The 288,358-nt window shown below is 49.9% G+C and overlaps 2 protein-coding genes across 5 annotated transcripts; both read right to left on the reverse strand.

Moving 5' to 3' along the window:
* Nucleotides 1–19,284: 19,284 nt before the first annotated feature.
* PHF2 (PHD finger protein 2) lies at nucleotides 19,285–105,971 on the reverse strand. 2 transcript variants are annotated; one of them, XM_058566075.1, is made up of 22 exons: nucleotides 105,830–105,971; nucleotides 65,974–66,059; nucleotides 59,502–59,616; nucleotides 50,151–50,311; nucleotides 46,275–46,416; nucleotides 43,044–43,230; nucleotides 41,798–41,960; nucleotides 40,788–40,875; nucleotides 40,187–40,293; nucleotides 38,575–38,666; nucleotides 37,226–37,315; nucleotides 36,188–36,556; nucleotides 34,863–34,982; nucleotides 34,221–34,339; nucleotides 32,741–32,919; nucleotides 32,551–32,621; nucleotides 31,516–31,676; nucleotides 25,281–25,555; nucleotides 23,553–23,648; nucleotides 22,942–23,051; nucleotides 21,947–22,370; nucleotides 19,285–21,221 (listed from the first exon to the last, which is right to left on the reverse strand). In XM_058566075.1, exons 1-22 carry the CDS (start codon nucleotides 105,925–105,927, stop codon nucleotides 21,133–21,135), a joined length of 3,342 nt encoding a protein of 1,113 aa, XP_058422058.1. In that variant the 5' UTR covers nucleotides 105,928–105,971; the 3' UTR covers nucleotides 19,285–21,132. The 2 variants fall into 2 exon arrangements, with proteins under 2 accessions (XP_058422058.1, XP_058422057.1); XM_058566074.1 differs by having other exon boundaries at nucleotides 31,516–31,679.
* Nucleotides 105,972–115,662: 9,691 nt separating this feature from the next.
* FAM120A (family with sequence similarity 120 member A) lies at nucleotides 115,663–226,242 on the reverse strand. 3 transcript variants are annotated; one of them, XM_058566076.1, is made up of 18 exons: nucleotides 225,599–226,239; nucleotides 207,841–208,087; nucleotides 204,571–204,653; nucleotides 179,737–179,865; nucleotides 178,869–178,965; nucleotides 166,572–166,669; nucleotides 166,048–166,328; nucleotides 155,873–155,960; nucleotides 153,670–153,897; nucleotides 151,025–151,199; nucleotides 140,605–140,854; nucleotides 135,140–135,254; nucleotides 129,803–130,012; nucleotides 127,914–128,097; nucleotides 127,236–127,373; nucleotides 124,956–125,097; nucleotides 124,399–124,495; nucleotides 115,663–117,567 (listed from the first exon to the last, which is right to left on the reverse strand). In XM_058566076.1, the coding sequence occupies exons 1-18, from the start codon at nucleotides 226,070–226,072 to the stop codon at nucleotides 117,256–117,258; spliced, it is 3,348 nt and encodes a 1,115-aa protein (XP_058422059.1). In that variant the 5' UTR covers nucleotides 226,073–226,239; the 3' UTR covers nucleotides 115,663–117,255. The 3 variants fall into 3 exon arrangements, with proteins under 3 accessions (XP_058422059.1, XP_058422060.1, XP_058422061.1); XM_058566077.1 differs by lacking the exon at nucleotides 127,236–127,373 and having other exon boundaries at nucleotides 225,599–226,240; XM_058566078.1 differs by lacking the exons at nucleotides 115,663–117,567; nucleotides 124,399–124,495; nucleotides 124,956–125,097; ... (1 more) ...; nucleotides 127,914–128,097; nucleotides 129,803–130,012 and adding an exon at nucleotides 132,228–133,850 and having other exon boundaries at nucleotides 225,599–226,242.
* Between the last annotated feature and the right edge of the window lie 62,116 nt (nucleotides 226,243–288,358).

Here is a 288,358-nt window from a genome sequence, read left to right on the forward strand (position 1 = left end):
CGGCCTGGAGCAGGGCGGGCAGTAATGATTTAGGCAGGATCTATTTCACTTCAAGCCTTTTCTACTCCGAAAAGGCCTAATCGAAAGTAATCTGAAAATTAGGGAAAATAAAAACCATGCCCACCGTTACATAAATACCCATTTCCTCGCATCGGCTGCTCGAAATCACCTCATTCCAGAGCAATGTGATGTTTCCCTGATGGGCAAGGCTGAGCCGGGGGCGGGGGGGCCTTTTGATCTGCCCGCCAGCCGCCCCTGCTCCCTGACCAAGGGGACTGAGCGCAGAGGCTGGGGCCCAAGGGGAGGAGAGCGGCTGCCACCACGGGCTGGACTTGGCACTGACCTGCTCCAGGTCCCAGTGGGAGACTCACATGTGGCCCAGGGGTGGGGAGGGAGGGGACAGCTGGGTTTAAGGTGGCCTCATGGGACATTCATTTATTGCTCTGTCCCATCCCCTCCCCATGACTCTCAAGGCCCTTGTGACAGCTCCAGGTGACCTCTGCACTCACACCTGCCCCTCTCCTTGTGAGCCCCTGTTTTCAGCCCTCAGGCACTCCCAGCTCAGTGGCAACCCAGGGCCTTTGCACGAGCCATTCCCGATGCCTGCAGGGCCCTTGTTCAGGTCTGCGCTCTCCTCAGGCCTTCTCTCTGCTGCCGTCTCAGATGGAAGGCCACGTCCTCAGAGTCACATTCTCTCCCTCTCCTGTCACAGGACCCTCCTTGCTGCACCCTCACCTGGCCCCAACCAGGCTGGCCTGTCCTTGCTGGCTTCTTGTCTCTCGAGCCCAGTTCGTGAGCTTCAGGAAACAGGGGCCACACCCAGCCTGGTGGCCTGGTCGGTACTCATCACCCTGGCCTCCACATAGAAGCCCAACCCCCCAGAGGCCGCCGCGCTATGAGGAAGCCCAAGTCACGCGGAGAGCCCAGACTTGGAGTCAGCCCAGCCAGGTGCCAGACCTGTGATGAAGAAGCTTCCAGATGGTTCTGGAAGTCCCCAGCCATTCGAGTCTCCCAAGTCAGGCCCCACTCAGAACACACAGATACCCTCTCTGGGCCAAGCGGAGAGCTGGGCATGGAGGTGTGACAGGGAACCAGATTCTGTGTGTTCTTGAGAGGTCGACCTGCCCAGTGTCCTTACACTGACACCGCCACTGGCCACCCACACCCCTCAGCCCTCACGGCCCAGCCACTCGTCCGACCTGGGACCCTGCAGAGCCTCTGCCTCTGCCTCAGGTGCTGGGATGAAGTGCCCTTGGGACAGGCCCTCAACCGGGAGCAGACAGGAGTGGTAGGTGGCCACCCCACTCACTCAGGTGGGGAAACTGAGGTTCAAGTTCTACACAGGCGCCCGCCAAGGTGCTGGCCGGGGAGCACACATCTTGCCCGGTTCCCTCCTCCCTGCCTCGCGTCCCCCCACTTCCTGGCCTTACATGGGGCCCCTCTACTCACAGCTGCACACAGCCTGTCTCAGACTGCTCCCTGGATCCAGCTCTCCCCACCACCATCTCCTCATTGGGACGAGTGACAACTATTGCAGTCCTGCTGCCCCTAGGGCTCAGGGGACAGATGCTGGGACCTCTGTTGGCCACGGTGGAGGGCGGGGACTGCCACAGCCACGTCTCCCCACGTGGCCGGGAGATCAGCCGTCCTTCCCCAGTGCAGCGTCCAGCTCGCTGTGTTCCGCTCTTGGCAGCATTTATAACAAAAACGAGGTAATTAGGGGTTCTGGAAGGTGACGTCAAGGCTGCTCCCCAAGGCCCTGTCGCCCCGGGCTGCAAAGATCCCAGAACACGGAGTTCCGGGGGCTGCTGGGGGGCTCGCCAGCTCAGAGTGTCTGAGACAAGTGGGGTAAGCCCCGCATCTCAGACTGGGTGCCCCCCGGACCAGTGCTCACAGCCGCGGTGCCCAGGGCTTTGCAAGGGGGGAAGAAGACCCCCACGCCCAGGGCTGACCTGAAGGCAGAGCCCTGGCTGGAGAGCGCAGCAGGCATTTCTGGAACCAATAGCTGCAGCAATAACTCGCGCCTGTCAAGTCCCCAGCGGAGTTCAGGGTTTACACACATTATTCTGCTTAACCGCTCACCATGGCCCAGAAGGTTTGAGAACAGCCCCATCTTTTCACAGAGGAGGAAACTGAGGCGCAAAGAGGTCGTGTCCATTGTGACCCTCCAGGCCACAGAGCAGCCTGACACCCCCGGTGCTGGCAGCTCCGTTTCTGCCCCACGAGGACCCCCGCCCCCATCTGCCCAGTCCAGACCCAGGGGGCTCTGTGTGAGGCGCGTCCTCCTCACGAGAGCTCAGCAGGATGGAGGGAGATGCCCAGGCGGAGGGAGGGCCCGTTGCTGGTGTGAGAGCAGGGGCAGGCAGCGCCTGGAGGGACAGAAGCTTCCAGTCCTGAGTGGAGGCTGGACAAGGGAGCCTTCAAGCTCTCCGCCCCCGGGTTTCCATGGGCCTGTGTGCCGCAGGGAGCCCCCACCTGCACTGCTGCCACACCCGGGACTTTGTGTTGGTCCCTCAGAGCACGCTGTCACTCATCTCTCCATCCCCCACCCAGCCTGCCCCCCGCCCCGGGCCTCCTAGGCGGGTAGGGGCCTCGTCTCGTGGCAGCCCGTGTGGTCGAGTGTGGCTCTGTGTCAGCCTCCCCACCAGCCTGGGCCCCTCGAGGACTCACGCTGGGTCAGAGTGATGCCTGGCACACACGGCCGGCTGCTGCCGGGGTGGGGGCGTGACAAGTGAATGAATGAATGAGTGAAACAGTGCGTGACGTGGGCTGCACACGGCCTCCTCTAGGTCCGGCATCCAACCCTCACAGCGTGTCCCGGGACGTGAGCATGCGGCTCCTGGAGGCCGTCACACGCAGCACGCCTGCCCTCCCACCTTCACATGTGCTCAGGGCCATGGGCCTGCCTGGGATGGACACGGCCGTCCATGCTTCTCCACGTTCCCAAGGGGGAGAGCTGTCCTACGGTCACTCCTGTTTCAACTCGGGAACATGAGGCTGCGTCCATCTCCGGGCGAGGGGTCTGCGGGGGTGTGGCGTGGGCTCCGGCCAGCAGCCCGGGCGTGGGCTCCGGTAGACCGAGTGGGGTCCTCAGCCAGCCGCCATCCTAGGCCTGGAGACGAGGCTCTGCCCAGCAGTCCCTGGTGACCCCCCTCTGCTCCCCAGGTTGGGGGTCTCCCAGCAGCAGAGACAGGCCCCTGCAGATCCCACAGAAGCCGCAACCCCTTGCCCTGGACCTCGCTGGCCGCCTCATATGAATTCCAGATCCACCTTTGGAACGTGCCGTCTACCGTGTCAGGGGACTTCCTCTGAAATGTCCATTTAAGTGTCGTGCCCCCAGGCCAGGGCTTCCCAGGCAGGCGTACGCTCCCACCTGGAGTCCGGAGATGGTCCCTCCTGGTGCGGGTGACAGCCACAGGCACCACCCTCTGCAGATTCAGGAAGGTTGTGAAGAGGAAGAAGTGGTCCTGCGGGGCGCTCTGGAAAGGCTGCTGTGAGCCTGAGCACCTGGCAGGAATGCAAATGAAGGCCTCCCCAGTAGCCTGGGGCCTGGGAGGGGTGTCACAGGAGCAGAGCCCAGTGTCCTTGGAGCTCAGGCCAGCGGTGTGGCAGGAAGGGGCAGGCCCGGCCAGGTGGGCCAGCGAGAGTGGGTCTGGAGGCTGGAGACGGTCGGAGAGCCAGCCGGGCAGGGGCTGCTGAGACCTGGGCCAAGTCAGCGAAGGCTCCCCAGGACTAGACTTTGGGGATCAGCGCTGAGGGGCGAACCGAGCTAACCAGGAGGGTCAGTGCCTCCAGAGGCCAGAGGCCCGGAAGGTGGGAGCTCCCTTTCCCCACAGAGAAAATCCTTCCAGAAGCCCCACCTCTGTGTCTGGGGTGGGGGCCCACCTGGCCCGTGTTAGACCCCTGAAGCTTTGGGGGGTGCTGTGGGGCGGCAGGGGCCCCCAGGCAGTGTGCGTCCCGCAGTAGTCAGTGAGGGAAGGCCGCGGGAGGGCTCCCTGCGCGGGCCGTGCTCGCTGCAATTACCCGTAAGCCTGGTGTTTACACGGGGGTTTTACAGAGAATTCAAAGCATATCTTCCTGTTGCTTTGGCAGTGAAGGCAGATGGAGTGAGTGTTCAAAAGGGCCGAACTGCGTTTGCAAAAATAAAAACCAAATGGCTGAGTAATTTCCACCAGAGAAGGACTTACTCTCGCAATTGCACGGTCTATTTAGCATGCTTTCATAAAACCTTTTAACGAATCAGCCCTGCACCCCGCGCCAGGCCCGCCCCACCTGTCAGGCTTGCATTTCCAAACACAGGTACAGCGGCTCGCTCGGGAGATTGGACGCAGGTTCCCTCCCCTGAATCCTTCCGGACAGGCCCGGGAAGGCGGCAGGCCCAGCGCGCGGCAGCGAGGGCGCGAGGACCCCGTGCCAGCCGGGGATGGAGGTCCCGGCTGGAGGAAACCCCGGGGGAGGCGGGGACAAAGCAGCAGGTCAGCGCTGTGACCCACGGGGACACAGGGGATACACAAGCGGCCCGATCAGCCTGGGGAATCAGGGAAACCTTCCTGGAGGAGGAGACACCTGAACCAGAGACTGGAAGGAGAAGGTAGGAGTGGCAAGAGCGGGTATGATGGAAGGCGTGGGAGGAGCCCCCTGAGAGAAGGCCGAGGGGTCCGAGGAGGGGCTGTGGGGGATGCAAATGCCCAAAGGACACCCGAGAAAAAGGATCTCAGGTGGAGGATTCTGGGAGCCACTCAGCCAAGCAGGGCAGTGGGGGGTGTTCAGGTTCAGGTGAGGGGAGCCCTGGAGGGTGTTTTAGGTCAATCCCATTGAGGTATTGGGTCTTACGGTTGCTGTGTCCATCTTAATAAGAAACTACCAGGAGGCGTCCCCAGGGCACCTGTGTTACTCAGCTGCCCGCAGTGTGTGCGAGTCCATGTGCCCCACGGATTCTCCCACACGTGCCGTCTCAGTTGGCATAATCGGCACTCTCACGGACACTGTTGGGTGGCGTCTCATTATGGTGGAATCTTTGTTTCCCTGAGGAACAATACCGAGCATCTTTCCATGTACTTGTAGCCAGTCGAATATCGTCTTTCATGGAAGGTCTTTCGACTCTTCTGCCCATTTTTGCTGTGTTTGTCTTATTACTGAGTTTAAGAGTTTTTCATGTGTTTTGCATATACAAGTCCTACTTAGATTTTTTCCCCTCTGAACTTTGGCTTGCCTTTCTTTTTTAACTTCTTATTTTGAAATAATTGTAATTCAAAGCAAGTTGCAAAACAAAGTGTGAGGAGGTCCTCTACAGCCCCCCACCCCCGCAGCCCCCACGTCTAACACATTGCACAGCAGTGATGCGATGTGGAAGCGAAGAGAGTCGCATGGTTACACATGGTTACAACCCGCGGAGTTACTCAGATTCCTGTGGGTGTTGGTGCACACAAATGCATGCCTGTGTGTGCAGCTCTGTGCTGTTTTATCACGTGTAGCTCCATGCAACTGTCACCAGGATGCAGACACGCGGTCTCCACAGGACCCCCTCACGCTGCCCCATCACAGCCACTCCCACCCCCTCCCAACCCCTGGCCACCACCCACCTGTTCTCCACCTCTGTGATTTTGTTACTAATAAACGTTATATCAAAGGAACCACGCAGTGGTGTCCTTTTGAAACTGACCTTTCCCCTCGGCACAGTTCCCTGGAGATCCCTCCGTAGGTCCGTGTGTGTCACACTCAGTCCCTTTTCTTGCCGGGTGGCGCTCCGGGGCGTGGACGCACTGCAGTGTCTCCACATTCGCTGGGTGAAGGTCGTAGGCTCTTTCCAGATGTGGCTATGACAGATAAAGTTGGGGTGAATAGTCCAGTCCGCATTTTCACATGAGAATAACTTCATTTTCTGGGATAATGTCCAGGAGTACAATTGCTGGGTCTTCTAGCAATTCCATTAATAGGTCTAAAAGGACCTACCCATGGGCCGGCCCTGTGGCCTAGTGGTTAAGTTCAGCATGCTCTGCTTTGGTGGCCTGGGTTCACGGGTTCAGATCCCGGGTGTGGACCTACACCACTCGTCAGCCATGCTGTGGTGGTGACCCACATATAAAGTGGAGCAAGATGGGCACAGATGTTAGCTCAGGGCTAATCTTCCTCAGCAAAAAAAAAAAAAAAGCAAAAATGATAAAAGGACCTACCCAAGTATTTTGCAGAACAGCTGCACCGTTCTACATTTACCCGGGAATGTATGAGGGACCACGTTTCTCTGCATCTCACAGCATTTGGTGTTGTCACACATTTTTGTTTCAGCTGTTCTGATTGGTGTGTAATATCACGTTTCCCTGGTGGCTACTGGTGCTGAGCATCTTTTCATGAGCTTATTTGCCAGCCATGTATCATCTTCGGTGAAATGCCTCTTCACACATTTTGCCCATTTCCTAATGGAATTGTCTGTTTTTTACTGTTAGATTTGGACAGGTCTTATATGTGGCAGATACTTGTCTTTTGTCATACATGTGGCTTGCAAACATCTTCTCCCGGTCTGTAGCTTATCTTTCCATCCTCTTAGTAGGACTTTCACAGAGGAGCAAAAGTGTTTATTTTGATCGATTTTCGTTTTATGCATCATTCTTTTGATATAAAGTCTAAGACCCCTTTGACCAGTCTAGATCCCAAAGATTTTCTCTTATTTTTTTCTAAAGTTCATTTAGTTTTACATTTCCACCTGTGATCCACTGGAGTTCATTTCTGTAGAAGCTGTGTGGTTTAGGTGGAGGCTCACCGTTCTGTTTGTGGACGTCCAGTCGCCCCAGCACCACTTGTTGACAGGCTCTCCTTCCTCCGTCGACCTGCTCTTGCGCTTTGGTCAAAACCATTGGCCGTACTTGCTGGGTCTCCTCCTGGTTCTCTGTTCTGACCCGTTGATCTCTGGGTTCTCCCCCACCAGCACCACACTGTCTCTCCCCTGTGGCCACAGGGGGGCCTCGATGTCGGGAGAGTGGCTCCTCCCACTGCTTCCTTCTTTCCCAAAGTAGCTTTAGCTACTTATCCTCGTTGACTAGGGCTGCTGTAACAAATGACCACAAACTGGAGGCTTAAACAGCAGGAATTTATTCTCTCACAGTTCTGGAGGCTGGAGTCCAAGATTAAGGTGTTGGCCGGGTTGGTTCCTTCTGAGGCTGTGATGGAGGCTCTGTTCCAGCTCTTTCCCCTTGGCTTGTAGACGGCCATCTTCATCACCCCACGGTGATCTCCCTGTAAATGTGTCTGTCTTCAAGTTTCCCCTTCTTATAAGTCGTATTGGACCAGGGCCCACCCTAATCACCTCATTGTAACTTGATCACCTCTGTAAAGACTTTCTTTCCAAATAAGGTCACTTTCTGAGCAATGGGGGTTAGGATGTCAACATATGAATCTCAGGGATCGCAATTCAACCCATAACACCACCTTAAGGCCTGTGCTTTTCCATATAGATTTTAGAAGAAGCTTGTCCACGTCTACCCAAAAGCTTTTTGGGGTTTTGATAGGACTTGCTTAAACATGTAGATCGATTTGGGGAGAACGGACTTCTTCACCATGCTGAGTCTTCCGATTCGTGAACGTGGTACGGCTCTCCATTCATTTAGGGTTTCTTTGATTTCTTTCATTGACATTTCATAATTGTCAGCATTTCAGATGCTGTACATGTTTTGTTACACTTGTACTTACATGTTTTGTTTTCTTTGAGTGTACATAGTATTGTGTTTTTCATTTCAATTTTCAATTGTTCACCGTTAGTATATAGAGATGCAATCGACTTTTGTATTTTGACCCTTATCTTTCAACCTCACTAAACTCACTTGTTACTTCTAAGAGTTTGTTTGTAGATTCCTTTGGATTTTCTACATAGGCAATTATGTCATCTGCAAATAGGGGCAGTTTAATTTCTTCCTTTACAAACCATGTGCCTTTTCTTTCCTTGCCTTGTTGAGGGGCTAGAACCTCCAGGACCACGTAGAATAATAGTGGTGAGAGTGGATAGCGTTTCGTTGTCCCCAAACTTACAGGCAAAGAACTCAGTCCTTCACCACTAAGTATGACGGGAGCTGCAGACTTTTTGTAGATTTCAGCAAATTGAGGGAGTTTCCCTCCCTATTACTAGTTTGCTGAAGTTTTTTTTTTTTTTTGATCATGAATGGTTGTTGGATTTCATAAAATGCTTTTTCTACATCAATAATATGATCATATTTTTCTTCTTTGACCTGTTGATGTGGATTGTATTGCTTGATTTTAAAATACTGAGCCAGCCTTGCATTCCTGGAATAAATCCCACTATGAGTGCATACTTTTTACATACTGGATATATATATATACTGGATGTACAGTTTTATACTGCTGGATTTGATTTGCTCATATTTTGTTGAGGATTTTTTTCTTCTAAGTTCATAAGAGATATTAGTCTTTAGTTGTCTTTTTTTGTACTTTCTTTGTCTGGTTTTGGTATCAGGGTGATACCGGCCTCATAAAATAAGTTGGGAAGTGTTTGCTCCTCTTGTATTTTCTGAGAGAGATTATGAAGAAATTATGCTAATTCTTATTTAAATGTCTGCTAGAATTTTCCAGTGAAATCACTTTTTCCTGAAGATTTCTTTTTGTCCCATGGATTATTTTAAAATGAGTTGTTTATTCCCAAGTGGTTGGAGATGTTCCTTTTGCCTTTACCTTATTGATTTCTAAGGTAAATCAGTTGTGTTCAGAGAACATTCTGTGTAGGATTCAGTTCTTTTATATTTGTTGAGGTTTGTCTTATGGCCCAGGATATAGCCCATCTTGGTAAATTTCTCATGCTGTTTGAAAAGAACATGTACTCTGCTGTTGTTCAGTGGAGTGTTCTGTGTTCTCTCAGTTGCTGAGAGTGAGGTGTTGAAGTACCAACCATAACTGTGGCTTTTTCTCTTTCTCTTTTCAGCTCTATCAGTTTTTGCTTCATGTACTTGCAAGATCTGTTGTTTAGTGCATAAACATTCAGTATTGCTATATCTTCTTGGTGGATTGATGCTTCTATCATTATGTAATGTCCCTCTTTGTCCCTGGTAATTTTCTTTGCTCTAAATTCTACTTATGTGATATTAACATAGCCACTTATCCTTTTTATAAATTAATGCTTGGAATATATATATTTCCCCTTCAGTCATGAAGGACAGTTTCACTGAATATAGGATGTGAGGTTGACAGTTCTTTTCTTTCAGCACTTGAAAACCCTTGTGCTACTTCCTTCTGAACTCCATGGCTTCAGAGGAGCAATCATCTGTCACTTGAGTTGGTACTTCCTTGTAGGTGATATGCCATTTTTCTCTGACTTTTTTAAGAGACTTTTTCTTTGTCTTTAGTTTTCACAAGTTTAACTCTTGTGTCTTGGTTGGTGTGGATTTTCTCGGGTTTATCTTCTTTGGAATTCACTCAGCTTCTTGAATCTGCAGGCTTATGGGGCTTTTTAAATCTTTTCATACCAAAAAACTTACAAAAAGCAAAATATTTTTATATTGATGAAGTTCAATTTGTCAATTTTTAACTTTATGTTTCATTCTTTTGTGTCTGGTTTAAAAAATCTGTGCATATACAAGTTCATGAAGATTTGCTCCCATGTTTTCTTCTAGAAGATGTATCATTTTAGCTTTTAAGTTAAGGTCTCTGATCTCTTTAGCCTCAATTCTTTGTGTATGAATGAGGTAAAAGTCAAAGTTCTCTCTCTCTTTTTTTTTTTTTTTTTTTCCTGGCAGATATCTAGTTTTTCTAGCATCATTTGTTGAAAAGACTTTCCTATCCATATTGAATTGCCTTGGTACCTTTGTTGAAAATCAATTGACCATATACATGTGGATTAATTTCTGGACATTCCATCCAGTTCCATTTTTCTGCATTTACTACGTTATTTTATTTACTTAGCTTAATAACAGATCTTTATAACTTTATGTCAAGTCTTGAAACCAACCAGTGTAAGTCCAATTCTGTTCTTCTTTTTAAAAATTGTTGGTTTTAGATGTTCTAGGCCCTTTGCATTTTCATGTTAACCACTACCAAAAATCTCACTAAGACTGGAATTGCAGTAAATATATAGACTGGTTTGGGGGAAATTGACATCTTAAAAATGTTGATTCTTCCAATCCATAAACACAGTTTACCTTTCCACTTATTTAAGTCTTTAATTTGTTTCAGGAGCTTTTGTAGTTTTTAGTGTATAGGTCTTGCAAATATTTTTGTTAAATTTATCTTAAGTATTTCATGGTTCTATGCTATTGTGAAGAGTATTGCTTTCTGGTTTCATTTTCCAGTTGTTCATTGCTAGTATATAGAACTACAATTAATTTTTTAATACTGATCTTATATCCTGTGACCTTGATAAACTGGCCTTTGCCAAGCTCTCCAGTCTTCCTACTTTCTCCTCTTCCTCTCCTTTGCCCATTACACGTAAAACTGATTTATGCTCCAGGTCTTTGCTTAGATCAGTTCCAACAGCTCTTTCGTAGATTCCTTAGGAATTTCTATGTACACAATAATGCCATCTGTGAATGTCATCTAATCCATTGGCCTTTTGTTTCTCTTTCTCGCCCTATTGCAATGGCTAAGTACACTATTGAATACAAGTGCCAAGAGTGGTTATCCTTACCTCAATTCTGTTTTTAGGGGAAAGTATCCAGTTTTCTCGCTATAAATAGATGCCTTTATCAGGTTGAAGACATTCCTTTCTATTTCTAGTTTCCTGAAAGTTTTTGTCTTGAATGGGTCCTCAATTTTATTATTTTTTTTTCTTTTTAGTCTATCAAAATGATCATATAATTTTCTTCTCTTAACATGGTGAATTACATTGATTGATTTGGGAAAAGCCAACCTTGCCTTCCTGAGATAAATCCCAGTTAAATATGATGATCCTTCTTTTTATATTGCTGGGTTTGACTGCTAATATTTTATGGAGAATCTTATGTTTGTATTCATAAGGGATATAGGTTTATAGTTTGCCTTGTAATTTCTTTGTAACATCTCTAGTTTTGATATCGGGGTAATGCTGGCCTTATAAAATGAGATAATAAGTGTTGCCTCATCCTGTATTTTCTGAAAGAGTTTATATATTATATCTTTATAAAATGTTTGCTAGAATTCACCAGTGAAGTCATTTGGACCTGGATTTTTTTGCGTGGGAAAACTTTTAAATTATGAATTCAGTTCCTTTTAATACATAGAAGGCTAATCAGATTTTCTATTTCTTCTTGCACCAGTTTTTGTTATTTGTGTCTTTCAAGGCATTTGTCTGTGTTATCTCAGTTGTCAAACTTATTTGCATAAAGGTGATCATGATATTCTTTTGTTATCCTTTTAATGTCTGCAGGGTCCACAGTAATGACCACTCTCATTTGTGATATTGGGAATTTGTATCTTTCTCCTCCATTTTTTTCCTGGTCTGTCTAGCTAGAGATTTACCAGTGTTATTGATCTTTTCAAAGAATCAATTTTTGGGTTCATTGGTTTTCATTATTGTTTTTCTATTTCACTGATTTTTTTAATGTAGCTATTTAAATTTAAACTTTAAATAATTAAAAGTAAATAAAATTAAGAATTCAGACCTCAGTAATACTGGCCACATTTCGAGTGCTCAACTGCACTATATAAACATTTCCATCATTGCAAATGGGTCCACTGGATGGCCCTGTTCTGGGGGTGGGAGGTCTGTTTCTCAACTGGTTCCATCTCTCTTAGCTAGGCATTTTCTCTAAGCTTCTCGGGGATCGTGGAGGGCCAGGTGGCTTTCAAATCCATGCTGTCCTCTTGCTGTCCCTGGCCTTGGCCCCAGCTCAGGCCTTATGGCCACCTCCCTTCTTCCTGGTCCCTCTGCCTCCTCGCAGCCCTGACTGTCTGTTCCTCATCTCTCTTCCAAAGGGAGCTTCCAACACAGCCATCTGTCCTGCACCACCCTGTTCACAATGCTCCCATTACCTGGGCCCCCACAGGACTTTCCAGCGGGGCATGGTCTGTCTCCCCCACAGGCCCGAGCCATGGTTGCTGGGAGCAGCCCCCACTTCTAGATGGGCCACCGAGAACATTCATGTCACTTGGGTCACTTGGCCTCAGTCTCCCACTGGACTTCCAGGGGGTGGGAGGCAGGGACAAGTGCCACCAGCTCCAGAGCTGTGTAGCCCCTTCTCTTAGGCCTGGTTTATAGCCTAAGCCCAAGAGCCAAGGCCAGGCGAACCTCCTCTCCAGGCCCTCCAGAGCCAGCCCAGGAAGGCGGGCTCCAGCTCTGAGTCCAGCCAAGTTCAGGGGTGAGATAGAGCACCCTGGAGGGCATGAGCACCCCACCAGGGGCGCATGGGGTTGATGGCCTATGATTCTTGTCTGGAACAGGCTCCAAGGCTGTGGCTGGGGATCTGGAGTCTTGCTCTCTGCCACTGGGCTTCTGGGAGCCTGGGGCCTGCCTGCACCGGTCAGCCCAGCCCACCACGGTGGGAGTGACCAGCCTCCCTCCCAGTTGGCCCAGCCATGCCCCTGACCCCCTGCCTGCTCCTCAGCCTTCGGGCCATGAATCACCAGCGGCCTCACAAGAGGAAGCAGCGATAACCCCAGACCCCAGAAGGGCTGCACTGGACGCTCCTCTGTCCTAATCCACCCCTGCAGGGCAGGGCTCAACACATCTGCCCCCCACCCCCAGCAGAGCCAAGGGAGTCCAGCCCCCGCCCCACACATGCCACGCCTGCCTCAGCCTGGAGCCCCCTTCCTCACACACCTCTCCCCCCACCAGGGACCCCCCTTCTCAAAGTCCCCATTTGTTCTCCCACTTTCCTGTTCCCTCCCTCCTCCGGGGTCCCTGGTCCTTCAGTCCACCTCTCTCCCACCACCCACCAGCCACTGGTGCCCTTGCCTGCCCTGAGCCAGCAACTCTCGGCGGCCCCAGCACCCAGGTCGAGGACAAAAACTGTCCTTGGGGGTGAAATGGGCTGGGATGGGGTCCGTTTGACCACCCAGAGGATGCCCTGTCAGGGCCGTGGGAGGCGAGGCCGAGAGAATGGAGGGCCTGGAATGTGGGGTCCCAGAGCCAGCTAGTGGGGAGCCATGGAAGGTGGCTGAGCAGAGTGGCCGCAGGAGATGGTGTTTCCAGCTGAATTTGGAGACCATGAGAAGGGGACCAGGGACACAGACAGGGCGGTGTCAGAGTCCTAGGGCGGCCTGAGGCAGGGTGGCAGAATGGTGAGATCTGCTGGAGCCAGAACTGAGCCAGTCTAGGGCTGTGGGGAGAAGGGTCCTCGCGGCCCAGGGCACCGGGAAGTGAGGAGCAGCTGAGTGGGCACCGCTGGGGGGCCCTGGGGGAGGGTCCAGAGCTCTGGTGTCCTGGGACACCATGTGGTAGGGCGGGGGAGCTGAGCCAGGAGAATGTCCACACCTGGGAGAGGAGGAGGGAGAGTCTGAGCGGGGAGGGCCCCTCCTCCCTGAGTGGAGACGGAGACGGAGCCGAGCCCATCCACCCACCTTCAGAACCGCGTCACAGATGGCAGGGCGTCAGGCCGAGAGGGTCGTGGAGGATATGATAGATTGGATCCATACCCTAAAGCCATGGCATTGAGTCTAGAGCAGAAAGAACAGGTACAAAAAGGAAAACATTCCCTGGAAGGTGTCCTATTCACATCTGCCACGAGCCCCCAGACCCCTCCTTCTCAGGGACCCCCGACCCCGCATGGCTCCTGGGGACCCTGGGAGGAGCAGAGCGCCAATGCTGGTAAACTCTACCAGAGCTGATACACAGCACCAGGAGGAACCTGCCAGCCATGTCTGTGTGACGGGGCCACAGACTCCAGGATGTAGGTGGCGGAGAAGCTCAGGGCCCCAGGACACCCCAGGGGGTCTCTCAGGGGGTTAAACTCAAGAAGGAAGTAGCACTGAGTGCTGGCCCAGATGTAAAGGTGAAATAAGTGACTGTTAGCAAATATCCGATCCCAGCACACATCGTGGGGCCGGTCCCTGAGCCCAGCACGTTCACCCCCGTGGTCCTGCCCAAGGTAAGAGGACTGTCCCGTGTCACAGCTCACAGGGTGGCGCCCCGTCAGCTGGGGTGCTAAGCAGCGAGACCCCTGATGGCACAACTGGCAAAGTCATGCAGTTTTCCTAAACTCTAAAAGAAATGAACCCAAAAAGTAAGGAAGAGAGGAAACAGAAATACTGAGTTACGGCAGACCAAAGTTTACTCTACAAAACGTGAGAAGAATTGTTGCCCATTTATGTGAGATTCCCCTTGACAAGCAGAGAAGGCATTAGTGGTGTACACACATACACGTGAGGTATCACTGATGCTGGACAACATTCTAGAATATTTTAGAATAGCATTCCAGAATCGTCCCTCTTCAGGATAAAAAGACACATGTTGTAACAAGGTTGAGGTAGCCTTACACACTCAGCCACAATGAGTGGAAGAAGAAGCCACAGTGCCGGCCGTGCCAGGCTCGTGTGGGTGTGGAGATCCGCTGGTCCTGGGGGGCTGCGCCCTCTAGGCACCTGCCCCCCGCAGGCTCCTGGGCGAGGAAGCTGGGCCCGCAGAGCCAGGACCTCCTCCCTACTCCTTCCGGGGAGCCGGCACATCCGCTGTTTGGTAAATGCAGTCTGCGGGGGGCCAGAGGGATTGCCATCTTGAAATAACACTGGCTGGAGCAGCCGGGGCCGGCGGGCCAGCAGGCGGACAATTAATTACGAGGATCCCGCTTTGAGCCGGGCGAGGGCCCAGCCAGGCCAGTGTTTACATGCGCGCCCGTCTGTTTGGGGCCTGCAAATCCGTGTCAGATGTTAATGGAACAGCATCATTTTTCTGCCGCGGTGGCATCCCCATGGTGTTTGGACGAGGCGGCCGGCCGGACTGAGCCTGGGAAAGGCGGGTGGGTGGCTAAGAAGGGAGGCCATCTGTCAGGCCGCCGACAGCCCGGCCGTGCTCCCCTCCCACGGTCACCTCTCCACAGCCCAGCCACCCCACCCCATGCCCCTCTGTCCACCGGGCTCTGGCGACGCAAACCGTGAGTCGTGAAAAGTATGGATCCACTCCAAAATATGAGGAGGATACTGCAACCTGGACGTGAGTGAGGGTCTAACGGAGCATCCACACGACCAGACGCCCACCAAGGGCCCGCCGCCTGGGTTCCCACCTGCCCAGGGAGCAGCCTCCACCCCACACCTCACACCCCGCCTCGTCAGGTGTGGTGCCTCCATCAGACGGTCCCAGGCCGGGCCTGGCCACCTGAGACCCACTGTGTCCTGCTGCAACTGGCCTCCAGTGTGGGCAGTCCTCTGCAGGCCGTGGGGGTGAAGATGTAGGGCAGGCCAGGTGGGGACATGCCGCCGCTTCAGCTCCAGCTGGGACCCCCACTCTGTCCCTCTCCTCCACGTCAGGAAGGCAGAGGGAAGAAGAGGCCCAGAGAGGGGAAGCGACCTGCCCAAGATCACACAGCTAATGGGCCCTCTGGGCAGGTGGGCAGAGGAGTGGGGCATGCCGCAGCGGAGGGCCAGATGGGAAGGGCAGGCCTGCGGGACGAGTGGGCCCTGCAGCACCTGTGTGGGGTCAGAGCCACCACATTCTCTGCAGACGAGGAAGCTGGGAGCTGAGGTCCCACAGCCAGGCTCGGCGGGGGCCAGACACGGGCTCCTTGGGCCAGTGATACAGCCGCTCTTGTCAGGCCAAGGCCTGGAGGGGATGAGACCTTGCTGGGACCCTGGCCCTGCAGAGCTCCCCACTCACACTGCCCCCCACCCTCACTGCCCCCCACTGTTCCTCACGAAGCTTGCTCCTACCCCAGGGTCTTTGCACAGGCTGTTCCCTTGGCTCCAACACTCTTCCCCTTGGCTCTCAGGGATCTGCTCAAAGGTCACCTCCTCAGAGAGGCCTCCCAGCCGCACGACCAAGCCCCCTGTCCTCCCGTAGGCCAAGGAGTCGGGGTGGTGGTAAGTGATGAGCCATGGGAAAGCTCCCAGCACCTGCCCAGCACACAGTGGGAACTCAGGAAATGTGGCCACACGGGCAGCACAGTCTCTATACAAAACCCATGAATTCAGCGCTGGCGTCTGATGTCCCTGATGCAAATCCCACCACCGTTATCACTGGGAGTTGTCGCTAAGTGGACTTGCCTTCGCGGCTGGGCACACAGCCCGGATTTTCTCAGCAGCAGCAGCCTTTTTTAAACCCTGATGGGAGCCCTCCCGCCTCTCCCTCCAGACCCAGTGCTGTGGACGACAAGGGCAGAGAGCCCTGCGGCCGTGTGTCCTGCCCAAGACCTGCCTCAGTCCCCATCTGCCGAGGGGGCTCTTTGCTCAGGGCTGCGCACAGAGGCGGGGGCGCAGGGCCCCCGGGGGGAGTAGTGGAGGGTGGGCTCAGTGCCTCTGTGCAGCTGGGGAAAGAGGCAGACCCCGTGATGGGGGCGGAGAGCCCGTCGAGGGGATGTCACAGCGCCTTTGGAAAAGATCCGAGGGCCACAGCACGGCCGGCCTGCTGCCCTGCGCTCAGCCCCTCGCTCCAGCCGTCCTCAGAGATGGCCCATCACCTGGTCCCCACCTCAGGGCCTTTGCACGAAGGCTCCTCCTCCTGGGGCCTTGGGGAGCGGCCCGCCGTCTGCGGGGGTGTCTCTCGCAAGCCCAGGGGCCCTGCCTGGACTGGAACCCCGGCCCCCAGCTGCGAGAGTCCGCGCCTCGGTTTCCCGTCGGTGAGCGAGGCCGGGACCTTCCCCAGAGGGCAGCCGCGAGGGTGGACGCGGGAACGCGTCCTGGCACCCGGCCTTGCCCAGGTCGGGACGCGGCCGCTCTGACTGTCATCGCCCTCTCCCAGCACCCGGCGCGGGGTAACTCTGTCTCTCTTGCCGGCGGCTGTCCCCTCGGCCACGCGCCCCGCGGCCGCCGGACGCCAGGCGCTGGATGAACCGCCGCCGGGACCGCCCGTTCCCGGCCCGCCCCTGCCCCCTGGTGGGCGCTCTCGGTATTGCCCCGGGGGCCCCTTCCCGCGGGTCCAGGGCTCTGGGCACCAGGCGGACCTGCTGCCAGCGGTGCTGAGCGCCCCACCGGCACGGAGATGATGGGAACGTGGGCCCGAGGGGCACAGAGCAAGGGAGGGGCCCCGGGGGAGGGGAGGGGGGGCCCTGGGGGAAGGGAGAGCCCTGGGGTGCGGAGTTGGGGGGAGCCGCTTATCCCGAGGGCCGGCTAACCCGCGGGCTCCCCAGGGCCTGCGGGCCAGCTGCGTGGATGCTCTCCAACGCCCTGAGCCGGCTCCAGACCCACCCGTACATCTGACCACCCTGAGGTCTGGCCACCTGCCCCAGGGCCCTTTCCTCTTCCAGGGCAGCTTGAGGGAACCTCCCAGACCCCGTTCTACCCAGGGGGTGAGGGGACCCACGGTGTGTCCCCCCACACCAGGGGCAGGCGACAGTGTGGGTCCCAGAGCTGGCAAGCCTGGGATCCCCGAGGGGTGCGGGGGAGCGGGCCCCCACTCCAGCCTGGCGTCCCCCTCTACCAGACGGGCTTCTGCTTGGCCCCAGTGACGGTTCCAGAAGGTTCTCACTACAGAGCCCAGCACACAGTAGGTGCTCGGGGAACAGCTGTGGACTCCACCCGAGATTTGGAAGTGAGTGAAGGGGTGGTTTGTTATTCACGCCGCATCAGTGCACAGGCTGCCGCACGCGTCTCGGTCGGACTGCGTGAGCACAGGCCACAGGAACAACAGCCCCTCCTCTCGGAGGCTTAACACTCCCTCTGTATGGTTTGTTCTTGCAAAGTCTGTAGCTGCTCAGGAGGCTCTCCAGGGCAGCTGTCCCCAAAGTGGCAGCTCCAGGACCCCAGCTGCTAGCGTCCGGCCGCTCCTGGGGCCACCTCAGGAGTGGACGGGCGCGCTCCACTCACAACGCCACCTGCCACCGGGGGGCTAAGAAATCATCGTGAGCGGGGGACAGCCCCAGAGCACTCGAGTCTAGTCCGCCGGGGGCTTCAGTCTGGGCCTCAGTTTACGCACCTGTCAGGTGAGGAGCTGGGTCCATGAGCCGTGCAAGGAGCTCTCCCTGCCCTTCTCCTCCCAGTTCACTGTCACCGGCTGTCGGCCCTGCAATGAGAGGGGGAGAAGACCCTGGGACGGCCACAGCCAGGGCCAAGCTTGGGGTGACACAGGCCCCTCGCCACCCCTGCCACGGGCACACCCAGAGATGCACGTCCCAGGTTTGCCCACAGACACACTCGGACACCTCGCACACAGGCTGCCAGGACTAGTGAGGACACCAGGAAAGTGTGGGTGCAACTCAGGATGGGGCCAGCGGCCGGGGAACTCTGGGCTCCCTCTGCAAGCCCCTCCCAGGCCCAGGGCCCCAGCTCCTGGACGGCCCTCTGAAGGTCCAGTCTCCACAGCCATGCTGAGCCCCAAGAAGCACTCGGCAGCTCAGCCTCAAGGCTCCGGGGCAGAGCCGGCCAGCCTGGGGGTGGCCAGGGTCCAGAGCCGACCTGGAGGGCTGCGCAGAGCAGCCCAGGGCCAGGCAGGGTCCCCCAGTGGCTGTGAGGTGAGGGTGTGAGGACCCGAAGGAGCCACAGAACCTGGCTGGATCTGGGTAGGGACAGGACGGCTGCCAGGCAGGGTGAGTGCCGACCCAGGGGTGTGCAGAGGCCACCACCTTTTGCGGGGGCCAGTGGTGCAGACTCAGGCTGTGGCGGTGCCTGGGGAGAATGCCACATCCCAGGCCCAGTGATGTGAGGTGCCTGGCACTGGGGCGGCCCCATGTGGGCCTAGGCTCTCCTCTGCGGTGCCCCTCCAGCCGGCTGGTCTTTCTGTGGTCACCCTAATCCTCGATCCTCACCACGCCCCACGCCCCACGCTGTGCATCTGTTGGGGGGGGGGGCTCTGCTTTTGTTCGTTTGTGTGAATAACGTGAGACTGAGACTGAAATCCTGCGCACGTTCCTGAGTGCTGCTCAGAGGTGCCAGCCCTGTGCTCAGTGGACTCAGGTAAACTGCACACCTGTGAGCCCTAAAAAGGTTCTAGAGGCTCCTGAGGATGCTTGGGGCTGGTATTGCCAGGGTCTCAAAGGCCGCCCACCCTGAGGGTCTCTTCTGCCCGCCTCTGCAGGCTGGCTCGGGCACTGCAGCTCTGGGGTGCAGGGCAGCGCATGGGCCCCGCAGGCAATCTGAGGGCTTTCTGAGAGGAAGGCTGGTGGCATGGCCTAGGCCTGGCCTGACTGCCGCCCACTGGCCCACAGCGCCTCCCTCCCGCGGCCGAGGACCCCACCGCCCTCACCGCCCGGGTTGACAACGGCGAGCGAGGCAGAAATGACGCAGACGTGGTTCTGTACAAAACCTGAAATAGTTTACTCTTTTAAAACTTCGGTCTAAGATGCCTTAGACCTCATGGACTCGATACAAGAGTAATATGAATTGGGAAATAAAACACTTTAATAGCCACAATAATCTTTGTTAGAAATGTACATGTTGCCAAAATAATAATAATAAAATTAAAAAAATAAAAGAGAGAGCGAGCGAGAGAACAGCCTGGTGGTCGGGTTAGACTGTATAAATGTTCAACAAGGACGGGAAAGGAGGCCTTCAAAACACCGGTCGGAAGGCCGGGGCCCCAGGAGCCTCGCGCTCCCAGCCCCGGGGCCGCATCGCCCCAACAGGACGAGCGGGGGCCGGGCCTGTGCGAAGCTGCCTCTCCTCATGGACAGAACAGCCAGGAATGGGCATATAAACAAGGCTCATAAGAAACGTACAAATATAAAAAGCTACAAACATTAATAAATTACAGCATCACAAAACACAGAACACTCCACAAGGTGCCAGTGAGATAGCCGTCCCCACCCCGCATCAACAAGAGGGAAGAAAGAGCTGGTGTTCTAGTGGAAGGCTCCTCTCCAGACGGGTCTGAAACAGATCTCGTGTGTACTGTTTGCTTCTGTAAAGACAGATATAAGGCTGCACAAACATCACTTGTTTTTCAGGCAATACCTTAGTCCTAAAAGAAATAATTGTAATACAACCATAACAATTGAAAGGAAGAAGGCAAAGGAAAAGCATCGGAAACCCAACTGTTCATCATACTCGGCAAAAAACTCGTAGAAATGTTAATGAAGGACTCTATAGAAAGAAATTCCTAAAGATACTTTCACTCTTATAAAAAAGAAGTTATTTAAAAAGCTATTTACACGCTACATTCTATGAAAAATATGCTTCAGGAAATACATCTAAAATTAAAATACAGGATTGCCTGAGAAACAAATCCAGCCCCTCCATGTCGATGGGCGGACACACGGTCCAGGAGCCACCCGTGCGCTCAACACCGAATGCCAACAGGTGACGAGACGAAGTGCCCGCCCCGCGTCCTCGGGCCGCCCGGCCAGGCCCGGGGCAGGATGCCTCGGCTGAGAAGTGCTTCTCGGAGTGTAGCTGGTCGAGCTGGACGGGCCCATCCACGTGGCTTAGCCTGGGCCCCCCGGGCCCCACGTTGTGGCTGGGCCTGAGCCCTTCCCCAGGGACCCTGCAACGGCTCCCCTGCCCGCTAACACACTGACCCTGCTGCCGGCCTCAGTCGTGCCAAGAAATGCCCTGGACATTCAGGGTGCAACATCCACCATCTGGCCTGCCACTCGCCGACCAGAGAGCACAGAGGCCCCTCACCTGGCTGGGCCGAATGCTCTCTGGACTTGTCTGAGAATCACTCGAGAAGAGAAGGGAGGCATGTGAACACCCCACTTTCTCCTCTTCCTCTCTAGTCTTCTTTGCCTTCTTTTAAGCCTCTGGAGGCTGCCAGCCTGTGGCTAGCTCAGACTCTGAGCCTGGTGAGTGCTGGCTCACTCCTTCCTCGAAGGACTCGTGCTCCCAGCAGAGCTGCAGAGGCCCTGCAATCACTCCCATGCTCCAGGGTGCCTGGAGGCTGTCCTGAAACTGGAATGGTCCTCAAACTGGCAGGGCCACATTGTGGGAACTGGTCACTCTAAGCAACTTGAAAAAGGACATTCGTCCATATCAGTGAGCTCCGCCAGCTGAAGCAACAGATGCTTGTGTGGGGGGCGTGGTAGCCGGGAGGAGGCCAGGCCCTCCCTGGGGTGAGGCAGCGCAGCCACCCTCCTGGGGGCTGATGTTCTAGTGGGGCTCCGGAGTCCTGAGCGGAGCAGAAGGAGCTTGGCTTTCCAAACTTTAAAGGAGCAGTTTCCCATTCCGATGAATTTTCAAAATTTTCCCGAGCCTCTGCTTTGCGGTGGCCATGCCCTTTTTTGTACGTTTTCCTGGGGGCGGAGGAGGAGACATAAAAAAGGCAGATGAGCGAGAGGACAAGAGGAGGAGTGTGCAGGGCAGGGGGCGGTCTCTATCCCCTCTTGTAAAAGGGGTCTGCGATGCCTGAGCCCCGGGTCTCCACACCCAGCCAAAACCACCAATCGTGGATAAAGCGTCTGGCTCAGAGGCTGCATGGACGAGGGGGCCACAGTGGAGGGGCTGGGCTGTGGCGAGTGTGTGGGGACAGGCAGGGGACAGGACTGCTGTGAAGCGAGGCTCCCGCCCCGCCTCCTTCCAGCAGGGCACCTGCAGCCTCGCCCTGTGTCCACGGCCAGCTGGGCCTGGCAGCCAGGGGGCAGGCAGATTGGGGGCCTGGGGGTGACAGTGGGGATGCCACGGGACCCAGCCAGCTGTCCCACCCCCAGTTCACACAGAGGAGCCTGGGTCACCCTGGGCCCCTCCCAGTGAACTCTCGGCAAACCGCTGACCACACTCAGACTCCAGGCCGGGCCCCAAAGCCGAGGCCCTGAGGGTCTGAGGGGCCAGACCTCACTTGGAGGTGACCAGATGCCCCTGGGGGGGAACCCTCATCTTCAACCTGGAGAGGGACCATTTCTTTCACACACTGATGCAGGGCTGGGCCGCAGACGCTCAGGGTTTGGTGAGACAAAGGAGACCTGTGGTCATCTAGCGGACAGTCTGAGTCTAGGCCACTCAGGGCCGGTGGGCATGGTACCTTTGGCAGCAGTGTTGTTGGGGGACGACGCAGAAGGCCGCCTCTGTGTGAGGAAGACCCCAGGGGCCATGGGCTGGGAGGCGCGGCCAGCCTGGGCCCCGGTGAAGGCACCGGCCGCAGTGTACTCGTGGTCGGCCAGGCTGCTGCTGTGCGACTCGGGCAGGGGTTCGGGGGAGCTGCCTTCCTGCGAGGCCTGGCTGCTGGCTGTGCTGGTGGAGGCCGGGGTGGTGGAGGCCGGGGTGGTGGAGGCCGAGGTGGTGCTGGCCGAGGTGGTGGAGGCCGAGGTGGTGGAGGCCGAGGTGGTGCTGGCCGAGGTGGTGCTGGCCGAGGTGGTGGAGGCCGAGGTGGTGGAGGCGGAGGGGGAGGTGGTGGTGGGAGCCAGCTTCCTTTTGGTGCTTTTTTTCTTCCTACTTTTCTGCTCCTCCTTTGAACAAAACATGTGGGCACGTTACCCAGCACGGCTGGCTGGGCCTCAGAGGCAGGGGGCAGCCCTCATGGCCTCGGCCCCCTGGGCACGAGGCCTCTCCGGTGCAGCTGAGCTCCCCGGCACTGCAGGAGCAGAAAGGGCCTGGGCCGTGGGGCCATACCTGAGCCCCATCTGCAGCCACTATGAGCCCCTAGAGCAGCGCTGGGGCCTGTGGAGGGAGCCCCACACCCCCGTGACACGGGGACCACGGATGTGGCACCGGCACTCAGCCGCAGCGGTCAGGCCGGGCTCAATCTGAGCTTACCCAGTGCCGGGTGTGCAGGGCGGCCCCCACCACCACCCCAACCCCGGGTCACCCCACTCTGAGCTGCCGTGGGACTTCTGTCCCCAGTTCTGGGCTTCTTCACCCCCCACTCACAGGGACTTGGGGGCCTGGAGGACCCATGGTCAACAACACTCAATTGTCCCCAAGCCTGTGACAGCGCCCAGCCCGGGTGGTCCATGCACGGGGCTGGGACAGAGCAGAAGCATATGGGAGCCTGAGCCCGAGCAGGGGCCCCCTCCTCACCTGTTGGGACAGCTTGGCTGCGGCGGCTGCCAGCCCAGTCTCGATGGAGGCCACTCTGGTCCCCTCACGCACAGGCCTGTCCTGCCTGGGGACCGATGGGCCGACCCTCGCTGTGGGAGAGAAGGCCAGCTGCCTCGAGTGCTGCCCACCACCTGTGCCCCTCCCGGGCTCCCCGGCTCCACTGCAGTCTGTCCCCAAGTCCCACGGACACATCACAACTCGGGGAGGGTCAGCGCAATGACTGATGGTGGGGGGTCCCCACAGCAGCAAGACAGGAGAGGGTGGGCAGGGGTCACATGGAAGGCAGACAAGGCCCCCACCCCACCGGCCACCACGAGGGGCCAGGTGCGAAGGTGGCCCTCCTGGGGCTGCTCATGAGGAGAAACTAGGCCAAGGGCCAGCCCCCGGGGGGCACTGCACCACCCCGTCATCTCCTCTCAGGAGCCAGGATGCCCGCAGGGGAGCCGCACAGGTGCCTGGGCTGAGGTCACGGGAGGGAACCCCAGTCAGGCTTCCGCTGGCCAGCGGCACCCCATCTGAACCCCGCACTAAGCCAGGGGCCGCACTGCCCACGTCGTGGTGGAAGGAGCCCCTCCCAGCCCCAGTGCTACCTGTTGGGCTGTAGGGAGCATCGTCCGAGCCTTTCCTCTTCTTGGACCGGGACTTGAAGACCGGGCTGTCCTCGTCCGACTCCAAGGAGGGGTAAACTGCGGGATGAGGGGGGAAAAACTGAGCCACCGGCACGGCCACAGGAGGCTGAATACTGCAGGCCACTGGCTGACTGGTGACCAGTGTCCCCGGGCCATCCTCAGGCTGCTACATTCACGGGCACGGGGGGCCCCAGAATCGTCCAGCCCAGGCCCCCTTGAGGTGCAGAGAGGGGCAGGGACTGGCCAGACGAGAGGCCCTGTCCAGCCCCTGGGGCCCTGGCCCAGCCACGCCTGCCCCAGCCTGGCCTGGTATCCGGAGGAGGAAGCCTCACACAGCAGCCCCAGGGACAAGCCAGGTGCCCCACTATAGGCTGCGACCTTCAACCTCCAGGGCAGGTGGCGCCTGAACACCCAGGACCCGTCCCGCACCCTGAGGGAGCCCAGGAAACGGAGTTCACTGTCCATCTGTCTGTCAGACCAACAAGCCCCACAGCAAAGCCCGATGTGTCCGCTGGCGGGGTAAGAACCAGCCCACTGCGCAGCCCTCGGACTCTCAGGACAGTGCGGAGGCAGGCCCTGCAGCCTGGCCCTGGATGTCCCCGGGCAACAGGCCCAGGCGGGGAGACAGCCCCTAGCTTCTGAGCCCCCCATGAGGCCGACGGCAGCTCCTCCAGAGCTCCCAGAGCCCGGGGTGCAGGGCCGGCAGGGGCTGTGGTGGGAGGCGGGGGCCGCTCCCCCAGGAGCAGGCCACAGCCATGGCCCAGCCCCCCACTCACTGCCCACCTCAGACACGGGCCACAGAGCCACTCTGGGCTTTGGTTTCTTCGTCTACACAGAGACTGACAAGTGGATGCGATCTCAACGCATCTGCGAGTGTGAAACGGTGCAGCCGCAGGGAGGACGGCTGGACAGGTCCCCAGGAGGTGAAATAGGCAGCGACCTTCGACCCAGCAACGCCCCTCCCAGGTATACACCAGGGCACATGGACACGGGCCACACAAACCCCTGCACACCACGTTCACAGCAGGCTGGTCACACTTGACAAAAGGCGGAAGCCCCAACGCATCCACGGATGGATGCTGGACGAACAGATGTGGTGTGGACCACAGTGGGACAGTATTCAGCCATAAAAAGGAAGGACGTGCAGACGTGCTCCAACGGGTGAACCTGCAGGGTTCAAAGGACGCAGCCTCCTGCGATTCCAGTCGCGAGACACGTCCGGGAGAGGAAAATCTCGAGGCAGCGGGAACCGGGAAAATCTCGTGGCTGCCGGGGGCCGGGGAGCGGGGACTGCTGGTGGCTGTGGGCAGGGCTTCCTTTTGGGTAATGGTAGGGGTGCACACCCTCGGAACACACTAAACACCACTGAGCCGCACACTTCTTTTTCTCCTGAGGAAGACTGGACCTGAGCTAACGTCTGTGCCCATCTTCCTCTATTTGGTATGTGGGTTGCCACCACAGCATGGCTGCCGACGAGCGGTGGAGGTCTGCATCCCCCAGGATCCAAACCCGTGAACCCATGAACCCATGAACCCAGGCTGTCAAAGTGGAGCTCGCAGAACTTAACGACTACGCCACCAGCCCCCGAGTGCTGCACACTTCTAAAGGGTGACTTTCAGGGTCTGTGAGTCTTGTCTCATAAAAAGGGCCCAGAGGAGCCTGCTCTGCCGCAGAGCCCCGTGTGCTCACCGTAGTCCGAGTCCTTGAAGCAGGCGTCTAGGTGGTCCTGTTCCTCTTCGTAGTCATCCAGGTCTGCGCTGTTCCTGGCCGCCCTCTTCAGCAGCCGCTTGCCCGCGCTCTTGCCGCCGGCCCCGTTCTTCCGGGCGCCATGGGCCGCAAGAGAGCTGCCCTTGGCCTGGCCGGCGCCCCAGGTGGTCTGCAGGCAGGAGTCGGAGGCCTGCAGGTTGGCCATGGACAGCATTCCTTGAATGGCTTCCTGCGTGCTGGGGGAGGCTGGGGGCTGGCTGGAGGCACAGAGAGACAGGCACTCAGCCCGAAGCCCACAGCTCACGACACAGTCTGCAGCCCACGGCTCACGGCCCGCACAGCCTTCCGCCCAGCGGCCAGCAGAGGGGGCAGGGTGGAGCATGGTGGTGGCTGATGACTTCCCCATGGAAATGGCCAGCCACCCCCATCCCCTACCCTCTGCCCCCCCAGCACTCCACAGGGAGGGCTGGAGGCCTTGGGACAGAGAGGGGACACTGGGCGGGGGGAAGTGGAGGGAGGGGAGGAAGAGGGGCAGAGGAAGGGGGATGGCAGATGGAGGGGACTCCTCAGCCCACCCCGTGCTGCTCTCCTGCCATGAACCCCTGCCCTCAGCCCTAGCCCCAGGTGCCCCTTCCCCTACACTTTCAAGGGCACCCTCCCATCCAGCATCCTAACATAGCGCAGCACAGCCCTCTCCCTCCCATGGCACGTGCTCTCCCCAGGGACCCGTATCTTCTCTCCATGGCTGCACCTGCACCTGAACCTGTACCTGCACCTGCGCCACACTTGCACTTGCACTCACAACTGCACCTGTACCCACACCTGCATCTGGACCAAAACCCACACCCACAGCTACATCTACACCGACACCTGCACCTAGACCAGCATCTACACCCACATCTACATCTACACCCACACCTGCACCTGCACCCACATTTACATCTGCACCCCCACCAGCAACCACACCCAGACCCGCACCCACACCTGCACCCGTATCTACATCTACACCCTCACCCACACCGGCACCTGGGTCTGCACCCAACCTGCACCCACACCTGCAACTGCACCTGGACCTGCACCTGCACCCACAGCTACATCTATGCCCACACCCGCACCTGCACCCACACCTGCACCCACATCCACATCTACACCCACACCTTCACCCACACCCACACCTGCACCTGCATCTGCACCTACACCCGCACCCGCACCTCCATCTGGACCTGCACCCACATCTACACCTATACCCGCACCCACACCTGCACCTGGACCTGCACCCGCATCTACATCTATACCCGCACCCACACGTGCACCTGCACAAGGACCTGCACCCCTACCCCCATCTACCTCTACACCTGAACCCACACCTGCACCTGGACCTGCGCCCATACCTGCACCTGCCCCTGGACCTGCACCTACACCTGCACCCGCATCTACATCTACACTTGCATCCACGTCTGCACCTGCACCTACACCTACACTTGCATCCACGTCTGCACCTGCACCCACACCTGCATCTACATCTACACCTACATCTGCTCTGCACCTGCACCTCACCTGGAGGCCACAGCCACACTCAGCTCAACCAAGTGCAGTCCCTCTTAGCCCCTCAATGCCCAGGCTGAAACAAAGTGGCTTTCTTGAGCCTGAGGTCACCTTTCCATCCCGACTCCACACCTCGCCTCCCTCCAGCTCTGGGCAGTCCTGCCCCCCTGTGCTTTCCTGGCCGTGTCCTCATCCCCTGCCCCACACCTGTGCCCCTCCTGGCTCCTCCTGGCGACACCGGCTCCCCTCCCTCTGCGAGGACCTGCTCTGGCTTCCAAAACACCCAGTGTGGCCTGCGCCACTGCCCGACACCGTGCTCTCTGTGCCGCGGCCTGGGCTCCAGGAGGGCGGACGGTGGCATCTCCCCACACAGAGCAGAGTCCAGACGCTGCCAGGCAGGAGGTCCTCCGGGCTGAGTCCTGGGCTACTCCAGCAGCCTCAGTGCCCTCCTTGTCCCTGCAGACCCTCCTACGGGGTCCTCGAGGGGATCTGCTCTGCTCCCTGTCCCCCCAAGACTGGGCCTGCTTTCCTGCCCCCAACCTGCCCCTGCCCAGCCCATACATCCTGCAGCCAGGACTCCTCAGCCTGTCTGTGCACCACAATCACAAAGCAGCTTTAAAAATCCCAAGCCCTAGGCCCCGCCTGGAGATTCTGGACTGGCCTGGCCTCCAGATGCCCCCATGCAGCCAGAACGGAGGGCCCCACCCCATCACCCCCACCTCTCCTCCCAAGGCAGGTGATGCCCAGACCCCCAGCTCCCAGTGGGCCTGCCCAGCCAGGGTCTCCCTTCAGGGGCCATTTTGGGCCCTCACCCTTGCCCATCACCCCAGGGGCCACCCAGGACAGGACGGCCCACTCGGGACAGGACGACCCACCTGGGCCTGCGGGGAGCTGGCCACACCTCGCTGTATCGAGTGCTCCAGGGCTGACCCTCCCTCCACTCCCTGGGCCCCTGGGGGCAGGGCCAGGAGCTGGGTGTGGGGCAGGGGGAGCTGCAGCCCCGCTTAGCCCACCTCCCCCATCACAGACCCAGGAGGCCTGGGAGGAGGCAGCAGCGGTCTGGCCCTGTGTGTCTGACATGCAGGCCCCTCTAGCCCACCCCATGTGCCCCCAGGGGACGGACCCCCTGCTGTGACACGAGGCAGCACCTAGAAGTGCCCACCAGGAGTTCTGCATCTCTTCTCTCACAGTGCATCCTCCCCACCCCCACAAAGTGTCTGAAGCACGTTTAGTAAGACCACTAACACGAGCAGGCGTCCCGAGTTCCTGCTCAGAACTGAGCTTCCCAGGACGGAGGCTGGAGCGGGGGCGGGGTGACGGAGCTGGCTCCGGGGAGCACAGACACAGAGGCTGGTCCCCAGCCACCCCGAGGGCCCACCGAGGCAAGCTTGGACCAAAGCCATCCTGTGCGGGGCACCGCTGGGCTCCAGGCCAGGGGATCTGCCCCAAGCCGGTGCTTGGGGCTGGGTGGTAGGGGAGGTGACGGGCAGATACCTCTCCGGGCAGCCCTCCATGAGGACCACTTCCCCGGGCTGCCCCAGACACACCAGCCGCAGTGTTTTGAGGTTTCGCTGCAACCGAACAACAGGATTGCAGTTCCAAAGCCAGCAACAGTGGGAAATCAAGTACGTCAGACGCCCTGGAGAGTCGGGCCCCCTTGCCGGCCCCTCCGCCCACCAGCACCCAGCCTGCCTTGTCCAAGCCATGAGGGCAAAGGGGGGCCCAGACCCAGCCAGGAGCGCACGGGATTTGGCAGTCACAGTATCGTTACTGTCCCGTTGTCACCGATGCTCTCTGAGCAGGGACAGATCTAATGCAGCACAGGAGCCAGCCAGGCCCATAGCAGGCCCTCCACCTCCGCACGGGTGGTCTGGGGCCAGATGCAGCCTGGCCCGGCCTGGCCCAGCCCTGAAGGTCTCGGGACCCCTCACCCAACCTCACAGCTGGACAAACACCAGGCTCCCCATAGGGCCGGGAGAGCCAGGGCCGGGACACCCACTGTGAGGGTCCCCCAGGAGCCAGCGCCCACCCGCCCGTGCCATCTGGACCTCGCAGTCCCAGCCCAGCTCTGCTGCAAGCCAAGGGGGCACCACAGAGCCCAGGACCACACGCCCGCCAGCGCCGCTGGCCTGTCCACGTGGGGCCGGTGAATCAAGGAGCAAAGTCTAACCAGTGCGCATGGAAAATAATACCTTAATCCTCCAATTATCATACCAAAACCCTCTGCTTTCCCCCCAGCGGTAAGCACCAAGCAAACCATCCACAAGAAATTAACATATTTTCCTGCGTTTTCTTCAGCTGTTTTTTTCCAAACAGCGAATACTTAACACAGAGCAAATGGACCATCAAAAACTGACCTATGCTCCCCACTGGAGACTCGGGGAGAGGAACCGCCCGCGGCGGGGGGGCGGGGGGGCCGGCAGGCATGTGTGCACGTGTGCGGCCGTGTGCAAGGGCACGAGCAGGCCTCAGAGCAGTCAGCAGCATCGGCACCCCACTGCCCTTCCCCTGGCCGGCGTGCCCAGGGCCAGTCAGGATCCCAGGCCACAGCACCTGCATCCCCAGCTCCACGAGGGGGCCCCGCTGCCTTCCCCTCGGAGGGCCTCTCCCTGGACCTCGCAGGGGCCCCCGCGTGTCTAGGGCGCCTCTCCAGGATCAGAGCATCTACCGGTCACTGAGGCATTGGCCAGCACAGTCCTTCCCAAAAGAACGGCGCCCAAGGGTGTGGGGCCAGCACCAGGCACCAGGCCCTTGGGGAGGAGGGGCCTCAGGCCAGGGTCCCGCCTCGGCCAGGGCCACTGGGCATCTCTGCAGTGAGGGGTTAGATGTGCACATCGACGGAAACCACTGGACACCAAACAGGAAATCTGCGCCCCAGAGAGCTGTGGAGCCTCCAGCCACATTCCACTCCCACGAGAGGAAGCACGCACACCGTCCGTGAACACACATAGCACACGGAACAGTCATCCGTGGGAAAAAAGACAGCCCTTCTCCACCAAGCCCTAACCCGCCTCCCGGGCCCATGTCTGTCCTCTGTCTGAGACAGCCTGACGCAGGCTGGGACCTCGATTCCGGAAACAAGGACTCGGAGGCAGGGGGGCACCGTCCGAGGGCAGGTCTGGGGTCCGAGGGGGCACCCAGACGGCCACAGGGGCCCCGCCTTCCTCGGGGCAAGTCACTCCAGCCTGGCTGTCACCGCTCAGCAGGGTCAAACTCCCAGGACCCCCAGGTTCAGCGTCCATCACCAGCAGAGTCTGGCCCTCCTCTGCTGCTTCCTCGCGGTATGGCCCTGAGCAAGTTGCCTAAGCTCGCTGAGCCTCAGTTTCCCCATCTACACATGGGGAACCTGATGTCGTGAGGACCAGGAGGGGAGCCACCCCGCCCCTAGCAGCTGAGGTACCCCGAGCAGGCCCCACCCCTCGGTCACCTATCTCTGGTACTTGTGGAAATTCCCCATATGAAAAGAAATGGCCGGATGCTTCAAAACAAAATTTAACTGGGATGGAGAGAATCTACCTGGGACCACCATGGGAGAAATAAGCCCCAGCCCTTCATCCATGGATCCGTCATGGGGACGATCCATCTCTCTGGATCAGAGGGCCGTGGCTGGCCGGCCTGGTAGGGAGGGCGGCCAGGATGAGCTGAGCAGACACACGTCCTCGGCCACCTGCCCAGAATCGCAGGGCCTCCAGGAAAGCACAGTGCCACACGCACAGTGGGTGGACTCCTGACCCAGCCGGACAGGCCACGCATCTGCCACAAGATTACAGTGCCATGGTCTCCACCCTCTGGGCACCCTGCACACAGTCAAGCCAGAGCAGGACATCAAGTGGCCCCACGTGTGGTCAGACAGACTCATGGTTGACCAGGACCATCACCTCCCCCGACCTGGGTGCACAACCTCTATTAATGTAATCTGTAGTGGAATCACAGGGCGTGGGGCCTGTCAATCCCTCCACTGGGTGGGCCCTGAGCTTGCAGTGAACGAAGTCTGCACCCCCTCAGGCTGTTGCCGGGTCCTGTGGTTAGGTTTGAATCCATGTCTTGCCACAAAGCCAGCTGGAGCTTTAGCGGGACAATCTGGCTTGGTTCCCACTCGCCCCCAGTGGGTGGGTGATCTGGGAACCTGGTTGAGCTCTGAAGCCACTGTCTGAAGCCACCCTGCTGCAGGGTGAGGTCTCTGCAGGAAAGCCAGCCTTGGGGCCCAGGGAGGCCCATCAAATGCCTTTGATTCAGACGCTGGACACACGACATGGAATTTTCTGTATGTTATTTTTATGACATTCAGGAAGTGACGAGACAGAGGTGCTGGACGCCCCAGCCTGAAGCAGCCCCAACACCACCTGGTGCCCAGCCCAGCCCGGCGTACCCACCGGCCCCAGGTACGGCAGCCCCTCTGCCACAGCCCCCACGCGGAATTGCCCCTCAGCCGCCTCCCCATCCAGGCGTCCGGGTCTATGGCCGGGAGGAGCATGTCCTTGGGGCTCTGTGCCCAAAACCCACACGACCAGCCCCCACTCACCTCCCTCACCTCCCTGGACAAGGGTCCTGCTCTGGCCACCCAGCCTCTGGGATGTGGGCCCCGGGAGCCCCCAGCACGCAAACTGCTGCGGCCCGCAGAGCCCCGCCGTGTGGAAGCACCGCTCCCCCAGCCCGTGGGTGCCGGGCCTACCTGCTGGGGTTGTACTCGAGCGCGCCCACCTCCTCGCTGGCCTGCAGCAGGTCCAGGATGCCCGCAGCCGAGCCTCCGCCGTCCTTCTTCACCTTGGCGTTGCGGGTGGGCTTGGTGTCCGTGTCGATGTGCAGCGAGCCCTCGTCAGAGGAGTCGTCGCTCTGCTGGGGGACAGGGCACAGGTCAGAGCGGGGCTGGGGGGCAGGGCTGCTGCTCCCCTCAGAGAGAAGGAGACGTTGACAAAAGCTTCTAAAGAGCCCACCTAGTGCACAAGCGTCTCGGGCGGCTGGCCAGACACACTCGGCAGGCGTGGGTGCGAGCTCTCCACTGGGATGCAGGGCCCCAAAGGGTGGAGCTGTCCCCACACCCGGCACGCTTCCCACAGAGGAGCCCTGCTCACAGGACCTCACGAGAGGCCCCAGGGCTGCACACAGATACAGGAGGCAGCCTGTGGACAGGCAGTGGGCGGGAGAGCGTGGCGTGCCCGCACCCAAGGACCCCAGGCAGCCCTGGCAGGTGGCTCTGCAGGGACACCCCAGGCTCCCCAGGCAGCACGTGGCCCCTACGGGAACCAGCCTCCCGAGACGGCCACCAAGCCCTGGGGTGGATGTGACCTTAGAGGTCATCCAACCTAACACCCACACCCTAGTATAAGACCCCCAGAGGCAGGGCCACTGCCCTTGCACCTGTCATCAGACACCGGGGGATCGTTATCTTCAGGGCAGGTCCAGCTGGGGGAGCAGCTCCCAAGGCCCACCACCTACAGAGACCCGCAGACCCTCCATGCACCCTGCACCTGTTTTCATCCCTCCTGTGGGGGCCCAGAGCTCACTGACCCCACATCTGGAGCCCAACCTGGCCCCTATGAAGACCCCTGAGTAAAGGATGGGCCGTGAGGACGTGCCCTCCTGCACCCCACGTGGGAAGCTCCGTCAGAGACGCCCCACCAAGCGGCATGTGGCCACAGCCTTGAGGACAGGCAGAGTCAGGGCCGGGCCTCTCGCTCGCCCCCGTGGCGGCCCCGAGGGCGCTCACCTTGTAGGGTGCCGAGTCCAGCTTTGGCTTCGTGATGGGCGTGGGCAGCGGCTCCTTCTTGTCCAGTAAGACTGAAAGCAGAGCAGACGGGGAGTCTGCGCCGGCTGTGGAAGGGGGGGCCCCCGGCTGGCCATGCCCGGGATGGCCCTTACAGGGCTGGGCCTGCCCCTCTCACGCCCCCGCGACTCACAGGACAAGTCCCTCTTGGGGGCGTTCTTCTTTCTCCTGATGGGAAACTCGTCGATCTTGAGCTCGCCGTCGTCTGACACGTACTCATACTCGTCCCGCACAGGCTGCGGCTTGTCCTCCTTGAAGTTCTGCAGAGGCCCGAACACCCCCGGGCTCGGCTGCGGCTTGAGGGCCTTGGAGCTGGGCAGCAGAAGTGGGTCGGTCAGTGGGCGTCCGCACGGCCCGCCCAGTGCCCTGGCACGGGCCTCAGAGGACCAGCAGCTGGGCTGGAGCCTCCCAACCCCCAGCCTCCTCCTGTGTGCAGCCGGTCCTCGGGCTGTGTGACCGTGCCCCACAGTCCTCCCCCTGCCAGCCCCTGGACGAGCACGGCCATCCCTCAGCCTGCTCGGGCCTCACACGAGCCAGACTCAGAGCCAGACGGGGCCGGCGCCAACCGGCCTGGGCTTTCTGCAGAGCTGTTTTGAAAAAACAAATTCAGGGCCTCAGTGTAGAAGCAACGGTCTAAAACTCACCCTTGAGCTCGTCTCCCTTCGGGGGAGGCAGGGCTCCTGCAGACAGAGAGAGCCCCACATGCTCCAGCCCCCACATCAGCTGGGGGCGGGCAGTGGGAACAGCAGGCCAGGGCGAGACGCCTGCAGTTCCCAAGGAGGACAGCTCCGAATCCCAACAACGGAAACTCGGGGGGACGGCCACCCAGCTCTGTTGGGTGTGGGCACGAGCTACACAACAACACACACACCACACACAAGCACACACACGTACATATACACACACATACATACACCACACACACCACATAGTGCACAGATACATGTGCATACCACAAACATACAAACATGCACCTGCACACACACATGTACATGCACACATATGCATACAAACATACAAACACCTCACACATATTTACAAACATACACACATACACTGCACATACACACACCACATACAAGCACCCATACATGTACACACATATTTACACAAACACACACACACGCACCCCTGCACACAGACAGGTGTGACATGGTTATAGAGTCATGTCCGCCGTCCTCTCCTCCATTTCTGACTCTCTATAGCACGGTCCGCCGTGGAGTTTTCGCCGGGTAAAAGCTCCCGGGACGTAGCCACTGAGCTCCAGACAAACCAAAGATGTGCTCAGGGCCATGAAGGCAGGACCCCGGGGCCCCGCAGACCAGACCCATCCCCTCCACTGGCTGAGTGGCCTCAGCTCATCGCTGTGAGCTCCCCGGAGTTAACAGGCCGCCCACCAGGCTCTGCACACGCACCAGACGCTCGCCCGCCCTGTTTCCCCACCGCCTGGAAGTGGCCTTCTCCTTCCATCTCACAGATGAGGACACTGAGGCCCATGGCAGAAAAGAAGTCCCATCCCCACTGGGACATGTCTGCTTCCCGCCCCATGGCGCCCAACCCAGACTTTGGAATCCACCAGCACCCGGCCCCTCCTGGCATGAGCACACACGTACCCCAGGAGCCTCTTGTTGGAGAAGGAGAATGAGAACTTGGTGTCCTTGTTTCCTGACAGAGGAGACCGCTCCAGCTTCTGCTCCTCCTCCATCTTCAGTAGGGAGTCGGGTTTGCTGTTCTGAAAAGCAAACCCAGGACGGTCACCATCCTTGAGCACCACACAGGTGGTCAGTGGGCAGAGGCAGCAGGACCGGCCAGCCTCCTCCCTCTGAGCACACCACCTGGATACTCACGCCCACTGCAGCCCGGGCCTGCAGGACCTGCCGACGCTGCCCAGCTCCAGAGAGTGTGAGCTCGAACGCGGGCCCGGCCACCAAGGGCAACACCACCCGTCAACGGAGAGGGCGACGTGCTCAGCCTCTCAGGCTGGGATGCACCCAAGTCAACCCCTGGAAGCTGGCCCCACCGAGGCCCAGACCCTCAAGGAACTTCACAGCACTGCCCACCTGGGGACAGGCAGACACACACCTGCCCATGCCCTACAAACACACACACACAGCCACACAGGTGCGCACCCCTACTCACACCACCAAGCCCACATGCGCCCCATATGCCACCTCTCATGAAGGCAGCCCTCCCTGCAGGTGGGTTCACTCACCTGCACACCTGTACACACACACATGCACACGCATACATCTCACCTTGTACTTCCACTTGGCCTCTGATTTGCTCTTTGCTTGCTCTCGCATTTCTAGCTTCTCCACGTCGTTCTGCGTGCTGATCACCTCCTTGTTGGGCACACTCAGGACACTCTTTGTGGCCTAGAACACAGCAGCTGTGACCCAGCAGCAAAAATGGGAGGGCAGCAAGGCACCCTCAGGCTATAGCACAAAAGCAAGAGCCCACAGCACAGAGCTCCTGCCTCTGGCTGGCCCACATACAGCAGCTCATTCACCCACCCATCCTTCCATCATCACCCATCCACCCATCCATCCATCCATCACCCATCCATCCATCCATCCACCCACCCACCCATCCATCCATCCATCCATCCATCATCCACCCATCCATCCATCCACCCACCCACTCATCCTTCCATCATCACCCATCCACCCACCCACCCACCCATCCATCCATCCATCACCCATCCACACATCCATCCATCCACCCACCCATCCATCCATCCATCCATCACCCACCCACCCATCCATCCAACCATCCATCACCCACCCATCCATCACCCATCCACCCATCCACCCATCCACCCACCCACCCATTCATCCATCCATCCATCCACCCACCCATCCATCCATCCATCCATCCATCACCCACCCATCCACCCACTCACCCATCCATCCACCCACAAATCCATCCTCCCTCCCCAGCTCTTTCTTTCCATCCATCCATCTATTCATTCATTCAACCACCCTCTTTGCCTTAAGGAAAAGAAAACCAATGTGCCCCACCACAGCCCTGTGACAGTGGCCTTGGCAGTTGCCGACCCCCTGGGAAGTGGTTAACAGTCTCCCACTAGCATGAAATCGCACTTAAGGGGGCCTGGCCTCAGGGGCTTGTGGTTTCTGAAGGCCACACCTCTGATCCTCTGGTCACAGGTCACACTGGTGGGTCCTCAGAGCCAGGCCCATCTCTCTCACTGCCCTCAGAGGCTCAGGCTCCCCTGGTCAAGCCTACCTTGCCATTGGCCCCTCTCCTGCCTCCCCACTGCCCTCAACTAGCCCGTCTTCAGGCCTCATCCAATGCCTGGGCCCCCAGGAAGACTTAGCCAACTCATTCTCCTAGGTGACCCTCTGCGATGCCACCCTGTCCCAGCACAGACATATCACTGCCTTCATCATAAGGGTCTCTCCCCAGCTGCCCGCCACACCGAGCTTGTCGGGGCCGAGTCTACCCACCCTGGGTCCCGAAGATGACAAAGACATGGCGGCCCCAATCTACCCCACGGGCCTGGCCCCCCAAGGTGCCCACAGGCCCCCTGACCATGGGCAGGGAGGGCAAGGCCACCCACCTTGCCCTTCTTCGGTGGCTCGATCTTGGTCAGCGCCTCCTTGGTGTGGGCCTCCAGCAGGTCCAGGTTGGGGATGGTGGGTGAGGCCGACCCCCTGCACTTCTTCCCTTTCTTCTTGCCCCCATCCTTGAGCTTCAGTGACTTGGGGGGCTTCGGGGGCTTGGGGGGCTTTGGGGGCTTGGGGACTTTGGCTGACTTGGGCATCTTCATGGTTTTGGGAGTCTTTTTTTTGGATACTTTCTCCAGGAAGGACCGAGGAGGGCTGGCCTCAATGGGGGACGGGGGCTCTTCCTTCTCTCGGTCACCAAAAGAGACCTCATCTGAGGAGATGGCTGTGGTCACTTCGGGTCTGGCAGCCTTGGAGGCATTCTAGGGAAAGGAGAGGGACAGGTGACCAACTACCTCCTCCCAGGAGGGTCTCACAGCCCCAGGCCTCAAGGGAGGCCTTGAGGGAGACACTCAAGCAGAAAAAGAGCATCTGTCTACACCATCGTGTGACACCCTCACATCCATCTACACCATCCTCATGACATACATCCATCTACACCATCCCTGTGACACGCTCACATCCATCTACACCATCGTGTGACATGCTCACATCCATCTACACCATCATGTGACACACTCACATCAGTCCCACACCAGCTGGGCAACAGGGTGCCATGCGTCTAGACCATCAGCCACTTGACCCTCTGCCTCCTTGGTGGGGACCGCTGTCCCACCCTGAGGCATGGAAAGGCTGAGGGCTGTCCAGGTTCACTCAAGCAGCGTCTCAAGGGGCTGGGATCATCTCCCCCCCAGAGTCCACCCCGCGGGGAGCTGCAGAAGAGCCCATCTCTATTCCCTATGCTCCCGCCAGGAGACCGCTAGCCAGCCATGGGGGAGCCCAAGCCCCCGTCATGCAGGTGAGCCCGCCCTGGGGCGCAGGGGGAGGAGCTGTCTGGGACATGGCCATCCTTGCAGGCAGCTCTGGGGAGGGCCAGGGAAGATGGGCAGAGCCTCCCTAGGCCGGGGTCAGCGGCCCGGGGTCAGCCCCACCTCGCTGAGCCGGATCTCCCTGGCGAGGTCTTTGATGAGCTGCGAGGGCTTGAAGTGCTCTGGGAGTTCATCCTCATGCTCCGCCAAAGCCTGCAGGACAGCCACGCACGGGGTCAGCGGGTCAGCCGCCAAGTCTGGGCCACAGTCGCCTCCACCTCTCTCACCAGACCCCATGCAGGCTCAGCCTCGGTGGCTCCTGACTCCCACCCTCTGTCCCTCCAGAAAAGCTTGGGGGCAAGGGCTGCCACGGTGTAGGGGGTCCTGGAGGAGTTGGCCCACTCTGCCAGACGCAGCCTTGACAAGCAGGCTCTGCTGTGACCCCCGCTCCACAGGTGGAGAAACTGAGTCTCAGAGAGGACAAGGCGCCCGAGGCCACCACCAGCTGTGGAGCGGATGTGGTCCGTCCCTTCCTCCTGGACATGCCACCGCGCCTTCTAGCCCCAAGGCTGAAGTGATGAGGGAGAGAGACCCTGCACCACTCCAGGCCTGGAGACCAGAGGAGACAAGGCCACAGGACGGCCCTGGGAGGGCACTGGCCGCCCACCCCACCCACCCGCCTGTAAGAGCAGCAGGAAGCGCACAAGTGACCCTTCTGGCCTCCCACCAAGGCCTCCTGCAGGCCTGCACGCCTGCTCCAACTGTGTTGGCTCCCCGGACCGGGAGGGAGCCCCCAGGTGGGGACACTGCCCCAGAGGATGCCGGAGGCTGGCGGTACCCCCCTCCCTCTGTACCAACAATCCAGGTACGGCGCCTAGGGGAGTCGGAAGCCACTTCTCTGGGGCCTCCATTAGGAGGAGCAGCTGATGTGTGGGCGCTAGTGAGGGTGCTAACACTCCACCGCGGGGCCGAGGGAGGCCCGGGGCAGCGATACTGTGGGGCCATGGGGGACCCAGGGGAAAAGACTGCCCAAGCCACAGAACAAAGCCGGCCTCTGAGCTCACGCCTAGGCCGCCCGGAAAGCCAAGAAGGTGTCTCAGCTCCCCTGTCCAGAGCCTGACACCTGGTCATCTGGCCAGCGGCTGCCCCGAGCCCTCTCCGCTCCAGCCATCCTGGGTTCAGGCAGCGCTGTCTCCACCACCCACCTTCCTGCCACTGGCTCTCCCGGCCCCCCAGCCCCCACCTCTCAGCTTGGGCCCCTGAGTGGAGGGCTCTCTCTTGACCCGGGCAGGTGGCACCCGCCTACTCCTCAAACTCCTCCCCACTGAAGGAGGGACGACCCCTGGGGACGGCCCCCGCCTGCCACCCCCCCCCGCCCCACCCAGCACACCCCCCTGCCCTAGCCCCCTGCCCCGGCACACGTCCCACCCCGCCCCGCCTGGCACACCCCCTGCCCCGGCACACGCCCCTACCTGCTTTTTCGTCCATGACCTGAAAGCACCATTGAGAATTTTCGCTCCTTGGACTAGATGAGGGGGCAGCTGCTTCCCGGATTTGTGAGAACCTGGGGGAGACGCAGGGGTTTGCTCAGGTGGGCGCCCACCCGCCCTCTCCTGCCCCCGCAGGCGACTCCACCCCCAGTGGGTGTGGTCAGGGCCCAGCCTCCCACCGCCACCTGTCCAACTGCCAACGGCTCCTCTTGGAACCTGGGGGGACTGGCCCTCCCACCATCCACCCTCCAGGTCCCTACACAGGCAGCCCAGTGCCCCTCCACCTGGTCCCCAGCCCGTCTTGGCGAGGGGCCACAGTTGCGGCCCCCACGTCAAGCCTCCCAGGCGGTTTCTGACTCCCACCCTCACGTGGCCCCTGCGCAGCTGAGGGACACACGCGGTGGGGCCGGTTCCTGCTGGGGCGGCCCAGGGCAGGCCCCGCCTGAAAGATGCTCTTGGGGGCCACAGCCAGCCCCACAGCACAGGGACAAAGCGTCCCCCCTTCCGGCCAGAGAGCTCACCCTGAGCTGGGACGCCGCCAGGTGACGGTCTGCCTGGCCTGCAGCTGTGCCCTGGGTCCCCTCGTCCCCAGGCCCTGTGCCGCCAGCCTTCACAGAGCAGGGCCTGAGGCAGAGGCGGGGCACCCAGCACAGCCCAGCCGGTCAGCTGTCGCCCAGACTCAAGCCATCAGGGGACTCGAGCTGTCAGGCCATCCCCAGCATACGGCTCCGCTCGTGCTGCCCCCACCTCACCTCCCTAGCACAAGGCCCCCAGGCTCCCTCTGCCAGGGTGGAGCTCAGGCTCGAATTTGGGAAGTGATGGACAAATTTCAGTGAAAGAATTTCAGTGAAACCTGGCCAGCTGAGGTGTAGGACCATTTTCCTCTTTTCCTCCCAAACTAGAGCCGAAGGGCAGAGAGGCCTGACAAGGCGTGTCCTCGTGGCTCTTATCTGAGCACAAGGAGCAGCTTCCAGAAGGGCACCATTGAAAAGGGAAATGCCACAGAAGACGACGCTCCCCCTGGTCCCCCCACTCTGCTCTGAGAAGGCTGGGGACCTGAGCAGGCGGGTGGCCACCAGGAGCCACGTGCTGAGCCCCAAGGCAGGGCCTAAGACGGAGGGTGGCCGGGTCCACGGAGGTCAGGGACCCACCTGCCCAGAGCCCACCCTGCCCGGTGGGCCTTTCATGGGGGACCCTGATGTACACACACAACGGTGGGCATGCAGTCCCTCGGCTGGAAGCCCAGAGCCAGGCAGACCCCCTCAATGTCCCTCCCGTGCCTGTCAGTAACCACGCAAGGCCATGGGCTCTGAGCAGGACGCACACCAGGCCTGGGAACATGCAGCCGCTGCCATTTCTGAAACACTGGACGGCCTTGAGGACAGCAGTCCAGCCCAGCCCCGCACTGCACAGAAGGGGAGGCCGAGGTCAGGGAGCTGAGGGACTTGCTCAGGCCTCAGGAAGGCAGCGCTCCGCCCACCCAGGGTCCTGATGCCCAGCCTCATGAGGGCAGAGCTGCTCCCCGTCCCCGCATCCCCGAGCTGCACGCTGACACACCGCCCAGGGCCACAGGCCCAGAGCCGACGGGACGTACCCTTGAACGCCTCCAACAGGTGCTTCCCCATGTACCAGCAGGCTGTTTCAAAGTTGGGAAACTGAGTCAGGCTGCCCAGTTTCAACCTTCTTTCCACTTCGTAGGCTCTGGAAGCCACAGCAAAGAACCGTTCAGTGCACTGAGCCCTGAGCAGGCGACACTAAAGGAGGGTGAGTCCACACCACGGCCGGCGGACACGACAAGGCCACAGCAAGGCCACGCCCACTCAGCCTCCCTGCTGGGCCCTGCATGGAGAGGTGGACCGGGGATCACATTGGGACGAGCACCCTGCATAGGGTGAGCCCCAAGGGCCATGGCTCCCAGAGACAGGGGTCACCAAGGAGAAGGCAGCTCGGCCTTCTAATTCACCCCAAACCTCCCACGGCCACAGAGACTGTCCAGCGACCAGGCACTTCGGGGGCCTTGGTGAGACCTCAGTCCACCTCCTCCTTCCTTTCACACACACATGGGGGCCTGGCCAGGTGGACAGTCACGCCCAGGGCTACGCACTGGCCAGGCTCAGCTGAGACTTAGAGGAGGTGCCGTCCCAGGGGAGGTGTGGACCCCGCCTGGCGGAGCCCGGGGGGCAGCGCAGCCCTACCTCATCTGCATCTCCACACTCAGGCTGTGGAGGAAATGTCCCGCGAAGGCCAAGCAGTCCACGGGCGTGAGAGTGGCGTAAATCCAGCCTGGGGGAGACAGGGGCATGGCTAGGCCTCCACAGGCTCTCACCCTGGGCTCTCAACCAGCATGGGCTCCTGCCAGCCCGTCCTCAGTGCCCTCGTCCACCCGGGGCCCCTGGAAGGAGCCCGGCCCTGGCCCCCATGTAATGGGTGGGTGGGCCCTCCAGGTAGGAGGGATCAGGTCTGAGCTGGCCCAGTCTGTTCAATGCAGCCCTACACAGTACAGACAGGGAAACCAGGGCCCTGAAGTGGAGGGGACTTGCTCAGGCCCACCCCAGGGTCGGGCTGCCCAGCATCCCCGACCTCCCCCCACAGGAGCGGAAGGAGACAAGGCAGGGCTGCACATCCCCGGGAGAGCCAGGTGGGCCCTCATCGTCCTCAGAGAGGGGCCTGAGCCAGGCTGTGGCAGTAACCGGGATGGGGAGACCGAGGGAGGGACTCGGAGGCACAAAACCAGTGGGAATGTGAGGCCTCCGTAAAGACGGTGAGAAACCTGACACGGACCGGCTACTTGGCCACACTAACAAATCGTTAACTGTTAGCTTTTAGGGTGTGACGGCAATGTTGTAATTATGTGATTTTTAAAAGGAAGCCTCCTGGAGAAGGCGGAACATCTGTGGGTGACGAGTGTGGCATGTGAGAGCATTTGTCTGCTCCCGTCACGTTTCCTCCCGCTGCAGAGTCTGAAACGTCGAGCTCAGCAATCACCGTCTGATGGAGGGGCCGGGCTCTTGGGACCCGCTCTGTGGGCCACACCACCCCACGCCCGTGGCCCAGCCTCTGTCAGCTCCACCAGGCGGGAGGCTGCAGGGGCTCGTGGCCCTGAGGTGACCCCAGAGGTGACCGAAGAGCGGGGCGGGCCCCAGTGCCAGGCAGGATGGCAGACTCGGGAGAGCCCAGGGCGGACGGCACAGGGCGGGGCGCTCACCGGAGGGGACGAAGAGCGTCTGGCCCTGCTTGAGGGTGCACTTGTAGCACTTGTCCACCTGGTCAGCAAAGAACATCTCGCTGTGGTTCGAGGCCGACTGCCAGCGCTCGTACAGGGAGATGTTGGCGGAAGCCGGCTTGATGAGATAGAAGATCTTCTCCCCCTGCCAACGAGAGGCCATTGGCAGAGCCTGCCACGTGCCAGGGACGTTGAGGGGGGCAGAGCCCCCACGTCCCCAGGATGCTGAGGGGGGCAGAACCCACTGTGTCCTGGGGACACTGGGGTTCCTGGTGATGGGTCCTGGTGTAAACGCCATCTGGCCTGGGCCCACTGCTCCCCCCCTGAAATGTTGGGGCCGCCTGTGCCTTGCAGTTAGAAATCTTCGTGGTAGGAAGGTTCCAGGCATAGGAGCCCGGCACGGTGGGGCACCCTGCCACCCTACACACTGCCTCTGTGCAGCACTAAGGAGGCTGCAACCCGCCGTCCGGCGAGCGACAGGAAAGCCCTGCTCCTGAGAGCAGCTTGGGCCCTGGGTCCCAGCGGGAGATGGAAGGACGCCCCTGCCAGGCCCCAGCCCTGCACTCGGACCAGGAGCCGCGGAGGCCCTCACACCTGGGCGGACAGCAGGCGGGATCTACTCGAGGCCCCACAGGCTCAGAAGCCGAGCTGCCCAGAGCTGTCCACCCACCTGGCTCCAGCAGGCCTGGGGCGGCCTGGGGCAGCTGGGCCAAGGCCTGGGGTCCCCTCTCTCGTCCGTCTTCATGTCTACCTTATCCCCGGCTGCCCTCTTTGCCGCAGCCTGGGGCCCCCAAAGCACCCCGGCCACTCAGACACCCCCGCAGTCCTGCCCCCAGCCCCTAGCCCACCCCTCACACTCCTGTGGAGGGCCCCGGGGGGGCACGCTCTCTTGTCCCCTCTTCCAGGACGTCCTGCCAGCACTGCTCTCCCTTCCAGACGTGAGCGGCCGCTGACCACTCAGTCACCACTCCAGTGGGCCTCCCTCGATTGCTTCACGAGCCTCAATCTTTAGAGAAAGGCAACACACGGGTGCTGCTCTGGGCCCGAGGCACCCCTGCCCTCCACGTCTCCCAAAGGTCGGACGTCTGTGTCCCTCCCGTGGAGAAATATCTAGTTCTCGTCCTGCCTGGTGCTGGCCGCCCTGAGGGCTGGTGGGGGCCGCAGACGGTCCTGCAGACCGACAGTGCCCGGCCGAGGCCCCCGAGGGCAGCACGGGGCCAGTACCCACCTTCAGCACGTGGTACCAGGCGGAGGCGCCCCCGGAGTCGATGTGGAAGTCGGTGTAGCTGTCCTTCACGCAGATCAGGCAGTACTTGGTCACCTTGGGCTTGGCCAGCAACGCGTCGTCTGGCCAGTAGTTGTCCACCCAGGACAGCTTCTTCACGATGTCAGGCGGCTCCACGAAGCTGGACATTCTGGGGGCAGGGACAGGAAGAGCCTCAGCGGCGACGGGAACCACATCGATCATGCCCGAGGCAGGGCGAGCAGGTGCTGAGAGGCACGTCCCACACCCAGCCCTCCACCCCGGGCCACGCAACCTGGCTCCCATTCCACAGGTGAGCAGACGGAGCCCAGCACCGGCCAGGTGCGGCCGTGGCAGGCGTCTAACGCTGGTCTGCCCACCGCAGACGGGCGTGGAGAAGGCCTGAGAACCGTCCACCCCAGGGACACCCCTTCCTGGAGAACTGGAAAGGGAGACTGTCTGACGTCCTGGTGTCTGGGCACGACGGGGCCCTGAGAGGGGACACTTCCCACGCGCAGCCCAGTGCCTTTCCGTGCCGGAGCGGACAGGCGCCCTCGACCCCCAGCCCCGTGGGTCACTGTCAGACCAGCTCACTCATTTCCAGGGAAGATGCGAGAAGGCGGAAGCAGCTCTGATTCGATTACTCATCACTGTCCTGGATAAAACCCAGATGGCCAGCTCCAGGCACCCATGCAGTGACCCAGCACTGGGTCTCAGCATCCCACTGCCTCGGGTGGGGTGGGACCCCCACACCTCTGCTGAAGGCCACGCCCGCCCATCAAGACCGTCATAAACCATGACCCCATGGCCTCAGTCACAGGCGCCCCTCTAAGTCTCCGGCACATTCCAAACAGGAATCCGTCCCCGTCCCCCGGGAGCCCTCACTGCCCTCTGTGCCCATGCCCCTACACTCTGGCCCCCATGGTCCAGGCACAGCACTGCCACAGGAGAGAATGCCCGCCCACCAGCTGGGGCCCTCACGGCCTCAAACACCACGGCGAGGCACAGCTGCCTCCACCTCCCGACTCGGCCCTCGAGTCCCTCTCTCCTCGCTCAGGTGCAAGGCCAGCCCGTTCTGCCACCAACGCCAGCTGCTCCCTGAAGCCTTTCAGAGACCCCCGGAGTAAGGGCAGGTGTCCCCTGCCCCCGTGGGGGTCTGAGGCCTCCATGGGTGAGACTGCAGAGGTGACACCGTGTGTCCAGGTGACAGCAGGAACACCACCCTCCATCTGCCACAGAGTGGGCGCCTCCATGGTCAGGGGGTGCGTTAGTCACTGCAGGATCCTTGAGAGCCGCCCCAACGGCCCGTGGGGTCAGGCCTGGCCCTCGTCGCCCCAGCAGACACCTTCGGGGACAGACTGACTGATGAAGTGTGGCCCACACCTCCTCCCTGCCGGATGGAGAAGGGGACCCCAGAGCGCGCTGGACAGCCCTGGTGCCGAGATCATGGATGGCCTGGTATGCAGTGTGCACAACCCTCCCACAGTCCTCGTGGGTCAGAGGACACTGGAGGCACCACACATTTTTCTGCCAGGAACCGGGTGGCCCTGAGAGGCCCAAGGGGAAACCCAATGCCACAGCACCCTGTCCTCCTAGCTCATCATCCCAGCGTCTGTGCGAAGACCCCTCGGGCAGGGCAGCCAGTCAAGTTGGTGGCAATGTGATGCAAAGACCAAAGCTACACTCCTCAGAGCTCAGCCTTGGAGAAAATCCCTTTCATGGACACACAGATAGAAGGCTGCTTTCTCCAGACACCATAACCTACCTTATTTCCCTTGTTGCCTTTGTTGTCAGGAAGCTCAACCAAAACCCAATATCAGTTACATTATCTTGCTATGGCTCCTGACAGGTCTGTATCCTATTTCTCAATGTGGTTTTCAATAACTCTTTTATTCTTTCCTACCTGCCCTTTCGCACAGGGGCAGTTTTGTTGACTCTGGTGCTTTTTAGAAGCAGGTAAGGTGGAAATGATCCGAAAATGAAACTGTTCTTAAACTAATCAACTCACGCCCAGCAGTCAGCGAGTGTACCGGATCTTTCCCAAGGGGCCAGCTGGGGAGCAGCGGGGTGCGACACAGGGGGCAAAAGGGGCGGAGTCGGGGTGGGCACAGCCAAGCAGGTGGTCCTGGGAGAACAAGGTCACGGGGTCAAGGGGCAGAGCTGGCTTCTGACCAGCCTCTGACCTGGAACTAGCCGGGCCCAGACAGCCATGGCACATTGTGCGGGGACCTGGTCCCTGAGAACGGCAGCCGGTGGGGGGACACGATGATGGGAAACGGGGAGGCCACATGGGGGGCTTGGGCTGGGAGGGCAGGGACAGCAGGCACAGAGCGGCTAGCACGATCCCACTGTGCTAAAGGTGCGAATGGAAGTGTGCGGGTGAATGTGTGAGGGGCGTGAGCAAGTGTGTAAGCACGTGTGCGCATCAGCGTGGTGCAGGGGTGGGCAGAAGCATGCACACCTGTGTGGGTGTGATGTCTGCCTAAGCACGTCAGTGTGCCTGTGCACGCATGTGTGTGAGTGTGTGTGCACGTGTTCTGAAGAAGCTGCTCCACGCTGTTAGCGACGGGCATCTCTGGGGACCGGGGCTGGGGCGGCAGCGGAGGGTTTGGCTTTTTGCTCCGTACTTCCTGTCTGAATTATGCACAGTGCGGACTCTCATACTTGAGAAGGGAAACAGCAAAATCATGCCGGGCGCCGCGTGCCGTGGACCGGGTGCCGTGTGCCAGGTGTGGGTGCCAGGTGTGGGTGCCGGGGGCCGTGTGCTGGGGACCAGGGCCCGTGTGTCGGGGGCCGTGTGCCCAGTGTGGGTGCCAGGTGGGTGTGCCAGGGGCCAGGTGCTGGGGGCCAGAGTCCGGGTGCCATGTGCCGGGTGCGTGTACTGGGGGCTGGGGACCAGGGGCCGGGAGCCGTGTGCCGGGTGCATGTACCGTGTGCCAGGTGCGTGTGCCAGGTGCTGGGGGCCGGGTGCGTGTACTGGGGGCCGGGGGCCAGGGTCCGGGTGCTGTGTGCCGGGTGCATGTACCGTATGCCAGGTGCGTGTGCCGGGTGCTGGGGGCCGGGTGCGTGTACTGGGGGCCGTGTACCGGGTGTGTGTACCAGGGACCAGGCGCATGTACCGGGTGCTGGGGGCCGGGTGCGTGTATCGGGGGCCGGGGACCAGGGGCCGGGGGCCGTGTGCCGGGTGCGGTCCTGCACGCCCCGGCTGGAGCTCACCTGGTGTCGGAGAACTCGAGGTTGGTGAGGTTCAGGACGCGCCTGCGGTTGGTGCTGTAGTAATAGTCCACAAACTCCTTCAGCTTCATCTTGCAGTCCTTCTGCTTGGTGACGTCCGTCACGTCCACGCTCCGCTCTGGGCCTGGGGGCGGGGGGTCAGTGAGCACGCCAGACGCCGGCGCGGCCTCCACCAGCTCAGGCTGGGACTGCAGAGGGGACACTCGCCCGCCCTCGCCCCGGGGAGGCTGCCGAGGGCAGGGCTGGATGCTGTGGAGCTGGGCTCTAACGGCTGAGCCCTCCCTCGGGCCGCCAGGAGGACCCGTGCAGCAGTGGGGCGGCCGAGTCATGGGCCGCAGCCAGGGCGGCCATATCAGCAAATCAAATACAGGACGCCAGGTAAACTCCAGCTTCACATAAACAACGCAGACTTTTAGTGTAAGTGTGTCCTGAACAATGCTTGGGACATACCTACACTTTAAGTATTGAAAGTCAAAACTCCTGCGTTGCTAGGGCACCAACTTACTATTCTAAAAAATGAAAAATAAAAGAAAAACATTTATCCTGCATTTTCTGTAGTTAATGAGGAAAAGTTCAGGGTAAAAATCGTTGATGCCGGAAAGAAAGTGCCAGATAACCAAGTAACTGATAAGGGAAGGTGCTTTATAGAAGGCTCACAATTAACAGAGGGAGAGAGGGCACAACTAGCAAACCTCCTCCACGACAGCGCTCCACAGCGGCTCCAACCACGGGCTAAGATGGAGCCTTCTGTGGACGGAAGAGGTTGCACTGCTGGGCCACTGACGAACGTGGGGGGAGCACCACACCCCAGGAAGGCGTCCTGTCCACACCCTGGACGCGAGTCTAAGCAAGGCTCTGACCTCGTGCACAGGAGCTACCGGGGACAGAGGAACGAACACGCCACAGGACCCCACAGGACACCGTCCACCAAGCCCCCAAGGTGGGAACTTCTCCAGGACCAAGAGCCCCGTTTCTCCAACAAACAAGGGAACAGAAAGGGGGTGGGGCTGTCACAGATGCAGGAGATTGAAGGGCATCAAAATCCCGTGCGGCACATGGGTCTCGTCTGGATTCTGACTCGAACAGCCAAATGCAAAACGGTGTTTTTGAGGCAGCGGAGGAGAATGAAAGTGGGCCTTCAATGATATTAAGGAATTATCACTAGTCTCGCAGAGTACAAGAATGGAACTGTGGTGATACATATTGTTAAATCGCCTGTTGGAGCATGTACTGGAGTTTTGACATGTGAAATGCTGGATGGACAGAAGAACAGCAAAAGCTGGTGGGTTCTGTGACTGGTACTGGGTGCGTGGGGGTTCACTGTTTACTCCTCACTTTGTGTGTCTGAAAAGTGCCATTATAAAAAAATTGAGGGACAGCTAATTTTCGACAAAGGTGCTAAGAACATACAATGGAAAAAGGAAAGTCTCTTCAATAAATGGTGTTGGGAAAACTGGACAGCCACATGCAAAAGAATGAAAGTGGACCATCTGCTATCGCCATTCACAAAAATTAACTCAAAATGGATCAAAGACCTGAAGGTGAGACCCGAAACTATAAAACTCGTAGAAGAAAATATAGGCAACACACTATTGACATTGGTCATAAAGGAATATTTTCGGATGACATGCCCACCCAGACTAGGGAAACTAAAGAAAAGATAAGCAAGTGGGACTTTATCAGATTAAAGAGCTTCTACAAGACAAATGAAACCAGAATCAAGATGAACAGACAACCCACCAGCTGGGAGAGAATATTTGCAAAACATACATCTGACAAGGGGTTAATCTCCATAATATATAAAGAACTCACACAACTGAACAACAAAAAAACCAACAACTCGATCAAAAAATGGGCAGAGGAAATGAACAGACACTTCTCCAAAGAAGATATACAGATGGCCAATAGGCACATGAAAAGATGTTCAACATCACTAATCATCAGGAAAATGCAAATCAAAACAACACTAAGGTATCACCTCACGCCCGTTAGAATGGCTACAGTCACCAAGACAAAAAACAACAAATGTTGGAGGAGATGTGGAGAAACAGGAACCCCATACACAGCTGGTGGGAATGTAAACTGGTGTAGCCTCTATGGAAAACAGTATGGAGATTCCTCAAAGAATTAAAAATAGAAATACCCTATGATCCAGCCATCCCACTACTGGGAATCTATCCAACGAACCTGAAATCAACAATCCAAAGAGGCTTATGCACCCCTATGTTCATTGCAGCATTATTCACTATAGCCAAGACATGGAAGCAACCTAAGTGTCCCTCGACTGACGATTGGATCAAGAAGGTGTGGTATATATCTACAATGGAATACTACTCAGCCATAAAAAAAGACAAAATCGTCCCATTTGCAACAACATGGATGGGCCTGGAGGGTATTATGTTAAGTGAAGTAAGCCAGAAAGAGAAAGACAAACAGTGTATGATCTCACTCATATGTGGAATATAAACCAACACGTGGACAGAGAAAACTGTATTGTGGTTACCAGGGGCAATGGGGGTTGGGGGTGGGCACAAGGGGTGAAGGGAGTCATATATATGGTGATGGACAAACAAAAATGTACAACCCAAAATTTCACAATGTTAAAAACTATTAAAACATTAATTAAAAAATAATAATAATAATAAATAAATAAATAAATAAATAAAAATTGAGGGGAGAAAGACAGACATTTACAATGGAAGCCTCTAAGCTGTCGCTCCCGTGGGGTTAGCTGTCTCCCGCTCCTGCAGCCTCAGCCGGGGGGCGGGGGGCACAGACCCGGATCACAGAGCTCCAGTTGGGGGGACGACACCAGCTCATAGGTGGGAAGAGCTTAGAAAATGCCTGCCACCTGGTAGGCACGCCCTCGATTTTAGCTGTTATTACAGGTGCCACGGCCTGGCAGAAACAGCCCCGGACAGCGGCCACCACCAGGCTGGAAAAGTGAGTCCCCTCTCCCTCCCTGCCACTCATCGGTCAGCCCCAGGGCCACCCCAGGTGGGCTCCGGCTCCAGAGAAGGGGACCCCCGGCTCTCTGGAATGCCAAAGGCTTCCTGTGTGGGTGCCTACGTGCCCGGATGACCTCATTTAGTCCCACACCCGCCTGACCACAGGCTTCACAGATGCAGAGGGTCAAGCTTTGGGCCATGGAGCAACTTGTCTGAGGGTCCCAGTGCCTGTACCCTCTCCTGTCTGGCGTGTGGCTGGGGCCAGCCTGGGCATTTGCCTTTTCAGGGTCTTCTCTCCTCCCCAACTGGCCGCCCAGGCATCCCCCTGAACACCCCAAGCCCCAGCAACCAGAGGGCCTCAGAGCCAGCGCCGTGTTACCACCAGCCCTGCAGAGGTCACCACGGGGGTGTGCTGGCCACTCCCTGCCGGCTGCCTCGCAGACAACGCCCCAGCACACGGGCACTTCCCTCCACCCAGCGGTGCCCTGACTGCACGGTCCCCAGCGCTGGGAGCTGCAGGAGACATGAGTTGGGGCCGCGGACGGCATCAGCTGGAACCCAGAGGGATCCAGAGAGAGGCGGTCCTGGGCAGCCGAGGGAGGCCAGGCCCCAGGAGAGACTGGGGGAACACGGCACGAACCTCTGGGGCCCGGCCCTCCCGGGCATGACTGTCCTTGTGCAGAATCGAGGGGTCCCCAGGACAGCCCCCATTTTGCAGCCAGAGTAACCGACAGAGGAAGGGCCTGGGTCACACATCATTCTGGTGGGATGTGGGGTCTCGTTCTAAGCAGAGTGCCCAGAACGGAGCATGGAGACCTGAGTCGCACCGGCTCACGGGGCACAGGACGCAGCCCGGGCCTGGGCGACCCGGCCCCTGGCTCCCACGGCCCATGAGAAACGGGGGACTTACCCACGTAGTTCTCGACGTCGCTGACGTAGAAGGTGGGGGCCGGAACTGCCAGGCCCAGCCCGTCTTTCTTGGGGACGAGAATGGGCTCGGTGAAGCCGTGCTCCTCCATGTAGCCCAGCGTGAGCTGGCTGCCCGGCACGCGGGCCACCACGTCCTCCGCACTGCGGGGAAGGCAGGTCGGAGGTCACATTGGGCCAGGTCCCAGCCTCCCCGCACCGTGACAGGCCCGGACAGGGCCTCAGGGCCAAAGACATGGGGCCCAACCTCCAGCCACAGGTCTCCCACAGCCCCAGGAGGAGGACTCGCCACAGCACCACGTCTGGGGGTCACCGGGCAGCCACAGGGCAGACACGGCGGATCCCACTCCCTCGTCACAGACGGGACCCTTGAGGGCCAGGAGGCCGAGGCACCTGCCTGGGGCCGTGGTGAGTGGGGGACAAGGACACACAGCACCCATCCCTCCTGCTGGGGCAGACGGAGGCTCAAGAGGCTGGAGTGAGGTCCCTGCCCCACCCTTGTTCTCCACCCGCCCCCCCACCCCACTCAGAGAGATTCCTCCCAAGTGAGACCCTGCATGGGGCACGTCCAGAGCCTGAGAACGCAGCAGGTGGAGACAAACCCCTTTTCAGGGAGAACCTGTCCCCTGGACAAGTGAGTACAGGACTCAGAAGCACCTGGCTGCTTCCGTCAGCAGCCCCCCATCCTCCCTGCCCTGCTGTGTGCTGGGTGCCGCCCTGGGCATTGAGGACCGAATGGCCCCTGCGTGGTGACAATAGAAACAGGCTTTCATCAACGAGCACACAAGGCCATAAACCCACAGCTGAGAGCAGGACTGTGGGGGAGACAGCAGGAAACGGCGTCAGATTGGGCCTGTCGAGGCCAGAGGAGCAGGAGTGAGAGGGACGGGGCTCCGGGCAGAGGGATGTGCCAGCAAAGGCCTTGGACGGAGAGAACAGGGCAAATGTGAGAACAAGAGGGAGCCCAGGCGTCTGGGGGCAGGGGGGTTGGGGGGCCAGGCTGCGGAGGGCCTGTCTGCCCTGGCTACGGCCTTCCGCCTCGTGCCACGAGCACTGGGGACCCACCGGACAGCCTGAGAGGCTGGCTGCTGTGTGGACAGACAGTGAGCTGCAGCAGGATCGGGGCGGGGTGGGGACCGTGAAGGAGGAGGCTTAGCACGTGGCACCTGGACAGGAGGCGGCAGGGAGGGAGGAGGTGGACTCAGGACATCAGCCGGGCAGGAGAACAGGAGAGGAAAAGGCCGATGGCCGAGGGACCGGCCCGAGTGACCAGTGACCGAGGGCTGGAGGAGGGGCAGGAGCGGGCGGGGGCAGGCCCAGGGTGCGTGGGGACACACGTGGTCTGCAGTGTGCGTCAGATTCACCACTGGATGCACCTGCTTGACAGACGGGTCGGGAGCCCAGGAGGACGAGAGGCTGGAGAAGGAGGCTGAGGACTCGCTGGCCAGGGACAATCGGTGACGTGACATCTCAGCCGTGAACGCTGAGGTGGGCCGAGAGCAGAGTCCCCAGAACCCCTCAGGGGAGCCGTCAGCAGGAGAGGAGGAGACAGAGGACAGCCAGGAGAGCCAGTGCCACAGTCTCCGCGGAGGACAGGACTCAAGCAGAGTGGGGCCGCACCGCCACATTTTGCCAAGAGGTCAGCTAAGGTGAGGACTGAAGAGTGACCCCTGGGCTGGCCCCAGGGTGACAGGGTGTTCAGGACAAACCAGAGGAGTGAGAGGGAGGTGAGGAAGCAGAACGAATGTGTGTAGCGAACACTTTCAGAAGCTCTGGGAGTAGCAGGACAGCGCAAAGGCAGCCGCAGAGCCACGAGGCAGCCAGAGGGGGAAGGTCGGCCTGACAAAGCAGGATCCCAAGCTCCTGGCTCAGGGGTGAGGGTTCCAAAGTCGCACTACACCCACGGGTTGGGTCTGGAACTGCAAAACCACAAGGACCCAGCAAAAGGCAAACAGGAAACCGTCCTGTAGGGACGCTCCAGAGCCCGGGGCAGACCGGCTGCCGTGGAAGATCACGCACACAGGAGGAGGTGGAGCACAGGAGGGAGAGCCAGCAGAAGCATCTGCCAAAAAAAACAGGTCCCAAGAACTGAGGATAATGGAACAGTCGAAAAGGAGATTTTGAGACAAATATATTAAACACATTCAAAGAGATAATGAGAAGATTAGGAAAATAACACAGAAGGAGGAAAAAAGAACAGGCAACATTGAAAAGGAACTTAACAGAAATTCTAGAGATGAAAAATATGATGATTGAAATTTTAAAAAACTCAGTGGATGCATCAAATGCTGGCTCGCTGAAAAAAAGAGTGAACTGGATGAAAGATTTGAAAAACAATATAGAGAATGGGGAAGAAGTGCTATTAAAGAGAAAATAGAACATTTTTCAGAATTAAGATAAAATACAAATCCTCAGATTAAAGGATCTTACTGGATAAGATTATTATCCTGGATTAAGCAGGATAAATAAAAACAAATACACACCTAGAGGCATCGTAGTATACCTGTAGTACATCAAAGATGAGTAGACAGTCTTAAAAGTTTTCAGAGAAAAAAACAGATTATTTACCAAAATAAGCAAAACCCCAGCAACAGACATTTCATCGGCAACAAGAGATGTCAAAAGGCAATAAAATAATATCTTCAAAGTGTTCAAGGAAAATAACTTTTATCCTAGAATTTTATATCTATTTTAGAAAATTACAATTATTCAAGAATAAGGACGAAATGAAAACATTTTCAGACACAGAGAATATTTTTATAGGCCTTTACTAAAAGAACCACTAAAGGAAATAGTTCAAAAAGAAATCAAATCTAGAAGGAAGAAGCAGGATTCAAGAAACAATGGAAAATTGATCTACAGATTCCATACAATCTATCAAAATACCAGTTGACTTCTTTGCAGAAAGTGACAAGTGGAACCTGGAATGCTGGGCAAGGCGCCCGGATGACCAAAACAGTCTCACGAAAGGAGAACAAAGTTGGAGGAATGAACAATTTCAAAACTCACTACAAAGCTACAGTAATCAAGACTGTGTGGTACCAGCATAAGAGACATATGGATCAATGGAACAGAACTGAGTGTCCAGAAATAAACCCAAACTTCTGTGATCAACTGCTTTTCATCAACGGTGTCAAGACAATTCAGTGGAGAAAGAACAGTCATTTCAGTAAATGGTGCATGGGAGAACTGGATATTCACATGCAAAAGAATTAAGCTGGACCCTACCTCACACCATATACAAAACTTAACTCAAAATGAGTTAAAGACCTAAATATAAAAGCTAAAACTATAAAATTCTTAGAACAAAACACAGAAATAAATCTTCATGACCTTGGATTTGGCAATAGTTCCTTAGATTAGACACCAAAACCACAAGCAACAAAAGAAAAAATAGATAAATTAGACTTCATCAAAATTATAAACCTTCGTGCTTCAAAGGACACCATCAAGACAGCGAGGGGCCAGTCCAGTGGGGTAGTGGCTAAGTGTGCTCTGCTCTGGCAGCCTGGGGTCTGCAGGTTCAGATCCCAGGTATGGACCTATGTACCGCTTATCAAGCCATGTTGTGGCAGTGTCCCACATATAAAGTAGAAGAGAACAGGCACAGACGTTAGCCCAGGGCCAATTTTCCTCACCACAAAAAAGAAGAAAGTGAAAAGACAACCCACAGAATGGGAGAAAGTATCTCACAAGGGACAGGCATCCAGAATATGTAAAGGATTCTTACAACTCAACAATGAAAGGACAATCCAATTAATGAGAAGGAGTTAATGTGGAACTGGACTTCTGTTTTCAACTCCAACATGTAAAGAGCTTTGCAATCGTCACTCCCATCCTCACAACAACAAAAACGCTGCACAAACCGAAAATCAACAACTTTTCTTATATTCATCAGAGGATTAGGGTTACAGGGCAAATAGCCACCCCAAAATGTGGGGAGACAGGCAAATACAGAAAATCACAGTCAAGATAACCTTACCTGAAGCAGAAGCCACTGGAGGTAGTAACCAGGAAGAGTACTTCAACAGTAATTTTTGACAAACTGTGGAAGTTGAGTGTGGACTAGTTTAAGAGTTAAAAACTCAGGAGGAGGGGCCAGCCCCATGGCGTAGTGGTTAAGTTCGTGTGCCCCACTTCTGCAGCCCAGGTTTGCAGGTTCGGATCCCAGGCACCGACCTATACCACTCCTCAGCCATGCTGTGGCAGCGACCCACATACAAAAAAAAATAAAGGAAGATTGGCACAGAGGTTGGCTCAGGGCGAATCTTCCTCAGGGGGAAAAAGAAAACTCATGAGGGCCCAGTCTCAGAGGAGCCCCCCACGGGTTTTCCCTCCAGGAGCTCTACCAGCTTCTCCTGGTGAAGGCCGGGGGAGGGGAAAGTAACAGTGTGGAAGTGCATTCAGAGTGCTCTCCATCACGGAAGTCTACCCTCTGGCAGAACTTACTTCACCAGGCCTCTACCTGACAGAGACAAGGGCAGGCAGCCAACTCCAGCCCCGCCAGCCTCCTGTCTCAGGTGAGCAGACAGACAGCAAAGGCCAAGAAATGTCTCTGAAGCTAGCAGTGCAGGGCCTCGCGTCACTGAACCCTAAGACTTACCATTACATTACAGACACTTCCCTCCCCAACCTTACACCTCTTAACAGTATGCTAATGGTTGAGTGTAACTGAGAGAGCTGCAAGACAGACTCAAAGAAGGAGTTCTTAGGGAAGCCCAAAGAAAACAGGAGAGGGAGGAAACTAGAAGAACGTGACGCCTCTGGCCCCCAGCTACAGCAAACCAGCCCGGCCCCCAGTCAGGTCAACACGAAACCTCACACAGGGGCCAGTCCAGTCGTGCAGCAGTTAAGTTCACATGTTCTGCTTCAGCGGCCCGGGATTTGCCGCTTCGGATCCTGGGCACGGACCTACTGAACGCTCATCAAACCATGCTGAGGCAGTGTCCCACATAGAGGAGCTATAACTCTACAAGTATGATACACAACCATGTACTGGGGCTTTGGGGAGAAAAAAGAAAAAGAGGAAGACTGGCAACAGATGTTAGTGCAGGGCCAATCTTCCTCAAAAAAAAAAAACGAACAAAGAAAAAAACCTCACACAAAAGGCCTAACTCCCTCAGTTCCTATTACTCAATATATCATGTCCAGCGTTCAACAAAAAAATCACAAAGTATGCTAACAGGCAAGAAAAACCACAGCCTGAAGAGACAGAACAAGCATGAGAACAAGGCTCAGATACAGAATGTGGAAGTGTCGAACAGGAAATTCTTACAATGATGAGTACTATGTCAAGAGTGCTAATGGGGAAAGTGGACGACATGAAGAACAGATGGGCAATACAAGCAGAGAGGTGGAAACTCTAAGACTCAAAAGAGAATGCTAGAAATAAAAAAAAAACCATAGCAGAAGAATGCCTGTGATGGGCTCATCAGTAGACTGGACACAGCTGAGGAAAGAATCAGCGAGCTTGAAGTTACGTCAACAAAAATTTCCCAATGTGAAATGCAAAGAAAAAAAAAAGAATGACAAAAGTGGGGAACAGAATATCCAAGAAATGTAGGACAATTACAAAAAGAGGAACATATTCATGATGGGAATACCAGAAGGAAAAGAAGGAAAGAAGGGAGCAGAAGAAATGTTTGAAATAATAATGGCTGAGAATTTTCCAAAAGTAATGACAGACATGAAACCACAGATCCAGAAGGCTTCAGACAACATCAAGCAGTATAAATGTCAAAAAATCTATATGTAGGCGTGTCATATTAAAACTGCAGAAAATTAAAGACCAGGGGAATATCTTGAAAGAAGCCAGATGAGAAAGATCTAGTGCTGACATGATATGGTGTGAAGAACTCTACCAACCCACACCCCAATGAAACCGGTGAAAATTATTTAAAAAACAACTCTTCAAAGCCTCTGGAAATGGTCCTAAGAGCAAACAGCAAATGAAGAAACATCTATTCAAGAAAATCTATGAAAAACTGGTAAGAAAGACAAGAATATGTGATATGTGGACCAAGACCACTCCCTCCCTATACCTTCTAACTCAGGGAGGAGGGGGTTCCCTCCAGAAGGCTGCAGCCCAGAACACAGGAATGCTGAATGGAACTCTTTCTTCCTGGAGGAACAAGACCTTAGTCTTTCCCATTCTGCCCCAGCTGTCTGTTGCTGAGGCTTAGACTTGGGGGAGGGCAGCCAAACGGTGGGGGCTCCCTTCTCCCACCCAGAACACACTCGTGGAACTGGGGCTCTACTCTGAGTGTGGCACACTGAGAATACAGGGCCCTGATCACCCTTGCCCGGCCACTCAACATTCTATTGGAAGTCCCAGCCAGAGCAATTAGGCAAGAAAAAGAAATGAAAGTAACTCAGATTGGAAAGGCTGCAAGTAAAACCAACCACTTGCAGACATGATCTCGTACATAGAAAGTCATAAGGAATCTACTAAAATACTATAGAGCTAATGATCCAGCTCAGCAAGGTCACAGGATACAAGATCAATACACAAAAATCAATTGTATTTCAGTACAGTAGCAATGAACAATCTGAAAATAAAATTAAGAAAACAATTTCATTTACAAGAGTATCAAAAAGAATAAATTACTTAGGAACAAATTTAACAAAGGAAGTGCAAAACCTATACTCTGAAAACCACAAAACATTGTTGAAATAAATTTAAAAGGTCTCAATAAATGGGAAAGTATCCCATGTGCATGAGTCAGAAGACTCAACGCCGTTAAGATGGCAAACACTCTGATTCTGCTCATCTACAGAGTCAACACGACCCCTGTCAGCGTCCTAGCTGACCCCTTTGTAGAAACTGACAAGCTGCTCCTAAAATTCATATAGAATTGCAAGGGACCCAGAATGACCAAAACAATCTTGAAATAAAAAAACAAAGTTGGAGGACTCACACTTCTCGATTTCAAAACTTACTGCAAAGCTACAGTAAACAAGACAGTGTGAGACTCGACTGAGGAGAGACAGAGATCAGTGGAAGAGAACTGAGTGTCCAGAAACAAATGCACACGTCTCTGGCTAAGCGACTTTCAACAAGGGTGCCGAGACCACGTAACTGCAAAAGAACTGTCTTTTCAACAAATGGTGCAGGGACAAATGGATAGCCACATGCGAACAAATGAAGTTAGAGCCTTACCTCACACCATCCGCAAAAATTAACTCCAAATGCATCAAAGACCAAACTACAAGACCTGAAACTATAAAACTCTTAGAAGAAAACAGGGATAAACTTTCATGACCTTGGATTTGGCAAAGGATTCTTAGAAATGACAGCAAAGGGCCGACCCCGTGGCTTAGCGGTTAAGCGCACGTGCTCCACTACTGGCGGCCCGGGTTCGGATCCCTAGCTGCCTGGGTTCGGATCCCGGGCGCGCACCGACGCACGGCTTCTCCGGCCATGCTGAGGCCTCATCCCACATACAGCAACTAGAAGGATGTGCAACTATGACATACAACTATCTACTGGGGCTTTGAGGGGGGAAAAAAAAGGAGGAGGATTGGCAATAGATGTTAGCTCAGAGCCAGTCTTCCTCAGCAAAAAGAGGAGGATTAGCATGGATGTTAGCTCAGGGCTGATCTTCCTCACACACAAAAAAAAAAAGAAAAGAAAAGAAATGACAGCAAAAGCACAAACAACAAAAGAAAAAGCAGATAAATTAGATTTCATCGAAATTACAAATGTTTGTGCTTCAAAGGACTCCATCAAGAAAGTGAAAGTCAACCCACAAAATGAATGGATCAAGTAGTCACAAATCATATATCCAACAACAGACTTGTATGTAAAATATATAAAGAACTCTTACAACTCAATAATATAAAGACAAAAAAATTAAAAATGGGTAAAGGATCTGAATCGCCGTTTCTCCAAGGAAGACATACAAAGGACCAACAAGCACACAAAAAGATGCACTACATCACCAGTCCTTAGGGAAACACGAACCACCACCACAGCGAGAGATCACTTCATGCCTGCAAGGACGGCTAGAATCAAAAAGTCAGGTAATGACAAGTGCTGGTGAGGACTCGGAGGAACTGGAGCCCTCACACGCTGCGGGTGGGAACGGAAAGTGGTGCAGCCACTTTGGAAAACAGGCCGGCAGTTCCTCAATTAGAGTTACCGCTAAAAACTTAAAAACGCACGTCCACACAAAACCTTTTATAAGAACGTTTATAGCAGAATTATTCACATTAGCCAAAAATCAGAAATCACTCAAGTGTCTGTCCACAGATGAATGGATAAACAAAATGTGGTCTAGCCACACACTGGAATACTATTTGCCCATAAAAAAGGAATGAAGCACTGACACCTGCTACAACATGGATGAACCTTGAGGACGTTATGCTAAATAAAGAAACCAGACACAAAGGGCCACATATTATATGACTCCATTTAGATGAAACATCCAAAATAGGCAAATCTACAGAGAGAGAAAGCAGATTAGCGGTTGCTTAGGACTGGGGGAGCAGGGGGTTGGGGGTACCAGTTTCTTCCGGGGTGACAAAAATGTTCTAAAATTGGTGGTGATGCACATATCTGTGAATACACTAAAGACCACTGAAGTGTACCCTTCAAATGGGTGAATCGTAGGATATATGAAGTATATCTCAATAAAGGTGGGAAAAAAACAGAGAAGAAAAAGGAAAGAAGCCAGAGGGGGAGAACACCTCATCCACAGAGGAGTGCCAGTAAGAGCCACACTGGATTTCTCATCAGAAGTCATCACACAAGAAGACAATGGGGTGAAATATTTCAGATGTTAAGAGGAAAAAAATCCCACCAACTTAGAATTCTGTGTCCAGAGAATTATCCTTCCAAAGTTAAGGAGAAAGACAGACTTTGTCAGACAAACAAAAACCATCTTCTGGCCGTGAAGGGGCCAGGGCGGCTCAGAGCAGCTTTAGAACCAGCAGTGGCCATCAGGGCGCCTCTGTCTCACCAGAAGCCGTCCCCACCGCCCTGCCCCTGCCCTTGCCCTGCCCTGGCCTGGCTCTCTGCCCTCACGCAGGACAGGGTGCTCTGAGGTCACCTAGGACACCCGTCAGGCCCGCGGGCGCAGAGTCCAGCACGTGCCGGTGGGCACCAGGACCGGCCACGGTCGGAGGGTGGTCTTAGGCTGGACAACAGCCCCGGCTCCTCGTCCATAAGATAGGGAGAGCGGCCTTTCCCTCTGGAAGGTTCCGTGGGAAGGGCCACTCCAGGTGAGGGAGGCAGGTGTGCCCGAGGAAGAAGGGTCCCAGCACAGTCCCCAGAGGTGCCGGGCCGCCTGGGTCTCGGGGCCACGCTCCCCCCGGAGGGGCCCACGCCATCCACCTGGGGAAGGTCCGACTCCGCAGCTCCTTGATGAAGAGCTGGCTGCCGTTCTGCACGGGCTTCACGTCGGGCGTCTGCCCCGGGCTGTGTTTGTGCCAGGTCCGCTTCTTCTTTACTGCGGGAGACGGGGCAGGTGGGCCCAAAGGCCCTCCCCGCGGGCCCCTCCCTCCCCGCAGGATCCCCTCCCTCCCCGCGGGGCCCCTCCCTCCCCGCGGACCCCTCCCTCCCCGCGGGGCCCCTCCCTCCCCGCGGACCCCTCCCTCCCCGCAGGATCCCCTCCCTTCCCGAGGGGTCCCTTCCTCCCCGCGGACCCCTCCCTCCCCAGGAGCCCCCTTCCTCCCAGCGGAACCCCCTCCGTCCCCGCAGACCCCTTCCTCCCCGCGGGGCCCCCTCTCCACGCACCCCTCCCTCCCAGTGGGCCCCCCTCCCCGCGGGCCCCTCCCTCGCCGCGGGGTCCCTCCCTCCCAGCGGGACCCCCTCCCTCCCCGCGGGGCCCCTCCCTCCCTGCGGACCCCCTCCCTTCCCGCGGGGCCTCTTCCTCCCCGTGGGGCCCCCTCCCTCCCCGCGGGGCGCCTCCCCGCGGACCCCTCCCTCCCCAGGAGCCCCCTTCCTCCCAGCGGGACCCCCTCCCTCTCCGTAGACCCCTCCCTCCCCGCGGCCCCCCTCCCTCCCAGCGGGAACCCCTCCCAGTAAGACCCCCTCCCCGCTGCCCCCCCCCTCGCAGACCCTCGCCGCCGGCCCCCCTCCCGCGCGGCCCCTCCCCTCAGACGGCTCCTGGCTCTACACCCTGCCCGCTGACCCCCTGCCCGCTGACCCCTCTCCGCAGCCCCTCCCCCTGCAGCTCCCCTCCTCGCCAAAGCTCTCCCCTCATACCCCCTCCCCTCAGACCCCCTCCTCGAACCTCCGGGGACCGCCCGGAGGAGCCGCACACCACAAGACTCAGCCGTCCTCAGAGGCAAAGTCCTCCCGGTCCGCGGGGGCCGGGCCCACCCAGCCTCGCACGCCCCTCATGACCCGGTCGTCACACGGTCAGGAGCACTCCCCTCCCCAGCCTCCTGTCACGATCGACCCCCTGGCTCAGTCGATGGCACAAGAAGCTGGAGTCTACCGAGACCCGCCCCCACTCAGCGCCCAGCGGCTGAGAACTCAGAGGCACCTCCCCAGAAGGTCCCACCAAGGCCTCAGGACACCTCCTTCCCTCAGACTGGTCCTCAAGGAGCGCAGACCCTGTCCCTCCCTGCTGGGACCTTCACTCTGCAACAGCCACAGCTCAGGGCAGGGTCTGGCTGCCACCCGCTCCGCCCCCTGCCCTCCCCACACCGGGGTTATGCACACCTCCCGCCCACCACCATCCTGCCAGCTCCCTCAGGCTGTCCTGTCCACATGCATGCTTCCAGGGCACTGGGCACACCCACCTTGGCCCTTTTACACTCGGGTGTGTGCACATACCCCTACTGGACTGTGACACACACACACACATGCATATGCACACACATACATGCCCCTACTGGACCATGACACATGCACAGACACACAGGAGCACACATGCACACACACACACGCCCCCTACTGGACTGTGACACGTGCACACACGCGCGCACACACACGCCCCTACTAGACTGTGAGGCCCCGGAGGGGAGGGAAGCGATTTCCTCGAAGTCACACGTCACTCAGTGAGTGAGGACGGGCATGGAGACCTGTCCCTGGGGGCTGCCGGGAGGGGTCTGACCCCCCCACGGAAATGAGAGGGGATGTGAGGGGTTGCTGGGGGCCCTCAGGGTGCCTGTCCTTCATGGACGAGGACGGGGAGGTGCTGCAGGGGGTGAGGCCTGGGACTCCTGTCGTCGTGCGTCTTGGTGGTTGTGGGGACGAGGGGAGCTACCCACAGCCGGGTGACAATGACCACCCCTGAGCAGGACCTGCCTAAAGCAGGACAGGAAGGTGCTGCGTGGCGGGTGGCTGAGCTGGCCTCCATTCCAAATCGCCACCCCTCCCTGTCTCCCCGACAGGTCACAGGTCCCTGAGACCATCTCCAACATCAGCACGATGTTGACACCTGCTTGTCTCCACGACCAAGGTGCGAGTGGACAGAGGGAAACCTGGCAAGACCCTGCAGAGGGAGGGCTGAGCGGGGACTTCTAGGGGCAGCAGGAGGCAGAGACAAGAGGTCCAAAGGGCTCGGGGTCACCTGCCCAAACCATCTTGTCACTGTGTGACCTGGGCAAGTCACTGGGCATCTCTGTGCCTCCTCTCTAGTGGAGAGATGCTAGTCCTGGCTCCTTGTGAGACGTAGTAAGTGAACGCTGCTTGGCACCCGCCTGCCCCACGGGGCCCTGCGGCAGCACTGCACAACCTTGTGCACAAGGCTGCTCGGGCCGCGGGCACTTGTTCACAGGCCTCGGTGCCTGCTCCGGACCCTCGGGCTCCTCCTCATGCACCCCGCTGTGCCCAGCACAGAACAGGTGTGGGGACACTTGTGAATGAACGGTCTCCCCAGTGCTGCACTGGCTCCTCGGTCCAGAGCCCTGGGGAACGGGAACGAATTTCAGACAGGAAGGGCTCAGCCTATACCCCTGGCCCTCAGTGCCTGTCAGAGCCGGGTGATACGGGCCCACGGAGAGCTCCCAGCTGCCCTCCTGCTACCTGTCTCAGACCCGCTCCTCCCAGCAGTCTGCGAGCACCTCCCGAGCAGGTCAGCTAACTGTACAGGGGTCACGAAAGTGACAGACGGCCTGGGCGTCATCCCTGCTTCCTGAAAAGCTCTGCAGGCTCGGCCGGGGAGGGGCACACACGGCCCAGGCAGGCCCGGGGGGACACCGCCACGATGACGCCCAGGCCACACTGACTCTGAATCAGGCCTGAACATCACGGTCCTTCCACGGGGCCTGCAGCTGCATTAGGAGTGACCCGGGACAGCCAGCGTGCATGGGCGTAGCGTCCACAAGGGGCTCCCCGAGGGCAAGGGCCGGAGGAAATGAAGGCAGCTGTGTATGTCCATGGGGGCAGAGCGGAACTTGGCGAGTCCCTGTCCACACGAAACAGGGGCCTCCCTGCCTGCCCCCCTGGGAGACGAACCTGGCTCTCAGGGGGTCCCCACCCATGAGGGGGGCAGCGCATTCAGGGATTTGAGGAGGGGATGGAGAGGGAAGCCCAGGACACACGCTGGCAGCCATGACACTGCAGAGAGGAGACGCCGTGACCTGGCTGGGGAGACCAACGAAGAAACAGGCGGTACCAGTGCGGTGCGGGGGCCGGCAGGGGGGGGCAGGAGGAGAAGGGAGGTGCTGCGGAGGGGACCCCATGTGGGCCCCTCGAGGTCGGCAGGGTGGGGGCGTCCCCCATCCTCCCCTGCTGCTGTCCTCCCAGCAGGGCCCCAGGACGCTCCTGCTGCACCTGTGTCCGCCCCTCCCCCTAGAGGAGGGTGGTCCCATGGCAGCCCTCCTCCAGGGAAGAGACTGAGGCCGGAGCCCTGCCAAAGTCTCCCCTTGGAGGGTACGCAGAGGGACAAGGATGCAGACTGCCAAGCACGGAGTGCCTTGTCCCAGGGAACACATGGGGAAACTGAGTCTCGGAGGAGGCACGCAGCGGCGGAGGCCATGTGGGGGTGCAGCGGGCAGCAGGAGGAAGCAGCAGCACCCGCATATGCCCACTGGGAGCCGGGCCTGGGAAGGACATGTTGACCCGGGGCCGGCGGCAGTCCTGGACTACTGGCCTCCTCGGCCCTCACTGGGGACCCTCGTGGAGAGGCCAGAACACGCCCGATACTGTGGCCGGAGCAGCGCACTGGGACAACAGCCAGAGACGGAGCCACAGGGCAGGGTCTGAGCTCCACAGGGACCCCTGGCAGCCCTGGCTGGTGGGCCCTGCCCTCCCCAGGGCCCGGGAACCCGCCACCCCCGGAGGCTGTGTCTCCTGCCTGTGGCACCCAACGTTCCCTCTGACAAGGCACCCTGGAGATGGCTGCCCAGTGGGACACCTGGGTCGTGGGTGACACGTGTCCCCTAGATAGCCGGCACTAGAGCCCTGCCCACCCCCTAGGGGCGGCTCACCCCGGCCTGCAGGGTGACAGCCAGCCGGCCTCAGGGAGGAGGGAGGGGAGAACTCAGCAAGTGGAGCGACTTCTCATGCTGTCACGGAGCCCAGGAGAGGCAGCTCAGGACTCAGAACTGCTTTAACGGTCGAGCCACCTGCCTCCCAGGAGCCTTTGTGACAAAGGGGACTCTGCTGAGTTCCGATCAGGACCCCTGGGCCCTGCACCAAATCCCTGTGCATCAGGTAAATCAGGCTTTCTGTGCCCGCTGCAAACCCCACCCCAGGCAGGGAAGGAGGGGGGCCTGGGCCTCAGAGGGCCCCCAGCACAGCCCACAGGCTTGGGGGGGGGGTCCCCTCGTGGCATGGGGACGTCAAGGGGCCTCTTGTCCCCGAGGGGCCTCACTGTGGAAAGTGTGACGGGAGCCAACGTGGCAAAAGCTGACCAGCACATCCCAGAAAGGCTCCAGTCAGAGCACAGACTCATGCGAAGTGAGCGATGGGCAGCCTGGGGGCGCACATGGCGGAAGGTGCTGGAACCTGCGCCTTTGTCCCTGATGGGCACACGGCCCTCAGTAATCATGGGGCCGTCTGGGTCACAGAACTTATAAAGCACAAATGCACGCACACACAGGTGCACACATGCACACTCACACGTGCACACACGTGTGCGCACACACATGTGGGCACTCATGCACACAACACACATACGTGCACACTCACACACACATGCATAGCCGGGGGTAGGGTCTGGGTGAGGCAGATGCACGTGTCCCCTATAGTGGGCAAGCTGTCATCCTCGGGGCAGGGTGCTTCTGGGAACGTGGGGACATTGGAGAAATCACAGTGTGTGCACACCAATGCCCAGCCTGGCACCCCACGTAGCCCAGCTCCACCCCGACTCATGCGAGGGCCCCCAAACCACACAGAGGGCAGCGCCTCCCCAGGACACTGGGCTTTGCTGGGGGGATGCAGGGTCTCCCGGCTCCAGCCCTGCTCTGTCCCTGGCCGGCCTCCAGGGCCCACCCTGCTCATCTCTCCAAAGCCCTGAGCTTTCCCGGTGGCTCATGAGGTTAACGAGCTGGTTAACCCACGGGATGAGAATCATCCTCCCGTGTCTGCTGTGAAGCAGTGACCAGAACGATCGATCGTGTGATGAGGGCAGACACGTTCCAAGCACCAGTGCTGCCAGCTCCGGGAGTTGTGGGGGTGAGTTAGGAACCCGAGAACCTTCCTGCTGGTCTCATGCATTTGGCAGTGTCTCACTGCATGCCGACGGCGTGCTGGGGGCAGGGGACAAGAGCCTGCACCAGTGCAGCCCCCTGGGTCACTGATGAGGATGGGGCACAGGCCAGACACAAAGAGAGGCCAAGAGAGACCAAGAAGGAGAGGCGAGACCCCGCCTGCCTCACCCAGCTTCCTGAGGGGCAGGCCACAGCCCCCAAGGCTCCCTCAGCCCACACGACAGGGTTGCAGGGTGGAGGGCTTCCACCTGGGCCAGCGTCCTCCCTCTACCCCCACTGGATCCACAAGACTCACCCCACAGGGGCTACGAGGTCCAGGCCCTGCCTTGTGACCAGACACCAGAAGGGAGGCTCCCTTTGAAGGGGAGTGAGGGGAGTCCTGGTAGCCTGGGGCCAGACGCAGTCCCCCTACCTCACTAGCCAGCCCAGGGCTCAGGACGGCAGGGCTGTGATCAGCCACCCAGCCAGGGCCAGCATCCAGCCTGCGCCTTCTGTGAGCTCCATGCCCCCGACCCAGGCTGGAAACCTGAGGCCACATTGACACCCCCCCACACCATCTGTCCTGTCCCCAGACCAGGCCCCTCCCAAGGTCCCTGCAGACCATGGCACCCCCCACGTGGGCTCAGCCTTGGACTTCACCTCCCAGGCATGATGTGGGCCCCCCTGGAGCTACCTTGGATGAGCCTGCACCCTGGAGAGCCCCCACAGGACCCAGCACAGCCCCAAGGGACCAGAGGAAAGGGGAGAGGGATATAGCCCTCAGGTCGTGCAAACAGCAGGCAGTTTGAGAAAGGGAATCGCCCAAAGGGGGCCGGAGAAGGGAGGGAGATGAGCCCCAACAAGGTGGTGGTCAGCTGGGCAGGGCTGGGCTGGGCAGCCCCTGGACAGTCCCTGCATCACGTGCCCACCTCAGACCGGCCTGGCCCCACAGGGGCTGGAGTTTGCACCCCTGCCCAGGCCTCTGGAAGCTGATAGGGTCTCTGCACAGGGCCGAGAGTGGCCCCAGCTGCATCCACGGGCAGGAGCCGATCAGGAGGGGCTGCAGTGGGCCTGGCAAGGCTGTAAGGGGCAGTAAGCGAGGCTGGCAGTGGTCCCCAGGGGCCAGGGTCCCCTGGCCGTGACTATCTAGGGCCTTTCACCCCAGCCAGCAGGCCGTGGTCGGTCGGATCCAAGGGGCGGCAGCGTGGCACTGTACTTACACGTGGACTTCCCGTGGGTCTTCTCGCAGTTCGGGCAGTGGTAGATGTCGATATCCGGGGCCTCCTCCTCTTCCACTCCCACACAGCTGCAACGGAGGAGACACAGACGTGACCGGCGTTCAACGATTCCGAAAGCACTTCCCCTGCAAAGCTCCTGCTCACCTCTCGGGAGGGGCCGGGGCAGTGTGTGTGCAGGTGGGTCACAGCGTGTGTGGGGACAGTGGCCCACGGGGACGGATGGGGGACGAGGAGGGAGGGAGGGGCAAGGAAGGCTTCGCCATGCATACAGGAGAGGTGGAGGGACCAGGCCATTTGGCAGGCCTGCCTCCATGAGAGCCGTCACTGCCCAGTCCCCACAGAGCCCAGGGAGGCTAAGGGGGTCTCAGACCCAGGCCACCCCCATCACTCAGGGCAGCTCGGAGCCAAGGGCAGGACCCCTCTGAATCCTCTGAGAACTGCTGCAAGACACCCTCCCCCGGGGGTGACACCACAGTGCTGGGACACTGGACACCAAAACAGTGAAGCTGAACCCCTACCTCACACCATACACAAAAATTACTGAAAATGGATTAACAACCTAAATATAAGAGTTAAAACTATAAAACTCTTAGAAGGAAATGGGTAAATCTCAAGACCTCAGATTTGGTCATGGATTCCTTGATATGACACCAAAAGCACAAGCAACAAAAGGAAAAGTAAATTGTATGTCATCAAAATTAAAAAGTTTTGTGCATTAAAGGACACCATTGAGAAAGTGAAAAGACAACATAGAGGATAGAAGAAAATATTTGCAAATCATGTACCTGAGAAGGGTCTAGCATCCAGAATACCTAAAGAACTTTACAACTCAACGACAAACAAATCAATTCAAAAAATGGGCAAAGGACTGGAATAGACATTTCTCCAAAGATGAGCTACCAATGGCCAACAAGCACATGAAAAGATGCTCAACATCCTTAGTCATCTGGATGCCAAAGAAATGCAAATTGAAACCATGAGATACCACCTCCCACCCACCAGGACAGCTATAATTTTTAAAAGATTGAAAAAACAACAACAGGAAAATAGCAAGTGCTGGCGAGGATGTGGAGAAATTAGAATCCTCTTCCATGGCTGGTGGGAAGGTAAAATGGTGCAGTTTCTATGGAAACAGTATGGCGCTTCCTCAAACAGATACACAGAATTACCACATGACCCAGCAATTCCACCCCGAGGTATTTACCCAAAAGAACAGAGAACAGCTCAAACAAATCCTTGTACACAATGTTCAGAGCAGCATTAGTCACAGCAACCAAAAGATGGAAGCAACCCAAATGTCCATCGACTGATCTAATGGATGAGCAAACTGTGGTGTACCCGCACAATGGAGGAGTGCTCAGCCTTAAAGGGGCATGGAGCACTGACACATGGATGAACCTCCAAAACCTACGCTGAGTGAGAGAAGCCAGACATAAGAGGCCAAATACAGCCATGTGTCGCTTAACTACGGGGATATGTTACAAGAAACGTGTCGTCAGGTGATTTTGTTGTTGTGTGAACATCACAGAGTGTACTTACACAACCCCGCACACCGAGGCTGTGTGGCACTAATCTTATGGGAGCACCATGGTACACGCGGGCCACTGTTGACCGGAACATTGTTGTGCGGCACATGACTGCCCTGTATGATTCCGCTTACATGAAATGCCCCCAACGGGTAATGCACAGACAGAAGACCCGTGGTGCCACACGTAGGGGAGAGCGGAAGGGGCAGGGACGGTTCAATGGGCACGGGGTCTCCTTTGGGATGAAATGTTTTGGAACTAGATAGAGGCGATGGTTGCACAACGCTGTGAATATGCTAAATGCCCCTGAAATGTTCACTTTAAAATGGTTAATTTCACGTTATGTGAATTTTATTTCAAAAAAAAGAAAAAGAACGACACTGACCCCATGAGGGTGACACCGTCCCGTCACCACAGTGAACCCCTCATCCTGGGGCTGGCTAAGCACTCGCTCTGCATGGGGCAGCACCGAGAGCCCTAAAGGGATGATTCTGCAATAAGCGGGATGGTTCCTACCAGCCCTGGGGCACAGTGAGGAAACCGAGGCACGAGACGTTTGAGATCCTCCTGGACCCAAGGGTCTCCTCGCTGTTCAGAGGGGCACTGGCCAAGGGTGAGCACCCGGCAGACAAGACTGAGTGCAGGCACCAAGGCTCCAGGGCCCAGGAACAGAGCCTGAGGCCCAGAAAGACCTTGGCAAATGTTTGTGAAAACATAAAGTTCACTCTTCATCTCAGAGCATAAACCGAAATAAAGTGCAGGCACCTAACGAGTGCAATGTGAGAGACGCAGCCGTCACAGCTCTTGAGATGCAAAATGACTTTCTGAACAAACAAACAAACAACTGGGAAGAAAACAGAACACTGATGGATGAAACATGCTCCAGACCATGAAAACAGACCCCACAGCGCCAGCCACAGAGCCCATTCAAGGGAACCGCGGCAAAGCGCCACCACGCCCCCCAACGACTGCACCGACGGCTTGTCCCCAACACATCGGGAGAGCCCGGAGGAACAGGGCACGGTGGGAGAAAGACCCCACCTTGCAGCACCCACGCAAGGCGAGCTAAAATCACACATTTCCACCCGGCAAATTAACCAAAACCAGACAGACTGACCTGGAAACTTGAGGACGGCAAACGCAGCCGATCACCGCCGGTCTGTCTCCAGGACCCCACTCCAGCCTCTCGAGCGCCCAGAGGGGGACCCAATGGCACATCTCCCAAACCGTCTCCCTCCTCCCACCCACCCACCAGCAGCCAGCTCCTTCCTGGTCCTTAACAAACTCACCACACAGCTGGGGCCCTCCCTGGGGCTGGGCAGCAGAGGCCCCCCACCTACCCAGCCACAAGGAGTAGCTGGCTCACTCGATCCTTCCCCCTGGGCTGGCCCGCCGGCCTGACCCCTCTGCTCCTCCCTCCCTGTCCTCCTCCAAACAGAAAGGGCCTGGCACCTGGGCCTGCTCTGCGCCTGGGCCCTGGGGCAGTGGGCCTCAGTCTGCTCCTCCGTGGTGTGGGCTCATGACACCAGGCACCGAGGAGCTCAGTGGTGGCAAAGCCGATCTGTCAATAACAGTCATAATGCAGTGGGGCCAAGGGCACTCATCCTGCCCGCGGGGGCTCAGGTGGGAGGGAGCCTCCCGAAACACAGCCGTGTGCCAAGAGCTCTGACAAAGTTTTTATCCCTCGGGCCAGAAATTCCATGTCACAAACCTACTCTAGGATAAAAGATGGGAATGTACACAGGCCACGTGCCGGGGGGCATCGCACTGTCACTTAACACAGCAGAACAGGAGCAGCAACCACTCTAGCCTAGAGGTCAGTACCAGGTCAGGCTGTGCTCACAGGGTGGAGGTTACGCAGCCACGAAAGCTCAGGGTGTGCACACTGTTGAGTTTAGACACTAGGATCTGCAGACGCTAAAACCGCAGCCCTGGCGCACAGCGACCCCAGCAGGGTGCGTGCTGGTGCGGGGAAACGGCACGCTCGTTTCTCTGCATACTTCTCTGGACTTTCCGAAGTCACCGAAAGTGAGCGTCATGCCCTTAGTAAGTAACAGGCAGCAAGTCCTGCTCTATTGGGAAGGTCGGAATGGCCCCACGTGTCCCTTCCCAGGTCATCTCCTCCTGTCTTTCTCGGGTCCCAGCACCACGTAGAGAAGGCCTCCTGAGCCATCCACCCTGCAGAGAGGTGGAGACACCCGTCTCAGGACAGCTGAGGGCCACTGGGTGTCCCCAAGGGAGCCTGTGGAGGGAGAGGCCAGGCTGGCAGGAGGGAACAGGGAGAGGCAGACTTTGGTATGGACCCTGGGCCAGCCAGGGAGACCCAGAAGGCTGGGGGTGGGGGTCGGGGGGAGGCTGAAGGGAGGGGAGGGGCATCAACGTCTCTGCCCACTGGCCACAGCGATACCACCCCCCCCGCCCTCTCCGTCACAGTGACCTCATCCCGCTTCAAGCCAGCCCCTCTTCGGGGCCACACCACTCCCCCAATTCCTGCCCGTCGGTCTCCAGAGGGCGCTCAGAAACTGGTCACTGGCACACTTCCACAGGGAGCGGCACGGGGACCACAACTCGGTCATCGCTCAGCTCGAAGACGGTCATCGGCCACACGTCAAACTGAAGATGGTCCTGGAGACCCCAAGGGTGCCAGCAACAGCTCAATCACTGAGTGCCCAGCTGCTGGTCCAGGCGCCGTGTGACCTTCTCCACACGGCAAGGCGGAAACCGCGGTGGGAGAGGGGAAGTGACTTCCCCAAGGCCACTCGGGAAGAGACCAGGCCAGACGAGCAGCCCTTCTTCAACGCCGGCTCAGGCAGCGTGTCCCGTCCCACCTCGGACGCCCCAAGCAGCAGCTTTCCATCAGGTATTGCGGTTTCCACTTAAGAGCCTCAGGCACAGTGCACAAGGGGAAAACTGAGGCCCAGAGAGGCCTGCGCTTGCGGGGACCACATGGGAAAGGGGCGAGAGCGGGTGGGCGCGGCCAGTCTCTTTGCACCCCACACCTCACACGCCAGGCCCAGGAGCCTCCACACTCCTGGACGGCCAAGGGCCTGCACACTGGAGGGGGCAGTGGAGTCCCTGCCACAGGAGGGGCAGACAAGGTGTAGAGCCAAGGGGTGGAGTGCAGAAAGGACCGGACCTCTGACATGGCCGGGCCCCCGGAGGACACAGAGGAGCGGGAAAGGGAAACAAGGAAAGAGCTGGACCCGGCCCAGCACGAGAGTCTGGCCCACCCGGGGGCATGTGTGCCTGGGTGATGGGGCACCTGCCACGGTCCGGGACCAGCTGGTGACACTGCCCCACAGAGGAGGGGTCCCCATCCCTCCAGGAGGGTGGCCAGCCTGGGGACTCAGTGCAGGGGACTCCGAGGGTCACACAGACGGTGTGGCTTACACCTGGCCTCGTGGGGACCCGGTCACAGAGCAATGGTAGGGCTTCAGGGGCCCAGGTGTGGTCTGTCTGCTGAGCCCAAGACGCAGACTCACATGGTTACTGTCAGAAGCCACTAGGTTTTGGGGTGACTATGACAAAGCCGTAGACAACCAAGACTATGGGGAGGGACAAGATGCTCAGAAGAGATGAAAACAGGCCCTGAAACGCAAAGGACAATTGTCCTCCCAGCCCATGCTGGTGGCACAGGTGAGCTCAAGAGGGGCTGTATGTACAATGCCCAGCGCAGAGTCTGGCACAACAGGGGACTGCAGGGACAGTTTACTGTTTGTCATAGCCATCATCATCATTACCATCATCATCGTCATCAGCATCATCACCATCACCATCATCAGCATCATTATCACTACCATCATCATCGTCACCATCATCACCATCATTATGACTACCATCATCACCAACAGCAGCATCATCACCATCATCATTACCATCATCTTCACCATCATCACCATCACCATTATCATCATCATCATCGTCGCCAGCATAATCATCACCATCACCATTAGCACTACCATCATCATCACCATCACCACCATCACCACCACCATCATCATCACCATCATCACCATCACCATTATCATCACCACTGTCACCATCATCATCACCATCACCATCACCAGCATCATTATCACTACCATCACCATCATCATCACCACCATCACCATCATCATCATCACTATCACCATCATCAGCATCATTATCACTACCATCACCATCATCATCACCATCATCACCATCATCACCATCACCATTATCATCATCATCATTGTCGCCAGCATAATCATCACCATCACCATTAGCACTACCATCATCATCACCAACATCACCATCACCATCACCAGCATCACCATCATCAGCATCATTATCACTACCATCATCACCATCATCACCAACAGCATCATCACCATTATCATTACCATCATCTTCACCATCATCACCATCACCATTATGATCATCATCATCACCATCATAATCATCACCATCACCATTATGATCATCATCATCATCACCATCATAATCATCACCATCATCACCATCACCACTATCAGCATCATTATCACTACCATCATCATCACCATCATCACCATCACCATCATCAGCATCATTATCACTACCATCATCACCATCATTATCACTACCATCATCATCACCATCATCACCATCATTATCACTACCATCATCATTACCATCATCACCATCACCATCATCACTACCATCATCACCATTATCATCATCACCGTCATCACCATCATTATCACTACCATCATCATCATCATCATTACCATCATCTTCACCATCATCACCATCACCATCATCGCCATCATAATCATCACCATCATCACCATCACCATTAGCACTACCATCACCATCATCATCACCACCATCTCCATCACCACCACCACTAACACCATCATTATCACTACCATCATCACCAACACCATCATCATCACCATCATCATTACCATCATCTTCACCGTCATCACCATCACCATTATCATCATCGCCATCACAATCATCACCATCATCACCATCACCACTATCATCATCGTTGCCATTATAATCATCACCATCATCATCACCATCACCATCATCACCATCATTATCAATACCATCATCATCACCATCACCATAATCACCATCATTATCAATACCATCATCATCACCATCACCATCATCGTCACTATCATCATCACCAACACCATCACCACCACCAACATCATCTTCACCATCATCACCATCACCATTATCATCACTATCACCATCATCACCACCATCATCTCTATCATCACCATCTTCATCACCACCATCACCATCATCATCATCACCATCATCATCACTATCATCACCATCTTCATCACCACCATCACCATCATCATTACCATCATGATCATCATCACCACCATCATTGTCATCACCATCATCACTATCAACTTCACCACCATCATCATCATTTTTCCTTGCTGGGCTGATGGACCATGACACACGCTCTCGTTTCTGGCAGCTAATTGCTGAGAAAGAGCAAAACTCCACAGGGAAACACAGAATCTGCATGGGAAGAATGTCAACATCCATTCCCTCTTCCCAGAGGTGCCACCTCCACTCGTCCAGGCCTCTGAGGTGAGTGGACCACAGCCCAGCCCCTTCCTGTCTCCACGATGATGGAGATGATGGAGGGGCTGGTGGCCTCTCACCAGCTAAGCCTGGCCCCCACCTCACCCAAAGTTTTCTCCTCTCTGGCTGTGACATCTTTCTTTATGCTTCTCCACACATCCCTCTAGCAGGATAGGAATCCAGGAAAAATGGAAGCCATGGGGGGATGGAAGCCATGGGGGGTTGGATGCCATAGAGGAATGGAAACCACAGGGGGGATGGAAGCCACAAGTGGATGGAAGCCACTGGGGGGAATGGAAGCCACAAGGGGATGGATGCCACTGGGGGATGGAAGCCACGAGGGCGATGGGAGCCACGGGGGGATGGATGCCACGGGGGGATAGATGCCATGGGGAGATGGAAGCCACGGGAGGACGTAAGCCATGGGGGGTTGGATGCCATGGATGAATGGAAGCCACAGGGGGATGGAAGCCATGGGGGGATGGAAGCCACTGGGGGATCGATGTCATGGGGGGATGGAAACCTGGGGGTGGGGGTGGAAACCAAGGGGGGGTTGAATCCACAGGGGGATGGAAGCCACAGGGGGATGGATGCCATGGGGGGGATGGATGCCATGGGGGGGATGGAAGCCACCGGGGGATCGATGTCGTGGGGGGATGGAAATCGGAGGGTGGGGGTGGAAACCAAGGGGCTGTTGAATCCACAGGGGGATGGAAGCCACGGGGGGATGGATGCCATGGGGGGATGGAAGCCACGGGGGGATGGAAGCCCTAGGCAGGCAGGCTGCAGAGGAGCTTCCACCATCCTCCAGGTCATCCCTGAGAATGCCACTAGGGGAATCTGGAGGAAGCCCCGCTGTAGGGTGAGGAAAGCTGGGCCCAGAGAGTCTGTGCTTCTTAAACTTCTCCACTGATCACAGTCCATGAGAGAAGCACACAGGTCCACACTTACAGTGGAAGCAAATGTTCACAAACCTTTGCTTGTGGGTTTTCTCCTAGTTCAGTAGTTTAAACAAAATGGGTCATGACCCTATAAACTGATGTCACTTGCTCCAGCGGTTGGAGGTGGAGGGCAAGGTCCCCGACGCCCACGCACCTCTCCTGCCGGCTGCCTTGGGGCAGATGCCTCACGTCCCTAGTCTCAGTCTTTCATCTGGGAGGGGCACCAAGGTGGTGTGAGGGGTGGTGCGAGCATTAATGGGATGAGGGAGGGGCGGGCGGGGGGACAAGCACGGGGTCAGGGGAAGGGTCCCGAGTCAGGTGGAGCACAGCCCGGGGGCACCTACAGGTGGGCGCCATGCAGGATGGAGGGGACCCAGGCCCTCCCCTGGCACAGGTCACCCAAGAGGGCTCTCCCTGCCCACTTCCTATTTTGAAAATTTAAAACTTACACAGAGTTGAAAGATTGAAAACAAGTTCAACAATTTCTGTTGAAAACAGAAAGATAATCTGTTGAAGAATTCGCACGATGGATGCCTGCGTTCCCTTCCCTCACGTTCTCCAATGGGTAACAATCCATCTCATTTGCTTTATGTCTCTGTAACTTCTTTTCCGAAACATTTGCAAATACGTCACGGACGTCAGGACCGCCCACTCGGTCAGGAGCCTGCAGTCTCTTGAGAACAGTGCTGTCCACCACAGCCACACGTCACAGGAGACACCGTAAGATGTGTCCTAACGCATGTGTCGACCATTCACCCTCCCCAGGTGTCCCACCAACATCCTTCATAGCTGCTTCTGATCCAGGATCTCACGGGGCACCGGCCGCCGGGTCTCTGGGTTCCTTCAATGGGGACAGGCCATCTGTCTTTGGCGGGGTTGCCCTTTATGGGCTCGGGGCCAGTGGTCTCCTGCAGAGATGGTGCTCTGGACCGTCCAGCTGCGTTTCTGGCACGAGTGTCCCATAGGTGGTGTTGAAGCAGATCACAGATGCAGGTCAGCCTGTCCCCCGAGGGCATGTGGATGGGGGTCTCTTAGCCGAGGCGAGTCCACTGTCAGGTCATGAAGAAGGGACCTGCGAGGGGTCAGTCTGCTGCCCCCACGACCTCTGACCTGTGGCCTCAGGATCCAGGGAAGATCCAGCCAGAATCAGTTATTGCCCTGGGGCTATAACTAGCAATATGTCCAGACCGGAGCACAGAGCTTCTGGGAAGGTTTTGAAAATCTGGATCCCAAGCCCCACCCGCCCGAGTGGATCAGGCCCGTTGCTAAAGACAAGTCAGGCCTGGGAGAGGTCTGCTCTGGGACCGCAGAGGGGCCTGCTTTAGGGCCCCTGGAAAGCTGGGTGGGGACAGGCCTGTGCCCTCTCAGCTCTCACCTGGGGTTTCCCAGACCCATCAGGGGCTATCATTTCCTCCAGGGGGACACAGAATCCCTTCCAGAAAAGCAGTCCATCCTCGCAGCCCGCGGCCCAGACTTGCTTCTCGTCAGCATCCTCGGCCACAGCCTGTGCCACGGTGCCAGCTTTGCCTGGTTACCTAGGAACTCACTGCTCAGCCACATTTTTGGACTGTAAACGCTGAAGGAAAACCCCCAGTGCAACGGGGGGGAACCCCGGATGGAGCAGAGGCCCCCTCACTTGAGATCAGTCACGTATCGTTGGAGCCCCGTTCCTCAGCTCTCAGAGGACTACTCAGCCGGGCACTTCTCCAAAGTCCCCAAGGCACCGAAGCTCCATGATCTAGGAACGTAGGAGTGGCCTCATCCCAGAGGAAGCAGGGACGTCTTTGATTTCTGTCAGCACAGTCACTCTAGTGGAGGACACGAGAGCAGACCCCTCCCACCCGAGAACAGGAGGGGACCAGAGTAGCGACGGCACCCAGGGTCCCAAGTCTCTCATGCAGACTCTCGTTCATGCAGACTGGGCTGAAACAATGCACCCCTAGGGCTGCCTCCTTAAAACCTTACTCCCAAAGCATTTAAAGTACAGAACCCCGTCTGCAGGTGCCGTCTGGGTGGGTGTTTGCTGGAGAGAAGTCAGCAGGACACACAGGCTCATGGCTCTAATGACCCGGCCACAACAGGGCTGCCTGGGGGCCACGAGGGAGACCTGGCCCTTCCTGCACCCCACAGAGACTCAGCCAAGGGCGATGCCTCCCCTGCCCCACCAGGGGGCCTGCGCCGGCCTCAGGGACACAAGAATCCAAACCATCCCAACAAAGAGCAGCAGCACCAGGAGTGAAAAATACCCACCACCCAAATCAGCAACAGCCTCCACGCAGCCCACGCGCCTCGGGGAACCCGGGCCCAGGTCTGACCGCGTGTGGAGGATGCAGTAAACAAGAGGAAGACTCTCTCCTGCAGGAGAAAACACCATGAAGTTATATCTGCCCGGCCGGCGATTCAACCATGACTTCAGTAAACAGTTTACAGAAAGGACACAAACGGCTTCTCAACGTGGAAAGAGGTACAACGCCACTGCACCGAGACGCGCAAACTCAGACCGCAAGGAGGTCCCGCGTCAGGAGAAGGCGGACTGCTCCGTGTGCGACACTGACGGACAGGCGTCCTCACGTGTCCTCGGCAGAGGCATGTGCTGGCACAGCCCCTAGGGTGGGAGCTGCCGAGGCTGGGGGCACGGGACCCTCGTCTGTGGCCCCTTCCAAGGATGCACGGTATGCTGGCGCAGGTCACCTGGTCACGGTACCAGGCGGCCACCTGCAGGAAACTTCGGTAAATGTCCGGAGTGCCCAGATGGACAAACCCTCCACTTAACGGTCTGGAAGAGTCTCCAGGACGGATTGTTCAGCGAAGAGTGCGAGGGCAGAAGAGTGTAGGGCACACACCCGTTTCCTGTCGGGCACTGAAGGAAAGGCATCCACATGCTCCTCTGTGATCAGAACGTTCCGGAAAGACTCAGAAATCTGGCCCCCGTGGCCGCCTCTGGAGAAGACTGGTGGGTGGTGGTGGGGGGACAGAAGATGAATTTTGACTGTTGAATTTTCCCTAAGTGTACATGTGGCTATCCCCCTTCAAAAGTTTTAAAGAACAGCTGTAATCCCAATAAATTGATTTCATTCAAATCAGAGCTATTTGAATTTTTTTTAAGTGTATACAAACAGACTTAAAAAATGCTCTTCCGACTCTTAAACATGAACTCGTCTAGAACAAAGGTTGAAAGCAAGTGCTGGCGTTCTAGAGCCTTCCGGGAGAGCGCGTCCCACAGGCAGGAACGTAGGGTTCCCGCAGCATCAGAAATGAAGGACCCTCAGCAAAAACCCACCCACCCGGCCCTCTCCTTTGTGTGCTGAGGACACTAAGGCCAAGCATGGACAGTGGGCCTGCCCCCCGACTTTCATCCCCTCAACAAACCATAGCGCCGTTCTGGGACGCAGTGGGAAGCGGGGTGCACGGGGAGAGCATCCTGTTGGCTCTAAGGAAAGGACAGAGCCCAGTGGTTACAGGTCTCCACGAGGCCGGGCCCTGGGGGACTCATCACATTTCCGCACAGGGGGACCTGGGGCCGTCTAGAACAACCCGCCAAATGAGCCTGGACTGTCTGTGCGCGGGACGCAGCACATGGCCCACAGGGAGGGAGTGGCAGGAGGGAGGGACAGAGGGGCTCCCAGTCAGCTCGGTGAGGAGTGGAGACGGGAGGACGGCAGCCCACTCGAGACCCAGGCAGGGCCATGGGGGCGCCTTGTGGACGCACACTGAGCACTGTCACATCTCCCGACTGTTCAAGAAAATCTGGGAATGCACATCTTTAGGTGAAATCTCCTGATTTTTATATATTGTCGCTAATGGAACTGTTTTTGAAAACCCTGGGTGGACCAACATCATGGGCCCAGCAGACACCTGTGGCCCAATGTGGCCGGCTAGCAGGCAGCTTGCGACCTCTGCCCTCCCCCTAGTCACAGGTCAGCGTGTTCCCCCTTGCTGCAGGCAGCCGAACCCACCTGAGGCCCTCCTCCATGGCTTGGCCTCAGCGTGGCAAGAGGTCCTGACAGCATTCCTTCCACAGCCAGGAGTCAGCCATATCTGGATATGATTGACATCTACAGACTACCTTATCCAACAAAAAAGAAGAATAAACATTCTTTTCAAGCTCACACAGAACATTCACTAAGAGAGATACTTTCTTAGACATAAAACACATCTTAACAAATTTAAAAGAAACCATACAAAGGATGCTCTCACACCACAAGAAATTACAGTAGAAATCAATAATAGAAAGATATCTGGAAAACTCCAAAATACTTGGAGATTAAAGAACACACTTCTAAACAACACACAGACAAAGAAGTCTGGGGAGAGATTTAAAATTATTTCTAACTAAATGAAAACGAAATACAACTTATCAAAATCTGTGTGATGCAGTGAAAACAATGCTTCGAGGGAAATTTATAGCATTGAATGCACACATCACAAAAGAAGATCTAAAATCAATCATCTCAGCTTCCAGCTGAGGAAAGTAGAAAAAGAAAAGAAAATGAATGAAAGCAGAAAGAAAGAAATAATCAAAATTAGAGCAGAAACCAATGAAATTGAAAACAGCAAATAAATAGAGAAAAATCAATGAAAGCAAAAAATGGTTCTTTGAAAAGATCAATAAATTGACAAGGCTCTAGCCAGGTTAACAAAGAAAAAAAGAGAGAAGACACTAATTACTAATATCAGAAATGAAAGAGGGGCCATCACTACTGATTCCATGGATATTAAAAAGACAATAAAGGAATATTATGATGAATATATTCCATGATGAATATTCCATGAAAGATTCAATCTACCAAAACTCACACAAAGAGAAATAAATAATCTGGTTAGTCCTATATCTGTTAAAGAAATTGAAACAATAATTAATAACCTTCCAAAACAGAAGGTACCAGGCCCAGATGGGTTCACCGGTGAATTCTACCAAACCATGTAAGGATGGTATTATACCAATTCTCTACAATCCCTTCCAGAAATTAGAAGCAGAGGGAACACTTCCTAACTCATTCTATGAGGCCAGCATTGCCCTAGTACCAAAACCAAAGACAGTACAAGAAAGGAAAACTGCAGACCAATATCTCTCATGAACATAGATGCAAAAAAAAACCTTCTACAAAACATTAGCAAGTCAAATTCAACAGTGTATAAAAAGAATTATACTTCATGACCAAGAGGAATTTATTCCAGGTATTCAAGGCTGCTTCAGTGTTCAAAAATCAATTAATGCAATCCACCACATAAACAGGCTAAAGGAGAAAAATAAAATGATCCTATCAATAGATGCAGAAAAAATATATGACAAAATCCAACATCTCCTAATGATAAAAATTCACAGCAAACTAGGAACAGAAGAGAGCTTCCTCTACCAGATAAAGAACATCTACAAAGACCTACAGCTAACATCACACTTAATATGAGAAACTCCGTGTTTTTCCACTAAGATCAGGAACAAGATGAGGATGGCCACTTCCATCACTCCTCTTCAACACTGTACCAGAAGTCCTTGCTGATGAAATAAGACAAGAAAGGGAATAAAAGTACGCAGATGGGGAAGAGAGAAATAAAACTGTCTTTGTTGCACATGACATGACTGTCTACATAGAAAATCCCGAGCAACCAACAAAAGAACTCCTGGAACCATAAATGGTGACTCCTGGAACCATAAGTGGTGACAGCAAGGACGCAGGACGCAAGGTTAAGACACAAAAGTTAGGGACGGCCCCGTGGCTTAGCGGTTAAGTGCGCGCGCTCTGCTGCTGGCGGCCCGGGTTCGGATCCCAGGCGCGCACCGATACACTGCTTCTCCAGCCACGCTGAGGCCGCGTCCCACATGCAGCAACTAGAAGGATGTGCAACTATGACATACAACTATCTACTGGGGCTTTGGGGGGAAAAAATAAAAATAAATAAAATCTTTAGAAAAAGACACAAAAGTTATACCAGCAGTGAACAATTGGAACTGGAAATTAAAAACATACACCATTTACCTTAGCACTCAAAAACATGAAATACTTAGATATAAATCTAACAAAATATGTACAAGATCTATATGAGGAAAACTACAAAACTAAAACTCTGATGAAAGAAATCAAAGAAGAACTATAAAAATGGAGAGATATTCCTTGCTCATGGATAGGAAGACTGAATATTGTCAAGATGACAGTTTTTCCCAACTTGATCTACAGATTCAATGCAATCCCGATCCAAATCCCAGCAAGTTATTTTGTAGATATCAACAAACTGATTCTAAAGATTATATGGAGAGGCAAAAGACCTAGAATAGCCAACACGATATTGAAGGAGAAGAACAGCAGGAGGACTGACACTACCTGACTTCAAGGCTTACTATAAAGCTACAGTGATCAAGACAGTGTGGTATTGGCCAAGAAGAGACATCTAGATCAATGGAACAGAATAGAGAGCCCAGAAACAGACCCCCATAAATATAGTCAACTGATCTTCAACAAAGGAGCAAAGGCAATACAATGGAGAAAAGATAGTCTCTTCAACAAATGGTGCTGGAACAACTGGAAATCCAAGTTAAAAAAAAAAAAAAAAGAATCTAGACATAGACCTTTCAAAAGATTAACTCAAAATGGATCACAGACCTAAATGTAAAATGCAAAATTATAAATCTAGAAGACAATATAGGAGAAAACCTAGATAACCTTGGGTTTTATGATGATTTTTTAGATATAACACCAAAAACACAATTCTGAAAGAAAAAACTGATAAACTGGACTTCATTAAAATTAAAAAACTTCTGCTCTATGAAAGACACTTTCAAGAGAATGAAAAGATAAGCTACAGGCAGAAATAATCTTTGCAAAACATGTATCTGATAAATACTGCATCCAAAATATACAAAGAACTCTTAAAAACTTAACAACAAGAAAACTAACAACCCAATTAAAAAATGGGCAAAGGATCTAAACAGACACCTCAGCAAAGAAGATACAGAGATGGCAAATAAGCACATGAGAAGATGCTCCACATCATATGTCATCAGGGAAATGCAAACTCAAAACAATGAGATATCATTACACATCTACTAGAATAACCAAAATCCAAAACACTGACAGCACCAAATGCTGGCGAGGCTGTGGAGCAGCAGGAACTCTCACTCACTGCTGGTGGGAACGCAAAATGGTGCAGCCACTTTGGAAGACACTTTGGCGGTTTCTTACAAAACAAAACATATGCTTACTATCTGAGCCAGCAAACACACATGGTGTTTACTCAAATGAGATGAAAAGTTATGTCCACACAAAAACCTGCATACAGATGTTTATAGCCACTTTATTCATAATTGCCAAAACATGGAAGTAACCAAGACATCCTTCAGTAGGTGAATGGATAAATAATTGTAGTTCATCCAGACAATGGAATATTACTCAGCACTGAAAAGAAATGAGCTATTAAGCCATGAAAAGACATAGAGGAATCTGGAATGCATATCACTAAGCGAAAGAAGCCAATCTGAAAAGGCTACCTACTGTGTGATTCCAACTCTGTGACATTCTGGAGAAGGCAAAACTATGGGGACAGTGAAATGATCAGCGGTTGCCCGGGGTTGGGGGTGAGGGATGAACAGGGGGAGCACAGGGGATTTTTTGGGCAGTGAAACTACTCTGTATGATATTCTAACGGTGGATACACGACATTATACATGTGTCCAAACCCATAGAATGTACACCACCAAGAGTGGACCCTAATATAAACTGTGGACTTTAGCGAATAACAATGTATCAATACCGGCTCATCAGTTGAAACAAATGTACCACATCACTGCAAGATGTTAACAATAGGGGAGGCTGTGGGCAGTGAGGGGGTACATGGGAACTGGGCACTTTCCACTCAATCTTCCTGTGAATCTAAAGCTACTCTAAAAAATAAGGTCTATTTTTTTTTAATCAGAAAGGAGAAGTTCCACGTGTGTCCACACGCTTACTAACTGAAAGACCCTAGAGAGACACGAGGAGTCATCCGGTGAGAATGCTGGAGAAAAGCTGCTGCAGTGGGAAAACCTCATGAAGGAAATACTAATAAAAACTTAGAAACAATATCTGTCTCAGACATCACTTAAAATAGGTAAATAATAAGCAGGCAAATGGACAAGGGCCAGGACATAAGAAATGCGGACTTACTGCTGATGAGATCACGAGCGCGCTGCTATTTTAGGATTCTGCACAAATGGAGGGAATTATCATCTCTCCAAATTTAAAAGCGAGGCCTCCTGCTCAGTCCCAAGGCCCCAGCTCTCCCCAGTTCCCTGACACTAGGCCTGAGCTCGCGGCCCTCAGCCTGCCCAGAGAGTGCCGGCCTCCGCCCACCCCCACCGTCCACCTCTTGGTCTGATCTCTGTAGCACCCTCTGCCTTCGCCAATTCGGAGGCGCCTCCTGGTCTCAGGGTCCTCTCTCTGTGCTCACGGTGCTCGCCCATCTGCTCTTGGGTCGGGGCCGGGGTGTCCTCCCAATCAGCAGAAATGCCCCCTTGGCCGGCAGGCGTCCACGCTGACCATGGAAAGTCGGGCAGAGTCGAGAGTGTGCGGGCATGGCCCCCCAGCCCCCAGTTGCATGCTGCTGGGGCCATCAGGGCCGGAACCAGCCGAGGGCTAGGGGAGCCGGAGGTGGCCGTGGGCAGCCTCCAGGTGCTGACAGTGGGCCAGGTCAGGGGAGCACTTCAGGTGGGTGCACTACGCCAGGCCACACACAACCCCATGGGGATACCATCGGAGAGGCGTTCTGGGCATCCGGGACAAGCTCTCCAAGGAAGGAGAGTAAGGCTTCCTTCCACAGGCACGCGTGCAGGAAAGGGCAGGCGTGCAGGGACGGGCAGGCGTGCAGGAAAGGGCAGCTGTGCAGGGACGGGCAGGCGTGCAGGGACAGGCAAGCGTGCAGGGAAGGGCAGGCGTGCAGGGACGGGCAGGTGTGCAGCGTAGGGCAGGCGTGCAGGGACGGGCAGGCGTGCAGGGACGGGCAGGTGTGCAGCGTAGGGCAGGCGTGCAGGGACGGGCAGGCGTGCAAGGACGGGCAGGCGTGTAGGGACGGGCAGGCGTGCAGGGACGGGCAGGCGTGCAAGGAAGTGCAGGCGTGTAGGGACGGGCAGGCGTGCAGGGACGGGCAGGCGTGCAGGGACGGGCAGGCTGGGCATAGAGGTAGGGTACACCGAGGAGCCTGTGCAGTCCTGGCCTGAGACAGGCTGGCAGGGACTCAGGGTGCACCCAGCATGCCTCGACCCAGGCTGAGAGTTGCCACTTGAATCTGCAGATGAGGGGGGCGTCCCGGGCCCCATGGTTCGGCCCTGCAGGCGAATGTTCCAGCAGCGGGTGCTGCTGGGCTCGAGCGGGGAGAGGCTGCAGGCAGACACCAGTTGCAAAGGCCCCAGAAGCTGAGGTGAGGGCTGGGCCAGGGGTGAGGGGGTCCGTGACCCCTGCTGTGTGGGCAGTAGGAGTCCAGAACCAGCAGTACTGTTGGGGGGCCCATGGCACCTCAAAAACAACCCCAGGACAGACCGTGTCCACCGCCTGCGAACGCCCTGTGCTCTGCGACTGGAAACGGCAGCCCCAGCCAGGCGCCAACGGTGCCCCCGACCGGCCGCTCGCCGAGCCCTGACAGGCCCTGGGAGAGGAAGCAGGTCTCAAGGCCGGGCTGTCCCACCTGGCACTGTGGCCCAGGGCACCGACAAGAACCTGCGGGGTTTCCGGCCCCAGCGCCATCATCTGGCCCAGCTGCCTCTGCAGCCCAGGGCCCCGGCGGGGAGGCCGCAGACAGGGCATCTGTTTCTATTTCTCGTTTTCCTTCCCTCATCTACGACCCCACTGGTCCGGTGACTCAGGGGTCCCCTTAGCTCCACATCACCCCTTCCTGCTGGAGAGGCTCCTGGGCAGGGCCCCCAGCCCCAGGCTCTGGGAGAACTAGAAGGTTCCGTCTCCCCATGGCCTCACAGTCTGTTGCAGCCCTAGAGCCACACCTGAGTGACCTGAGGGGCCACATCACAACCTATGAGCCACAGAACCAGCATTGGAGCCTTTGACCAAAGAGCCTCACTGCAGGGACTCTGCCGCAAAGATGTGATCCCAAAGAACATTCCAGAAAAGGATGTTTCTGGGTGTTTCTGATGCTCCCAGTGCCCCACACGGGGAGGCCTAAGGTGGGGATGCCACCAACCGAGGACTCACAGCAGCCTCGCCCTAGGAAATCTGAGGCCAAGGATAAACAGGGGGAAACATTTACCACATCGAGGTACGTCTCCAGCTGTGGGAAACGGCCCGTGCGGCCTGCAGGCCAGGGGAGCAGGAGCAGAGCTGCAGTCCAGGGAGGACTGTGGTGGATGTACTGCTGGGCCTCGTCTCCCCTGATGACCGCAGGTGGCTTATGATCAACACCTCTCTCCACAGTCCCTGAAGGGCCTTGTCGGGGAGGCCGATCAAGGCAGGGCCAGCCCAGGCCCTCGGATCATCAGACAGAAGCTGGCTGAAACAACCCGGGGGCAGGGGCGAGCCGTGCCCCACAGACCCAGGTGGGCGGCCGCACCCCCCGGGCCTCAGGAGGACAGGCCGTCCCCCAAGGCTCAAACTTCCAAACACAGGAGATGATCCACCCCAGCGAAAGCAGGGCTGACCCCAAGAACATCAGATAATAGCGTCATCTAACAGAGGACGTAAAATCCTTTTAAATGATCATAGAAAAAAAGATCGAAAAGCGTGAAACGCACACTCACACGCTAGAAAAAAATGATTGGACAAATCTGAAGAACAAGAACTTCTAGCAATGAAAAATGACATTAAAACTTAAAACTCCGTGAACAGTTGAAGCAACAAATTAGACACAACTGTTTAATCCTTCCATGGAGTTTGGAGAATTGGCGACCTGGAGTCACCCAGAACAGAACACGGAGGGAGGAAGGTGGAGAACCTGGAAGCGAAGCAAAGGGCGTGCACGAGAAGGAGAAGGTCCAGCTCCCAGCAGAGAGAGGCCAGGAGGGAGGCCAAGCGACGGCGGCCGAGGTGGGGACGGAGCAAAGGCCTGGCGCCCGCACACACCTCTACACTGGAGAAGCTTGTCACCTCCCTGCCACGTGCGTCACCCAGGGCCCTGCTCCCCACTCTCCCAGACCCTCTCCCCATCGCCGCCCTCACGTTCACCGGCGGCTGCTCCCACCGGGAGAGTCCTGGGGAGCCCACACTCCCTCATCCTCAGGGAACGACGCGCAGCTCAGCCCACTCCCTCCTGAGAGCCTTCCTGGGCCCTCGAGGGGCGCTGACTGCCCTCTGGGCCTCCCAGGACCACGCAGACCCTCCTGGCAGCACACAATTACCCCTCCCGAAACGCCAGCAATCCAAAACACTGACGTTTTAAGGCCACAGTTGGCTAATTTCTCCTTATTCTTGACCAAACACACGGAGAGAAAGATTGGTCCCCTGGGTGTTTTTTCCACCCGTCAGAGCCTGTCCATGAATCCACACAACTGAGTGTCCTGATCTTCTTCCCTCCCTCAGGCCTGAGCAAAACTGAACTTTTATGACCTGAAGCTACTCCCGACTTCCCCCGCTGAGCCAGCCCAGCAGCCTCCGCCTGGGCTCGGCCCCTGCGCTGCGTGTGCACAGACAGCCAAACCAGGCGGGCTCGGATCTGGGGCCCAGGCACTGGCCTGCCTGCGTGGTTTAGCAAAGTTCTAGAAACACTTGAATGGGGCTATGCAGTTACTGCGAGAATCACTTCTCTGAGGTCACTTCACACTCTCTCATGAATCCCAGAACACAAAAGTGAAAGTTACTGTTCCTGGAACGCAGCCAAGGAACGCCTCCATCAGAAGATCCGGCTCCCTGTGAAGCCCATGGTCCCCAGCTGGTTGGGGTCTGGGTACCAGCTCCCCCAGGCCTCACGCCATCTCTGGCAGAGCTCCTCCCGGCTGTGGGGCCGAAGGCAAGACCCCACCCACACCGTCCCCCAGCTGCTGCCTCCTGCCACAGTGCTGAGCCTGACAGGCACCAGGACCAGATCACAGAGTCACGTGGGCCCCAGCCTCAATCCGCATGACTCCCTGCAAGGTGGCCCTGTCGTCCTCACTTTACAGGTGAGAAGGCGAGGCTGGGACAGGTGAGGGGCTCACTCTGGCCCCACCCTGGAAGTGGCCACTTGGATCTGAGGTTGCAAAGCCATCACACACTGCAGGAAGGCTGGGCGGCCTCACGCCAGTGGGGCAGTGCGTCTGGGGTAGCTGGGCTCCCACAGTAAGGACTGATTTCAGACTAAGAGAATCACACAGGTGAAGCTCTGGAAAATTCCTAGACCCTCCTCCTCCTCCATTGGCATTTCAGGAGAAAGCGTGAGGCACCCATGGCCTCCAGGCTTACAAGGGCCTCCCCCAAATTCTCAGGGTGCTGGACACAGGCTGCCATATCCTACTCTACTGCCTATACACATGTATACCACATGCACACACACACACACACACACACACACCAGTCACACACACGTACACACACCACACACATACACACACACCACACAGTCACACACATCCATGAATGCACACACACCTCACACACGTACACACACACCCACACACATACACATGTACACACACCACACACATACACACACACCCTTGAATGCACACACACCACACACACTGTTGGGTTCTCCTCTCATCAGCAAACCCGGCTGGATTGAGCTCAGGGCACAGGGCATTGCAAGGGCCAGATGCCCTCCCTGAGAAGTGCTGGGACCTTGGAAGCCCCACCTTTGTGGCGTCGCCGTCTTCACTGACAAAGATAAAGCGCTGGTCTGCGTCCAGAGTGGCAAAAGTTAGCAAATAAAAATACAAGACACTCAGGTAAATAGGAATTTCCAATAAACAAAAATTCAAGCTGTTTTTCACCTGGCCCCTATCCGCATCTCTAAGTCCCCTTAGGCTCTGAACCCCCAGGGCTGCAACGCGTGGAATGAGGGGCTGGACCCCACCTGTGCAGCTGTGACACTTCATGCTTTAGTGCAGTCCAGGGAGGGCGACGCAGCAGCAACCAGCAAACACTCCAGGTGGTAGGCTGGTTCCCCCACCAGCTGTTTACGGCCTTGGTTCCTGTTTTGGAAACACTGGCATTCAAACAAGGAATATAGCACACTCTTTCAGTCAGTTTTTTAAAATCACTGTTTCCAGGGGCCGGCCCTGTGGCCGAGCGGTTAAGTGTGCACGCTCTGCTGCTGGCGGCCCAGGTTCGGATCCCGGGCGTGCACCAATGCACCGCTTGTCAGGCCATGCTGAGGCGGTGTCCCACATAAAGTGGAGGAAGATGGGTATGGATGTTAGCCCAGGGCCAGTCTTCCTCAGCAAAAAGAGGAAGATTGGCATGGATATTAGCTCAGGGCTAATCTTCCTCGCAAAAAAAAAAAAAAATTTAAAAATCACTGTTTCCATAAGGACACTACAAGAAAACCACAGACCAATATCCCTGATGAGCATAAATGTAAGAATTCTCAACAAAATACTAGCAAACTGAATTCAGCAGCACATTAAAAGATCATACACCACGGTCAGGTCGGATTTATCCCTGGGACACAAAGGATGGTTCAACATGTGCAAATCAATCAATACAACAACCACATTAATAGCATGAAAGATAAAAATCATCATTTCAACAGATGCAGAAAAAGCATTTGACTAAATTCAACATCCTTTCAGGATAAAAACTCTCAATATATTGAGTATAGAGGGAACAGATCTCAACATAATAAAGGCCAAATATTACTAGCCCACAGCTAACCTCATACTCAAGGGTGACAGAGTGAAAAGCAGGAACAAGACAAGGGTGCCCACTCTCACCACGTTTATTCAACATAGCACTGGAAGTCCTAGCCAGAGCAATCAGGCAAGAAAAAGAGAAACAAAGGTATCCAAATCAGAAAGGAAGAAGTAAAATTGTCTCGATTTGCAGATAACGTGATTTTATATAGAAAATCCTAAAAGCTCCACCAAAAAACTGTTAGATCTAATCAACAAATTCAGTAAAGTTGCAGGATACAAAATCAACATACAAAAATCAGTAGTCTTTTGGGGGCCAGCCCGGGGGCGCAAGCAGTTAAGGGCGCGTGCTCCACTGCGGCGGCCCGGGGTTCGCCGGTTCGGATCCTGGGCGCGCACAGATGCACCGCTTGTCAAGCCATGCTGTGGCGGCGTCCCATATAAAGTGGAGGAAGATGGGCACAGATGTTAGCCCAGGGCCAATCTTCCTCAGCAAAAAAGAGGAGGATTGGCAGATGTTACCACAGGGCTGATCTCCTCACACACACACAAAAAAAAAATTGGCAGTCTTTCTATACACTAACAATGAACTATCTGAAAAAGAAATAAACCCATTCACTATAGCTTCAAAAACAACAAAATATTTGAGAATAAATTTAACCAAGGAGGTAAAAGACCTGTACACTGAAAACTTTAAGACACTGATGAAAGAAATTGAAAAAGTCACAAATAAATGGGAAATATTCTGTGTTCATGGGTTGGAAGAATTAATATTGTTAAAATGTCCAAAGCCATCTATAGATTCAACGCAATCCCTACCAAGATTCCAACAGCACTTTTTACAGAAGTAGCAAAAACAATCCTGAAATTTGTATGAACCACAAAGACCCCAAACAGCCAACGCAATCCTGAGAAAGACCAACGCTGGAGGCATCACACTTGCTGATTTCAAACTTTATTACAAAGCTAGAGTAATCAAAACAGCATGGTACTGGCATAAAGAGACTCAGAGATCAATGGAACAGAGTCGAGAGCCCAGAAAGAAACCCACGCACAGAGTCAGCTAGTCTGTGACAGGGGAGCCAAGCACACTCAGTGGAGAAAAGACGGGCTCTTTGATAAAAGGTGCTGGGAAAACTGGATATTCACATGTAAAAGACTGAGACTAGACCCCTATCTCACACCACTCACAGAAATTAATTTGAAATGGGTTAAAGACTTAAACGTAAGACCTGAAACCATAAAACCCCTAGAAGAAAGCGTATGCGCTAAACTCCTTGACATTGGTCTTGGTGACGATTTTTTGGATCTGACAGAAAAACAAAAATAGACAATGGCCCAGCAAATGGCTGCTTCTGGCTCTGCGGGCGGGGAAACTGAGGCTCGGAAGGCCGAGTGGCTTGCCTGGGCCGGGCTTTGCCGTCTCCGGGGCGGGGCTCAGCAGCACACACGCCTCGGCCCTGCCTCCGCCGCGGGCGGGGGTCCACAGCACAGAGGAGCCAGGACAGGAGGCCCAGAATGCCCCTCCCCCGCTCCTCTTCCAGACCCCACTGCCAGGCACTCTATTCTTCAACACTTGGCAGAACTCCTGAGGCTCTCAGGCACAATTTACCTAACTTTGCCCAGGGACAGACCCCCAGCTGTTTGCATGAGCATCGTCCTGGGAGGGAAGCCCCACTGGGCACCAGGGAGCCCCAAGAAGCAAGAACAACACGGCCCACCCGCCCTGCCTGCCAGCCCCCCAAAGGCTCTGGGGCCCATTGGGCCCCACCCCAGGAGCCCACTCTCTCACCAGGATAAACCCACCCTCCATAGAAACCAGCCATATTTGAGAAGAGCGGTATTCGGGAGCTGAGAAAGCACTGGACATCAGCTGTCTCCTCCTGCACAGAGGTGGTGACCACCCCTGTGCACCTGCCCCACTCGCCACTCCGAGCCCAGCCCCGCCAAGTCCCTGCTGGGCTAGGCTGGGTGCAGAATGAGGGCCCACCCATCTCCCTGCCTCTACAGGGCGTGTCTCTGCCTGGTTCTCTGCGGGCAGCTCCAGACCCCTCCGGCTGCTGGCCCCACTGCCTGCAGCTGCCCTCCCTCCTGCTCCGGGCTGGAGTCCTGACAGAGACAGGAAACCTCCCAGGACTTCCCCCGGCCCACAGCTGCTCAAAGTTGCCCCCCAAGATGGCCACCCGCTCCACCCGGCTCCACCTCCTAGGCTTCAAGCACCCTGTAGCTGTCTCAGCAAAGACCTCAGACCCAGAAAACAGGTGAACAGAAAGATCTGGAACCGAGGAGCCAGGGGGCAGCTCGCCCAAGAGGGTGGACGCTAAACGAGCAACTGGAAAAACGTCCGCTCCAGCTGTCCGCCGTGGACACGACAATTTAGAGACGAGTTATCAGATCTGAAATGTTAGGGGACCACCGGCGCCGGGAGCCGGGAGTAAAGCGACGTTCACATGACGCCCGTGAAGTGGGTGTCCGGATGTCGACGGTCCGTCTCAGAAACCCCAGGGCCACGGTCTCGCCCAGCACAAGGCGTCTCTGCGGGAGGGGAGCTGAGGGGAGGCAGTCAAAGGGCACGACCCCTCAGCCCCAGGAGAAGTACGGTCTCGTACAACACGTGACTAGAGCTCGTAACACGGCACCGTGCCACCGAAATGTGCCAAGAGTAGAATTTGAGAGTTCTCAACAAACCAAGTAATACATGAGGCAACACACATGTCACTACCGACCGTGGGAATCCTTCTACACCACACACACAGATCACATCATTACGCTGCACACGTTAGATATATTACAATTTTATTTGTCAATTATACCCGAAAAAATGAAACTGAATTTTGTGAATTGTGTAAGAAAAAAAAGCACAGGACATCTTTGGATATGCACGCATTCGATGCAAACCAGCTGTGTGGACACGTGTATTTGTGAAGGACACGTGCCCAGTGTGCATCTGTAGCCGCGTTTGTCCTTGTGCATCACACAGTGCATCTGGCACACTCAGAAAGCACATGGGCACAGACACACAGACGCATGTGTTCTCAGGGCAGCCCAGGACGGGTGTTTCAAAAATCAACGGTCACACAACGAATGTGGTCAGAAAATACTTTCTGTGACACCAAATCCTGAATTTCTCAAGCTTACATGATAGTCTCAGAATTCTTGCTGCCGCTCCCCAAGCAGATCACATGAGTGGCTGGGTTCCTCACGCTTGGGTTACCGTCCTGCTCTCCACCTCCAGAGAGAGCATCTGTGAACGACTCAGCCTCTACAAGTGTCCCAGTGTAAACGAGTAATCGAGGCCCCATCATGAGGACCCCCACGCAGGGCAGGGTCAGCATCCATGCTGGCCGTGCCCTCAGCCTGTCAGGTAAGACTGGTGTCTGCTGGGGTCTCCCCAAGGTCACATCCCATTGCCCCGCAAACTGCACATTTGGAGGCACGAGGCCCCACCTGCTCTCCGTGTGCGCGGCGCAGTCACTGGGAGCTCAGCTGTGGGTCTGCATCAGGGAAGTGTCAGGGCCTGCAGATGGGGCCGGGCTCACACGGGATCCGTGGTGTCCCCCAAAGCTGCCTAGAGCTTGGTCCCCACTTAGGGTGGAACATTCGGGCGTGAGAGCTGCTGGTGACGGGATGGTCCTACTGCTCTGGGAAGTGATCACAGGACGACAGACCCATCAGCCTGAGGCCCCCTCCCCTGGGATGGTCCCACAGCACTGGGCAGGGTGCTATGGGGCTTCACATTCCACCTGCACAGGGGCCCTTGGGCAGCTCTGGTCATGGGACAGACGGGGCCCCTTCTCAGCAGACAGGCTAAGGTGCACTACAGGGGGTCACATAGAAGAGGGGGTGCCAGAAGGGAAAGAGAACCCCACCCCACACCGAGTTTGGGTCATCGGTCCTGAGGTGGACGTCCCCGTCCTGCTCCGGGTGGCCACACTGTGGGGAGACACAGCCCCGGTGTGCAGAACGCACGGGCCACACAATCTGCGCAGCGCGAGGCCAGGCAGGATGACCTCGACACCCTGACCACCTTATCTTCCTACTGATTTTATTTCTGATTCTGGGAGTAATTTTATGTCCCTGGAAAACAAGCTGGAAAGTGCAGAAAAGCAGCAGGAAGAAAATATTCTGAACCCTTTTGACACGTCGCCGTATTCCCTTCCAGAGGGTCATCTGTTGTAACCAGTTCACACCAACTAGCACACTCCGTGGACGACACTGAATCTTGCGTTTTCCCCATTTAACGCGACAGCATAAACACGTTCCCATGTCATTAAGACCTCGTCGTGAACATCATCGTTGATGACTGCGTAATTTCCCACTGTGTGAGTACGTGATAATTTACTTAATCATCCCCTCAACTCCATCATCTAAGAGTCTAGGATTCTTGACATATTAAATGAATATTCAAAATGTCTCTTTATGTTTTTAAACCTGTTCCAGTGGATTTTTAACAGGTATTACAGATAAAGGGCATGGTCCCTTTAAAAATCAGAAGTGAGTTTTGGAGCATCTACTCCCTCAGTTTCCAGGGAACTGCAGAGGTAGAGCACGCACCGTTGCAGGGAGCTCCGGGAATTACAGACTTCCATCTGGATAAAACCCTCAGGGGCTCACAAGGGAGCTGGGAAGGCAAATCTGACCAGAGGGCAAATTCAGTCCAAGGTCATGTTAACAGAAATACCGACACCAAGCCAAGGGAGGTGAGGCCCCTGTCCTCAGGCCCCACCACACCCCTGAGGGCATCACCCTGGAGGGTGCATGGGAGTGAAGCCTGGGGACCAGCTCTGTGCTGCGACCGTCCAGGGCAGCCCTAGAAAGAAAGCTGGGCTTGGCCCCCAGTGCTGCTGCATCTGGAAGGAGGAGGGACCAGCGTGCTCCCGGGTCCTGTCCTGCTGGAACATTCTAGGATCTGTTCTTTGCCCTTTTTTTCAACTATAAGGGACAAGAAAAGCAAAGATCAGGTATGGAGCCCTGGACGGGCTCAGCTGGGCCTGCTCCAGGCACCCAGAGGCCACAACTTCAGGGTGTGGGCCTGGAGCAGGGACAGAGCTGCGGCCCGGGGGCGGTGCCTGCTGATGGGCCCCGTCCCTGAGGGGCCAGGGAGGCTAGGACGGGCAAGCTGGGCCTGCAGGGACACTTCAACAGCAGCCAGCACCGGCGGCAGGGAGCGTGGCGGGAGGACACTGGCCCTGCCTCGCCTCCAACCTCGCAGCGTGCCTGGGGCTCCAGAGCCGCTCTGGGCATCAGTGTCCCCACCCCTAAGTGGGGGCCCGTCTGGCCCACCCAACAGCCCTGAGGACGAGAGGAGGTGCACACAGAGCCCAGGCCTCATACGCAGAGAGCACCAGGGCCTCTGTCCCACCGCGGGGCACTCACACCGACAGACACCAGAAAGCACAGAATATGCCTGGTCCATAAGTTCTACCCCACAGACGGGACACTTCCGGAAAGGCCTCGAAGATCTCTGGCCAAGACGGGTAAGAAGGGCAGGCTGCCAAGAGCCGCCGGGTGATTCGCCAAGAGCCCTTCCTTCCAACTGTGCACGCAGATCGTGTGGAGCAGGCCCATGCCGGGAGGTGACCGCGTGCTCCCCGAGTGGACTCTTGTACAACAGGGCCTCTGTGACCGCGTGCCCTGGCCCTCTGGCGTCCCCTGGGACAGACCAGCTGCCCCAGCACAGGAATCCCCCAGGAGTCTAAGAAGGAACCCGAATCCCGGACTCCCGGAGTGTCAGGAGGGAAGTGCCATCGAGGAGACAACTCGGCCAGCTCTGCTGCCCCCGGGGCCTCCAGCAGCCAGCTCCTCAGGAGGCTGGCGGTGGGCTGGCTCCTGACTAGAGGGTCCAACGCGGGGGCAGGGCAGGCCCCCGGGTGACACAGGGGCCCACAGAGAAAGCAGACAGGCGGGCAGGGGGGAGGGTCCCCAGCAAGGTGATGGCGGCAGCCGCACACGGACAGGCCTCCTCCCGACCCCAGAGCCGCAAGGCTCGCGGCCCGAGGCCTCTGGTGGGCCCGGCTCCTCGGGCACCAGGAGTAGGCGGCGGGTGGCGATGGAGGAACGTGGTCTCCTGAGCCTGACCACGTGCGGTGCTGACGTGAGATGCTAACAATCCAGGAAACCAAGGCAGCGTCCTGCACAAACTCCACCACATCCGCAATTTCTCTGTAAACCTAAAACAAGTCTGAAGCTAAAAGTTTGTGGGGGTGGGGGGGAGCAAACGAGCCCTGATCTCACAACGGGACCCAAGAAAGGGAGGGGGTGTTTAGCAAACAGGTAAGGCTCACCCTCCGCCAGCCCTGGAGGTTTGGGGGCTCGGGCGCCGCAGGGGCAGCAGGAGGGGAGTACTGGACGCCCCCGCCCGTCAGAGGAAGGCTGCCTCTCGTCCCACCACTCGAATGCCTCTTTCTGTCTTCATTACAGAGCATCTGGGCCACTTACAAAGCCTTACGATCGCAGGGAGGAAAGGATTTAAAAGCGAGCGAGCTAGATATTTAGACGACTGTAAATTTAACTTATAATATTATATATATAGTATAGAATATAGTACAATACAATTTAATAAATATAATATAATAAAACAACTGCACACAAAAACTACGGTGACACACCAATCAGCCTTCCAGATTGAACTGACAAATATCAACAAGTTCAGGGAATGTGTGGCCTAGTGGGTAGGAAATCTGCACAAACTATCTGGCGATTTTAAAACCTGAAATGCTAGAGGTCCTCTTCCGTCCAGCATCTTTCTAACAGATACACTCGCACACACACGTGTAACTGTATGTTCTGAATGTTCCCTGCGCAAAACTGCAGTAGCTCAAGATGAGGGAAATGCATCCAGAGCATCCCCTCGACGGCCCCGTGCAGAACCCGGTGTCGCGGGTAGAACAGCGTCCAGTGCACCGTGTGCATGAGGAAAGGCAGGGGTGGTTGTGCGACACAAATGTTGTATAAACAGAAATTTTGCTGGAGTTTGTCCCAAGGGAGGTGGAACCGAGCTGCTTCCGGGAAGAAGACAAGCTTTTCACTACGTATTCTTGCGTACTCTTTTTTTAAAAAACCATGTGCTAGTGTTCCATTTGCAAATTCTTTCAATTAACCATTTTTAAATGAATAAACGCAGCTATTCCTTATCACAATACATAAATTTAAGAAAAGACGGAGGATGAAAGCTCCATCTTCCACCTGATAGAGGCGAACACGTTCTGCACAAGGCCCGTAGCCTCTTGCCACCATCTGGGCAGAACTGTGTCCCCGAGACGCTGGGCCCTGCCTGGGGGCACTTCTGCCGGCACAGCGGGGGGGCGGGTGCTCCCGGGACAGCGGGGGAGGCCAGGGATGCTGCTCTGCATCCTGCTCAGCAAAGAGTCCCGGCTCCACAGACCCGAGGTTGAGAAACCATTTCTCACGTACACACAATTGCCTGTCAGGTGTCCGGTGGGGGGTCACTATTACAAAGCTTTTTCTCACACAAAACCCAAATCTGCCTGCCTCCTTCTGCACGCTCTGACCCAGCAGGTGGTTCCTCCGCGGCCCTGACGCTGGCTGCACCTCCCCGCGGCGCTCTCTGGTCCCACAACACCCACCTGCCACTCCAGAGGGACCATCGTGGAGGGAGGAAGGGGACGGGGGTTGGGCAGGAGTGCCTTCCTGGCTCCGGCTCCAGGTCTGTCCCTCGCCCGTGCCCAGATGGCCAGCGAGATTCCCTGGACTGAGCTCCATTGGTCACTGCAGCACTGCCTTCAAAGACCACAGAGATTTGGGGGGAGGGGTGGGAGTTGGGAGGAGACATCGCAAGGCCCAGAGAGGACCACAGCCTACACCTACAGAGCTGGGCAGAGGACACAGGCCCCGCCGGCCCTGAGGTCAGGTGGAAAGCACTGGACCTGCCCTTTGAGGTGGGAAGCCAGGTACCCAGCTGCGCTTAGAGAAGGGGGAGAGATGCGGCCCCTGGACTCGCAATCACACCACCACCCCACCCACCCCCAGGCCGGTCGTTCATGCATCCACCTCCACGTCTGCACCCAGGACCGACACGCAAATGCCCAATGCCCGCACGGTGGGCAGGGGCACAGACGTCAGGGCCCAGGCTGCTGGGGGTCCCTAGAGAGGCCATGGGCAGCACCGGGACCAGATGGGGACTGGGATCCCAAGGTCGCCATGACAACACGGCACCCTGGGAACCATGAAGCCGGACAGCAGCTAATGCTTCCGCCTTCCAGCTCTGGCGAGCCCAGGGCAGGAGCCGTGCCCGACAGACCCCAACCTGCCCGAGGGGCTAGTAGGGTGGCAACGTAGACACTCCTGTCCGGCCCTTCCACCCCCCGGGCCCCCCATCTCTCCCCCCAGGACCTCCCATCCCTCACCCCAGGGCCCCGTCATCCCTCACCCCAGGGCCCCATCCCTCACCCGGGGGACCCCCATCCCTCACCCTAGGACCCCATCATCCCTCACCCCAGGGCCCCCCATCTCTCCCCCCAAGGTTCCCCATCCCTCCCCCGGGGCTGCCTCATCCCTCACCCCAGGGCCCCGTCATCCCTCACCCCAGGGCCCGTTCATCCTTCCACCCGGGGCCCCCCATCCCTCACCCTGGGGCCGCCTCATCCCTCACCCCGGGGCCCCGTCATCCTTCCACCCGGGGCCCCCCATCCCTCACCCCGGAACCCCATCATCCCTCATCCCGGGGCCCCCCATGTCTCCCCCCAAGGTTCCCCATCCCTCCCCCGGGGCTGCCTCATCCCTCACCCCAGGGCCCCATCATCCCTCACCCCAGGGCCCGTTCATCCTTCCACCCGGGGCCCCCCATCCTTCACCCCGGAACCCCATCATCCCTCACCCCGGGGCCCGCCATCTCTCCCCCAAGGCCCCCCGTCTCTCATCCCGAGGCTTCTCACCCTTCACCCCAGGGCCCCCCACCCCTCCCCAGGCTCCATTGGCCCCTAGCTGGTCTCTGGTCTCCATCTGGCTCCACATCCATGGCCCACAGCCCTGAGAGAACGTGGCGCCAGGTGTAAACCAGAGAACGCTGCACCCGGTTGCCGTCCTACCGCATGGAGGATAAAGCGTGGACTCCTACCCCTGGCCTCCAGCCCCGGCGCCTCCCCATCGCATCTCCCCTCCTGCACCAGACACTCTGGGTTGCCTCAGGCCCCACCAGCAGCCCCGGCCATGATGGTGCCCAGCACTGCCTGTGGGCCAGCCACAGGTGTATGCACCAGTGCTTCAGGGACCCCGCACCTTCCTCGGTGCCTAGAACAGAGCCCAGGCGCCGAGGTGCTGCGCTGGATGGAGGGACGGCTCCCTCACTTGCCAGGCGAGCAGCCAAGCTCGGCTCCCATGAGCCCTTCTGAGACCCGGGAACCCTGGCTGCCCTGGCCGCCGCATGAGCGCAGTCAGCCAGCACAGCCAGGAAGGGCACAAACCATGGCGGCTGCTCGTGTGGCTGCAGTGGAGAATGCGGGCAGGCAAAGTCCTACGCGCCACGTCTCAGCTGGGGACCTGAGTGGACTCTCCTAAGCAGACCGGGGTCCAGTGCCCTCGGGAGCTGCTGAGAGAATGAAGGGGGACAGTCAGAAAATGCCCGCGCTGGGCACCAGCAGGAGGAGGAAACGCTCTCACCACCCGGCCCTTGTTTTACGAGCTGCGACTCCAAGCGGCTGGGCGGTGGGCCAGGGCCGTGCGGGACCCTCCGGGAAAGAGGCTCCAGGAGCGCGGGTGGGCGAGTCTTCGAGTGGATCGACTTCAGCAGGTTCACTGAGAACCCACCTCCCGCCCCACACGCGCCCCTGCTGCTTCTGGTGGTGCCATGGCCCCCCCAGCGTCTGCGCCCCACCCCCCTCCCCAGCCTTGCTCATCTGGGACGCAGACTGGATCAGACTGCAGTTTCTGGATTCTTCCAGGATGCCAGTGTCACGCTCACCAGGACCCCAGGGTGCAGTCTCTCCTGCAGGGACAGGGGGCCTGAACCCACAGATTTGTGTCGTCTCCAGCTGAGGGCAGGGCGGCCCAGGAGGGTGGTGAGATAGGCAGGGAAAGGCCCCCGAGCCCCGCCCAGACGCGCTCACATTCCCAGGAAGCTCAGCCCGGCTTCCCGGAGATTCAAGATTTGCACCAGACTCTACCTCGATGGGGCTTCTAAGGGGAAGGCCACATGTGGGAAGAAGTCACCAAGTTACAGGAAGATCTTCGAGGATAGAGGTCACGTCGCTGGGCTTCGGTTGAGCCGCGCTGAGGCAGAGGCTCCCGCAGGGTCTGGCTGCCCTGGGGTGGGGGGCATTGGGCTCAGACCCGGACCCGGGACAGTCCCCAAAGCCCATCCTGACCCTCACATTTGTCCAGAGCTGTGTGTCGGGCACAAGAAGGAACGAGGCCTACCCTGCACCTCCGTGTGAAGCAGAAAACGGCGGCCCAGGTAGGGGACCCAGACCCGGGTGCACACGGCCAGAGACTGTGCCCAAACTTTCCGGGGACGCGGCCTAGCCCAGCATAAGTTTCAGTCAACAGCCCAGGCTACCGTCCCCCAGACTTGTTCACTGCCCAGGGAGCAGTGCTGACCCATCCTGCAGGTTCACATCCCCTGGGACCTGCCGCCTCCTGGGGTCCTGGGCACCCCCATCACTCTCATGGATGAAGGGGCGCTGGTCGGGGGAGCTCCGGGACAGACGCTGCCACCCCAGCCCGTCACATCGTCCTGTCCACCTCTGCGAGCTGGTCTCTCCGGCCCATTTGCTCCCCTCCCAGTCAGAACAGCCCACCACCCCCACGCCCTCAGGGGCAGTGCAAAGGTCAGCGAGGCCACATGCCCAGCGGTGTGCCCTGACTGCTCCACCATGGTCTCCTCGAGGGTCAGGGTGAAGGATGTGGAGACCCGCGAGGGGCCCCACACAGTACGAGACGGAGCCCCACACACCTGTGCGGAGAATGCCCAGCCCAGGGTGTGACAGAGGCTACACCCAACAGCACTTACAGGTAGAAAGGAGAACAGCGCCCTCCCGGGGCCTGCAGAGGCGCTCCAGGCATGCGGCATCCAAGGGTGCACAGCCGTGTGCACACCCCAGCACGAGTGTGAACACCTGCGCCCTGCACCTTTCTGGCTCTGGAGATTCAGCTGCCACACGGTAAAAGGTGACTTCTTTTTAAAAGGGGTGAAAGTGCCAGCAATGAACAGCCCAAAAGAGATTTACAGAACAATTCCATCTACAACAGCATCCAAGGGAATAAAACACCTAGAAACAAATCCGACCAAGGGATGAAAGACTTGTACACTGAAAGCTATAAAACATTGCTGAAAGCAATTTAAAAAGAAACTAAATCTAAATAAATGGAGAGACATCCCGTGCTCACAGATCAGAAGATGCACTATTGTTAAGATGTCAGAACCACCCAAAGCGATCTATAGATTCAGCGCATTTCCTGTCAAAACAGCAACAGCCCCTCTGCAGAAACGGAGAGGCCAATCCTCAAAGTCACAGGCAACTGCAAGGAGCCTGAAAAGTCAAAATGATATTTTTAAAAAAAGAACAAAGGTGGAGGTCTCACACTTCCTGATTTCAAAACTTACTACAAAGCTACAGGAATCAAGACAGTGTGGTGCCCTGGACAGACATGCAGGAATCAGACAGACACGCAGACCCAGGAATGGGACAGAGTCCGGAAAGAAATCCTCACTTCTGTGGTCAAACGATTTCAACAGGCCACCGAGACTTTCAATCGGGAAAGAGCAGTCTCTCCACACACGGTGCTGGGACAACTGGACATCCACCTGCAAGGCCCTCAAATCATAGACAAAAATGACCTGAGAGTGAATCAAACTACAAAGAGCTAAACTCTTAGAAGAAATCAAAGGGGTAAATCGTCATGACCCTGGATTTGGCAACAGAGTCTTTGATATGACAAGAAAAAGATAAACTGGACTTGATCAAAATTAAAAACGTTTGTGTGTCAGTGCACATCATCACAAAAGTGACAGGGCCACCCACAGCATGGGAGAACATTCGAAAATCACGTATCTGATAAGGGTTTATGCCCAGAATGTGAAAAGAACTCTTAACATTCAACAATAAAAAGACAAACAAGCCAATTTAAAAATGGGAAAGTGTTTCAATAGACATTTCTCCAAAGAAGATATGCAGGACAACAAGCTCATGGAAATGCACTCAACATCGTCAGCCATCGGGGACACACAAGCGAAACCATAAAGAGATACCCCTCACACCTGCTCGGATGCCTGTAATTTTAAAAATGGGAACTAAGTGTTGGCGAGGAGGAGGAGAAATTGGATTGCTCCCACGTTGGTGGTGGGAACGTAAAACGGTGCAGCCACTGTGGAAAACGGTTTGTTGGTTACTCAAAAAGTTCAGCACAGCAGCACCACATGACCCAGCGATTCCCAGAAGAATTGAAAACAGGTCTTCAAACAAATATCTGTGCAGGAAAACTCACAGCAGCACTCCTGACAACAGCATCGGTGGAAAGGGCCCAAGTCCATCGACAGATGAACGGATAAACAAACCGTGGTCTCGACATACACTGGAGTAGTACTCACCACAAAAAACAGTCAAGTCCTGATACATGCACCACATGGATGAACCCAAGAGAACATTACGCTGAGTGAAAGAAGCCAGACACAAAAGGTACACACTGTATGATTCCATTGACATGAAACGTCCAGAACAGATAAACCCACAGGGACAGATGGCAGACGGATGGTTGTCCAGGGCTGGGAGAAGGGGAGCTGTTGTTCAATGGGTTCGGGGTTTTCTTTTGGGGTGATGGAAATGTTTGGGAACTAGACAGAGGTGATGGTTGCACAACATTCCGAACTCACCAAATACCATAAACTGCACACTTTAAGACAGTTAATTTCATGGGATATGAATGTCACCCAATTTTTTTAAAAAAAAGATAAAAGCCTGGTTTCTCCGTTTGCTGGACAGACACCACAAAGACCTTCGGTTCTTGAGAGGTCCAAGCCAGTCACTGGCGGGAATTCTAACTGTTTTTCCTCGGATGGCCCAGAGAGTTGGGGGGAAGTGAACAGACCCTGAACCCTAAGGCACAGGGCCAAGCCCCATTCAGGAGCCCACACTCAGGCTCGCCCACCACAGGCCAGGAAGCTGAGAGCGAAGCCGGCAGACGTGGGGACGGAGACAGAGCAAGACGGAGAAGGAGAGTGTGGAGAGGGAGACACAGTGTAAGTGGGAGGCGGGGGGACCCCGGGCACAGCTGGGACAAGCAGCCCAGCTCCCCAGCCTGGCATCCGGCCCCCATGCTGCGAAGACCGTCCCACCCACGTCGCATCCGCACAACTGCGGGCACGACGGGGTGTCAGCACCTGGTCCTCGTTCAGGCCCTGGAGCCAGAATAACTCAAGCCAAAGGCCACCCAGCCCCACACCGGCGGAGGGGCTGCCCCTGCCAGGGCGAGGAGACAGACGCCCTCCTCTGCTCAGAGTGGGGGACCTGCCACCCCGGTCACTGTGGGAACCAACAAGAGGACGACCATGACCTAACCCTGCCGCCCTCAAGGCAGCCCGAGCGCGAGCCTGCAGCACTGCCGGTCACGGCGGTCACTCGGAAGTGGACTGATGGCTCTGCTTCGCCTGCCCCAGAACCTGAGGAGTAGTTTCTTCCAGCACACTCCGTCACAGAACATTATTTTCTGGCCGACACTCGCTCTCAACAGCAAATCTCCTTACCTCTTGGAATGAGGCCCTGCCACGTGGCCAGGTGCCACAAGCCCAGGGGTGAGGGGACGACCCCAGAGGAGAGCGTGCCCGGGGCAGCAGGTCCACACCAAGCCCCCAGACCTCTGCCGCATCTCAGGCCATCTGCAGCCACACCTGAGCCAAGTGGCCCCAAGCAAACGTGGCTGCAGTGCAGAGGCTCACACCACACGTGTCCCGGCCGATGATTTCAATAACAGCGAGCATTCGGGCGACGACGAGGAGCCTGACTCCGGGTGGGTCCCCTCGAGACTCACCTCACCTGGAAAGGGCCGGGGACAGCGCCCAGCGTGCCCTCTCCAAGTTGGCAGGACGGCCCCACCTCCTCCGGAGCTTCTTAAACTCACACAGTGAGAACTCGTCATTTTAAACGATTGATCGTTCCGCCTCATCACGTCCAACACCACAGCTCTACCTCCACGTGACGGCCCTCCCCCTGCTGAGGATCTCAGATCGGGGATTCAACTGTCATCTCTGATCACCCAGATTTCGACACTGCAGCCTTCCCCTCCAAGCGCACCCACACTCCACTGGCAACAGGGCCGCCCACGAGCCCTGCTCAGTGTCACCGGGCACCCGTGAGGGGTGAGGACCCGAGGACGTGGCTCTGCCCCAAGAAGCTTAAGGCTGGGTGGGGTCGGGGACACAGCAAGAGCCCACAAAGGCCAACCAGATCTGGGGGAGATGGGCGCAGAGACCAGACCCTGGCAAGGAGGGCAAGTGGAGCCCAGACGGACACACAGGATTCAGAGGGGATCCCCGCCAGAATCCCACCCCTTTACCCCATTCCAGCCCCCACCCCTGGTCCTGCCCGTCAGCTCTCACCTGGACAGCGGCTCCTGCCCCTGCCCTCGTCCCCACATGTCCCCATGGCAGCAGAGGGACCCCATCAATCCTCAGTCCCCTCCCCCGGCTCGCCTGGTTAGAGCCCCCAGCGTGGCTCCTGCCTCCAGGCCACACCGGCCCAGACTGCTTCCTCAGGACTCCTGTCTACTTCCTCCCGATCTACAAGTCTGAGTCCTGGAGAAGAAACCCCATAAGAGGAAGAGATCTGCCTTGTCACTCCAGGAACCCCCACAGCCAGCCCTGCAGCCTGCACAGAACACGCCCCGTGAACACTCACCAACGAAGAAGGAAGCTTCAGTCCCTGAAGGACTCAGCACCTTCAGCTGCCAGCTCTTCAGAATGCGCTTCACCGATTATGCCTCCAGAGCCCTTCCAGCTCCACAGGACAGGCACCGGAGGGCCAGGAGGCTCAGGGCGTCTGATGCTTCAACAGCATCATCCTGCTTCCCAGAGACAGGGACCGCACATCGGGGCGGGCACAGGCGAGACGCCTGGGTCACCCCCCCAGCGACGGGTCCACGGCGGCCGGACGCCTGGCTGCAGCCAGGGTGGAGGGACACATGGGTCTGGCGGAAGACACAGGCGTGAGGAGCCACCCAGCACTCGGCCCACGTGGCCTCATGGCGCCCTGATAGGGGAGGAAGGTCCCCAAGGCTGCGTGGTGCCAAACACACAGACAGACAGCTCGGAGGGACCAGCCACAGAATCCACCCTTCTGCGTCAAAGCCAGCTCCCAGGCGACAACGCCGTTGGTGCCAGTGAAGGCCGGTTGACAAGGTGCCCGGGCCCAGGAGGGACCACTGCAGTTTACATGGGGCGGAACACACACTCCTGCCTTCCTGGCCAACCACGCTGCCAGCCCAGCCCAGCGGAGAGGCCTCCCAGAGGACGCCAAAGGGGCGCTGGGTGCCCGAGGCTTCCGGCCGAGGCGAGCGCATCCTGGGAGCAGACTCTGCCCTATGGAGGGGCTGCCCCAGCCACTCTGGTGGCGACGCTGCTCACGCCCTCCCAGCACACTCGCCACCGTGAGTGCAAGTCACTGCAGAGACCCTTCCAAGCCCGCAGGCAGGGATGCGCCAGAGGGCAGGATGGTCCCAGGGGGCAAGAAGGAGCCTGTTACTTCCACAGTCATGTCTGTTTTTACAGGCACCATCCACAGCGAGTCACACCAACATCTATTTCAGAGAACGGGCCAAAGCTTCTTCTAAAAGAGATGGTCAGGAGACCAAGGGGACGTGAGAGGGAAACGCAGTGTGGAGTCCCGGAGCAGAGAAAGGACCAAGAGAGGGCCCGGCTAAGGGACCTGCAGAGGCCTGCAGCTGGGTCGGCAGCACCACCCGGTCTCGGCCTCACTGTCCATGCTCGCAGAGGGACTACTGAGACGTCAGGTTCAGGGGAGGCGGGCGCTGGGCCCAGGACACTCCACCATTGCTGCAACTCTCCGGCCAGGCTAAAATCCTCCCAGAATAAACAGTTACAAAGTATCCCAACAAGACAGAGCCAGCCAGCTGCTGCAGGAAGCACACCGGAGCACAGGTGGTGGTGGGTCTGGAAGGAGCGGGTCATCCGGGAATATCTGGAAACTCGAGGGTCACGTCACACCCCTTCTGTCACCGAGGAGGAGGGCCAGGCCCAGAGCGTTGGGGGCTTGCCCAGGGCTGTGAGGGCTGCATGTGGCCTCGCCCACAAAGGTCTCAACCCCTGACCCTGCGTTCCCCGCTTGAAGCACCTGCCCTGAGCCCCCTGGGGACTCCAGGAGGCGTCCCAGCGTCAGAGTTCACCTCCGCAAGGGACCCTTGACTAGGTGCAGAGAAGCTGTGCCCCACGGCCCCTTTCAGGCCCCAGGACCACCCCCGACGGGCAGAAACGAATCTGTGCTGACCAAGTGATCTGTGCCCATAACGGATCCCAGCAAAGACCTCAGACGAGAATCAAGAAAGGAGGAGACAAGGTCTCCCCAAAACATGCCCTCTAAGGTGCCTGGATGTGTGCCTCTCCTCGCCTCTGCCTGGGCCGACCCAGCAGATGCCACCAGCCCCTCAGGCCAGCCCGCAGCCCCTCTCCTCTGCCTGCCCCTCATTCCTGGGTTTTCCGTCTCAAAGTCTAGCTCAGAACTGGCCTTGCCTTCCCAACCTGGTGGAGGGCCCCTGGGCAGTCTGACAAAGGTCCTCCCTAGCGCTCACAGCTCCCCCAGCCTGGGCACACAGAGCTCTGCAGGCCCCCATTTCAGGGCACTCAGGGCCAGCTTCTCAGCATCTCCGGGACTGAGGAGCCGTGAAAGATCAGATGGCGGCTCTCCCCCTTGGTCCACCTGTGAACTCTGAGAGGATGCCGATCAGCGGGCATGCAGAGCAGCTCTGTTCTGGGGCAGAGCCCAGAGTTCACCCCCAGCTCCACACTCGGGGGCTGGGGGGGTCTCCACAGCCCTAGGCACCCGCAGGAAGGCAGACTGAGAGGCCCAGATTTCAGTGGGTCACTATGAGTCCCACCCCCTCCTCACTGGGGTCCTGTCACAGGGACTCAGCTGGGTGCTGCCCCAACCTGAGCAGGCCCTGTCACGTCTGGCTGCCTGGCTCCCACATGTGACCTGGCAGGACAGAGGCCACAGCCCATGTTTAAGAGCCCGGGGAATGTCCACCCTAAAACCAGCACCAGGTTCTCCTCCCTGGGGGTCAAGGACCACCAGCCACCAGGTGCCCCTCTGTTGCGTCCAGCCCTGCTCCTGGCAGGTCTGCGACGGGAGCCTTGGAGGGCACACAGTCTGGCCGGCCCCGCCGTCCTGCGAAGGCCCCACCACCGGAGAACCTGTTGGAGCAGTTTGGGCACCAGTATTTACTTCTGGGTGGGAAGGGGCCTCGCTTTTGAAAACTAGGCACGGGGCCAGGTCACGGCCACGGCAAGGGCCAGCCTTACCTCCGCCACCCCATCTTCCTCAGGGAGCCTAAGCTCAAGTCAAAACCGGGGTGCCCCCGTCTGGGGCAGAGAGGAGGGGAAGGGGGACGTGCGGCCCGGGGGGAGGCGGCGAAGCCACAGCACCGCACCCGCAGACACCGTCCTGTCACCCGCACTCCGGGACGCGCAGGCCGGCGGGGCCGCGGCAGGGGCCGGGGCCGGGGCCGGGGCCGGGGCCGGACTCGGGGCCGCGGGGGTGGGCGCGCGGGGCCCACGTCCCCAGTCCCGCGCGTACGGGCCGCCCCTCGCGCCTCCGCGGGTCGCGCGGGGAAAGTTCCTGCAACTTCGCGGGGGGCGCGGGCCGGGCCTGGGCCTCGGAGCCCGGCCTCGGCGGCCCCTGTCAGCGGCCCGGCCCCCAACTTCCCGGCCCGGCCGCGGGCCCGCTTTGTGCGCGGCGGCGGCGAGGGGCGCCCGGGCGGCCTGGCCTGGCCCCGGCCCCCGCCCCGGGCACAAAAGGGCGCGCGGCCGGCGGGAGGCGGGGGCCGGGGCCTGCGGGGCGCGCTCGGGCCGGGCCGGGCCGGGCGGGCCGGGCGGGCCGGCGGCGCGCGCTCACCTGCCGTGGAACCAGTCCTTGCAGGCGTCGCACTCGATCATGAAGCGGGTAACGTCGTAGGGCAGCCGGCAGACGCAGTACACGGGCACCGTCGCCATGTTCGCGCCGCCCGCCGCCCGCGGCCGCGCTGCGCTCCGCTCGGCGGCGGGGAGGGCCGGGCGGGACCGCGGCGGGGACGGGCCGGGGGCGCACGACAGCCCGCTCCGGCCGGCGCGGGCGCACAACGCGGCGCGGGCAGGCCGCCCGGAGCCGCCGCCGGCCGGGGCGAGGGCGCGAGTGTGCGCGGGCGGCCGCGCGCGGGACACAAAAGGGACGGACGCGCGGGGGCGGCGGGCGGGGAGCCGCGGCCCCACCGAAGGGACCCCCGGCCGCCGAGCGGCCTCTACGTCAGCGCCCCGGGTGGCGCCGCCTCCGCCCGCCGGCCTGGGCCGCGCTCCCGCCGCGGAAGGCGGGCCGGGGACCGCGGCGAGAAGGCGGGCCGGGGACCCCTCCGGGGGAGAAGGCGGGCCTGGAGACCCCTCCGGGGGAGAAGGTGGGCCGGGGGTTCCCTCCGGGGGAGAAGGCGGGCCGGGGGTCCCCTCCCGAGGAGAAGGTCGATCCGGAGACCCCTCCGGAGAAGCAAGTGGGCCGGAGGAGACCTGCAGAGAAGGCAGGCGGGGGACCCCTCCCAGGAGAAAGTCGATCAGGAGACCCCTCCGGGGAGAAGGTGGGCCAGGAGTCCCCTCTGGGGAAGAAAGTGGGCAGGGAGAGACCTGAAGGAAAGGCAGGCCAGGGGGTCCCTACCAGGAGAAGGCAGGCGGGGGACCCCTGCCGAGGAGAAGGTCAATCTGGAGACCCCTCAGGGATAGAAGGTGGGCCGAGGGTCCCTCTGGGGGAGAATGTGGGCCAGAGGACCCCACCAGAGGAGACAGTCGACCTGAGGACCCCACAGGGGAGAAGGAGGGCCAGGAAGACCCTTTAGAAGAAGATTGATGGGGACCCTGCAAGGAGGAGCTGGGCGGGGGAGTGTGGGGGAGAAGGTGGGAGGAGCTGATAGGCAAGCCCGGGAGACCCCCTGGGTGTGGGATGAGGCCCCTAGGATGTCCTTCCTGGTTCCAGAGGCTGAGGACCAACTCTTTGGCTGTGACTCTGACCCAGCAGCAGGGCCTGGAGTAGCCAGGGGTTCCTCCTGCTCCTTCCTTCCTCCTCCCTTCCCTCCTGCCTTCTCCAACTGAGTTTCTGGTTGGAATACAACTTCCCTCTCCCCCTCATTCCTGCTGGGGACAGCGCGCCCTCCCTCACACCATCCTGGACGTCCGTGATGCCCAACCCCCAGAGGAGGACAGAATTCAGGGGACCCAGGAGCATGCAGGCACAGCTCAGCTCTGTAAAGAGAGAGAGATTATCTGGAATTGGAGCCACCCAGGAACCCTGGTCAGAGCCCCAGGCCTGGCTGACCTCAGGGGCGGAGAGGACAGCAGGCCTCAGGTCTCCCATCCGTGCCCCAGATCACCAAGCCCCGCTGGTGGCTACGAGGATGCAGGAGCACTCAGCAAGTCCCCACACTCACACTGACACCTTAGGTGTTACTGCCACCACCTTAGAGACAGGTCTTTAGACACGTGGCATAGAGAGGTGGTATTGCTGCCATTTTCCAGGAGTGAAAACTGAGGCTTGGAGCAGTTAAATACCTCGTGGAGGAGGTCAGCTGGCTGGTGAGTCGGGGGCACAAACCAGGAGCCCAGACTTCCCGAGGGCCCGAGCTGGGCTGCGGCCCCTCGGCCACCTCTCAGACACCCCGAGTACACAGAACAGGCCTGGGGGCCATTCACCGCTGACGGCACTGGGCCCCACCCACCTCCACTCCTTGCCCTCCTGACCTGTCCTGTGTGCAGCCGTGTCCACTGAGATATTTTCCTTTCTTCAAAGCTCTTCCCCGGCTGCCCACGGACTCCAAATCCCAGCACGAGTCCCAACTCTTCCTGTTGGGGTTCTGCCTGTGCCTTCCCTTCTGTCTCCCCCCAGGAAGCCCTCTCCTCCATGGCGTCCCTCCCTCTCATTCCTTTACCTGGACATGTTCTGAGCCCTTGCTGAGAGCAAGCAGTGCTGTGGCCTCGAGAGGGGTAGGCCCAACCGTGGGGGGCTCCCACTGCAGTAAAGGGAGACCGTGCACACGCAAGTCCTGGCGGCCTGGGCACCACCGTGCCCTGGGGAACCGGCAGTGGCGGGAGGAGGTGGGGGGTGGCTGGCCGAGGCAGAGAGCCCCTGAGGAGGTGACCTGAGAGCAGGGCCTGGACGGGCAAGGCCTCGTGAAGGGGAAGGAGGGCAAAGGGAACTTACTCCCAAGGAGCCAGGAAGGAGGGGGCGGTGGCCTCGGCAGTCCAGGGGTCCTCGCTGGCTGCTCGCGCCTAGCACTCTGCCCCCGAGCTCGGTGGCCCCTCCTGGTGGTCTGCCCTTTGCTTCAACACCCGCCAGCCAAGTCTGCCCCATTCCAGGGGCGCAGCACCCAAGAGTCTGCCAGCATCAAGACCTCACACCCACCCCAGTGGCCTGGCAGCTGCAGGGGGAAGGAGGTGGGCTCCCAAGCTTCGAGACCCGCTGCCCCTCCACCGAGGCCTCCAATGACGCACCTGTCGCCTGGTGCCCTGAGCATCTGAAGCCGGCATATGTTTTATTCGCCTTATTATCCAACAGCGTGATCCGGGACGAGTTTATTCACTCACTCACTTAACACTGTGCTGAATGCTACTGCAGGTTTTTTTCTCAATTGTGGTAACATACACAACATAAAATTTACCATTTTTAAGTGTACAACTCTGTGGCATTCACAGTGTTCTGCAACCATCACCATCATCCATCTCCAGAACTTTCTCATTTTCCCAGATTGAAATTCTAACTCCACTAAACTCTCCCTCCCCACTCCGCCTCAGCCCCTGCAACCGCCGTCCTACTTTCTGTCTCTTTGAATTTGACTTTTCTAGAGACCTCATATAACTGGAATCACACAATATTTGTCCTTTTGTGTCTGGCTTATTTCACTCAGCATAATGTCTTCAATGTTCATCCATATTGTAGCAGGCATCAGAATTTCCTTCCTTTTTAAGGCTGAATAATATTCCACTGTGGATGGACCACATTTGGTTTATCCTTTCACTGCTAATGGACACTTGGGTTGCTTCCATCTTTTGGCTACTGTGAATTATTCTGCTATGAACATGAGTGTGCAAATACCTGTTCAAGTCCCTGCTTTCACTTCTTTTGTGTGTATACCCAGAAATGGAATTGCTGAATCATATGGTAGTTCTATTTTTAACTTTTTGAGGAACCACCATACTGTTGTGCACAGCAGCTGCACCATTTTACATTCCCACCACAGTGCACAAGAGTTCTAATTTCTCCACATCCTCACCAACACTTCTTACTTTTTGGTGTTTGGGTTTTGTTTTTGTTTCTGTTTTTTTGGTGTTTGTTTTTTATTACAGCCATCCTAAAAATTTTAATTTGACTGATTTCTCAATGTATAGTTCAATATAATGCCAGTTTTTAATGGCAAAAATTTGGTTCCACTGAAACTCCATGGTCCCTGTGGTTTTGATTAGCATTTCCCTAATGGTTAGTAATGTTGAGCATCTTTTCATGTGCTTATTAGCCATTTGTATATCTTCTTTGGAGAAATGTCTATTAGAGTCCTTCCTTCATTTTTTATTTGGGTTGGTTGTGTTTTTGTTTTGTTGTTAAATGGTAGGAGTTCTTTATATATTCTGGATGTTAATCCTTTATATATGGAATATATGATTTGCAAATATTTTCTCTCATTCTGTATGTTGTCTTTTCACTCTGTTGATTGATCGTGTTCTTTGATGCACAAAATTTTTTAATTTTGATGAAGTCCAATTCATCTATTTTTTCCTTTGTTGCTTGTGCGTTTGATACCATATCCAAGAAATCATTGCCAAATCTAATGTCATAAAGCTTTCCCCCATGTTTCCTTCTAAGAGTTTTATAGTTTTAGTTCATAAGTTTAGGTCTTTGATCCATTTTGAGTTAATTTTTGTATAAAGTGTGAAGTAAGGGTCCAACATCATTCTTTTGCATGTGGAGACCCAGTTTTTCCAGCATCGTTTGTTGAAGAGACTGTCCTTCCCCATTGAATGGTCTTGGCACCTTTGTCAAAAATCATTTGACCATATGGGCAAGGGTTTATTTCTGAGCTCTCTATTCTAGTCCATGGGTCTGTATGTCTGTCCTTATGCCAGTAGCACACTGTTGTTCGATTACTGTAGTTTTATAGTAACTTTTGAAATTAGGAAGTGTGAGACCTCCTACTTTGCTCTTCTTTTTCAAGATGTTTTGGCTCTTCTGGGCCCTTGGCTATTACCTGTAAATTTGAAGATTGGCTTCCCCACTTCTGCAAAACAGGACTGTTGGAATTTTGACAGGGATTGTGCTGAATCTGTAGATCGCTTTGGGTAGTGTCAACATCTTAACAATATTACGTCTTCTGATCCATGAACGTGGGATGACTTTCCATTTTTTTGTGTCTTCTTTAATTGCTTTTGGCAATGTTTTGTAGTTTTCAGTATACGTGTTTTTTGTCGCCTTGGTTAAGTTTATTCCTAGGTATGTTGTTTTTTTTGATATTATTGTAAATCGAATTGTGTCCCTAATTTCCTGTTTGGATCATTCATTCCTAGTATATGGAAACGAAACTGATTTTTGTGTGTTGATTTAGTATCCTGTAACTTTGCTGAATTTATTTATTAGTTCTAATGGTTTTTTGTGGAATCTTTAGAGTTCCCAAATCTTGATGATTTTTACATGATATAAGATCATGTCATCTATGAAGAGAGACAATTTTACTTTTTTCTTTCTAATTTGAATACTTTTTATCTCTTTTCCTTGCACAATTGCTCTGGCTAAAACCTCCAGTAAGTACCATGTTGAACAGAAGTGGTAAAAGTGAGCATTTTTCTCTTGCTCCTGATCTTAGGGGAAAAGCTTATTTCTAGTCTTGCATCATTGAATATGCTGTTTGCTTTGTGCTTTTTTTATACGGCCTTTACTACGGTGAAAAAGTGTCTAGTTTGTTGAATATTTTTATCATGAAAGAGTGTTGAATTTTGCCAAATGCTTTTTCTGCATTGATTGAGATTATATGTTTTTTTCCCCCTTCATTCTGTTAATGTGGTGTATTACATTGATTGATTTTTATTGATTTGAAGGATGTTGAACCATCCTTGCGTTCCAGGAATAAATCCCATTTGGTTATGGTGTATGATCCTTTAAAGTGCTGTTGGATTCGTTTTCCTAGAGTTTTGTTGAGGATTTTACATCAATGTTCCTAAGGGGTATTGGTTTGTAGCCTTCTTTTCTTGTAGAGTCTTTGTCTGCCTTTTGTATCAGGGTAATGCTGCCTTCATAGAAAGGGTTAGGAAGTGTTCCCTCCCCTTCAGTTTTTAAGAAAAGTTCAAGAAAGATTGGTGTTAATTTTTCTTTAAATTTTTGGTAGAATTCACCAGTGAAGCCATCTGGTTCTGGGCTTTTCTTTGTTGGAAGGTTTTTGATTATTGATTCAATCTCCTTAATAGTTATGGGTCTATTGAGATGTTATATTTCTTCATGATGAGTTTCGGCAGGTTGTGTGTTTCTAGGAATTTGTCCATTTCACCTAGGTCATCAAATGTGTTGGCACACAACTTGTGCAGGTTTTATAGCTGTGAACAAGGAGACACATTCCTACCTCCAAGGAGCTCATATGCCAGAGCAGGAGACAGACAACTCATAACTGTCTGGAGAGTGGGAGATGCCAGAAAGGAGATGCTAGTTCAAGGTTGGAGCGTGCTTTTGTGACAGATGAATCCATTCTGGTGAAAGCAAAGAGAGTTCCAAGAGCAGGCCCTTCTCGGAGTAGCTGGACCAAGCTGATCTGATCCAGAACGGATTGAAATGGACCGTGACCCATGGGAACTGCAGAAGCCCTCCGGGTGTTTCTGATAGGCATGAAAGTGTGCCTTTTGTTGACCATCTCTAGGATGGCCCTGCGAGGTTTGGAAGCAGCGAGTTTGTAGGAAAAAACCCCAGCCACGTGACCATATAATTTACTACCCAAAAGGGTGCTGTTAATAAAACATCAGAACCGGACAAACCAGGGCTATTCCAGACCAACTGAGACCAGCGACCCTCCTATAGCGCACACTGGGGTCCCTCATGTCAGGGAAGGACAAGCACAAATGCCAGGAGTGGCCACAGTGGGAAGGTCTGGGGAGGTCAGCCGAGGGTGCCCCTGCCGTTTGCTTCACCGGCTGCGGTGCTGCCCCAGCACCTGGTGAAGCGCCTCATGCAGAGCGTGCTTTGGCCCTGTCTGCAGGTGCTTGGGTCACCTGGGGCTCAAGCTGTGCCCGGGGAGCTAACAGGGCGAGGAGGTGAGGCCAAGCACCCGACAGCCTAGGGCCCACGTGGGGAGGGTGGAAGCGGGCTCTGGGCCAAGCAGCCTCTGCAGGATTCACTCTGCCAGGTGGGGAGGAAGGAGTGGTGGGGAGGGCAATAGACTAGGCATCCTCAGAAGAATGGAGGTGGAATACGACCGCTGCAAGAGAGAGCCGCTCCTGAGGACGCGAAGTGTGGCCACAGCTCCTCTGAGGAGTGAGGACAGAGGGAGGGGGAGGAGGTGTGGAACTCCCTTGGTCCTTGCAGGGACGAGTGGATGAGGGTACAGACGCTGAATTCATTTTTAACATTCTTGCCTTGGCCTGGGTTTTTAGAACTGTGGAAGAGCCAGGACGTCAGAAGTTCTCTGTCAATTGGAGCATGGAGAAACCGAGGGCACAGTAAACCTAAGAAGGGACTGTCACTCTGGCTGGCAACGGATGTGATGGAGGTGAAAACCAGAAGCCCGTCTTCCTATCAGACGCACAAAGTCAGGCTGGTCAGCGCCCACCCCACCCCTGCCCTCCTTTTGGCGAAGTGCTGATCACCTGCATGGGTGCTGCCTCCCCTCCCTGACCACCCAGAGCCGGCTCCCAACCTCTGAAGGGCCACCAGAAGCCCAGAACCCTCACCCTGCAGCTTCTCGCCTCCCTTGGGGGCTCTGTCTGTCCCCTGCTCCCTGCTCTGCACAGCCCTCCTCCTTCTCATCCCCCTGCCAGAGGCTCCCCCTTCGGCGTGCCCATCTCCCCATGTGATTGTCCTCTGGTCTGAAATGGTTGTATTTGTACACTGGTAGACTGCCCCCACGTCTAAGTGCCATGAGGAGGGGCCCTTGCCGCCCTCGGGGCCTAGAGCAGTGCCCAATGCGGACACTCCATCAATACGGGGATGTCCAGCCATACTGAGCGGGCAGGGACATCGCGGTGCCACCTCGAGAGCCGTGGGGCTATGGCAGAATACGGAGTGACAGCCCTAACGTGAGGCCAGGTGGGAAAAGATGTTACAAAATAGGTATGGATGGCTTGATTATTTTCTGTAAAAAAACAAACAAAAATCTCTATATTGCAAAGAAAAAGAAAAGATGAAGACCAAATATTAACAACTAGTGTCTTGGGCAGAGGAATGACCAGTGATTTTACTTTTCCTTTTTGTTTACCTATATTTTTTAAAGTTACTATAATAAACATTACTTTTGAAACAAAAAAATGAAAGCTATTTTTTAAAAAGGAAGAAAAGAGGGGCCAGCCCAGCGTTGTAGCGGTTAAGTTCCAGCGTTCTGCTTTGGTGGCCCAGGGTTCCCAGTTCCCATCCCCGGCACAGACCTACTCGCTGCTCATCAAGCCACGCGGAGGGCGTCCCACATAGAAGAGCTACAACTCTACAACTATGACTCACAACTACGTGCTGGGGCTTTGGGGAGAAAAAAGAAGAAGAGAAAGATTGGCAGTTGTTAGCTTAGGGCCAATCTTCCTCAAAAAAAAAAAAAAAAACGGAAGAAAAGAAACGCTGACACGGTCAGCCTGGAGTGTGCGCCACTTGCCGCAGGGGCGAGGCCAGGTCAGAAGCCCAGCCCAGGCCCCAGCCGTGCCACGCTCGGCCGCTGGCCCCTCGCCTACCTCGGACACCACTCGGGCCTTGCCCTGCCAGGCTCGTGTCTCGGGGGGGACGCCCAGCGCGGCGTCCGCGGCCTCCGTCTGCTTCTGCCCAGGCCGGGCCCTCGTCCCTCTCCCTTGCAGACCACAGCGCTGCTCTCTGGGCGGGTGGTCCTGCCCCAGGGAGGGCGCGAGTTGTGCGGGGCTGCGGCTGTCACCGCGGGGAGGCCCCGCTGGCACCTGGGGGTAGAGGCCAGCGGCACTGAGAACACGGCCCGGCCTGGACAGACTGACCCGCGGAGGAACGCCGCCAGGCCTGGCGACGGACACTGGACGGACGCAGCCCGCCGGCCGGGCTGCGGCTCCCGCGGACTCGCGGAGCGGCAGGGCGAGCGCTGGGCCGTGGGCCCGCCCTGGGCCAGGGCGCGGCACGGACGCAGGGGCTGCGGCCCCGTCCCCGAGCGCGGCGCGGCCGACACGACGGACAGACGAGTCGGGAGCCAGGCTCCGGGGCAGCTTTCCTGCGTTTGCTCCCGACCCCGGAGCCGCGGCCTGTGGGGGCAGGAGGTTAACGGCATTTGGGGTCTGCACACCCGCCAGGACCTCGAGAGGTCGCAGGGCTCGCCTAGAACAGACCGGCCCACCCGGGGCCCTGGTCAGTGCCGGGAGGCGCAGAGCTCGGGGCCGGGGGACAGCGGGCGTGCGGGGCCGGGCGGGGTCACTGTGGTCGGGCTCCAGGAGCCACGAACTTGATCGCTGACCGAGCAGGGAAAGCCCAGTCCGTGCGGCCCCGCAAGGCCGCGTTCACCGTGCCGAGGACCCGGTCGGCGCGCCACGCGCGGAGTTCGGTTAGAGGCCACAGCGTAGAGGCCCGCGGCCTCCGCCGGCCTGGCCTGCGCAGCCCCGGGAACACGCCGGACCGCGGGCCTCAGGGAGGGTGCGCGCGCACCGCCCCGCGCAAGCCCCGCCCCGCGCGCAGGCCCCGCCCCGCGCAAGCCCCACCTGACCTTACGCAGGCCCCGCCCCGCGCGGGCCCCGCCTTGCATACGCACAGCCCCGCCCCACGCACGGCCCCGCCCTGCCTACGCACAGCCCCGCCCCGCGCACGGCCACGCCCTGCCTACGCACAGCCCCGCCCCGCGCACGGCCGCGCCGTGCCACTTGCGCACGGCCCCGCCCACACGCTCGGGAGGCGGGTCCGCAGGGTGCAGCTGGAGAGGCGCGGGCGGCGCTTCCCGGCGGCGCGCAGGGGTGTCCCCCGGCCGGCCGCGGCCGCGCGCTCAGCGCAGGGGGCGCCTCGGGGACCCCAGGGCCGCCCCTCCGCGGGCTCGGCGCGGACGGGGCACGGCGGTGATGGGTCCCGACCGCCCGGAAGCGAGACGGGCCGCAGAGCAACGCTGGCCGGGTCACCACAGACGGGGAGGGTCCGAGGACAGTCCCGGCCCAGGGGGCCCACGAGACCTGACACCTACACGTGGCGGACGTCAGGTGAAAACGAAACAAACCCGAATAAACGGTGGATCTGGTTGATTAAAAAAAGCGTTTTAACCAAGATCAAATTGTCTTCCTTGAGCTTTTCAAAAAAAATTAAATTTCTAAGCCTGCTGTACCAGTGTCTCCTTTGTGAGTGTGCAACTCCGAAGTCAGCATCAGCGCGATCTGCGTGTCCCCCGTGCCTGTCTGCTCCTTTAGAGCTGGAAACTGGGAACTACTCGAAAAGAGCAACACGTTTCTAAATTTTGGTTAATCGACCAAGCTCTTCAGTAGCTGTTTCAATTTGAATTAAACCTCAGTAAAATTTATGTTTTCACAAGGAATTTAAAAGCCACACCATACTTTATACTAAAAGAATAAAGATTTTTATTAAGCATTGTAAGTTGCATTCAATAGCCTTCAGGTACACCACACCACAACCCGTCTACAATCAGTCAAACCCAACAGCAGTTCATTCTTGCACAATCCATGAGTTAGGGCAAAACTCCCTTCAACTTACAGTAAGATCCTACTCAGGTCTTGCGGGCAGGGATTGGGGAATTACATCTCATTTCTGATCACTAACGTGTGATGAAGAGCATCAGGAGAATTATATGAAAACGAATAAGAAGTGATTCTGATTTCAAAGTACATTGTTTGGAAACATTAACAAAAACATCAAAATGATATAAGTATACCTGCTTCTACTAAATTCTTGATGGGAAAGTTCTCAAGAACAAGCAATTTGTTTCCTGCTACAGAAGGGGGGTTGTTTTTTTTGTTTTTTTTTAAAGATCAAAGGGATTTTTTTTTTATGTTTTTCACAGAATTTCATATTTTGCTAATATGAAGGCAAAAAACAGCAACAAAGAACAATAATGCATACAGCAGTGAATACACCAGGGTAATGTTGATATTCGAAACAGCTAGATAATTTTTGGGGGGTTTTAGAATAAATGCAACAGAGGTCAATAATCACAAAATTTTAAGGTTAGAGCAAGATCAGTCCATGACTAAACAGAGTTAACATCGTTTATAGGACTATTACTGATTATTAGCATTTTTGTTTTGCAAATGGGCACATACTGGTAAGAATGGAAGAGAGGACAATAACATGCATAATATTAACTACACACTTGAAAAATCATGAACCATGCAGAAGTTTAGCTCAAGTAGTAGCACTAATGGTCTACGTCCGATTCAAACCACATAGTTCATTGATCACAGATGCATGGTATTAAGTCACGAAAAGTTTCAGAACACATTGTGTTGATTTTGAAAGGTCATTTGCATCTTCTATGATTTCAACTTTATCTCCATTTAACTTGCTTGTAAAGTATGTATGATGTACTGTATATTTAAAATCAGCAGAACGGCAATATTACTCTATTTTTTAGTTTTGATAGTTGCACTTTTTTTTTTTTAACACAAAAGAACCACATCAACAGTGATGAAATTTAAGAAAGAAAAACTGTGGTTGTGCCTTATTTCTTTCATAATCATAAAATCAAAGCCTTAGACAAAGCTTTCTTGTGAACAGTAATGCAAAATCAAAGATAATGGCATACATATGGTGCCAAATGCTAAAAATGATATTTTAAGCTATATATACTTAAAGACTGCCAAAATTTGTTTTCTTTATAGTTCAAGAAACACAACTATAGGCTTTTGTCATAACCAGTTTAAACTTTGTGTGTACTTCATTTTAAGTGTGGGAGTCAAATGCTCTTCATTTTCTTTCTCTTTTTGTTTTATTGTAGCATTTTGACTACAACTGGTTAAAACTAAAAATGTGTTGTTTAAATCTCTGATATCAAAGAGGGATCCGAATTTCCAAAGTCCTCATTTTTCTCTTACGGAAAGGAAAAAATGTACGTAACTGTAGGCTCTCTTTCTCTCCAGATATTCCTAAATCCTTACCCTTCCAGCATCCTTCACCCTCTATAAAAAATAAGTTTACTCTTCTTTCTTTAAGACAGCAGCCTCCAGAGCATCAGCTCGCCGGCAAGCACTGTCTGTACTTAGTGCATTTAAGTGAGGATTTGTATTGCACGTCTTAGAGTCATTGTTCAAGGCACTTTCCGAGTGGCTGGGGGCCCTGGCGTCGCCCGCGCTCCCGTTCATCTGGGGAGCCGGCTTCTCCTCAGCCACTGCTCCGTTTTCAGGCAGGGACCCGTCTGAAGACACAGCAGAGGACTTGGATTCCCCGGACCTCGACTTCAGTTCTTTGGCCACTTCTTCTGCTGAAGCTGCATAAGGAGGCTTCCCCTGTTTGAACGAAGGACAACAAGCAATAAGGCAGCTTTTGATAAACAGAGGGAGAGAGAGACGCCAACTAGGCCAGATGACACTCGCTGCGGATTCAAGAACAACACAATACATGGCTGTGTCCCTCGGGGTATGTACTCTATGCATCATCTACCCTGTTCCCTCCACAGTCTATACTCTCTGCTCTATGCATATTCTGTCATATACCCTGTTCCCTCCAGTCTATACTCTCTCTGCTCCATGCATATTCTGTCAGATACCCTGTTCCCTCCAGTCTATACTCTCTGCCCTATGCATATTGTCATATACCCTGTACCCTCCACAGTCTACACTTTCTTTGCTCTATGCATCTTCTGTCATATACCCTCTTCCCTCCACAGTCTATACTCGCTCTGCTCTATGCATATTCTCTTATATACTCTGTACACTGTGTAGTCAGTACTCTCTCTACACTCTCCATAGTCTCTCTAGTCAATACACAGAGTGGGGCTGGAAGTGACCATCACCTTTTCCTTAGGGACACCCTCTTGTACACCAGGGGTTATCACGTTCTCCCTTGGGCTCAATTTCCCACAATGTCTTCTCCTTTTAGTGTTCAATCCTAGAGTTCTGAAACAGTAATGTAAACTTTTCCAGAAGTCAATACTACTGTCATTTTCCCAGAACCTTGAAAAAAATAATTAGTATAAAAATATAGCAGGTCCAAAAGGGGAGAAAAATAATCCTGAAGATTTCGAGTACATGTTTTCAAACCTCCAAACCCTCAGCCTCAGGAAAAAGTCCACTCGTCGAACTAAACAAACACTTGCAGCGGTCTCGCCAGTGGTGACGGAGCAGCCCCTGCCAGAAGCCTGCTGCAGGAACTGCGTCTGGGGCCTGTTCATTGGGGAACCTCCCCACAGTCACTCCTGGGAGAAGTGGGGAGTGTGCACGGAGGATGCAAGAGGGCTAAGAAGGAAAGCCAGCCCCTACCTGTTTGGAAACAGACATTCCCTCTCTCTACAGCCAATAATGCTTCCTGTGAGCCTTGGCCACTGCGAGGTGTCCCCCACCTCTAAATGCTCCACAAGCCTCCCTGACCCAATGACACATCCACTTAGAACTGGCCCCAGCAGGAGGTCAACAACAGAGATGGGAGAGCCGGGCCAGAAATCTCAGGAACAAGCTGCCCTTCATCATCTCTCTTTCTCAAGGGGCAAGAACATTAACGTCACCCAAAAACAAGCAACAGAAAGTACCAAGATGGAACCGCCCAGAACGCCATTATGAGCAAATGGGGATGGAACCACATCCTATGGAGAACGAAATATGTCAGAAAGGCATGTCCATCAAAGACCAAGACTTCGTCCTCTGACTTGAAATGGGCTGTGATGGGACAGGATAAGGATGAGCAGCACAGAGCAAACCAAGAAAAGCCAGAAGTGAGGTGAAAAATTTTGGGAAGAATTCAAAAGAAAAAGAAAAAATAATTCCAGAAATGAAGACTAAACTAGAAGAAACACAACACCAAATAAACATCATAATCCCTGAAGAAGGTGAAAAGGAAGAAAAATTTTAAAACCAGAAAGAAACAAAGATAGAGAAGTGTAGACCAAATCCACAAGATACCACTTCACACACATTAGGACAGCCAAACTCAAAGACAGATAATAACAAGTGCTGGCGAGGAGGGGGAACTGGAACCCTCATACACCGCCAGTGGGAGTGGAAAATGGTGCACAAGCTGTGGAAAACAGCTGGCGGTTCCTCAAATGCAAACATGAAGTTACCATACGACCCAGGAATTCACTCCTACACGTGTACCCAAGAGGACTGAAAGCATGTCCACACAAAAACTTGTACATAATGTGTACAGTTAACCATACTGTCTTGTATATTTGAGAGTTGCTAAGAGAGTACAGTTGTCCCTCGGTATCCGCGGGGGACTGATTCCAGGACCCCACAGACACCAACATCTGTGGATGCTCAAGTCCCTTATATAAAACGGCACAGTATGTGCATATAACCTATGTACCTCTAGATTACTTATCTCTAGACTACTAGATTCTCTCTGGAATAATCATCTCTAGATTACTTACGGTATCTAACACAAGGTAAATGCTACGTAAATAGTCGTTATACTGTATTGTTTAGGGAATAATGATAAGGAAAAAAGTCTGTACATGTTCAGTATAGATGCAACCATCGTAGGCCTCTTGATCGCAGTTGGCTGAATCAACAGATGTGGAGGCCTGACTAGATCTTAAAAGTTCTCATCACAAGAAAAAATATTTTTTAACTATGTGAGGTGATAGATGTTAACTAGACTATGTGGAGACCATTTTGCAATATATACAAATATCAAATCATTATGCTGGGGGGCAGCCCCATGGTGTAGCAGTTAAGTGCACACGCTCAGCTGCTGGCGGCCCGGGTTCTGATCCCGGGTGCACACCGACGCACCGCTTGTCAGGCCATGCTGTGGCAGCGTCCCATATAAAGAAGGGCATGGATGTTAGCCCAGGACCAGTCTTCCTTAGCAAAAAAAAAAAAAAAAAAGAGAGAGAGGAGGATTGGCAAGGACGTTAGCTCAGGGCTGATCTTCCTCACCAAAAAAAAAAAAAAATCATTATGCTGTACACCTGAAACTAATAGAATGTTATATGTTGATTATATCTCAATAAAACTGGGGGGAAAAACCAAACTTGCATATATGTTCATGGCAGCATCATTCATAACCGTCAAAAAGTGGACACCACCTGAACCTCCACCCACAGACAAATGGATGAACAAATGAGGTCCACCCGCACGAGGGAGACCCCTCAGCAACAGGAAGAATGAAGTGCTGGAGTGCTCACAACGCGGGCACCCACGTGCGAGTGCACAGACCCTGCAGAGCCCGGCTGTCGGGGGCGGGGCTGGTGACTGCTCACGAGTCAGGGGCTTCTCTCTGCGGTGACCAATGTTCTGGAATTGCTGGTGCCTGCTGCATACCCTTGAGAACAGACTGAACTGCACACTTTAAACAGGTGAATTGTGCAGTATGTGAGTTAGAGCCCAAAGGAAGGAAGAAAGAGACGGAAGGACTGCAGAGCAAGCCGAGCCCTGCAGACAGACCCAGAAGGACCAGCAGCAGCAGAGACAGCAAGGCGGAGGAAAAGAACAGAAACGAGAACCAGGGATTCAAGAAGACTTCTGATGTAAGACAAGATCTGACATTGCGTCTGGAAAGAGCGCGTCAGCCCGGAACGCCCGGCAGCAGGGCACACCACTCAACTTTGACGGAAAAACAGGAACAGCTTGGGCATTGAGGCTGAACAGCAACGAGTTCACAGGGAAAGCCATGGACAGCAGAGCTTTACGACAGAAGAAAATGACGTAACGTAGGTAAGATGCTTGAGAAAGACAGGCTTTCCATTACTCGGAAAACAGGCTGCTTTCAAATTGAATATTGTTCCCATCAGTCCTCCCTGAGGACTCCACTATGGGACGAGCCTCAGAGGGACAGGGCAGACCCACAGATGCAGGCTGGTGGGGCCTGGGACGCAGTAATCTGCAGAGCCAGATAAGTGAGGCTAAAGGACAGCATGGCAGGTCATGACTGTGGCTCAGACCACGGAGACAGCAAGAACACAGCTATTTTTTTAAATGTGAGAATGGTAGGAGAGGCTGGAGGGAGCATACAGCAACATTTTAACTCTGCTCAGTGATTGCGGTGGCGATGATGGTATTAGCTATGGCGAGCTAACTGTGAGTGCAACATGGGATGGAGTAGAGGACCAGTTATGAGACATTCTAATTCAATCACCTTCTGGGCTCTTAGGAACCAGGATTCTCAGGACAGAAGAAAGGACATATAGATACAAACATAAACAGTGAAGGTTAAGTCAAATTCCCCAAGTCTTAAATCTGAATCAGAAGAGTCAACACAAACTCTTGAGGTATTTCATTGCAAAAAGAACAAAGCAACAGCACATGTATTTATGCCTGTGTGTGCAGAGAACATACAAGCGTGTATGCATACACCTCTCCCCTGTAGCTCTGTCCACAGGAAAAGCCACATATACATGTCTGTGTGTGCACAGTACATACGAGCGTGCGTGTGCACACCTTCCCCTCTAGCTCTGTCCACGGGAAAAGCCACATATACATGTCTGTGTGTGCACAGTACATACGAGCGTGCATGCGGACACCTTCCCCTCTAGCTCTGACCATGGGAAAAGCCCAGAAAGAGTAACTGGGCATGAAAGAAAGGACACAGAGATGTAACAGGGAAGAAGCTCAACAAAACAAAACCCTGTAGTCCTCAGTTTGAATTGGAAACATCGGTGTGAATTCATGAGGATTTTACCTTAGAAAATACAACAAAAAGTATGTCGGATGTGTGTGCACGTTTATGTACGAAGAAAGAGGACTCTGTGTGTCTGTGTGCACAGAACACCAGGAACAGTGACAGAACCGATGGCAGCCAGAGTCCCTCGGTGCCCAAACTGCGGTCTTGAAAGGCCGTTTCCCACTGAAGAAACCACGAAATGAAGAGAAACAGCTGTCCCAGATCTGCCGGGCCAGGTGATGCCCCAGACAGGAAACTACCGAAGCCCAAAGGTCATGGCCAATGGCCCAGTGGCCAACGCCGGCAGGGCTAGCCGCAGGACCACGAGGGTACCGTGCCTCTCCTGTCAGGGCTATAAACAGGAGGCTATGGGAAGCATCTTTTTATCAAAATACCCCAAGAAATTAAGAAAAAGATATGATGGAATGAGAATATCTTTGTTTTGCAATCCCCAGTGAATGAATGGATCTAGTCATTGAGGATCAACAGTCCTCACGTAAAAAAAGACAAGCAGACACGACAGCATGCAGCTCCACTCCAGCCCTGCCACCGGGACAAAGCCGTGTCTGACGCAGCATCCAGACCCAGCCCCCAGGTGCGAGAAAGACGGGGACAGAGCCACCCAGGGCACGGCCCCACGAGCGAACTCAGCAGAATCCACAGTGAGCCTGCGGGGGTGCCGGGTGGCCCTTCAACAGAGGAGGTGAAGGAAAGCGCCAGCAGAGACGGAGGAGACGGAGCCCCGCTGCGGGTCCAGGGACACACACACGGACAGCCACCAGAGAGGCAGGAGAGCCTGGAGGTCAGGCACTTTCTGGGGTCACGGTGATTCTAGGCAGAGGAGGCAGCAGGCTGGCGTTGGGACGGCCCGTGAGGGGCTCTTGGTGTGGCCGGGAAATGCGCTACATCCCTCAGGCATCAGCCATGTGGGTATTTGCCTTAGAACTCATGCAGCCACACGTGCTGGGTGGCATCTAGTATCTACGATTTATACGTGGAGGCACAGACTCACTACAAGCACCTCAGGAAAGGCCCCACGTCCGCTACGGATGACGATGGCCCACCACAAGGGCCGTCTTCACAGCGTGGGCTCTGGGTTGGGACACTAATAAGCACAGCGTTCTCCACCCTCTCGTAAACCTGTCAAGAGGCTAAGAGTGCCCTCAGCTCAAAAGGGTGCCTCTGAAGGCGGAGGAAGACCAGAGTGGGGCTCGGGGGAGCCAGAATGAGCCAAGTACCTCCCCTTGCTGGTTGCCGTCCTGCACAGAGGGGCCGCCTGGCCCTGCTGTCAGGGAAGGAACAGCCTCTGCACTTGACCTGTCTGGTGTAGTTCATGCAAACAGAAGTTACCGAGATGCTAAGATCACCTGGTAAAGGCAGAAGTTTTTTTTCTCTTGGCCAATTAAGTTTCCAAATATAAGCTATTAAGTAGGAGTCACAAGAGTGTACTCCTCCTAATGTTCACATGGATGGCATGGGAAAAACTGCACACTGATTAAATATCCTAAGTCAAGAGGTGAGACGACATACAACAGTGTCAGGGCTGACTAGTTGGCCCTGAGCTAACATCTGTTGCCAATCTTCCTCTTTTTCGCTTGAAGAAGACGGTCCCTGAACTAACGTCTGTGCCAGTCTTCCTCTATTTTGTATACGGGATGTTGCCACAGCATGGCTTGATGAGCAGGGCGTAGGTCCGCACCCAGGATCTGAGCCCGCAAACCCCGGGCCGCCGAGGCAGAGTGCGCGAACCCAACCACTACACCACTGGGCCAGCCCCCTGACTAGTATTTTTATTATTTATTTATTTATTTTGTAAGGAAGATCGGCCCTGAGCTAACATCTGCCAATCCTCCTCTTTTTGCTGAGAAAGACTGGCCCTGGGCTAACATCCGTGCCCATCTTCCTCCACTTTATATGGGAGCCGCCACAGCATGGCTTGAGAAGTGGTGCGTCGGTGCGCGCATGGGATGCGAACCAGCGAACCCCGGGCCACCGCAGCGGAGCGCGCGCACTTAACCGCTTGCGCCACCGGGCCGGCCCCCTGACTAGTATTTTTAAAAGATCATTCCCAAGGGGAAATTCGTCAGGACCCAGGTCCTAAAATAGTATATCCAAAGCGGAAAAAATTCCAGCTCTTCAGGGACATAGGCATGTGACTGTTTCCCCATGGGCTGATCCTCTCAGGGAACAGCGAGTCCCCGGGGTCCAGGAGAAGGAGAAAAAGGTGCACTGTCCCAGCACTGAAGGCCACAATTTTCTTTTTAAATCTTAAATGCTATTTACCTAAATAATGTTTCATAACACAAGCCCATTAACAGCCCCTGGACTATCCTCAGCCCAGTCCCTACGAGCAGCTGTGAGCACAAGACCACACTCCGTCTCGCGACAACCACACCAAGACGATGAGGGTGGAGGGAGTTACACCTGGTGAGCGCCACGTGCACTCTTGTGTTAGAGGCCCCCCCACAGCTACAGAAACATCCCACCACTGTCCCAACTGGGCGCAGCCCTGCTCTTACCTGCATCACACCCTGGGTTTTGTAGCCTCTGCCGTAGTACCTGCCACCTCGTCCAAATGTTCTGATCACCGGGGTGGAAATAACTCCTCTTGGACGCCTGAACAAAGAAAAGAAAACAACAGCAAACAGACTTGAACCTGTTATAGACAACGTTTAAACGTTTAAATAATATAAAATGGATATAAAGATGTCTAATCTTGTGCTATGGGAAGCACTGAGTTTATAAATCATGGTCACACCAAAGATTTATGCCAAGGAATCAACCTTATTTTTTTGTCCATATCCAGTGCATTCAATTTGAGAAATAATACAATTCAAAATTGCTGCTTTTTTTAAACATTAAAAAAATGGTTAATTGAATAATGTGTGGATGATTATTTAACACTGGTCTAAATAATTACATAATGGAATGCTATGCAACCACTAAGAATGATGTCAAAGAAGTGTATATTTAATGATATAAAAACGTTTCTAGTAAACTCATAATTCAGAAAAGCAAGAACAGCAAGTGGCTGTTTTTTATCTATACAAATACGTTTTCATTGTTCAGAACTCACCCTCTTGCTGGTCCTCCAACGGAAACGACCTGCAGGGGAAAAGGCCCGCGGCCCCCACGGCCCCGTCTGCTCCCAGCCCAGTGGCCAACCACGGTGCCAGCTATTTCTAGCTTCCCTCCCTGAGAAGGTATAGGTTGGATTCCTACAGGAAAAATAGATTAAAAAAAAACCAATCTTTACAATCACAGAATTAAGAATAACAAAGAGAAGCAAGCAAGAAATGTCTTTTCAACTGTGGTTTCTATTTCATAAGAAGCCCCCTTCTCTGGCTTTGTGCAGACTTCTTGTTTATGACATGGACTGTATGTGCACACTGCTTGATTTTAACAGTTTTAACTGTTGTTAAAAATACACCTGAAAGCAGGACAAATACGTTGGCTGTTCAAAGACCCCGTGACAACTGACAGGGGTCACAACTGCCACCTGTGCAACATAGAAACAGACCCAACAATGTCCTGTCGCTGGGCACGTGGCACGCCGCCTGCATCACCAAGATGGAAATCTGTAAACTCAGAAGGATATTCTCTTTGGGTAATTCCTTCTGAGTTTACCACCTTAACCAAACATCACAGAAGTTAATCAGTAAATGTAGCCTGTTAGCTCCTATTGTACTGTTAAAACAGAATTCCCATATGCAGGGTCACAAATATTCATTGTATTCACTAACTTGTATTAATTATTGGCAGCCTGCATATTCTAAGGTTTTCTGACTTACCTAAGAAAATTCTCAAATAATTAGCTGATAGCAAAACTTCTGATAAAAACAAAACAGAACAACAGTCTTATTTTCCGGCAGATGGAATGGATTATAATAAACTCTCCCTCATCTTGGCGTCAGCCATGAGGATGAGCAGCCAGGCAGCCTGTCCAACAAAACCTACAACAAGCTTCACATCTTCCAGTAGCCACATTAACAAGGCACAAAAACAGATGAAATAAGTTTTAATAATATATATTTTATTTAAGCCAATATATCCAAAATAATATTAATTTCAACATGTATTCAATATAAAAAACTAGTAGCGAAATATTTTGCATTCTTTTTTCCATATTAAGTCTTTAAAATCAGATGGGTACTTTGCACTTAGGACACAGCTCAGTTTGGACGAGCCACAGTTCAAGTGCTCAAGAGCCATATGTGGCCAGTGGCTACTACCCTGGACAGCGCAGATCTCAGTTCCAGACACAGTCGGGGGAAGTCAGGGAGCAGGCTCCTCTCACCATTTCAGTCTAAGAAACCACTTCCGACCCCACGTGTCCACAGTCAAACCTCCCCCTGAGCCTTTCATCGCGACTGCGGCCAGCGTGAGGGTTGCAAGGAGCTGAAGCCGACCGTGAAGCAGAGAGCACGCGTCACTGTGCGCTGCACGACGCGCAGGACAGGAAGAAGAACGGCCCGGACAGCGGGAGAGCCAAGGGAGGAAGGAAAGGGGCATGCAAGTCCAGGAGGGGGAGGAACGGCCCCCACAGCCACCGAGAGGGCTGCCTCGTCTGCGGGAGCGTGACTCCTACAGAAGACTCTCGTTAGCCTCTGCAAGCACCCCAGGGAACAGCTGGAAAAGCATTTCTGGTCAAGAGACAAAGGCCTGCGTATCCTATAAGTTACTCAAAAATGTATTTAATAATCCTGTATTGTGACTTGATGGCTAGATTTAGATCTGCAGTCCTAAAATGCAGGATCGTGACAAAGCCACAAGTCACAGGCTTCTAATTACAACAAAATCACAAGACATTATTTCAAAACTAAAGGTTAAGGCCTTTTTTTCTCCCTTGCAAACCTAATACAAATGAGAAGCAATGGGAATTTAAAAGAAACTCACTTATTTACATATCTGATATTAGATCTTCTTTTAAAAATGTTTCTATGAAACAAACCATGATAAACTTTTTATGCCAGGAATTCTATTATGACCTTAGAATCTTCTATATAAGCATAATCCTCTTTACCAAGAGGGGCTGTCAGGGAACACGGTCAGAAGAACACGACAGCGGGTGTTTTTGGGAGCCCGAGCTCTCACGGGGGGCGACGGTCGGGGGCCGGGCACACACAAGGGCTGCGTATGGAGACGCACTGGCCCCGCTGGAAGGCGGAGATGGGCCACAGCAAAGCTGCCGTGGAGCCGGGGACAGACGGGCTGGGAGAGGACAGCAACGAGGCCAGGCCGGGGCCCAGCGGAAAGGACGTGGTGCTGAAGTCAGGACAGGAGAGGAGGCAGAGAGCCAGCTGGCACGGGGGACTGCTGGCGGGCAGAGCTCTAGGAGGAGGCGAGGCATAATTACCGCCCTGCGACTTGCTAGTCCTGCTGCTGTCACTGCCTGAGAAGGCTCCGCAGTGTCCTGCCGCCGTCGCCACGCGGAAGGCACGGTAAGCGCCTGTCGCTACAGTTTCCCCATAGGGGCCTCCAAAGCCACAGACTCCTGTGGGACCCGGGTGGAGAGAGACGGGAGAAGGCGTGAGGAACCAGGTTCAGGAAGAGCCACCGCAAGGCTTTCGGGCAGACAACCCCCGTGTCCTGCGGTTGTTCTTACACCGTCAGCTGCCAGGGAGGGGTCTCCTGCCCCTCTGGTCACCAGTGGAGCAACACTGACACCTCACCCCCTCTCGGGGGAGCCTCCTGCGACCGGGCACCTTCACCCGGGCTCTGCCACTGGCCCAGGATGTTGGCTCAGTGGAGGAGGGCTCCTCTGACCTCACGTGTGAGAAAAGCTTAAATCACCACGTGAGCAGAGCTTTCAGCTATGCTGACCAATTTTCCAATCTCGTCTCTACAATGGCTCCTGTAGCTCCCTCTCCCTCTCCCATTATCTTTTCCGGGATCAAGTCTGCTCCTTTCTAAGGAGAGCTGTTGCTGCAGACTTCACAACTAAGCTGACAAATTCATCACAAGGGCTCAACACAGCAAGCTAGCCCCATGAAGAAGGCTGCATGCTGCGTGTGTGTCCCTACAACACACTCACCTGCGAAGCCCCGCCCTCGGCCCGGAGCCGGGGGCACGGGCCCCAGGTGCCTCGGGTACACGGAGGCGGGGTAGAAGGGCAGCGCCCCGGGCGGTGGGAAGGGCAGGGGGTGGCTCTGCCGGGAGAAGCTCAGCCCTTCCAGGATGCTCTGCCGCATCTTCTCTACCTTGGCAGCTTGCTCGGCCTGCAAGTCAAGGACCAGCACATGAGAACTTGGTTCACAAGGTTTCAATTGAATCGGAATGAACAGGAGAGAAATAAGACACATGAACTGCTGGACCAGGTCTACTCATTTACCCATAAATAACACAGTCACAGTTTGCTCACCAACACTGGTTTACAGAACGCAAACATGACCAAAAAAGCAAAAACGCAAAAAAATTAAGAGAAATCTTAAGCTCATAAACAAACATAAACTTAAATTCCTACTTTCCCAGCATACCTTCAGGTGAGAACCATTTACTGTAAAAGTTATTAACTGAAACAGTTTGGTTCTCAAAACCAACAGTTCCGTCCTATCCGGACAGATGGTACCGGCAGCCTTCCTTCTGGGCGTGCTCAAAGGGCAGCTCACACCTGGAAAGTCGACCCGCCTATCAACTGAGCACGAGGTCAGCAGTGACTGAATTTTACAGAGGGGACCGAGCAGGTGACACACGCTGCTCAGGGAAGCCTGGAGCCCCAGGTGTGAGGCTGCCTGGAGAGGACTGTTCAGTGGTTTCATGTTAGTCACAGCATGGAAACAACACAGCTGCACAACTGGGGACAACACAACTCGTGAGTGTCAAATGGCACTGCGAAAAAACACCTAAAACATTCAACTGTAGAGTCTTTTGTTAATACACACGGAAATACACATACCAACAGCCAACATTTAACCAGAGAATTTGAAAATCTGCTTCCTCTGTAAATCTGGCCTTGGACTGAGCTTGACTTAAGAGCCACGGTGGCACATGAGACAATGTGTGTTTTGGAGTCTAAGGTTTAAAAGCTGGAAGCAAATGTGAGCCTCTTTATGCAATGGGACAGGATAACCTGATAATCTCCTTCATTTTATTTTTAAATTAGGATTTTAAAAAGTACAGTTGATCCTCATTATTCATGAGTTCCACATCTGCAAATTCAACTACTTGCTAAAATTTACTTGTAACCCCAACATCAACACTCATGGCATTTTCGTGGTCATTCACAGACGTGTGCAGAGTGGGGGAGAGTCTGATCTACTGGCTGAGGTTAAAGAAGGCGACACTCTGCCCTCTCCTTTCAGCTGCGACACTGTAAACAGGTGTGCTGCTTTCCCCATCTACGCAGTGCCAGGCTTCTCCTATTCTCGTGGGTGGTTCTGCTGTTGGAAATGGCCCCACGAGCAGCTGTCTGGTGTTCCCAAGGCCAGGCTGTGCTGTGCCCTAGGGAGACGAGCTCGTTCAGGCTGAGCCAGAGTCAACGGCCACTGCCCCAAGGTCAATGTCAGCAAACTAACAATATGTCTTCATTAAGACGTCTTTAAACAGAAACACGATAAACGAGGCTACGTGCTGAGTGGTGGATGAAGACGCTGCGCCCAGAGGCTCACAGGAACCTAACCCCGTATTTCCCCTGGGAGCAGAGGTTCAGTATTGGGTAATTCAGTGCTCAAGGTGAATTTACAGAACATAATTACTATGAATAATGAGAATCGAGTGTACACCAGGAACTCAGCGCACATGGCACTGAGCTAACATTCAGTCACACACTGGGCTGGGCCCAACCTAAACCAGAATCCTGTCGCACAGACTCATTACAATTCTGTACGAAAGATGACAGATCAGCCAGTGAGCATTACTTCATTCCAGCTGGGGGCGGCCGCCAACCCCTCCCTGCCCCTTGCAGCCTGCATTCCTGTAACTGACCTGACCATCACAGAGGTCGATGAGTGGGGTTTTTTCCCGGCTTGCTTTGAGGAGTTTGGACTGGAAGAGCTTCCCATCAAAATACATCCAAGGACAGCAGTGTTCCCAGGGCACTGGCTGGCCACACGCGTCGTTTGCAAACAGGGCCATGTCCACGCCACTCATGAAGAGAGCCGACAGCTGAATGCCTCGGGGGTCGAGGTTCTCAATCTTAAAATGGAAAAGAGTGATTTCTATGCAGTAAGAACTCTACAGTATCCAATTCTTGCAACGTCTGACTACAACTCTCCACCATTACCAAGGACATCCCTCAACCATCGCCCCGCCCCCTGAGCAGACCCATCATTACTTCACGGGGACCTAGCACTGGCCTGTCCAGACAGACAGATTTTCTATGTTACTTAACAAGTTTAGAGACTGTTTTAAAAACATACTGAAATATTTCAATTCAGAATTTGTAAAGCATTATACAAGTGTAAAGTAACACTGTATTTAAGGTGGACACATGACAAAGTAACAAATTACTAATAGTCTCCTTAGCAGTTAAGAAGCCCACAAGTCATTTATGAAATAAAATTTTACACTTCGGATTCTATATACTGGGAATAGATTAACAGAAAGGATGTAAAAGGAACATTCTATTAAGATTCTGCATTTTCCAAGTAGTTATGTTAAAACATTACTTGGTATAAGTTCATTCTAAAGCTTCTACTTTATATCCACATTATTTTATGTGTTAATGTTTAGATAGCAACTTATTAATGAGACTGTCAAAATGTTTTAGGAGAAATGGATAGCTTATAAATGAAAGAACACAACAACAAAAACATTGTAACTGGACCATGCAGACTATCGGAATCTCGCTCCTCTCCCTCAGTCAGCAATGCTGGGCCTCCCTGCCTTCCTTCATACACACAGCCCTCTCCTCTAGCACCCGATGCGCAGGACAAGATACACACTGACAGATACAGTCAACTCTTGATTATCTGTCTGTGAAGGGCCTCACTTGCGGATTGTCCCGGCCTGGGTCTTAGCTGTCCTGGTTTCTGTCTTCCTACCTTGTATGCTTATTGTCTAAGGTGATGGCATCTCAAGAATGCAGTCTACATGGGATATCAACCTAAGCAGGCATAACTGTGAAGGTAAACTGGCTTTTCATTAAACAGAAAAAAGATCATTCCAGTGCCCAATACTGAGGAATTTATGATCATCTGCTGTTTTGTGCTGTCAGTGTCAACATTCCCCATTATCAGCTGACACTGTGTTTTGCAACCTCTTTTGTTATTTTTAATTTTAAGTCAGTGCAAGTTCAGAACTTCCCAAACCTGCGGAAGTCCGTCCACCCCTTGCAGCCCACCCTGCTGGCTCCTGCTTCTCCCAGTGCTGGGAAGGGAAACTAAACACATCCAGTTGAGGGCCGGTGGGGCTGTGGTGATGGAATTAGATGCATTTTATACTTATGAGCAGAAAGTGGAGTAGAGAGGGTCAAAATGGTAAAAATTCCCCTGACTGACTTAGATCCCTGCAGGCCCCACCTGCCTCTGCGCTGCACAGAGGAGTGGAAACCTTCCTCCACTGAGGGTCTCCAGGCTGAAAGAGGGAGTCTCTCCTCCCCAAACGCTGATGCAGTGGGCATGGCACAGCACTGGTGCCAGCCCGAGCTCAGGGCTGCCTGTGTGGACCCTTGGCCCCAGCCTCTCTGTGGGGATAAGTGCCACCGGTCTCCAGCCACTCTCTCCCCGCCAGCCCTCGGCCTCCGGGGCCAGAGGTGGGGGGACATGGCCAAGGCCGAGGGCGCAGAGTGGTGATGCTGAAGGTGCTCTGGAGACGTCTGCTCTGCTCCCAGGCACCGCCACAGGGGCCAGCAACGCCCTCCAGGGGAACTACGAGGCTTGATGTTGCCATCGTTTCTTAGTCCCTGCTGGTACCGGTCAGATCCACACCCAAACCCTTCCTTGACTAACAGAGCTCAAAACCACTCTGGCAGACGGCCGGGTGAGCACTAAGGTTAAGCACGGACAGCCGGTGCGTGAACACAGAAGCACTCTCATTACAGCGAGGAAGCTCCTGGCGCCCTGACGGAGGAGTGGAGACATAACGTCTACGTCATCCACATACCCATATTTATTTTAATGGGCCTCATCATCAGTTGAGGATCTGTGTTCCTATGGGTTTAAACAATGATTTTCAAGTCAATTAGTTTTAGTAATGACAACTACCATTCAATTAGCAGAGAAAAATTCATAAAATAAAAGCTGTCTAAATAATGTGGATAATATCTCAATTGTGGATTTTGCTTCATTCGAAAAATTGTTTAAATTATTTTACATAGTGTTTTATATTTCTTTCCCTAAATGTTAACTATAAAAATAATACTATCTAATATGTGTGGGTGACAATAAACACGTATCAGATGCCACTCGACAGATTTTCACATGGACCATCTCAGTTACGTCTCAGCCACCATACGACACAGGAGCTGCTCTCAGTACTCTGTCTTACAGATGGAGAAACCGAGTCACAGAGAGCTCAAGGTCACAAAGCTGGTCACTGGCAGTGCCAGAACCTGACCGTGATCATGGAAATGGCTGCAATATTCACATTCCAACCTCACTCTCTCATACCAAGTAAGATACAGTATTCAACATCATCCAAAGTTCCTCAACTAGAGGAGTAGTGACAAGACTTGCTGACGTTTTAGGAAATTGAATATGGAATTTAACCTCAGGCCTATTAGCTTAAGAAGCAAATCCCAGGGAGCTGACTCTGTCCAGCTCCTAACAGGCTCCTACTTCAATTTGCCCTATTTCCTGATCTGGAACGTAATTCTTTCGGGTATCACAGCTGTGCTGCATGCCCCTAATAATGTCTTCAAAGCTCTTCATTTTCCATCTTTCATATTCTGCACTTGGCATGTGAAACTGTTAAGAGAATCTAAGGCAGTTACAGCGACGTCACAAGCAAGAGAGAAAGAAACTGGACGGAGGTCAATCTGTGCCGAGGCCCCTCCACACACTGTCAGTGCTGACACTCATGAAGGACCAGCAGAAGTGCCTAAGAAACACACCAGGGAAAACCCGAGGGCCGTCCACCACATCAAGGTCCTGGGGCCATGCTGGACGCTCAACGTTGACGGTAACGGCAGGCAGATGCGATGAGACTCCTACAAAGTCATCTAAACTAGTGGTTTCAACATCTTTTCCCACCAAACCTCCCATCAGAAAAGCCAACAATAGGCCTCGCTGTCAGAACTGGGTCTTTCTTTCTCTTCTCTTCTTTCTTCTCAAAGCACATAATAGGACAAAAATGGGAGAAGAAAAAGTGTCTGGGCAATCCACACTCTGGGTCCCGGCCCCGGGAACAGCAGCAGAAATCAAGAGTTGACTATATCCTCAACAGTGAGAAAAGCACCGTCATTGCTTTTGATTTGGCAAAACAACTTTAACGGTTAAATGAAAACGCAACTTTAAAATTCACTTTTCTAGCACTGAATTTTGGGACCCTCAGCTCTGCACGGGGATTTGTGTAGCATTTAAATAATGATTATTCCTTTCAGTTCTCAATCTGATAGCTGAGAGCATCTTTGATCTTAAAAAAAGCCAACTACCTTTCCCCCCAGCGAATGCTGTCATCTCCCCTTCCAGCTCTTTCGGGATCTATGCTGCTAGTGAGTGGACCCTGAGGGTGCAGGCTGTCCTGGTGAAGGGAACGCAGACCCCAGACCAGCAAGAGCCAAAGGCACGTGGGCGGGCCTGAAGTCACTGCACATGACACGGCCTTTCTAAACACGGCTCTGGGAACGCCTGCTGTAGAGACGGATCAGGAGAAAACCATGAAAGCGCTAAGACCTCAAAAGAACCAAAATGAAAGCTTACAGTGGCACTATCTTTCAAAGTTACATCCTATGTGCTGATCCAAAAATGAAAAGGATATGGGAGAGAAGATGAACTCTGAGTAAAGCAACTTGATGGTGAACAGGCTTGGTGGGCATACCTGATACCTGGCGGTCTGATTTTCAGAACTGGGATGTCAATACTGATGTAATAATCTAAATAAGAGAAACAGGAAGCAGAGGTAGAGGGGTGGCACCACACTGCAGCAACAGTACTTCCAATGCCCCTGAGCACAGCTGGGGACGAGGCAGTGATGGCACCGCCAGCCCAGGACACGGGAGGGGGGGCCTGTGCCCGGGGACCCCAGCCAAACATTCCACAACGGAAACTTAGATTCAAAACCATTAAAAATAACAATAATTTCCATCTAACAAACAGAAAAGCTTAATCTACAAAGTAAAGAATACAATACATTAAAGAATACAAGTAAAGAATCTCCTACGTTTTGTTGTCTTATTTAGCTTGTTCCAAAGTCATCAGAAGCCTAAGGTGACCACAAATGACATGGGCTCTGCACAGTTGAGGGTCACTCAACACCAAATTACTGAATTTAATTCAATAATTTAGCGGAAACCAGAAACTGACTGAGCCCCAACTGCAGAATACTGAAAATCTATAAAGCGAGCCTGAGACTCCTCTGCAGGGACAGCACGCCTTCTCAAGAAGGGCACAAAGGTCTACACTGAAGGCGGCTTTGTCAAAAGAGATTACTGGATTACAAATCAAATTTTGGAAAAAAACAAACAAATAAATAACCAATGGCAAAGAAAAAACCAAAACCCTGCACATTAAAAAGAAAAGGCAGATCCACTAATTTAGCTACCTCTGAAAAGTCGTGAACTTTCTAAAATTTAGTGTAGAAATTAGAAAGCAAGTACAGCCATGCGAACACAGCGACTGATCCACGTGCACTGCGCAGACAAGCACACCAGAAATCAGGTGGAACGTGGAGAAATTAACTTGTCAAAACCACGGAAGAACACAGGGAGCTGGTGTTCAGGAGTCAGAGGACAGGATGCTGATGCAACGAGGACCATGCAAGGGTGCACGTGGTCCTCAAGTGGTTTCTAAAGGGACTTACAACACCAGGAGGGCAAAGACTCCTTTTTAGAGAAAACGAATGTGGCAATTAGGAACAACGGGACGAAATAAGAAAAAGAATCCTGGCCAGATGTTAGGAAATTCTTAAGACCAAGCCCTCCCAGGGTCTGGGATCCCACCTGAAACAAAAGCAAATTTATTTCCTGATGTGAAAAACAAGAATAAACACCCACTGGTAAAGAAGGGAAAATCTACCGGACAAAAGTAGACTCGACCGTTTCCAGGACTGGGAAGGCCCTGGAGTTCACGCCACCAACACGACCCGTTCAGTGCACTGAGCGCGCTGCCCACTGAGGCCAGTTGTGCCCCCAGACCTCCCACTCGAGGATGAGGCGGCCCTTACCTTGAGCTCCTGCAGCTGATCAGGCTCATAGAGTTTGGGGGACAATGCCTGGGCCAGGAAGGCGTCCAGCTCCTGGCGACGCAGTATCCGTGCTCCAGGCCACTGCACCATGTACCTACAGCGGGTGGACAGAGAGGGCCTGGGGTCAGGACGGAGCGGTCAGCAGTCACACAACCTGGCGTTCGGGTTCTAACAAGACTCGGGTGACACAAGCTGAGGGGCCTGCACAGATTTCTTACCCAGCTTTTCTGTTTTCCCTGATGATGCGATTACAAATGACACAACTTCTCTGTCCTGCAAACCCATGAAACACTAGCTCCCCCTCCCCAGCCCCAGGCCAGACGTTCCTTTACAAACTATGACTCAGAAAGAAGACCATCTTGGGGACAGGCTGGTTTTCTCAAGATCTTCCCTGCCAGCAGAGACTCAGCACTCAGTCGCCACAGCAGGACTCTTCTTGGTTAGAACACTTGCTCTTTCTCTAGCGGGCTTTCTACTCACATTTTAACTAGGTTACCATTTACCTCGTTCTCACTCTAAGTCCTCAGAGCGCCTTTCTGGAGGCAGAAAGAGTGTGGAGTGTGCACATAAAGATAAGCACGTACATAAACACATAGTTTAAATACCCTGAAACGCAGCTCCCTTGTTAGCCCACACCAAGGGCTTCACAGTCAGGAGCAAAGTGAGGGCAGCGGATAACTCTCCCTTGCTCACCTCCTCTGTCCACACTGCTCCCACCTGAGCACGGACAGTGTTTTCAATCCTCTCACGTTGCTCAGTTTTCTCCAGACATTCTCCCCCCTGCCTTCGCCCTGGACCTCGAGTTTCCTACCACAGACATGCGAGGGTATCTTCGGTCCCCGTTGTCACCCCTCCTCTCACTGCCCTTCAGAAGCATGGAGGCTGGGCAGAAGCAGGTCCCCGTGTCACCTGGGGAGCAATGCTGTCTGCCTCTGACAACACAGATGGGGAGCTGGACCCTGGCTGTGCTCCCAGGGTATCAAGACAGGCTCCACTGAGTGTGAGTCTTGTGTGGGAGCTCAAGCCCTCCATCCCCCTTATTTATTAATTTCACTTCCTCTAGGACTTAACCCAGTCCGTCCTCACAAGAACGGGAGCTCTCTGGGATAAGGACCTCGTCTGCCTTTCTCAACTGCACCCCGGGAAGGCCTCCTGCTCTGTTCTGGACAACTTGCTTCGCCCTTACTCTGAACCTCTGCTCAGATCTGGCCCTCCCAGTCTCCACAGAGAGGCTTCTAGAGATTTGGTTGCATTCTTGCCCCATCCTCCTGGCTGCTGTCGTGACGTCACACTGAGAACTTAAGGAATGTGTGGGTGCTGACATGGCTAGCGAAACATCAAGGAGACCGCCATCTCCCCACTGGGTGTGCCTGCCCCCAAAGCAGAAACAGAATCTGACCGTGAAGGAGCACTGACAAATCCAGACTGAGAAACAGTCTATGCAGAGGCTGATAAACTGCACCCAGGGGCTGGCCGCCTGTTTGTAAACACCATTTCCCGGGGCAGCCACACCCGTTCGTCCACGTGGGACTATCTGCAGAGCCCTGGTCCACAAGCAAACCAGTGCTCGCTCTTCAGAAACACCCAGTTGAAGGGAGACGAGGAGCTGTCAAGGCTGGAGGACACAGCAGCTGACCACAGCACATGCCAAGATTTTCTGTTCAAATAAAGGACAGTATTGGGACAACTGGCAGAATCCGAGTGAGATCTGCAGATGAGGTGTTTCAGCATTATTTTCCTGATTTTGATAAATGTCCTTGTTTTTTAGGAAACACAAACTAAAGGGCTCAGGGGTAAAGGGCACTGCATCACAACTTCCACTCAAGGGATTCAGGACAAACACACAGACCCACAGAGAGAAGAGGAGAATGCCACCGCAGAGCGTTAACGTGTGGGGAACCTGGGTGACAGACAGCCAGCAACTCTCTGTACTAATCTCACAATTTCTTTAAGTTTGAAATTATGCAAAAAAAAAAGATTAAAGAAAGGGAGAAGTCTTTGTGGATGACAGCCTGGCCTTGAGATTACTGACCCTGCCCTGCCCCAGCCATCAAGGGCAAGGGTCACGTGCTCAGCCTCCAGCAGGGCCACCTGACCTCGGCAGACCCTCTCCTGTCAAAGGCTGCACCTTCTACAGAAAAGACCACTGGGCCACCAGCCGCCCTCGGTGGGCCCTCAGAGGCTCACACCAACACCCGGCTCAACCTCGACCCTCCCACGCTCTTCATCGGAAACCTCACACCTCCTACTCGGCATGTCCCCACACTCTTAACAGGTGGTGCCTATTGATCACACAGAAGCCATGCAAGGTATCCGCCACCTGCTTGTCCCGTGGCCCAAATGCAGAAGGTAGAATGGATTCTCTTAATGGAAGCAAGTGGACCAGCCTGTGCCCTGGCCCAAACCCCAGGGACTTGTCCCGAGAGCTGCTCTGCCTCATCTCCCCAACGAGCTCCTCCTCGCAGGATCTAAAATTGTGAGTCTTCCCAAGCAAGAAGCTCCTTGGCCCCATGTGCCCACCCTGCTCACATGACAGTCTCTTCACGACCAAGCACGTCACGTGGCTTCCACCAAGCACAGGGGCCTGCCCTGTGCTCCCCGTAGCTTCTCGACGCCACAGAGACGAGCATGGGCAGAGGCTCACTCAGACACGAAGCCTCTCCAGTTCCTGGGATTACTGGTTACATTCACTAATCTCTCAAGTTCTAAAATGAGTACATTTTTTATAAACCACCACAAAAAAATCAACATAAAGATCATCTCAAAAACGGGGACCAGGGGGCCGGCCCGTTGGCACAGTGGTTAAGTGCACGCGCTCCGCTTCAGCGGCCCGGGGTTCGCAGGTTCGGATCCTGGGCGCACACCGACGCACCGCTTGTCGAGCCATGCTGTGGCAGCGTCCCATATAAAGTAGAGGAAGATGGGCACGGATGTTAGCCCAGGACCAATCTTCCTCAGCAAAAAGAGGAGGATTGGCATCAGCTGTTAGCTCAGGGCTGATCTTCCCCACAAAAAAAAAAAAAAGGGGGGGGGGACCCGGACAATTCTGAAATCTGGGAAGACTTTGGAAATGGACCTAAAAGAGGCGGAGCTGTTTCTGGGGTAACGGCTGAGGAAGGGCCACAAGGACCGAGACAAGTGGAGAGGACAGCGGGATGGCCACGCTGCCCAGTCTGTGCACGTCAGGCATCCGGCGCCCCACGAGGCCGAGAGCGTGAACAGACTAGATGTGAAGACGCCAGCATGTCACGGAGCGTAAAGTGAGCTTTAGGGCCACACTCCCACCAACACCACAGCGGCTCCTCCCACACTACGTGCTGCGCCTCTGTCCCAGGGCAGCCACACGGGCCTGGGGGGCAGCACACGGCGCCCTCACTCAGGCCCGGCGGGCTCTGCAGGAGAGGTAAATGGTGGACAGTCAGCTGACCCACTGGATTAAAGGCCACACATTTTAAACTTGGAAGAAATACAAAGTAGCCAAATTTATTACTGCTAATTTGATCTTAGAGCACCCAAAGTCTTAATCTTAAATTTCTGGCTAATATAAGATTTTTAGTGATAAAACCAGGCCCAAAAATGAATTTTCCATCAGAGAAAACCTAAGATTCTAAAGCCAAGACAAGGAACTAGTCTTTCCCACTAGCTAAACCTCAGTGGAGCTCAAGACAAGAAAGTGCCACACTGTCCTCTCGTCGACCTCATTTAATTAAGGAAGGCTGCTAAATAAACCGCTGGCCTGAAAGTCTGTTACAAATTTACAAAACGTCAGGAAACAAACACCCCACTATAGCTCTGTCTCCATTCTCAGTCAAGCAGGCCAGACTCAGCGGGGGTCAGGGGCCCGAGGAGAAGGGGCCAGGAGAGGGGGACGGGACACCCAGGCCTGGGCAGGGAGGGCCTGGGGCAGGGGAGGCGGGTGGTGCAGCTGGGCCCCAGGCTCTCACTGTCCGTCAGGGGAGGGAGAGCTAGGATGGGCAGGTTGGAGGCACCAGAAGTCCACGAACACGCAGGCGTCTGTGTCCCTGCAAACATACTGGGAGCGCCTGGGGGCAGCAAGCAGATGTGGAGAACCTGGTCTGACACCGTTGCCACCACTAGGAACCAGGGCTGCGGGGACAAAGGGCATCCCCGGTGAGGCCCAAACATCTCTGGAGGGAAGTAAGCAAGTGCTCATAGAATGACGAGACACGTCAGCAGGACACAGAGTCCCAGGAGGTGACAACCAAGCACCAGATTAAATGCGGGCAGCAGCAGACCACGAGCCACTGAAGAAGACAGAGCCTCGAATCCACGCGGTATAAATACACGGAAACCTGAGGAGGACAGAGTGCAGACACACTGTCCAAGTGCCTCCCATGAAGTAGGTGTCAGTGACCAGGGGACAGAGTGGCCTCGCTGGAGAAGCCCGGCAGACTCCCCCTCCGCCAAGCGCTCAGAATGCAGGCGCACGGCCTGATAAGAGCACGAGCAGCAGAGGGCCGCCGTGCCCTCCACCACGTCTGCCGGAGAACCCTGGACTTCACCTCCAAAGACCCAAGAGAGGGTCTGAGCTGGACCCCAAAGTCCAGACAGAAACAGAGGACCAACGCTGATGATTCTGACGGCTGTACTGTGGTGCACAGGATGTGTCCTGTTTGAAGGTCACACTCATGTATCTGGGGGAAAAGCTCCTGGTATTATACTTGCAAATGGAAGTTTGTCTGAAACCAATTAAGTTTGAAATTGGTTAAAAAAAAAAAAAACCTCAATAAACTAATGAACCTGTTTCAGGTACGCATGTCAACTCAAATCATCTCCCAAACGCCAATGGCGTCTGCCACACGAGGCCCCTCGGCCAAGAAGGCCTGGAAGCACACAGTGCCCAGAGCGGCGTCTTCACTCCCTGTCTCCAAGGAGAGGAGCCGGCCCCTTAGACACAGTGGGTTCTGGGCAGGGCAGGGAAGCACAAGACGAGGCTGGGCCTCTGGTGGTGCCAGAAAGCAAGGACACGCTGGGGGGACAAAGGACACAGCAGCCCAGTGAACAAGTTCCCAAGGGCCAAGCTGGAACAACATGAGCAACTAGCCAAACAAGGACACACCAGGTTATAACCCTGGAGACCAGAAAGACACCACAGTCCATACTGTGGACATATGATCAGATAAATGAGGGGGGGGAAGAAGCACGCTTTCCCTATAGAAACAGTGCAAATAATATATAATATAATCCCCCCGATAGCCTTCAAAAGTCTTTAAAATTTTAAGGATAAACTATGTTTAAAATTATGATATTTACATAAAAGACACATTCACAAATATCCATCCTCTGTGAACACACTATACGGTATCAATTCCAATCTACACTGCACTCACACGGCCTGTTTCTACAGACGTGTGAGCGAGGGGTGAGGACTCCTGGAACGGCCCCCGACGTCACACAGACGCGTCTCTGCGAGGCGCACCTACCGGAGGACGCAGCACAGCACCGTGAGATGGGCGGGCACGCTGGCCGGGTTGAGCATGGCAGGTGTGTCCGACCTCATGCAGGCCAGGAAGGCCCTCATCCTGCGGTTCTTGTCCTCCACGGCCTTCCCCAGCCACAGCCTCTTCAGATTGGGGCAGGTCCACTCCCTGAAGGCAAGCGCTTCCACCAGCTCTGGGGTCTGAGGAGACTTCCCCTTGTAGGCGGCCCACTCTTTAATGATCACTGGAGAGACTACAAGAAGAAAGAGCAGAGGAGAGCTGTTTACGCCCCGTCTCGCTGCGTGAAGCCCACAAACACAAACACTCTAGGAACTACAGTCTCAAGAGGTCACCTCTCAGGTAGCAATGCATCCTCGTGAACAAGCACCGGGCATCAATCCTCTCGTCTAAACATCCTGCTCTCTACTCTAGGCACTTCAATGGCTCAGATTTTCAGTCAGGCCATCAAGAAATGTCTTCTCAATCAAATCATGACTTGATTTCCCCATGTAACTAGTATTTATAAACCAAGGATGCTACACAAAATTTGTTGTACTATTTTAAATCCATTAACAGTTTTAGTAATAACAACAGAAGTATGTGATTATCATGGAAATCCATGGAAAACTCAATTTACATGGTAATCTTTTTCTACGTAGACAAATACTTTTACTAATTAGATTTGAGAAATAATTTCATTTGGTAGCCACTTTCCTTGAGGACTTCCTACTTTAACAAATGTAACTGTTACACTCTGTTCTGAGGATTAACAAGGACAAACAACTATGTGGTGAGACCCCCGAAGCACAGTGAGGCAGCCAGCAGAAGCCATATTCCGGGTTTTGAAATTCCCGGCGATGCCAGCACACAGTAATTCTATTCAGCAAGACTGAAAACAAAGCGTTAAGATTCCCCATTTCATCTCAAAAAAGGCAAGAAGTTCTAGGTTGATATGGTACAAAACAGTGGCCTTCTATCTACAGTTGTTTTACCACTATTCAATACACAGGCATGCACATTTTCCCACAATATTTCCAAATACATTAAGGAAAGCTGTGACAGGGGAAGGAAGTGAAGACAAGGCATCCTGCAGAGAAGGGCGCCAACTCCTCCCCGGCTGCTCTCGTGGACGAGTGGTAGTCAAACGTGGGCATGCATTTCCTAAGTAACAAGCAGCTCGCTTTGGTCAACAAACACCAGAATCGAAGAGGGGCCCTGTGAGCCCCCTGGCCCGGGGAGCTGCTCGCAGGGCCCCGCACAGCACAGCCCCCGACTGGCCCTCAGCTGGGACTGAAGCCAGAGGGCATCATGATTCTGATGTGACCTTCGGCACTTCAATGCTATCCAAATAACAGTTCTCTTCCTGGGCTCATTTTCCCTCAAGTAACACCTGAGGCAGCTGCAAGCCTGGGAAGAACCAAAATCCTGACAGAGTGGAGTGCTAACTGGCTCATCTCTGCTCCACCCAGGTCTAAACAGAGGCCGAAAGACAGCGGTCTCCTCAAACATCCCGAAGAACGTCCAGAGTCAGACACCTGGACACGCACAGTGGGTCAGCAACAGGAAAAGCACAGTTGCGGGGGCGCTGTGACCAGCCGTTCGCAGGGACCCCACCTCCCGGGAGCAGGCTGCTGGAGCAGGGTGCTCCTCAAGTCAGTCTGCACCAGAAAGGGACTGTTTGTCACTGGCAAATCTCGTTCATTTACGTTTGAGTATCTTAGTGTTGAAATGTTCAAGGAAAATTTAAAACACTTAAAATGCTTCAAGTCCATCATGTCAAAACAGATATACATGTCTATATAAATACATGCATCCTTGTATTTATCAGTATTTTTCAGCGTCAGACACAAATCCACGAAGTCCCCATGGTCCCAGAGACTCCGCCCTTGGACTCACAACCAAGCCCACCCTCCCACTCCCTGGCACAGCTCCGCGTGGCCCCGCAGGCAGAAGGTGCCGTCACCACCGCAGGGACCTCCCTCCTGGGTGCGGCATCCACCCTGGCTTTGCCCCAAAGTCTCAGAGGCTGGCACGTTGTCAGCCCCAGGAAAACAGGGGAAGGGAGGTTACAAAGTGAGCCATTAACTAGCTGCTACGTTTCTATTAGGTTACTCCACAAAGTTCATTTTCGTGCCAAAAAAGCAAAAATGCATAAATCTATTTTTTTTATCTAACATCTTCATTTTGGTGGCAAAGAGTTATTTAAAATAACTGATTAGATTTTCTCTTTGGGAGTAAAACTAGTTAATCTAGGTTCTCTCACGTTTTGCCCCCAACATGCATGCACAGGCACACAGAGCATGAGTTCACTGCATCTTAGCACACTCAGATCACAGCGTCAGGACTGTCGAGTCTTCTCAAGCGGGTGTTCTTATTAGTCTATCTTCACCTCCAACCATTTCCTTCCTTTCCTCGGTTCGGTTCTTACCTCTCCTTAGTGATTTTTAGCAATCATTTTATTTTATTACGTCTTGTTTTCATTCTAGAAGTAAACTTCTCGTGGAGTGTTTCCATTCTCAAGTTCAGAATGCTCAGACCTGTACAGCTTTATGTTCCCAGGTCCTGCATCAGAGGTGAGTGGAGGTCGGGGTGCTGGATCTGTTCCCCCCAAGGGTCCCCTGGAGTGCCCTACACAATAGGTGGGGCTCACAGGGCCCCAAGTGTGCCCTGAATTACCTGGCCTGACGCTGTGTGCCCCAGGACTGCCATGATGCTGGAGAACTCCCGCGCCCAGAGAAAGGACTGCCCGGATCCTACGGGGCGGACATGCAGTCAGCAGCCCCCAGAGGTACAGGACCGGGCGGGAGACTGAGCTGAGGAGGAGGTCAAGTGCGTGAGCTCCTGCTCATTGCTCTAAGCATTTTTGCTGCCTGTCTGCACTACTCATGACACAAACAGGTCAAATCTAACTTAAGAAATAATACACGTCTTCATCTGAGAAAATAACATGCGGTCACACACGGCCAAGCTGCTCCTGACTTGCTTTATTTTTAACACGTGTGTCTGGTTTTAAACACCCAGACATTTGGAGATCTTCTGTGTTCACCACCTCTTCACAGCCATGAACCTCGGGTCAGTCACTGACAGGTGTTCACTGAGCACCTACCAACCATGCACTGGGCGGGGCTGGGACGTGGGTGAGGCGTGTGGCGCCCAGGGCTCAGGTGCCAACCCCCACTGCCCAAGTGAGAGCGAGAGTCTCCTTAAACTCTGGGGCCTGGGACCAGGCACTAAGACAGCTCTCTGCAGCACCATCCTGACGAGGAACAGAGGCACCGGCATCCCTGCTGTGTGGTCACAACTGCATGAGACCAACTGATGTCGTGCAGGCTCACATTAGATCAACAAATATAAGATCAGCATGTACAGAGGAATGAATCCCAAGGGACATCCCGTTTTCGGGTTCACACGCAGCAGCCTCTGAGCTTCAAGCTCCCGCACACAGGCAGCTGGCGCATGCACACCGCCTCCCCTCTAGCTCCAGGCTTCTTCCCAGGTGGCTGCTGCCCAGGAGGCAGGGCTCGGTCCTTGCGGTTCAGCTCACAGGCAGAAGCAGACACAAAGTAGCCAGCTAACAGCAAGTAACCAGGGCTCTTATTCTTGTAAAAACCACTGGTTATACAGGGATTATCAGGACCGTCCAAGACAAGTGGATTACGAGAACACCCGAGCGCACATGTCTGGGACTCAGACAAGAGCAGTGTGGTATGTGGCCTTCTCTGTGACCGCAACGTCCCGGGAAGACGTGTTCACACTGCCTCGTTAAGACGAAGAAGAGAATCCCAGTGGGGAGCCACTCCAGCTGCCGTCTGTGAACAAATCTTTCATACATCACCATCGACAAACATTCATTTCATCCTTCCAGGAAAACTCACCTTCTCAGAGGGAGACCACTTCGAAAGACTGAGTATCAGACTGTCTTCCTTACCTCACAATAAGCCGAATTTTTACACTGGCAAAGCGACTCCAGAGCATGGGTTTCTATGCCAGAGGCTAAATTTACAACACTTTCTTTACAGAAACCACCTCTTCAAAACACAACTTCAGGACATAAAACACTGTTATACTTGAGCGGTCAATAAAAACTCAGTGCTTTCCATCAGACGTCACCGTCTTCTACTAGCATCACATTTTAACATACGACAACCAGCCAGCTGGGAAACCCGTTCTCATGCTGATTTGGGATCCACCCCAGGCCCAGAATAGTGACTGGGCTTCCTTTTGTCAGCCGATTCGAACTGACCAGCAGTGGGCGCCTGGAGTGCCAGACGATGAAACATGTCTCCAAGCTCAGGCCACAGCTCGGTGTGCAGCGAGCACGCCTGCCGAGGGCTCAGGACGGGAGTGCAGCACACAACACGGTGACAGGCGAGGAAGAGAGAGACGCACGACTTCCCAGACGGCGCTGGCTGGGCCTGTGCTCCGTGTCCGTGCTTGTGCACATGTGCACACACGTGTGTGGGTATCTGGGGAGGAGCTATTGTTTTACTCGCCGAGCTTTCCTGGGGTTATGGGGAAAAAAAACGACACATAAATAAATAAAAACAAAACTCCAGTCCTTCGTATCAGGGCAGAAACAGAAAAACGGGTGCAACAATGGCTGTTCTTTCCTTCTAATGGAGAAGTGCTGGTAACTTCCAAGGAGCGCCAAGCATAGGCAGCGGGGTCCCACCGGCCCTCCCCTTCCTCACTGATGCATCTGCAAGTGCTGCCCTCAGAGGCAAAAGGCTGAACTTCTCCCTTAAGCCTCTCATCTCTGAGGCTGGGGGCAGCCCACTATCCACAAAAATAGACACGCTCAGTAGAGCGTGTGGAAGGGCACGGGGTTACGGGCACGTAGATGCACATGGTTCCTAGTCTCCATCGTCCCCAGTTAGGTCATTCTTGGTCAACGAGAAGCCAGAAGTTCCAGGACCTGTGACAGAACTATGAATTCCAGCGGGCATCCTGGGAGAGGGCACAGCTCTGCCCCCGCGCGGCCGTCTCCGGAGCTCAGCTGCTCAGAGCTCTGTGAGGAAAAGGCAGGTCAATAATGCTACTTCTGGGTAGCTTTGGAGAATAAAGACATTCAGATTACTACATAAAAAGCCTTCATAAAATCCTGAGGAAATGTTTATGATAACCAGTTTTCACACATATTGGAACAGCCCACTAACACTATCGTGTTAAAGTACTCTGTTTTATAATATAATCCACAGTGAACAGATTTAGTTTACTTTTAATTAGCAGTGCCAATTATTTGGCACAAACAAAATTTCTAAAGCAAATTGGACCAGGAAAAATCAATGTTTCTTTCGGTTTTTCTTGACAGTTTAAAAAGTAGAGAATAAATATGGGAAAATCTTTTATAAAAATAGTATTCATAGTCTATAAACTTGCTTCCTATTGCCATAAATTCATCTCATGTGTCTATAATTTATGTTCATCTACTTTCTTTTACTTAATTCTGAGGTACTGGGGAGACTTTTATAGAAAATAGGCCAGTTTCATTAAGTGGATGATAATTTTAAAATGTGCAAATCACTGGTTTTACTTCCTGGATTTTTAACTCTTCAGCTGTAGCTGAGGTGACTCATTATCTTGCAGTCTTCCTAGAAGCTGACCCCCTTCCTTGGGCTCTTCCTGTTCACCCTCGGGGGGCACCGGGGAAACCCCAGTGCTTGGGCGCTGAGGGGTGCCCCAGGGAGAAGAGCCATGGGGCAGCCAAGGGCAGAGCAGGCTGCAGGGCCTAGCGCCTCTGGGAAACAGCCACCCATCTGAATTCCACTCCAGGCCAGGGTGAGCTCAGCCCCAGGCGCCTGTCTCCAAGCCCGGCCTTCATTCCCACAGCTACAGAGACAGCTCCCTGGTCCCACCTCCCGCAGTCTTCTGCCCGGCCCACTGGTGGCACTTGGAATTCCACCACAGTGACTTCAATAGCATTCTGCCATAATAAACAAGCATTCCGATGAATTTCCTAGAAGCAAAATGGTAGAACCTAGGGATGGACAGAGAGGAAGAGAAAATAAACCGCCAGCACGGAATTCAACATGACTTTCACAGGCTGGAACTTTGTAAGGACCTGATTGTAGACATCCTACTTGAACCAAATAATGATTTTGAAAATGAAACTGGGTAAGTCACACGAGAATTTATGGTGGAGTTTGAACGCTTTGTCATAAGCCCTAATCAGGAGACTAGACTTCCAAATGGATACACGTCTTAAATCCAGTTAGACTTCAATGTTTTCTTGTTTTTGTTTTTTTTGTGTGTGAGAAAGATCAGCCCTGTGCTAACATCTGCCAATCCTCCTCTTTTTTTGCTGAGGAAGACTGGCCCTAGGCTAATATCCATGCCCATCTTCCTCCACTTTATATGGGACGCCGCCACAGCATGGCTTGCCAAGCGGTGCGTCGGTGCACGCCCGGGATCTGAACCGGCGAACCCCAGGCCACCACAGCGGAGGGCGCGCACTTAACCACTTGCGCCACCGGGCTGGCCCCTAGACTTCAATGTTTTTAAACGACACTTTAGACTTTGCTATGCCCTTGACTAGTTCTCTCTGACGACAAACCGTCTTGGGAAACTCGACTAAGTTGTGGTGAGCTCACCAGGAACACGCATGCACACACGCATTCTGAAGCCGTGCTGGAGCAAAGCCCTCAGGTCCAGAAGCGCTGCACCACCCACGGAGCAGGGGAAACCACGCAGCACGGTCCCAGGGACCAGACTACCAAGGTGGATGGCAAGGCAGCGGGCATGTGAAGGACAACCGGCCCCAAGGACCTCACGGTGTGCTCTCACAAGGGTTACGAATCTCCAGCAAAGTGCCACTCATTCACTTCATCCACAAAGGGTCCAAGAGCAACTGCGGGTCAAACAAGATTCCAACAAACTTATCTTTCAAATCTTGTCAGCTGACCGTTCAAGGTCAGCCTCTTTCAGCACGGCCCTCCGTCGTCCTTTTCCCACCTGTCCAGGGCCTCAGGCAGCTACAGCATTTTCTCCTGAGGAATACTAACACCGGCGGTCACTGAGTAGCTGCTTCAGGCGCAGAAACCTAACCCGGCGGCGTGCTCAGAGTCAGTGTCTGAGTTGGCTGGAATCGAATGACCGTTCCTAAGGGATTCACATTAGTGCACACGCTGTTACTGAGAGGTGTAAGGTCCACAGTGCACGTGCTAACTCCTCATACAAGGCTTGGTCTGAGCAGGCTGGGAGCCTTCAGGCTCAATATTCATGGAAGATTCTGAGGACGAAATCCTTCCCGGTGGAGAGCTAGCATTCCAGTTATCATGATCATCAGCGACATGGATCACTGACATAAAAACCTTTTCTACAGGATGTTTCTCCCTTATTAACATAACCAATGCATGAAACAAGTTCAACTTCATCAGCTCCCTAAACAGACCTAAAAGACGTGGATTCTGCAGCCATGTCTGAAAATCTCACCCACCGGAATCATAGAGCCAAACAAGGTCTCTTGACTTGTGAACTCAGGTCAAGCTGACACATCTTCCGTCCGGGGATAAATTTATTTGTGACAGCACTTTCACAACACATTCCTCTGCCACATTTAAGCTCCAAAGGCTGACGCAGCTCATCACGGCAGCGGGCCCGGGAACCACCCTTCCCTTCCCATCTTGAGGTTTCCTCTCTGCTTTAGTTCAGCCATACGGCCCTACCCGACCCACCTTTCTGTCAGAAATATCACTCTCTCCAACCTTCAGTGGCTCCCCCCGTTTTGACGGAAAAGTCAAAACCCAGGGTCTAAAGTCACCTGAGCAGAAAGATCAAGTGTGCTTGGCGCCAACCCTTCAGAGACCGTCAGCAACGATGCACACTCCCACACACGGGGATCATTTTCCACACACCACACTTCAGGTCTCCAGCCCAAGAGGCCGGGGACCAGATCAGTTATTCACTCGCTTTTTTATTACTGCTGGACACTCCTCTGAGAGGGATGCACAGAGCAGTAACAGAGATCCTATCTCCACTGAAGAAGTATTAGCTACTAAACTTCGCTTGGCCACCCACAGCCTCGGCCCCTCCCCGTAGGGGAGCACCCCACTCCAGTGCCACCCCACAGCCCACCCCTTTTCCTTCCTACCAGCTGAGTCCCTTTTCCCACCCACACCTGACGGATCCTCACCCAGTGCTTCTTGCCTTCCCCAAGAAAGGTGGCCCGAGCCCGGACCTCCCCCAACCCTCCCCTCACTCCCTCTCCAGACTCTCCTGCTCTCGGAAAAATTCAGAGCCCAACTAACCTAAGACGCAGTCTCCATCCTTAGGAAAAGTGAGGGAGAGGGGACGGAGGCAGAGGGGGGAGAGGAAAGAGACGCCCTGCCGGATTCTTTAGAATCCGCCATCTGACGAGGATGCTGGTGCGCCTCCCTTCCCCTTTCCTTTGGACTCTCCAGCGCCTCCCACAACTGAGGTCAAGGCCTCGCCATGCAGAGCTGGCCTGACTCATCCCAGAGCACAGCACCCTTCTCCACTCTCCCCATCACCCACTCCCACGCCCTCCAGCCCCAGCGAGAGCTGCCCATGGCAGGCCGGCGCCTAGCCATCTCTCTGAGAGCAGCGTCAGGCCATGCCTCGGGGTCCGCGCTCAGCCCTTTGCCACGACGCTCAGCCTGTCACCACGATGGGCCTCCCTCTCGCTATGCTCAGAGGATGCGGGTCCACCTGGTGAACACTCTCCCCAGTGTCTCGCCTCCTTCCTGTCTGCTAACAGGCCACCAGGATACCTGCACCACCAGGTACAAAACACCCGACAAGGGGTGAGCACGCCGCGTGCTGCCAGCTGCGCGTTCCGTGTTTTAAGACCGCAGGTCTGCAGCAGGGTAGGAAAGACTGAGACACTCACTCGAGAGCGCCTGCTCTGCAGCTCAGCAGGCCCCCCACCAGACACACGACCTCCTAAACTGGAGGGGCGGGACAATCACAGCAGACACCAGGGACGCCCACCGCCCACTGCCGCGGTGTGAACAGGGCACACCAGCTATATCCAGGCTGCTCGACGAAGCCAGGAACACTGCAAAAGGGAGCTGGTCCAGCAGTCCACCCTAGGGCCCCACGTTGTGACTGACGAAAACTCCTGAGGGGTTTGCTGCATAAAGATAACTGTTTTTGGAACACACAAGCAAATGAAAGGAAGAAAGGCCTTTCACCATGAAAGCAACACGGCGCTATGGGGCGGAGGATGCGGAGGAAGGGGGCTGCACCCGACCTGTAGCACGGGGCTCCAGGCCCAGCAGAACCAAGGGCCTGGCAGAGCACGGAACAGGGTCACAGCCGCAAGGCCAGGGCGGCCTGGGTGGGGCATGGAAGCTGACCGGCCCTGTGCAAAGTAAGAAGGTCCTCATTTCTGAACAGAGGAGTCACACAGCGTGAGAGAAGATCGAAGACGCAGTTGGGACGCAGCGGGCCCCTCAGAGAGCGTCCGTGGCAACACTCGGCAGTTCACGTGGTGCCTGCAGCCCGATGGAGGTGGCAGAAGCATCAGCAGGCGAAGGCCCGGCGGAGCCGGCATCACCTTCCCAGCTCAGTGGCCACTCCCAGGAGGACAGTTATCCTCGAGGACAGGTTGTGACAGACGCTTCATTTTAAAGGCTTACAGAATCACAGTGTCGTCCCAGTAATCAAACAGCAGACCTAAGAATCTGCGGAACTCAGCTTGCAGCACTGCCAGGACCTCCCCAGCTCAGGTGAGACCCCCACCCACACTCGTCCCTGAGCTGGTCAGCTGCATGTCACCAGGCCTGCACTGACCCACCACACAAGCAGGTGACTTGTCTCTAAATACCCTTAGCTCAGAGGACGGTCTAGTAATCTAGTTTCCACGGTTCATAATATTCTTATTTTAGACCACATGTTTTGGGAAACTTTGTGTTTCCTACTGAACATACTACTGTGACATGTACGACACTGACCCACCTGAAGACGGAAAAGGCTCTGACCTCAGCTTGTGCAACATTTCACACGACACTCCCCCACCCCCCAGCCGGCCAGCAGGAGGTCCCCAAGGGAAGTTATCCCGGGGCCCTCTAGCCTCAGGGCCGTGCGCGATGACACACCAACCGCACAGAAGTGGGCAGAGGACAGCGGTGGGACCCCCAGGAACTCGGACTTCTGTCTCGTGGACATCTTCGAAGCACTAACCACAGCAGCGTGGCCATCGTCAGGACCCTTTCCAGGTCAACCTTCAGTTTAGAGCATCAACCTGCTGTTTTATCATTTGACGGGGTAAACACCATGACTAGGATGTTACTGGGTGAGAAAAGCCCACGCTCGTCCTCCTTTCCTAAGGCCCGAGGAAGCCCGCCTCCTCTACGTGGGGGCACGCGGGCGAGTTCAGTCAGGATCCTTCTAAGGCTTTAGAAAATGCACAAGAGGTTACGAGGTACTGAGGAAAACAAACAATGGATTTTACAGTACATACATTCTGGTGGAAGTCTGTTCTTTCTAAAAGCAAGTCTCTCAGTTTTCTTTCTGCTTTCTGCCAAGCTAAACAGGACTCCGTAAACATACTGACGAACTGGCCTATAGAGCAGGGCGGCGGGAGGCAGGTCTTTGCTGGCTTCATCTTCAATAGAAACAGCAATTTTGATTTCACCCTTTGCATGGAAGAAAGCAGAATAATATTGCACATTTTTCATGTTGAATTTACAATAAACTCACAGAAATATACTGCATTATCCCCACTTAACGACATTGCAATTCTATTCCAAGTCAATTGCTTAACAACTTGCCTACATTGAGATGTTTAGGGAGAGTTCATTTAGCAGTTTGCAGTCAAAATATATACTCAAAGAGTCAAAATAAAATCTACACTGTTTTATTTTTAATCTGGAACCAAGAACAAAAGAAACCTATGTGGATGCTCCCAGTCTTTGAATCAATCTAGACAGATAACATCAGACAGCAAATAGAATACAAAATTCTGAGACCTTGCAAATTTTGAGTCAAGGTGGTCACGTGTAATGAAATTCGTAATTTTCAACGACTTATACGACACCCAAGAAATAAGCATGCTGAAAATAAAACGGTCAAATTTTCTTTACCAAGCGCTTCCACAAAGAACTACCACTTTAAAGTTCTTGGCAGGCAGCAGGCCTACACCGAGTGCAGAGGAGTCTCCCGAGTGACAGGGTATGTGCGCCTCGAGGGCAGGACACAAAGGAAGCCTCGTTCTGCTCGTGCTCCACAGCCAACATGGCAGGGGCTCTGCTGCAGCGCCCACCAAGAGACAAATGACTGCTGCGAAAACTGCGGTCCCGTCTCAGATATTTTATGGTATCAGATACATGGAGAGATTTTGCAAGGAATTTTATTTTTGTATATTCATAACACAAAAATATATTTATGACCTTCTATGTCTATTAAATTTATTGATATATACTCTTTTAATAATAATTTTGTAACATTTGCTCTTTGACATACATTTAATTTCAAAATTGGTCTTTTCCCTTATCCTCAGTACCTTCGTACTCACTAATCCAGCAGCCCCTGTGGTTCACACTCATCTAGGCAGGATCTACACTCTCACTATGAGGCTTTCTAACTCTCTGCGTGACTCTGGAGCTCCACCTCACTGTAGATGTCTCAGCCTACAGTTAATACCAGAGCCACTCAGCTCGCAGGAAGCAACGTGCCCTAGAGTCTAAACTTTTCCCTAATGTACTGAAAACTTTCAGGTGGCATTTTAAAATCTGAAAAGATAGTCAAGTTTACTTTTCTCAACCACGTCATCTGATCAGTATTTGCCCTTGAAATCAGTGAGTACTGAAGAGGACAGGCAGCTCGTGTCAGTCAGACTGATCTAACCGACGGTCCCAAGGCAGACCCACCACCGTGGGCGGGGCAGAAACAGGGGGTCCAGAGACCTCACACCCCAACAACCCCCTGGGAAAGGGCGCAATCTTCACATAAACCTGGGTCCCCTTAAACTTAGCAAAATCTTCTTGCCGCAACAGTAACTTTTCACTTACCCTTATAATTTACGTTGGACCTGAAAAATAAAATGTTTACCTTACAACCATAATCTGAAAAGGGATACCATACCCATATCAAATAAGAGATGAGACTAGGAGGCAATTACACTTGAAAAATAAATTAAAGGAGCTAAGTAAATAGTGCTGGTCTAAATATTCCTCACATCCTTATATTATAAAAGTAAGCGATGCTCAGATTAGTCAATTAATGACTGAAGTCCTGCTCAGGAGTGCTGTAGAATAGGAGCGACTTTTGCATTTACTGACTCCATTCCACAAACCACAAACGGATTGCAGAAAATAGAAAGAAAAAAGTCTGATTATATATGGTGATGTAGATACTGATGAAAACATTTTAGAAATACATGGTAGTAATAAACCAATTCTGCATGAGAAATCTGGTCACCAAGGTATCTTGTTAACTTGTGGGTCTATGAGTATAAATACTACAAATCACTGAGGAAATTTAAATACACATAGATCCATTCAAGACGCCAAGATTCAGAGACAATTAATGCCACGCTGCGCCTCTACTGAAGCACACATCCCCTAATAAAGCGAAATTATGGCACTGTGTAAAAAGAGAACTGCATTTTCTGTCTGTGCATATGTTAACAAAATCCTGCTTTCCATTTTTTGTTCTAAGTGCTGTGAAATCGCCCTCGGTGAGGCAGAGGAACGAGTCAAAGTGCAGGAAGCATTCAGCCTCTCAGAAGGGCATTCTAGGACAAGGACAAAGAAATCAGACCAGATGTGACTTCGGAACTAAAGGTGACGTTATACATAAACATGGTGCGAGAAATTCTGAAATTAGAAATTAAAAGAATAAAATTACAAGCCAGAAAATAACATGATGTATCATTACTTAGAAGTTTCAAAAATATTTCATATTAAATTGAAGGGGAAAGTGAGACTTTTCCCAAGTTCTTTTATTGTATTTACAGGCATAAATTTTCATCTTTTTTCCTCAAAGTTCAGAAAGGGGAAAACGAACTTTGTTTCAAATAGTTTGTAAGATAAAAAAACCACTTCAAAAGAAGAGGAGGACGCCTGCAGGAGTGACCCGCGCTGCCGGTGCTTGGCCCGCGCGTACCTTCGTCAGGACGTGGAAGATGTAGGGGTACATCAGCCCCTTCTTGTGCCGGTGCTCTGCCACTCTCAGCACCTCGGGCGCGACAGGGGGCAGGGGCGGGGTGGTGATGTCCATGTGGTTCCTGGTGGGCATGGACAGGAGGCACGGGATTGGCTGGACAGTGCCAATCTGGCTCCCCTTTCCTTCAGCGAGCTGGCTGCCCGACGAGGCAGTGGACGAGCCTTCTGCCTACGAGCAACGGGCGAGAGAGGAAGACAGGGTCACGTCGCGTTTCCACTCCTTCAACATGTCTGTGCACTCGAGAGATGTGATGGACAGCTCCACAACGGAGGACGTGGGGGCGCTGACCCACCCGCCTCGGACAGAGGGAGGGCGAGTGGACACCCACAGTGCCCATGTTGGGGTGGGAGCCTGGAGGACTGTAGCAGCTTCTGCTGGTGACCCCCAGCCATGGCTCCTCCTGTGAGGCCCCCGGGGGGTGAAAGTGGCTTTCTGTGGTTGCTACCCCCAGGCGGCCTCCCCATCCCACCTCACTCCCTGTCAGCCAATTCTTGTGTTTCTGCTTTCCTTGGAGACCCTGCTTAACATGGAGGAGGCATCCATCTCACTCAGATGAGAACTAATGCCCAGAGAGGGTATGTCATTTGTCACGATTACGTGACCAGAAACTCGTGGAACTAGGACTCATGTCTAGGTCCGACTCAGACCTTCTCTTCACCACCACAGCTGGCATTCACAGAATAAACAAAAACCCACACTCAGGCATTCTCTTTGGTCATTATACAGCCCCAAATTAAGTATAAGCAGGAAACCGTTTACCAAAAATTACAGAAAAAAATAAGATAATCCTATTAAAAATGATGAGTCAGATCTATATATACTGACATAGAAATATGTGCACGATATATTGTTAGTGAGAAACACCCACGCTGTAACAACCAACCGCCAAAATCCGGCAGGTCCCCGCAGGAACAGGAGCGTGGACACTAATGGCCACCTTAGAGAAGGATGGCTGCCTGGCAATGGGACCCAGGACACGGAAGGCAGACGGAGACTCCTGCTGCCTCTTTATAAACTTTAGCAAAGTCCAAATGGTTTACCAAGAGCAATTATTTGTATGATAAACGGTTTTTTTCTTTCTCACAATAAATGTTAGGAATAATAAATGCTTATTGCCAGATTTTGTGCCACCCTAAAGAACAGACATTTTTCTGTTTTAAAACAAAATGTCTTCTTTACGGTGGTATGTAATTGTTAATTTTTTTTTCCCCCCCAAAGCCCCAGTAGATAGTTGTATGTCAAGGTTGCACATCCGTCTAGTTGCTGTATGTGGGACACGGCCTCAGCATGGCCAGAGAAGCGGTGCCTCAGTGTGCGCCCGGGATCCGAACCTGGGCTGCCAGCAGCGGAGCGCGCGCACTTAACCACTAAGCCACGGGGCCGGCCCTTAAGTGTTAATTTTATCCTTTAAAACACAGAGTGCCAAAATCAGTCTTAACAAGAGCGACTGGTGGATAACTGACAAGTGTTTCCTGGATTCTCCATTCCTCAGATGTAGACATAAAGAGCTGGAAAGGCTCTGGAAGGTGCCTCGCAAAAAACAGGCATCCATAGAGCATTTCCATTGCTTGTGTGCAGGACAATCGTTCAGCAGTGAGAGTTTTAAACGGATTTCTGATACTCCGTCACCTCAAGCATCAACAGACAAGCCTGCTTGCAACTAGAGACCGGCTCATCCCAAGTGTCATGTGTGGGGGCAAACACGGCTTTGCAACCCAAAAGATCCTTCTAGAGATCACTCTTAACAGGCTGATGTAGAAAACAGGGGGAAATGAAATGTAGTTTATTTTCATTTTTAATGTATACACCTGAGGTACCTTCTCACTTAATCCCCACAAAAACCCCACAGAGATGAGGGCTCTGGAAGGCTCTAAGTTCTTGATAAGACTCTGCAGCCAGCACACGGGGCAGGGTTTCACCAGGCCCCACCTGTCGTGGGAAAGAAAGCAGGCAGGGGTGGCAGGGCCCAGGGGTCCTCTTTCCCCTACCCCCAGTGTCTATGACCCTCCCCTCTCCCCACGTATCTGCGACCCTCCCCCCCCCCCAGTGTCTGTATTAATCATAACAGGCTTAAAAAGAGAGAGCGAGTTGTCCTTTGGCCCCTGGGCATCAGGACTAAAGAAGGGAAGGTGTGCTCGACTACCTTTGTTTGGTCTCCTGAGTCTCCCCGTGCTTGAGGCTCCGAGGGGCTTCCTGTCTTCTCCCAGCCGATTTTGTTCCCACTGATATGGCTGCACATAAAATGAACAGGATGACTGATTAGTGTTGGCCACTCCCACACGCTCACAAGGATAAGGGCCAGCGCGAGCCACAGACTCGAGGGTACGGGGCGCTTTACCGATCCCACCGCCCCCACAAACACCTCCAGGAGACTCCGACCACAGGGACACTTGTGCCTACTTTAGGCGGCCCGTGGTGACCCTCACTGTGGGGAGAACACTGAGCTCCTCGCCTGGGCCTCGCCACGCGCCCTGGAGACCTAGGATGTGCAAGTGCCCGCGGCACAGAGGGGACAGCCTCGCCTTCAAGGAGCTCAGCCATCTTGGAGAAACAAGATAAAAGCCACATTTAATTGCCAATCATCAGGCAGAAGAGCAAATGTTATCTGGAGCAGACACTCCTCACGACTCACGTATAAACGTAAGGGATCACGTGCCACGTGACCACACACGGCCCCCCCCCCCCCCCCCCGGCCCGCTCGTGGGAAGGACGTGGCAGCCGAGGCTGGGGATGGCGCATGCATGCCCGTCAGAGGCGGGAAAGAGGGCGCCGCGCAGGCCCAGAGCGGGAACAGAGTTGTGAGCTGGGAGAACGGAGTTAACTGAACCTGATCTGGGGAATGGCTTGCTTTGGCAAGCTGTAAAAACCGGGTGGGGAAAAGAGATGGGGAAGATTACAGAGTCTCAAATGCCAGAATGAGGTATTTCAATCGGCATTTTTTAAAAACTGTGGGTTGTGACCCATTAGTAGCCTGAGAAAACAATTTAGCGGGTTTAACCAGAATTTTTTAAAAACTGACATGGAACAGACCAGATGCAGAGAATGTGGTATGAATGGTATTATTTCCTAAGGTCTCTGTTTGTGTATTACGGGCCACATCGCAAAGGAAAGTTTACTGCAGTCCCCGGACAAACTCTGTGAACAGCATTATCCTGGGGGGAGCAGGGGCTCTGCCGGAGCAGGGATCAGGTCCCACCCCCTAGCTGCAGCCCCCAGCAGATGGGACGATGCCACGGTGGGGACGGCCGGGGCAGCTCCAGGCATCCATCCTTCACTCGTCCCTCCCTGCAGGGCTCCTCGCCAAAATTAGCTTCTAAAACCAGTGCTGGCTATAAGGCATGCCAGCGCAGGGAGCTGTTATCTGGCTTGCCTTTCTAACTGACCCACGTGATGGATGGAAAGACTTTAAAACCCACTAATTCTCCTATTTTCCAACTGACTTCACTTTAGTTTCATTACAAAAAAAAAAAAAAGCTGCAAAAAGAGGAGAAATGAGAAGGCTGTCCCATCTTAAACCAAGAACACTGTCCCACATGGTGATATCCCAGAGCCTCATTCTAACTCCTTGACCCCAGTCACAGGAAGGGACACCCCAAGGCCTCCATGGGAAACGGGGACAGCCCAGCTGCCCGGTTACCCAGTGTCCAGGCTCCTGGCCTTCAGTGAGGACTCAGAGAAACCACTGCTCTGTCCAGTCACATGTGCGAGCTCAAGCGACAACTGCAAAACCAGAGGACACCCTGGTGGTGAGGAGGAGGCGCCCACTGGGAAATGCAGGTTTCCCAAGGGCGTAGCGATCCACCCTGTCTCAAGTCAGACAGAGAAGCAGCCACCCAGGGGAGAGCGGACAAGAAGCTGGGACAGGTTTAAGAGCTGATTCTGGTTACCCAGCTATTCATTGCGTGCACACCGGGCAGCACGTGAACCAGTGAGCCGCTCTGTGCTAACTGCGCCAGGACTGTGACCTCGAGCACCTGACAGCAAGGAGGAAGGCCAGAAGCTCTGAAGTGACCCAGCACGTGCTATCAGCAGAGCCGCTGACGTACGTCTTCATAAAAAGGTCAGTGACATTTATTAAGTGAAATTCCAGAACAAATTATTTGGATACTTACAAGTTTTATAAAGAGATATAACATCTATTACTTAACATTTTAAACATTTAAGTATAATATACCTACAAAGAAAATACACCAGTCACAAGTGAATGACATCCCAGAGGCCCCCCTTGATCTACTGCAGAGACTCCCTTCCCCGAGGAAAATGCGCCGAGCATTCTTCTCACGGACGGACAGGAAGTCATCACATGTCCCGCATTCGAGCTCCTGGTTGAGGCCGTGGAGGGGGACAAGCACCTTCTCGCTCTGCTGGACTGCAGCCCTCCCTCTTCACGACAGACTGCAGCTTTCACACGTGACACCTCATCCTGCAGGGCTTGGCCACAGCGTCACCTCAGGGCCTTCCCTGAACCCCGTCCTGCCACTCTCACCGCTGTCTCCTTCAGGGCATGGATCTCAGCACTGTCTCTACTTATTGTGAATGAAGAAATCACACAACCGTAGCACGAGAGTACACGGCAAAGAAGGCGCAGACCTGGCTTCTCTTTTACGTGACACGAAGGAGCCATTAAACACGCAGCCCCCCCAAGTGCGCTGGCACAGCAGAGGGACAGTGTGGTGGGGAGACCGTGCCTCGCTATTCAAGTGGAAAGCTTGTCCCACCTAAGATCACACAGAACCTCTACCTGTAAATCTTAGTTTTGTTCTATATAGATTATCAAACTAAAAATAATGTCATAATCTAGACGCTCATATGGACTTCTAATAATCATACCATAAAACCTAAAATTCTGCTTGAAAAGCATCTAGACAATAGTCAATTTTTTTAATGTCCAGAATATCTCAATAGGGTAACTAATTACTACTTTACAACTTAAGAAAACAAAATATCTGAATATGACAAATGTCTTATCTTGAAGAACAGATGGATTAGGGATTTCAGAATATTTCTACATACAGTTAGGTTTCATTCGACCCAACTGCTCACATCTCACAGTCACACCTGGAACTGCTGACGCAGACGAGACGTTGCATCAACTGTGCCCGGGGAAACCTGCTGAGACCAGAGGCCACAGGGAAGCAGACGGCCCGGGCCGGAGGTCTTCGTGCACTCTCGAGTTGAACTCTCCTGCACACCCCAAGGTATGGCTCCCGGCTAGCGAGGTCCAGGCTGAGAGAGAAGGGATCCACGCACAGCCACACCACCATTCCAGACAACAGAAGGCAACTACCCTCTGCCTGGAACGGTGACGGGGAGAAGGGCCAGCACCACACCAGGCCCTGGGGCCCCTCGAAGAGGCACAGTGAGGCCGTATTCATGCCAGGACACGCCAGGCTTTTCCTGCACTAAAGCTACTCAAGATAGCAAACCATCCTACACGCGGAATTCTTTCCCACATGTTTTCTGGTCAGCTTGTCAGTGATGCCAGGATGGAAATGGACTGGTGCCCATTCACACCGAGTGTAGAAGTGTCTGAGCTGTCACTGTGACTTTGCACTCTCGTCACCGAGGCCATGAGTGCGGTTTGCCATGACAGAGCAGAAAAGGAAGACCACGTTGCCCACAGGCTGACTCACGTGTCAACAGGAAAGAAGGAAAGGCAGGGCCGGCCCCGTGGCTTGGCGGTTAAGTGCACGCGCTCCGCTGCTGGCGGCCCGGGTTCGGATCCCGGGCGCGCACAGACGCGCCACTTCTCTGGCCATGCTGAGGCCGCGTCCCACATACAGCAACTGGAAGGATGTGCAACTATGACATACAACTATCTACTGGGGCTTTGGAGGAAAAAATAAATAAATAAAATTATTAAAAAAAAAAAAGAAGGAAAGGCAAACAAAACCAAAAGGAGAAACCAATCATGACGGGAAAGTGGGAGAACAAACCCATAGTGACAACACCAAGTGTGCTCGAGGCCCCGGTGAGGTCAACCTGAGGTGACTTCAACAGGCATGCGCACCTTTTCACTTCGGCCCGCGCCTCAGCTCGGGAACAGAGGGGACTGGGCGCTGGGTGCTCCGACTCCCGCGTGCCGCAAGGGAAGCTCGAGACGCACACAGTCTCCCTAGCCCCAAATTCAGCTCCCGCCACACATCCAGGGTCTGTCACCAAAGTCAGGAACAGAGCAAGTGCTGGTCCCACCCCTATGTCTCTACGCAGCAGCCACTCGGGGCTGGGGTCCGCCTGCTTCTCCCACGTGCCTCAGGACTTCGCAGGCCTCTCCTGAGACCGAGGGAGGGTTCGGAGACACCGACGTGACCGCCGAGCCCACGGAAAACGCACGCGCCTCGGTGGGTGGTAGAACACACACAGACCTCCTCGAGAGGGCACAGATAGTTATGAATTTTTGCCAACACATAAAAGTAATTCAGAATCGTTTTTATGAGAAGATATTAGAAATGTTACCTTGTGTCAAAAAGTCAAAATACAAATGTAAAGTAGCCACTTGTCTGGCACAACAGCATAACAACCTGAAAGGAAAGTCTGCACTGATGAAGCCAGTGTGTACGGGGGACGCTGGGCAGGGTGAAGGGTAATTCTCTTTGTGAACCATACAGCCTCTTCGGAAAGGGAGCCTGAGAGGACTCAGAGTACAAGGAAAACACCAGATCCACTCAGAGGAAAAAGATGCATCAGAAGCATATTTCCTGGGACACCAAATCACCTTGATCTGAATGAAACTCCTTGGGTACTTTACATTAAAAATGAAATCAGAGTTCTGGTTTTTATGGTGCCTTTAGTCAATTTTTAATAAGAACGATAGCTGTCACTTACTGTGGCTACTCCTCAGCTGATTTAATTCACAAACAATGCAGAGGCCTCCCACCCACGCTTGTGCACCGGGCCAGCGAGCTCCATGTCACACAGCCACGAGTGGCATCCAGAATCCAGCAGGAACAGCCATGGGAGGTTGGGAGACTGCGTCCCCAGGCTGGTCCACAGTCCCCCAGGCACTGGCAGCGACGAGCCGCCTTCCTGAGGTTCACCCTCCACAGCCCAGGCCCAGTCCCACAGGGGCCACGTGGGGCCTGCAAAGCTCATCCAACAAATGCCACCATGACACAACACCTCAGAACCCATGTGTACGTAAACGTACAGGGAAACAGAAGAAATCTACACAAGTGCAGTCACAAAAGTGGAGAAAAATTAAGTTAGTCTTCTCTCCTAGCAGAACTTCTAAAAATCCATTTAAAAATGTCAGGAGGCCAGATCCATGGCATAGTGGTTAAGTTTGGCGTGCTCCACTTTGGTGGCCCAGGTTCAGTTCCGAGGCACAGACATACACCACTCGGCGGCAGCCATGCTGTGGCGGCAACTCACATACAAAATAGAGGAAGATGGGCACAGATGTTAGCTCCGGGCAAATCTTCCTCAGCAAAAAAAAAAAAAAAAAAGTCAGTAATAACACACAAAAACATTGAAGCAATATTCAGTGCACATGCACATATTTACATTTATAAACTATAACATTATACGAATCAGATCACATACTTAGAAAAGTATATTAAATATAAAAAAGGAAAAAAGGCAAGTTGCTGTCCCTAAGATAAGCTCCGATTATTGTAAAAACCATATGGTAGTGTACACACAAAAAATAAGGTGTTTTAATATTCATCAATCTTTTGAAAACAGTTATATCTCTAGAGGTGGGATCGGGGGGATTTCCTATACTGTACTCTCTAATGTTTGAATTCTATAACTCTGTATTGAGATGGTAATTAGAAAAAAAATACAAAACAAAGAACTAAAAACTTCAAATTAGCAACCTCAGATTTGATCAAAATTCTAAAAGCCAATGAATCTATGAAAATAATGTAAAATAAATACCTCCACAAGGATTCAACCAGAACAGGATTACAAGGATTTGGCAAAAGCCAGGAAAGAAGAGAAGAAAAACAAGAACACTGCCTTAGTTTTTTTTAAATTTTAACCAAGAATAGAAGTATATGCTGATACACTATAAGTAAAGGAATAGGAGAAAAGATTATTTAGTTAGAAAGCAGCACATTCCTTTCTTAATTTGCTTCGAAATAACAGTCAGGGGTCTGGAATACTGCACAGGCACCAGCCTGGTCCCCCGACACACACGGTGCCACAGCAGGGGCGGAAGGCCGTTCTGCAGGAGTGAAGGGAGACGTCGTGAGGAGACTCAGTGCAGCTTCCGAGGTGTGTCCATGTCGCTCACCCCAGTCCTGGGGGGACATCCGATCACCACAGCTATGCACGGGGGCCTCTCGCAGCCCCAGACTCCTCATCTAGCATGGACATCCATTCCAGCCATGCATGGGGAAGACACCTGAACACTCCCAGCTAAAGAGGCTGAAACACCGGATATGGGATTCAAAAGGGATGGTAAAGGGGGTGGATAAAAGATAGGGCCTACGGAGAACACGCATGTATGTATACACACACAGAGAGAGACATGTGTGTACATGCATGTGTATATACATGTGTACATGCATACATACACCGTGCACATGTACATACACACATGCATGCCCCATATATGCGTGCGCTCCGTAGGCCCTATGTACACGTGTACATACACCATGCACGCGCTTATGTGCACACATGTATGTACATGCATCATGTGTGCGTGCAAACGTAGAAACATACAGTGTGTGCATACATATGGACATGCATACAACATGTGTGCATCATATGTACGTGCATCACACACACACATACAGCATACGCGCACACACACAGTGAAGGTGCCACCATCCGAGCCCGAGGACCAGCCCAGAGGCACAGTCACCCGGCCGTGGTCTGTGCAGCTGCTCCTCCACAGCGTGCCTCAGCAGGCACTTCCTTTCACGTCAGAACACTCTCTGGGGGTCTCCATGGGATTCCCTGTAAGGAAGGGCCTCACTGCCAGCATTTGGGGGGCACAGGCACACAGACACACACGTCTTTTGCTCTGGAATGCCCACTACCCCACCTGTGCACAAGAATGGTGAGACCCTCCCGGGAGGACCCACAGCTATGGGACGCGGCAACCACAAACACCAGGCACCTGCCAGGACTTGACCCATTTCCTGCTGAACCTCATCTTTAGAACAAGTGTCTGCCAATCCCACAGGCTAAGAAAAGGTGCCCTGTCACAGTTTATGCTGCATTCTTCTATCTTCAGTGAGGGTGAGCAGCATCCTTGGTATGCTCACTGACCACTGCCTTTCCTCTGTGAACTGCACGTCTACATTCTCTGCCATTTGAAACACCCCTTAATTTGTAGGACGCTTTGGGGGGTTAACTCCCTTTTACTCCAGGGAAGTTAACAGCTCCCCTCACCCATCAGCACCACCCTCTGATTTCTGTTGGGCAGGCGCAGTCATGCATTTCGTGGACTCTCCCACATTCTGGTACCATCTACCGGCACCTGGGATATAGGGTGGGGGGAGTGCAGCGCCTGAGGGGCTCGCACAGCAAAGGGCCATGGGGACTCGGGAGGGGCACACCCAGCCACAGCCGGTGGCAGGCCTCCCCCTCTGCTGCTGGACAAGGCAACGTCTCAGGGTAGAGCCACCACGAGCATGTCCACAGTCAGCCTGCCGGAGCTGTTAGGACTGGAGGCGCTCGACTTCAACGGTGCAGTAACTCCCCAGCTAAACGGCCCCGCCACCCAGACACCTGTCCACCCCGAGGACAAGCAGCACCCAGATCCCAGCAAACTCACTTCCAAAGAAACCTTGGGATCCTTCCAGCCCCAGGGCCATTCTAAGCCAGCGCTGTGGAGGTTTCACGCTGTGCTTACAATAGCCTAGACTCTACACCATCTGGCCTCCACCTCGTGTGGCCTCCTGCAGGTCAGGCCACCTCAACCTCCCTTCTTCCACCCCACACACAGTCGGCTCCGTCCTGGCTCTCCCCATTCTGTCAAAGCCCAAATCTTGCCTCTCGGGACGCGCTCCCGTCTCATCTCTCTTCGTCTGGTGTTTTCTTTGCATGCTCACTGCTTGGGTTTGCCTGTTCACCTCTCACAGACACCCCACACCACGCCATGTCTGTGCTGCCCGCCACCACGCCCACTGGTAGATAGCAAGTGCCCAAGTGTGGCTTGGCTGAATGAATGATGATTTCTTCCCCTCAAGACCATGCTGAGAGCACCGGGTAGGTGCAGGGGTCCCAACCCAAGTCCAAACCACAGTAAACGAGTCCTGACTTACTGCTCCTACCGAGTTTTGAACCAGGAGAGCGCTCTTCTGTCCTGTGCAAGGCCTCAAGTGCACGCACACAACACACTCAGCAGGCCCTCCTGCCCTGAACATCGTGAACGCCATCTCGGCATCCTGCCACAGGCAGGGGACGCCTGTAGTCAGGGCTGACCCAGGCCCTTGCTGCCTGGTCCACGACCCTGAAGCCTCAGGCACAAGCTCCCGTCCCCCTTCTCCCCCTCAGTTTCTTCTCTCTTAGCTGCTGCAACAAAGGGGGAAGCAGAGTCAAGCGGAGCCGCACGACTCCACCGTCTCTGGACTCCAGGTCGTGGACGTGCTCCACCTGCTTCACCACTTCACACCACAAGGAGGACGCCATGCCCACACCAGCCCCACAGGAGGAGTGCGCCTTCCAGAGGTTCCTCCAGAAAACGAGTGAGAACGCCAAAGCCAGGGCACAGACAGTGAGCACCACAGAGCGCAGAGGCTGGAGCGGCGACCAGAAACAGAGAAGGTCCAGGGAAGGTGACACCAACCAGAACCTTTGGCAACAGGGCAGCGCTGAAGACCACACGAGGAGGGCTCTCAAGGCCGACTCGCCTCCTCACAGGGCAGCTTGCCAAATTAGGCGGGCAGCTCCCGAGGAACAGGGTGCCCCAGACCTCCACGGGCCAGGGCTCTGCTGGCTCCCACGGGTGTCGCCAGCACGTACGTCTGCCTGTGTCGCATTTCTGCCTGTGTTTCAGAGTCTAGAAAGAACGCTTCTTACTGAGACGAACCTGTACCATTCAGATCCCTTGGTCGTGCTGACAGGAGTCAGTTTTTAAAAGAAAACTCCCAGGGCCTTAGAGCGGAAGGGCTTCTGAGACACCTACCAGCTGTTCTCAGACTGCCGTGTGCAGCACAGTCCCCGGGCGCTCATTCACATACACAGATTCCTGAGCCCCACCCAGAGATTCTCAGTCAGTACGTCTTAAACACATTATCTTTACAGACGGTTAATTTAAAAGTCTGAATGCTGAATTTCCACTTCTCACTTCACTTCAGCATTTTAGGATTGCACATACAGTGAGTAAGCCTTTACGCACTTGATGCTTCTCTGCTCCACGGTGCAATTCCCAGATTGTAGCAAACTCCTTGGTGACTGCCGCCCGAGGTCAGCAGACGTTAGTGCCCATTTTACAGATGGAGAAAAGAGGACAAAAGAGGAAAGCTCCCCGGAGTCGGGTGACACTCTCAGTAAGAACCCACAGGAAGACGGGACACTGTCTCAGGTTTCCTACAGTAGAACAGCTGCAGCACTAACCAGCCCTGGGCATCCACCCACCCCATGAACCAGAGTTCAAACCCACAAAGAGGAGACGCAGACACAGAGAAAGGCTGCCTTTCTTCTTTTTTCTGAATCAGGTTTCTTAGAAACATAAGGTTATTTAAGGGGAGGAGGAGGATTGTACATTTAAGACCTTCTTGATCAGATTCTAACAATCTGTATGTTTCAAAATTCATTTACTTGGGGACACAAGTTGTTTAAAATGCTCCTCCACACGGAGAATTCCAGCCTTGGTCTGTCTGGCAGATTTCTATGGTTTTGGTTGGGTGAACAGTGTTATTTAGCCCTATGAGCTGTTGAGATGCGACTCAAGCAATGAACTCGGGAGGAGAGAAAGTTCAGAGTTCCCACTGACCCAGGGGCCACAGAGCTGAAAGCCACAGGCGTCTACCTGGAATTGCTTCCCGGGGACAGGACGGGGTCACAGCCCGAGAGAAGAGTTAGGGCATCTCGCCAGATCGCACACACATTTGGTGGTCACACAAACCAATTTTCCTAGAACTGCCCCCGCAGAGGAGCGGCCTGAGACCACGGCTGGCACAGCACAGATGCTGAACCCTGGACACCCTGAGGAGACAGTAGCCTCCTCCTTCCTCCACGTCCAAGGAGCCTGGGTCTGAGAGCAGAGTGACTGTCACCTACCTGCAACCAACTGCATCTCTGAGCACAACTCTGGGCGCCACGGCGGCTGGCGGGAGGCGGCTCCCCAGGGACTAGAGCTACCTAACGAGCCTCGTGGCCACTACAGTTCTGGGAGGCGCCAACACCATGCAGACCACTCACTTTGCAGCTCCTCCACTGCCTTCGTCATTGTCTGAAGATGACGACGTGGAAGAAGCAGGAAAGTATGCCGAGTCCACGTGGTTGGGACTGCCACTCGGGGCTGGGTTGATCGGGGAGGACCGTTCATACAGTGGAGTATGCTTTCCTTCGTGAGGAATGTTACTGTAGCTGTTCTGCTCAGTCAGATTCTTCCCGCTCGTTTCCAGGGTGAGGGCCGGCTCAGTGAGGCTGTAGGGGTGTGGACCCTGACCCGGGGCGCCTGGGCCGGGCACCTGTGGGGTCTGAAACAGAGGGCACAGGTCACGCACATACACACGCTGCCCACAGGCCCAGCGCCCATGAGCACTGCCCGATCTTGGCAAAGTTCTAATTCGTCAAACCCTGGCACCCGCGCCACATATCAATGCAAGAGCTTAGGACGTTATCTGAGTGTTCGCTGAGATGTGACACTTATGCTCAAGGCAGCTGTCCCCACCCAGGCCGGGCAGACCAGCTGCAAAAGGAAAGGGATGGGAAGGCCTTACCACGGGCTTGGCTTGCAGAGAGGTCTGTGGAATGTTGAGCATCTGTGGGGGCACGTACGGTGGCAGCATCCCAGGCATTCCAAACGGACTGGGTCTGGCTGTGTGGTCCAAGCAGAAAGAGAACAATGACACGACCATGAGCAGAGGACACCTCCCCAGGATACTGTGGTGCTGGCCCCCGTCTCCATTTGCCTTGTGCCTCTGCAGGTGCCAACACACCATGGGGCCCCTCCTCAGAAACCCTTAGAAATTCATGTTCACATTAAAAACACTGGACTTTATGATGACCAAGTCTATACACTGGGGCTGGGATTTTAACTTTCAAGAATTTTCAGTTAACTTTTGAGTGTGTTTCTGCTCTTGTTCGTTTCCTCGAGTGCCTCTAACTTAACAGGTGTTCCTGTTCACTGGGTCTCTGTCCACTGCTGACAGAGCCCGAGGCCCTGTAACACTGTGGGCACTAACAGAACTAGACAGGGACAGAGAACTTCCCCTCCCTTTTGAAGCAAAAGAACATTCCTATTTAAACCACTTTACACCTAAAATTGGGTTCTTAGCTACTAGCAAGCTTTTAAATATAAAAAGTGAACTGTGGTAGTCGCTGCCTATACTTTTGGTTTGCTTTTCATTTTTAACGAGACCATGATCAGGTCCCACACTGCAGCACGCACGACAGGTGGGTCATCTGAGACTCTGCTCTCCCAGGAGGTGACTGAACTGGTTGACGCACGCTGGCGTTGGCTCTCCACCATCCTGTGAAGCTGAGAACGGAAGCCACGAGAAGTTGCTGCAAACACATCAGGACTGGGTCCTCATCAGCTTTCAGACGTGGCAGAGCAGTCACCCGCCAGCCTGGCCACCTCCACCCCCATGACCTTGGTCTCCTTGTCGGTCTGAGGAGAGGCGGGGCCGGGGAGAAGTCGGCCAGCATGAGCAAAGCGAGCGGGCAATGCCCGCAGACAGGCGAGGATGGGGACTAGTGTGGCCTGATGTCAAAGACACTCCAAAATACCAGGAATTATTTACTAATGCCATAAACACAGGGAGGAGACAATCAGGTGCGGCACGGCGTGCCTGCAAGGTCAGGCTGTGAGGACAGGCCTGAGGTACCGTGAGACCCAGTGTCCTTACAACTCAGACTGCGGGGACACTGTGAGAAAACCCGACAAACCCCACTGGAGGCCTCGTAGATACACGGTCTTGTCTTCTGGTGTCTTCTAAAAACAGAACAAAACCAAGCCTCGAGACAACTGAGGGCCAACATCTTGTACCAGGAAGAGCGTCTCTCCAATGCCGGAATCTGAGTAACACCAGGCGGGAAACACACACGCCACTAACTCATACCCGACCGACTCACCTAGGTAAATAAACACATTTAATCTGACTAAAAATAATAATAAATCAAGTGCCCAAACCTCTCTCGCCTTCTCTGAAAGAAAACTCCCACTGACGCCTGACCGGCCCCTGAGCCAATCCAGTCCTGGTGGAGCCTGGAGCACATGCCCCATCCCGGCCACACGGACACTGCAGGCGCCGAGGCTCGGGCCATTGCTCACCTCTTCCCACCACACAAGACTCACAAGCCTCGGAAGCCACAATCCGCAGAAATTCTCTCACCAAGTTCCCGCCTCAAGCTCAGAAACACCCTAGGCCTCTGATCCAGCTCACACAGCAAGAAAGCTTGGCCCAGCTTCCACTCTCTACCCTGCAGACACGACAGTGGGAACGTGGCTGGGAACAGTGAGGCCGACATTTGTGCACACAGGGTCAGCAGCGCGTGTACACACACGCACACACACGTTCACCACACACATGCACACACATACACACACATGCACACACACACATTCACCACACATATACACACATGCACGTGCACATACACACAAGGAGACATTCCTGATCAAACAGTAAGTCCACAAGATCTGAACCTCTGAGGGTGAGATACAAGATGCTGTCACTGTTCAAGTCCCTTCTCAGGTGATTCTGAACCGCAGCCAGATCTTGGGCCAAAGAATGTTATGAAATCCATTTAAACTCTAACACTGTCACTTAAATCACTCTAAGAGTCTAGTTCACAGCCTCTCACGGCTGACCTCCCACACTGGACGTCTGAGAACACGAAAGGCTGCCTCGCCAACCCTCCAGCAGCACCATTTCAGGGAAGATGGGCATTCTTGCTTCACTCTATTTCTGGACATTATATGCTAGAAACTTCCTGAAAAGCACACTTTCCTTAAAAACAAAAACCAACTATACTGTAACTTAAATGCAAAGATTTCCAAGGAAAGAACGTTTTGTAAAATCATGTTGCAATCACTGATCACAAATAAACCTGAGAATCCACAGAGCTGGTCACTGTTCTACCATACCATAGTCCAGGAAGTGAATTAACTTGTCTGTACTTCTCTGGACACTGCAGAAAGGCCTGAGAAGCCAGGGCCTGCCTCTGTGTCCTGCACACCTCCCTGTCGATCCGTTCTTGTGCTGAGGCCCTTGTGCAGCTGGGCAGAGCCACTGTCTGTCTTCTGTGTGACAAGGACGTCTTTCTCAGAAGTGACACTGGCTCATGGAGTGGAGACTAACACCACCAGTTGCTCATTCTCTTCCTCCCACAAACTGAAAGAGGTGGGCTTTTGTTAGGAAAGTACGCAAACTAAAGACAGACGACAGGAGAAAAAAGTGGAAAAAAGTGTTTAATTACTATATGAAAAACACTTTCATAATTTAAAAAATATTTTGTAACTATTAAGGACTTCTTTGAGAATAGAGAGCAGAGCAGCCCCCGCAGCCGTGCACCCCGGAGACAAGGCACCGTCCAGGGGCTTGCTCCTCAAACTACTTACTCGGCCTGTGTGAAGCTGTCCAGCTTTTCTCTGAATTACAATAAGACAGATTCAAAAAGGAATGGTGCTAACCAAGAAGCTCTCCTGAGAACTCATCTGCCCTACCCCAGCCTCTAGCCCTGGCCCAACCTAACAAATATTCACCTACTCCTGGGCATATTACGGTGGAGAAGTTACATTACAAATAGATTTCTTTAATTCTGTAATGTAGCTGGATGCCAATGCATGATTTTTAAGTGTCACACAAAAAATACCACTTTGAAACTTCAGATTCAAATTAAGTCAATATATTCCCTAACACCAACACTAGTTGTCAATACTTACAAAAAAAACAAAGCAAAATTTCCCGACTACATTAACCATGTTGAAATGGATGTACTTACTCAATGCCAATACTCTATAGAAACTACGGCACCAAGTTATGAAGGAGAATTTTGTGTAATTTGTTTCCATCCTCTCCCAGATGAATAGCTTCTGGAAGGCAGAGTGGGCAGGGGCACAGCGGGAACCGACAGGAGACTGGCCTCTGGAGTCCGGCAGGCCGGTGGAGTCATCCGATTTGAGAAGACTGAGCCTTGTCTGTTTCTGGTGAGCACGAACCCCTGCAGCTCGGAGCTGGGGCAACTGATGCCGGCGCCACGGTGCCACCAGGCCCAACGGGACGAGCTCGAGGCCACCGTCCAGGAGGGAAGCCCTCGGAGAGAAGGCTGAGTACGGGGCCAAGAAGAGCAAGGTCATGAATGAAGCAAGTGGGCATATCAAAGGATTACGAATGAAGGGGACACACTTGTCTAGGGAAGCCCGCTTCAAGTCGATGTAACAGAGAACTTTCTAGAACTGGCTAGAGCGGCTCCACACGGCAAGGCTGCTCTCCTGACTGCTTGACTGTGAGTACAGGAACATGCCGCGGCCAGGAGGCAGCTGCTGCTTCTACAGCCTCCCTTGCTGCCCAAACCTCTTCTGTCCCCGAGTCTGGAGAACATGCGTGTGCACCTCCAAGGGTGCAGCACCGCTCAAATCCACTTGGTGCCCCAGCCTGGAGAGCGAGAGTCTCAAATTCAACCTAATGTACTCAGCTCCTGGGTTCACTTAACCTGAGCTTGAGTTGTAGGCGTTAAATAGCAAAGAACACTAGTGTCTGCACCAACTGAGGGAAGCTCAAGAAAGCAGAGAAGGAACACGTAACTCTCCTTCGGCACCCACATGGTCGTACACCCACGATCAAACAAGACAAGTCGCCTTCCATCCACCTGTGGATGTCAGAACACACCCTTAAAGACAACGCTGATGGCCTCACTCGGGGCCCCCAGTGCACTGAGCTGGCGGTCCTCCCATCACCAACACCAAGAAGCCACCAGACCTGTCGACGAGCTGTGTCCCTCTCAAGTGGACACACCTTACCGTCTTGTAAACCACACAGCAGCTGAAACGAGGGCGGATTCTCACTTCTTCCAAGATGACTAATTTTCAGATTTTTAAAAAAACAAGCTTTCAAAAAGCCACAAGACCAGACAGTCTCTAACACCTCATACCACATCAACTAAAACAAACTCTCGAAAGCCTGAATGCAAGGTCACAGAGCAGTGGAGAAGACCCACCGTCTGCCTGGGAACCGAGGGGAAAGGAGAAGTAAGAACCGGTGGACCTCCTGTGCAACACGGGAACACCTCCGCCTCCCTGCAGATCCGTTCAGTCGGACCCGGGGCGGTCACACCTACGCCAGGTGTATCAGCTTCACAGAGACGACAGCGGAAGAACACAGACACGTCTCAAAAAAGGCAAGTGCAGAATGACATGCACAATACGGCATTTAAGTAAAAGTCAAAACTCTACTATTTATTATTCCATACATATGAGGTAAGAAAATATGAAGACCTGTCTGAGGGGGGAGCCACGACGTTTGGAAAAGCCCAGTGTGTGTTGTTAAGGAGAGAAAGAGGTGAAGCACACACCGTCACTGGTTAGACCTGTTCACAACACACCGCTGCGCATGATCTGTCCTCTGCATACTGCTGCTACATTTAAAGCTTTTCATCATAAAACTGAAGCAAAAACCTTGGAAAGAGTTGGTTTAGTAAGCAAAGCTATAAGACTGAATATTACATAAATTTTAAAAGAATGCCAAACTTCAAAACCTTACTAGTGAAGCGTCACAACAGTACAGTACTGAATACCTGGTGACGATAACCGCAAACAGCGACCATGAGGAGAGCAAACACCGAAACACTCAGGTGAGGCCACGGGGCCAGTGAAGGAGGTCAGAGCGCATCCCCCGTGGACACGAGACAGGCTCTGCGCACACTCAGGCCAACCCGGGGAGGGATGGGGAGCCTCAGAGCCGCACAGCTGGGTGGGAGCAGGGCCAGCTACCGTGCCCCATGCACGTCGGTCCCACCACGGATCCCTCGGCCGGTGCAGCCAGCCCTCAGGGCAGGAGGCCTCTGCTGGCCCTGCACGGGGAGCCCAGCTGCAGGCGAGGCGGCAGGTGACAATGTCCTGAGAGCTGCGGAGCAGCGCAGACAGCACCGGTTCTCACTCCGCCCGCCGCCCCGGACATCTGCATACACGCCACTGCCCTCTGCCCCGGGCAGGTCGCACTGCGGGTTCTGCACGACCACTGCAGCCTCTTCTCACCAGCTGAGGATGCCCTGCAGGCGCCGCGTCCTCCTTCAGACTACGTCCTCACGTCCAGGGGTGACGTCTCCAGACCGTCCCCTCATGTGCCAGGATATGTGTTGCTGGGCGGTAGAGCTGGACTTTCAGAAAGACAGTTAACACAGCCCAGAAAGCCCAGCAGCGGTCAACGGGTCAGCTGGCGAGGGAACCCCCCTTCTCAGTCACCAGAGAGTGGTGCCTGCCAGCAAAGCCACAGCCCGGAACAAGAGCCACCGACCGGCCCTCGTTTCTCCCTCCCATTTGCGCAGGTACTTTCTGAGCCCTGATCCCAAGGGTCCAGCTACAGAGTCCTAATCTTCCACTTAATACTCAGGCATTTGTGTCCTCTCGTACGTGCGTGGGTCACCGGTGCTCAGCATCAAGGTCTGTCATTCAGCATTTTGTGGATGCGGATACTCTGACCCAGTCTGGTAGAATGGGGCCAGCCTTGGGGGCCTGTTAGGACGCAGGCTGATGCAGCCTCCTGACCAGGCCAGCCCATCCAGACGAAACACCGTGGGGCCCTCTGCCAGCACCCAGGCAGTCGCGATGGCCGGAGGTCCTCCCTTTGTGGTCACTGCATAGCCTGTTCCTTGCTTAGCAGCGACAGCTCCTACTCCAAAGGTCCTCTCTGCACAACTGTTTCTCCTGCACGTGCAGTCCTGCCACCCTGCAGGCTCCCTTGGTCACCCCCAGAACTCCCACTTCTGGGTTCCAAGGGACCGGGGGCCACTATCACCTCCCACCTTCCATCCGCCCTCGCCCCCCACAGCTTTCATCACCCCAGTAACAGTGTAAGCTTGTTGCATCCTCCCTCCCACTTCAAACCCCCCTTTTGGGGAAGCGATGGAGGAAGATCTGGCGGATGGGGCCAGCCACCCACCCGCCCTCTTCCCTGTCCTTGAGCACAGAAGCAGCTGTGTAGCTGACTGTCTCTCCTGGGAGGGCTTACACCCCACTGAGGACCACACTGCCACGCACACCTGTGAGGCTGGAGCTGTGAGGGCCACGGGGGCCTCCTCCTCACCTCTGCCGACAACTGTTCTCGCCAGAACGACCCCTCCTCTGGCTGCACACAGCTCTCTGCACGTGCCCCGCCTTGCTCCCAGCTCCCCTCCTCTCCTTGCCCGAGGAGCCCCTCTCAAGACCTCTCCACAGAGCGTGCCCTCCAAAGAAAACCTCGCCAGGGAAGCCCGTCTACCTCCCCAGCTCCGTTAGCACCCAGCACAGACACAGACACAGTAAAGAGCAGCAAGAGGACCATTAACATGAAATTCAGGAAGGCTGCTGGGGGCGGGCACGTGACGGGGGAGGGCTCCAGTACTAGGAAGGGTCCAGGGATGTTTGTTTCATTTACTGTACGAATACATTGTATGTATGATAGCTTCAAAATAATTTAAGTTTTTACAATGAAATATCCTTCAATGAGCTTTCATACTCCTAAGAGTAAGTCCAAAATCTCTGGCCATGCATGGCCACTGGGTGCCAGCCTGACAAGCATCACTGGACCATCCTTCCCTGCCCTGTGCTCCAACCACATTCTCCTGTTCCTTCCATACCCTGTCCTCTCACCTCAGGACCTTTGCACATATTGTCTCCTCTGCATATATACTTCCTATCATGACCTTGCTAAATTTCTAGTTTACCTTCAAACCCCACCCTAAATATTAATTCAATCAAGCAGAAATGGCCTCTGATTTAATCAAGTGTTGGTTTAATCGGGTTGGTCTTCCTCGACCTTCTTATTCACATTCCCATATAATTCCTCATCTCGCTCGTCCACAAGGGCAAGAATGACATGAGTCCTGTCGACCACACCGTCCAGCACCCAGCACAGTGTCTGACACGGACACAACACAGCAAAGAGCTCACGTACTCTTTTTTTCAAACTAACAGACTATTTTTTTGAGTTATTTTAGTTTAAAGAAAACTTAAGCAGAAAGCATACACCTTGCACTAGGGTGGTACATCTGTTACAACTGATGGTCCAATATTGATACACTGTCATTAAAAGCTAAAGTCCAGGGGCCGGCCCAGTGGCTTAGTGGTTAAGTGCTCGCGCTCCGCTACTGGCGGCCTGGGTTGGGATCCCAGGCGCGCACCAACACACTGCTTCTCGGGCCATGCTGAGACCGTGTCCCACATACAGCAACTAGAAGGACGTGCAGCTATGACATACAACTATCTACTGGGGCTTTGAGGGGAAAAAAAAAAAAGGAGGAGGATTGGCAATAGATGCTAGCTCAGAGCCGGTCTTCCTCAGCAAAAAGAGGATTAGTATGGATGTTAGCTCAGGGCTGATCTTCCTCACAAAAAAAAAAAAGGTAAAGTCCAAAGTTCACATTAGGGTTCATTCTCAGTGCTGTACCTTCTACAGGTTTGGACAAACCTGTAGATGTGTATCTACCATTATAATATCATACGGAGGAGTTTCACTGCCCCAAAAAATCCTCTGTGCTCCCCCTGTTCATCCCTCCCCACCCTCAACCCCCTGGCCACCGCTGATCTTTTTACTGTCCCCCCAGTTTTGCCTTTTCCAGAATGTCACAGTTGGAATCATGCAGTATGTAGCCTTTCAGACTGGCTTCTTTCACTTAGTGATGTGCATTCAAGGTTCCTCCATGTCTTTTCATGGCTCAATAGCCCATTTCTTTCTAGTGCTGAGTAATACTCCATTGTCTGGATGGACCACAGTTTTATTTATCCATTCACCTACTGAAGGACAACATCTTAGTTACTTCCAAGTTTTGGCAATTATGAATAAAGCTGCTACAAATATGCTTGTGCAGATTTTTGTGTGGATGTAAGTTTTAAATGTATTTGGGTAAACACCAAGGAGCATAATGGCTAGATCATAAGGTCAGAGTATGTTTATTTTTGTAAGAAACCACCGAACTGTCCTCCACAGTGGCTGCACCACTTTGCATTCCCACCAGCCATGAGTGAGAGTTCCTGTTGCTCCACAGCCTCGCCAGCATTTGGTGGTGTCAGTGTTCAGATTTTGGCCATTCTCAGAGGTATGTAGTGGAAGCCCATCTCCTTTTCACTGAGAAGGGCCGGGAAGACACACTGGGCCTTGGTTTTGCTTGCGTGGCTTTTTACAAACACCCAAGGATTAGCTCGTGGCTACAGAGTCTACATCCACGGATGTGTGTGGGCCTCTGGCATGTCTGCGTTATTCGTCATTTTTTAAGTTCTGCCAAAGATTCTGAAGCACAGCAGGGTTTGAGAACTACTGGCTCAACCAGGGAGCCAAACATTGCTGACAACAAAATTCTGACTGTCTCACTTGTGCTTCCGTGCAGACTGCAGGTTCTCTGGTGAGATACGGTGGACGTGAAGTGCCGTGATGGAAAGGACAAAGCCACAATCATCTCTAGATCCCCAGTGCCCAACAGTGTTTCTGACAGCATAAATGCTTAAAAAATAATACCAATCTCACTGGTAAACTCATTTAAAAAATCTACCTAGGAACAGATCATTTCTGGGAGTCCACAGGGCAAAGACAGTATGGACCAGAACACATCTTCTCACACTCCGCAGAGCAGGCCTCCCAGCACCGCGGGGCAAGGGGACAGGGAGCGTGTGCACTTCCTGCTGTGGACGCCACACCACCGACGACTGTGTGCAGACCTGAGGGTCCACTCAACGCCACAGAGGACACAGGCTCAGAAGGAAAGGCACAAGACACAGCAGTCGCTCCTCGATGCCAGGCCACGTGGGCCCGGCCAGGAAGGTTTTCCTTTTGAAAACACAGATTCTTGAGGCCCATTAAGACCTGGATCCATGAGGCAGTTCTCGGGTAGATGCTAAAATCCCAGCAGGTTGAGACACCTCTGGTTAGAGGCAACACTTCCCGTTTTATTCCCAACAGCCACTCTGAGTTTCTAGTGTGTGTTGTTAAAATTTCTTCAAAACTGTACACATGTTCCAATTTCTAAAATGATTAATGCGGTCAGGTTCTAATGAACAAGAAAGCTATGTTCCAACACCGGTCGTTCAAAATCCTGAATGTCTTTTCCTGTACAATAACAGAATGGACTCTGGGTGGAAAAGATCACTTGTGACCGACCCACTACTCATAAGAACATTCTCATGGAAACTACCTCGGGATCTAACTCGGGATGCCAAGAAAGGCTTCTCCGACTCCACCCTGCTTCTTCTAGACTCCATTTCCATTCCAGTCATCGCTCTCTGCTTGGTTCCACAGTGGGACTCTAACAGCACATACCGGCAAACCAATGAGGGCTGTCTCCAGATTACTTGTTTCTTTACACTTATCAGAAAAAAACAACAAAAATGATTTTTACATGAACCCATTTCTGCTGGCTCCCAATTGTGTGACCTGAAATAAACCTTCCCTTGAGATCCCGCCCTAGCCCCTCCCAGATCTCATCCAACGTTCCACACACGTGCCTCCTGAACTCTATACCCAGCTCCCTGCTGCAACCGTGCGGCTGCCTGCCAGTCCCTGCTGCACACTCAGAGTCCTGCAGCAGGCAGAGGCATCAGGAAACGCTTCACAGAAGATTTACAGGTAGTTATCGCCTACACGCACCTGCCTGAAACCATCACTCCAAACACCAATTCCTGACCACTTACACCTTCTCCACAAACCACTGAGGAGGGGAAGTGAAATCTAAGAGTCGACTTCATTTATTAAATACTCACTTGCAACGTGGTTTGATGATTTAATAAAAACATGGAAGCACTTTATAGAACACTACATATTTTTAAGAAGCTCAAACTTAAACCTAATTTAAAACTTATCTTGCCTTCTCAAAACATCTTCAAAATTATCATCAGCTCAGCTCAATGCCAAATGTTAAGTCAAGTGTCTTTCTCTATCCTTTTTCTCCTATTTTCCTCCTCTTCAATAAATGTTCTAGGCCCAAGTACACCATAATGACTGTTTAAACTACAGTTGTCACACAAGAACCAGAAAGCCTCTAGAGATGCCCAAGGTGCCAGTCGTCCCTCTGTGAACTCCCTTCAGGCTTTCTGACGACTCATTTTAACGTTACTCGTTCACTGCCTTTCCCCATCCTTCAACAAGAACAACCGTGACAGTGTCTGCCATGTAACAAGCATTCATGGAAGCACTCTACACATACTTCTCTTTTAATTTTCATGGAAGTATCCCATTTTAATAAAACAGGAAATCTGAGGCCGGAGGCGAAGGAATTTGGATGTCCACCCCGGGTGTCAGCAGCAGCTCTCGCCTGTCTCCACAGCATCTCCTGACGTCCCCTGTCCAGGAGTAAAACCCAGACACCGTGATCTGTCCCTTTCATGTCCCACCTTAACTGAGGTGACATGTGACAACGAATCTCCCTCCTTCAACACGGCCGCCCCTCTTTCCAAGAGTAAGCCTAAATCACATCCAGTCATTTCACTCTCCTGATTCAACAACTTCTCACGGATGAAGTCATTCAGTCAGATATTTGCCCGTGGGGGTACGAGAGAGGTGGCAGGTGAGGTCCTGGCTCCCCCAGACCCGACGTTCCTGGGAGTGGGAGGGGGGTGTGAGGAACTATGCAGGAAATTAAAATGAGGTGACAGGACAGGATGGCCTGGTAGCTGAAGTAGCGCAGCTAGCCAAGAAAGGCCCCAGACAAGTGACAGTGAAGGCTGGGTCTCAGAAACAGGAATACAGGAAGTCAGGGGGAGAGGGCTCGAGGCCCACAGCCGGGGCACAGGCCCCACAGTAGGAGCTAGCGTGGCACATTCCAGGCAGGAAAGAATCCAGGGCCTAGAGAGTGACCGTGGGGGCAGCAGGTGTGGAGCCAGGAGTTTGTTCCAAGCGTGTGGGGTGGCACGGGCCAACTGACATTTTAAACACAGCTCTGGCTGTGGGAGGAAGATGAATGGGGGGGCAAGGGCAGCAGCAGAGCAAGTGCCCGGCCCGTCAGGAGCCACAATGGGGGCTGGGCCAGCAGAAGAAATGACCTGCAGCCTCCGCCCACCCTCCTTGATCACGTTGCGTCAGGACCATCCAGACTCACCAGTCTGTCACCCACCGACAGACAGCCACCAAGAGCCATCGCATACCTTTGATCTCCGTGCCCCACACCCACAGCAGCACTGTGCTTGAATAAGCAAATGAATGAATGCTCCCACGTAAAGGCACTGTTAGGGACACGCTCACCCCAGGATTAACCTCCTGAAACCAGTAAAAAGTCCAGTTCCTCTGAAGTCTCAGGAACACGTCTTCCTCCATTACATGAAGCAAACACGACCGAAACCACAGCCAGCAGCACCGTTTCTCACTGCTTTCCTGCTCTCGACCCTAAGAGAGGCCATCTGGCTCGGAAGGAGGCTGGAACTCAAGGCGAGTGCTGCACAACCTCCCAGGGGACAGTCACTACCAAGCAGGCTTTAGGTCAACAGCTTATAATTGTTTTTATTCCCCAATTCCAAATCTGAGTTAAATCTGGTCTTTGGCAAAAAAGGCAACAAAAGAGGAGACGCGCACAGCATGTGCAAAGGCATCTGTGGAAGCGGAGGGTCTTCTCTGTCCTTGGTGCACTGCTCTTGGGGACACGGGATTTCAGCATCATGCCCCCGCCAGCCTTGGTCCCCAGGCCTGCTCTCCTCGACTCTCGTGAGGCTCTAAGCTCCTCAGCACCATCAGAGATTACTACCGAGTCTGCCCACAAGGTTTGGCTATACTTATTTGTATAACTGCAGAAATCTACTTTCAAAAGAATAAACCTAAAAGGTCATCTGGTGACTGTTAAAATCTCTTTGGTCAGTGCGTGGTCAGCATCCATCACCGGGGCTCTGATTTACTTACCTAAGTAATGTGGTGGGTGAAACGCCATAGGCTTACTAGTCGCTGAATAATATCCAATTGCTCTCTTAAATCGAATAACTTTGTCATCTGTTCTAGACTGAAATAAACACAAGAAAATCTTTGTCAATTAGTATGCCACTGGTCACATGTATTAACATATTTTTATAATTTAGCACATGTATCATAACCTGTAGCCTTTCAAGCTAGATAAGAGTTTAGAATGACATTAAAATCTTCAAGGAAAATCAACACACTATTATTGAAGAAACAAGTCGAACACAAATTCTCTCAGAGCCACGAAGTTCACACAGAATCTGCCGCGGCAGTCAGGAGACCTGGGTTCTGGGAGCGGCCCGACCGCTCTGCTCCCCCTTGGCCAGGGCCTGGCGCCGCCAGGAGAGGTGAACTTTCCATCTCCAGCAAGGGAGGCAGCGGTTTCAGCTCTTCAGAGAGGAGACAGGAAGTCACACAAACCTCAGTCTTCTACTAACCCTGACCCACTGGCATTCTTTACTTCCAAAAAAGGAAGGAGATGCTGACCATCCCCGGAAGGGACAGACAGGTCAGGGTCACAATCCCATTCAACCCGCTTGATACATCTGTCGTCTCAGTGGAAACGCCGTCCAGTGACGATGGAGAATCCAGGCGCATTCTCCACCATCAGTGGAGACCTGACGACTCGTCCACCTCCACAGCTCCTCTGTGCAGGTCGGCGGGAAGCTGGAGGAGTGAGGTGAGGTCCAGCCCCACAGGCCGGCACGGAGGCCTGACAGCTGGGCCAGCGCTCCTGGACACCCCCCGCCAGCATGTGCTTTCAAGCCCCTTCCAAACCCGGCCTGTACCGCCGTGCAGAGCGTCGCCTTTCTACCTGAGAATGCTGGAAAACATCTTTCGCTATGGCATCCAAGTCTGAGGTGTCCTGGATGTTGCGGACATAGTCGGCCACGGCCTTGATCACCACGTCGCATGGTGGCAAGACCAGCTGGTGGGCCCGGACCTGAGAAAACAAGCGCACGTCAACACGCTAATTCCACACACAGGCCCAGGAACTCCAGGTGTATGTCCTTCCAGGGGCCTAATTATTACCCATCTGTGAGCTCTCGGCCCCAAGACTTTGCCGTCTGAGGTCCAAGACCCGGATCTCCCTTTCAGTTGATGAATACAACTCAGCTGCTTCGACCCGGCTGGGTCACAGAGCTTTCCACTACTTCTGAGATGTCCGCCTCACCACCAAGTCCGAGCCCGGGGCCCTGAGCCCCGCCCATCACAGTGAGACAGCTCCGAGAGAGGCCCAGGCCACAGACACTGCCTTTCTCTCAAGGCCAGCCACCAGGAGGCTGTGTGGGATGAACGCATCCCCAGGTGCCCGAGTCCACTGCAGAAAGCCAAGGTCGGCTCTGAACAGGAGGAAAACAGCATCCAGGATGCTAAGGAACGTGTCTGGTGAAAGACACATGGAATAAAGTGTAGACACATTTTACTGTCCCAGAATAGTTGATACCAGGAAAAACTAAGTATACAGATTTTTAAAAAAAAACGTTTTGAAATTTCTCACAAAAACAAAAAAATACACAGAAAAAAGATACCTTAATTTAATACAATTTATGCTATAATGATAGCTATGCCCTTGTTCTTAGAAACAAAGACGTATCAGCTACTAACTTTGTCTCCAGCAATTAAAAAAAATTGAATGATCACATGAAATGCCATCTTTATTTCCTATTTAGTCACGAAGATCATAAAGATTAAAAAGAGGGCAAAACCATCAAAGGCCTTGTGCCTCCAGAACCGTGCACTCCTGCCCACACACGTGTGAGCATGGCTGTCACACGGCAGTCAGCTGACCTCAGACCAAGCCTGTGGCCCTGGGTGACTCCCATGGCCCCATGTCATCACAGGTCCTCTCATGGGGAAAGGGGGCAGAGGAGCTGGTTTCAGAGACGAGGTGGTGAAGGACAAGCCCGGCCACTGCTGGCTCTGACGATGGAGGAAGGGCCACAGGCAGCAGCACCTCCAGAAGGAATGTAGCCCTGCTGACAACTTGATTTTAGCCCAGGGACACCCATTTTGGACTTGTGACCTCTAGAACTGTAAGATAATAAATTTGTGTTGTTTTACGATCCAAAAGTAAATAATAAATAAATAAATAAAGGGGGGAAAAAAGAAAGAAACAAAACAAGGAATTAGAAGAACCCAGCCTAAGCTGACAGAATGGAAGAAACCTCAGGAAAACAGACATTTACACTTTCACGCAAATTTTCAGATGCACAAGAAAACATTCAATTTCCTTTTAAAAAAGCAATAGTTTTTTTTGAAACAATGTGCCCCGAGCTTGAGCAGCTGTCATCAGTGTCTGCTGAGGGTAAATACCATCATGATCTCCAGAGGACGACGAAACATCTGTGGAGGCAGATGACAAGAACATTCCTAGAAACCCAAACCCCTCGGAAAAAGGAAAAACGACGGACACACACGTCTCCATGGTGAGGAGTCCTGCAGCCGGAGTCCCAGCCGGTCTGGGAGAAATGGGAGTCCATCCACCCTGCCTTCTGGGGTGTTCAGTCCCACAGCAGGGCAGGGAGGAGGGCCGGCTGGCGGCAGCCCAGAAGCGGGGAGTCAGGACAGAAATCCTGAGCTCCCCTCCGGGAGCACACACCACTGGGACGGGGAGCATGCGCGCTGGCCGGCAGGCTCCAGTGCCCGGACAACCTCCTCTCTGAGCCTCGACAGCCTGTCTCTAACTACAGTTTGGGGCTAGTTGGGCACCCACGTCCCTTGGCACTCTAAAAGTCTGGGATCACCACATTATGTTGCGTACAATACTGGAAAAGCTGGCCGTGTGGAAGGATTTGATATACAGAACAGAAGAATGACAATTAACAGGGTGATGGGGCCCGCCCTGTCGCGCAAGCGGTTAAGTGCGCGTGCTCCGCTGCGGTGGCCCAGGGTTTGCCAGTTCGGATCCCGGGTGCGCACCCGTGCACCGCTTGTCGAGCCACGCTGTGGCGGCCTCCCATTTAAAGTAGAGGAAGATGGGCATGGATGTTAGCCCAGGGCCAGTCTTCCTCAACAAAAAAAAAAAAAAGAGGAGGATTGGTAGATGTTAGCTCAGGGCCAATCTTCCTCACAAAAAAAAAAGAAAAAAAAAAAAAAAAAACACGGTGAGAACAGAATTTACTGGATAGAAAAATGGCCAAAACAGGAAAAGGGCTTTCCTCCAGGGGTGTGCAGGCCGTCTCTCCCAGGGGTGCGCACGCTGACCCTGGGGCGCCACAGACGACAGAGCAGCCACCTACCACCGCGACCGCCTTGATGAAAATGAGACTTGGTCACTTTTGTTCCTATGGATACTCTTGTCTTCGCTACCCATCCCCCACAACACTGCAGCTCAAAGATCCTTGAAGCGAACAGATCCTGTAATTAAAGGGCCCCTAAATCTTCTGAGTGGCTAATTAAGACCACCATAAGCCCATGCGCTTTGTAATTTCCCAGGGCCCGGACTCCTTCCTCACCCCGCCAGCCCTCGCCCTCCCGTTTCTTTCGGAACTCAGCCTCCTAAAGCCAACTCAGAGTGAGCCCCAAGCCTCCCTCGTCCTCAGGGCAGAATCTGGCGGGCAACACCGCATCTCAGGGCCTGCTGACCTGGCAATTTAGGAAACTTTTGACACTCCTGACAGCTTGCACTTTGTACTTTCTTTAAAAACCTTGCCACAATGTGTAGATGGGGGAAATCACGCATTCCTACTGGTTGGGAAACTGAGTGCCAACAGACCCAATTAAATAGAGAAAAGAAGAAATCTCTGAGAATCCTGGCCACCTTAGTCATGACTACATGTATCTACACACACACGGATATACACACCACAGACAGAGTATTTATCTACACACCCTCAACTGGGAAAAAACGCTTCAAGACTTGTTGACCCATAAAAAGTGCCAGCGCCTTATGTTGCTACATCTTCCCACAGACGCTCTGAATAGCATCTGCTCATCCCACTGCAGTGTCACGACCCAGGAGAGCTAGTCATCCGTCCTCGGCTGTTCCCAGGAGAGCTACAGTTGTCCGTCCTCGGCTGTTCCCAGGAGAACTACAGTCATCTGTCCTCGGCTGTTCACGAGAACAACATTAACACTCAGATCCAATAAATGACGTGCTCGCTGCTTAGAGACATGCTTCAAAATACTGTACCGAAGTCCCATTTCTCCTCCTTTTTTCTTTTCTTTGAGCAGTTTTGTTTTTATTTTAGCTTCAAAGTTTAATGTTAGGAAAAAACAAAAGTCAAATAAATTATAACACATGGAAATTAAAGTTGGAAACATACATACTTTCTATCTCCAAGGTCGAAAGTAAATTCTGTTTAATTAAAAAGCAAATGTTTATCAGCAATTGCTTTTTTTATGGCGCTTTGTAGCAAGTTTGGTAATTGTTAGTTACTTGCTTTACAAGTAAAGAAACAAAAATTTGAAGCTGGAAAGGACCTCCAAGAGATTGTGTATAGCTCACCCCTCTGCCTCCAGGCAGGATAATTAAATAACAGATAGATCCTATTTGTGCGGAAACTCATGATCATTGCCTCTACACAAAACACCCTCTTATGTGACAGATTTTCCCTTTCAGAATCCTCTTTCCCCCAGTCTCCTATTTCCTACAGAGCACTGTGTGCTGCCGCCTCCTCTAGGCGGTGGGCAGGCAGGAATGACCGGCCTGGCCCCCGCTGCCCTGCCCGCCTCGCCAGCTTTCCCTCTGACCTTCAGAATCCTGAGCCAGCAGGTGCCCCTTCCACCACCCACGATGATCTCCTGTGCCTTTGCCACCCTCAACAGCCTCTAGTTTGTATTTTCCTCTGAACCCCATCAGGAGCCCTGGGGCTGGGTCAGGGGCACCTGGCCTGCCCCCGACACCCAGGTGGTGCAGCCTCGCCGAGGCTCCAGGCAGTGAGCCACCCAGGGCCAACCTCCTCAACAGGCAGCAGGTAGGGCCCATGCATCCACGGGGCCAGCGCTGCAGGTGGAGGTGAAGCGGGGTGGCATGAGCTCACAGGGGTGCGACAAAGCCCAAGGCAGCCAGAGCCACACAGCCGCTCAGAGACCCCCATGGGCAGTCCTCACTGCGGACGCTGCAGCCACCACAGACAGCACCAGTCTCTGACGTCAGCCCCTGATGTCCCTCCACTAGTCTAACAATTCAAGGGCTGCAACGTGGGAGCTAAGAAACAACTACATTATAAGAACATCCGAAACCCAAAAAAACAAATCACTCCCACACTCCTAAAAGCAAAATAATGAAGGGCCCCTGCTAAAGAAGCAATTTTTATTCAGTTTTCTAGTATTTCACTACTTATAATTCTGTAGTCTCATCTTGGTTATATTTTAAAAATCAAACATTTTTCTACAGCTGTGGATTCACTGAAACAGTGTAGCATGGTTGCCATATTCTCCTCCACCTGTTAGATTAAACCCATCATGGCACAGCAGCAAAGCATTCAGTTAACATCCAAGACTGTCCTCCAGGTGATATGTTGATTAAACACTCTTCCAAAGCTCTCTAAAATGTACCAGTAGGAAGGATAATTTGACAGGGTCTTAACGTTCACATGATGGAAATAAAATGCTCTTAATGAAACGGCAGGGCCCTTGTCAGAGCAGACGCTCACTCCCCTGGTACATGTCTCGTGGGTCTGCACTTGCACAGCACGTGCTGTTACAGGAGGAAACGCGTCCAGCAGACTTGGTGGCTTATTATACAGACTTAGAGGAGAATCCAGACACTGCACTGTTGATATATCATACCTTAACATATTGTATTAAAGACTTGTGAAATTTTGTTTTATTCAGTTATTTCCTTCATTAAGGAAATAACACTGTACTATGTTTTATTTTTGTGTAGACCCTGTTCCAATTCTAAGTGGTCTCAAAACCCCATTCAGAACACTTTTTGTTTTTTTGTGGAAGATTAGCCCAGAGCTAACATCTGTTGCCAATCCTCCTCTTTTCTGCTGAGGAAGATTGGCCGTGGGCTAACATCGTGCCCATCTTCCTCTACTTTATATGGGACGCCACCAGAGCATGGCTTGACAAGCGGTGCGTGGGTCTACGCCAGGGATCTGAACCTGCAAATCCCAGGCCACCAAAGCAGAGCGCACTGAATTTAACCGCTACACCACTGGGCCAGCCCCACACTTTTTGTTTTTTAAGACAAAGAAAGTGAACATTTTCCAAATCTATAGATGTTATATTTTTGTGTCAGATGACATTTTTCCTCCCTTCTAAGGAATGGATATTCTGATTCAAATTTTTCTTCACTTCAGTTCTTTTTTTCCTTTAAACCTCATACCTGTGTGCAGACCAGAGCCTGAACCTGTCCTCACCGTTCCGTGCCTGATCACCCCATGAACAGTGACCAGCAAGTATGTCTGTGTTGCATCTTTACGAAAAGAACATTAGCATGAGGTCTGCCACACAATTTAGCTGAACATGTTTATATACATACACCAGTTTCTTAATGCAAAAAGTTGGCAAAAAGCGCCACAGTTGTCTAATGCTTTGTCCTATCGTCTAAAGACTAACTGCTTGATATGAAGTTATGAACAAAAGGCAATACGTACCACTTTTACACCCATTATTGGGACAACAATAAAGATAGCTCGGAACCGAGAGCATAAATCACAGCCACTCTTCGGTCTTCCACACACTGGTTATCTGTAGTGCATCTGGCCTGACCTCTAGAATCCACTCTCAGTCCCTACGGGATTCATACATTAATTGAACATACTGTGCAAAACGAGGATTCTGAGGCTGCTGGTGCCGTGCTTCCAAACGATCTCTTGGTGGCTCATTTAAACGCAAGTGATATAAACACAAGTTTCACATAAGATCACTGTGGATCCACTTCACTGCCACTTGGAAAACAGCAAAGTGCAATGATTATAAATACTTCGAATCTTGGCAATTTCAGGGAAGGAAACTAGGAAGCTGATTTGGTCAATATTCACTCGTTGGTAAGGCGCTGCGCCAGAAGGCAGGAAGATGGAGCAGTCCCTGGCATCCTGACTTCAAGAGACTTCAGAGGCTCACATTTTTGTGGGGGACAGAATGCTGACCAGGCTGCAACAGGGCCCCTCGGAGGACGCCGGGGAGGAAGGACGCGGCCGGCAGAAGGGGGAGGAGGCTTCCCCATGGTGCAGTCTCGGAGCTGTGCCAGGGGCTCCGAGGTCTGTCCCAGTGAGCCCTCCAGCTCCTGCATCACGGACACACCCCAGGCCCAGAGCATCCACAGCAGTTAGGAGGAAAACATCTCAGTACCACAACTGCTAGGTAACCACCAAGGGCCACGCCTGCAAGAGTCCTGAGAGTCATGATGCGTATTGATGCCTCATACGCAGTTGTCTACTGAAGATACACGGTTGTCTGAATAAAGCTACGAAAAGGCTGCTAAAGTGCAATTAACCACCAACAATGCTCAATGTGCTCATAGCTCTGCAAGTGGAAACAGCTGGGCAGACACACTGACATACTTAGTGGACTTTAATTTAAGTGTTTAAAGTATTAGAATTGAAAAAAGAAGAGCTCTCATCACACTTCCCAAGCAAGGGGTCCCAGCAGGCCAGGCCCCAACGGACGGGTGGGCACTGGGACCCCTGTGGGGGCATCCTGGGTGGTGGTCCTCTCCTGGGGAGGGCTGTTGTTTCCCTAGGATTTAGGAGCTACGTGCCAGGCGTCACTTCATTTGATCCTCACAGACACTGTGGGGTGCACTCTGCATGTCCCCACCTGACAAAGGAGCTCACTGAGGCTCCTGGGGGGCCCCCATCCACATCCGTAGGCCACACGCTTGGCTGCTACTCTCCCGTCTTATCTTCTAAATTATGCCTCTTTTAGCGTTGAAGTGTCCTTTTCCATGAAATGATGGTGGGTGGTGAGTTCCTTTTTCTTCTAATATTCTTATTTAGAACAACTAAAAGTTGGCAATACTACAGCAGTCCTCCCAACTTTTTTTTTAACAGATCCATGAAACCGAAACCCCTGCTGTCAATGAAGAAGCCATGGAAAGACTGTCAACAGGGAGGTATGAGGTCAGACCCCAGTGTGCGACATGTGCAGGACAGGTGTGAGGGCAGAGGGCCGCAAGCGGGACCCCATACGGCTCCTGCACAAACCCAACCAGCAACAGCTCCGGTGGCTGGGCAGGAGAGGACAAGCGAGTTGGGAGAGGTCAGACCAGAGGCTGGGAGAGGAAGTATCACAGAGAATTCCCAGCTTCTACCCTGGATGATGGCAGGGACAGTGGTGTCACAGGCTGGGAAACAAAATACATCTTTAGAAAAGAGGATGACCTTTCTAAGTTGGAAAGGTCAAATCTGGGGCACAAGTGGAGCATCCAAGTGAAGACGGCTTCGAGGACAGTAGGGTTCACCCAGATTCAGGAAAAGGGTCTCCCTGGGAGAAGCACACTGGAGAGTCATCAACACAGAGATGGTGGTTGAGCGCTCGAGAGCAGATGAGACATGCCAGAGGGAAAGGGAGAACTGTAGCAAGGTAGATGGACCCTAGGGAAGGCACACGCAACCGGGGAGCTGAGTCACACGAGAGTCTCGGAAAGGGTGTGGCCAAGAGGAATCCAGAACCACGCGGGGCTCTGGGAAGCAAGGCAGGGCTCCGGGGCTGAAGAGAGCAGGATGGCTGACAGTGTTAACTGCCCCAAGGAGGCTGAGGCCACTCAGCAAATGGTTTACGGAGTCACCAGCGGCCTTGGACAAAGGCTCACTATGGAGGCCCGAATTCAAGTTAGGGGTAAGCTGCTGGGGCCGCTAGGGGAGGCCACCCTGGGAGATTCATGGATGAGAAGGGAGCTAGGAGAACGGGAAAGGCTGGATCCCATTTACAAGCAGAGGGCCAAGAGAGGGGCCGCTACTCAGAAGGAAAGGGGCCGACAAGACAGGGTACGCAGGGGCTCCCCACGTGGATTCATGACAACGGCTCAAGCATGTCAGGGTAGTCTCATCTCACGCTGGAAAAAGGACAGGAAACGGGCATGCAAGAAGGAGAATGCAGCCTGGAGCGAGAAGTGAGGAAGCTCTCACTCACCTCGGATAACGCAGCTGTAAGAGAAAGAGCGTGAAACTGGAGGGGTCTGGAAGAGAGCGAGGAATGTTTAAGACAGACCTTAAGGAGAGTAAAAGGATTAACTGCTGACACCGATAGCCTGGTTCAAGTCAGAGACCATAATTTTGTAAGTCAGTTTTAGTGAGATATTTTACGTGCAGTAAAATCTGTCAATTTTAAGCATGCGGTTCACTGACAACTGCATACATTAGTGTGCATTAGAGCTCCGACATCTGCATACATTAGTGTGACCACCACGCCATGAAATACGGTTCCATCACCCCAAGGCTTCCCCTGTGCCCTTCCAGCCCGGCCCCCCAGGCACCGCTGTTCTGCTTCCTGTCATGATAGCTGTGCCTTCTCCAGGGCGTCACACACAGCAATCCTAGATTTTTCCTTTGTTTCTCAGATTCACATATGGCAAGAGGAGAAGTCTGCTCCTCTCGCCACTATCACGATCTCACTGTACAGCAGCCCCCAGCTTCTTCACCCGTTCACCAACCGACACACGTGTGGCTCGGATAGTCTGAAGCTACAATGAACAAAGCTGAGGACACTCGAGTTCACGTCTGGGTGTGAACACGATTTCACATCTCGTGGGTAAACGTCTAGGAGTGGGATTGCTGGGTTAGATGGCAGGTGTATGTTTAACTCTGTCAGAAACTTCCAGACTGTTTTCAAAGCAGCCCTTCTGGACTGTGCTTCCCACCAGCCACGTCAAGGAGCTGCGAGGCCTCCACTCGGTGTCATTGGTCTCCTCCGGTAGGCGTGTCCCAGTGTCAGCAAGCCTCTCCCTGTGGTTTTCATCAGCATTCCCTAACAACACGGAGCCCCGCTGTCCGCTTATCGAACATTCTGTAAAATGTCTGTTCACAATTTTCACCCCCCTTGTTCTGCTGGGTTGTTTCTTCTTCTGCATCTTCACAGAAGAAGATGCAGCCTTCTTCTGTGTAATACAGCCTTGTATTACAGATGTACTCCACAGATAGCTCCTCTCACTATTACTTGCTTTCATTCTCTTAACTAAGTAATCTTCACCTGACTCAAGGTCATACAGATTTTCTCTTACATTTTTCTTCGATTCCTTTTATTTTTTTATTTAAATTATTTTATTGAGGTCGTATTGGCTTACAACATTGTGTAAATTTCAGGTGAACATTATATTTCAGTTTGTGTATAGACTGCATCGTGTTCACCACCAATAGTCTAATTTTTATCCATCACCATACATATGTGCCCCTTTACCCCTTTCACCCTTCCCCCACCCCCTTCCTCTCTGGTAACCACTAATCTGTTCTCTTTGTCCATGTGTTTGTTTTACCTTCCACATATAAATGAAGTCAAACGGTATTTGTCTTTCTCTGTCTGACTTACTTAACATAATACCCTCAAGGTCCATCCATGTTGTCACTAACGGTACCATTTTGTCTTTTTTATAGCTGAGTAGTATTCCATTGTATATATACCACATCTTCTTTATCCATTCATCTGTTCATGGACACTTTGGTTGCTTCCACATCTTGGCTATTGTGAATAATGCTGCAGTGAACACAGGGGTACATAAATCTTTCAAACTATTGATTTCATGTTCTTTGGATAAATACCCAGAAGTGAAATAGTTAGATCACATGGCATTTTAGTTTTAATTTTTTGAGAAATCTCCATAATGTTTTCCACAGTGGCTGTACCAGTTTGCATTCCCACCAGCAGTGAATAAAGGTTCCCGTTTCTCCACAACCTCTCCAACGTTTGTTACTTTTTGTCTTGGTGATTACAGCCATTCTTATAGGTGTAAGGTGGTATATCATTGTAGTTTTGATTTGCATTTCCCTAATAATTAGTGATGTTGAACATCTTTTCATGTGCCTATTGGCCATCTGTATATCTTCTTCGGAGAAATGTCTGTTCATTTCCTCTGTCCATTTTCTGATGGGATTGTTCACTTTTTTGTTGTTGAGTTGTGTGAGTTCTTTACATATCTTGGAAATTAATGCCTTGTCAGATATATGATTTGCAAATATTTTCTCCCAGTTGGTAGGTTGTCTTTTCATTTTGTGCATGGTTTCCTTTGCCTTGCAGAAGATTTTCAGTTTGATGTAGTCCCATTTGTTTACTTTTTCTTTTGTTTCCCTTGCCTGAGTAGACATGGTGTTCAGAAAGAAACTGCTAAGACCGATGTCCAAGAGTGTACTGCCTATATTTTCTTCTAGTAGTTTTATGGTTTCAGGTCTTACATTCAAGTCCTTAATCCATTTTGAGTTAATTTTTGTGTATGGTGTAAGATAATGGTCTACTTTCATTCTTTTGCATGTGGCTGTCCAGTTTTCCCAACACCATTTATTGAAGAGACTTTCCTTTCTCCATTGTATGTTCTTGGCTCCTTTGTCAAAGATTAGCTGTCCATAGATGTGTGGGTTTATTTCTGGGCTTTCGATTCTGTTCCATTGATCTGTGGGTCTGTTTTTGTGCCCGTACCATGCTGTTTTGATTATTATAGCTTTGTAGAATATTTTGAAATCAGGGAGAGTGATGCCTCCAGCTTTGTTCTTTTTTCTCAGGATTGCTTTACCCATTCGGGGTCTTTTGTTGTCCATATAAATTTTAGGATTCTTTGTTCTATTTCCATGAAGAATGTCATTGGGATTCTGATTGGGATTGCATTGAATCTGTAGATTGCTTTAGGTAGTATGGACATTTTAACTACGTTTATTGTTCTAATTCATGAGCATGGAGTATCTTTCCATTTCTTTATGTTTTCTTCAATTTCTTTCAATAATGTCTTAGAGTTTTCAGTGTATAGGTCATGCACCTCCTTGGTTAAATTTATTCCTAAGTATTTTATTCTTTTTATGTGATTGTAAATGGGATTGTATTCTTGATTTCTCTTTCTGCAAGTTTGCTGTTAGTGTATAGAAGTGCAACTGATTTTTGTGTATTGATTTTGTACCATGCATCTTTACTGTATTCACTGATCATTTCTAATAGTTTTTTTGTGGATTCTTTAGGGTTTTCTGTATAGAGAATCATGTCATCCACAAAGAGTGACGGTTTTACTTCTTCCTTTCCAATTTGGATCCTTTTTATCTCTTTTTCTTGTCTAATTGCTCTGGCTAAAACTTTCAGTATTGGGGCCGGCCCCGTGGCTTAGCGGTTAGGTGCGCGCGCTCCGCTACTGGCAGCCCAGGTTTGGATCCCGGGCATGCACTGACACACCACTTGTCCGGCCATGCTGAGGCAGCGTCCCACATACAGCAACTAGAAGAATGTGTAACTATGATATACAACTATCTACTGGGGCTTTGGGGGAAAAAAAGGAGGAGGATTGGCAATAGATGTTAGCTCAGAGCAGGTCTTCCTCAGCAAAAAGAGGAGGATTAGCATGGATGTTAGCTCAGGGCTGATCTTCCTCACAAAAAAGAAAAAAAAAACAAACAAATAAAACTTTCAGTATTATGTTGAATAAGAGTGGTGAGAGTGGCCATCCTTGTCTTGTTCCTGTTCTCAGAGGGATGGCTTTCAGTTGTTCCCTGTTGAGTATGATGTTGGCTGTGGGTTTGTCATGCACAGCCTTTATTATATTGAGGTACTTTCCTTCTATACCCATTTTATTGTTAGTTCTTATCATAAATGGATGTTGGATCTTTTCAAATGCTTTCTCTGCATCTATTGAGATGATCATATGATTTTTATTCTTCACTTTGCTAATGTAGTGTATCACATTGATTAATTTATGGATGTTGAACCATCCCTGCATCCCTGGAATAAATTCCATTTGATTGTGGTGTATGATCCTTTTAATATACTGTTGTATTTGACTGGCTAATATTTTGTTGAGGATTTTTGCATCTATGTTCATCAGTGATATTGGCCTGTAATTATCCTTTTCAGTGTTATCGCTACCTGGTTTTGGGATCAGGGTAATGTTGGCCTTGTAAAATGAGTTAGGAAGCATCCTCTCCTCTTCAATTCTTCAGAAGAGTTTGAAGAAGGATAGGTTTTAAATCTTTGAATGTTTGGTAGAATTCAGCAGAGAAGCCATCTGGTCCTGGACTTTTGTTTTTTGGCAGGTTTTTGACTACTATTTCAATCTTTACTTGTGATTGGTCTATTCAGGTTCTCTATTTTTTCTTGATTCTGTTTTGGGAGGTTGAATGAGTCTAGGAATTTATCCATTTCTTCTACATTGTCCAATTTGTTGGCATATAGCCTTTCATACTATTTTCTCTTATAATCCTTTGTATTTCTGTGGTGTCTGTTGTAATTTCTCCTCTTTCATTTCTGATTTTATTTATTTGAGTGATCACTCTTTTTTTCTTAGTGAGTCTAGCTAAGGGTTTGTCAATTTGTTTATCTTCTCAAAGAACCAGCTCTTAGTTTCACTGATCCTTTCTATTGTTTTTTTTAGTCTCCATTTCATTTTATTTCCACTCTCATTATTATTTTCTTCATTCTACTGACTTTGGGCTTTCTTTGTTCTTCTTTTTCTCATTCTTTTAGGTATTGTCTAAGATTGTTTGAGATTTTTCTTGTTTCTTAAGGTAGGCCTGTACAGCTATAAACTTCCCTCTTAGTATTGCTTTTGCTGCATTCCATAAGTTTTTGTATGTTATATTTTCATTTCCATTTGTCTCTAGGTATTTTTGATTTCTCCTTTGATTTCTTCATTAATCTCATAGTTGTTCAGTAGCATGTTGTTTAATCTCCACATATTTGTGACTTTGCCAGCTTTTTTCTTGTAGTTGATTTCTAGTTTCATAGCATTGTGGTGCGAAAAGATGCTTGATATGAAATCAATCTTCTTAAAGTTATTAAGGCTTGCTTTATTTCCCAACATATGGTCTATCTTTGAGAACGTTCCATGTGTTCTTGAGAAGAGTGTGTATTCTGCTGTTTTTGGATGGAATGTTCTATATATATCTATTAAGTCCATCTAGTCTAGTGTTTCATTTCAGGTCACTGTTTCCTTGTTCACTTTCTGTCTGGATGATCTATCCATTGACATAGTGTGGTGTTAAAGTCCCCCATTATTATTGTGCTGCTGTCAACTTCTCTCTTTAGGTCTGTTTAGAGTTGCTTTATATACTGTGGTGCTCCTGTGATAGGTACATATATATTAATAAGTGTTATGTCTTCTTGGTGGAATGTCCCTTTTATCATTATATAATGCCCATCTTTGTCTCATTACCTTTTTTGTCTTGAAATCTGCTTTGTCTGATATAAGTATGGCAACACCCACTTTCTTTTGGTTGCCGTTTGCTTGGAGTATCGTCTTCCATCCTTTCACTCTGAGCGTGTTTGTCTTTAGAGCTGAGATGTGTTTCCTGGAGGCTGCATATTGTTGGGCCTTGTTTTCTAATCCATCCAGCCACTCTGTGTCTTTTGATTGGTGAGTTCAATCCATTTACATTTAGAGTGATGATGGATATATGAGGGCTTAATGTTACCAATTTATCTCTTGTTTTCTGGTTGTTCTATACTTCCATTGTTTCTTTTTCCTTGTATGTCTGCCTGCCATTTCAGTTTGGTGGTTTTCTGTGATGTTTTTCTCAGTTTCCTTCTTTTTTATGTTTTGTGACTCTGCTCTGACTTTTTGTTTTGTGGTTACCATGAGATTCACATACAAGATCTCATAGATGAGACAGTCCTTTTTCTGATCACCTCATTAGCCCGTGCAGGTTCTGTCCCTTTCCTCTCCCCCTTCTGTGTTTTTGTTGTTACACATCATTCTTTTTTGTGTTGTAAGTTCGTGACCAAATTCAAGTGGTTATAGTCATTTTTGATGCTTTCTTTCCTTTTATCCTTTATAATTGTTTACTAAGCTATTCTGATAATAGAGCTGCAACTTTCTGATTCCGTCTGTCTATTTATATTCTTGCTCAAAGCTTTGTAGACTTTTGCCGTTTTGTTCCAAGTAGAGGGCTCCTTTCAACATTTCTTGTAAGGCAGGTGTAGTAGCAATGAACTCCCTCAGCTTTTGTTTATCTGGGAAAGCCTTTATTTCCCCACCATATCTGAAGGATAATTTCACTGGAACGAGTATTCTTGGCTGACAGTTTTTGTCTTTCAGTATTTTGAATAGATCATTCCACTCTCTCCTAGCCTGTAGGGTTTCTGCTGAGAGATTTGCTGAAAGCCTGATGGGGGTTCCTTTGTAGGTTATTTTTTTCTCTCTTGCTGTCCTTAATATTTTCCTTTGTCATTGACTTTTGACAGTTTTAATATTATATGCCTTGAAGAAGTCTTTTTGCACTGAGATAACTAGGAGTCCTATTAGCTTCATGTACTTGCATGTCCAGTTCCTTCCCCAGGTTTGGGAAGTTCTCAGCTATTATTTCTTTGAATAAGCTCTCTGCTCCTTTTTCCCTCTCTTCTCCTTCTGGGACACCTATTATCCTTATGTTACTTTTCCTAATTGAGTCAGATATTTCTTGAGGAATTTCTCCATTTTTTTAAAATCTTAGTTCTCTCTCCTTCACCTGAATCATTTCTGGGTTTCTATCTTCAAGCTCACTAATTCTCTCCTCCATATGGTCTGCTCTATTTTTAATGATTTCTACATTATTTTTCATCTCATTGTGTGCTTCATCTCCAGAATGTGTTTGGTTTTTTTTTTTTAGAGTTTCAATCTCTTTGGTGAAGTACTCCTGTTCATTAATTTTATTCCTGAGCTCATTGAACTTTCTGAGTTTTACTGTAATTCATTGAGTTTCTTTATGACACTTATTTTTTTTGTTTTTTGTTTTTTTTGAGGAGGATCAGCCCTGAGCTAACATCTGATGCCAATCCTCCTCTTTTTGCTGAGGAAGAGTGGCCCTGGGCTAACATCCGCGCCCATCTGCCTCTACTTTATACGGGATGCTGCCACAGCACAGCTTGATAAGCAGTGCATTGGCCCACACCCAGGATCCGAACCCGCAAACCCGGGGCAGCCAAAGCTGAGTGCACAAACTTAACTGCTACACCACTGGGTGGGCCCCTATGACAGCTATTTTGAGTTCTCTGTCAGTTAGATTGTAATCTTCTGTGACTTCAGGTTTGGTTTCTGGAGAGTTGTCATTCTCTCTCTGTTCTGCCACATGAGTGTAGTTCTTCAAGGTATGTGATGAATGGGTCCACTGCCAGTGCATTTGCCGTGGTAACCACCTTTCTTATTTGGGTACTGCTCTGATTATGAGCTACACTTTGCACTCTCCACTGCCTCTGCTACAGGTGTCGTCAGCGCTCTCCCTGTGCCATTTGTGCCTGTGAGGTTGCTGGTGCCTTGCTGTCTATTACATCGCTGCAGTGTCTGGTATCGCCACCAGGGTCACCAGGCTGCGAGCACTTCTGCTGCTTCCAGGGTTTCCTGGGTCTCGTGTTCCTCCTCTGGCTCTCCACGGGCTCTCCATGGGCTCGGATGCTGCTGCCCCGTGCACCACCTCACTGCTGCTCCCAGAATGTCTGGCAGTGCTGGCTGCACTGCTGCCAGGTGTGCTGCGTTCACAGGCGTCACTATCACTGCTGGGGGCCCAGGGGCCCAGGGACCCAGGGACTTGTGTGTAGCCCCTGCTGCTGGTGGAGCTGGTGTCAGGGGTACCACCACTTGGGGCTGGGTCACTGGTTCTGCTATGGTTCCTGAAGCCTCTGGTCACAAGTTCCACCTGCCACCACTGGTGGGGGAACAGGGGCTAAGCAGGAAGAGGTTGTTGTTTTGCTTGCTGTGCAGCCTCTGGTCTCTGGCACTAGCCAGCGAGTTTTGAAAACTCAGGTCAGGGTGCCCCACCACAGCCGAGAAAAATCTGAGTTTTGTATACTGTCCCTGCTGTTGGAAAGACCTGGCCACTGCCTGGGGAGCAAAAGGGGGTGCATGTGCTGGATCCCCTGGGAGACAGGCAGGGAGGAAGCCACACCTGTTTTTCCTGCCCCCACTCGCAGTCATGTGAGCTGCAGCACCCGCTATTTCCACTCTAATCACAGTCGCACGAGCTGCGGCACCCACTGTTTCTGCTCCACTCACAGTCACATGAGCCATGGAGCCTGCCGCTTCTGCTCCTACAGCAGCTGCTCGCAGGCGCGCCTGTCAGCTTGAGGATTCACACTCTGGATCACTGCTGCTGGGGACGGGGGAATGGCTGCTCTCCTAGTTGCACCGCCTCCCAGGGATCAGTCCCACTCACCTTCAGATGTATAGGTGCATGGATCTCTTATGTGTCCTGTTGTGCTGTGTACAGAATCCTCTGTTGTCAATGGATGTCCAATTGGTTGTAACTTCAGAGTGAAGACACAAAGGGAATAACTCCGCCACGATGCTGACGTCACCTCCCATTCTTTTTATTTTTGCATGTGGATATCCACTTACCATAAAAACTGTCCTTTCCCCATTGACTTACCTTGGGCTTCTGATGAAAACAGCTGACCACATATGTGCAGGTCTATTTCTGTACTCTCCTGTGCTCTACTGACCTATATGACTATCTTTATGTCTGGGCCACAATGAGTTGATTATTATAGTTTAAAATGAGTCTTGAAATCAGGTAACATGAAGTCTTCCAACTTTGTTCTTACTTTTCAAACTTGTTGCTATTCTAGGTCCTTTGCTGGGTTCCACACGGATGTTAAAATCAGTTTTTCAATTGCTACCAAAAACAAAAGCTTGCTGGGATTTCAGTTGGGATGTAGTAAATCTACATAACAACAGCATTTTGATCTATGAAGACACACATCTATCCATGTATGTAGGTCCTTCTTTAACTCAGACGTAGATCTGCAGAGGCAAATCTGTTCAGCTGTGTGGTTCTCTAAGATGTTCTCTGGATGGCATCTATTAGGGTGGAGGGTTTGCTGGGCAGGTGAGATGGAAGAAGGAGCAAGAGACAGGTGATGCTGGAATAACCAGTTCAAGAAGACCTGCCCAGAGGCAGGCTTGCTGGGGAAGGGAGAAACTGTGAGAAAAGGGGCAGAGGGCTCAATGGAGGGCCAAGGAGCGAAGTGTCAGCTTGTGTGAATACTGAAGGTAGAAGGCAGCAGTGACGGAGGGGAGAAGGAATGTTGAAGTTTAGACAGGAAATGGAGCTATTCTGGGAGAAGAAAGACCAGTGTCTGACTCTGGAACTAGAAGGGCCAGCACAGCAGAGCTCAGGCCACACCGTTATGGGAGATAAGCTGCCTTGGGCTGTCTCCAGCACACTGGGCTCGCTGAGGATTCTGGAAGGTAATGTGGAAAGACTGGAAGATCCCCAAGACTTTAATAAATGACAAGCGACCGAGGGAGTGACTAGGAGCAGTAAAAGGTGATAACGTTTAACTGGCCTGAGTCTCAAAAGAGTTATCAAAGGAACCCATCAAGAAAGCAAAAAGACAACCGACAGAACCGGTATTTGCAAATCAGCTAACTGATAAGATACTTGTATCCAGAATATATAAAAAAAAAAATCTCTTAAAACTCAATAATAAAAAGACAACCCAATTTAAAAATGGACAAAGGATTTGAATAGATGTTTATCCAAAGATATACAAATGGCCAGTGAGCACAGGAAAAGATGCTCAACATCATTAGCCATCAGAGAAATGCAGATCAAAACCTCATCACGCCCACTGAGACAGCTAAAAATAAAACCAGAGACAATAACAAGTGCTGACAAGGATGTGGAGAAATCAGAGCCCTCATACATTGGGTGAGGATGTGAGGAGAGCAGACCCTCCAACAGTGCTGGTGGCAGTGTAAACGAGGTAGCTGCTGTGAAAACAGGGCGGTACAGGCTTCCTCAAAAAGCCAGCACACAGTTACCGCACGACCAGCAATTCCAGGTACAGACCGGAGAGAAATGAAAACACGTGTCCACACAGAGACTTGTATATGAAGGCTCACAGCAGCCGAAACGTGGAAACAACCGGAATGTCCACCAACTGAGGAATGTATTAACTGTGGGAGGTATACCCACACAGTGGAACAATATTTGGCCATAAAAAGGAGAAAAGAGCTAGTTCACGCTACAACCTGGATGAACCTTGAAAACATTATGCTCAGTGAGAGAAGCCAGACACAGAGGTCCCATTATTCTACTTATATGAAATGTCCAGAAGAGGCAAACCCAGAGAGAGAAAAGCAGATTAGTGGTTGCCAGGCAGTGGGGGAGGAGGAGAAGTGGGGACTCTTCTGACTGCCAATAGGTACAGGCTTTCTTTTTGGGGTGACGAAAATATTCTAAAATTAGATAGTGATGATGGTTGCACAACTCTCTGAAAGCTAAAAACCACCGAATTGTATACTTTAAAGGAGTAGATTTTATGATAGGTGAATTTTACCTCAATAAAGCTGTTAGAAAAAAAAAAAAAAAGTTTCCTAACCAAGAATGGCAGTTCTGGAAGTAACTGGCCAGCAAGTTCCAACTTTGTCACACATCCTTCTGGTCCCAGACATGGCTGGTCTCAAGAAAGGTGATGTCTCTGGTAGAGCCTGAGTCAGAGTGCTCAGTGTGGAAAGACCACTGGAGAGGCACAGGGTGGGTATGTGCATGTGTGTGCGCAAGGCTCAGGGCTGGGGAGCCGCCATGAGAGCCACATTTCCAACAGAAGCCATCTCTCCTCTCAGAGTGACGGAGGAGGCCTGGGTATGGACAGTGCCAGGATTCTGGAGCCACGCTGGAGGACATAAGCTAGAAAGTGTCTGCAAGCATATTTTTAAGACTGAGAATATGCCTCTTATCTAATATAAAACAGGAAGATTCCAGGTCATGAAAGAAACAGAGAGAGCAAAGGACCCCTCATGAGCATCCCTTTGTTTCCCTGACCTCTCTCCTCACTGACCCCTCCCCAGGCATCAGAAGTCGGGGGCCATAAACCCTGTATCTTTCAGATCAGCTCTCCTCCTGGCTGGCTGTGCACTCCAGCTCACCGGGAAGAAGTCTGCTGGCAGGCCCAATCCCTCTCGGAGGAGCCGAGCTGAAAGCAATCCTGTAGTAACCAGAGAGCACAAACCCCTCCCCGGGCTCTGCCCCACCTTCCCAGCAATGTCACTTGGGTCTCACCCAAAACCTGTAAAACAGACAGAAAAGCTATTGTTGAGTCTCAACGATTCCAGAAGAATCCTCAGAACTTCAAGCTTTCCACCTTCACTTTCAAACAAACCAAGAACAGGAAAGGAAGTTCTGATGGGAAGAAATAAACAAGCAAAAGTCTTTTGAGTTCAGTCTTGTATTTCCATTTAAGGATTCCATATATAAATTTAAAATGAGCAAAGAATAAAACTTCTTACTAAAAGCAGGTTTCTGGGACTGAAAAGCTGAGAGCCCAGTATGATGAATCTGTGCACTGAAGCTCCACATGGACCATTAAGAACATGCAGCTCATGTGCATGACAATGATGACATTATAATGACGACAACATTAGCAGGACGAACATTTTTAAAAATTCTAGAGGACCAAATATCAATCTGTTAAAAGTAGTTATCTTCCTGGGGCCGGCCTGGTGGCGTAATGGTTAAGTTCACGCACTCCACTTCAGTAGCCCGGGGTTCGTGGGTTCGGATCCCGGATGTGGACCTATGCACCACTCATCAAGCCATGCCTTGGTGGTGTCCCACATACAAAATAAGAGGAAGATGGGCGCAGATGTTAGCTCAGGGCTAATCTTCCTCAGCAAAAACAGGAAGATTGGCAACGGATGTTAGCTCATAACCAATCTCTCTCACCAAAAAAAAAAAAAAAAAAAAGACGACACAGTGGTTATCTCCCTGGAGTGGGATTGTAAGTAGCTCTCACTTCCACACTGCATAATGGTTGAACTTTTTCAACCTCCCAGGCCCCTAATACTATTTTCTCTAGGGCCCAAAAAGTCCTTAGATTTTAGGGGCCCAAAAAGTCCTTACATTTTAGGAAGTGCTTCTTAGTTTTTATGAAACTATAGGATGACTTCTTGGGAAGGGAATATATTGAGTTAACTTCAATTAACACTAATATGCAAGCAGGAATTCCTTCTTTGGAAGGTCATAAGGGTCAAACTGCCACCTCCTGCAATGCCTTAAAAGGTGGAATTCAGAATAAACGAAGCCCATCTTTCTTTTTGTGTACAATTTATACCCAACTTACTTTCAAAAAGGATTTCAGAAAGAATCTGCTTGCCAATCTTGCTCCAGTAAGGTTTCACAGTATGTTAGATACACCATAAAACCTCAAAGTGCCTGAAATTATGCTGCTCTTCTCTCTGGAAGCTGGTTCCACGCATGGCATGAAACCCAGGCAGGAGCCAGGCACAGCAGGCGTGAGGACCGTGGGCTGCCTGACACGTGGCAGCAGCTGCACCCACCACCCATGACCCCTCATCACAGAAGCCGAAAGGGAGGAGAAGCTTCAAGGCTGAGCTTCCTCAGGAGGCCTGCTGCGAGCCCTGCCATGCACCCCGACCTCGGGAGGGCTGCGGTTGCACTGAGACAGCAGACGGCTCCTCTGTCCACCTCCACGTGCCTGGGGACCCTGACACGCTACTGGACCCTGATACACTACTCAGAACCAGGCTCCCTGCTCCCCGGGGTCGACTGCTCCTAAAGACACTTGTAAAGAGGATTACTCAGTGACCTTAGTGGCAAACAGCAAGACAAAAAATACAAAGTTAGAGATAACTTTGGGTAAAATTCTAGGTAAATGTCAAACAAAGTGTTCCTACTGTGACCTGACAGACTGCCCTGGGATACAGCTGCCTCAGGGGAAGAAAATGCTGGTAAAGGAAGGCAACTGAAAACAGTGAAAGTGAAAGGGAAGGTAGGGTTATAAATACCAAAGGACATTTAAATCCTAAAGGGAGCCGTCAGTCAGGGAACTGTGAGAAGAGGCAGAGCAGGCAGGGGAGCTTTGAGGGAAGCCTTCGGAGAGGGGTTCAGGCAGCACCAGCACCTGCCCGGCCCACTGCAGACAGGGCTGGGCTGGGCTGGGCTGGGCTGGGGGACAGTGAGTCCGGGGTTGGATCTCTTCTGCCTGCTCCACAAAATTGGGGTGTGGTGTAGAGAGAGCAAAATAGAGACTGAATCACTCTACAGGAGAACAATGCTTGTAGGAGGTCGGTGAGGAGGAAAGGCGGCATAAATCGCATAAATCTTGCAAGGCGGCTTGTCCAACATAAAGGAGATGGCGGAAGGGACTTTGTGGCAGGAAATACTTAGGGCTCAAGAACGAGTGACTGGGATAAAAACTCGAAACGCATGAAACTGGGGTATGAAGTTTAGGAACACAAAAACCATTAAAGTGAATACAATGCCTGAAACTAATGCCCAATTTAAAAAAATTTTTTAATTAAATTCCTACCCAAAATAAAAAGTTCCACATCTTATGGGGACTCAAAATCCTAGAACAATAAACAACTCAAAAGCACATTTACAAAAGGGCTCTCATTCAGCATGAGCTCATGGCCAGGGGGTGCTCCCACAGGGCTGGCGGCACCACACCCCTCAGGCCGCCCACCCCTGCTCCTAGTTTTACATCATGATGTGGTCTCCCACTGTCCTAAACACAAATGAAATACTCTTTATCTCCAAACCTCAGACATCTGTCGCCACCTCACTAGCAGCTCCTAACGTGGAAAGTGAAGGACTGAAAAGCCTACAAGCTGACAGGCTGCCCTCCCTCCTCTCTCTACTGCCCTCCTGTGATTTTAGGTTCTAACTCAGTCCAGCACCGCACTCCTGTGAGCAGGGCCCCTGATTATTAAGGCAGCACAAAACAGAACTCTGCCCCTTTGAGCCTCCTCTGAGGCTATCATCCACAACCTCACCGTCCCGGCTTTCCTCCCTGACCACCCCAGGTTCCCCATGTGCCTCTTACCCACAGAGCCAACCCCAGACACGCTCTTCTCTCAGCACAGCCAGCTCTGCAGACAGTGAGGCTGAAATGCTGAGAGGGTTAAGATTAGGGTCTTACATGTTAAGGGGTGCTTTGAATTGATGAGATAAAGAGTTTGTATAACACCAACTCTCTGTGAACAATAATGGAGAAGATTTGGCTTTAGTGAAATGCTATAAAAATAGTAGGATAAAAAGAATGGGCCAAGGTAGATTTGAACTCAAGGATGCAAAAGCCGATATCCTTAAAAGCTGTGTATGCAACATACTGTGTTAAAAAGCAACTAATAAAAATCATGAGAAAGTTTCCTAAGCAACAACTAACCAAACTTTCAAAAGATGTAGCTAGTTTTACAACTGGGAAAAAGAAGAGACTCAAAAAGCAGCTAGGATACAGACAATTCCATACAGCAGTAATGTTCATGGAAAAAATCATCACATCCAATTTCCCACCATCTATGTTAAGATGATTGAAATGACACCGCACACAGAAAATGTGTATAAGAGGTCAAAACATAAAAGTGGCCAACAAATGCAACCTTTGAACTCAAAGCCAGATGTGCCTGCATTTCAGACTGTGACTTTAAAAATCCTACAACTTATCATCAAGTGATTGAAAGATTACTTTGGATTGCTTCTCCATTATGCCATAAAAACACCAGCTAATATTTAAAATACACACATTGATAATGCATAAAGCTTGACTGGATCCTGATTTTTTAAAAAAACAACAAACAACACCATAAATAACTTTTAGGCAACAACTGGAAAAATTTGAATATGGACTTAATATTAAATGACATTAGGGAGTTATTGCTAATTTAGTTTATGTGATAATAGTAATATGAGTAAGAGATTATCCTTATTTTCAGGTGGTGGTGATATAAACTGAAGTTTTTGTGGGTAAACTGTTATGGTATCTGCAACTTACTTCCAAATAGTGGAGTTAAAAACAAACATACAAACACACTTTACAGCAAAATGTTAACAACTGTTGAATGAAGATGGTGGATACAGGGACAGACATTTTCTATTTCAACTTTTTAAATACTTAATATTTTTCTTAATCGAACATTAAGAAAAACACATGATAATGACGTTAGTGACCTGTCACTAGACTGAGTTGGTTTTCCAATTATTCTTCAAACAGCTCCTCACATCCCTGACACATGAAGAAAGCCAGCTCCACAAGGACACGTGCACATGGCCTGGGTCCTGGGAGCCTCTCACCCTACTATTCAGAACCATACAAACTTTGTAAGAAACAAGCCTTTGTCTCGTCCCAACTCATAAAAGCAAACTGCTTAACAAACCTAATGAGCACAATACTCTCAGGTCCACCTGATTTCAGACTTTACTTTTCTGATCTGCATTTCACAATGGTGTCTATCACCAGGAGTTTAGCATCAAGATTATAAATTGCAGCACTTCATAAATGAAAACAAACAGGAAGAACACTTTGGCCAAGAACAAACAGAAAGCTTTTCTCCTTCAAGAACCAAAAAGCAAAAGAAAACCAGTAATTTCTAACAAGAGGAGAAAAACTGACTTCCATACAGAACTTGAAAACCCCCACATCAAGAACTGTTAGAATGAAAAGTGAGGGCCGCCCCGTGGCCTGATGGTTAAGTTCAGCACGCTCCACTGCAGCCGCCCAGGTTCAGATCCCAGCGCTGACCTACACCACTCATCAGCGGCCATGCTATGGCAGCATCCCACATACAAAATAGAGGAAGACTGGCACAGATGTTAGCTCAGGGCAAATCTTCCTCAGCAAAAAAATAAAAAAAAAGAAATACTATGACGTGTTGGTAAAAGATGGACCAGACAAGGGTTCTAGGCGGCAAGGAACAGGAAGAAACGGGCGGGAAGGAATTCTGCTTGGACATTCAGGAATCACCAAAGTTCACTCTAAGGCAAAACACAAAAACTCCAATGAAGACTATGGAGGGAGGGGAATTCTGACAGAACCCAGAATTTCACAGGAAAAATGCCCTCAGAAATCATTCCACACAACCCCCCTTCACTGTGAGGAACCGAGGCCCCGACTTTCCAGTCCCCACCTAACGAACAGTGACTCTAGTCCCAACGCTAACAGCAGAGGATACAGAGCCCGTTCACCCAGCAACGGGATTCCAAAGATCCCAGGAAGCCACTCCTAAGCTCAAGTCTAGGTCTCCCGTGGCTCACACCAATCCACTGTCATGCTCACGTCAAACCGCAGACCTCCCCTCTAGAAAACCAAAGTTAAGATACTTTCATAAACAGGAAGGGGGAAGATAAGAAAATAAATACTAAGTGTTAATGCAATAGTACAAATGGACCATTTCTCTAATGAACTTGAGTCTCCTCCATCATTCAAAAAGCATTAAAGCCTGAACTAGACTTTTATAATTTTGGACAATTAGTAAGAAAGTCATGAAATTTATCGAACTATGCTAACATGTTGATCTGAGTAACAGATGACTCTATTACCAATTGAAATAATTAGTAAGGAAATTAATATATAAAAGCTTTAGCTAAAAGATTTCTACCTTTCTAGGTACACAGCATGAAGAATTCCTCTCAAGGAATTTTTAAGGACATTTATAAATTTCCCTAAAATATAGGTGCTGGGGATAAGATAAGGTAGGTTGGTTTTTAAGCAGTGCAGATCCTGAAGCCAGGGGAAAGCAGGATATTGCTAACTTTGTGGCATATTTCCTTCTACAATAAAGGAACATTATTTACATAAGTCATAGCAAAATCAACAGTTGATGATTACAAATGTTGGAAATGAAATGAATTTGTACCTTAAGTGAGGCTAGTGGATGTTCTGGACCAAGCAAACTCCAATGAAAGGAAGCCAGATCTTCATCAGGTAGAATGTGATTTCCTGGAACACAAACACGGATGCCATAAAAGCCATCGTCATGAGCGACACCAGGGAGAGTGAACATCACTGCATGTATGTTCTGTACATTACCTTTGTCTGCTTGTCTCAGACTTTGCAATACGACTTCTCAGGACCACCTCGTTTGACACACCACATGAAACTGTCACACAGAAACTGAGACTATTTCTTCATCTTTTAATATAAAGCAACATGCAGCGGGCTGACTTCTTGCAGCTGCCTCAAGTACAGGATGAATTTCCAGTAGTTCCAACAGCATTCAAACTGAGCAAACCACATAAAAACCTCAGCAACTTCCCAGCAAAGTACTGAGGTCAGTCTGATAATGCCGGGGTGCCAAATCCCGACTCTGATACAAGTTTCAGTTGTTCGTGAGACGCCCATGGTTCACAGTGTGCTCTGTGAACGAGGTTCAACAGCACAGGCGGAATCTGTGCAGTCATAACATCTCCCTAAGCCAGGTTAAGTGACAATGACTGCTGCTTGTGACGTGGATCGACACCCTCCTCCTGTAACTTCCACCACCACCCACAAATAGATGTGACAAAGCACAGACTACACCACCAACAAGGAGGACCATTCAGCTGTGCACCCTGTCACCAGGGCTTTGTCACAAGAACTGCATTCCGCTGAGAATCTGCATTTTGGGGGACACGCTCCCTTCACCGAAGTGCCTGGAGGCCTGATATACTAACATCGTTAGCATGTTAGTTATCTCAATGCAATTGAAAAGCAGGAATTTCCTAGATAATTCTGTGATCTTTATATCACAATTTAATTACCTCCATACTGAGAGTATTCATTAATTAGCTGCTAACAGGCAGCGGAACAAGGTGAGATCATCTGCAACACTGCTAACCATAATATTCTAAACACACAAGTACTGAACCGCCACGATGTCCAGAGGAGCAGAGACGAGTCCTGCAAGCCCAGATACAGAGCTCTGCACTACTTTCCTCCGCTCGTGAGCCGCACAGGACCTTACTGTGAGGGAAGAATGAAGTACAAAGACATGTTTTCAAAGCTTCTACCTGAAAAAATATTAAGCCAATTCTACCATCAGTAACAGTAAAACTTGGATCAAATATTTAAATGAATATTCCGTCCAACTTTTCTACAACAACACTACTTATAAAGCTACACTTTCTATTATAAAATGGAAAAGAAAAATAATCTTTCTCATTTGAAGACACTGAAACTTTTACACAAGATCTAAAATAAAAATGATCACCCAATTAGGAGTTTACCTGTAACTTGCCTAAATTTTTTGAAGAAATTATAAGCCCTAAACTAATTCATTACTAAATTATTCAAAATGTTACTACCGTTTTTCATTTATTTTAAAATTTCACAAAATAATTTAGCTAGAAGAGTATGCATTGGCATTATCTCCCAAGAAAAGTATTCAATGTTTCTTAAATAAGATAAACAAATATCCTTCCACATCTAAAATTAGCAAAGGCATCCATATTCTAAAAGCATACAATCTTCCTGTTCTTCTAAAGTCAATTAACATGCCCAAGTCATTCTGTATGACATTTAAGTAATTATGAAACTTTTCATAATGTGCCCATCCCCATAATCACTTTTAACATCAGAAGAAACATCCTTTTTATTTTAGTATTTGAAAATATGAAAGCATATTTAGAAAATGAGTTTTAATCCTCCAAATCCCAAGTCACAAGAGTTCTCTAAGAAAACACAGAAAACAGCCAGCACCCACTTAAAGACCCATATTCGAGATTAGATCCAAATAAATAAGACAACTTGTGAAATCAGAATTCTGTTGATTGATTCTTATACAATTTGAAATGCTATCACCAAACAGTACGTGGAAAATTTGGCTCCCTCACTATAATTTCTAATTATGTAAAACCTTTTTGGAATGTTTATAAAAATCTCACAACTAGAAATTTCTAAAAATAACCCACAATATAATTCCCCTCTTAAACACAATTGGATGAGATGCTAACCTCGCCAGCAAACAAACTGAGAGAGTACAGTAAGGTCTCACTTAGCTGGAGACCACATATCTTTCAAAAAGGGCCTGTGCCCCAAACAGCCCAATCCCATCATTGCAGGTCCTGGGTTTTAATCACGGAGGGCCTCGCTCGGAACACATTTACTCATATCGTGGACACAGTTCTTGCAAACCAGAGCTGGCTATTCAAGTAGCTCGAGACACAGGAACACAAGGCAAGCACAAGGCAGAGGAGCAGATAGAAGAGAGAAGAAAGGAAACAACTATAAAGCGCAGACATAAAGTGACAGGTAAATATATTACCTATTGGAAAGTTATTTTTAAGTTGAAAGAAATTAATACATAAAACCTCAGTTAGGGGCCGGCCCAGTGGCACAAATGGTTAAGTGCGCACGCTCCGCTGTGGCGGCCCAGGGTTCGCAGGTTCGGATCCCAGGCACGCACCGACGCACCGCTTGTCAAGCCATGCTATGGCGGCGTCCCATATAAAGTGGAGGAAGATGGGCATGGATGTTAGCCCAGGGCCAGTCTTTCTCAGCAAAAAGAGGAGGATTGGCAGATGTTAGCTCAGGGCTGATCTTCCTCACAAAAAAATAAAAAGTAAAAAAAAATAAAACTTTAGTTAAAACAAGATTTCATCCTTTCTGTATATTCAGCATAAGGAATTCTTCCAAGGGCGTTTTTAAAGACATTTATACATTTACTTAAAATGTAGGCATTGGAAACAAGGTAAGATAGGTAATTTTTGTTGTTTTCCTTTGAAAAGTAGTGAGTGTCCTTAAAATGAGGGAAAACGTGACAGCGCTAACTTCACAGCATATTTTCTTCTATAATAAACACAATATACGCCAAAGATTTAAACGTCTAATTTTCATGGTGAGAATGTGTTAACATTTGTGATTTTCAGATGTTATTGCCCCTAAACTGCAAGTGAATTTATTCACAAAATTAGTTTTTTGGCCTGGACAAAACAACACATAAATGAACACTTAAGAACAAAAGCACATCATTAGCAACAACAAAAAATAATAACAAGTAAGGAATGCCACTGAGGAGGAGCCCGTTCCCTGGTTCTTTTAAATTTAAGACATAATCCAAAACATTCCAGCACTGCGATTTAAAACAATCAGTATGTTGCTAGTACAGAACTCCCCATAAAACGAAATAGTTTTCACACTGCCCACCTACCTAACAGAGCGGCAAAGATGGGGAAGCGGTTTGGGTTCAGGTCCAGCTGCTTGGCCACCTCGTGCATCAGGTACTGGCTTGTGGTGAGGCTTTTCCCGTTCCGGCTCAGTTTCAGGGCGTGGGCACTGAAGTAGTAGGGGATGTTGCACAGCGCATAATCAGAGTCGTACGCAACCAAGCCGTGGAAGCCATTTTCTCTGCAAAAACCGATCACTTCTTGATGATGGTCCTCGATGCTCTGCGCAACCTGTGCAAGTAAGAAGAATGCCTGTCAGGGGCCAGCTCCACTGCAGTACGCGCTCGATGCACAGACATGCCTGTACAGATCCTGCACGCTCCAGATATGAAAATATCCAGGAAAGCCACACAGTCAAAAGAGCCGTCATAAAGCGTGTAGCACACTGCTCAAATAAGAAATCCCAGAGGGATAGCATCTCCTGGTCAGTAACTTAAGATCCCATCCACACTGCAAATTCATTCTCGATTTCTTGTCAAGTGCAAAGATCACCCTGCTTCAAAATACACAATGCCAGCTTATCTTTGGGACAGTATTTTGAAGGAAAAGATGGGGGGGTAAAAAAAGAAACAGAAGAGGAAAATGAAGAAGTGCAAAGGAAGAGACAGAGACACATCAGCCACCCTCAATGAAACCAAAGCAATTTCTTCAAAGGAGATCAAATGTGTCAAATAGGTGAAACAATCAGAAGGATTTTTTTTCTTAATAAAAGCTAAGTCTTGGGTAGGCCCCGTGGCCTAGCAGTCAAGTTCGGCGAGTTCTGCTTCGGCAGCCCAGGTTCAGTCCCCAGGCACAGACCTACACCACTTGTTGGCAGCTGTGCTGTGGCAGTGACCCACATACAAAATAGAGGAAGACTGGCAAAGATGTTAGCTCAGGACGAATGCTTCTCAGCAAAAAAATTAACCTCAAGTGGTCAAAGTAACCCACTGGATATCACTGCAGAGCTGCTCTGATTTCTCACTGACTTTCATACAGAAGTGATCACCAAATTTTGTTGGAAAGTTAATTATAATGAAATCTCACTTAGAGGCAAAGCAAACCTTTCAAAGATGTATATTTAAAAGAAAAATAATTTTCTGCATTCTCTTGATAAATATTTTGATAAAAATTATCAAAAATATTTTGATAAAAAATTTTACTCTATAAGAAAAAAAATAAAAACAACATCCAATGAGTCAATTAATGTTCTATGTCTTAGAATAGGAGAACGCTGTTTTATCCTTTAATCTAAAAACACTGTACCTTCACAAAATACAAAAGCATACTTAAAAAAAAGTCTAAAATGAGGCCAGCTTCATCTTCTCACATTCTAGAAATGATAACCTCCAAGCCCAACCTCTCCACCTCAAATCACTTTTCTACGTAGAACTTTATATTTACAGTGGTGTCTTACAGCATTCTGAAATCAGCAGCCATTTCTGGCTCTTTGCCAGACATCTTTAACATAAGTGTGCACGACCTCCTAATCAGCCCCGAAACAAAGGCAGACTGAGTCGCCCCGCGGGCCCTCCGAGGAGTTCTGGAAAGGGCAGCCTGGATGCTCGCTCGGTAGACAGACACCCCGCGGGGACACAGGCAGAGCTAAACGTGCGTGCTGGGCGCCTCGGATCAGGATGTATATTTGACCCATTCTTGCGGGAACTGAGGCTAGGGCTGTTCAGAGCCCGGCTCTGCCCAACTCCCAGCGAGAGTGGCCCAGGGGGCCGGGCTAGTCTTCCCCGAGCACACTGTCAGCCTCCCCACCCCCCTCGCCCGGGGTGAGGACCCGGGTAAGGACCCGGGGTGAGGAGCGGGGCTGAGGACCCGGGTGAGGACCCGGGGTGAGGAGCGGGGCTGAGGACCCGGGTGAGGACCCAGGGAAGTGCAATCATGCTTAAAAAAAAACTTTTTTAAAAGAAAAAGGTCTAAAAAGCTGAAGCAGCACTAGTACAAGCCAGGCCCGGCTCCTCCCGTCAGCCGCCTCGAGGACCCGCCGGCTCGCTCACTCGCGGACCGAGGGTCGAGCGCGGCGCCCAGCACGCGGTAAGCACCGAAAGAATGAAAAACGCTGGGGTCCCGTGGTGGGCCCCCCGAAAGAGTCTTGAAACTACCTAGAGAGGTTCCTGAGGTCTACTCCAACCAGTAGCAGCGTGTTCCTCGGCCTCGGTGGAGTGTGGAGCTCTCCACACCACCTGCTCCCACCGCCCCAAACGCCAGTCTGTGTTCATTCAGCACGTTAGGTTTGAGACTGGCATCAAAAAGCAAAGTGAGGGCCGGCCCTGCGGCTTAGTGGTTAAGTGCTCCCGCTCCGCTGCTGGCGGCCGGCCCGGGGTTGGGATCCCGGCGCACACTGACGCACAGCTTCTCAGGCCATGCTGGGGCCGCGGTCCACGTGCAGCGACTGGAAGGCTGTGCAACTATGACAGACAACTATCTACTGGTGCTTTGGGGGGAAAAAATACATACATAAATAAATAAAAATTTAAAGGACTAATGCATTCTTTAAAAAAAAAAAGAAAGCAAAGTGAATGAACTATTAATAATTCACCACGACACTAATTTGCAAATGATTAACAATACCTTACTCCTCCCCGAGGCACACCTAACATTAAACAAATCTGTGCCTGCTAGGATTAACCTTCTAGAACAAAAGATAAAGGAACCAAGCCCACAGGCACAGATCTCAAACCTAAAGCAGGGCCAGCAGTCTGTGCCCCTCCTCTGTGGCCCTCCTCTGGCTTATCCTTCCTATCTCAGCCGCCCTGAGGCACAGTGACAGGGAGGAGATCCAAAATGTCCAGGTTCCAGTTCTGGCCTAATGCCAATCTGCCCAGCTGGGAATGTAAAATTAATGGACTTTAAAGTTCCTTCAACTTCTAAAATGCTCATATTCTTCCCCACCGTTAAAACCTATTATGCCTTTACCTGAGGAAAAGCAGCATGGCATTAAAGCCACAAGGAGAGAGATGCGATCCTCTCCAGGAGGCGCACGGCAAAAGTGCAGTGCCGCCACGGCCACAAACTCTGTCGGTGAAGGAAGAGGGAAGAGCCCACAGCCTGGGGGTGGGCACAACACGACTACGTGTTGTCCAAACTCATCCAACTGGACATCTCATACAGAGAATGAACTTTAGTGTATGCAAATTTTTAAAAATCAGCCAGGATGTCGGGGTGCCAGGACAGAATGCAGACTGACAATGTATCGCACCGGAATAATCCCGCTGAGCGGGCAGGGGGAGCTGCCCTAGGTAATTCTGGAAAACAATGTTTTGAGTGGAAGCAGTGCCACCTGAGGACAGACACCCAGACCCTGAACTCTCCTTGGTAATGTGTGTCTCACAGGGGTGCAAGGGTGTGGGGGAACAAGGCTAAACCACATCACTCGTGTGAGGCTAGAGCAAACGGATGGTGGATGAGCCAGGTGACTCGCCGTAGGAGACGGGGTTACAAATGCACAGAGGGAGGAGGCCAGCCTGACCCTGTGGTGCTGGGTTGGCCATGGAGTCATCGGCAGGAACTGGCATGTAGGGGACCACACTGCAGTCACTAGAGGTAAGTGTGTACAGGTGGGTTAGTCTACACACATCCATCTCTAGCTGTCAGCCGAGGGCCTAGAAGCAGTGACACTCCAGGAGCAAGAACATCCACACCCCAATCTGGTTTCTAAATACTGCTCTCCGCTACACGCAACCAGGGCCACTGAGGAAAATGAGGGATGAGGGGCAGGCAGATCCAAGAGGAGCCCAGAGCATCTACCTTGTGGTGCCAGCAAGGAAGACGGCGCTCACAAAAGGCAGGATGAGGCGTGTCAGAGGGACACGGGACCCCACCTAAAAGACGCCCGCCAGATGGCCAAAGCAAGAAGAACTTGTGCCACAAAATAAATAACATAGCATTGAGCTGTAACCCAAAGTACAAAGTGAATACACCAGTTCACACTGATATAAACAAATGCTGGAATAAAATAAAGGGAGAAGAGGCAAATCCTTCCCACAGAAGAATTCAAATAATGTGAAATCCCTCCCCAACAGGTGAAGTTTATTCCCACCCCTCAACTTGACTAAATGACCTCTTCCAAAGAACCAAACAGCAAAGGGGACAGCGGTCACATCACAGAGCAGACACCCGACAGACACCATCATGGGATGGTGTGACAAGAAGGGCAGTGCACCTCTGGGGAGTCCTCCTCAAATCACAAGAAAACATCAGAGAGCCCAAATTGGAGGACAGCCTACAAAATACTGATCAGTACTCCAAAAGTGTCGAGGTCGCCAGAGACAGCAGAGGCTGAAGAGCTGTGCCCGACCAGAGACGACTAAGGAAATGAGACACCTAAAGGCGACAGGGTACCCTGGATTGGGTCCTGGAGCCGACAAGAACACTGGTGGAAAACAGATGAAATCTGAATGAAGTCCATCATGCAGTTAATGGTACTGTAGCAATGCTAATGTTTTTGTTTTGATAATTGTACTAGCTCGTAGGATGTTAACATGCATGGAAGCCAAGTGAAGGATATTTGGAAACTCTCTGTACCACCTTTGCGACTTTTCTATAAACCTAAAATTACTCCAAAGTAAGAAGATTATTTTAAAAAGAAAAAAATCAACAGTCTACAAGCCTCCAGCTGAAAGACTACTCTAAGCTACTTCATCAGGCAAAGGAAGGATTAACAGGCCTGAACAGCAAAGGCTCTAGGAGCCTGTTACATGAAAACACAACTCTCCCCAAACAGTCGACTAAGGGCAGCAGGAAAGCCTAGCGCAGACGGGATTAGGCTAACTATAAACCTAAGAATGAATGAAGCAAGCCCACCAACCAAGAACATCAGTGAGAGGCCCAGCAAACAAGTCCTCCAGACTCACGTCCAGGAGCCTGGTAGGCGGGGCAGAGGACTGAAGCAGGTGAAGACTCCATGCAAGGTTTGGGGGGGACAGGAAGAAGGTCTGGGTTGTATCAAAATACAACTTGAGAGGTAGTTATTTGATTAAAAATAAAAATTAAATGCCAGAGGGCCGGCCCCATGGCTTAGCGGTTAAGTGCGCGCATGATCCCAGGCGCACACCGACGCACCACGTCTCTGGCCATGCTGAGGCCTCGTCCCACATACAGCAACTAGAAGGATGTGCAAATATGACATACAACTATCTACTGGGGCTTTGGGGAAAAAAAAGGAGGAGGATTGGCAATAGATGTTAGCTCAGGGCCGGTCTTCCTCAGCAAAAAGAGGAGGATTAGCATGTTAGCTCAGGGCTGATCTTCCTCACCAAAAATAAATAAATAAAAAAATAAAATAAATAAAAAATAAAATGTTAAAAAATTTTTAAAAAATTAAATGCCAGAGATTCCACTTAGGGGAAGCAGGGTCTGACAGAGCGTCAGCTGCCCGTCCTCCTTCAAGGGCATCCTGTCCTCCTTCGAGAGCATCCTGTCCCCCTTCGAGAGGGTCCTGTCTTCTACTCAGAAGGCCTTTCGCCCCCAGTTCCATCTTTCTTATTTACTCTCACCGACTCTCGGGCCTTCCAGCTCTTGGCTCGGACTGGGCACCGTACAATGACACTGGTATGTCTAGTTGTTCATTCTAATTTAGAAGTGAGTAAAAACTATTAAATACAATGTTGGAAAGAGTATTTCAATTTGAACTCCCAAAAAGTATAAGGCAAGCTGAAGAACTGAGCCTGAGACCCACATACTTGCAGGGGGTAGTAGAAGGGGTGGAGCCTCCCACCCAGAGTGAGCCAGACTTGGAATTAAGTGCAGCCTGGTTAGGAAAACCCTGGCTGGTAACCAGGGACCACCCACCACCTTAAAGGCACCAAGCCTTGACAGATTTTTGCCGTGCTGCCATCACCCCACATCGAAATGCAGCTTTGGGTCAAGAGAGTGAGATCCTAGAGGTCCTGCACACACAGCAGTTTGACTCTGCTCTTGCCAGGTGCTGCAGGAGCCACGTCCAGACCGGGAACCACGAAACACCTCCCCTCAGCCCTCCACCCGTCCATCCCCAAGACATATGGTGGATACAGTCAGTGTGAAAAAGCTCTGGTAGCTGGCAAAATGTCTCATTTTTGGTCCTAATGAAGTACTTCGTACTTAGTTGGGGATAATTCTATGCTCCTATATATTGCCACGGAATCCTAGGTAAATCTTTTTGTCTCAATAGTTTTAAGTTTCATCATTAAAAAGGCAGATACTGGGGCTGGCCACGTGGCGTAGTGATTAAGTTCAACTCCTTCCACTTCAGCGGCCCCGGTTCGCGGGTTTGGATCCTGGGCATGGACCTACACCACTCATCAGCCATGCTGTGGCGGCAACCCACATACAAAATAGAGGAAGACTGGCACATATGTTAGCTCAGGGCTAATATTCCTCAAGCAAAAAATAAATAAATAAAAATTAAAAGGCTGATACATCAAAACTCAGTATTATTACAAGGAATAATGACTAAAAAATTCCCAAATTTACTTTGCAAGGGTTATTTGCTAATGATGCAAAGCAGCTATGAGGACAGTCCCGTAAGAATGGACAGGTGACACCGTTCCTTACACCTAATCCCCAGTAAAGAAGCACCCATATGGTGAGGTCTGTCTCTGGCACCAGGAGGGTGAGCTCCAGTGCCGACTTGATACTTTCTGTGTTTCCATTTCTTCATCTACACAAATAACAGTACCCCTACACCTCACAGGGCTGCTGTGATGCTCAAATGAGTTACTACGTGTACACAGCTCTGAATCATCCACAAATCATGAGTGCTCGACACGTCAGCTACTCTTTATTTTTAAGTGAGCTATGTGACAAAAGATCTGCTTCTTTGTACTTTTCATGCAGGACCTGAAACACCATGAGTTGTCATAAACAGATTTTCTGACACAAAGAAAAAAATACTCTATGCCGTTTTTCTTTAGAATAATTTTATACCTTCTCAGGGAGTACTATGACACATCCTCCAGCCAATTACCAGATTTAAAAGATATAAGTCAACTTGAACATAAGAGGATATGAGTAGACCTGAATTCTTTTGTTTTAAAAAAAAATCAGGCTTTGACTTTTATCCAGCTGAACTAGTCACTAGGTATTAGGAGGATAAAACTTAGGCTACTTACTCCCTACTCGAGTCCAGCAGAAGAAGGAGAACACAAAAGTCAACTCACATTTGGTGGAAGATTTTTATTGTCATTGCTTACTTTAAAAGGGCGGTTTAAATGTTTTTGACACACGTTAGCAATGTCTCTGAAAGGAAATTTCTCCCCCTAGGGAAATCTGAACTCAGAGCTGAGTGTCTTACCTTATACACCTCTTGTTTATTCTATAAGAATTGGTTGCAGTGGTCTTAAAAGCAAAGAAATTTTTCTTTTAAAATAAGGGAGTGGCACATGAAAAGATTCTCAACTTCATTAATCATAAGGGAAATGTAAATCAAAACCATAAATGAGACACCATTTCACACCCATTAAGACGGCTAACAAAAAAAAAAACAAACAAGTAAGCAATTGTTGGCGAGGATGTGGAGAAATCGGAATCCTCATACACTGCTGGTGGGAATAGAAAATGGCGCAGCTGCTGCAGAAAACGGAATGACAGCTCCTCAGAAAGTTAAACAAAGATTTACTACACGACCCAGCAATTCCACTTCCGGGTAGATGCCCAAAAGAACTGAAAGCGGGGACTCAAACTGACAGTTGTGCCTCCATTTTCACAGCAATATTACTCACAACAGCCAAAAGGTGGAGGCAACCCAAGTATCCATCAGTGGATGAGTGGATAAGCAAAATGTGGTCTATCCATACAATGAAACATTGTCCAGCCTTGAAAAGGAAGAAAACTCTGACACACGCTACAACATGGATGAACCTTGAGGACATTATGCTCAGTGAAATAAACCAGTCACAAAAGGACAAATACTGTGTGATTCCACTCATATGAGGGACCTAGAGGAGTCAAACCCATAGAGACAGAAAGTCGGATAGTGGGTAGCAGGGGCTGGGGGAGGGGTATGTGGAGTGAGTGTTTAATGGGCAGAGTTTCAGTTTGGGAGGATGAGAAAGTTCTGGAGATGGATGGTGGTGATGTTTGCACAACAGTGTGAATGTACTTAATTCCACTGAACTTACACTTAATGGTTAAAATGATAAAATTTTTGTTACATGTAGTTTACCATAATTAAAAAATTTTTTAAATATATAATAAAGAGAGAGTGGCACCCCATCTCCCCGTCTTCTCAGGAATCCTAGGCACCCGGCTGTAAGATATAACTTCCTACCTGTCAAAAGATAGAAGTTTTATTTTTCATTTGGATAATGACATTAGCATGCGTGTAATGGACTGTATCTGCCAGGCTATATAAAAGGGTGAGATTTCTTTTTTTCTTTGCAATCTCTTTAGCAGACTGCCTGTGATGTGATTACAGTCTGCTTCAATGCTTATTCAATAGTAAGACTGTTTTCTTTCTCTGCTAAAAAAAAAATTAAATAAATAAGAGAGTAGATGTTATAAAAGAAATGCAAATTAAACTTTACAAACTTTAAAAATAAAAAGATAAAAAGAAGAGTGAAAGAAAACACCAATACTATACTCAGTGTCTATTTAGCCTACTATATTAATCTCCTAATGACTCAGCTAACTCCTAGCAATATTCTTGTTAAAAATCTAATTCCAAAATACAGTACATCAAAATTTAAGTTTTAGGATTTAGGAAAATGAATCTCAGATTGATACAATTTACTTCAAGACGGTGACACTTGCAAACTCTTTACTGAAATATTTTATGGCTCACATAGTTGCAGGAGACTGAAAACCACAGAGCCTGTGCTCATCCAGGCAGTGCAGTGAGGCCCTCCCTGTCTGAACCGGCCGGCACTCTGCTCATGAAGACAAACAGTGCACTCCAGACCTCTGAAAACTCAACCCTCCAGCAATACACCCTCCAGCACACTCTCCTACACTAATCGCAAAATACCAACAACATGGTAGATTCAGTCTTTCCAAAGAAGTTGATATATTCCAGAGACAAGTGGGAAATGCCAAGTGACTAGGGCACAAAGGGATCACATTTACAGGTCACAGATCCTTAACTATTGTAGATTTACCGCCACCTTTGCAGATAATTCAGGACCAGTTCAACCCTAGACTGGCCCTAAGATGCCTAGAAACGATGGTTGATAGAATCAGGTATAAGGAGGGAGAAAAGGTGCCTAAATTCAGCCAATTTCCCTAAGCAGTCACCCCTTTAAGTCTTCAACACAGCTCCTAAGTTAAGACACATAAAGGGCTTATTCAAAGATCAAGGCGCTGCGCCAGGTGGCCAAGCCGAGACTACTTATCCGTGGAAGTGACTCGAGTATGGGTTTGAACAGTTAAACATTCTACATTCTTTCTGCCATCACACTGCCCTGCACAAGGGCCTGAGTAACTGGTGAGTCTGAAATTGACTTATTTGTCCACTTATCAAATATATTCTGAACACCTACTATACCCAGGTAATGTTCTAAGAGCCGGATAACATGCGAGGTCATCACAGGACTTACTGTCTAGAGAAAACATACACATAAGTAAAAAGTGAAATAAACGATCCTAACTCGATAGAGACATTTGGAGAATTTTAGAATGTTTTTATCTAAACTCTGATCATTTATGTCTAATATTTCTATCTAGAAAATTCTGTCTACAAATCCATTGGAAAATAAATCTAATTTTTCAACTTTTTTTTTATAAGATTTTATTTTATTTATTTATTTTCCCCCAAAGCCCCAGTAGATAGTTGTATGTCATAGCTGCACAACCTTCTAGTTGCTGTATGTGGGACGCGGCCTCAGCATGGCCAGAGAAGCAGTGTGTCGGTGTGCGCCCGGGATCCGAACCCGGACCGCCAGCAGCGGAGTGCGCGCACTCAACCGCTAAGCCACGGGGCCAGCCCTAATTTTTCAAATTCTATAGTATCTCCTCTTCATGGTGGGGGATCGGTGAAATGGGTGAAGGGGGTCAAAAGGTACACACCTCCAGTTATAAAAAGGTCATGGGATGAAATGTACAACATGGTGACTACGGTCAATAATACTGTCTTGTACGTTTGAAAGTTGGTAAGAGAGATCTTAAAAGTTCTTATCGTGAGAAAAAAATTTGTAACTACGTGTGGTGATGGATGTTGACTTATCGTGATCATTTCACAATATATTCATATATCAAATCATTATGTTGTACACCTGAAACTAATAAAATATATGTCCTTCTATCTCAATAAAAAAATAAAGCATCTCTTCTTCATACTACATGGTATCTAGCATTTATTCCTATGGTTGATGGCTTACTAAGGCTGGAATGTCTAGTATGTGTTAATTAGTTTCTTTCCATTGTATAAAACAAAATGAAGAGTGATGTGGGGTGCAGGAATATGTGGGAGATGGGGTGTGTACATGTGTGTATTTTACTTTAGAAAACTAAGCTGCATTTCTGATTACTTTTCTTCCTAGTGTACTTAGAAATCTCTATTTCAAACATTCATACCGCTTTACTAAGGTGCAAAGCTTAGAATTCTTTGATGTGTTCACACCAGGATTTCCTAGCCTGGGCACTACCGACCTTTGGGGCCGGATAATTCTTTGCTGTGGGGCTGTTCTGTGCCTTCTAGAAGGTTCAGCAGCAGCCCTGGCTTCAGCCCACCAGATGCCTGCAGTCAGCATGCCCTCAGTTGTGACAACAAAAATGTCTCTAGACATCGCTGAAACCACCCCTCTCGGAGAACCATTCACTGGTCTTCACTGACTAAACAGCTTGTCCTATGGCATCAAAGGAAGTCCCAAACGCTGACATGGGAAAATGTCGTAGGCGAGCTAGGCCGCCACCAGACTGAGCTCCTTGAAGGATCCCATCCTTTCCTGTTATGTTCACTCCTCCATGCTGGCCAGTAACCGGCACTCGACGTTCCTAGAGGGATAATGAATCATCACTGGGAACCAGTCAGAACAGAGAGTATAAGAAACTTGAGGTAAGAAAATAAATCTTTCATAATGGTCACTGATCAAGTGTTGAAAGAAAATAATTAAATTTGCCTGCCTGTGTAAACAGAACAAAGCAAACACGTGATTAAAAAGTGGAGTGCTCAGACTACACTACAGGAGATGTAAGAAGAGGAACGCAGCCGGCCTTGGGAGCTCACAGTTAGCAGGGAGTCCATGTGCAGGCAGCTACGCTAGAGCAGACCCAGGAACCACCACTGCGAATACAAACAGCGCTGCAAGCGTCCCTGGGTCACCTCTGGGAACATCGGAAGAGGCTCCATGACAGAAGCTGGCATTTGAGATGGGCTTTGAAGTAGAAGTAAAATTCTGACAAGCAGAAGTGGGTAGTTAGACAAGAGGGAGTGACACAGGCAGAAGGTGGAAAGTTGGGCGTTTCCTGGGGAGACAGTGAGCCGTCTGGTCGGGAGCATTTATAAGAACAGCAGAGGAACTGCGAAGCATGAGGGAAGGTGGACCGGGTTCAGATCATAGGAGGGTCTGACAGCCATTAATCCAAATCAGGCATTTGGATTAATGGTTTTTTTCAAGTCGTTGGCAGAAGAGTGACCTACCTGAGATGAGCTACACCAGTGAGACACAGGGTGTGCGGGCCAGCCGGACCCAAGCAATTCTGACCACTCCCCACAGTTTAAGAAAATGATATTTACCCTGAGGACGTGTCTTGCATTCTACTTTTTGTCCTATTTTATTCTATATCATTTTTTCTAAATGCTGGTACACACCCAATAATTTGGATTCACAACCCACCAATGGGTTTGCAAAAGCACTTGCTGGACTTCTTGGGTAAAGCTGGGGGGGTCACATGTTGGAGGACTGGAAACAAGGAAGACAAGGGTAAGGAGACTGCTGGGCTAGAGATGACGTGACGTACTACAGGGACTGGCAGGATGGGAGGGTGAAATGATGGCTCCCGGTTGGTGAGTGTTACTTTGAGGTGGGTGACCACAAGGCTCAAACCAGTTAGGGCTAAAAGTGAGATCAGAAGGGACTGGGAGAATAGAGGCTGGTGGGAAGAAAAAGGAGAACAAAGCCTCGCTCAGCAGGGTCAGGCTGTATAGGAGACACAGAGCTTGAAGTCTTAAAGGTGGTGTCACTTTTCCCACTAATTATACAGTCCAAGCTGAGGACTCTGAGGCCAGATTAAGGATGAGAACAGTCAGTCTGTGTGCGGAATGGGACATGGTGGAAATGATCTCTAAGTACGTAAAACCACCTGCTCAAGTCTTTGAGGACAGTGAAAGTGTGCCTTGGAAATTATCAGATGTTGAACGAATATTTGGATAGTAGTAACCTCAAAAGGGATTATGAGGAGGAAGAGTATGTAATGGAGAAGGTCCAGAGAATTGTGGCATTTATGGAAAGTCCTATTTCAGTAACCCCAGGAAATGAAAGCACTTTGATCATGAGAAGGGTTCAACGAGGCAGGGAAGAGAAAGTGGGTTTCGGTAAGTCTAACTTTAAACTAAGAAAAAAAGGAAAGACATTTAGACAAGGGTGATAATGGCTGATAAAGATCAGTGCTGAAATCACAACTTGGCTCAGGAGCTAAATCTAGCATGGAGCCCATCTTGCTTGGTTTAAATGGTATTTTTAAAATGGGATAATCTCAAATAAAAATCTGGATTTCTGGCTTTCTTGAAAAATCTGAAGGTGTGGCAATGTTGGCTCTATAGTCCTGTAAGGCTTTTAAAATGTGCACACTCTTGGCTCTACCGAGCATGTGTGCGTGCACCATTTGTAGGGGGTTGGATAAATTATGGAATACCATGCATGCATTAAAAAGAACTAGAACTGTAAGTATAGACATGGAAAGATTTTTTACATTATAAAAAATGCAAATTGCTGAATAATGTATTGTGTGATCACATTAATGTTAAAAATTAAAAGTATATTGTAGTAATATATAATATATTGTATAATGTACGATATAAAACATATGTAGGCAGCTGCTGTGGAAAACAGTATGACAATTCCTCGAGAAATGAAACATAGATTTACCAAATGACCCAGCAATTCCACTCCTGGGTATATACCCAAAAGAACTGAAAGCAGGGCCTTGAACAGATGTTTGTACACCCACGTTCACAGCAGCATTGTTCATTATTCACAATAGCTAAGAGGGGAAGCAGCCCAAGCATCCATCGACGGATGGATGGATAAATCAAATGTGGTCCACCCAAACAACAGAGTACTATTCAGCCTTAAAAAAGAAGGAAACTCTGACACCATGCTACAACATGGATGAACCTTGAAGACATTAGGCTAAGTGAAATAAGCTAGTCACAAAACTGGTACACTGGAAGAAAACAGATATTGTAAAATAAGAACTTTAAGTGGATGACTGGTTTGAGTTATAATGTGGTCAATTTTGAACCATAAGTCCTCCCTGGTCAATTCGAGGTCTTCAAGAAGAAGGTATATTGCTAGTTTTCAGTGTCTCCTGGATAGAAACTATGCCGCTCCCATTCTAACTGGAAAAAGCAGTGGAGGCGTTTTGCTATCAGATCTGACCTGGGAGTGAACTGTAGGTAGGCACACACCCAAAGCATTCTTACACAATGAAACTGAACTTTGACTTCAGCGTGGCACTTCCCTCTTGAAGAGGTTCCTGGTTACTTGTCCCCGGATGTCGCTTAATCAGCAATCCCGTTTCTTCCCATATAAAAGAGGGTAATGAAACACTATGAGGCCTAAACAAGACAGCACTGTGAGAGGGGACCTAGCAAGGGCCTGGCACCCTACAAGTTAGTCCCCTTGTCCCCATCAAGTACACAAGGAGAGAGATCATCATCCCAAAACCTCAAGCCATAGTCGAATGTATGGCTACCTTCTCCCCGTGACTTACAACAGGAGCACTGCCTTACATAAGAGCGAAGTACAGGCACCAGAGCACCGAGCCAGCACGAGACCTGAAGGACCGTGCTGTAAACCCACACACTGACACCACAAGTCTGTGGCAGAAACATCTAGGGAAGCTCTAGGGATTGAACGCCACCAAGATTTTTAAACAAACATCAGTCCCTCACTAAGTTTCAAAGGTTATGCTGACTCAAGACACACAAGAGGAAACACTCCTGGTAACCAGAAGAAGCCAAGCCCAGGCCAGGCAGTTTAAGAACCTGAACAAAACCAGCTGATGTGTGGGCCAACTTCTAATGGTTACAGAATACAATTATTGCTCTATCAAAGGCATACTCTTCTAAGTCAAAAAAGATTTCTCTAAGCAAAGTTAACAGGAAATTAAGCCTTTCTGCCAGTTTACAGAACCCTAGAGAAGGCCAGTAAGATGGTAGATTTTTTTAAGAGAAATGCCTCATATGCCCAACATTATATATGGTGAGATGTTTGTGTCAATTCCTTTGTCAACTTTTTTTTTGAGGAAGATTGGCCCTGAGCTAACATCTGTTGTCAATCTTCCTCTTCTTTTTTTTCCTTTTTTCTCCCCAAAGCCCCAATACATAGTTGTATATCCTAGTTGTATGTCCTTCTGGTTCTTCTATGTGGGATGCCACCTCAGCATGGCTTGATGAGCGGTGAGTAGGTCCCCTCCCAGGATCCAAACCGGCGAACCCCAAGCCACCGAAGCAGAACGTGTGAACCCAACTGCTGTGCCACTGGGCCAGCCCCGGTCAATTTTTATTTAACCTTTTTTTCCTAAAAAAAAAGTATTGATTATCATACAGTACAATTAACTTTTATTTACTTTTGATGTATAGTTCTATGATTTTAAAACATGTTACCACCACCACCATCTGGATACAGAACAGTTCCATCACCCCAAAAGCTCCCCCCTGCCAACCCTTCATATTCACATCCACCCTTGCCCCTCCCCTCTGGCAACCACTCACCTGGTCCCCATCACTAGTCTTATCTTGAGGAGAATATCACATAAAGAAGCCTTTTGAGCCTGGCTTCTTTCACTCAACGTAAAGCCTTGAAGATTCACCCAAGTTGTTGCATGTATCAATAGTTCCTCCCTTTTTACTGCTAAGTAGTACGGCCTGGTATGGCTGGACCACAGGTTAACTATTCACCTGTTAAAGGATATTTTGGCTGTTTCCAGTTTTGGCTATCATGAATAAAACCGCTAGGAACATTCAAGTACAGTTTGTGAACAAGTTTCATTAGGTAAATACCGAGGAGCAGGACTGCTGGATCATATGGCAAATGTATGTTTAACTTCATAAGAAACTGCGGAGCTGTTTTCCCGGGGGGGGGGGGGGGGGGGCTCTTGAATTCCCACCAGACAGGGGCCAATTCCAGTTGCTCAGCCTGCTTGTCAGCACTTGGTATTGTCGGTACTGTTTATTTTAGCCATTCTACCAGTGATAGGTCATCAGGGTTTTAATTTACTTAACTATTTTAATGGGCATCTTTTTAAAACAGTACACACTGCTTCACTCCCTTAGAGAACACCAAACACAAGGTTTTCTGACTCAAAATCATCCCTATAGAATAAATACTGTACCCTCAAAAGCTACTGAAGTACACAGGGTTGTTTTCCGTTTCCTAAAGTAGCCCTAGAATCACATCTGCTTTTTATAGCTTTTTTATCTTCTCCCATGTGAAGTGTCACTTCTTGCTATTAATGGTGCTGCTGCCTCTGGCAGCCTTTCCTCTGCACTTTTCTCAAGCTGAGTTTAGAAATATATAACTAAACTTATCAGAATTACATCTGAAAAGGAGACAGCTTGATTCTTCAATGAGGAAAGAGAAAGCTTTTTCTTTCTCTTTGTTCACTGTACCAAAACTTCCTGACCTCTCATTTGGCTGCTGAGAAATTTCTGATAGCTAAATTTCTTAGGCATTTTCCAAAAAGGGGAGGCTGCCAGGTAAGTGACCACCAGATAATTGAGTCATTACTATACTAATCTGCACAATTAACACTATATTGTGATTCTGTATCAGGAGTTAAAAGCTTATCTAAAGCAAAATAATTATAGACAAAATTCTCTTGTGTTCAGAAACCTAAGTGGAAGAAATGATCTTAAATCTAGTTTAAATCTAGTTTCCAAATACTTTTTCACACATTGGTCAAAATTCTGAGCACTAGTTGGTATGTGAGACACTCTCAGGGGTGCAAAGACAAATATAAAGAAATTTTACAACTGAAAAAGAATTCAGCAGTTCTTTCAAAAGACAGTGACCGTATACACACAGAATCTAATCCTAAAATTTACAGCGCTCCTTTGAAAGCCACCAGAGAAAGCTCATCCCCTCTTTTCCGCGGTAGTTTCCATCTCTGAACAAGAAGATGAAACTGCTAACACTGTGTCATCCTCGGAAGGCGAGTCACATCGGGCACCGGCACCGCCTCACTTCTCCGGAGCCCGGGCTCAGGGCAGAAGACGCCCGCCGCTGCCCCTGGCCCTCACCCGAGCTTCCCCAGGCGCCGCACACCGTGCTCGCCACGCTCACGGACCAATCGCCGCCCTTGCAGCAGCCCCGACCCGCAGCCGTGAAAACCCTGCCGCCAATGGCAGCAGGAGCGGGGTGGGACTTCCGCTATCACTTTCGGCTTCACCACCACCATCTCAGCACAGGCAGTCGGGGCAGTCAGAAGAGTTTGAATTTCACAAACTTTGGGCTGGAGCACAGTTTCAAGCAGAAATAAAGGAAGAACAAACAAGTTGGAAGACCTCAGAGCGTCAAGAGCCATAAAGCCAAGAGCCCCCAAAAAACTTTAAAGAAAAACGGTGACAAAGGAAGCAATGGAAACTCCAGTCAAGGGTCACTGATTTGCGTGTTATCCCCGCCTTCCTGCCGGGTCCTGAAGCTGTCCCGGGCCGGGCTCCGCCGGGAGCCCCCGCCGCAGGGCAGGGCGCCGACAGCCCCCCTCTGACCGCCGAGCGCACCGCGCAAGCGGCCAGGCCTCCCCGTGCAGAAACACGTCCTGGAAACCGCTTCCCACTGGCCCTGACTCGAACTGCTCCTGTCACAGCAGACACGCAGAACCCGAGGCTGCTGGCAGACTCTAAGTCACAGAACTGACGGAATGCCAACACGTCCAATTTCACTATTCTTTGAAATCTAACACACGTCAGACAGTTTCTCTAAAACTGCCCTCTTACCGGGAACCTGGACACAGCCCTGCCTTCTCAAGAGGAGGCCGACTCCGCAGGCCTCACCCAGGTCACTGCCCGGGCAGGGGGCGGCGGCAGCGGGCAGGCCTCCATCCGCCCCCACTGGCGGGGGGCCCTTCCTGTCCCCCCTCGCGCACTTGCTCCCACGAGAAACCTGTTGCTGTCCAAGCACTGCTCAACTCGAAACGAGGGTCCGCGGGAGTCCAGCTCAGCGACCTGCCGCCTCAGACACCGGGGTCTCCGCGCCCGGCCCTCGGCCACCCGCGGCCCTAAGGTGCTCGGCCGGCCCGGCCCGCCCGCCGACCCCGGGCCCGGAGCAGGGGTGGGCCGGGCGCTCGCAGCCGCCGGGCTCCAGGCCGCGCGTCCATCCTGCGGCCGGGCGGACGGAGAGGCCAGAGGGGCGCCTGCGGCCCGCGCCCAGGACACTCTCACCCCGGCCCCCAGACCCTGACCCCACACCCTGACCCCGGCCCACGCTGACCCCGGATTCGAGCGACCCTGGTCCCCCTGACCCCAGCCCCCCAGACCTCGGTCCCCAGCCCCCGCCCCCAGCCCACTCTGACTCGGGTTCGAGCGACCCCTGGACCCCCTACCCCGGCTCACCCGTGACCCCGGCCCCTTCGACCCCGGCCCCCCGCGCCCCCGCCCCCGCCCCGCGGCCGCACCTTGACGTGGAAGCGGATGAGCGCCAGGCGGATGCAGTGCGCCATGCAGACGGGCGGCAGGAACCAGACCTTGGGCGGCGGGGTGCCCTTGTTCTGGACATGGCTGACGATCTGCTGCGCCGTCTGGCGCTCGTTGCCCTGCCGCTTGACCCACTCGTGCAGCCGCGCCTTCTCGAGCGCGCCGTTGAAGAAGACGAAGAGCTCGATGTTGCCGCCGAAGCAGGCCTTGGCCAGCGCGGCCAGGTAGCCGAGCATGTGGTTCCACTGGCCGCCGCTGACCCAGTCGGTGTAGAAGCCGCCGTAGAGGCGGTGCAGGCAGTTGTCGGCGTCCACCAGCAGGCGCAGCGGCGTGTGCGGGGGCCGCTGCCGCCCGCCGCCCACCAGGCTGCCCCGGGCCAGCTTCTGCAGCTCCACCGGCACCACGGCGCTCGGGCAGTGCTTCTCGATGTAGTCCTGGAAGCCCTGCACGCCCATGGCGGCGGCGGGCGCGGGGCGGCGGGGCGGCGGGGCCGGGGGCGGCGGGGCCGTGGCGGGCCGGGCGGCGGCGGCTCTAGGGGGGGCCGGGGCGGGCGGCGGGCGCGCTCATGGCCGCTGCGGCCGCCATGTGCTGCCGCCTCCCAGGGCCATGGCGGGGAGGGACCTGCGCCGTGCGCCGCTCCAGGCCCGGGCCAGGCTGAGGCGGCCTCGCGCGGGCGGGCGGGCGGGCGGCGGCGGCGGCGGGGCGGGGCGCGCGGGCTGACGCACGCGGCCGGCGGAAGGGGCGGAGAGGCGGCGGCGCGGCCGGCGGCCGGGCCCGGCGCCGCGACCTCGGACTCCGACACCCCGAGTTCCGAGACCCCGAACCCCGGCTCCGGCCGCGGGCACAGCCCGGGGAGGGGATGCCGCGCGGACCAAGCGGCGCCGCTGGGCCTGCGCGGGCGTCCGGGAGGCCTCGGGGTGGCGGCCGCGTCCCGTCCCCGTCCCGGTCCCCGCCCGGAAGCCGGTCACCCCGGGAGGCCGCGTGCCGTCCCCGGGTCCGATCACCTGAGGAGGCCCGGTCCTCGTCCTCCCGAGCTGGTCACCCCGAGAAGGCCTCATCCCCGGAAGCCAGCCGGTGACCCTAGGAGGCCGCGTCTTGCCCGCGGGACTGGTCGCTGAGGAGGCCTCGTCCCTTCCCTGGGTCCGATCACTCCAAAGGAGGCCCCGTCCTCGTCCCCCGGACATGGTCACCCCAAGGAGGCCTCGTCCCCGGAAGCCAGTCACCTGAGGAAGCCCGGTCCTCATCCCTGGGGTCCCATCACCTGAGGAGGCCCAGCTGGTCCCTGGGGCTGGTCACCCCGAGGCGGGCCGAGTGCCGGGGTGGCCGCGGAGGGAGAGGTGGGCAGGCTGGGCGGGAGCTGGGAAGTCGGGGTGCCTCTGGGAGGGAGGGGCGGGCGGGCGCCACTGTCCCAGGTGGAGCGAGGGGTCTCGCTGCGTCGTGTCCTGGGTGTAGGTAGCGAGTTGTGCACATCGTCCCCTGCCCTCGACCTTAGTCGTGATGGTCGTCAGTTAACTTAGGACACAACCCTCAGACTTGCAGGGGTTCACGAGGAGTGAGTCCTGACTCTGAGGACGTCGGAAAGGTGGCGACTGACCGCACCAGGCAGGGCTCAGGCTCTCCGCGAAATGGGGGCGGCCTGAGCGGCCTCACTGGAGCGCCGCTAGGGAGCAGGGTTCCGGACCGGTGGTTCTGACTCGGACCCCGCGCAGTGGTGCCACTGCCGGAGGGAGCGTGGCCGCACGCCGCCGTGGCAGGGCGCTGCGGTGTCTGAGCATCAGGTGCCCCAGTGTCGGAGAATCGCGAGGAGACCTTCAAGACCGTGGGTCTGTTAGAGCCTGTGAAACGCCTACTTTATAGAGTCCGCCTGTGAGGCGCCCGTCTTCCCTGACTCCCTTTCCTGAGGCTGTGCAGCCCCTCCTAAGGAGAGTTATTTAAATCCTAGTAGCATCTCCTGGAAGGAGATCCTTTCATGACTTCTGTCCCAGAGCTCTGCAGTAATTGCTTTTAAAATGAAGTGAATACTGTAAATATATTATGCTTCAATAAAACGTTGTTAAACACAGATTAATGTCTTGCGGAATGAAGCATTTAGAAACTCTGAACTCTTCAGTTTGAAACTCCAGTTTTTACTTACCTCCAACCCGCCCATCTGTTCTTTTTCTAGAGAAACCTCTGTAGAGGAGCAGGCCCAGACAGCAGGTGCAGAGCAGATGGAGCCTGCACCCATGTAGGCTCCAAGAAGCCCCCGTGCTCTCTGTCCCTGAAAAGACCAGTTGAATTTTTTAGTTTCTTTTCTTATAACTTCACTTCAAATACGGGCCAGCGTGATATATACATAAGTGAAATGCTCTTGGTGTTTTCATAAGTATGTTTAATTTTTAAAAGAGAGACTGGCAAGTTAAGCTGCTTACCCATGCACAAAATTCATGATGAAGCCAGAATTCTGTTATTTTAGAAATACAATTAGCCATTTAAAGCCATGTTAAATACTGACACCCCAGAAATATTTAAATTTCCTTCTGTAACCCACTGCAGGTTCACAAGATTAAGAGTAGTAGTTTTAATCACTCATTGTATTTAAGTTATAGCATTGCATTCCATATATTTACCTTCACTATGTACTGTTTTTATTTCATTTAAAGGTGCTTGCTTATAATTTTTCAAATGCTTTAGTGCCCAGTATCTAGGATTCTGGGAATGAATTTATTTTCAGTTTGGGACAGTGTAGAGTACTAAGGTTCTGGAGTCCGACCACCAGGTCTGTCTCGTCCTACCTCTGTGCCTTTGCAAAAATTACTTAACCTTCTTAAACCTTGGTTTTTACCATCGTTACAATGAGGATATTAATAGTACTTACCTCCCAAATTGTTATAGGATTAAATGAGATAATTTGTGTGCTTACCACACAGCAAATGCTCAATAAATGTCGGCCTTTGTAATTAGTACTTCCACATACTATAATTGTGTCGACTTTATGCTTGAAAACATGGACCAGTTATTTTACTTTTTGAAACTTTGAAATTCATTTTCATAAGTATAAAACATAAAATTCATTTATGTTTACTTTCCCTATCTTATTATGTTCACCTTTGAAAAAAAAATTTTTTTTTTTGAGTAGCATTATTAATGGCTGGCAAAATGTTTGGCTGAAAAATATTTTATATAATCTGCATCCTCAACTCAAATTCAGGGATTGGTTAAGTTAATATTTTTAAATATAAAGGTAAAAGTAAACATCTATATTTAAAATTTAGTAAAAAATTATAATATCTTCTCGGGGTCACAAGATCTGACCACTAATGGTTGGGGACTTTCATTTCCAACCACTTTGTCTTTGGACAATTCACTTCAAGCCTATGAGAAAACTTTTAGTTTCACCAAGAGATTGCCACACAAGCAAAAAAAAATCTGAAAAAGATGCTAAAAAGGACATGGCCCCATCCTTCACAAAAATTACAAAAAGAAATCTCAGAAAAAAGTTATGATTAATAGACAAAAAGAGCCAGCCCAGAGTATGCAAAAATTAGCAATGTGTGTAAAACCAATGACAGAAATACTTGTTTTCACCTCTCACATTTCAACCAATTCGTTTTTGATCAGTTCAACTACAGCTCAAAGTAGGAAAATAATCTCTGTCTTATTTACGTGATTCTTTCCAGACTAAAGAGTTATAGTAGAATGATACCTTTAACTAATATTCTGCTTAGTTGAGGCTTCTATCCCCCAGCAATAGAAGGTAAGTTTTCGTTGTTTCAAGTAAAGTGAAAGAGAGCCCCACTCCCACCCGTGTAATTAGCAAGTACTGGGAGAACAGCCTGCGGCTAAGCCTGGATCTGTGACCCTGGCAGAGAGCAGATTAATCCCTGCTTGGGATCTGAGCCTGTAGCGTTTACCTAGCACTAGGCTCTAATCTGTTAATTGATTGTCAATTTAAATTACCTGGCAGAGCACACAGGTACCTCTACAGTCTTGAGGATTTTGTTGTTTTGTTTTGTTTTGGTATTCAGGAATTAGAATGTGCTTTTTGTCTTTAGTTATGTAGGTTAAAAGTCCTTTTCACAGGTGTGAATTCATTTACTCTCTCAACCATAATTTTTTAAACAGGTATACAGTTATAGTTTTAAATTTAAGTCAGTGGGAAAGTAAGCAAATTTCTATAAATTCACATTTCTGATACTCTTCAAGAATAGAGGGAGTTCCCAAATGCATGGCTGACAAACATTTTATGTCATCAGCTGGTTACCATCTCAGCTGAAGGGGCGCTGCCCTCCCTGGTCACTTGTAGTTCTCCCTTCCCTACGACAGTTGGGGGCACTGTGGTGCCCATTCTTTCTGAAGTCTGCAAAGGACTGTCTGTGTCCCCTCTCCACCACTTATGGTAATGCCCAGAGGCCTTCCCAACGCTTCCTGGGCATCCAAGACTTCTTCCCCGCATCCATCCTTCCTGACACCAGAGACGTGGAGATCAGACTGTCTTGACTCCCACCCTCACCACTGGGAGCAGCTGAGGAGCAAGTGGACCAACATGCACAGAGATGCCTTGGAAGACAATATTCAGTTGTGCATATATGCTCTCTTATTTGGATAGAAGAACTTTATAGTCTTAAAATACTACCTGATGGAATCTTCAAAATTCTTTTTTTTTTAGTAAACTAAATTTTATTTTTAAATATGGTATAAATCAATGAGAAACTTATGTTTTTAAACCAGGAATTCCCATTCATAAGCACAAAACCATTTTAAGATTTCATCATCTGGAGACTAGTTATTATTAAATGGTCTATTAGATTTATGCAAACCATAAAAATGTTTCTGGAAGGAGCAGTTCTCTCACACCAGAATAAAAAGCACCCAGGCCTGACCAGGCTGGAACACATGAACCTGACCTCCTCCAGGGAGTCTCAGACACAGGTGGGAGCACACAGTCATCCTCCAGAAACTGAGCTGAGGCTCCCGGCACAGACTCTGCTGCCAAAGGAAGAGGTCAGGGTTGCCTGCAGAGCTACAAGAACACAGTGCCCCTGGAATGCGGGGAGAAAGTTCTGCCTTAAATGCAGACGCCCTCAGGGTGGAGCAGTAGCCTGAGCCTGGGAAAGAGCTGAAGGCCAAAACGGTCCCCTCCTCCCCTGCTCACCATGGCCTCCTCCCCACCCTCTCTCTGCAGGTCCAAGGTGGGTGGTGCAGGCAGCACCAGCCCAGGCTGGGGGGCTGGGGGCTGGGGCATCCATCTTCCCCGTCAGTGCAATGGGGAGTAAGGGTTTCAGCACAATCATGAAAATTGCCTTAGTCCGTCTTGTAACAGACATTTTTGTTAAACCAGGAAGCACTATAATGTTTTAAAGTAAACATTTCCATGTCACTAAAAAAGAGAAGGTTATAGACTCACATTTACTTCTCTTGAGCTGCACTGTTCAATAATACTTTCTGCGATGAGAGAAATGAGCTGTCCTGTCTAATATGGAAGCCACTAGCCATGTGTGGCTATTGAGCACTTGATGCAGACAACTGAGGAACTTTCTAATTTTAATTTTTTATTTCATTTAATTTTAATTAATTTAAATAGCTACATGTGGCTAGTGGCTATGGTCTCAAAAGATCTCAATTCCTAAAGAACTGAGCAATTGCATCAGCTTAGCCCCATATTACATTACACTTAATGTAATTCGATCAATAAATTACTTAGTAACACCTCAACATAACATCACGTTTGTATGGTGCTTTATAGTTTATAAATTGCCTTTTCTTTAAAAAATCTCCTCAGCTCTCTGATGGCTGGCTAGCTACTTGTAGAAATGTAGAAATCATAAAATAAGCCTACTTCCTCTATTTTCAGTTTTCCAGCCTACATTATTTCTATCATGTAGCTTGTAGAGTTCTCACCACCTAGGACATACACTACCAGATGCCTTTCCAGCTTGTCAGTAGTCTTAAGAATACTTTGCTCACTGAAGATACCATACCGAAGTTGTTGCCTGATCAGCACAGTGTGCATTAAGACTGACTTCCTGAGATCTGGGTAGGTCTGTGAGCACAGCCCAAGCCTGTGTTCACTGCAGCAGACCTTCTTCACAGGTTGCTCACAGTGACTTTTAGTCAACTCAACAGCCAGCTCAACTGAAAAGACCATGTAAAACCCCACGCCTGGACAGGCAAGATTGCACATTACACTGTGTCAGTTTGGGATCTTATGTCACAAGCAACAGAAACAACTCTCTCTAATATAACTCACTCTAATATTACAAGAATATTAGGAACTCATACATTAATTTATGAAAGTTGGAGAACCAGGATTAGAAATGGGTGGGAATGAGGAATGACGATACAACTGGGGTGCTGATGAGGATATGAACGCACTCCAATCCTTCCTTATCCTGTGGTCACTTGCTCAAGATTCAAAGTCATGGAAAAGCAGAGTTGAAGGGACTAAGCTTAGGTAAAATGTCTCCAACCTGACAGTGAAAAGAACATGGCTCCTCTGGTTCTAATATGGAGAAGGGGTACCTGGATTGACCGTCTCACCGAAACTATAGTGTACAACTTCTGAGGAAGATATCTGGGTACCTTTAGGAAGGAGAGAGGAACACTGAATGTCCAAAATAGACATAGGTTCATGACTCATGTGACAAGACCCTTCCTATACCCTGTCCTTAAAAGACATAGACACTATAAAGCCATGCCTTCTAAATCTTAAGCCACTGATTGTATACTGAATCACTGCTAAACCACGTGTCTAAAAATCTGTCCTGTTTTAATTTGATCCATTTGCCTTTTTTTTTGCATGTATTTAACTCACCACAAATTCACTTACCTACACTAAGAAACCAATTTAGGTATACCTCGTTTTATTGTGCTTTGCTTTATTGCCTTTCACAGATACTGCATTTTTTAAAAGACCCTCGACCAGCAAAACGATTATGATTCACTGAAGGCTCAGATAATGGTTAGCACTTTTTAGCAATAAGATATTTTTTACTTAAGGTATGTACATTGTTTCTTTAGACATAATGCACACTTAATAGATTAAAGTATAGTGTAAATGACTTTTATATGCACTGGGAAACCAAAAATATCACATGACTAGCTTTATTGCAATATTTGCTTTATTGGCGGTGATCTGGAACCAAACCCACAATATCTCCGAGGTATACCTGTATGTGTATCTTATCACAAAGGTTCTCATAAGAAACATCATGGAATTCCTTACAGCTATCAACATACATTATGATGTTTCCATGACATACAAGTCTAGAAATCCTATGCCAAATAAGGGTAATTTTTAATAGTTTAATCCGTTAGGAAAATGCTTATTACTCAGCCATAAGAAACAATGAAATCCAGTCATTTGTGACAACATGGATGGACATTGAGGGTATTATGCTAAGAGAAATAAGTCAGAGGGAGAAGGTCAAATACTGTATGATCTCACTCGTAAGTAGAAGATAAAAACAATAACAAACAAACACATAGAGACAGAGATTGGATTGGTGGTTACCAGAGGGGAAGGGAGGAGGGAGTAGGATAAAAGGGATGATTAGGCACATGTGTGTGGTGATGGATAGTAATTAGCATTTGGGTGGTGAACATGATGTAATCTATGCAGAAATAGAAGTATAATGATGTACACTGGAAATTTATACAATGCTATAAACCAATGTTACTACAATAAAAGAAAGAAAGAAAATGCTTATTAAACATTCATATTTTTCATATTTGTAAAGTACCTATTGTGACTCAGATTTATATCTTACTCTCCAGAAGCTCACAGTCTACTAAGAAAAGATAAAGTATGTGCATATATAATTTGTATTACCAAGAAAAGTGTTGATTAGTACCAATGGGAAGATCAGAGAATATATCCTAAGAGATCATATGAAGAAGAAATTCATTTTAAATTCGAGCTTCAGCCTTTCACTTTCAGCCACAAAGTAGCAAAAGGGACTGATTACCCTCCCACCTAAAACAACAATAACCACCAGAAAATCCCAGACAAAATATATAAAACAATGGTTCTTAAAACATTGAACATCAATCAATGAAGGCCAGGGATCCTTGAGAAATGGGAAACGAAGAAGGTGAGCCCTACAATTGACCAGCTCACTGCCTGGTGAAAGTTTCCAGGCCATGATGTGAGGAAGGGAACCCACAGAGCCTGGCAGCCTCCCCAAGTGGAGGGGATGGAACTGGGAATCTGGGTGGGGCAAGGTGGCTAGAATTCACAGGGCAGAGTAATGAGGAGAGGAATGCTGTACAGGGAGATGAATCCAGAGATCTGCAGAGGCTCCTCCTCCAACATGCAGCTGAGAATTGATTAGTGCATGCATGTGAGCAAGCTGTCCAGGGCAGAGGAGAAAACTACTGGGCGGGATGAGAGGGTACAGTGCCTGAAGCTCACACAAGGCCAGAAGTAGTGCCTGCTCCCAACAGATTGGAAAATCACATCATTCAGAAGTCATCAGCTAGAGTACTAAAAAGAGTCTTCCCTCAGTAGTGAGATAAAATTAACCCTAGCCAAGGATTCTGGGAAGATGGCAGAGTAGGAAGCACCAGAAATCCGTCTTCCCACCTGGATAGCAATTACACTGACAGAATCTGTCTAAGGTAACCATTTTGGAACTCTGGAGTTTCTTGAAGGCTTACAACTTCCAGGGAAGGCTTGGGTGGTAAATTGTGGTTAATTTTGGTCATTTTTAGCTCTTAGCACAGCAGTAGCTACCCATCACCCGTTCTAGCCACATGGCAGGGAGCTGTGCACGTGTTGTTGAAGCAGCTTGCACGCAGTTTTCAGGAGCCAGGGTGGGCAAAAAGGATCCTGTCCTCCAAATATTGGGGACCTGTGCTCTGATCACTGCTTCTGATCACAGAGGTACAGACAAAGGTGGGCAGCCATTGTGGCTTCAGCTCCCCACATTGTTGCAAGCCCCTCCTCCTCTGGCTGAAATGACTTCCAGGAGATTTAAAAAGCTAATGCCCTTTTTCTCCCCCTTCATTTTTTCTTTTCCTCTTTCAGAAGCCAGACATTACAGACTAGGACATTCAAAAACAATTGCATATATGGGGAAAATTAGAAAGAGACTGTGCATGCCCAAGAAAAGACTCAGATAAGACCTAAGAAGACATTATGTTTACATCTCAGGCTGATCTTTGGCACACAAAGAGCCTACAACAATCAGAAAAACAAAAACAATTAATGAAAATAATAATAAAAAAGAGCAAACCCTGGGGAAGCGAGGAGAATCTGATTTCCAGAGTTACTGCATTATTAGATTAAAATGTTCAGTGCTTAATGAAAATCACAAAGCATACAAAGGAACAGGAAAGTACGATTCATTCAAAGGAAAAAAATAATTCAACAGAACCTGTCCCTGAAAAAGACTTAATGTCAGGTATGTTCAATAAAGACTTTAAAACAACAGTCCTAAGATGCTTAAAGAACTAAAGGAAGATGTGGAGAAAGTTAAGAAAATGATGTATGAACAAAATGGAAATATCAATAAAGAGATAGAAAACCTAAAAAGAAACCAAAAAAGAAATTCTGGAGCTGAAAAGGACAATAAATGAAATGAAAAATTCACTAGAATGATTCAAAAGAAGATTTGAGCAGGCAGAAGATTCAGTGAGCTTCAAGATAGGACAGCAAAAATTATCCAGGCTGAGGAACAGAAAGGAAAAAGATAGAAGAAAAGGAACAGAGCTTAAGAGACCTACATGAGACATCATAAAGTGTATCAACACACTCATCATGGGAGCCCCAGAGGGGGAAGAGAGAGAGAAAGGGGCAGAGAAAATATTTGAAGAAATAATGTCTAAAAACTACCCAAATTTGATGAAAGACGTGAATATAAACATTTAAGAAGCTCAATGAACTCCAGGTAAGATGAGCTCAAAGAGACCCACACCAAGACACGTTATAATCAAACTTTCAAAAGACAAAGAGCAAATCTTGAAAACAGCAAGAGAGAAGTGAATCATCACATATGAGGGGTGCTCAATAAGATTATCTGCAGATTTCTCACCAGAAACTTTGGAGACCAGAAGACAGTGGGCTGATATAGTTGGAGTGCTAAAAGAAAAGAACTGTCAACCAACGATCCTATATCCTGCAAAACTATACTTCAAAAGTGAGGGAGAAATTAAGACATTCTCAGATAAACAAAAGCTGAAGGAGTTCATGACCATTAGACCTGTCCTGTAGGAAATACTCAAGGGAGTCCGGCAGTGTGAAAAGACAGGACACTGGACAGTAACTCAAAGCCATATGGAGAAATAAGGATTTTAATAAAGGTAAGTACAGAGGCAATTATAAAAGCTAGTATTATTGTAACAATGGTTTGTAACTGTACTTTTTGTTTTCTACACAATTTAAGAGACTAATACATTTAAAGAAAAAAACATAATTATTCGTATAAAAGCTAGTATTACTGTAACATTGGTTTATAACTCCAGATCTTGTTTTCTACATAATTTAGGAAACTAATGCATTTAAAAAAGTTATTAGTTTATGTTTTGGTGCACACAATGTATAAAGATGTAATTTTGTGACATCAACCACTAAAAGAAGTGCAGATAGAGCTGTAATGGAGAAGAGTGCTTCATGTTATTGAAGTTAAGCTGCTATAAATTCAAATTAGAATGTTACAACTTTGGGTATTAAATGTAACCCCCATGGTAGCCACAAAGAAAATAGTTATAGAATGTACACAAAAATGAAGAAGAAATTTAAGCATTTCACTATGAAAAATCAACTAAACACAAAAGAAGGCAGGAATGCAGGAAATGATGGACAAAAAAGCTATAGAGCGAACAGAAAACAAATAGCATAATGACAGAAGTACCTACTTATCATTAATTACTTTAATTGTAAATGGATTAAACCCTCCAATCATAAAACAGAGATTGGCAGAATGGATAAAAACACATGATTCAACTATCTGCTTCTACAAGAGACTCACTTGAGAACCAAAGACACAAATAGATTGAAAGTAAAAGGACGGAAAAAGATATTCCATGCAAATGGTAACCAAGAGAGCAGGAGTGGCTGCACTAATGTTAGACAAAATAGACTCTAAATCAAAAACGTATAGGAGAGAAAAAGAACATCATATACTAATAAAAGGTTCAATACAGCAAGAAGATATAATAATAATAAACCTTTATGTAACTAATGACAGACCATCAAAACATATGAAGCAAAAACTGACAGAACTGAAGAGAGAAACAGAGAGTTTTACAATACTAGTTGGAGACTTCAATCCCCCACTCACAATAATGGACAGAACAACCAGACAGAAGATAACTAAGGAAATAGAGGACTTGAACAACACAATAAACCAACTAGATCTAACAGACATATACAAAACACTCCACCCAACAACAGCAGACCCATTCTTCTCAAGGACACATGAAACATTTGCCAGGATACACCATATGTTAGACCATAAATTACATCTCAATAGATTTTAAAAGATAGATATCATACAAAGTATCTTCTCTCATGACAACTGGATGAAGTTAGAAATCAATAACATAAGGCCAACTGGAAAATTCACAAAATTGGGGAAATTAAATAACACACTTTTAAGCAAACAATGGATCAAAGAAAAAATCACGAGAGAAGTTAGAAAATACGTAGACACAAATGAAAATGACAAGACAACATACTAGAACTTATGGAACACAGTGAAAGTGGTACTAAGGGGAAAACTTATAGCATTGATGCTGACATTAAAAAATCAAGAAAGATCTCAAGTCAACAATCTAACTTTACAACTTAAGGAACTAGAAAAAGAAGAAAAAACTAAATCCAAAGCTAGCAGAAGGAAGAAAATAATATGACCATAATGCTGTGAAACTAGAAATCAACTACAAGAAAAAAGCTGGGAAAGTCACAAATATGTGGAGACTAAACAACGTGCTACTGAACAACAAATGGGTCAATAAAGAAATGAAAGGAGAAATGAAAAAATATCTGGTGATAAATGAAAATGAAAATACACAATTTTGGGATGTGAGATGCAGCAAAAGCAGTCCTAAGAGGGAAATTCATAACAATACAGGCCAACTCTAACAAACCAGAAAAATCTCAAATAAGTAATGTTAAACCACACCTAATAGAACTAGAAAAAGAAGAACAAACAAAGCCCAAAGTCAGCAGAAGGAGAGAAATAATAAAAATTAGAACAGAAATAAATGAAATTGAAACCATAAAAACAGTAGAAAGGATCAATGAAACTAAGAGCTGGTTCTTTGAGAAGATAAACAAAGTTGATAAACCATTAGCCAGACTCACTAAGAAAAAAAGAAAGACGGCTCAAATAAATAAAATTAGCAATGAAAGAGGAGAAATTACAATGGATTCCATAGAAATACAAAGGATTATAAGAGAATATGATGAAAAACTATATGCCAATAAATTGGACAATATAGAAGAAATGGATAAATTCTTAGACTCATACAACCTCCCAAAACTGAATCAAGAAGAAATAGAGAATCTGAATAGACCAATCACAAGCAAAGAGATTGAAACAGTAATTAAAAACCTCCCGGGCCGGCCCTGTGGTTTAGCGGTTAAGTGCACGTGCTCCGCTGCTGGCAGCCCGAGTTCGGATCCCGGGCGAGCACCGCTTCTCCGGCTATGCTGAGGCCGCATCCCACATACAGCAACTAGAAGGATGTGCAGCTATGACATACAACTATCTACTAGGGCTTTGGGGGGAAAAATAAATAAATAAAATCTTTAAAAAAAAAAAAAAAAAAACTCCCAAAAAATAAAAGTCCATGACCAGATGGTTTCTCTGTAGAATTCTACCAAACATTCAAAGAAGATTTACTACCTATATTTCTTAAACTATTCCAAAAAATTGAAGAAGATGGAACGCTTCCTAACACATTCTACGAGGCCAGCATCACCTTGATCCCAAAGCCAGACATGGATAACACAAAGAAGGAAAATTACAAGCCTATATCACTGATAAGCATAGATGCAAAAATGCTCAACAAAATATTGGCAGACCAAATACAGCAATACACTAAAAGGATCATACACTATGATCAAGTGAGATTTATACCAGGGACACCAGGATGGTTCAACATCTGCAAGCAATCAATGTGATACACCACATTAACAAATGAGGAATAAAAACTACATGATCATCTTAATAGATGCAGAGAAAACATTTGACAAGATCCAACATCCATTTATGATAAAAACTCTCAAAAAAATGGGTATAGAAGGAAAGTACCTTAACATAATAAAGGCCATATATGACAAACCCACAGCCAACATCATAATCAATGGGGAAAAACTGAAAGACATCCCTCTGAGAACAGGAACAAGACAAGGGTGCCCACTATTGCCTCTCTTATTCAACATAGTACTAGAGGTTTTGGCCAGACCAATTAGGCAAGAAAAAGAAATAAAAGGAACCCAAATAGGCAATGAAGAAGTGAAACTCTTACTATTTGCAGACAACATGATTTTATATATAGAAAACTCTAAAGAATGCATCAGAAAACTATTAGAATTAATCAACAACTACAGCAAAGTTGCAGGGTACAAAATCAACTTACAAAAATCAGTTGCATTTCTATACTCTAATAATGAACTAACAAAAAGAGAACTCAAGAATACAATCCCATTTACAGTTGCAACAAAAAGGATAAAATACCTAGGAATAAATTTAACCAAGGAGGTGAAAGATGTATACAATGAAAACTATAAGACATTATTGAAAGAAATCCATGATGACATAAAGAAATGGAAAGATGTTCCATGCACATGGATTGGAAGAATAAATATAGTTAAAATGTCCATACTACCTAAAGCAATCTACAGATTCAATGCAATCCCAATCAGAATCCCAATGACATTCTTCACAGAAATAGAACAAAGAATACTAAAATTCACATGGGGCAACAAAAGACCCCAAATAGCTAAAGCTATCCTGAGAAAAAAGAACAAAGCTGGAGGCATCACAATCCCTGACATCAAAATATACTACAAAGCTGTAGTAATCAAAACAGCATGGTACTGGTACAAAAACAGACACACAGATCAATGGAACAGAATTGAAAGCCCAGAAATAAAACTACACGTCTACGGACAGCTAATCTTCAACAAAGGAGCCAAAAACATACAATGGAGAAAGGAAAGTCTCTTCAATAAATAATGCTGGATAGCCACATGCAAAAGAATGAAAGTAGACCATTATCTTTTGCCATACACAAAAATTAACTCAAAATGGATCAAAGATTTGAAGGTAAGATCTGAAACCATAAAACTACTAGAAGAAAACATAGGCAGTACACTCTTTGACATTGGTCTTAGAAACATCTTTTTGAATACCATGTCTACCCGGGCAAGGGAAACAAAACAAAAAATAAACAAGTGGAACTTCATCAGACTAAAGAGCTTCTGCAAGGCAAAGGAAACAAGGAGAAAACAAAAGACAACCAACCAACTGGGAGAAAATAGTTGCAAATCTTATATCTGACAAGAGGTTAATCTCCAAAATATATAAAGAACACACATAGCTCAACAACAAAGAAACAAACTCAATCAAAAAAAGGGCAGAGGATATGAACAGACATTTTTCCAAAGAAGATATACAAATGGCCAACAGGCATGTGAAAAGATGTTCAACATCATGAATTACCAGTGAAATGTGAGTCAAAACGACATTGAGATATCACCTTACACCCTTTAGAATGGCTATAATCACCAAGAAAAAAAATGAAAAAAGTTGGAAAGGATGTGAAGAAAAGGGAACCCTCATTCACTGCTGGTGGGAATGCAAACTGGTGTAGTCACTACGGAAAACAGTACAGAGATTTCTCAAAAAATTAAACATAGAAATACCATAAAACCCAGCTATTCCACTACTGCGTATTTATCCAAAGAACTTGAAATCAACAATTCAAAGAGACTTATACACCCCTATGTTCATTGTGGCATTATTTATAATAGTCAAGACCTGGAAGCAACCCAAGTGCCCATCGACTAATGACTGGATAAAGAAGGTGTGGTATATATATATATATATATATATATATATATATATATATATATACACATACACATACATACATATACATATACATACACACACACTGGAGTAATACTCAGCCATAAAAAAAGACAAAATCGTCCCATTTGCAACAACATGGAAGGACCTCGAGGACATTATGTCAAGTGAAATAAGCCAGACAGAGAAAAACAAACACCATATGATTTCACTCATATGTGGAAGATAAACTAACACAAGGACAAAGAGAATAGATCAGTGGTTACCAGCAGGGAAGGGGGTTGGAGGGTGGGCATAAGGGGTAAAGGGGCACATTTATATGGTGACTGACAAATGATATGTACAAGTGAAATTTCACAATGTTGTAAACTATTATGACCTCAATAAAAAAAAAAAACAAGAAAGATCCCAAGTCAACAATCTAACTTTACAACCTAAGAAACTAGAAAAAGAAGAACAAATGAATCCAAAGCTAGTAGAAGGAAGAAAATAATAAATATTAGAGCAGAGATAAATGAAATAGAATATAGAAAAACAATAGAGAAAATCAATGAAACCAAAAGTTGGTTCTTTGAAAAGATGAACATAATTGACAAACCTTTAGCTAGATGGATTAAGAAAAAAAGAGAGAAGACTTAAATTACTAAAGTCAGAAATGAAAGTGGGGTCATTACTACTGATTCTGCAGAAATAAAAAGGATTATAAGAGAGTACTTTGAACAACTGTATACCACAAAAATGGATAACTTAGATGAAATGGACAAATTCCTAGAAATACAAACCTTATCAAGACTAAATCATGAAGTAATAGAAAATCTGAATAGATCTACAACTAGTAAGGAGATTAAATCAATTATCAAAGATCTCCCAACAAAGAAAAGCACTGGAGCTGATGACCGTGCTGGTGAATTCTATCAAATATTTAAAGAAATCTAACACCAGTTCTTCTCAAACTTTTCCAAAGAATTGAAGAGGAGGAAACACTTCCTACCTCATTCTTTGAGGCCAGTATATCCCTGAAACCAAAGCCAGACAATGACACTCCCAGAAAAGAAAACTACAGACAAATATCCCTTACGAACATTGATACAAAAATCCTCAACATAATTCAGCAGCATATTATAATGATTATACATCATGACTAAGTGGGATTTATTCTTGGAATGCAAGGGAGATTCAACGTATGAAAACTGATCAATGTAATATGCCACATCCACAAAACGAAGGAAAAAACCACATGATCATCTCAATTGTCACAGAAAAAGCATTTGACAAAATCCAATGCCCTTTCACGATAAAAACACTCAACAAAATAGGAATAGAAGGAAACTACCTCCACATAATAAAAGCCATATACCGAGGGGGGCCCGGTGGTGTAGTGGTTAAGTTCACGCATTCTGCTTCGGCAGCCCAGGATTCACAGGTTCGGATCCTGGGCGTGGACCTACGCACCACTTATCAAGCCATGCTGTGGCAGGTGTTCCACAAATAAAGTAGAGGAAGATGCGCACAGATGTTAGCCCAGGGCCAATATTCCTCAGCAAAAAAAAAAAAAAAAAAAAAAAAAAAAAAAAAGCCATATATGAAAAAACCTGCAGCAAACATTATATTCAATGGTGAAAGACTGAAAGCTTTTCCTCTTAGATCAGGAACAATGCAAAGATGCTGGCTTTCACCATTTCTATTCAACATAGTACTAGAAGTTCCAGCCAAAGCAATCAGGCAAGAAAAAGAAATAAAAGGCATCCCAATTGGAAAGGTACAATTGAAATTATCTCTGTTTGCAGATAGGATCTATATGTAGAGAATCCTAAAGACTTCACCCCAAAAAAGCAGTTAGATCTAATAAATGAATTTAGCAAAGTAGCAGGATACAAAGTCAACACACAAAAATTAGTTGCATTTCTATACACAAACAATGAACAATCTGAAAAGGAAATTATAAAAACAATTCCATTTTGTCTTTTTTTATGGCTGAGTAGTATTCCATTGTATATATATATATATACACCACATCTTCTTTATGCATTCATCAGTTGGTGGGCACTTGGGTTGCTTCCACGTCTTGGCTATTGTGAGTAATGCTGCAGTGAACACAGGGGTGCATAAATCTCTTTGGTTTGTTGATTTCAAGTTCTTTGAATAAATACCCAGTATTGAGACAGCTGGATCATATGGTATTTCTGTTTTCAATTTTTTGAGAAATCTCCATACTGTTTTCCATAGTGGCTGCACTAGTTTGCATTCCCCCAGCAGTGTATGTATGTTACTTAGAAATTAACTTAACCAACGAGGTGAAAGACTTATACAGTGAAAACTATAAAACATTGCTGAAAGAAATGAAAGAAGACATAATAAATGGAAACATATCCCATGTTTATGCAGTGGAAGCCTTAATATTGTTAAAATGTCAACATACCCAAAGTGATCTACAGATTCAATGCAATCCCTAACAAAATCTCAATGACATTTTTGCAGAAATAGAAAAACCCATCCTAAAATTCATTTGGAAACTCAAGGGACCCCAAATAGCCAAAACAAGCCAGAAAAAGAAGAACAAAACTGAAAGAATCTCACTTCATGATTTCAAAACTTACCACAATAAGATACCACTTCACACTCATTAGGATGGCTACTATCAAAACAACAGAAATCAACAAATGTTGGTGCAGATGTGGAGAAATTGGAACACTTGTGCACTGTTAGTGGGAATATAAAATGTAAAATGGTACAGCAGTCGTGTAAAACAGTATGGAGGTTCCTCAAAAAATTAAAAACAGAATTACCATACGACCCAGCAATTCCACTTCTGGTTATATACTTGAAGAATTGGAAGCAGGGTCTTGAAAAGATATTTGTATACCCATGTTCCTAGCAGCATTGTTCACAATAGCTAAAATGTAGAAGAAACCCACATGTCCACTGATGGATGAATGGATAAGCAAAATGTGATATATACATACAATGAAATATTATTCAGCCTTAAAAATAGAAAAAAATTCTGCAATATACTACAACATGGATGAACCTTGAGGACATTTTGCTAAGTGAAATAAACCAGTCACAAAAAGACAAATGCTGTATGATTCCACTTACATGACGTACTTAGAGTAGTCAAAATCACGGAAACAGAAAGTATAATGGTGATTGCCAGGGACTGAGGGGAAGGGGAAATGGGGAGTTATTGTTTAATGGATATAGAGTTCCAGATTTACAAGATGAAAAGAGTTATGGGGACGGATGGTGGTGACGGCTGCATAACAATGTGAATGTATTTAATACCACTGAACGGTACACTTAAAAATGGTTGAGATGGTAAATTTTATGTTACATATATTTTAACACAATTTTAAAAAATTAACCCTAGACAAGACACAGCTCTGGGCCTGCCTAACAAAGCTTAACAACAAGCTCAGAAACATTTGTAGGAATACAAAAATATACAGCACTCAACAAGGTAAAACACACACTGTCTGATATCTAATAAAAAAATACCAGGCATGTGAAGAAGCTGGAAAACACACACTTGAATGAGGATGTATTAGTTTCCCATTACTTTTGTAATAGGTTACCACAAGCTTCATGGCTTAAAACAACACAAACATTGTTTTATAGTTCTGGAGGTCAGAAACCTACACGAGAAGCTCTAAGGAAGAATGTGTTTCTTTGCCTTTTCCAGGTCCTGGAGGCTGCCCACATTCTTTGGCTCATGACCCCACATCATTCCTACCTCTGTTTCCTTCATAACATCTCTCTCACTCTGACTCTGATCCTTCTGCCTCTCTCTTATAAGGACCCTTGTGATTACACATGGCCCACTTTGATAACACAGGATAATCTTCCCACATCAAGATCCTTAATCACATCTGCAAAGTCCTTTTTGCCATGTAAAGTAACATATTCACAGGTTCAGAGGATTAAGACATAAACATCTTTAGTGGGGGATGTTACTCTGCCTACCACCAGCAGATAAATCAAGCAATGAAACTGACCCAGAAATGGAACAGGTGATAGAATTAGCAGAAAAGGAAACTGACAACAGTTATTATGACTGTGTTCCATGTTTGAGAAGGTAGAGGAAATATTAGGCATATTAAGCGGAAAGTTTGAAAATATAAAAAAGATCCAGATCAAATTTCTAGGGATGAAAACTACAATGTCTAAAATAAAAAGTACACTAGATGAGATTCACGGATTAGGCACTGCAGATATTGGAGACATTGCAATAAAAACTCTCCAAAGTGAAACAGAGAGCAAAAAATGATTGGAAAAAAATTAAAATAACACAGCATCAGTGTGTGGAACAATATCAAGCTGATAAATATACATGCAATTGGACTCCCTGAACGGGATGGACTGAAAGAATATTTAAAGAAATAATTTTTCAAATTTGATGAAAATTATAACCCTACAGATTCAAGAACCTAAACAAACCCCAAACACAAGAACTGTGCAGAAAACTACACCAAGGTGCAATATAATCAAATTCTTCATAACTAGAGAGAAAGAGAAAATCTGAAAAGGTTCCTCTGCACCCCCAAAGATCCATTACCAAAAAAGATAGAAATGACACCAGATTTCCCATCAGAAACAATGCAAGCCAGGGGAGAGTGGAGCAACATCCTTAAAGTACTGAAAAAAACGAACAAAACAAAACCTCTCAGTTATTACTCGGCAAAATATCTTCACAGAATGAAGGCAAAATAAGGACCTTTCAGACAGAAAATGCTAAAGAATTTGCACTACAAGAAATGTTAAATGACATCTTTCATGCAGAAGGAAATGATATCAGAAGAAGCCTAGACTGACACAATGAATGAAGTCTACCAGAAACGATAACAACATGGCCAGATGTAATTTTCTTATATTTAAGTCTCTTTAAGAGATAATCAGTTTGTCAACTGTTTACTGAAAGTGTAAAGCAAAGTAATAACAATGTCCATTAGTCCTCTTGGGCTGCCATAACAAAATACCATACATTGGAGGGTTTAAACAATAGAAATCTATTTTCTCACAGTTCTGGAAGCTGGTAGTCCGAGATCAGGTCTTGAGTATGGTCGGGTTCTGGTGAGATCCCTCCTCCTGGCTTGCAGACATCAATCTTCTCACTATGTCTTCACATGGCAGAGAGAGAGCTCTCTGGTGTCTCTTCTTATAAGGACACTGATCCTATCATATCAAGGCCCTACCCTTATGACCTCATTTAACTTTAATGACCTCCTTATAGGCCCTATCTCCAAATACAGTCATATTGGGGGTTAGGGCTTCAACATATGAATTGGGGGGGAGGGCGACACAATTCCGTCCATAACATCATGTATTGTGGGGTTTATAATATGTGTAGAAGTAAACTTTCTACATATGTATGACCACAGTAACACAAAAGCTTGGAGAGGAGAAATGAAAGTACATTGTCATAAGGTTCTTCTGCTATATGTGAAGTAGTAATATATCACTTGAAGAGAGAGTGAGATGAGATGAAGGTGTACACTGTAACCCTAAAGCACCCACTGAAACAAACGACAAAGAATAATAGCTCCTAAAACAACAAAGGAGATTAAACAGAGTCATACAAAATACTCATTTGATCTAAACAAAGGTGGAAAGAGAAAAAAAGGAACAAAGAATACATGGGACAAATAGAAAACAAACAGCAACATGGTAGATTTAAACCAAACCATGTCAATAATCACATTAAATGCACATGGTTTAGGAATCTACTTCCAGAAAGATGTAATAGAATTACTTTTACCTTTGCCTCCTGCTAAGTAGAACTAAAGTCCCAAGATTACATGTATAATAAGCCTAAGAAACCTCTGAAAGATGGGGAGAAGAAGGCAGACTCGCTAGGTACCTCCAGGCCCTATGAACAACATGGTAGTGAGTTCCATGGGTTTTCTTTTTGCCCATGTATCCAAGACTTGTTAGGGAAGCTAGCAACAGGGAAACACCAAGAGGCACAGACCAAAATTCAAAAAGCTTCAGTGGAAGGCAGCTCTCTATCTAACCAAAGGACCAGAAAAGGGGCAGCCTAGAAAAACAGAAAACTTGCAGACAACAACTGCTCTATTCCAGCCAAATGACACATAAGAAACTGTAGCCTGACCTCCAGCCCCACCAGCAAAGGCTGAGAGTGGGGCCTAGTCTTCCACCTTCATCAGGCACTAGAGAAGCTCCCCAAGTTCCCTACAAAGGTGGTTTCAGAGAAGCCTGAGTACGGAACCAGCACTTTCATCTCTGCCCCATGGCTTCACATGAGACTACATGGGGAGCCTGGACTTCCACCTCAACCCTCACCTCCATGCTAGGGTGGTGTCAGGGGAGGTCTAGTGGAGAATCACCCACTGATAATGAGTCCACTCCTCTACTGTGACATTAGAGGCCATGTGGGGAGCAGTAAGGAGGCACCCCAACCTCTATTAGCCAGGGTAGTATCAGCAGAGGCCTAGTGGGGAGATGAAATTCCCATGCTTGACTACTAGTAGCAAGGAAGCTGAGGGGGAACCTGGACTCTCACCATATGTGGCAGTCACAAGGCAGAGCTCCACCCCTCCTCTGCCAAGGCAGTGTCAAAAGAAGCCAACTAAGACAGAAGATTTAAATAAGAACTAGTGTCTTGTAATACAGTACCCAAAGTGTCCAAGTTTCATTCAAATATATTTGTCATACCAACACCTAGGAAAATCTCAACTTGAATGAAAAATGTCAATCAAGAAATCCTAACACCAAAATAACAGAAATGTTATAATTATCTGACATGAATTTTAAGCAACGATCATGAAAATGCTTCAACGAGTAATTCGAACACACTTAAAACAAATGAAAAATAGAAATTTCAATAAAGAAATAGAAAATCTTGGCAAAGAAATAGAAAATCTGAAGAGCCAAATGGAAATTTTAGAATTGAAAAATATAATAACAAAAACAAAAAAACTCAGTGGATGGGCTCAATAGAAAAATTGAGGAGATAGAAGAAAGAATCAGTCAACTTTAGGATATAACAATAGAAATTACCAAAACTGACCAAAAGCGAGAAAAGAGACTGAAAAAAAAAGAACAGAGCCCCAGGTCTGTGGGACTATTACAAAAGATCTAACATTCATGTTATTGGAGTCCCAGAAGGAGAGGTGAAAGAGAGCAAGACTGGAAAAGTACAAGAAGAAATTATGGCTGAAAACTTCCCAAGTTTGGCAAGACATATAATCTCACAGATTGAAGAAGGTGAGCAAACTGAAAATATGATAAACCCAAAGAAATCCATGGCAAGACACAGCATAGTCAAACTTCTGAAAACTGAAGACAAAGAAAAAAATCTTTAAAGCAGTGAGAAAGAAATGACATTTTACCTACAGGGAAAAGCAACTAGAATGACAGTGTATTTCTCATTAGAAATGATGGAGTACAGGAGGAAGTGACAAAATATTTTCCAAATGCTAAAACAAAGAACTGTCAAACCAGAACTCAACATACCTAAGTAGGAAGGAGGAATCAAGACATTCTCAGACAAAGGAAAACTAAGAGAATTTGTTGTCAGCAGATCTACCCTAAAAGAATGGCTATGGGAATTTCTCCAAACAGAAAGGAAATAATAAAAGAGGAAGTCATGGAACACTAAGAATGAAGGAAGAAAAGTGAAAAGAGTAAAAACGGGGGAGAGGTAAATGCAATACATACTCCTTCTCCTCTTGAGTTTTCTAAATCATGTAAGATGGTGAAACAAAAATGATAACAAGAGTGATGGTAGTTTTCAATTACAGAGAGGGAATATTTAAGGCAATTATAGTATAAATAGTGGAAGGTACAGGGATACAAAGGGAGGTAAGGCTTCTACACTTTAATGAGTAAGATGTTGACACCACATAGAGAGTGATAAATTACATATACATGATGTAATACTTAGAGCAACCCGTAAAGAAGATATACAAAGAGATACACTAAAAGTACTTTAGATAAATGAAAAGAGAATTCTAAAAATTATCAAGTATCTCATGAGAAGGCAGGGAAAATAAAATAAAAAAACAAAAAATAAAATGGCAAGTCCTAACATATCAATAATTACATTAAATATAAGTGGTCTAAATACACCAATTAAAAGACAGAGATTGGCAATGTGGACTAAAAAACTTGACCCAACTATATGCTATCTACAAGAAACTCGTGTCAAATGTGGTAATATGGGTAGGGTGAAAGTTAAAGGATGGAAAAATATACCATGCAAACAATAATCAAATAAAGCAGGAGTTGCTATTTTAATACCAAAGTAGATTTCAGAAATAAAATTACCAGAGACAGATAGAGACATTGTAGAATGCTTTAAGGGTTAATCCACCAAGAAGAGATAGAAATCCTAAACTTGATGCACAAACAAAAAATAGAGCTGCAAAACATGTGAACCCAAAACTGATGGAACTGGAAGAAGACAGATGAATACTCAATTATAGTTGGAGACTACAGCACTTCTCAACAACTGATAGACTAACTGGACAGAAGATCAGCAAGGATATAGAACAACTCAACAACACCATCAGCCAACAGGATCCAATCAACATTTATTGAACACTCCATCCCATAACAACAGAATACACAGTCTTTTCAAGTAGCACAGCATATAGTATACACCTAAATATACCTAAATCAACCATATCCTGGGCCATAAAACAAACCTCAACAAATTTAAGAGAATTGAAAAGACACAGAATGTGCTGTCTGATGACAATGAATAAAACTAGAAATTAATAACATAAGGCTAAGAGGGAAATCTCCATACACTTGAAAACTAAACAACACATTCTAAATGATGCATAGGTCAAAGAAGAAGTCTCAAAGAAAATTTAAAAATACATTGAACTGAATGTAAAGGAAAACACAACATATTTAAATTTTGGGGAGTCTGCTAGGGCAATGCCAAGAGCAAAATTTATAACACTAAATTCTTTTTTTTTTTTTTTGTGAGGAGATCAGCCCTGTGCTAACATCTGCCAATCCTCCTCTTTTTTTGCTGAGGAAGACTGGCCCTGGGCTAACATCCATGCCCATCTTCCTCCACTTTATATGGGATGCCACCACAGCATGGGTTGCCAAGCAATGCATCAGTTCGCGCCCGGGATCCGAACCGCCAAACCCCGGGCCGCTGCAGCAGAGCACACACACATAACTGCTTGCACCACCAGGCCAGCCCCATATAACACTAAATTCTTACATTAGAAAAAAGAAAAATTCTCAGATCTAAACTACCATCTCAGGAAATCAGGGGAAAAAAGAGTTAAATAAGTCCAGAGCAAGTAGAAGGAGGGAAATAATGAAGAAGAGCAGAAGGAAGTGATATTGACAACAGAAAAAATAGAGAAAATCAATGAAACAAAAAGCTGGTTCTTTGGAAAGATCAGTAAAATTAACAACTTCTAATAAGGCTGACAAAAAAGAAGACACAAATTCCCAATATCGTAATGAAACAGCCCTACACATACCAAAGACAACAAGGGAATGCTACAAAAACTCTACGAAAGTAAATTTGAAAACTTAGATGAAATCTTGAAAGGCATAAGCTACCACATCTCACCCATTATGAAACGGATAATTTGAATAGCCCAATAACTATTGAGAATAACTTTAAAAATCCTGAAAAATGAAATCTGCAAGCCCAGATGATTTAACCATAGAATCCTACCAAATATATCAAAAACAATTGACACCAATTCTACACAATTTTTTCCAGAGCATAGAAGAGGGAACACGTCCCAATTAATTTTATGACCCAGTATTACCATGACAAAAAAAATCAAAGACAGTACAAAATTAAGGAACCACAACCAACATCTCTCATGAATATAGACACAAAAATCCCTAACAAAATATTAACAAATAGAAATCAACAACATAAAAAATAATTTACACCATGACCAAGTGGGGTTTATTCCAAGAATACAAGACTGATTCCATATTGGGAAATCAAAATCAAGCTAAAAAAGAAAAATCATATGATCATATCAATTGATGCAGAAGGGTTTGATAAATTCAGCCCTCATTTTTGAGAAAAACTCTCAGAAAAAATAGGAACAGAAAGCAATTTCCTTGACCTGGCAGAGATCACCTGCAAAAAAAACAAAAAATAAAACAAAACCTCACAGTTAACATTATATTTAATGGTGAAAGACTGAACGCTTTCCCTCTAAGATTGAGAACAAGGTAAGTGTATTTCTTCTTACCACTATTATTAACCAAAACATTGGAAGTTCTAGCCAGCACAATAAAGCAAAAAAGAAAATAAAAGTCATACAGATGAGAAAGGAAGAAAACAATTGTGTCTATTTACAGATAACATGATTGTGTACATAGAAAAATACCAAAGAATCTACTAAAATCTCATGGAACTAATAAGTTAGTTCAGCAAGGTCACAGGATACAAACACAACACACAGAAAGCAATTGTATTTCCATATACTTAGCAATGAATATGTGGACATCAAAATAAAAAATATACCATTTACAATTGCTCACAAAAATAAAATACTTAGGTATAAATCTAACATAATATGTACAAAACTTGTATGCTCAAAACTTCAAAATGCTGACGAAGGAAATCATGGAAAAATCTAAATAAGCAGTGATATACCATACTCATGTGGAAATGCAAGACCTACAATAACCAAAATAACTTTGGAAAAAACAGAACAAAGGTAGAGAACTCACATTATCTAATTTAAAGACTTACTATAGGGCCAGCCCAGTGGCGCAGCAGTTAAGTGCACACGCTTTGCTTTGGCGGCCCAGGGTTCACAGGTTCGGATCCTGGATGTGCACAGATGCACTGCTTGTCAAGCCATGCTGTAGCAGTGTCCCATATAAAGTAGAGGCAGATGGGCACGGATGTTAGCCTAGGGCCAAACTTCCTCAACAAAAAAGACGAGGACTGGCATCGGATGTTAGCTCAGGGCTGATCTTCCTCACACACACACACACACACACACACACACAAAAGATTTATTATAAATCTAGAGTAATTAAGGAAGCACAGTACTGGCATCATGATAGAGAAAGAGATCAATGTAACAAAATACAGAGTCCAGACATAGATCCTCACATTTGGGGTTGATTGATTTTCAACAAAGATGCAAAAGCAATTTATGGAGAAAGATAATCTTTTCAAGAATTGGTGCTTATATAATTGAGTATCCATATGAGAGTAAAACAAATAAATTTGATCTATACCTCACACAGTGTACAAAAATTAACTCAAAATAGTTGTTACATCTAAATGTACAACCTAGAACTATAAAAGGTCTAGAAAGAAACACAGGAGAAAATCTTTGTGATCTTTGGTTAGTTAAAGATTTTTAAATTGTGCCAAAGGCATGATCTATAAAAGAGAAATTGGAAAAGTGAACTTCATTAAAATTAAGAATTTGAGCTATTAGGAACATACTGTTAAGATAATGAAAAGACAAGTAACAGTGGTAGAAAATATTTGCAAATCATATATGTGATAAAGGACTTGTATTCATAATATATAATAAACTCTGAAAACTCAATAAGAAAAAAAAACCCAATATATAATTTGAGCAAATAATTTGACCAGACTCATCACCAAAGAAAATATACAAGTGACAAATAAGCACATGAAAAGATGCTCAAGATGCAAATTAAAACCACAATGAAGTGATATCAGGTAAGGCAGCAGAGTAGAAAGCTTCAGGAATCCATTTCTTCACAGAAACAACATCTGGGCTGGCAGGAACTGTTTGAGCAACTCTTTTGCAACTCTGATCTAATACAGCTCTTGCAGCATCCAGGGGAGTGCTTGCTGGTAAATTTCATAAAATCTTAGTGAATTTCAGCTATTGCATGGTAGTGGCTAGCCATCCCTCATACCCCAGTACCCCCACAAGCAGCAGCCCAGTTCTAGTGTAGCTTGCTGGAGCCAGGGTGGAGAATAAGGACCTAGTCCTCCAGAAATTGGGATCATGAGTTTTGATTGTTGATCACTGGTTTTGATCACCAAGGGACTGGCACAGAAGTTAGCCAATGTTTCAACCCCAGAGGGCTGAAGTGCTTCCTGACTAGGTGAGGATTTAAAGATACAATACATATTTTTTCTATTTTAGGGAGCCAGATATTTAAGGAGATCTTTGTCAGGTTGCTGGTTGACTGCAAAGACAATGGAACAGAAACTTTAGTGATCACACACAACAAAGAGTACATGCTTCCCAAAAATAGTTTGGAAAAGTTACAGTTGTAAGGCTTCAGCCTTCAATAAGCAAAATCCAACAATCCCTGGTAAGGGGGAGAATTAGAATTCCAGATTCCCACAGAATTATAGTTTGAGTTACCACGACTCAAAATGTCCAGTTATTAACAAAAAAATTACAAAACCGACAAAGAAACAGTAAAGGATAGCCCCTTCATAAAAACAAAAGAATTTGAGAGAAACCATCCCTGAGGAAGTTCAAATGTTGAAATGATCAGTCAAAGGTATTAAATCAACTTTCCTAAATATGTTAAAGGAAATCATGGGAAAAGAACTAAAGGAAATCAGGAAAACAATGTCTGTACAAATGAGAATACAAATAAAAATGAACAGTAAAGAGAGAGAAATCATAAAAGGAACAGAATAGAAATTCTGGAGCTGGAAAGTATAATAACTGAAATGATAAATTCACTAGAGGTGTTCAACATCAGATTTGAGCCAGTAGAAAAAAGGATAAATTTAAGATAAGGACAGTGGAAATGATAAAATCAGAGGAGCAACAAAAAAAAATGAAGAAAAATTAACAAAGCCTGAAGGACCTTTGGGATACCATCAAGTGGACCAACATATGCCTTATGGGAATCCCAGAAGGAGAAGAGATTGAGAAAGGAGCAGGAAAACATATTTGAAGAAATAGTGGCCAAATATTTCCCAAATCTGATGAAAGACATGAATATAAACATCTGAGAAACGCTACCAACTCCAAGCTGGATATACTCATAGAGATCTACACCAAGACATATTGTTATCAAATTGTCAACACCCAAAGACAAAGAGAGGGCTTGAAAACAGGAAGAGAGAAGTGACTCACCATGTAGAAGAGATCCTTGATCAGATTAACAGCTGATTTCTCTCCAGAAACCATGGAGGCCAGAAGACAGTGGAATGACATGCTTAAATGACATGCTTTCTTTCTTTCTGAAAGAAAAAAACTTGTCAACGAAGAATTCTGTATATGGCAAAACTATCTTTCAAGAACAAAAGAAAAGTTAAGACAATCCCAGGTAAACAAAGGCTGAGGGATTTCATTATAATATATCTGCCCTACAAGAAATGCTAAAGGGAATCCTTCAGGCTGAAATGAAAGGACACTAGACAGTAACTCACAGCCATAAGAAAAAAATAACAAACACTAGTTAAGGCAACTTCATAGGTAAATATAAAATCCAGTATTACTGTACTTTTTGTTTGATTTGTAACTTCTCTCTTTTCCTATATAAATTAAATGGCAAGTGCATAAAACAGTAGTCACAAACTCATGTTAAGGAGACTACAATGCATAAAGAGATAATCTGTGATATTAACAACCCAAAGGGGGAGAAATGGAGATGTATAGGGGCAGTGATTGTAAACTATTAAATAACAGTTAATAGTAACAATAGTAAACAAATAGTTAAATGCAGAAGTAAATTTTTTATCAGTAATCACATTACAGGTAAAAGGATTAATCTTGCCTATTAAAATACAGATTGGGAAGATTAGATTAAAAAACAGGAACCATATATATTCTGTCTACAAGATATTCACTTTAGATGTGAGGACACAAATACGTTTAATGTAAAAGGAAGGAAAAAGATATCCCATACAAATAGTAACTGAAGTGGCTATATTATTGTCAAAAAAATAGACTTTAAACTAAAAAAAGTTATGAGACAAAAAAAGAATATTAAATATTGATAAAAGATTCAATAAAGCAAAAAGATATGACAATTATAAACATTAGAAATCTACCATCTTCCCATATGTTTTCTATTTGTCACATATGTTCTTTGTTCCCTTCTTCTTCTTTTTTTTATCTCCGTTTGGATCAATCAAGTATTTTGTATGATTCTATTTAATCTCCTTTGTTGTTTTAGTAGCTGTTATTCTTCATTGTTTATTTTAGTGGTTGCTTTGGGGTTGTAGTGTACATCTTTAACTCACGTCAATCTACCTTCCAGTGATATTGTACTACTTCATGTACAAAAGAAGCCCCAAAATATATGAGGCAAAAATATATTGAGAGAGAAATAGACAGTTCTATAATAATTGTTGGAGACTTCAATACACCACTTTTAATAAAGCACAGGAAAACAAGACAGAAGATCCATAAGAGACTGTAGGACCTGTACAACACTTTAAACCACGAACAGATATATGCAGAACGCTCCACCCAACAGCAGGGTACATATTTTTCTCAAGTGCACATGGAACATTCTCCAGGATAGACCATATCTTAGGCCAAAAAACAAGTCTTAATAAATTTAAAAAGATTGAAATCTTTTTAAAGTATCTCTTCTGATCACAACAGAATAAAAGTAGAAACAAATAACAGAGGTAAACTAGAAAATTCACAAATATGTGGAAATAAACAACCCACTTTTACACAAGCAATAGGTCAAAGAAGAATCACAAGTAAAGTAGAAAATCTTTGAGATAAATGAAAATAAAAACAATCTACAAAAACTCATGGGATGCAGTGAGAGCAATGCTAAGATAGAAATTTATAGTTGTAAATACATATGTTAGAAAAGGAGAAATGTCTCAAATCAATAACCTAACTATACACGTTAAGAAACTAGAAATAGAATAGTAAACTAAACCCAAAGCTGGCATAATGAAGGAAATAATAATGTTAGAGCAGAGATAAATAAGAGTATAAAAACAATAGAGAAAATCAATAAACTCAAAAGTTGGTTCTTCAAAAAAGTCAACAAGACTGACAAAGATTGAGTGAAAAAAAGAGAGAAGACTAAAATTACTAAATTCAGAAATGAAAGTAGAAATATTACTACCAATTTTACAGAAATAAAAAGAATTATAAGAAAATACTATGAACACTTGTAAGCCAACAAATTGGATAACCTAGATGAAATGGACAACTTTATAAAAACACACCATCTACAAAAAGTGAATCATAAAGAAATAAAACGTCTCAATAAATCTACATCTAGCAAGGAGATTGATTAAGTAATCAAAGGCCTCCCAACAAAGAAAGCCCAGGACCAGACGGCTCCAATGTGAATTCTACCAAACATTTAAAGAGAATTTAACACCAATCATTCTTAAAGTCTTCAAAAAATCGAAGAGAAGGAAAGACTTTAAAACTCATTCTAAGAGACTAGAATTACCCTGATAACAAAACTAGACAAAGACACTACAATAAAAGAATATTATAGACCAACTTCCCTTATGAATACACGCAAAAAATCCTCAATAAATTACTAGCAAACTGAATTCAGCAGCATATTAAAAGGGTTATACATCACGACCACGTGGAATTTATTCCCAAAGTGGTTCAAGGGTGGTTCAACATGAAAAATCAATCAATGTAATACATTGTGTTAATAGAATGAAGGGGAAAAAAGCCCATGATCATCACAATTGCAGAAACACCACTAGAAAAATTCAACACACTTTTCTGATAAAAATACTCAATAAGCTAAGAATAAAAGGGAACCTCCTAAACACAATAAAGGCCATATGTGACAAGCCCACAGCTGACATCATACTCAATGCTGAAAGACTGAAGGCTTTTCCTCTAAGATCAAGAACAAGACAAAAGTGCCCATTTTTACCATTTCTGATCAACATAGTACTGGAAGTCTTAGCTGGAGCAATCAGGCAAGAAAAAGAAACAAAAGTCATTTGAATTGGAAAGTAAGAAGTGAAATTATCCCTACACAGATGACATGATCTCATGTATAGCAAACCCTAAAGAATCCACACAAATGTTGTTAGAGTTAATAAACGAATTCAGCAAAGTCGTGGAATGCAAAATCAGTATGCAAAAATCATTTGTATACCTATAGACTTGTAATGAACAGTCTGAGAAGGATTTTTTTTAATTCCATTTACAATAACATCAAAGAGAATAAAATACTTAGGAATAAATTTAATCTGGGAGGCAAAAGACTCATATACTAAATCCTACAAAACATTTCTGAAAAAAATTTAAAAGATCTAAATACATGGGAGGATATGCCATGTTCACGGATTGGAAGATTTAATATTATTAAGAGGACAATACTACCCAAAGGGATCTACAGATTCAACGCAATCTGTATCAAAATCCCAAAGACAATTTTTACAGAAATAGAAAACTCATCCTAAAATTCAAATGGCATTTCAAGGAACCCCAAATCATCATATCAATCTTGAGAAAGAACAAAGTTGGAGGACACATACTTCTCAATTGCACAAGTTAGTACAAAGCTACTGTAGTCAAAACAGTGTGGTACTGACATAAGCATAGACATATAGACCAATGGAATAGAATAGAGAACCTAGAAATAAAATCTCACATAAATGGACAATTTTGAAGAGGGTGCCAAGACCATTCAATGGAGAAAGTACAGTCTTTCCAACAAACGGTGCAGGGGAAATTGAGTATCCACATGCGAAAGGGTGAAGTTGGACCCTTACCCCATACCGTATACAAAAATTAACTCGAAATGGATCAGACTTAGACTTAAGAACTAAAACTCTTAGAAGAAAACTTAGGTGAAAATCTATGACCTTGGATTAGGCAGTGATTTCTTAAGTATGACACCAAAAGCACAGACAATAAAGAAAAACAGACGAATTGGACTTCGTTGAAATTAAAAACATGAAAGGACAGTTATGAGGAGAGTGTGAAGACGACCCATGTAGGTGGATAACATATTTGCAAATTGTGCATCTGATAAGGGATTAACACCCGGAACATGTAAAAACTCCTACCCCTCAATAAAAAAAAAAAGCAAACACAATTCAAAAGCGTATAAAGGATTTGAATCTGTTTCTCCAAAGAAGATATACAAATGGACAATAAGTATGAAAAGATGCTCAACATTATTAGTTTTTATGGAAACGGAATTCAAAACCGCAATGAGATACACACACTAGAATGGCTACAATTTAAAAAATGGCAAATGACAAGTATTGATGAGGACATAGAGAAATTTGAACTCTCACATATTACTGGTGGGAATATAAAATGTTGCAACCACGATGGAAAACTGTTGGTTCCTCAAAAAGCTAAAAATAGAATTGCCATATGACCCAGCATTCTGCTCCTATGCATTTACCCAAAGGAATTCAAAGCATGAACTCGAGCAGATATGCCAATGTTCATAGCAGCATTATTCACAGCAGCCAAGAGGTGGAAATAAAACGTGTCCATCAACAGATGAAGGGATTAATAAAATGTGGTTTATAAATGCAATGGAATATTATCCATCCATAAAAAGGAATGAAGTACTGATACACGCTACAATAAGGACGAACCTAGAACACATGCTAAGTGCAATAACCCATACACAGAAGGATAAATATTACACAAGTCCTCTTACATGAAATATGAAGAATAGGCAAATTTGTAGAGACAGAAAGTAGATCAGAGGTTACCGGGGCTGGTGGGAGGGAAGAATGGGGAGTTATTGCTTAATGGTACAGAGTTTCTGCTTGAGGTGGTGAAAACTTTTGGAACTGGATAGTCGTGATGGTTTCACAACATTGTGAATGTAAGCAAAGCTACTTAAACTGTGCACGTAAAAGAGTTAAATGGGAAATTTTATGTGATATATATTTTACCACAATTAAAAAAAAACTAATATTGTAATATACCAAAAACTATCAAATTCTACAAACTGCATGAATTGTATGTGAATTATGTCTCAATAAAGCTTTTTAAAAACCACAATGAGATCCTACCACACGTCTATTAGAATCGCTAAAATTAAGAGAGCCTGTTACCCAGTGCTGATGAGATTGAGGAGGACCTGGAACTCGCACACTGCTGGTGGGAAAGCAGGCTGGAACTGTCTTTAAAAAGTCTGGTAATAAGGTCCCTGTGAGCCAGAGAGGGTGGCAGTAATCCCTATTTTTTTTCTTTCTAATCTATTTTCTCTCTCAGTCTTGATCTGAAATCGACCCTAAACATGGAGAAGCCCTGCAGAGGCCAATGGGATGACATGGTCATCTCAACCCTGAGAGAAAACCTGCCGTTCCAGCCAGGGGAGGCAGGAGGAAGTGACCCCGTGGTCTGAAGGATGTGCAGGGAATCCATATTTATTTTTTCTCTGTTTTGTCTCCTCATTTTGTCTGAGGGCAATTCCTTCTGGCAAAATCATGGGGCATGTGGGCAAGGAATACACAGAGAGAAACCCCATCTTTCTAGCCAGAGCATCAGGAGAAGGGACCCCAGGGAGCCAGAGAGCCTGGGGGACATCCTAGAGAGGAGAGACCTGGAAAGGGGGCTCCCCAATTCTGTGTGTGAGCAGACACACATGCGTGCTCAGCCCAGAGCACGCATGTGTGGGGCAGAGCAGCAGCACTTTGAAAATGAACTGACATTGGAACTGCCACCAACAGAGGGCAAGACAGGAGCTGCTGTCTGAGGCTGACCAGGGTGATTATCCGCTAAAACAAAAAATAAACGTCCCCCAGAGAATTCTTTAGAATTTTAGCACAGAGTCTCCCAACATAAACAGACAGTCCTTGCTTCACACAGCAGTACGGAACGGCAAAAATGGCCATGCAAGCTGAAACCGTGCCCTGCGGCCTTAATAACCAGAGGGTAAAATGACGATTTTCTGTGACTTTTAGAAATTTTCATCAAAACATTAAAAACTCATACTGTCAGTTACATATGTATAAGGAAATGAGCAAAATAGTAAAATTGATATTTATTTTCTACATTGTAATTGAAAACATTAGCAACACTGAGAATTAAAGTGTTTTTAGTCTTTGTAAAAAACTCACCAACAGTCATCTAACAGTGCCTATCTTCCTAATAAGTGGTGTAACTTATTGGACAACTTGTCGTACTCCTTTCTACGTTTGGATCAGCTTCCAACATTTTCCCTTTTGTGATTTTAAGGTCATGAAATATCTCCAGGTTCCTTTAATGTGAGTTTTTTTGCTGGCGTCCCTTCCTCTGGGACGTCTTCATCCTTTCTATCACAACCTCTTTCCTCACTTATTTGGTAAATCCACCTTACTCAGTTCTTTTGGCTGCATGTCTGCAGCGTCAGGCCCAGCAGCGATGGCAACATCCCCACAGCCGCTATTTCTTTGATGATCCCATTTCTGTTTGTTTTGAATTTCACTCTCACTGTTTCCAGCTTCCATTTCTTCACCACACTTTTATCCTTCTTGGCCCATTCCCTCTTTGGATGATCCACTTTTGTAAACTGTCGTATGGGTTTATCACTGGAGACAAGGAGGCAACACAACCACACGCTTTGCGGTCTGTGTGCGAGCTAAGAGATGTGGAGTGACCAGTCACCGACAGACTCTACAAGAGGCGACGTCCTTGGTCACCGAGCATGACGCCATCTTATTTGTGTGGTGATCTGTGGACTGGAGAGCTAGCAGCACAGTTTGCAGCAAGTTAGAACTTTACGCAGTTACTCACAGTTAACGTACTGAGGCAACTGAAATTTGGTCCATGGTGTTGGGGAACTGGTGTCAACTAAATTGTTAACTGAAATTTCAGAATCATAAAATGTCGTTTCTACACTATGCTGTTCATTAGACATGAATCTCTAATTCTGGCTCACTCTCAAAAGGAGGGGAATTAGGCTCCAGCTTTTGAACGGAGGATGGTCAATGGATTTGTGGACATATTTTAGAACGGCCACGTTCCCAAAGAATATTTTCACTGAATACAGAATTCTGGGTTGATGGTTGTTTTCTGTTAATACTTTAAAGATAGTGTTTCTGGCCACTGGACTTTTGATTTGATGTCCGTGGGCAGTTATCCCCAATTCAAATGGTTGTTCCTTGTGTTGAATGTGTTGTTTTTTTTCTGGCTGCTTTCAAGGTTCTTTGTCTTTGGTCTTCAGCAGTTTGACTACGACATACTGGGCATCATGTTTGGATTTTCCCCAAGTTTCTTGAACCGTAAATTTATATTATTCACCAAATTTAGGAAATATACAGCAGTTATATCTTCAAAACATTTTTTTCTGCATCATTCCCCCCCCCCCCTTTCTGGGACTCCAATGACGACATTTTAGGCCTTTTGATGTTGCCTCACAGGTTCCTGAAGCTCCGTTCATTTTGTTTTATCTTTTTCCTCAGCATTCCTCAGAATCAGTAATTTCTATCGATCTGTCTTCAATTCACCGACTCTTTCGTCTGTTATTTCCGTCCTGCTATGAAGTCCATCCATTACATTTTTTTAAATTTCAGAAATTATATTTTTCAGTTATAAAATTCCTATTTTGAATTTTTATAGCTTCTATGTCTCTGCCAAGAACTTCTATCTTTCTATTCGTCTTAAGAGCATGGTTATAACAACTGCTTTCAAGTTTCATCTGATGATCCCACATCTAGGTCATTTTTGGCTTAAGACATGTTGATTGTCTTTTCCCTTATGAATGGGTCATACGTCCCTGGTTCCTGGTGTGTGCAGTAAGTTTGTATTGTATCCTGGACATTTTGAACATTGTGTTGTCAGGCTCTGCAACCTGTTAACATCCTCTGGAGAAGGCTGATTTTACGCAGGCGATCGACCCTGTTAGGTTCAGACTGCAAACTCGGTCTCTCCTACTGCGGTGATTGTTCCAATGCAGTTCAGGTCTCAAAGCCTTTGTTTGCCTCTTTGGGTCTGTCCGTGCGTGTGCGGCTTCGGCTCGGCTGGGACTCGCGCCACTTCACACGCAGAGGCAGGTCCCCTCTCCAGCACTCTCTTCTCTAGGATTCCCCAACTCACACTGCTTGGCCTGCAGGAACTTCCAGGAGATTTTGTTGCCCATCCGGCCTTTTTCTAGAACCAGGACTGGGGTCTCCCTGAAGCAGGGCTGAGAGGAAAAGGAAGCAAGACATAGCTATACAGTAGCTCCCCGTGACTCATGGGGTATAAGTTCTGGGACCCCCAATGGATGCCCGGAACTGCTGATAATAGGGAACCCTGTGGATACCATGTTCTTTCCTAACTAGTGGGCTAACGGCTGGGGAGTGCACACCATGTGGATCCGCTGGACAAAGAGATGATTCATGTCCCAGGCAGGACGGAGCCAGACAGCACCAGATGTCACCACACTACTCAGAATAGTGTGCAGTTTAAAACTTATGAATTGTTTATTTCTGGAATTTTCTATTTAATATTTTCAGACCACAGTTGACCACAGGTAACAGAAACTGTGGAAAGTGAAACTGACGATAAGGGGGGACTACTATATATATCTTTATATCTATATCTACATCTATATTTATCTATACGTCTGTATCTACGTCATCTCTATCTATCTAACTATCTATTGAGAGAGAACACACAGGGATGTCCCCCTGCAATCTCTTTGGCTAGTAGGGACCCTTTTTCCTGGTCCTCCGGGCAGAAAGACAGGCCTTTTCTTGGCGTTTTTGGTGCAGATGCTGCCTGGGGAGTTCTGTGACTGGGGCCTCTTTCATGTCAAAGCTGGAAGAGTTAGGAGAACACCCTGGGAACCTCACTCCTGCACAGATTGCTTCAAGTTTTGACCCCTCCCTTCCTTTGCCTGCCATTATTTACTTTTCAGAGTCTGCAAGGAGTTGATATATAATTTTGTCCAAAAATTTTAGTTGTAATGAGTGGGAGAAAATAGGCTGTAGTGTGCTTTCTCTGTCTTGGTCAGCATGAGAAGTCTCCAAACTTTTAAAATCTTATAAAATTTAAGCTTGAGTTTATTTTATTTTTTTAGGAAATCAAGTGTTTTTACCAAGTGGCTTCAGTGTTCTTTTTTCTCTCCTTCCCCAGCAACAGGGATTGTTAGAACAGTTTGTTTGGCAGGTGAAGAATTCTCGATGTTATGGTCTTTTATTGCTAAATGAAAAACTAGCAACTTTACCTGCGCTTCATTTGCTCCTGGCTCCTGAGCTTCTGGCTCAACAGAACTGAATTTTACTATTTCTTAGAGATATTTTTTAAAAGTTTTTGATTTCTCAAAGTATCATAGTACTGCATTTTTGAATCCCACATTGGCTTCTGCTGTGTATTTGAATTTGATATAAGATATATGAAGATTAATTTGTCACTACTCTCTTTATTCAAAATACTATTTATATGAAGCAAATTTTCATAAGAAAAGGTATTTGGAAGAGTTTTTGTAATAAGCTTAAAATCATGTCTATTTTCTTTGGTTTAAATGTACGGTAAAAAGATTTAGGTTATTTCAATTAAAAGGAATCTTTTTAAGCAAAAAGATTGTTCTAAAATCAAGCCAAACAAGTACACAAATTTTAATAAGAAACATTTGACTTTAAAACATACATTTTCTATCTCACTGCAGTTTAAAGACAGACCAAATGATGCAGCCTGCAGTAATACAGCACAAGAAGCTGTATCTGCAGCCCTTGGGTGAGTAAGTGCACGCACGTTCTGCTGGCTCCTTTGTAGCTGCCACAGGAAGGACGAGCTAGTTAACCTGTTGCTAAGCGACAACACTGCAGAGACCAGAACTCCTGGAAACCAAATGGCCAGTAGGGGTATGGACTGTCCAAATTCACAAAGAGACAATGAGGGTGCAGTGCCCACATGAATAGAGATCCGGGAAACTACCTTTTGAAAACTAAGCAAAGGCAATTCAAATGAGTATTTGAGAAATAAATCAAAGACCCAATTCTTGAGTTGTTCCGCGCACATAACACACACTGAGCTCTAAGGAGCTCTGCGAGTGTAAAAAGATTAACCCCCAAAGAGCTTAACCAAATAAAATAATAATAATAATAATAAAGTGAATTTTTATTAACACACAAGGCGTTTTGCTAGAAATGCTACCTTTCGTAGGTAGTGAAACTAAAATTTTACTAAGAGAGTGTTAAATTTCAAATCTGAAGCACAAAGAATTCAGCAAAATCAAATGGGAAGGTTAACATTGTTATAGATTTAAGAACTGGATTTTCCCTTAAATTACATTGCTAATACTATAGAGAGAAAGTGTTTAAAGTAAAATGTGAACATTTCTGTTTTACCTCAGTTGTGAAGACATTAAAATTTCTGTGTCCTTTAGAAAATCTTATATATGTAAATACAGGTTCTTTTCAAGCAGAACCACCAAGTAGTCCCTGGCCCATAGCCTTTCTGAACTTGGGAACACATTGAACCAGGAGAATAGTTGGGGTGGAGATACTGTTATCCTGAGTCCTATGGTTACCAAGTAATTTTCCTTTCTTTTTTTCTGGTTTTATTTTTAAATTTTTTTCCAGCTTTACTGAAGTAAAATTGACACATAAAATTATAATATATTTAAAGTGTACAATGTGATCATTTGATATACATGCACATTGTGACAGGATTCCCACAGTTGCATCCATCACCTCAGTAGTTACCTGTTTCGTGTGTGTGTGAGAATGAGATCTACTCTCTTAGCAAATTTCAATTATACAACATGGTATTCTGAACCATAGTCACCACGCTGTACACTAGACGCTCAGAACTTACTCCACCTAAAACTGAATGTTTGTGTCCTTTCACCAACATCTCCCCACTTCCCCCTCCCCAGAGCCCCTAGCAACCATCATTCCACTCTCTGTTTCTGTGAGTTCAATTTTTTTTTTTTTAGATTCCACATATAAGTGATACCATGCAGTATTTCTCTTTCTGTGCCTGACTTATTTCACTTAGCATAATACCTTCCAGGCTCATCCATGTTGTCACAAATGGTAGGATTTCCTTCTTTTATAATGCTAAGTAATATTTTATTGTAAATATATATACACCACATTGTCTTTGTCCATTCATCCATTGACGGACACTTAAGGTGTTTCCATATCTTGACTATTGTGAATAATGCTGCAATGAACATGAGAGGACTGATATTTCTTTGAGGTAGAGATTTTGTTTCCTTTGTGGAATTGCTGGATCCTATGGTAGTTCTATTGTTAATTTTTTGAGGACCCTCCATACTGTTTTCCGTAGTGGCTGTACCAATTTACACTCCCACCAACAGTGCACCAGAGTTCCCTTTTCTCCACATCCTCACCAATGCTTGTTATCTCTTGTCTTTGTGATAATAGCCATTCTAACAGGTGTGAGGTGGTATCTCGTGATTTTGATTTGCGTTTCCCTGATCATTAATGATGTTGAGCACATTTTCGTGTATCTGTTGGTCATTTGTATGTCTTCTCTGGAAAAATATCTATTCAGGTCCTTTGCTCATTTTTTAATTGGGTCATTTATTTATTTTGTTTGCTATTGAGTTGTATGAGTTCCTTATATATTTTATATATTAACCCCTTATTGGATGTGTGGGCAATATTAACCCCTTATTGCAAATATTTTCTGCCATGCCATAGGTTGCCTTTTTATTTTGTTGATGGTTTCCTTTGCTGTGCAGAAGCTTTTTAGTTTGATGTAGTCCCAATTGTTTATTTTTGCTTTTGTTGCCTGTGCTTTTGGTGTCAAGTCTGAAAACTCATTGCCAAGACCAATGTCAAGGAGCTTATCCCTTATAAACATAGGAGTTACACAGTTTCAGGTCTTACGTTCAAGTCTTTAATCCATTTTGACTTGATTTTTGTGTATGGTGTGTAGGATAGGGGTCCAATTTCATTATTTTGCATATGGATATTCATTTTTCCCAACACTATTTATTAAAGAGGTTATCCTTTCCCCATGTGTATTCTTGGCGCCTTTGTCGTAGTTTAATTGACCATATATGTGTGGGTTTATTTCTGGGCTCTCTGTTCTGTTCCATTGTTCTATATGTCTGTTTTTATGCAAATACCACACTGCTTTGATTACTGTAGCTTTGTAATACAGTTTGAAATCCAGAAGAGCGCTGCCTCCAGCTTTGCTCTTCTTGTTCAAGATTGCTTTAGCTATTTGGGATTGTTTCTGGTTCCATATGAATTTTAGGATTTTTTAAAATTTCTGTGGAAAATACCATTGGAATTTTGATAGAGCTTGCTTTGACAAGGACAGGGATCTATTGCTTTTGTTAGGGATCTGTAGATGGCTTTGGGTAGTATGGATATTTTAATAATATTAATTCTTTCAATCCATGAACACAGAATACCTTTCCATTCATTTATTTCTTCTTCAATTTCTTTCATCAATGTTTTATAGTTTTCAGTGTACAGATTTTTCACCTCTTTGGTTAAATTTATTCCTAAAGAATAAACAGTATTTTATTCTTTTTGAAACTATTGTAAATGAGATTGTTTTCTTAATTTCTCTTTCCAATAGTTTGCTGCTAGTGTATAGAAATGCAACTGATTTTTTTTTTTTTTTGGTGAGGAAGATTGGCCCTGAGCTAACATCTGTGCCAATCTTCTTCTACTTTTTGTATATGGGACGTCACCACACCATAGCTTGCTGAGTGGTGTGCAGGTCCACACCCAGGATCTGAACCCATGAACGCCAGGCCGCTGAAGCGGAATGCACAGACTTAACCACTACACCACTGGGCTGGCCCCAAAAATGCAACTGATTTTTGTATATTGATTTTGTGTCCTGCAACTTTACTGAATTTGTTTATTAGTTCTAACAGTATTATGATGGAGTCTTTAGGGTTTTCTATATATAAAATCATGTCGTCTGCAAACAGAGACAATTTTACTTTTTCCTTTCAGATATGGATGCCTATTATTTCTTCTTCTTGCCTAACTGCTCTGGCTAGTACTTCCAGTATTATATTGAATAGAAGTGGCAAGAATGGACATTCTTGTCTTGTTCCTAATCAGAGAGGAAAAGCTTTTAGCTTTTCACCATTGAGTATGATGTTAGCTGTGGGCTTATCATATATGGCCTTTATTATGCTGAGGTACAATCCATCTATATGTAATTTGCTAAGAGATTTTACCATTAAAGGATGTTGATTTTTGTCAAATGCTTTTCATGCATCTATTGAGATTATCATATGATTTTTATCCTTTATTTTGTTAATATAGTGTATCACATTTATTGATATGCATGTGTTGAACCATCCTTGCATCCCAGGATTAAATCCCACTTGATCATGGTGTATGATCCTTTTAATGTGCTGTTGGTTTCAGTTTGCTAGTATGTTGTGGGGAATTTTTGCATTTATGTTCATCAGAGATATTGGCCCATAATTTTCTTTATTGTAGTGTCCTTATCTGGCTTTGGTATCAGGTTAATTCTGGTCTCATAAAATGAGTTTGGAAGTGTTCTCTCCTTAATTTTTTGGAAGAGTTTGAGAAGGATCAGCACTAATTTTTCTTTAAATATTTAGTAGAATTCACCAGTGAAACCATCTGGTCCTGTGCTTTTCTTTGTTGGGAGGTTTTTGATTACCAATTCAACCTCCTTACTTATAATTAGTCTGTTCAGATTTTCTATTTCTTCATGACTCAGTCTTGATATGTTGTATATTTCTAGGAATTTATCCATTTCTTCTAGGTTATCCAATTTGTTGGTGTATAATTTTTCATAGTAGTCTCTTATGATCCTTTGTATTTATGCGTTATCAGTTGTAATATTTCCTCTTTCATTTCTGATTTTATTTATTTGTCTTCTTTTTTCTTAGTCTAGCTAAAAGCTTGTCAATTTTATTTATCTTTTAAAAAGACAGCTCTTAGTTCTGTTGATCTTTTCTATTGTCTTTTTGTCTCTATCTCATTTTTATTTGCTCTGATCTTTATTTCCTTCTTACTACTAACTTTGGGCTTATTTTGTTCTTTTTCTAGTTCTTTGAGGTGGAAAGTTAGGTTGTTTATTTGAGATCTTTCTTTTTTTTTTAAATAGGCATTTATCTCTATACACTTACCTCTTAGAACTGCTTTTGGTGCATCCCATAAGTTTTGATATGTTGTTTCCATTTGCATTTGTTTTGAGATTTTTTTAAATTTCTCTTTTTATTTCTTCTTTGATTGATTACTTGGGAGCATGTTCCTTAATCTTCACATATTTGTGAAGTTTCCAGTTTTCCTTTTGTTATTGACTTCTAGTGTTATGCCATTATTGTCAGAAAAGATGCTTGATATGATTTCAATCTTATTAAATGTGTTAATACTTGTTTTGTGGCCTATTGTGTGATCTATCCTTGAGAATGTTCAAAGAGCGCTTGAGAAGAATGTGTATTCATCTTCGGTTGCATGAATGTTCTGTAGCTGTCTGTTAGGTTCATTTTGTCTAAGGTATAGTTCAAGTCCAATGTTTCCTTATTATGATCTATCCATTGTTGAAAGAGGGGTATTGGAGTCCCCTACTATTATTGTATTGTTGTCTATTTCTCCCTTCAGATCTGTTAATATTTGCTTTATATATTTAGGTGCTCCAATATTGGCTGCATAAATATTTATAATTGTTATATTCTTCGATAAATTGACACCTTTATCATTTTATAATGACCATTTTGTCTCTCGTTACAGATTTTGGCAGATACAAGCATAGCTATACCTGCTCTCTTTTGGTTTCTATTTACATGGGATATCTATTTCCATCCATTTGCTTTCAGCTCATGTGTGTGCTTACAGCTGATGTGAGTCTCTTGTAGGCAGCATGTAGTTGGGTCTTGGTTTTGTTTTTGTTTAATACATTTATCTACTCTATGTCTTTTGATGGGAGAATTTAGTCCATTTACATTTATGTAATTATTTATAGGTGTGGATATACTGTTTCCATTTTGTTAATTGTTTTCAAGCTGTTTTGTAGTTCCTTTGTTCCATCCTTCCTCCCTTGCACTACTCCTTTGTGATTTGATGACTTTCTGTAGTGTTATGCTGTTATGAGAGGTTCGGGGATTCGATCGGAGACGTAAAAGACACTTTCCACTCCAAACAAATGGACTGAAGGTATATTTTATTATATAGAGGATAGTAAAGGTGACAGTCTGCAAACAGATCCAAATAGGTCAAATATTAAGAGGGAAAAAACATCAGCCCGACTGGAAAGGGAAAACATTAACATCGGCTGAAGAGAAATGACACAAATCAACCAGAAAGAGAAACACCAGGTTGACCGAAAAGAGAACACATCAAATCAATTACTTCATATCAAATCAATTACTTCACATCAAATCAGTTACTCATAACATCCATGCCCCACTGCCGGGAGAGCCCTGTCAATCGACGCGGCTGGGCAAGGATCACACGTCCTGGGCAAGGTGTCCCTTCCACAGGTGGAACTCTCACTAGGGCTCAGTTTCCAGCAGTTTTTATACCATCAGTAATTTTCAGAGTAAGCAGTTACAGAGTTTGCAGAGCAAGCATTTAGTGTTCCCATGCACAAAATGGTTATCAGTGGCGTACGTGCACTGAGCCCCCTGGCTAACATCCCAGCCCAGTAGTTGTGTAAGTGCATTGTTCTCTTTGGTTATCGTCCCAGCCCGGCACAGATGGCCAGTCCATCCTGTGCTATGACGCTCCAAGAGCCTTGAAATGTTACAACTTGCAACTCCCTCCGTGAGAGAAAGGCCAGTTCCCAGGAAAAGGCCAGTTCCCACCACACAGAAAGCAGCTTTGTATTTCTTTTTGTGCTGGTGGCTGTAGGTCAATGGAGCGGCCAAACATGGCTGTACTCATGTCAAGACATATGCTTTGATTCCTTTCTCTTTATCTTTTATGTATCTACCATAGGTTTTTGATTTGTGGTTACCACAAAGCTTGCATAAAACAGCTTATAGTTATAAGTCTAGTTTAAGCTGATAACAACTAAACTTCAAATGCATACAAAAGCTCTACATTTTTACTTTCCTACCATTTTATGTTTTGATGTCATAATTTACATCTTTTTATATTGTGTATCCATTAACAAATTATTGTAGCTATGGTTATTTATAATACTTTTATCTTTTAACTTTTATACTAGAGTTAGAAGTGATTTACACATCACCATTATCATATTAGAGCTCTGATTTTAACTCTATATTTACCTTTACCAGTGAATTTTACACTTTCATATGTTTTCATGTTACTAATTAGCATCCTTTCATTTCAGCTTGAAGAATTCCCTTTAACACTTTTTATAAGGTCTGTCTAGTGATGATGAACTCTTTCAGTTTTTGTTTGTCTGGAAAACTTTTATGTCTCCTTCAAGTCTCAAGGACAACTTTGTTGGGTAGAGTATTCTTGGTTGGCTGTTTTTTTTTTCTCTTTCAGTACTTTTAATATATTATCCCACTCCTTTCTGGCCTGCAAGGTTTCTGCTGAAAAATCTGGTTCCCTCGTATATAGCAAGTTGCTTTTCTCTTGCTACTTTTAAGATTCTCTCTTTGCCTTTGACAATTTAATTGTAATGTGTCTTGATGTTGGTCTTTTGGATTCATCTTTTTTGGTGGTTCTTGGGCTTCCAGGATCTGGATGTCTGTTGCTTTCCCCTGGCTTGGAAAGTTTTCAGCCATTACATCTTTGAATAAGCTCCTGTCCCTTTCTCTTTCTCTTCTCCTTCTGAGACACCTGTAATGCATATATTGGTCCATTTGATGATGTTCCATAAGTCCCTTAAGCTATCGTCACTGTTTTTTTTCTTTTTGTTCTACTGATGGACGATCTCCAGTGACCTGTCTTCAAGTTCACTTTCTTTCACTTGATGTAGTATGCTGTTAATCACCTCTATTGAATTTTTCATTTTAGTTATTGTATTCTTCAGTTCTATGATTTCTGTCGGTACTTTTTAATATTTTCTATCTCTGTTGAAATACTCACTTAGTTCATGAATTTCTCTCCTTACCTTGATAAATATCTTTATGACCATTATTTTGAAATCTCTGTCAGATAAATTGCTAATCTCTGTTTCATTAAGGTTGGTCTCTGGAGATTTATCTTGTTTTTTGGTTTGTAACATATTCCTTTATTTCTTCATTTTCCTTAACTTTCTGTGTTGGTTTCTGCACATTATATAAAACAGCCACTTCTCCCAGTCTTGACAGATTGGCTTTGTGTAGGAGATGAATCTTGTCAATTCACCTAGCCTGAATTCCTAGTTGCCTCTCAAACCTTGTGATTGTTCAAGCCACTGTCTTAGTGGCTCCCAATAGATTAGGATGTTTCAAGACCCATCAGTGTCCCAAATGTGTGGGAAATCCCCATACACTTGTTTAGGCTACCCCTTCAGTTCCCCAATGTAGGCTAATTGGAAGCTCAACCTTCAGGCAGGAGCAGGGAAAGTCAGGACATTAGTATGCAGTCTACTGCCTATCAAGGGGAAATCGGGAACTGATGTTTTCGCCTTTTCACTGCCTGCTGAGCCAGAGGGAGTAGTCACTAGGAGTGCTTGTGTGCCCAAATAGACCCATCTTTTGGGGGCTTTTTTTGTGGTCCTAGGGGATTCATGAATGCCAAGCCCTTTCAGCTCCCAGAGCTAGGTGATTTGGAAGCCAGTCTCTCAGGTGGCAGCCATAATACTTGGGGTGCTAGATGTGTGGACAAGCTCCTTCCAGGGAGAAGTTGGAGACTTAGTTTTACTGTTGGAATGAGCTAGAGGAAGATGGTGCGGATGCGCCCACCAGCTCTTTCAGGCTCCTGGGAGGACCAGACAGCTCCCATGTGCAGGCAGATTAGAAGCCAGACCCTCAGGCGGCAGCTGGGAAAGTATGCAGTTGATCTTCTCCTGGGGTAAACTGGGAGGTAGGCTAATTTGTCTGCTCCCTCTGTGCTGAGCCTGAGGGCAGAGGTGTGAGGAGTGCTTATGTGCCCATTTAAAAACTGCTTCCTTACACTTGAAACTATTATAAAGTTATGTGTCAATTATGCCTCAATTTAAAAAAAGTCTTTGTTTTCTATGGTCCTACAGGACTCATGAAAGCAAGCTCTGTTTGCCCTCAGAGCTAGGTGATTTGAGGGCTCAACCATCAGGTGGTCACCATAAAAGTTGAGGTGCTGAATGTATGGTCCAAACGCTTCACTCTTCAGACAGAAAATGGGAGTTGAGGGTTCCCTCCTGATTGCAAGGTGCTGTACTGGGGGTGGGGTTTATGGTGAGAGTGTGTCTCAGCCTTTTCTACTCATTTCAATGTAGGTATTTTCTCAGTCACCTGATGCATAGGTTCTGGATTTCTCTTGGAGGGACTTGTTCTGTGTGTAGCTGTAGATTTGGTGCTTCAGTGGGAGGAGGGAAATTCAGGAGATTCCTGTGTCACCATCTTGATGATGTCCACTTAATAATTTTCAAAATCTCTCCAGTTAAGCCCGCATAAACAATTTTATATTGTAATGTAGCTAACTATACTCATTTTGCCTTTCTCTGCTCCATTCATTCTCTACCGTTCTCTACCCTGCTCAGTGCATCAGGGGCTGACTCCTGTGGGCTGCACCACATGTATGTCCCTCTTTGTGTGCTTCTGGTTGAGTTTGGTCAATAGATGAAGGTCAGAGAGCAAGAGGAGAGAGGCGTTGGGATATTTCAACCTCCACTCCCTTCCTGCCTGTTCGGGCTGAATCCCACTAAGATAATAGTTCCCCCCCACCAGTAGCTCCACTGCTCACTAGTCAATAACACCATTTCCTGCCCTTGCCCTTTCAGGCCTAGTCTGGTAACAGCTTCCCACTCTTGCTAGTCCCTTGGTCCCTCAACATCCTTTGTTGGTTCCCTTAGTCCTACCCACACCTCAGTAAACAAGCCCTTCATGAAATTCTCCTCTAAGTCCAAGAAGAGTGTACCTTCTATTTTCTGAAGAATTCAAACAGGTACAAAAATTATTTAATTATTATTAAGTATAAATAAAGTAGTAAATAAAGAATGTAAATAGAAATAATAAACAATTGTTTATTTTGCATAAAACAAATCTAAGAATTATAGTTTATATTTTTTAAATGTAAGGAAAATTTTCCCAGAAAGATTGCTATCAACCCATCAAATTGTATCAATCATAAAGGGAAAATAATCAGTTCTATTAGTTATCTTGATATTGTTCATATCTGTCTTTCAAAAAAGGTGTAATGATCAAATGTCACTCCATTAAATAACTGTGCTGAAATAAAACAATTCATAGTGTATTGGTTTTAGAATATTGTAATGAATATAATGATAGAATATTTTTCAAATTATATTGGAACGTGTACACTTAGCTTTAATAGTGAATACTACAATTATTACTTTTCTAACCAAAAATCAAAAGAAAACTGTATACAAAGACTTTTTGATGGAGGAGCTTCAAATCTAGATAATAGAGTAACCAACCATTTCATCTCCTCTTCCTCCTGAGACCTCACTAAAACTAGAGGAACAGAATAAAAAATATATTAAATCTACAACTATAAAGAAAATGGGTAACATCAACAGATAATGGATATTTTGGAGAAGGAGAGCACAGAGCAGAGGTTATTGGCTTAGCAGAGTGGAAGAATCCAAGTCCTAGAGAACTTGCTGCAGAACACACCAGTGGGGAGACAGCTGCTTGCCTGGCAGAACTGAGTGTTATCAGGCTCCAGACACCAAATACTTGAGAGCACTAGTCTAACACAAGGCACCTGGGTGAGAGTCTACACGCAGAGGAGTTGATTGCCCTGAACCCTCCCCCAGCACATGCAGTGAGGTGATCACTCCTTCTCTTGCCCCAGGTGAGAAACCATAGATTTATCTTCTGTAGGCATTGAAAGGTAGCAGCGCCAGACACAGGGCCAGCAGACACAGATGAGAGGTGAGGCTCTGAGCTTAAAAGAGGAAAAAAAAAAAAGAAGGAAAGCATTAAAATTAAATCTGTATACTGAAAATGAAATCCTTAGCGTTCTTCCTTCACCTCTCCTGGGTCACTTCTGGTCTTCAGGCTGATGTCCCACCCCTCACACAGGAGGGATCAAAGTGCCTACCACACTGGGCTGATGTGGGCCTGCCCAGAGTGAGCCCTCAACCGACGACAATGATGGCCTTCAGTGTGAATAAAAGGTTAGGCAGGTTCCCCCAAGGTTCATCTGGGCAGAGTTTTAACATGACCAATAGATGCTGGTCAGCTAATTGTCTAGATTAATCACTTGAAAACCATTATACATGCACACGCATGTTTGTGTTATGCACACTGTTTTGTAACATGATTTTTTCAAGATAATAAAATATTGGAACAAAACTTTATGTCAAAATTACACATCTAGATCATAATTTTTAAGTAGCTACATTGTATGGTGATATACAAAGCAGTATTTAATGAACCTCCTAATATGGGGCATGTAAGTGGTTTTCCATTTTTTATTATGTAAAATATTTAGTGGAAAATATGTGTATGTTTACAATATCATTCCCTTGTCTGATTTTCCAGAATGTAATTCTAGAACTGGAATTCCTGGGTCAAAGGGTATGCATATATTTAAGGTTTATTCCTGTTAATGTTGGAATTTTGCTAAAGAAATTTTACTAAAAAACTAATATAGCAGATTTGTGAATAAGTTCTCTCTTTTTAATTGTGGTAAAATATGCAAAACATGAAATTTACTACCTTAACCATTTTTAAGTGTACAGTTCAGTGGCATTAATTACATTCACTTTGTTGTACACCACCACCACAATCCATCCACAGATCTCTTCTCATCTTGTGAACTGAAACAATGTGCCCATTAAAAATAACTCCCAAATTAGTTGAAAACTTATATCCACACAAGCCTACATATGGATATTTATAGTAGTTTTATTCATAATTGCCAAAGCTTGGAAACAACCAAGATGTCCTTCAGTAGGTGAATGGATAAATAAACTGTGGTCCATCCAGACAGTGGAATATGATTCAGTACTAAAAAGAAATAAGAAATCCAGCCATGAAAAGACATGGAGGAAACTTAAAAGCATATTACTAAGGGGAAGAAGCCAATCTGAAAAGGCTACATATTGTATGATTCCAACTCTATGACATTCTGGAAAAGGCAAAACTATAGAGACAATTAAATGATTACTTTTATTGGGGGCCAGGGCTTAGGGGGAAGGGAGGAATTAATAGCTTCAAAACAAATAATATGAATAGCCCCACAACTATTAAAGAAGTTTAATTAATAAAATTGAAACTTTCAAAGAAAGATCTCCAAGCTCAGATGGTTTCATTGGAGAATTGTGCCAAAAGTTTAAAGAGAATTAATACCAATTCTACATAATTTTGTTTTATAATTGTGCAAAACATTTATCTACAGAGTTCTAAAGTCAAAACCATAAAACAACCCAATAAAAAATGTTATAACAAATGGGAAGAAGGAATTGGGAATGCTCTGTTAAAAGGTATTGGCACCATCCAGGAAGCAGTGTAGTGCTATTTGAAAGAAGAGTAGATTTGTTGTATATGTAATGTTGACTTTAAACAAATAGACAACCAGTTATTTCTCCAGCAAAAATGGGTTTATTCGGGATCAGCAAAGAATTGCAATTCGGGATGTGCATGCTATGGTGAACCATAGGCAAATCCAGAGACAAAAGGAGGGGGCTTATTTTTATAGAGCAAAGCAGGGCCAGTAAAGACGGGCTATTCTAAATGAAAATCCATTGGAGGAAAGTAACAGTTCAGGGCAGCAAAGGCTTCTCATTGGCTGAGCTGTGGTGTGTCTGATTGGCTGGGCTGTTGCCAGGTGGGGAGAGAAGTCTTCCTTCAGTAGTAAAGTAGTTTTACCTCCTGTCAGAGATGCAAGTCGGTCTCTTCCTGTTTGGAGTAATTGACTTCCTGTTTGGAGTAATTGATGATGTGTGATGGGAGTGACAGCTCCCCCTGCAGACTTTCATCACCCAGTTTAGTTGAGGTTTCTTTTATTAATTTCTACAGTAGGAAACAACTAAGAAAAATTTAAAGAGAAGTATAGCTGATATGCTAAGAGAGGAGATAAAATGGAAACATGTAAAATGCTCAACTAATACCAGAGAAGGCAGGAAAAGAGTGGAAGACGAAAAGAAACAAAGGACCAGGGCAACTAGTGGAAAATAGTAACAAAATATGATTGACATTAATCCAAATAGGTCAATAATCAATCTACATATCAATGGTCTAAATACGTGAATTAAAGATGGAGACTGTCAGAGTGGATCAAAAGACAAGAGGAAACTCACTGTAAATATCAAGACACAGAGTGAAAGAAAAGGGATGGAGAAGGGGATGCCGCGCAACACTGGTCGAGGAATCTGCAGGATCTGTATCACCAACAGACGGGGCCACTGCAGACAGGAGATTGTGGGGGGTTAGGGGAGGGAGGGGGGAGCAGGTGGAGCTCGGGGCGTCTTGGGCGGTGAAACTCCTCTGTATGACGGCGTCGTAATGGATAAGGACATCACGCCTTCGTCAAAACTCACCGAACTGCACAACACAAGGAGTGAACCCTGTGTAAACTGCGGGTTTAGCTGATAATCGTGTATCAATACTGATTCGTTAACTGTAGGAAATGTTCCCACCAATGCAATTGCTAATCCTAATGTGCAGGGGAGGCAAAGGGGTAACGGGAACTCTCCATACTTTCCTCCTGATTCTTCTTTAAACCTAAATGTTCTCTACAAAATAAAGTCTAATTAGAAAGAAAAGGAGAAATACTTCTCACTTCAGGCCTTTGCCCACCTCCTCCCCACGCCCAGCCTGGCCAGAGTCTCTTTTCTCTGCATACATGGGGCCCCTGTGACCTGAGCCCTGGCCCCTTCAGGATGTGCAAACTGGCCTCAGCTGACCCTTCTCTCATTTCCCTCTAGGGGAAAGTTCTGGGGATGAGTTGCTCATGGCAGAGTCCCAAGGGCAGGACGAGGAGGCTCTGAGCCTAGGTCAGCCTTGGAGATAGTAGGAGAGGGAGCATAGAGTCACCCCCTTCCAGGAACACTTGGATTAAATGGAGAAAAACTGGCTCCACTGAGATCCTGAAATTTGAGCCCCTAGTTTCATTGACTTCTCCTGAGTTGTTATGATTGGAATCTCGTCTCTTACTTGGTGCTTTTGGGGAGACTCATCAGTCCTGTGCCCCTGCCCACCAGCATTGACCTAATACAAGGACGGAGGGAACCTCAGAGTGGGGAGATCACTGAGACCTTTGTAGCAGGACCACGCTTCGTGACTCAGCAGACTGGGCCTCAGGCACCCCTGTGCCTGACACACTCGAAGAAGGGAGATGTCAGGGCCCTAGATGACCCTCTAGGTTTCATGCAGGGCCAGCTGGGCAGAGTGGCCCAAGCTCCAGTCTGCAGTCAGCCCGTCCCACCGCCCCTGAGCACTCAGTAATAATACCACTCTCTGTCTGTGGGAAAGCTCCCCAGGCTGAGGAAAGAGAATGTTCACCTCAAGCAACACTGGCTGAAGTCGAGTCAAGTTCCAGCCTTTCCCAAGTGCTACTCCTGCTGCTCCGCCTGCCGCCCAGGGACACAGAAGTCCCTGGGGCTCCCCAGGTCCTGGTCTCCCAGGAGGGGGGGGTCACACTGGGAGGGCTCTGAGGCCCGGGGTCATCTGCAGGTTTGACTCAACTTCACAGCAGCTGGGCCCTGGACACCCGCAACCACAGCAGATCTGCCTGTGCTTCCTCCCCTCGAGTCGTTGATTCTCTTGCGTGAGTTTAGATCCTTAATTTAACTGACGCTATAAAAGTTCTTATCAAAGTTTGATATTGCATTGTAATTGTAAGATAGTATTTTTCAGTAAAGGTTTATTTAATATAACGGTGTGAATACATTTTTCTACGTCATGAGATCGTCTAGAATGACTAAGCAGTGTACTTAAATTCTCATGCAGAGTCCCTATTGCTTCACACATCATGAAGTTTGATGTGGACTGAGACGTTTAAACCACTGAAGATCACTTGGTGTACTACGAGCTGTTATCATAAATCTGCATACATAAATCTACCGGAATAAATTTTAACAGGTTTTTAAAAACAATGCAAAAAAAGAAACATAAACAACAAACCCCCTCCATTCAACGTCAGAATGTTGTTGCTAGTGTAGTGTGGACATTCACGGACTAATTTAAAGGGTGACAATTTACAATTATTTGTACTTTTTCATACTTTGTTTTGTTTAAAATAGTATTTTTTGTTTGACCATATCTAAATTTTATGCAGTCAAAATAAAAGTTTTCCCTTGATGGCACATGCACGCACGCACGCACACACACACACACTCACAAGCACTATGCAGATACAAGCATCTAGTTGTAATGCCTGTATCTGAGGAAAAGGTAAAGCTAAGGGGAGCTGTAAATTTTGAAAAATGTTTTTAGACAAATAAGTAAAGGGAGAAAGAAAACATTGCACATCACTATTTGTATATGCCCCAAATCCCTAGCTATATACACACGAAGGGGAGTTCCCTGATGAATCAGGCAGGATTCCAGCAAGAAGCTCCTCATGCAAGTGTGAGATGGAGAGACTGTGATGGAGGCACAGGTTCCTGAGCGGAGGGCAGGATAAGGGATGGACAAGGGATGCAGAGGCCCCCAGACACTAGCAGTGGGGACACTGTTGCCATCCTGGGCCTGGAGGGAGGGAGAGGAAGAGGTGTCATCTGAACCCAGTGAGGAGCTGTCCAGGGACCAGGAACCTTGCCCACCATCTCTCCTCCTGTCTTCCCATTTACTGCAGGAGCAGCAGGCAGTCAGATCCCTGCAGGGCCCGGAGTGTGCAGCCCAGAGGAGAGAGCCTCCTGGGACAGAGCCGGCCAGACTAGGGCCCAGAACACATTGGGAAGTGACCAGGACACTTGACTCTCTAACGTCTCATGTGTGTGTGTTTCACTGCCTCATTTGCGTCCATTTATTAAAAGTATCTCGTGAGCTTCTACGATGTCTTCAGCACTGTTCTAGGGGCTTGGGAGGCAGCGATGGATAAAACAACCCACAGAGGCCTGTGGAGCCCCAGAGCTGACGTTCTAGTGAGGGGCAAGTTCAGACAATATAGAACAAAGAAACAAATGATGGTAATCCATGCTCTGCAGACAATCACAGCAGGGCGATGGGTTCCGATGCTGATGGGGTGAAACCCAGGAGGCGACATTTAGCTGAGATTAAAGGTAAGAAGAGGCAGCCGGGAGGGTCAGGGGGAGAATATTCCAGGCAGAAAGCACAGATTGTGTAAAGGCCCTGAGAACTCAGCTTCTGGGGCTGGGGAAATGGAGCGAAGGTGACGAGGGAGGAGGGTGAGCAGGGCCCAGGGCACAGATGTGATCCTAGTGCAGGGTGATAACCCCAGGGAGGGTTTAGTCCTGCGGGGTGGGGGAGGTGGCAGGAGGACAGGTGTGATGTGTGTCCACATGGATCTCCATGGCTTGGAAAGAATGCAATATGGGGGGCGGGATTGGGTGAGGGGCCTTACAAGGGTCTGCGTGGGGGCCCTGGGGACCGAACCTGGGCTGGTCATTATGGAGATGGAGAAGGGACAGAGGGGGCTGAGTTGGGGTGGTTGAGGAGGCAGGGAAGAAGAATGAAGAGGACTCACATGTTTTCTAGTAATCATGTTGGGCAGTCCTTTAAATAAGCCTAGTAAAATCTCCACAGGAGACCCTGGGCAGTCAGCCAGGCACAGATGTGCCACCCCCACTGAGGCCTGCTTCTCTGTGGACTAGCAGGTGCAGAAGTCATGAGTGTCTGGGACTCCATTGGTGTCCACCATAGCTAAAGCCCTCAGGACCGCGTGGTTTCCCCTCTGTGGGGCTCCCACAACAGGGACTCCACATGTAGGACAGGAAGCCTCGAGTACTGTGTGAGACATCTACAGCCTGTGAGATGTCCAGTGTTCTCCAGTGTGAGACATCTACAGCCTGTGTTGAGTCCATATGATGCTACTCTTGGGGACACCAAGATGCATAAGAAGTTTAGTCCCCAGAGCTCACAGCCGGTGGAAGAGAAAGACTCATGAACTACAAATGCTCATGAACATGGGGGGTGCACTCATAGCTGGGTCTGTGCCTGTTTCTCTAACTGTCCCTGCTGGAGGTGTGGGAGGGGTGGGAAGGTCAGGGAGGGCTCCCTGGAAAAGGAGGCCCTGAAATAAAAACTTAAGGATGAGTAGGAGTCTCAAATGCCCTTGAAACTTCAGGTGCATGACAGTCACTTGGAGCCCTTGTTGCAATCAGATTCTGATTCCTCAGGTCCTGAGGGGCCTGAGGGCCTGCATTGCCCCATGTGACTCCCATTCTGGGACGAGATGTGGACTGCCCGGGACCTTTAGATGATTATGTTGTAGGAGTGGGGTGAAAATGAGGAGAGCAGGGACATTGCAGGCAGAAGTCACAGCACAGGCCAAGACAAGGTCATGAACAAGCCGGTCTGGGGAGTGGGCAGGGGCCAGTTTGTGCAAGTGTCATTGGGAGGAACCTAGTCCCAGAACACCTCCTGTTTCAGAGGCTCCGAACAAACCACAGACCAAGACTGTCCTTGGGGAAGCCAGCTGTAGAGACCTGTCTGCCTCCAGAATCCCCTGGGTCAGTAGACAGCCCCACGTCCACTGCGACGTGCAGCCCAGGCTCCCAGGAAGCCTCCTGACCCATCCTTGTTCCTCACCCTCTACATCCAGGCCATCACCAGATTCTGCCTCCTAACTCCTCTCTCCTGTCTTCTCACCCCTAGTACCCCTCTCCAGTGCAAACACCCAGGAGCATGTCTCTCTGTGACCGTCCCTCTCCTGGGCCCCACCTCACTCCTGCCCCTCCCATCGATCCACACCCAGCAGCCACAGCAGACCCCGCAGCCAAAGTCCCAAGCCTGGTGAGAATGCAGCCCAGCCCGCGGTGAAGGTGCAGCAGACCCTGCCCTTGGTCCAGTGTCCTTGGCACTGGTTGCACTCAGCAAGGTGAGCACACGTCTGTTGTGCCTCGGACAGGCCTGGAAGGGACTTGGTTTGTGCCTGGCACACTATTAATAGCTCCCCTTCCCACTCTTACAATTGATCCAGGCAGGACGATAAATTATATGGTAACAAAATGATGACACACTTGAGTTCAAACTTTTCCACAGCTGCCTTATTTTTAAAAATTATACAAGCTCATGAACAAGACAGACATCATGAGCTGAATCTGAATGTAACAGCGGCCATGGCGGTTGAAGAAACGCTGTTGTTTTGCCAACTCAATTAACTTGGAGGACATGATGGTTTTTTTACTGAGGAAGATTTGCCCTGAGCTAACTTCTGTGCCAATCTTCTTCTATTTTGTATGTGGGTTGCTGCCACAGCATGGCTGCCAATGATGGTGTAGGTCTGCACCTGGGAACCGAACCCAGGCCACCGAACTTAACCACTAGGCCATGGGGCCAGCCCTGGGACATGACATTTTTGGTTAAGATGATGCCATCCTCTTGAAGGCCAAATATAAGCCATCTTAGTTTTGAGAAGGTCCTAATAAAAACGGAACGGTATGTGAAATCCACACGTTGCCGAGCGTGCTTGGGCTAAAGTTAAGGCCCCTCCAATCTATTGTGGAACCAGGAGAGGCTGCAGTTGTAATCTTCCACAAGAGCCTATTTCAGTGGGAATTTCATGTGACACAACGTGCATGTGAGTTACAGACAAACGGCTCATCTGTTTGACTCAGACTCAAGGGCGTATTTATGGTGAAGACAGACACTGAGTCTCACGATGTAAAGACACGCAGTTGCTGCGCCAGGAGAAGATCTCCCAGAGAGACAAGGCAACTAGGAAGACAGCGGGCAGTGGACATGCACCGTCCGGGGCCCCTCCCTGACGCTCGGACTCCCTGGCCCTTGGGTGGGGCCTGGACATCTGTGTTTCGACAAGCTCCTCCCCGATTCTGATACACAGCAAAGCCGGGGACCCATGGTTGGGCATCAACTCATGGCTCATCACAGGGAAGAGCCATGCCCCTCCTCTGACCCAGTGCAGGGCTCCTTGCTCCTCACAGCTCATGGTCTGTGGTTATCGTCGGTCCATCCTTCCATCTCCGCTCTCCGTCCTTCTCCACCCTGCTGTTGGCTGCTGACCTGCAGGACACTGACCACAAACAGGTTCCTGTCCTTCCAGATTTCTTGGCGTCCGGCCGCTGGGGAAGCCAGAGGATCCTGGAGGGAAAAGGGTGGAGCAGGCATTTAATCTCCGGCTCCTTCCTTACATGGTCACCTGGAGCTGGCTGTCCCTGGGTCAAGGCCATGCTCCTCTTTGGAGGCTGAGTCTACATGGCGCCCCCTTGGGCCTCCTCCCAGCAACCCTGCCCCTTGTCCCTCAGGCCTGGGGGTGGTGGTGGCTGGACCCATCTAGCCCAGGCTCAGGCCTGTGTTAGCTTCCTGTTGCTGCTGTAACCAATCAGCACAAACCTGTCAGCTTAAAACAACACAAATGTAGTACCTTCTGGAAGACAAAAGTCTAAAATCAGTGTCACTGAGCTACAGCTCAGGTATCAGCAGGATGTCAGGCAGCTTCTGGGGCTCCTTCTGCCTTTTCCAGCTTCTCGAGGCTGCCTGCTGTCCTGTGTGGAGCCCCTTACTCCAGCCTCAAGGCCAGCTGCACAGCATCTTCTCTCCCCTCCGATCCCTGCTTCTCCTGCCACAGCTCCTGCCATGACCCTCCTGCCTCTGTCCTGTAGGGACCCTGTCATTACACCAGGCCCATCTGGATAAGCCAGGATAATCACCCCATCTCAAAGTCCTTTACTTAACCACAGCTGCAAAGTCCCCTTGGCCACATGTAAGGTAGCATGTCCACAGGTTTTGGAGATTCGGATGTGGCTGTCTCTGGGGGTGCACTGTTCTGTCTACCACTCAGGCCTCACGATTGCAGCTCCCTTCATCCTCACCTTTGTAAAAAGTCCCTTGGTTTAGAAACTTTCCTCCAAGGAATGTATTTTCAGTGTCATCTGTTTCCCTGACTGGGTGTGCCATCCTTGGCACTTATTTCAAAAGTGGATTGAAAAGATAAACTCAATTAGCATTTAACAAACATCTTTCCAAGGAAGTAAATAGATTATAGTACTTTACTAATAGTTAGAGGTGCCCATGGAAATGTCAAAATGCAGATGGATATGTTGGTGGTTACCATGAACTCAAGCTGAAGCGGCCTGACAGAGTTGAAAGAGAGAGAGAGAGGGCGGGAGGGAGGGAGGGAGAAGGGAAGAGAGGGTGGGAGGGAGGGAGAGGGGAAGGAAGGAGAAAAGGAAAAATCATATCTACATAAAAGCTAGCTACTTTTGAATAATTTTGTCAAGCATTTGGTATAATGCAGTTTTCATCACTATAAGAGCAAATCTAAGTGTATTTTCTCCCACAAGCCATATTCCAGTCCACTATGTGAGCACCTCCCAGGTGCAGAGCATGGCTGAGCTGTGCCCTCAACATGTCTTGTTGCTAAGCCAACACACAATGCTAGGAGAATAATGGGATGTCCACGTCCTCGTCCCTGGGATCCGTGAATGTATCGTGTTGTGTGGCAAAAGAGACTTTGCAGATGTAATTAAGGTTATGGACCTTAAAATGGGGATGTTTACCTGAATTATCTGGGTGGGTCCAATCAAATCCCGTGAGCCCTTAAAAGCAGAGAACTTTCTCAGGCTGGAAGCAGAAGAGAGATGATTGGGTTACTCCATTGTATGGATAGACCACCATTTGTCATTCATTCACCAGCGATGGGCATTTGGGTCATTTCCAGCTTGGGGCTGGTAGGAATGAAGCTGCTGTACACATTTTTGTGCAAAGCTTTTTGTGGACATGGGTTTTCATCTCTCTGGATATTAAGTTGTACGTCATAGGGTAGAGGTACGTCTCAATGTTGAAGATACTTGCAAACAGTTTTCCAAAGCAGTTGCATCATGTTTACCTCCACCAGTAACGTGTGAGGGTTGCGGTCGCTCTACATCTGCTGTGAACTGGTCAGTCTTTTCCATCTTAGCCGTCACGGAGGGCGCATTCAGGTCTCAGGTGGTTTCAGTCTTCGTTTCCCTCACATCTTGTAATGAACTGATTGGCCGTCTATCTCATTTTGTAAAATGTCTGTTCGAGTCCTTGTAAACTGAATCGTTTGCCTTTTTATTATTGAATTGTAGCAATTTTTTTTTAAACTTTATTTATTTATTTTCCCCCCAAAGCCCCAGTAGATAGCTGTATGTCATAGTTGCACATCCTTCTAGTTGCTGTATGTGGGACGTGGCCTCAGCATGTTTGGAGAAGCGGTGCGTCGGTGTGCGCCCGGGATCTGAAGCCGGGCCGCCAGCAGCAGAGCGCACGCGCTTAACCTCTAAGCCACGGGGCCAGCCCCGAATTGTAGCAGTTTTAAAAAATTATTCTTGACGCAAGTCCCTTGACAGATATATGTGAATATTTTCTCCTAGTCTGTGATTTACCTAGTTTCTCAATAATGTCTTTTGATGGGCAGAAATTTTAAACTTTGATGAATTCCAATTTATCAAAAAAAAGTATGGCTAGTGCTTTCTGTGCCTCCTCTAACAAATTTATGTCCACTCCTGAGTCATGAAGATATTCTCCTAAGTTTTCTTCCAGAAGCTTTATAGCTTTATTTATTTATTTTTGAGGATGATTGGCCCTGAGCTAACATCTGTTGCCAATCTTCCTCTTTTTCTTCTTTCTCCTCAAAGCCCCAGTACATAGTTGTGTATCATAATTGTAGAGTTGTAGCTCTTGTATGTGGGACACCGCCTCAGCATGGCTTGATGAGCGGTGAGTAGGTCCACGCACAGGATCCGAACCAGCAAACCCCGGGCCACCAAAGTGGAATGTGCCAACTTAACGGCTACATGACCGGGCCGGCCCCTAGCTTTATTTTTATAACTAGGTCTATGATCCATCTTGGCATAATTTTTGTGTACGGTGTGAGGTGGAAGTTAAGATTCTCTTTCTTTTTTCCATACAGATATCTAGTCATTTCCACATCATTTTTGGAAAAATATTTTCTTTTTCCATTGAATTGCTTTGGAGTCTTTGTTGAAAAGGTCCTTTGACTATACGTGTGGGGGTTTATTTCAGGAACCTCTGTTTTGCCCCATTGATCTATTTTGTCTCTCCTTTGTCAGTACAGGACTCTCGTGATTACTGTAGCTTTATATTAAATCTCAAAGTCAGGTAGAGCAAGTCCTCCCAATTTGTTCTTATTTTTCAAAGTTCTTTTGCTTATTCTAGGTCCTTTGCATTTCCGTATAAACTTTGGAATCAGCATGTCAATTTCTGTTTCTGTCACCGGCTGGGACTGGGGTTGGGACTGCATTCCGTCTACAGGTAAATGTGGAGAAAACCGACATCTCAACAATATCGCCTTCCTGTCCGCAGACGCTGTGTGTACTCGTGTTTAATGAGGCTTCCTTTTATTTCTCTCAGCAGTGTTTTATAGTTTTCACTATAGAATTCTTACATACCTTTTGTTAAATTTATCCCTAGATATTGCATGTTTTTGGATGCTATTGTAAAGAAAGTTTTTTAAAGTTTATCTACAAATGCTACCTAACTCTGTGTGTGTGTGTGTGTGTGTGTAGTATAACACTTTTAGAGCAGACTTTAATAAATATATATTAAATATTCATAAATAACCATATATACATGGATGTCCATTGCTCAGAATTGGATAAATTATACTCCTCAGTCCACGGCACAATCTCATCATTGGTCCATGCCCAGCAGATACATTTCTGCACGTGTGTGTGTTTTTGGTAATGTGATAAGCACCCTCCAATCTGCCTCCCCAAACAAAAGCTCACTGATACTAACCTGCATCTCACCATATGGTCCCCTCTCCCCTAAATCTTATCACCTGCTCCTGAGTCAACCGGCAGCATCCTGAATCTGCCCCGGAGTTTCTGAATCTTTTTCCTGTTACTGAGAACTGATACCTCCGACTTGAGGCTGGGAGAAAGTGGTCTCTCCCCAGTTGGGCAGAGAGTAGGTCTCGGAGCAGAGACCCAGCCCGGATCCCACGTCTGTCTCATGACACGAATCCCGGCAGGTGAGCAGCCAGGTGAGGCTCCCACTTTTTTCTGGTTTTACCACGTGTTTCAGAGATATTTATTGAGTAATTCTTTCCTAACATTCTGATTTGTGGTGTTTCCTTGATTAGATTCTAGGTTTGAAGTGTGCTAGAGTCTGGTTTTAAGCTGTGTCTTCTGTATCATTAATTTTTCTTTTGAATTTTCTGCCAAAATAGTGTGCCACACTCTTTCACTTATCATAGGTTTATTCAATGATTTAACAATAAGCAGTGTAAGTTCTAATTACTCTTCCTTTTTCTGGACTCATCTAGTGTCTAGCCCTTCTAGCGACTTCTCCTGGGACAGACTTTATTTCTAGGTGACAGGCTAGAGGGCGTCCTCCTGGTCCTCCACTGAGTGCACAGGGTGCGAGAGCTCTCGTGGTCGGCCCTCCCCCGGAGATACCCACGTCCCCTGCAGGAGCCTGCGAGCTTGCCCCGTCCCATAATAGCAGGGTCATTAAGTTAGGAACCTTGAGATGAGGGAGATTATGTAGGTGGGTCCCAGATAATTATGAGGGTCCTTACAAAAGGGAGGAGCAGGGTGGAGTCAGGAAAAGGGGGTGAGATGACACGAGCAGAGGTCGGATGTCAGAGCAACGTGGGCTGAAGGTGGAGGAAGGGCCACAAGCCGCGGATCTGAGGCCTCTGGAGTTGGCCGGGGTCGGGGACGGACTCTCCCCGAGCCTCCAAGGGGGCCCCGGCCCTGCCCTCTCCTGGATCTGAGCCCAAGGAGACTCGTTTCGGACTTCTGAAGTCCGGAACTGTAAGGAAACACTGATGCTGTTATGAGCCCCGAGTCTGGGGTACCCGGAAGCAGCGGCGCTAAGGAGCTCCTCCCGACCCTCTCCAGGGCACCCGCGGCCCTGCAAACGTGCGCCCTCCACCCTGCCTCCCCAGGGCCTGTCTGGGTTTTCAGTTAAGTCAACATCATGACTATGTAAGTATTTTTCCCTGAGAAAATAACGAAATATGATCACGTTTTTGTCTGGCACAATCGTTTTTATTCAGGTTAATGACTACCCTATTTTTCTCCGGGCCGTGATGGCTCATCTTCGGAAGCTACAATCCCCCTGAAGGCCTCTCTCGGTTTTATTTTCCACACAGACGACACGTGGGTCGATTTTTCAGTTCTGTGTCTTTCCTGCAGGAGTGCTCCCTGGCTCCCTTGGTCTCCCTGCTCCTGGGGACCCCGGCTGGGGCTCCGTGTCCACCTCATGCTCAGAGCGCTCTCTCATCTCGGGGGGCACGTGCCCAGGAGCTGCTTGAGAGGGGGTGCAGGGGAGAGAAATTATTCGATAGCTAGAATGCCTGCAGATGCTGGTTCTGACCCCAGACTTGTGAAGTCTGGTGAGCAGGGAATTCCACGTCAGGGGCACTTCACCTTCAGCACGTGGAGGGGCACAGGACAGATGGCTCCGGCACCTGCCAGCTCCCCGCGTGGCGCTGGGGGTCCTAGTCACGGCCTGAGGTGAACATTCTCCTTCCTCAGCCTGTGGAGGTTTCCTCTGTCGACAGAGCTGCCACGTGCTTTCCTGAACGCTTTTCTCTCACAGGAGGATCCCTTTTGACAGGAGACGGTGTTCTCTCAACTCTGCCCACGTCTCCAGCCGTCTTCCTGGAGAGAGTGCGAGTCTGACAGGTGGACTTTGGCTCCTGCCCGCTTTGGGAAGTTTCTTCTCCATTTCTATGCAGTGTGTTTCCCCCTCAGGCGAATTTCTCTCAAGTTGCAGGACATGTTCTTCATGTAATTCAGGCATATTTGAAGCTTCAGCTGGAGCTTCTGAATCTCACTTTCAAGCTGGGAATTTTCAAACTGCAAAGATGCTTCCTCAATTTGGAGACTTGTTATTTGTCCCGTAAGCTCTTCAGTCCTCTGATCGTCTTCCAACAGTTCTCTGGATAGTTCTTCTCTTTCCCCATTAGGAGCGTCACAGGGCCACTGAAGTTACCACCATCAGTGACTCCCTTCAGATGGACTTCTGACAGATGGACAGGGCAGTCACGATTTTCTACTTCCCTCCTTCTCCTTCCGAGTCCCTGTCAGCCCTGTCATCTCTAATGAGCTCAAGCACATAGGTCATGTGCAGCAGGGTCTGGCCCAGGGACGTTAATCGGCTCACTCGATCTCTCACAGCCTGCTGCGTCTGTGCATTCGGGAGCTCAGCCTTTCTTTCTCCTCCTCCTTTCCCTGCACTCTCTGCTTCCATCTTGCAGTTTTCTGGGTGAGCAGTTCTGGACTTCCCTGAAGATTAAGGATGTCAATCGAACTGTCTGTTATTTCCCTCCCAGATGGTTCTCCATTGTCCCGTGATGCTTCTAAGGTGGGATTCTCATCAGTCACTGAGGAAAATTTAGGAGGCTGTCTGTTCCATCCTTCTTTTAGAAATTCTACAGTGTGCTCAAGTGAAGGCCAGCTCTGACTTCCATTCAGTGTAGCCAGAGAGAGGGTTTGTTTTGTTGGACGTCTGGCCTCCCCCACAGGCGACATGAGGGCTTCACTTGTTGTGTCACTGGTCCAGTCTTCTCCACGACTCTCCCATAGGCTTCACCCTGGGCAGATCGCCTTCTGGGCTGCTCTTTTCCTCTTCTGAACTATGTCGACTCTCTACTATCAGCCCCGCCACAGCAGCACATACTAGGATCTCCTGGGGAAACCCAAAGGCTCCTGGCACATGTCTCAAGCTTTCACACATCACCAGCAGGGCAGCCGACAGCTACTCTAGGACCAGCTCGGGAGTCCTCTCGGTGGCCACCAGCCAGCCCTCCGTGTCTCCACAGGGCCTCACAGC

The sequence above is a fragment of the Diceros bicornis genome, chromosome 22, assembly GCF_020826845.1.
Source record: "Diceros bicornis minor isolate mBicDic1 chromosome 22, mDicBic1.mat.cur, whole genome shotgun sequence".
Taxonomy (NCBI): domain Eukaryota; kingdom Metazoa; phylum Chordata; class Mammalia; order Perissodactyla; family Rhinocerotidae; genus Diceros; species Diceros bicornis.

Excerpts from the sequence above, each read along its gene's own strand:
- PHF2 (XM_058566074.1), bottom strand. The coding sequence starts at position 105,927 with ATGGCGACGGTGCCCGTGTACTGCGTCTGCCGGCTGCCCTACGACGTT. Across the intron at positions 31,680-32,550 it reads TGGACTCGGCACCCTACAAG|CAGAGCGACGACTCCTCTGA; the intron begins GTGAGCGCCCTC and ends CCTGTCCCCCAG. Across the intron at positions 25,556-31,515 it reads CTCGAGTACAACCCCAGCAG|CCAGCCCCCAGCCTCCCCCA; the intron begins GTAGGCCCGGCA and ends CTGTGCCTCCAG.
- FAM120A (XM_058566076.1), bottom strand. The coding sequence starts at position 226,072 with ATGGGCGTGCAGGGCTTCCAGGACTACATCGAGAAGCACTGCCCGAGC. Across the intron at positions 166,670-178,868 it reads TCACCCACCACATTACTTAG|CCAGACCCAGTCCGTTTGGA; the intron begins GTAAGTAAATCA and ends TGGACCACACAG. Across the intron at positions 151,200-153,669 it reads TCTTCCACGTCCTGACGAAG|GGTGAAATCAAAATTGCTGT; the intron begins GTACGCGCGGGC and ends TTCCATGCAAAG.